General features: G+C 36.9%; 1 protein-coding gene across 4 annotated transcripts; it reads right to left on the bottom strand.

Annotated features, from left to right (window-relative positions):
- Positions 1-50,216: 50,216 nt before the first annotated feature.
- On the bottom strand, positions 50,217-280,452 carry Gabra3 (gamma-aminobutyric acid type A receptor subunit alpha3). 4 transcript variants are annotated; one of them, XM_074062404.1, is made up of 11 exons: positions 280,261-280,452; positions 265,669-265,736; positions 187,410-187,575; positions 178,823-178,944; positions 137,724-137,791; positions 117,801-118,021; positions 101,845-101,927; positions 91,041-91,184; positions 82,315-82,467; positions 69,725-69,936; positions 50,217-52,512 (listed from the first exon to the last, which is right to left on the bottom strand). In XM_074062404.1, the coding sequence occupies exons 3-11, from the start codon at positions 187,547-187,549 to the stop codon at positions 52,177-52,179; spliced, it is 1,479 nt and encodes a 492-aa protein (XP_073918505.1). In that variant the 5' UTR covers positions 187,550-187,575; positions 265,669-265,736; positions 280,261-280,452; the 3' UTR covers positions 50,217-52,176. The 4 variants fall into 4 exon arrangements, with proteins under 4 accessions (XP_073918505.1, XP_073918504.1, XP_073918503.1 ...); XM_074062403.1 differs by lacking the exon at positions 265,669-265,736; XM_074062402.1 differs by lacking the exons at positions 265,669-265,736; positions 280,261-280,452 and adding an exon at positions 262,129-262,148.
- Between the last annotated feature and the right edge of the window lie 7,906 nt (positions 280,453-288,358).

The following is a 288,358-nucleotide window of genomic DNA, read 5'->3' as shown; positions in this document are numbered from 1 at the left end:
TGCATCTTATTATTTCACCCCAAACAATTCTTGATGGACATATGGGTTAGTTTCAGTCTTTGGCTTTAATGAATAATGCTGTTCTGAACATTTTTGTACAACTCTTTTAGTGCACATGTACGTGGGTATCTGTTCAATATAAAGCTAGGAATGATGTCACTGATCACGATATGCATATATTTAACTGGAGAAGTTGTGAACCAATTTTTCTAAAGTGCTTCAATCAACTTATACTATTACAAGCAGTTTATGAGAGTTCTCTTAGCCAAACATATATTTGTTGTCTGTATTTTTAGCCATTTTTGTGGATGTGAAGTAATATCCCATTATAGTTTAATTTGCATTTCCTTGATGACTAATAAGGTTGAGTACCTTTTCATGTGTTTGTTGGCTGTTTTGATACCCACCTTTGGATAGTGCTTATTTGAATTTTCTTGCCCATTTTTCTCTTGGGCTTTCTATTTATTTTGTTAGCAAATTTTGTATTATTTTTCTGGATAAGAAGAATATTCCAGTTATTAATTGTTGTGTAACAAACCACCACCAAGTTACAAGCATAAAACAAAATCTAATTTACTATGGTCACTGATTTTGTGGATTAGAAATTTGGATAGGGCTCATCAAGGATGATTTATCTCCATCACCCAATATCTGAGCTCTTAACTAGGAACACTCAAATGGCTGGGAGTATCTTGCATGTCTAGAATCACCTGAAGACTTTTTCACACACGTCTGTCATGAGGATAAGATGACTAAAGGGTTGGCTTGATTAACTTTTACCCAGAACGCTCACACATGGCCTTTTCATGTGACTTAGACTCCCTCACAGTAGAGCTGCCTTAGGAATGTTGGATTTCTTACATGTTATCATCAGGTATGAAGAGTGAGTATCCCAGAAGCACAAGGCAGAATTTGCCTTGCCTTGTACAACCTCGCCTTATAAGCATCAAAGCATCACCTCCACTTTGTTCTACTAGTCAAAGTATTTCCAAGGCTTTTCAGATTCCTGAAGAGGAGACTTAGCTTCTGTTTTATGGAAGGAGTGTAAAAGGATTTGCTACCACATTTTTAAATCTCCATAATCTACCCTCTGGCCATATATTATTTATAAACACACACTGTCTCTCCCAAGACCTCTTTTCCACCAGGTCCAGGATCTTGTCATTTAAATCAAGTCCAGCTGTCAATAAGACTCTCTGTTCTTTTCTCTGCATGCCAGCATTGTGAAAAATGAATTCTCCACATAGGTCTGTTTTCAGATTATTTCTATTACATTTGTCTATTTGCTTGTCCTATGCAAATATCATTATATAAATTGCTATTGCTTTTATAAGTTGTTTTAGTAAGTGAGTTTATTGATACACAATTTATGTTCAGTAAAGTTTATCTATTTTAATCATGTAACTTCAGTTTTTGACAAATGAGCTATATACAAATGTATAGCTGTCTAAACTTCCAGGATTAAAATATAATACCAAGCTTAAATTCCTTACATAGTCTCCTATGATACCTAGACTTCTATAATTTTGTATTTTACATTTAGGTCTAAGATCCATTTTGCATTAGTTTTGTGAAACATGTAAGATCTGTCTCTAGATTCATGGTGATTTTTGCATGTGGATGTCCAGATGTCTGAGCATCATTTGCTGAAAAGATGATTATTTGTTCCTTCGAATTTCCTATGTTCCTTTGTCAAAGATCAATTGACTGCATTTGGGTGGGTCTATTTATGGGCTCTCTACTCTGTTACATTAATCTATTGTTCTCTTCTTTCACAAGATATCACATTGCCTTGATTATTACAGCTTTGTAATAAGACTTAGAGTAAGACGTTGTCAATCCTCTGACTCTGCTCTCCTTCAATGATGTGTTGGCGATCCTGGACCTTTGCTTCTTCATATCTAGAAAATAATTAACTTGGATTTTGATTGAGATTACATTAGATCTGTGTCATATTGGGAAGAGGTGGCATGAGTACGTTTAGTCTTTCTATTCATTAACTTGAAATATCTCTCAATTTACCTAGATCTTTAATTTCTTTTTCCAGATTTTTTAGTTTTCCTCATATGACAATTGCACATATTTTGTTGGATTTATCCCTTACTTTTTATTTTTTTGGTTCTAATGTTTCTAATGTAAATAGTGTTGTGTTTTGAATTTCAAATTCCAATTGTTTATTGAGGATATATAGGCCATTGATTAACTTTTATATGTCAACTTCATGTCCTACAATCTTGCAATAATCATTTATTAGTTCCAAAATACTTTTTGTTGATTCTTTAAGATTTCCAACTTAAACTATCATGTCATCTTTAAAGAAAATTTTACTTTGTCCTTTCCATTTTGTAGGGTTTTTTTTAATCTCCCTCCCCTCCTCCATTTTGGTGGTTCCAGAGTTTGAACCCAGGGCCTTGAGTTTACAAAGCAGGCACTTTACCACTTGAGCCATGCCTCCAGACCTTTTTGCTTTAGTGATTTTTCAGTTAAGGTCTCACATTTCTGCCAGGGACTGGCCTTGCACCATGAGATGCATAGGCCTCCTACCTATGCCTCCTGCATAGCCAAGACTACAAATGTGTACCACCATGGCAAACTTGTTTACTGAGATGTAGTCTTACTAAATTTTTTCCCAGACTGGCTTAGAACCATGCTCCTCCCCATCCCTGCCTCCAGAGAAGCTAGGATTATAGGAATGAACCACTAGGCCCAGCTTTATTTCCTTTTCCTGACCTACTACATTGCTAAGACTCTCAGTGTAATGTTGAATAATGTTGAAGAAACATCCTTGATTCCCCAATCTTAGGCAAGAAGCTGTTTAGTTTTCACCATTAAGTATGATATCAATTGCTTAAGAATAGATTTTTAATGTTCTTACCACAAAAAAGATAAGTCGAGGAAGTGATGAATATGTTAATTAGCTTAACTGATTTTTTTGTACAATGCATATATCAAAAATAAAGTGTACTCTATAAATATATACAATTATCATTCAATCATATATGTGTGTTTATGGGTACTGTTTCCTTTTTTAGTTTTTTTGGCAGTACTGAGGTTTGAACTCAGGGCCTCACGCTTGCTAGGTGGACGCTCTATCACTTGACCAACACCTCAGCCCCACATGCTGTTTTTTTGAGACAGGTTTTGCTATGTGGTCCAGGCTAGCCTAGAACGCACTATGTAGCCCAAGGTGGTCTAGAACCGCTTGATGCTCTTTTCTCAGTGTCCCAAGTGCTGGGATTACATTACACCTGTCTAATAAAAATATATTTTAGGGATGGTGCAGTGCCTCAAGTGATAAAACACCTGCCTAGCAAGCATGAGACACTGAATTCAGACCCCAGCACTGCATTTGTGTGTATGTGTGTGTACATATATACATATGTATATATATACATATTGATTTTAGCAATAGGAATTTTTGTGAGTGGTCAGTATTGAGTTGAAGATGGTCTCCTGTATTCTCGTTTGCTAAGAATTTTTATCAGGACTGGGCATTGGATTTTGTGAAGTACTCATACTTTATCTATTTATGTGATCATGAGACTCTTCTTTAGCCTGTTGATTCAATAAACTACTTAATTGAATTTTGTATGCTGAATGAGCATACAAAATATATGCATATTTTGTACATGCATATTGAAAATATATCCCACATACTCCTTTTGTAATATCTTTTTATACATTTTATTTGCTAGTATTTTTGAGGCCCTTTTTTACTTCTATGCTCATAAGAGACATTGATGTATAGTTTTCTTGTCTTATATTTTTATGGTTTGGGTTTTAGGGTAATGCTGATCCTATAGAATGAGTTGTACTTCAATTTTGTGAAAGACACAGAGAATTGACATTGTTTCTTCCTTAAATGTTTTTGTAAAACTTGACAGTGATACCATTTGGGGTTGGTGCTTTCAATTTGGAAGGTTTTAATTGACTAAATTTCTTAATATAAGCTTATTCAAGTCATCTGGTTTTTGTGAAATTTAGTAGAATTTTATTTTCAAACAATTGGTTCATTCGATCTAACCTATCAAATATAGCATTTTTCTGAACAATTCCCATATCATCCTTTTAATGATAAGTAGTGGTGGATCCTCTTTAATTTCTTATATTATTAATTTGTGTTTCCTCTTTCTTCTTAGTTCACTTAGCTAAGGTTTATCAATTTTATTGATTAGCAATATCAGTTTTCCAAATAACCAACATTTAGCTTTGTTGATTTTCTCTTCCTTTCTCACTTTCAATTTAATTAATTTCAACTCTACTTTCAATATTTCTTTTATTCTGCTTTCTTTGGATTCAATTTGCGCTTCTTTTTCCATTCCCCCCTAATGAAAACTAAGATTACTGATTTTAGGTCTTTCTTTTATGAGACAGGGTGTTGCTATGTAGCCCAGGCTGGCATCAAACTCACGATCCTCCTGCCTCAGCCTTCTAAGTGCTGGAATTACAGGCATGTCCCATCACACCTGGCTTAGGTAATTTTTAAATGACATCTATACAGTACAACATCTAACAACAGCAGAATATTCATTCTTCTCAAGTGTATGTGGAATATTTATCAAGATAAATCATATTCTGTATAAAATCACATATTTTAATAAATTTAATAGAATGCACATCATACTAAGTGTGTTTTCTGACAAAAAATTAAATTAAACTGGACAGCATAATAGAAATATATGTGGAAAATTACTAAGAGTTTGGAAACTAAAAGCACACCACAAAAAATTCATGAGCCACAGAAGAAATCAAAAGGGAAATTATAATTTTTGATAAGATGAAAATGAAAACATGATGTATCAAAATTTATGGATGATAAGAGAAGCTTACACACTAATGTACTGAGGTTTTACTTCAAGAAAATATAAAAGAAGCACAAATAAAAACAAAGATGAGATGGCAAAAATAATATAAGAGCAGAAATGGGGGTCGGGCATGGTGGCTCATACCAGTAATCTCAGGTACTCAGAAGGTAGAAATTCAGAGGATTACAGTTCAAGGCCATCTCTGGAAAAAAGTGAGACCTCATCTTAATTAATAAACTGGGCATGGTGGCATAAGCCTGTGATCCCAGCTATACTGGAGGCTGTAGGCAGAATTACAGTATGAGGTGGGCCCAAGACAAAAATGTGATACCCTACCTAAAAAATAACTAAAGCAAAAAATGGATGGAGTCGTGGCACAAGTGATAGAACACCTGCCTAGCAAGTGGATATATTCCAGTATGCCAAACCCTAGTACTGCAAAAAAAATGAATTAAATAGAAACACAAACAGTAGAGAAAGTCAATGAATACAAAGTCCGGTTTTTTAAAAATATTTTAAAAAATCAATAAACCAGTTCCCAAGACAAGGAAAGAAGACAGACATTGGGTATGACTTCAGATTCAAAATATATGAGAAAGAAAATAGCTGGATATTTTTAAACACTTATGACAATAAAATTGAGAGCTTAGGAGAAATGAAAAAATTATTTGAAAGACATAAGATACCAAAGTTTATTCAATAAAAATAAAAAAACTTGAATAACACTGTTCCCATTAAAGTAATTAAAACACAAAGAAAACTCTGGCACAGATGGTTTTACTGGTGGACATTATAAAAACATTTACCAATTCCACATAAACTCAGGAGAAAATTGAAGACAAAAGAATAATTCCAATCTTATTCTAGGAGGGCTATCCTTGCCTCAAACAAAAAAAGACATTACAAGAAAAGAAAGCCACAGACACATATCCCTTAAAAACATATATGCAACACTTCTGAACAATGTTTTAACAAATCAAATCCAGCAACATATAAAAATGATTATACAGCCAGGCACTGGTGGCTCATGCCTGTAACCTAGCTACTCAGGAGGCAGACAGAAATCAGGAGGATCTTGGCTCGAGGCCAGCCTGGGCAAATAGTTCTCTAGACACTATCTTGAAAAAAAATCCAGCACAAAAAAGGGCTGGTGGAGTGACTCAAGTGATAGAGTGCCTGCCTAGCAAGCATGAGGCCCTGTGTTCAAACCCCAGTGCTGCCAAAAAAAAAGTAAACAAGTTTTTTAAATGATAATACATCTTCAGCAAACTTAGTTTATATCAGGAATGCAAGGTCACTTTGCCATTTGAAAATTAATCAAGTTAATTCTCCATATTAACAAATTAAAAAATAAAAATATGATCCTTACAGTACAGAAGAAAAAATGTTTGAGAAATACAACTATCTTTCTTGATGAAAGAGGAGAATTTCTCTCATGGAGACCGTGTGTAAAAAAATCTACAGTAAATATCATACTAACAATGAAAGACTGAATATTTTCTCTAAAATTAGGAACAAAGCAAGGATATCTATTCTTAGTGCTTTCATTCAGTGCTGTTCTGGAGGATCTAGCAAGGCCAATAAAACAAGAAAAAGAAATAAAAAGGAATTATTTTAAAAGATAATAAAATTTTATTATCAAGAAGCATAATTATCTATTCATAAAGTCTCATGGAATCTTTAAAATGCCACTGTAATTAATCCATACATTGGGCAATTTTACAGGATATACATCATGATATATAAATTTTACTTCTAAGTACTAGCAATGAAAACTCAAACTGAAATTCATAAAACAATACCAATTACAATGGTATTAAACTATGAAATATTTAGAGATAAATTACATACAACATGCACAAGAAGCACATGTTGAAAACTAATGCATTAGGAATAAATTTTAAAACCTAAATAATAAAGATACACTTCCTTTTGGCTAAAGACAATGTATGGTTAAGAAATAAATTCCCCCTCAATTTTTCTATAGATTTAATGCAATTCCAATCAAAATAAGCAGCAGCCTTTTTGTAGCCTGGGCATGTTAACTCTAAAATTCATCTGAATGTAATTTACTTGGAATAGACAAAACAAATTTGATAAAAAAGAAAAAATGTTGAAAGACTTACATTTTCCAATCTTGAGACTTCTTATGAAGCTATGGTAACCAAGGCTGTATAATATTAGCATCAAGATGAACAAACAAGTCAATGGAGCCAATTAGAGTTCACAAACAGATCTTCACATATACAGACAACGGATTTTCAACAAAGATACAAACGCAAGGCAATGTATAAAAGGTAGTTTTTTCAATAAATTTTGCTTTTTTAATTCATTTATTCACATGTGCATACATTGTTTGTGTCATTTCTTCCCCCCCCAGCCCCACGCCCCCCTCCCCTCCTCTCCTCCCCCCCTCAACCCACCCCCTGCCGGCTTCCAGGCAGAACCTGCCCTGCTCTTATCTCTAATTTTGTTGAAGAGTGGAAATAAGCAATAATAAGAAAGACAAAACGTTTTTGCTAGTTGAGATAAGGATAGCTATACAGAGAGACTCCTAGCATTGCTTCCTTGTACAAATGTGTTACACCACAAGTTGATTCATCTCTAACTGATCTTTACACTGGTTCCTGATCCCCTTCTCGTGTGGACCTCTGTAACTTTAAGGTTTCTGTATTAGTTCCTCTCCAGTGGGGACATCAAATACTTTCATGTTTTGGGTTTCTTACCTATCCCCATACCTCCCGTGTGTGACCCAAGTCCAACCACATTGCTGCATTTGCCCTAGATCTAAAGTCCGCATATGAGGGAGAACATACGATTTTTGGTCTTCTGAGCCTGGCTAACCTCACTCAGAATGATGTTCTCCAGTTCCATCCATTTACTTGAGAATGATAAGATTTCATTATTCTTCATGGCTGAGTAAAATTCCATTGTGTACAAGTACCACATTTTCTTGATTCATTTTTCAGTAGTGGGGCATCTTGGCTGTTTCCATAACTTGGCTATTGTGAAAAGTGCTGCCATAAACATGGGTGTGCAGGTGCCTCTGGAGTAACCTGTGTTGCATTCTTTTGGGTATATCCCCAAGAGTGGGATTGCTGGATCATATGGCAGATCTATGTTTAGATTTTTAAGAAGCCTCCAAATTTTTTTCCAGAGTGGTTGTACTAGATTACATTCCCACCAGCAGTGTAATAGGGTTCCTTTTTCCCTGCATCCTTACCAACATTTGGTGGTGGTGGTGTTTCTGATGATGGCTATTCTAACAGGGATGAGGTTAAATCTTAGTGTGGTTTTGATTTGCATTTCCTTTATGGCCAGAGATGGTGAGCATTTTTTCATGTGTTTTTTGGCCATTTGAATTTCTTCTTTTGAGAAAGTTCTGTTTAGTTCAGTTGCCCATTTATTTATTGGTTCATTGATTTTGGAAGAGTTTAGTTTCTTAAGTTCCCTGGATATTCTGGTTAGCAGTCCTTTGTCTGATGTGTAGCTGGCAAATATTTTCTCCCACTCTGTGGGTGTTCTCTTCAGTTTAGAGACCATTTCTTTTGTTGTGCAGAAGCTTTTTAATTTTATGAAGTCCCATTTGTCCATTCTTTTTCTTAGTTGTTGATGTGCTGGGGTTCTATTGAGGAAATCCTTGCCTATACCTATTACTTCTAGAGTGTTTCCTGTTCCTCGTGTACTAACTTCAGAGTTTTGGGTCTGTTATTAAGGTTTTTGATCCATTTTGAGTTGCTACTAGTACAGGGTGAAAAACATGGATCTAGTTTCAGTTTCTTGCAGGTGGATAACCACTTTTCCCAGCAACATTTGTTAAAGAGGCTGTCTTTTCTGCATCACATATTTTTGGCACCTTTGTCAAAAATAAGATGGGCATAGTTGTGTGGATTCATTTCCGGGTCCTCTATTCTGTTCCACTGGTCTTCATATCTGTTTTTGTGCCAGTACCATGCTGTTTTTATTGCTATTGCTTTGTAATATAGTTTGAAGTCAGGTATTGTGATACCTCCAGCATTGTTCTTTTTGCTGAGTATTGCCTTGGCTATTCACGGTCTCTTGTGTTTCCAAATGAACTTTAAGGTAGATTTTTCAATCTCTGTAATAAATGTCATTGGGACTTTGATGAGAATTGCATTAAACATATAGATTGCTTTTGGTAGGATAGCCATTTTTACTATGTTGATTCTACCAATCCATGAGCACAGGAGATCTCTCCCCCTTCTGTAGTCTTCCTGGATCTCTTTCTTCAGGGGTTTGTAATTCTCCTTGAAGAGGTCATTTATGTCCTTTGTTAAGTTTACTCCTAGGTATTTGACTTTTTTGAGGCTATTGTAAATGGAATTGTTTCCATATATTCCTTCTCAGTTTGTTCGTTGTTGCTGTATAGAAAAGCTAATGATTTTTGTAAGTTGATTTTGTATCCTGCCACCTTGCTATGACTGTTTGTGGTGTCTAGGAGTTTTTGGGTGGAGTGTTTTGGGTCTTTAAGGTATAGGATCATGTCATCTGCAAATAGGGATATTTTAACAGTTTCTTTACCTGTTTGTATTCCTTTTATTTCTTCTTCTTGCCTAATTGCCCTGGCTAGGAATTCCAGTACTATGTTGAATAGGAGTGAGGGTAGTGGGCACCCTTGTCTCATTTCTGATTTTAGGGGAAATGGTTTCAGTTTTTTACTGTTAAGTACATTGTTGGCTGTAGGTTTGTCATATATAGCCTTTACAATGTTGAGGTACATTCATTCTATTCCTAGTTTTCTTAGAGATTTTATCATGAAGTGGTGTTGAATCTTATCAAAGACTTTTTCTGCATCTATTGAGATGATCAATTGGTTTTTGTCTTTGCTTCTGTTAATGTGCTGCATTACATTTATAGATTTGCATATGTTGAACCACTCCTGCATCCCTGGGATAAAGCCAACTTGGTCATGGTGGATGATCTTAATGATGTGTTGGATTCGGTTTGTCATTATTTTATTGAGAATTTTTGCATCGATGTCCATAAAGGAGATTGGCCTGTACCTCTCCTTTTTGCAGGTGTCTTTGTCTGGTTTTGGGATGAGAGTAATATTGGCTTCATAAAATGAGTTAGGCAGAGTTCCTTCCCTTTCTATTTCATGGAACAGTTTAAGGAAGGTTGGTATTAGTTCTTCTTTAAATGTCTGATAGAATTCAGCAGAGAATCCATCAGGTCCTGGACTTTTCTTTTTTGGGAGACTTTTTATTGCTGCTTCAATTTCATTTTGTGTTATAGATATATTCAGGTGATTAATATCCTCTTGGTTCAGTTTTGGATGGTTGTAAGTATCTAGAAATCGGTCCATTTCTCTAAGATTTTCAAATTTATTAGAATATAGGTTCTAAGTAGTCTGAGGATTTCCTGGATTAACATGGTGTTTGTTGTTATCTCCCCTTTTGCATTTCTGGTATTACTGATGTTGGTTTTTCTCTCCTCATTTTAGTCAAGTTTTCCAGGAGTCTGTCAATCTTACTTATTTTTTCAAAGAGCCAGCTTTTTTTTTCCATTGATTCTTTGTATTTTTTTGTTGTTGTTTCTATTTCATTGATTTTGGCCCTTATTTTTATGATTTCTCTCCTTCTGCTTGTTTTGGAATTTGCTTGTTCTTGTTTTTCTAGGAGTTTGAGATGTAGCATTAGCTCATTGATTTGAGATCTTTCTGACCTTTTAATATATGCACTCATGGCTATAAACTTTCCTCTTAGGACTGCCTTTGCTGTGACCCATAGGTACTGGTAGGTCATGTTTTCATTTTCATTGACTTCCAGGAACCTTTTAATTTCCTCTTTCATTTCATCAATGACACATTGATCATTGAGCAATGTGTTTTTCAGCTTCCAATTGTTTGCATATTTTCTGCTGTTGTTTTTGTTATTGATTTCTAGCTTTAATGCACTGTGATCAGATGTATATTGTGCAGAAGTTGGGTGAAATATTCTGTAGACATCAGCTAGGTCCATTTGATCTATGGTGTGATTTAGTTCTAGGATTTCTTTATTGGTTTTTTGTTTGGATGACCTATCTATTGGTGATAGGGGGGTATTAAAGTCTCCCACTACCACTGTGTTGGAGTTTATATATGTTTTTAGATCCTTCAGAGTATGTTTGATGAAATTGGGTGCATTGACATTGGGTGCGTATAGGTTGATAATTGTTATTTCCTTTTCGTCTATTTCCCCTTTTATTAGTATGGAGTGTCCTTCTTTATCTCATTTGATCCATGTAAGTTTGAAGTCTACTTTGTCCAAGATGATATTGCTACCCCTGCCTGTTTTCAGGGACATTGGCTTGGTAAATCTTCTTCCAGCCTTTCACCCTCAGCCAGTGCTTGTTTCTGTCAATGAGATGGGTCTCCAATAGGCAACAAATTGTTGGATCTTCCTTTTCAATCTAGTTTGCCAACAGTTCCTTTTTATGGGGGAATTAAGTCCATTAACATTCAGTGTTAGTATTGATAGGTATGTGGAAATTCCTGTCATTTAGTTGTCTTTGTTGTTTAAGGGTTTGATTATGTGCAGATGAATCAATGTTATGCTCTACTTTCTTGCCTTTTCTTCTCCTGTGGTTTGGTACTGCCTGCCTTTTCATGGATTTGTTTGCTTTCACTTTCTGTGTGCAAAATTCCTTGAATAATATTTTGTAATGGTGGCTTTGTGGTCACATATTGTTTTAGTTTCTGCTTATTGTGGAAGACTTTTATTGCTCCTGGTATTTTGAATGATAGTTTTGCTGGGTAGAGTATCCTAGGGTTGAAGTTATTTTCATTCAGTGCCCAGAATACCTCACTCCATGCTCTTGTTGCTTTTAAGGTTTCCGTTGAGAAATCTGCTGTGATTTTGGTGGGTTTACCATTGTATGTTATTTGTTTTTTCTCTCTTCCAGCCTTCAATATTCTTTCTCTATTCTCTGTGCTTGTTGTTTTAATAACAATATGTCGTGGGTTAGTTCTATTTTGGTTAAGTCTGTTTGGTGTCCTGGATGCTTCCTGTACCTGAATGGGCATAGTTTTCTTTCGATTTGGGAAATTTTCTGTTATTATTTTGTTGAATATATTATGAGTTCCTTTTGCTTGCACCTCTTCTCCTTCTTCAATGACTATGATTCTCAGGTTTGGTCTTTTGATGTAGTTGGTGAGTTCTTGCATATTCCTTTTATAGGTCTTGAGTTGTCTGACTAATAGCTCTTCAGTTTTTCCTTTAATTTCCATTTCATCTTCAAGTTCTGAGATTCTGTCTTCTGCTTGTTCTAGTCTGCTGGAGTGGCCTTTCATTGTGTTTTGTATTTCTGTTTCATTCTTTTTTCTAAGGTTTTCCATAACATGGGTTACTTTCTCTTTAATATTGTCAGTTTTCATCCTTAATTCATTTATCTCTCTGTTTATGGTGCTCTCTGTTTCACTTTGGTGTTTATTTAGGGCTCCTATGAGTTCATTTATTTGTTTTTGTATTTTCTCATATTCTTTATTTTTGTTGTCTTGGAATTTCTTGAGTGCCTCCTGTATGTTTTGGTTGACCATGTCTAGTAACATCTCTATGCAACTCTCATTGATTACCTGCAGAATTTCTTCTTTCAGATGTTCTTGTAGGCTTTGTTGGGTTCCTTGGTATAGTTTATCTTTGTTTTGTTGGAGTCTAGATCTGGGTATCCATTTTCTTCATTTCCTTCTGAATCCTGTACTAATTTATTTTGGTGGAGAGAATAGTTTCCATCTCTTTTTCATCTTCCCATGATTCCACTTGGTACTTTCTGTCCCTCATCTATGTGTAATTTAGTATTAGCTAACTTACAGTAGTAAAACTAACAAAACCAAGAAAGAAAGAGAAAAAAGAAAAAGAAAAAGAAAGAAAAAATGGAGAATGAAAGAAATCAACAAGGAGAGATGGTGGACAATCAAACAGCAAACAAGACGAACAAACACTTAAAGAAAAGAAAAAAATTCCCAGTTCAGGAACAGTAGAATTTCAGTCTTAGTAGTTCTGGTGTTACTCCTTTAGCATCCAGTGCTGTTTGTCTGTGTCTCTTAGGCAGGTTTGGAGCCAGTGTCTGGCGGTGCTGGAGCCCTCCTGTTTTCTCAGTGTAACATGGCATGGAGAAACTTTTCATGGGCTGGGTTTCAGGATTTTGAAGTTTTGTCTCTTCTTTTTGGTTTTTTTTTTTTTTTTGCCAAGTGTGGCTCCAGCAAGAAAGTATTCTGTTTGGTTCACTGAAGGTCTCCCAAGCAAGTTTAGAGCTGGCAGCTAGCAGGCAGGCAGGCGGGCAGTGGCCTGGTGGGCCAGTGGGCAGGTGGCAGTGGCGTGGGGATGGTGGCCTGCCTGTTCTTTCAGTGTATCGTGGCATGCAAAATCCTTCCATGGGCTAGGGGTTCAGAGTGCCAAAGTTTTATCTCTCCCTGGTGCTTTACCTCAACCAAGTGTGTCTCCAGCATCTCAGCAAGGTCCCTCATTAATGGAGCTCACACTGTCTGTGTCTGTGTCCCAGTTGCCATTTTGGATCCTCTAAATTTTGCTTTTAAGCTTGGCTATCATATCCATATGAAGTCTGAACTTTGATTTATACCTCATACCATGTATGAAGATTCTCTTCAAATTAGTAAGAGACAAAAAATAAAACCCCATGCTAAAATAATTCTAGAAGAAACTGTTTATTACTTGAGTAGTTCTTAGGCATGACACAAAAGCCATGATCTTTAAAGTTAAAAAAGCTATAATTAGACTTCATTCAAAATTAAAATTTATGCTCTGAAAAAGATACTGTTAAGAGAATAAAAACACTTGCAAATCAAGTATTTTATAAAAGATTTTATCTAGATTATATAAACAACTCTCAAAACTCTATAATAGCAAATGAATAATACAATAAGAAGAGCAAAAAGTTGAACAGATATTTCATTGAAGGAGATATAAAGATCACATAACCATATGAAAAAGTGCACATCATTAGTTACCAGAAAAATGTCAAATAAAGCACAATAATTTCCCATTAGATACCTACTGCATGAATGGAAGCCCCATTCCTCAATCTCAGGCAAGTCTGAATAGTCGACTACCCCAAATTATATTTAAATAAGATTTTACAAAATGCAAATAAATCAGTGCTGATAGAAATTATGTCAGAGGGTACTATCAGGGAGACAACAGGAAAGGAGAGATTACAAAGGGCAAGGGCAAACTTTGGAGGGTGGTGGACCTATTCCTTGTCTTCATTTGGGTATGGTATCACAGATATTCAAAATGATGCATAATATCATATACATTAAACATGCATGGTGCAATGCATATTAATTTACCTCACAGAGCTAGTAAAAATAAATGCTTTGACTTGGTTGTATCCTGATGGTTTCAAATATGCTGCTTTCATTACAATCTAGGTGTATTTCCACTGTGATTTCTGACTTAACTCAAGTTATTTGGAAGTGTATGTTGAAAATTTGTTTCTATTTATCTTTATGTTACTAGCTTTCTACCAGACTTTGTTGTGGTGAATGATCAGTCTGCATGGTAACTAATTCTTTGGAATCTGTAGAGGCTTTCATTATAGAGTAGGGTAATTGTTGGCTAAAACTTTACATATGTGTACTACAAGAAGCTAATATACCTTTCCCTACATTTATAAAATCATTCTCTCCAAATCTTAGTTGGATTTGATAAGTCTCTTATGTCCATTAGCATATTTTTGCTATCACTACTATAATATTTATTCAAATATGACTTTGGGATTTTGAGGGGCAAGAGAATAATTCTTATTATCAAAAGTACATACTTATTATGAAAAACTGTCACTTACTGACAAGGACTAGTATTAGTGTCCACAGGGTATATATATTATATAAGCATAAGATTACTTCCTGCTTTGCCATGGCAGAACTACTCTTTCCAAAGAGTCTCTAGTCATTGTGGTCAGTGGAAAAGACTGTTTGGTATAGTGGCTAGGAGATTGCTTTCTGGAGTCAGCCTGCCCAGGTTCGTCTTAGTTCTGCCACTTCTTAAGAGTGTTAACTTTGGAGATCTTACCTGACCAATCTTCACCTAAGTTTCTTTGTTTATGAAACAGGATGATGATCATAACAGCATCCTAGGGTTGCAAGAATGGGGGTAACACATGAATGAATTTAAAGTTTCAAAATTGGGCTTGTCCCACAGTAAGTGCTTAATAGCTGTTAGGAATGACTTTTACAGAGAAGCAAAATATAAGGGAAGTGAGGGAGTATGAGAGAGAATTAAACTGATGATTGGAAATGGTGCAATTTAGAATTCGTTGTTGAACTGATTTCTGCTGAGCCTTTATCTCTTCCATAATGTGTGATATTTTGAAAAATGTGATTTGCTTTCCTTTAGCATCAGGCCACATCAGATGGTAAAAATTTTTCATGTCCCATGCCAGCTTCTCTTTGTAATCCCACCTTGCTCTTGGTTCTACCAACTCCTGTGTCATGTCAACTTGATGCTTCAGCCGTCGCCATCCTCACTGCCTCTCCTCCTCTCTATGATTCAAACTCTTATTCTTCAAAAACGCCCCCTTATACCTATACCATTTTCCCTGGATAATTTGTACTGGAAAGTTCCTTCTAGAAGAGGGGTGAAGAGGGAACACTTTCTGTGTTTGGGTAGGCCTGCTATGAAGGGACACATTGGAGTGGTTAAAGGCTGTCTAGAAGCTGTTTCTCAAGTACTCTGCTAATTCCAAAAATGTGACACCCCTAGACAATTAATTCTTTTGTTCATTTGCTTCCTTCATGCAAAATGCACCTTGCTTTAGCAGGCCCAGTGCTGGCTGGGGGAGGAGTGCCTACACATGTGTACCTTTCTGTATGTGTGTATTATGCACACATAAGAGTGCAAAAGTATATATGTATGGTACACAACATAAATTCATCCCACTGAAAGGTCAAGCTCTGGGAATGGGATGGTTTGGCCCATGCTATATGCCTAGTTCTCTTTTTCCAGTGAAAAGAATAGCATTTTCAGAGTCTCCACTTAGCCTCCTCTCTGGTAAGGACACTTGAGACCACACCTCAGCCTAGGGAGGTCAACAACTACACTGTCCCAAGACCTGACTTTGCAAGATTTATTTCTAGTCTCCAACAGTATTGATCATAACCTTCCTTCATCCTACCAAATGAAATAATATTTGTTATAGAGTCCCACTCTTTTTTTCTTTTTTTCATGCAGGATACACACTTTCTTTTGATCAATTATCAAGACTATTTGCTCAGATTCAAGCAGCAGAGAACTCCTAGGAGGATATATACTCATCAATCATCTCTTTAGCAACATTCCATGAAGACAGAAACTCAAGAAAATAAGGGCCATAGAGAACCTAATGCCTAAATTAAATACTTTCTGACCCTATCCTTAGATTCAGATGCTCTCCAGTCAAACCTATATAGCCAAGTTATCAATGTTAGTGGAAAGTGGGGGGTGGGTGAGAATGGGTGCTATATAGATTATCTAGTTTAATCTCATCATTGGACAAATGAGAAATAAAATGCTCAAAGTAACTAACCCACATAGAGTAAGTGATAGTGCCAGACCAGGAATGGCTCTCCTTCCCCAACCACATCCACACCTTCCTGCCAAAGGCTTTTTGTTCCTATCTCTGTCCCGCCTTGAACATGATTTTGAGTAAAAATTTTTTATTTCTGGGCTCCTCCACTGAGTACATGAGTTTTAAGACTCACCCAGGGTATCTGATAGGGTTATAAAGCTCAGGAAAGTCTTCTTTTTGGGAAAAGGGAGTATTTTATTCCTGCTGCTGTTCACAAACATAAATACAAATGAATATATCAGTTCCCATTGGAAGTCTATACCAACTTGAGATTAAAATATCTCAAAAGGCAAACCCTCCAGAATAATGTATAGAATGGCTTATTAAATAGTAACTGCAAATCACACCATGCATTTCACTGTTGGTAATTCTGGTAATAGGTGCTTTGTTGTATCTATGCATAGATTTTCAAAATATTAGAAGTAGAAAACTTTTTAGTCTAGTATCATTTTTCTTTGGTTTTTATAAGCATATGTTAATTGTACAAAGTAAGGAGCTTCATTTTGACATTTTCATACATGCATATAATGTATGCATGTATTCAGATTCACTCCCCCATTACCCTTTCTTATGCTCCCTCACCCTTCCCTTTCCACCTTCCAAATAATCCACTTTTTACTTTCATGACCTTGATTTTTCCCCTAGTTTCTATAAATGAGAGAAAACATATGATACTTGTCTTTGTGGGACTGGCTTAATATGATGATGTAAGTTCCATCCATTTTTCATAAAACAACATAATTTCATCCTCAATGGCTAAGTAAAACTCTATTCTGTATATGTACCATTTTCTTTATCTAGTCATACATTGGTTGGCACTTAGGCTGATTTCGTTACTTGGCTATTGTGAATGGTGCCATGGTAAACACAGACATACAGGTATCTCTATAGTAAACAGAATCAGTCTTTGGAGTATTTACCCAGAATTGGTGTGGATGGATCATACGGAAGTTCTATTTTTAAGTTTTTGAGGAAATTCCATACTGATTCCCATAGTGGCACAACTACTTTGTATTCCCACTGGTAGCGGGTAAGAACTTTTCCCTGCAACCTCGCCAACATTTGTTATTTGTTTTCTTGATGGTAGCCATTCTGACTGGGGTAAAGTAGACTCTCAACATAATTTTAATTTACATTTCCCTTATGGCTAAGGATATTGAACATTTTTTCATGTATTTGTGGCCATTTTTACCTCTTCCTTTGAAAAATGTTCAGTTTCATTGCCCGTTTGTTAGCTGGGTTATTTGTTTTGTTGTTGTTTAACTTTTTTAGTTCATTATATATTCTATATGTTGACCCCCCACTGAATGAATATTTGGTGAAGATTTTCTACCATTCTGTAGGCTGTGTCTGCACTCAGTTGATTGTTTTTCTTGCTCTTATTTTCTGAATATATTGGGGTCCTATTCAGAAAGTCTTTGCCTGTCCCTGTATCTTGAAGTGATTCCCTATGCTTTCCTCTAGTACTTTCAAAGTTTCAAGTCCTAAATTGTGAATCAATTTCTTCGATCCAGAAAGAAATTGTACAAGACACTAGAAGATGGAAAGACCTCTCATGTTCATGGATCAGCAGAATAAATATTGTTAAACTGGTGATATTACCAAAAGTGATATGCAAGCTCAATGCAATCCCCATCTGAATTTCAATTACATTATTCATAAGAAATACTTTTAAATTCCTAAAATTCTTAGGGAAACAGAAAAGACCCTGAATAGTCAAATCCTGAGTGAAAAGAGCAATGCTGTAGGTATTACAATATGTGACTTCAAACTACAGTACAGAAATAGTAACAAGAACAGCATGGTACTGTAACAAAAACAGACACACAGACCAGTGGAATAGAACAGAAAGTCCAGACATAAGCCCAAGTAGGTACTACCATCTGACTCTTGACAGAGGCACCAAAAACATACATTGGAAAAAAAGCCCCTTTAACAAGTGGTGCTGGGAAAACTGGATATCCACATGTAAAAGTCTGAAACGAGATCTCTATTTCTCATCCTGTACAAAAACGACTCAGACTACTAACCACCTTTAAGGAGACTCATGGGATTTCGATGAGTTGCAGAGTCTTGTAGTTTGGGGAGACATTCAGATGGATCAGCTGCAGGTGTGGCTCTGAGGGCTGCAAGGGAGAAACAGGAACCCCATCCCAAGGTATAAATGAAATAGAAAGGTCAATCAGCCTTTTGACCCTATAGCACCTGCTGAACAAGCAGAGTTAACGGATAGAAGCCTATAACCTAATGTTCTTAGTTGAAAGCAATACAATTTCACTTAGGCTTATATAAACATCAAGGGAATTGAGCAACCCATTTACTCTTGCTGGTGAAGCAGACTTGGAAACTTTCCAGACAAAAAGCAAAGCCTCAGCTGAGCTAGGGAAGATATTTGGGTGGCTCCTTGTCATGGGGAAATGGGATGCTGGTACTGAACCATGCTAGCCACTGCTAACTCAAGCTATAGGTCTGCTAGCTCTGCTGCCATTCTCTCCAACCAAGTGGGTTCTGTGCAGTCACTCCTTCTTGTCTCTTACCTTAAGAGTCTGGGCAGCAAAAATAAATGATAAACCTCCATTAAAGCTCACCAATAAAACTTTTTAATTCAACCTTTCAACATATGCACACGCATCTATTTTTCTTGAAGAATTTTTTTCTTTTACATTTGAAAAGGCATTCAGTCCCACCCTAGAAAGCATAAATGCAAACATTCACCAGTTCACAATCCAATTCCAAGTCTAGGATTTCCAGGCAAGTTCCATTTCTCCCTTACTTTCATTAGGATCCTGTATTAATATACAGTCATGCTTTGCTTAATGATATGCTCTGAGACATTCCGTCACTAAGTGAACATCACAGAGTGTTTGCACAAGGTCAGTCATTTGATAGGCCCCATTAATGCAATCAAGAGACACGGTAAACACAAGATATATGAGGCTACTGTTTTGAGTAACACTGAAAACTATTTTTTAGTAAACTTTGTCCTAATTAGAAGCATGCTCTAAAATGATGATAAAAGAATACCATGATAAATACATGGACTATTAGTAGAGTTGTTTACTAGAATTATTTGCTATTATGTTCTGCATATAATTGTATGTGCTCTACTTCTATATGACCAGCAATGGCAGTAAGTTTTTCCTTACATCAGTACCAACATAAATACCTATGTAATGCATTGCACTATAAAATTACAACTGCCACCATGTTACCAGGCAAAAGAGATTTCTCAGCTCCATTTTAATCTTTTGGGACCACTGTCATATGCAGTGCATGTTGACGGAAACATCACTATGTGACACCTGATTTCACTCTAACCTAAGGAATAAATTGAGGAAATAACCATTCCCCAATTATTCCTCCTGTATATGTAATGCCTCAATTATAACACAGGAACATAAATTTTTAACATAGAGAACACAATAGGAAGACTCATTTGCTATATATGACAAGTAACTGAAAAGGTAAAATGAACTCTAAGCAGTATGAAGGCAGTAACTGTAAGAAGTGAGGTGTCAGGACAAAAAGAATAGGTTGAAGTTATTAAAATTTAGAAAATTTCAGGAGTCCATCCCCCCGTTGGTGAAACTCAGATTTCTGAGATGAAAGCTCCATCTTACTGACCCTGCTGTCTTTGAGGTCAGAGCAGAGCCCTGTGACTGGAATGCAGATCCCCAGGAAGGTGCATTGGCAACCATGCTAGTGTCTCTGTGCTCCAAAAGGGATGTGGAGGCAGAATTGATACCTCTTAAGGAGGAGTTCCAGGAGGTTGATTATGGGGCCTCTAAGAGGGCAGGCTTCTGCTGCTGCTGCTGCTGCAAGTGTTTGAAACACTGCAATTTAGATTTAGCCATCGCCTCAGAAAGGAAATACTGTGATAGGTGAAGAAGTGTTGCTAGGCTGATGCTCACCGGAGGACGCAACAGAACAGAAAGCCATAGGAAGCGGACAAGAAAGAGCAAATCCCAACTCACTCTTTCAGACCTGTGAGCTTCATTTAGTACCCCTGTTGGCAAAGCAGACATGTGATTTGCAGGGTCCCGGGCCCAGCATCATATAGCAGGAGTAGAAGTATGATTTTGGAGGTGTGACACAACTGCTTAGTATCTGGCACAGTTTACCACTTTGCTACTCACCATCTGTACCCTTCTACACTTCCATACCTCTAAACATACCTAAAGCAACAAAAAACCAACTACACTTTATACTAAAGAAGACAGTTGAACCCTTCCTTCAAAGTGAGAAGCTAGAAAGACCCCAAAAATATTATTTGAAATAATCACATGATCCATCTTTTAAATTCAGTCACAATACAGAATAATCTTTAACTTAAAGTTTAAATGTTAAAGTCAACCACCACCTAAATTTGTATTAAATAATATGGGGAAAAAGAAGAGAAAGGAAGAAGATTTGAATAGCTTCTACAGTCCATGTTGTGGCACATGATCATGAGACTATAAGTGACATTTTAAATTTATTTCTTCCACTTCTCATTCCTTATTTTCCTGTCGGCTATAGCTTCAACTGGTTGAGGTTCTCTATCTAATGGTGTGGCCATTCCTGAAGAAGCTGAAGCCTTAATGGTCTTGTCTTTTTCTGGGGGGATTGCTATAACTTAATATAATTTGGGGGGCATGAAAGTCCTTTTAAAAACCACCAGAGAACCCCTGAGTTCCAGTTACAATACTTCTTGTTCTCATTGTACAGCAGCAACACAACCTTATTCCCCATGGTAATAAGGATCTCACCACAGCCAATATAAAAATCCCCTTCTTTGTCTCTTGTTCAAGTACAATGAAAAGTTCAAAAACGTCAAGTAGTTGCCTCACCTTACAATTCATTGAGATCAATGGATTACTATTACTGTTGTTATGACTGTTGCTGTTGCATCACTTAACTTTTTTCAATGAGTATAAAATGTTTAATTTTCAAAGCCAATAAGAAGATACACTTATTATTTTTTTAAAAAATTTTGGTGGGGCTGGAGTTTGAACTCAGGGCTTTCCCTGCAAATCAGGTGCTCTACTGCTTGAGCCACTGCTCCAGCTCATTTTGCTCTGGTTATTTTTTATTATTGTTGTTGTCATTGTTGTTGTGCTGGGTAGGAGTACATTGTAGCATGTACAAAGGTTCATACAATGTATCAGATACGTTATACTTGAATTCCTCCCCCCCCACTCCCCCCACTCCGCCCCCCCCCCCCCGCCTCTGCTCTCTTTCATCCCTCTCCCCTAATTCCTGGAACAGTTTCAACAGGTATCATTTTTGCATTTACATATATGTGTGGACATTATTTGCACCATATTCATCCTCTTACTCCTTTCCCAGCCACCTCCTCCCTCCCCAGTCCAGGCAGAACCTGTTCGATCCTCCTTTCCCCAATTTTATAGAAGAAAAAACAAAAGATAATGAAAGAAAAATGGCGCTTTTGTTGCATCCCTTTGTGAAAGCATTTCTCTTTGGACAGCTAAGAATTCCAAACCAGAAATGTTCTGAGTTGTAGAGGACAGGATAAAAGGGTCCACAAGTGGGTTACAGGTGTAATAGTGACAGGAAACACATTTCCATTCCTCAAATCACACACCCATGCCCTCTGCCTATAGGAGAACCAGCATCATACACTCATAGTACAGACTAAATTACATCATCCTAAAATTCATAGGGTGAAGCCTGAACTCCCCACAAGACCATATTGGGAGTAGGGCCTAAGGAAGTGGTTAAGGTTAAATGAGGTAATTAAAGGGAAGCCCAGAGAAGACAGAACTACTGTCCTATAAAAGAGGAATATATGCCAGAGATCTTTCTCCCTGCCCTGAGAGGGCACAGTTAAGAAGGTACATTTCTGAAAGCCAAGAAGGAAGCCCTCACCAAAAACTGAAACCACCTAGGACCTTGAATTTGGACATTCCAGCAACTAGAACTGTGAATAAATAAATTTCTGTTGTTTAGCTTTCTGGTCTACAGTAGTTTATTTGGGCAGCCTGAGCAGACTAGGACAACTGGTCTCTGATTCAAAACATGTTTGCATCCTGTGAAACAGAACCCCATCATGTCTGGTTGTTTTATCCTAATAGTGTAAATGTGAAGAAAGTGAGAGGACCCAATACAGCAGGCATCATTCTGAACTACCCGCTCATGCCAATTCCCCGTTCTCCATACCTGCTCCAGCTTTGCATGCAATATATCATTTCCACCTGACCACAAATTTCTGCTATGCATGGTCAACTTCACTGCTTGCTAAGTGAGATAATGCCTAGTCCATGACAGAAAATGAGGTACCAGTGACCATCTGATATCCTGTGATTAGGTATTTGTTCTATGCTGTGCTGGTTTTTCATCACTGTGACAAATACCTGAGAGAAACAATTTAAAAGGATGAAAATTTGATTTTGGTCCATGGTTTCAGATGTTTTAGTTCACGGTTGGTTGGCTTCATTGTCTCTGGTCCATGGTAGGGCAGACCATCATGACAGAAGGGGATAGCAGAAAGCATAGTGGAGTAGAGTTGCTCATCTCATGGCAGCCAGGAAGCAGAGAGATTGGAAGGAACCAGGGCAAAATATAGCCAAGAACACATCTCAAAGTGACTTACTTCTTCCAGCTAGGCCCCACCTCCTGAAGTTTCTACCTCCTGCCAAAATAGTGGCATCATCTGGGGACCAAGCCTTTAACACATGATCTAGTAGGGGATATTTCATTTTCAAACCATAACATCTACTAAGGCCCACAGGCAATCTGGGAAGTGTTTTTGAAAAGACCAGTTATCTTAAGAAAAAAAAACAGATTTTCTCCCAAACCCTAGAGGGTGGTCTGGTATGCTATTCTCCTACTGTGCTTCTCAAAGGTTTCATAGAGCATTCCAGGGTTATAAGGCCAAATGGAAGAGCGACTTGGAACTGATAAAGAGTCTTTTCTGTTCTGGCTCTCATTCAGTACTGGTAACTTCATGGGTTACTGAGTAAATGGTATAACCAGTATACACAAATGTAGCATATATTCCCTCACAAAAAGAGAAGGATAGGAAAATATGACTTGCTTTCATTTGTAAGTGGTAAAATGTATCGTATTCCCTCTCTCCACCCTTGATGAGACTCTCAAGATGCTACAGATCACTGGACTCCCAAAAACCTTGCTTGACATGGTAGCTATCTGAATTTTAGTGCTGTTCTCCCACCCCCTTGTTCATGTATGTCTTAGCAAGATAGCTAAACTACATGATATTATCTGTACTTACTGATCAAAATAACATGATCAGCACGTTGTCAATATAGTAGACCAGTATGCAGAATGGAATGGCTAAACAATCAAAAATTTTAAGCTCTATATTTTGGAAGAGATAAGAAGAATTGACATAGCCCTGAGGAAAGATTGTGAAGATATACTATTGACCCTTTCAAGTAAAGGAACATTTTTACAAACTGGCATGGAGAGAAAGCATGGCAAAGGTCAGTAGATGAATATAAAATGTGATGGGCTGTGTTGATCTTCTCCAGTAAAGAATCTATATTTGTAACAGCAATTGGAATTGAAGTCAATACCTGATTAAGATAAGAATAATCAATGATTTTTCTCCAAGACATACTCATGTTCAGCATAGGCCAAAAAGATTGGTTAAATGGAGATTTTAAAAGTTTTGCTATCCTCAAATCCTAGAGATGTTATTAAATTTAACTTAACAACTAGCATGATTAAATTTAGTGCTTTATTATTAGCAGCATGGAGCCAATGACTATAAAAAATAAATTATTTTAGGACCATCATAGCATTTATTTGGTTCTCTGACTGATTGGAATGGAAAGTTGATAGACCAGAACTTGCTGTTTTAATTCTGAACAAGCACCATTGTATACAAAAGAATTCATCCAACTGTGAAACCTTTGCAGTCATACTTACTCTCATACCATGCAGTATGGCTGTAGTTTGGGTTTCAAAGAATACACGTCCACAAGCATCTCATCACAATCAATGAAAGGCAATGCATGGATTATTAATATCTGACTTTCCATTGACTTGGAGCCAGCAAAATGTTCTATTCCAAGGACACAATCAAATACATCCTCATTTTGCCCTTAAGGTTTTGTAGTCAATTTTATACAGCACTCCCTCTTACTAATGGGAGATTTTTTTCCAAGAAACCCAGTGGATACCTCAAACCATAGGTAAGTTTCTATACAATACTATGTAAGAGATCATGGGAGTGGGACCTGCAGGAAGTGGTAGGGCTGATGGAACAAAGGGAAGAGGTTGGAATCATTAAAACTTTTTAAAACAGGAACTGAAAGGAAGTGCCTTATGGGGGTGAAACTCAGACTTCAGATGAAAATACTTCTTGGGTGTTGGTGCCTATGCACTTAAAGGAGGGGCCTGTGAGCCTGATCCAGTCTTTTGAAGAGTGTGCACTGCTTAGCCCATTTTCTCTAAGGGGACGTCAATGAAATCATTTCTGTTAGCATGGGAAAAACTGAAAATGGATTCAATTGTTTCTGTTGGAGGGAATTTTACCTGCCTAAGTGAAGAAGCATTGTCAAGGCATTGCTCAGAGGAATTGAAAGAAGTCATAGAAGTAGGTAGGAAGAAACTAGACCCTTCTTTCTTCTCCATCTTTGTCTCTTTCTACCCTAACAGAGCTAAACAGGAAGTCAGCAGGCATTGCAGAAATCTGGTTTACAAAGTCCCACACTCAGCAGCTAAAAGCAGGTAATAGAAGGAAAATAAAAAGGAAATATGGGCTTAATTAATATATTTAAATATATATATGAACTGGTGAGGAAAAATAGCAGATTTTCTTTATTTCTGAAGCAAGTCATGAGGTCATGGGTAAAAAATATTTATGATTGGCTTTCTTCATTACCAGTTCAGAGTCCCATTTTAAGGTATTTAGATTGAAGTAGTACACTTATACTGAAAACTAGAAAAGTTTCATGAATAAATGTCTGGAAATTGTCTCAAATGTATTACACCACTGTCACAAAAATCAGGTCAAGAAAAGAACGTAGTGTGAGGAACAGCACACTACCTCTGCGGTCTTTCTTTTGTCTTTTCTTGAAAAAAACAGACAAATCCCAACTGAGGCACATTCTACAATAGCTCAAGACTGCCAAGATCATCACAAACAAAGAAAGTCTGAGTAACTACCATGGGAAAGAAGAAGCTAAGGAGACAACTAAAGGTCACACAATTTCCTGGATGGGATCCTTGGGCAAACAAGAAACATTACATAAATGCCGAAGGAATCTAAATTGAGTGTGGGTTTTAGTTAATAGATCAATATTGGTTCACTGATTTTAACAAATATACTACAATAATGTCAGATGTTCAAAGAAGGAAACTTATGTGGGATATGTGGGAATTCTCTGCACTATCTTCACAATTTTTCTGTAAACCTAAAATTATTATAAAATATAAAGTTGGCAAAAAAGAAAAAGTAGAATATAACAAGCATCCAGGAAATATTCATGATTTTTCTAATAATTCTTCTATCTAATCAGCCCAGAGATAATGACTACTTTGATTTTTAATGCAATACTTTTGCCTCTTTTGAATTTTATAATAATGGAATCACAAAGCATGTGTTCTTCTCCATACAATTTATTATTTTCATGTTTGTAAGATTTGTTTATATTGTTACATTTCACAGAAGTTTATTTGTCATTGATGTATAGTATTTCATTTCATGAAAATAGAATGGTTTATTTTGCCATTATATTATTGTAGTACATTTGGGTTGTGTCCATATTTAAGCTAATATAAATTATGTACTAGGAGCATTCTTATATGTGTATTTTGGTACACATTCCTATTCTGTGTATACCTAGGAGTTTCATAACATATGCATATATCTATCTTTTAGCAAATACCACAGTCTTTTGAAAAGTGTTTACACAAAATTTCATTTGTACCTGCATTATAGATGTTTGAAAAAGCATTGCTGTTACTTTAACACCAAGAATAATAAGTACAAAATCTTAATATTTCATAATGCAATCAGAGACCCAAGGCCTCAGTGGGGGACAGGATATCTGTACTGTACTGGTTGGCCTGTGCCATAGCACAGGAGAAAGAGGTACAAGCATCCATACCACAAATAAGATAAATATGCATCAGTGTATGCAATGCTGATGGGGGAAGTTTTTACTTACCATCAACTCTTCTCCTTGGACCTCTGATTATGAGAAAAACTGAGTGAAGGATGGAAAAACAAAGAGTTCACCTTACTGATACAGATATACACAAGAGCAGAAGCTACCACTGCACAAAAAGCAAAAAATCCAAACATCCTCTTCGAAATCTTCTCTCACATGAAGCAAAAAGCTTAAGCCTGTGGGAAAAGAAAACATTAATTATGTCATCCACAGGGAAGACTTAAAGACAAGTTACTGGATGAGAATGGCTGAAAGCTTCTGTGCTCCTCCCCAGAAAGCTAGCCACAAAATGATGGCCAGAACAGTTGTGAGATGGTCTACTCATAACAATTAAAATTCTTCTCTGATGAGAAAAGAAGCAGAAAACTATCTCTGGCACAAAGGTTGGTTGTCATGGAAAGGAGGAGTAGGAACACAAAGGGAAAACCAAACTTTGTGACCCAGACGCAAATCCTGTCTAAAACTGAGGGTGAACCAGGAAGTCACAAACTTCAGTCAATCACCAGCTTAATAATCACTAAGCTTCTACCTTATGAAAAATAGGCTGAGGAAGTGGCTCAAGTGGTAGAGTGCCTGCCTAGCAAGTACAAGGCCTTAGGTTAAATCTTCAGTCCTGAAAAAAAGAAAGAAGGAAAAGAAAAATAAATGAACAAATCATATTCAAAGCTAGAAAGTACTACAAAAGTTAGTAATAATAAAAATAAGAAGTCAGTGACATTGAAAACAGAAAATCAATGAAACTATTGATAAAATCGATAAAGTTTCTTGTTAAACAGAGAGGGCTGGAGAAGATACAATATATTAACTTTTCATTAATGGAACAGTTATCTGGGATAAAGAGAAAAGGTTTATTTTAACTCATGGTTTCAGATATTTCATTTGATAGTCACCTTGACTCTTTTGGGCCTGTGGTAAGGCAGAACATCATGGCAAGATCATGTGGCAGAGAAAGTTGTTGCATCATGAGCAGGAAGTGAAATAGAGAGACAGTCCAAAGGTTCTGGCATGATGTAGGGGGTCCCCTTCCTCAGTGCCTGCTTGCTATGTGGATTGCAGATCTCCTGTCTTAAACTATATTTTTGCAGAGTGACAAACATGTACCTGTGGCACACCTGTGCACTTGTTTGCCCCTTATGCCAGGGTCCCCTTGTATCCAAGGGTATGGCCCAATATGACTGGAAATTTTCCAACTAGACCCTATCTCTTAAAGGTTTCACCACTTCCCAATAGTGCCATGAGTTGGGAACCAGGTCTTTAATGCATGGACCTTTGGGGGACACTCTAGATTTAAACTAGCACACAATTAAGGAATAGGAGGAATGAAAGAGGGACTATTAGCACATTCAGATCATTTAAATTTTAAAGTATAATAAAGGAGGAATAATAGTAAGTTTCAATACGGAAGGAACTCAAGAACTTTATGGTAGGTGATAGAAGTCACACAAAAATAAACTACATATTGTATGATTTCATCTATGTGAAATATAAAAAAGGCAAAGTAATAGAAGTAAAAAGTAGATTGCTATTTGCTTGAGTCTAGACATGAGGATGGAGATTGACTGCTAATGGGCATGTGGGATCTTTTGGGGACAATGAAAAGATTCTAAAATTAAACATATGTGATGGTGTACAACTCTGTAAATTTACTAAAAATCATTTATTCATATACTGGAAGCAGATGATATTTATGGTATTGAAATTTTTATCAAAAAAGTTCTTAGAAGGAATAATTAAAGACTTCATATAATAAAATTTATTGATTAAAAACTTGATAGCTGAGAGAAAAAGACAAATAATTTGAAAGACACAAAGTGCCAAAGTTCATTCAGGAAGAAATACATAACCTGAATTTTTCTAAATTGTTCATGAATGATAAGGATTCCAGAAAGACAATATAATAATCTCAATAGATGCAGATAAAGCAATTGACAAAATCAACATCAATTCATGAAAAAATTCTCTTCAAATTAAGAATTAATGTGAGCTCAATATCAGGTACTAGGCAACATGGTAAGGAAGGAGAGCTTTAAGCAAAAAGAGAGAGAGAGAGAGAAGCCTCACAGAGTGCCACGGGGCAAGTTCTGTCACTCTGCAAAAATATAGCTTAGGACAGGAGATCTGCAATGCATGCAGCAAGCACATGCTGAAGAGGGGCCCTTGCACTTTGCAGCTTGTTCACTGGTGCCATGGCAGGGAACAATCTTAAGAGAAGTCTTACCATCAAACCTTTTGGCTGGATGGAGCAGAAGCCCCTGAATTTTTATATCTCCCAGTTCATTCTTCACTGGCTACTCAAGTAACCACTCCTGAGAATCAGTGTGGGCCTAGGAAATTGGTTGGTACTTGGACACAGACCTAGGGACAAAGGCCTATGTTGTGGAAAGTGTGAGCTGCACTGTAGAGGGAAATTGAGGGTATGTCCATTTGGGAACAGTGGCCCAACCTCTGTGAAGAAAAATGAAACCAGCTCTGTGTGAATATGAGTCAGGAGAAGCTGGAACAGATCAATGTGGTTTGCAAACATAGGATCACTCAGTGCCCATGCTTTGGTTTCACTGCTTTCTATACTCTCAGAGCCTCCAGAGACATTTGGAAATGCAGCCACTGCTTGAGCATTTCATAGGTCAACATGCACCCTGGAAGAATGCTTGTGGTGTGAGGAGACAGCCAACTGGGTGGTCCTTGGGTTCAAGTGCAGTTTAAAGGCAGCTCCTGTGCTCACCACTTTTCCAAGCCTACATGTGGCAAATACTGGCAGGAATTCAATCCAACCATGGTCACAGTAGTGTTCCAGCCCCAGTGGGAATGACAAGTCTCAAAAGAAGACATACAAATGGCCAATAAATACATGAAAAAATGTTCAACATTTTTAGTTATCAGGGAAATGCAAATGCAAGTCACACAAAGATTCCATTGCACCCCGATCAGAATGGCTATCATCAAGAAAACAAACAACAACAAATGCTGGTGAGGATGCAAGGAAAAAGCAACTCTTATACACTGTTGGTGGGAATGTAAATTAGTGCAGCCACAATGGAAATCAGTATGGAGGTTCCTCAAAAAAATAAAAATAGAATTACCATATGATCTTGCAATACCACTCTTGCATATATACCCAAAGTAATCAAAGACAACATAAAATAGCAATACCTGTATGCCCATATTTACCATGGCACTGTTCAAAATAGCCAAGTTATGGAATCAGCCTATGAAGATCACCAGGTTAAGTGAAATAAGTCAATCACACAAAGACAAGTCTTGCATGTTTTCTCTTATGTGGAACTTAGAAAAAAACTGACCTAAAGGTAAAAGGGGGACAAATTGGGGATGTGTAAAAGGAAATGGAGGAGGAGAGAGTGGTGATGAGTGAGTGTAATAGGGTGAATATCACCAAAGTATGTTATACACATGTATTGAAATGCCATAATGAAACTTGTTACATTGCATAATTAATATTTACTAAAAATAAATAAGTGAAATAATTCACTAAAATTGATGGGCACTTACTACTTTAAAAAATGCATATATGAAAACTCTATTTTGACATAGCAATAATAGTTACCATTTTTCCATCTATGATTATGGACAAGACAAGGATATGCACTCACCATTCCTAGTTAATATCATCTGAGCATTACAAGTGCAGTGAAGAAATTTTTTGAAGCATACAGATTGGAAAGAAAGAAATAAAACTGGTTATATTTATAGTTGAAAATAATTTCTACATAGAAAATTGCAAATACTCCAAATAAAATTTTTTTAAATTAATGTTAGTTTAGGAAAATTGTTTGCAATGTCTATATACAAACATTTACTGCTAATGAATCATTGGAAATTAAAAGTTTTCCAAAGTACCATTTATAATGGAGCCAAAATATGTGAAATATCTAGGAATAAATTTAGCATACCATGAACAATATTTGTTTGTCAAAACTTTTATAAGACACTTATGTGGGAAATAAAAGAAACCCTAAATAATTGGAAAGATATACCAAGTTAATCTATTTAAAGACTTGATGTTGTTAAGATGTTAATTTCCCCAAATTTATTTATATATTTTACATAATCTCAATCAAAATAGCAGCAGGATTTTAAATTTTTTAATAAAAACTTCACATTTATTTTAGTAAAGCAAAGCAAAATAAAAGAAAGCAAACAATAATTAGAAAATCCAAAGTAATTTTGGAAAAGAAAATGCTCATATGAAACATGCTACTTGAGTTCAATACATGAAGTTAAGCATGACCCTGCATTATTTTTAATTAGAAATTTTTTAAACTTTTAAAAAAATTAAAGAGGAGGGGGAAATGGCTTCCTCTATTTGATTCTGTGAATGAAAAGAGTCAGGGTAACAGTGGAGAGACTATATTCTGAGAGAGAAAGAAAAAGGACACTGGAAATCATGAAAGAGGAATAAAACAGCTGAAAAGCACAGGGAAACAGAAAGCAACAGAGAAAAATAAGAAACAATCTGAAGCTCCAACTCAGGTTCCTCTGAGGGTAGGAAGAAACTGAAGCTACAACCACAATGTAAGCCAGGCAGCACTGGTGACAGACTGGCAGACCTAGCCATGGGGTAAATGTCCACTTCCTGAAAGCCCTAAACCTAGTGAAAGATTTGGTTTGATAGTGACTACTGAATATCAGGCTAGCATGGGAGAAGAAAGACAGTTTGTTTTTCCCTATATCTCAGAGTGCTATAGCCAGGTACCTTTCTGAGAGGGGGATTTCTTACTTGAGACTGAGCTAGTCTGGGGACCTGGAAATAAGGAACAATCATGTCCCAGGGAGCCTGATAGCACCCTTCCATAGTGTCTGGGTAGGAGAGAGCCATGAGAGGTAGTTGTAGAGATGGGAAGGGTCTGTAGTAAAATGAGACATTTTAGAAGCTGGGAACTTGGGCAGTGGCCCTTCCCTCTCTGGAAAGGTGCAAACCTGAGGAACACTGAAAAAACAGGTGTGAGCCCCTGGCTGGCAGAGTGCTTAGCCTCCACCTTCTAGCTCTGTGGGAATAGTTACTGGGTGGAGTTGAGAGCTCTGAGCCCAGGTCCTGTGGATCACATGATTTTTCCCAGCCTCCTCTCTGTTACAGGGTGTTCAACTGATGGGTGGGGTCTTCAACTGCTGAGACCAGCAAGCAGAGTGTCTGTGTACTGTAATTCTTCCCTCCAGTCCAAAACTCAGTGCTCTGTTTTGCTCACTCCAAATTTGTAATGCATTTGTAAGGCACCCCTCATCTTGGATGCTTGCTGTCCTAGGAGCACAAACTGAGGAGACTGTGGAGCAAGTGGGAACCTACCTGGCCCACAGATTAAAAAGCTCCTTACACTCAGCAGCAGTTCCCAGTACACAAAGAATGGAAACTTCTAAAGTAAAAGCTTCCCTGAAGCACACAACTGACTCTTGACAGGTCCCACTGTCAGCCCAAATACAGCACTAACCTATATGCTAGAACTACAAGAGACTCTAGCAAGTTTTCTTCTCTCTGACTTATTCTTGAGATCAAGCCTGGGGGCCTGAGCACACAGTAGAATCCTTTTACCTATTGAGCTACACCCCAATCTCTGCCACTGCCCAGTCCTGCATGAACATGGAAAATACTTTAACTGAAAGAGTACAGGTGATTAAAACTTCCAGCCAATGACTTGGCCTCTCATACACAAATCTTAATGCAGAAGCATGAAATATGAAAAAGCAAGATAACATGACTCCTTTAAGAGTGAACAATTCCATAATAAACAATTGTAATGATAGTGAAGTGGATGAAATATCAGACAAAGAATTCAAAAGAATATTAAGAATGATCAATGAAATTACAGAGGACATGAATAAATACTTAAATGAACTCAAAGAGAATTCAAACAAGCATCTGAATGAAATAAGGGAGATAATGTAGTGTATGAAAAAGGAATTCAATAAAGATATATAAATCCTGAAAAAATAAAATTGAAATTCTGGAAATGAAAAGCTCAATAAGTCAAATAAAAAATTCAGTTGAAAGCCTCATCAATAGACTGGACAAGTAGAAGACAGAATAAGAAGACATGAAGACCAGGAAGATGAATTAGAAAATTCACCCAACGGTGAGGGGAAAATATTAAAGAGTAAGACTAAAACAAAGAAGACCTCTGGACCACCATAAAAGACCAAACCTATGAATTATGGTAGAGGTGTACACTGAAAGCATAGAAAACACATTAAATAGAATAATAGCAGAAATTTTCCCAAACCTTAGGAAAGAGATGGATATGCAGGTATAGGAGGCTTTTAGAACAGCAAACAGAAAAGAACGTTTTCACATCATACTATAGCTAAAACATTGGATATACAGAACAAGAAAAGAATATTGAAATCTGCAAGAGAGAAGCACCAAGTCACATATAAAGGCAAAGCCATCAGAGTAAAAGCAGATTTCTCAACACAAACTCTAAAATAAGGAAGGCATGGAATGATTTATTTCAAGCCCTGAAAAAAAATACCTGCCAACCTAGATTACTGTATCCAGCAAAGCTATCCTTCGTAACTGAAGGCAAAATAAAAATCTTCCATGATAAGCAAAGCTAAAGGAATTCATGCCCACTAAGCCAACAATGCAAAAGATATTTAAGAGAAGAGGAAGACATAGAGGGGGTAAATATGATCAAAGTATATTATATGCATGTATGAAAATATCACAACAAAACCCTGACATTGTACAGTTAATATGCACTAATAAAAATGTAGGAAAAAAGAAGTGGAAGATAAACACAACAATGAAAATATAGGAATGAATAAATCTCAACAGATGAAAGACCCTAAAAACATCCACAAAAGCTCTTATAGGTGATCAACACTTTGATAAAATAGCAGGATATGAAATTAAGGTACAAAAATCAGTGATTTTTCTATGTAATAATAGTGAGTAGGGTGATAAAGAATTCAGGAAAACAAACCTATTCACAATAGCCTCCAAAAGTTCTTAGATATAAATGTAATGAAGGAAGTGAAAGAGCTCTGTAACAAAAACTATAAAACCTTGAAGGAAGAAAACATTAGAAGATGGAAAAACCTCCCAAGTTCACAGATAGGCAGATTCGATATTGTGAAAATGGCCATACTACCAAAAGCAATCTACAGATTGAATGCAATCCCCAGCATAATTCAATGACATTCTTCACAGAAATATAAAAAGCAATTCAAAAAATTCATATGAAGACACAAAAGATTCAATATCTAAAAAATACTGATCAAAGGGAACAATGCTGGTGGTATTAAAATATTTGACTTCAGATTATACTTCAGAACCATAGTAACAATTAGTATGCTACTAATTGTTAGTACGAAAGAATTTTTTTTTACTGGTGCAAAAACAGACACTTAAACAGAATAGAAGATCCAGAAAAAAAACCCACACAGCTAATCTTTGACAAAGCCACTGAAAACACATACTGGAGAAAAGACAGCCTCTTTAACAAATGATGTTGGGAAAACTGGATATCCACATGTAGAAAACTGAGCTAGATCCCTATCTTTCACTCTGGGTAATTTATTAACAATATAAATTTATTGTTCATAGTTCTGGAGGTTGGGAAACCCAACATCAAGGCAATAACAAGTTTGGTATCTTGGTGAGGTCCCATTTCTCACAGATGGTGCCTTCGTGCTGGGTGCTAACATAGTAGAAAGGAAAAACATGCTCCCTCCAAAAGGTTCCATGTCTTAATACTATTAAACTAGGGATTAGGTTTCAATAAATAAATTTTGAAGGGACACAAACTTTCAGACCATAGTAGAGGCCAAGACTCCATGTGGACTCACCAGGTTTGGAATAGGTCCAGAAAACCTGTAGAGAGACTACTCAATGGGAAACCAAATGGTTCAGCTCCTTAGGGCACTTATCTGTGAGCAAGTTATCTAGTCAAATTTCAACAGGCAGAAGAGAAGAACATGCTTGCCTGAAGAGACAATAAGTGCCATCAAGGAAGGAGAGTGGGAATAAAGGTGATGAAGAAGAGGGAGTATTTTCTAGAGTTTGCACCTGGCAGTTAGAGGAGGTGACATCACCTCTGAGCTGAGACCTGAGTGACTGGAGTTAGTGAACAAGGGCTAGACCACATGGGCTTTAGAGTAAGGGATGCAAATGCCAGTGTGCCTGTGCTTGGAAGCCACTAGAAGTTCTTCAGCAGAGAGATAACAGCATCTGATTCTGATCAACAAGGCCCCTCTGGCCACTGTGAGGTGCACAGACTGCAAAGGGACAAAGGGATGGGTGATGAGAAGATTGCCACTTCTCCAGCCTGCTGCATGCACAGTGCCTGGCTCACGGTACACATCCAAGCAAGGCTGTGGTCAACAGAGACCCCAGTGTCCTTGGCTTCAGGCAACATGCTGCAGCACTTGAGAGATGTACCCAGAGCCACTTTCTTCTGCTCCCTTCCTGCCTCCTTCCCATGAGTGGTGAGCTTGAGAGGAGGAGCTGAGCCCACTCCTCCTCTGGTGCAGTCCCTTCTCCCTCTCTGTTGTGAGGACTCCATGCCTGCCTGCAGGCTGCAGGGAAAGTTACCATGTGCTGCTGACCAAGCAGAAAGGGGCCTGGTCCTCAGGAAAAAGCCTAACGCCACTGGGATTGGCCTGCTACACTAATGCCTGTCTGGGCTCATCTGCTGATATCCAGGCAGGGAGAGGGCCTGGCAAGCACACCACGGCTGCTATCTAAGCCAAGGCCTCCTGTCAGCTTTTATCAGTAAAGGAGCTGGTACTTCCATCTCCATCTGCCTGATTCAGACCCCTCCAGGCTAGAACACCCCAAGAGAGGAGAGGTGCCATGCATCTGGGCCCTGGAGTATCAACTCTGAGCTAGTGCTGTGGTCATTATCACGCTCTTCATTTACCTGGGGCCCATGGATGGGGCACCCACTGGAACTTTCCCATCAGGCACTGGGTTGCCACTCTGGCAGGGCCCATTTGGGATTTGGCTGGAGCCTTGTTTATTCCTTGTTGCTACTTCAGTGGTGGCCCAGGAACCAGTACCAGTCCAGTCACTTGGGAGAGTCTTGGAAATAGGGGTGAGGAAGGACAGCTCAGATCAATCCCAGGCCCTCTGAGTCAGAATCTGCATTTTATCAAGATCCCAGGCACTTTACAATATGAGAGGCAGTGACTTCTCACACTTATTCTCAATCTTTGTGTAGGCAAAGGCAATTTGAGTGAGAGGTAAGGTCTTCACAATTATGACTAATTTTTCCTGTGTCCAATCCTTATGCCCACCTCTAATGCTGTGTTTATTATCTCTGCATTCTACAATTACCAGAGCAGAAAAATTATATAGCCTAATAAATTTATTTCTGCTCACTAATGGAATTAGTTTTGTTTTGTGTTTTCAATTCATAGCAATAATATTTGCTCTTGATTATTCTGTTCTAATTCTGTGACCAAAAGTGACATCAGAAAAATAGGAAGTAAACAGTAAATAGGTGGTTGTCCTTATATAAAATATAGTCTTTTTATCTGAGATTTGGAGTCCTCAGGGCCCATATAACAAAGATTTGGAGTGTGTCAAAGGCCTATTCAAAGCAGGATCCCCACCCTCCTGGAGAATGATACTTGCAAAGCGACAGCTGCATCCTCAGAGGCTTCTCTAATGGGGCTCCCCATGAGCACTAGGCAGGCCAAGTGATGTGGTGAGGGGGGTGAGTGAGCAGAATTCTCCAGGCTCCAAAGACTGGAATTCCTCCTAAGCACACTTTGAAATAGAGTTCAGAATAGTGATCAGTCTCAAGGTTAATGTGGGAATTTCCTAGGGATTCCAACTCCGTTTTTAAAGATATCTTTGGGAATTTCTGAAAGCCCCTCTGTCCATCATATTGAGCCTAAATATCATTCCGAAAGAAGAATTGTTTTGACTTCCTCCCATATTTTTCTAAGTTGACTCATAGAATCTCTTAGATTCATTATTAGTTCATTCATTCATTCATTCACTCATCTACTTGCTCTCTTACTCTGTTTGAACCTCAGGGCTAATCACTGCAGATTCAATAATGGTTCAAATTATTTGGGAATATTACCTCAACACTGATTAATTTAATCTCTTCACTGATAATCATGGATCCCGGCACAGACATCCTCTCTGATCTGAGCTCTAGTGTCCTTCTAGGTAGATACAATGTCCAATGTGGAGACACATCTAACACTGTTGACCTCTCCTCCATCAATGGCCTTTTCCTTCACATTTGAATAGACAACATCCATTGATTCCACTGATTATATTTTAAATCAACCCACTTTATTGTCTTAAATTTAAGCATTCTGCCCTCTAACCATAACTTATTGTTATAGTCACTCATCTGTTTCAAAAATACCTGTTTTGCAAACTCTTTAAAAGTTTCGATCCTCTCTACTTCCTACTGTCTTATTAATACTTTAACTTTTTTGCCTACTGTCTTCATGTCCCATTCATTCAACTGCCCATTCTCATGTTGAGCTCATTTACTTAGCCTATTGAGCACTGGCTGCTAGTGAAAACCTCACCAGTCTCAATGAAAATTGCTTCAGTGAAAATTCATAGTCCACTGGCTCCCTGACTGCGTCATCTCCACCTTGACTATGTAAAAGCTTTTCTCCCCTCTTCCAACTACTTCTCCACCAGTCTCTGCATATACGTTTACAGCCATATTTTCTAATAAAATAGAATTCGTCAGACAGGATGGCTGTACTTCTTTCCACCCATCCAAAATTCATCTGCAATTTCATTAAATGTTATCTTTTAAAGATTACACTCTCAACACTTAACCATAATTAACAGTATCACAGTCATCCGAACATTTTTTTTATCATTTTTACATTTACTTACACGTGTATATGTTTTTTGTGCCACCTCTCCCCTCCCCCCTCCCTCTCCTCCCACCCCACACTTTGGGGCAGTACCTCATGTTCTCCAATTTTGTTGAAGAGAAAACATAAGAGATAATAAGAAAGACATAGCGTTTTTGCTAGTTTGAGATAAAAATACCTATACAGAGAGATTCTTAGCATTGCTTCCATGCACATGTGTATTACAGCCTCAATTGGTTCATCTCTACCAGACCTCTTCACTACATCCTAGTCCCCTTCCCATAGTGGCCTCTGCCAGTTTAAGATTACTTCATTCACTCCTCTACAGTGGACACATCAACTACATTCAAGTTTTAGGTTTCCTTCCCTTTCCCTATTCCCCCTGTACGTGTTCTCCCCTTAGTGTGTGACCCATGTCCAATAATATTACTGCATTTGGTTTTGGTCTATAATCTGCATATGATGGAGAACATGCAATTTTTGACCTTCTGAGCCTGGCTAACTTCACTTGAGATGATGTTCTCCAGTTCCATCCATTTACCTGTGAATGATAAAATTTCATTCTTCTTTGTGGCTGAGTAAAACTCCATTGTGTATAAATACCACATTTTCTTCATCCATTCATCAGTAGTGGGGCATTTTGGCTGTTTCCATAGCTTGGCTATTATGAATAGTGCTGCAATATCCACTCAAACTTTGAAGCTAGAAATCTGATTATCAACCTATATGTCTTCTTCTTACATACTCCAATATTTAAAGATAAACCAAGTCCTCTTCATTTTTTTTTCTCAAAAATTTCTCCTGTTTGTCCTTGGCTGGGGTGTTAAAGAGTCTGGACTTCCCATTTTCGTGATCTATGTCTAGAATACTATCATCTCAATTGCTTTAGTAGCTTCCCTGTTACCATTCTTACTCCTTACCATTCCATTCTGCCAGTAGCAAAAAGATCTTTCTAAATCTCACCTGACCAAGCTCTTCTCCTGCTTAATGTCCTTCATCAATCTTCAGATAAAGTCTGAACTCCTTACCTTGGCCTCTACATTTCTGCCAAGCTGCTTCCTACTTGCTTTTGTACCCAAATCTCTAGCATGTTCCCTTACATTCTGTCCTCTCCCAAGGACTCTCCTTTTAATTGTCACTTAACTCCTCACAGTTACTCAATGGCTACTTACTCTTCAGCTTCATATTACATGTGTTATATCCTACATGAATAATATTCATTAACCCCATTGATCTCACAGAGTGGGGGCACAAGGGACCATGAGACAAATTTTGAGAAATTCGACTAACGTTTTACATTTAACTTCCATCCTTGCAAATAGAAGAAAGTGGATATATCTAGATAGCCATAAAAGGGGAGAGAAAAGAAAAGGTCATCTTCCTGATCTTTCTCTTCACTGCTTCCAGCCCCCAAGCTTTCTCTTCTATTTTCATTTCTACATCCTCTCAGATGATTGACAACTAAATGAAATCCACTTGAAAGATGGCTTCATTGGGCAGCCTGACATGCCTGAGACTGGGGCATATTACTGACAGAAAAAGATACTTCGCCATAGTTTCTGAAGGAGGCTGCACCACTCTTCTTTCTTATCCTTGCTCAGAGTACAGGCTTTCTTCCTACCCTGAACCGCCAGGAAAAAAAGTGAAACTTCTGCTAGCCTGAAGGATGATACACGAAGGGAAGGGCCAAGAAAATTACAATGAGTGAATGGGGGAATGGGGTGCCTTTTTTCTTGTTGTCTTCATTCACTGGCTGGTGACAAGGACTCATTAACACAGTAGTCTTGGTCTAATTTGCTGATTTAGTAATCCTGTAAGACACAATTTAAAAATCTATTCTGTGTCAAAACTGTGCTTATGTGTTTACATCAGAGGAAAGTTGTATTACACAAAAAACATTGCTCAGATATGACTAGCAACAATAAATTAACTGGATGTCATAAGATAAGGCATTCATTGGCTTCAGTTTGAAGTTTTTTCTGGAACCCAAGGAAAGTAAAGCAATAGTTCTGTCTTTCCTGAGAATTACTTTTTCTGATTTGGGTATAAGGTAAGGTTGGAAAACTTAGATTCCCTCCTTTACCAAAATTTCAAGGAAACCTGTTGAAATATTGTTCTCCCAGGCCCATCTCTCTTCTTGGTCCCTGGGTCTGCTGTTAAGTAGGAATCGGAGACTCTAAGTGATTACTTAAGAAGTGAGCACCCTACCCAGCAGCAGAGCTCAAGGGCTGTCCCTGAGGCTATCACCAGAACCTTAAATGTAGCTACCACACCCTTTCTTTTGTTGTTGGCATTCATCTCCCTGACTGTTCATTGCAGACATCTTTCAAGTGAGTTTCATTTAGTTGTCAGTCTCTAGGATAGTGGGCAAGAAAAGTAAAAGGTCAATAATGGAGGAAGCTTGGAGTTCTGGCAAAAACAGAGCAAAAGGTCAAAGAGAATAACACTTGTTTGCCTTCTCTTCTCTCCCCTCCCAGAATTTTCTGCATGTTACACTGTGTCTCTCTTCCTCAGTCTTCTCAGAAGCAAAAGAGACAGACTAATCTGTGTCTGGAACTCGCAAGGACCTGGAACGTGCAGAAATAAAGCATCTCTCCCTTCAAGGAACTTGCGGTCTTGTGAGAGATAGCCAAGTTTACCAGTACTTAAAACATATGGATGTCCTAGCAGCATGGGTGGGGATAGCTAGGACAGGGATACATCAAACCCAGGAGTCAAGCAAATCCTTAGATATGCAGACCCTCAATACTTCTATTTTCTTCCAGTATGGCATTGCCTTCCAAGCGTCACTATTCTCCAGTTTCCCCACTTCCTCTGTGGCTTTGACTTATTTTCTAAATGTGTTGGCTCCTTAGTCCTTTAGCCCTCACCTTTATCAAGACCTCAATTTATGTGGTTTCTTTCTGTTTCCACATGGCCTTCCCAGGCAATCCAGTCATTCCTTCTTGTGCCTCTTCAATCACTCATGAGTACAACATAATTAATGTCAAAAATCATTGAAGTAGAATAGGGTTTTCCTAAAGATACAATAATGATACTGCAGGTAACATTATTGTTGCTTGTCACTGGAAACTGCCCTCTATGTCAGTGCTGTTCAGCTTTGTCTGTTTTGTTGTCTACTTTATTCCTACCATCTTGCGTATGGCTGTATGTATAATAAATATTTGTGAAATGAGCTTCCTGTGCTCCAAGCAGATTCAGAGGGAATTTGAATAGGAACTTTATATTCCGGGAGCTTTAAATATTTTCCCAAGGTAATAAACCAGCATTTAATGGGCAGTTAATGGGCCTTGGTTGTTTTCCAATGGTTATAATCCTGTAAAGGAATAAAGGTGAGAGGTGGTACATTGGTTTCCCATGGCAACTTTAACAAATTACTACAAGCTTAGTTACTTAAAATGTGAACTTATACTCATGCACTTGGAGGTTAGAATTCTGAAATGAGTCTCACTACGTTGTGTTCCTTTTAGAGACTCTGTGGAAGAATCTGTTTCAGCTTCTTTGCTCCTGGCCCCCTTCCTCCATCTTCAAATTCTACAATGTTCAGCACTCAGGAGAGTGAGGCAGGAAGATTATGAGTTCCAGACCAGCCTGGGGCTACATACCGAGATGATGTTTGTAAAAGTAACATAAAAGAAAAAAAAAAACTAAAACAGCCAATGATGTTAGGATGAGTCCTTCTCAGACTGAAATCACACTGGTTGCCCCTTTAGACTCCCTCTTCTACTTGTAATGGTCCTTGGGATTGCACTGGTCCCACCCAGATAATTCAGGACAATCTCCCTATTTTAAGGTCAGATGAATTAACCACCCTAATGCCCCTTTACTATGTAAAGTAATATGCTCACAAATTCAAATGATTAAGATGTAGACAGATTTAGGAGTGCCATGATTCTGCCTAGCATAGGAAGGATTCTGGGCCCCAAATTTGCAACACATTCCTGATTGATGGCCATCCTTGCCTCAGTCCCGATGTGCATCACTATGCTCTGTGTCTCTTCCCACCTCCATGTGTCACTTCCTCTCTCCTTCCCTCCCCTCTTCTATCCTTCCCTCTTTCTATCTGTCATTCCTTTACTCCCTCCTTCTCTTCCTGTCTTTTTCTATTAGTTTCTTCTCATCCTAGAAAACTATTTAAGTTTCTCCCAAATAAAAATAACCTATAACATCATAATGTTTCTCAATCTCATCTTAGTTACAATTGCATCTTTACGACAACTGTGTCTTTCTCCTTTTCTTGATTTTAAATTTAATTTAATTTTTTGTGGTATTGGGGCTTGAACTCAGGGCCTTCACCTTGAGCCACTCTACCAGTCCAATTTTTTGCGATGGGTATTTTCAAGATAGGGTCTCACAAACTATTTGCATGGGCTGACTTTTAACTGTGATCCTCCTGATCTCTGCCTCCTAAGTAGCTAGGATTATAGTCATGAGCCACTGGCACTGGCTCTTTTGTTATGGTATTATTGTTGTGCTGGGGGTACATTGTGACATTTACAAAAAAATTCTTACAGTATTTTTAGTTAAATTCACCCCCTCCATCTTTCTCCTTTATCCTCCCTCTCCCTTCTTAGAATAGCTTCAACAGGTTTTTTCAGTAAAATGTCTTGAAGGAATCCTTCATAATCACTATCTCTTCCTTTATTATTAACTCATTGCATTTTGGCTTCTTCTCCTGTTGAGTCAGAGAATGTTCTTAAAAACTTCACCAAAGACTTGTCCATAAATCTGAAGGAGATTTTTCAGTCCTTGTATTTCCTGAAATCCACAGCCTCAGCTGATAACACTGAACATCCTTCCATCCTTCTACAAATACCCTCTTCCCTCCCACACCTTCTACCCAGAACAGCACCTTCTCTGTCTCCCTTGTACTCGTCTTGCTTCTCATTCTTAGTTTCCCTTATCAGCTACTTATTGCTGGATCACCTCTCAAGTGCTGCTTCTTCTCTTAAAGTACTGTTTGGACTACATTCTCTTCTCCCTGTGCACTCCTTCCCATGACTGGTGGTGCAAGTGGGGGCAGGGAACCTCAGGAGCACCCAAGGCTCTGGTTACCATGCTTACTGAACTGATGAAGCCTTGATATCTAGTTGCTGTTTTGATATCAGGCCTCAACCCTGAGTTCTAGACATAGATAGCAAATAGTCTCCAGCATACCTCCACCAACTATATCCCAAAGACTTCCATGTTTACATGTTCATGCTGAGCTCATTGTCTTGCATGCCAACTTACTGCTCCTCCACCATTACTTCCACACTCTCCTGCTGAACATCCTTTAGTACCTCTCCATTGCTTTGAGGATCTAAAATCCTCCCCCTCCCCTTACGGAGCTCTTTGCATGTGACCTGCTGGCCTCTCTTCCAGCCTCATCTAATACCCATCTTGCCCTTTCACCAGTCTCCCCATTGTCTTTAGCTTTAACCTTTAGACACAATCCTTTTGTTTCATCTCAATCACTATTCTCTCTCTCTCACACACATTAGATGCTAGTTTTTCAAGAAAGCCCTTTGCATGCCTGTCTTTACTGCAGAACCCTCAGCACTTGGTGTAGTAGGGCTAGTGCTCTACTGGATAAATAAATCCACTTCTGTTTGTATACTAAGCACAACAGAGGCTGACTGGCCTCTGGGAAACAACTAACCCAATTACTAAGGGATAACTGCACAGAAGACAATGCATGAATGTCACTTCTAACTTATTCCACAATCCCTACAACATCTGGATGTCAGGAGATACTCAACACATATCCATAAGCAGGCACTACATTAGCAGTGCCTCCCTCTCCCTTGGGTTAAGGAACCTGGCTCAACCTGTCTCATAGAGTTGGATCAATTTTCAAGAGGCATCAAAGTTTTTCCTAGCTTCAAATGCTAGATAAATGTGACAGAACTTTGTCCAGTCTACGGGGCTTTAAAGGGATCACATGACCTCTTTAAGCCTCAGTTTCATAATCTGTAAACTAAAGACAATGGAATCCACTCCAAAGAATTTTATAAGTACTTAACATAGCAACTAGCACTTATTGAGTAGTCAATGAGTGTTAGCTATCAGTATGCATCTTGTTACTATCTCTGTCCCTTACAGTCCGGTCCTTTATTAAATTTGGCCCCATACTCCTCTGTTACTCTTTCATTCTCTTCCAAATTATTATGGGTTAGGATTTTAAGGAAAGTGACCTCATTGTGTTCATTTGTTCATTCAACCATCTTTTCCTGAGCTTTTTACTATGTTCTAGGTACTGTGTTGATATCTGTGAATGTAGACAGATAAATGGAAGAGGGTTGGAAAGGAGGCTTAAAATGCTTACTACACGAAAGGTGTATGATGCATATTATCTGCTCTGCTATAACACCACTAGCTTTCCTCCCCTGAAAGTAGAAATTTTGCACAAGAAGAGATTTTGTTCCCAGGGAACAACCAGGATAATTTTTTAAAATAAGAATAAACAAACCCACAAATTACCAACGCATATTGAGAAGTATATACTTGTATTCAGAATTGTAATAATATCTTACACTTTGCTCTGATCTGATTACAGCTCAAGGGATAGACACAGCATGGCAACCAGTATTTACCCTGCCAGCCACTGGGACTCTGGGACTTCAGGAGCATTGACTCCCTCTGACCAATGCCTACTTTGCTGCTATTTGCACCTGAAATGCACACTGCACATTTCCTTTATATAAACAATAAAAACAATTCCCCACTGTCTTGGGCTCAGACATAATTGATCTTAGCGCTGACAAATTTTGAAGAATCCTGGAATTTCAGGCCCACAATGGAACTTAAAGGTCAGGTAGCTCAAGATTCTCTTTATACAATTGAATATTTGAGACCTAGAGATGGGGAGGACCTATTCCAAATTAGGCAATGTTGGGATTAGATGATTTAATCTCTTGAATGTGAACAGTAATTAAAGATTCCAATAATCTTCCATTTAATCCTTATAATCACCCTTGGAAAAGTTTTTTGTCATAGTTAAGTTATGTAGAGGTTAAATCAGTTGCCCAAGGTCACATAGCTTGGACAATGATGTAACCCAGATTGGAATTCGGTATTCTTGCTTTCCAGTGTCTGTGTCTTTTTACCATTCACATTTGCTTCAACCACCAACAAGACCATATTTCATGGGTTTGAACAGAGGCTGCTCTTAATCAAAGCCTCTTCAATGGCCACATATTTATATACTTGCAAGAGGAAATGGTAACCTACCCAAGGCTTAGGCCCTGCTGCATCTGTCTTTGAGAATTCTTCAAGGGGACTGTAGTATGACTATAATCCAAAGTCAAAGTGGCTAGAACTGATTGCCCTCTGAGAAAACCACTGACCAGAGTACTGGCCTTGGGCATCATGTCTCACTAACCTCATTCTGGAGAAGGGCTGCTAGTGCTATGGAAGCCTGTAAAAGTTGGCTGTCACTCATCCTTGCATACCAGCTCAGCACAGATGTGGCTTGAAGTGACTGGACAGCTTCAGGGTCAGTAGCAAATGCTGCTGACACCAGCAATGAAGAAATGTTGTGACTGAGACTTGGATTTCAGTGGCTGATTCTATTTCTACCAGCAGTTCAGTAGCTCTCTACTTTGCCAATCAGCATTCATTAAAATTCCCTAGATGTTCTCTCACCAAGAGTCAAGAAGACTGATAGAATTCCAGGCTACATCTGCATTTTAAGAAGGGGAGCCAGCTTGAAGACCAAACATGACACCTTTATTTGCTGGAATGTAATGACTTAAATTCCCAGACTGGTACAGCTTTCAGGGTCACCCTGAGGCTGACTTGACTAAACAGCCTGCAATGGGAGGTAGCAGTGTTACTAGTAGGCTTCATGCACTTTCTGTTTGTTTCATTTGACCCTTCAGTTACCTCAGAAAGGGACTGTAGGCTTTAGAGTTGTGTGCAAGAATGTGTTTGTTGGGTAGAAAGGCTGGAGAGCGAGGCATCAAGGATGGGAAGGAAGTTGGTTTGGAATGGAGACATCAATCTTAGGGACCAGCAAGTGTCTTTTCTCAGAGCAGTTCATGTGTCTTGCTGTCATCTTTGTGGGCACATGCAAGCCAAACTTCTGGGATCACAAGTCAACAAAATGATAGCATGTGGCCATGCTGTCAGGTAGAGGACATATTGTGTCTCTTACAACACCTTTTAGGTCCAAAGCCACTACACTCACTAGCTAGTCTAATGGGTAGATTGCCTGGATGGTCCAGACAAATAAAACTGGCTGTATGCCTCATTGTTGTCTCTCACACATCTGGGCCTTTGTGCATCTTGTCTTTACTATCTTCTTCTCTCTCTGCCTGACAAATTTAGTTCATCCTTTAAAGCCCAACTCAGAAGATACTTTATTCAATAAGTATTTTCTGAGTTTGGACTATGGCTTTGGCCCTACACTGTGGTGTGCTAATACAGCTCTCTTTCACAGTGCTTAGTTTGGGAAATTGCAATGGAATATGGTGAATATTGACTGACTAAGAGCAATACAGAGTGAAATGGAAGCATACTGCATGGGAAAGCATCTAGTCTGGAAGGACTTTTCAGGTGCGAACTGAGTGATGAACAGGAATTAGCCAGGTGAGAGCAGGACGAGAAGGACAATTACAAACTAAGAAAATACCTTGTGTAAAGTCCCTGAGACACTCAATGTGTGGTTGAGATAGCTGATGCATTATGGGTGAGAAACAGCCATTGTGGCAACATGAGGCTGAACAGGGCTTATAATTTGGACTGTATTCTGTGTTCAGAAGAATGCCATTAAAAGTATTTTACAGGCTAGTGACATCTTCTACTTTATAATGTAAAAAGATAGGTGTGTAGTAATCTAGGTGACACATTAGGATGGAAGCTTGGGCTAGAATGTCAGCATTAGCAGTGGAAAGGAGGGGAGCTTAATATGGGATTTAAATTGAGGGTTGAGACTACAAGATTTTTAGATGTGCTAGATGTTGACATGAGAGATAATTGTCTAAAATACCTTCTAGATTTTTGACCTGAACATTTGAGTGAATGACACTTCTACTACTGATAACAAGTGATCAAGGGAATAATTGTGGGGGTTGAGGAATCAAGAAATTTGCTTTGAAAATGTAAAAGGAATTGACTTGAAAGGACTAGGCTAGAGATGTAAATTTGGAAGTCACCAGCATAAAGGAGGTATAGTTGTTTTCATACATGCCTGCAATGTCCTTGGCTCTCCATGCCCCTCTGCCTCGCTCTTCAGAAGCTTTAGGTTTACTGTATGATTTCCCAGGCTAGGACAGTAAAACCCAGCTTCCTCTGGTTCTCTTGGAACATTTGTTCTCCCTTTAGAAATGCTCCCTTTCAGAACCCAGATACTATGCTGTGCAAAACCACAAGAAAAGACCATGCATAGATGCCCAAGGCAACAGTTCCAGATGAACTTGTCCTTCATCTTTCAGAGACCATTTGCCAGACACATGAGTTCAGGTCCCCGGTTCCTAGGCAGGAACCTGGAACCTTCTTCATCATCTCAGTTTAAGACCCAACTTTTGCCTCTCTGGACAGGACTGGAGCTGGACAACTAATATGCTTTTGTCTTGTTACAGACTACCTTGCTACATAGGGGAAGTAAGTGGATCCCTCATTCCCTAGATGTTGTAGTCAATGAAGTCAGCATCTGCTTTCTTGAATCATCCTATATGTAGCCCCAGGCATCATGGAACAGAGTCAAGCCATCCCCAATGTGTCCTCTTGACTTTCTTGACCCTTAAGAGATAAAAAGGGGTTGTTTTACTTTTAGGTGGTTTGTTGTACAGTAAGAGATAACTGTAATATGTGGTAACTAAACACATCCAGGTAGATTGGATCACTCAGGAAGATTGTGCAGAGGGAATCAAGAACAGAGTAAACACTGTAGGGAACCCCAGACTTTAAGGGAAGGGAGAAGTTGTGTAAGAAAAAAACACTAGAAACAGAAAGGCTGAACAGGAGAAAAGTGGGGCTACCAGGAAACTATGATATCATGGAAACCTAAGAATAAGTTTCAAGGATTCAGTAGTTGTCAACAGTGTCAAATGCTGCTGACAGTTCAAGAGAGATAACTGAAAAATGCTTTTAGGTTTTAGTAACAAGGACAGTGGTGACTCAGCAAGAACAGTTTCACTGAAAGCAGATAACAAAATTAGAATTCTTTGAAAAGAGAGTAGAGATGAAGAACAAAGGAAGAGCTGGCCTTAAGCAGAACAGAAGGGAGAAGTGTGTATAGATGCCAAGGGGACTATTTCATCATAAGAAATCTAACAGCATCTCTCTTGAGGAGGTCTGTTTTCTCCTGAGCTAAGATTTTGGAGGGAAAAACAAAAGAGGTGTGGTTTGTTTCCACTCTGTGCTCTCAACTTATCTGGGGCTCCTCCTGCCTGGCACCAGCACTCCCTTAACCTTCTCAGTTTGAGATCGAAAGTCCCCATGCTTGGACTAGAGTTGGGCCACTAATAATCCTGCATCTCATCACACACATCAGTCCCTGTCACCCAGAGCTCAGGGCAAGGATATGACAGTGTTTCATGAAATTCTTTAAAAGCTGCCAATCGTGTCATACATATTTGAAGGATGGAGTTTGTGGTCCTAGGATAGGCTGGTGTGAGGGCAACAGTAGAATCAGGATAGGATCCAGGATTTGTTGACACTTGGCAATGTGTCACTAAATAAACTGCAGAAAGAATACTGAATTTCCTTGGCTCTGATCATAATCTGATTTTCCTAATGGGGAAACTGAGTCTCAGCTCAAGGGAGGGACTTGCCCAACATTACACAGCAACTGTAATGGGACTGAATTCTGGCTAAAATTCAGGTACTCATTCATCTTAGTGTTGTTCTCCTGATATCAAATTATTGGAGCTGAGGCAAAAGGAAAGTAGAACCAGAATAGGCTGCCCATTTTTATAACATGGGTGGACTTGGAGGACATTATATTAAGTGAAATAAGCTAGGCTCAGAAAGACAAGTGTCACATGATTTCACTCACATGTGAAATCTAAAAACAAAAGAATAAAACAAAGCCCAAACAAATCCCTAAAACTCAAATATAAAAGCTTGAATTTAGTAGTCATTTCACTATGTATATGTTTGTCAAAGCATCATATTACATACTTTAAATATATACAATTTAAATAGAAAAGGTAAAGGCAGGAGGCCCAGAAGGCAGCTTCCTCATTAACAAGGGAAGGTACCTTTGGCCTCACTCCAGCCGACGGTTGCATGATTAATGTGGTTGAGCTAAAGGGAAACTGTGTAATTAGAAGCTGTTGAATCTGAGGAGGAGAAATCCTTGCCTGCAATTTTGGGACCCCTTTGACAGAAGCTCCCCAAATAGACCTTTTCTTTTCCAGTCTCCTTCCTATTCTTTTCATCTTTCTGGGCCTCTTGAAATGATTCAGAGTTCCAGGTGTCTCCTTCCCAAATCCAACCTGGTGAGCTCTCTGAAAGGGGTCACAACACAGATGCATTCTGGATTAGACAGTGTACCTGTGCTTGAGGCTTTCAGAGAGTTCTAGTGCTCATCATGCCTTCCTCTCCTGCCCTCAGTACTCTAGCAAGGGCAACTAATGGATTATTAACAAACCACCAGATTTAAAAGCACATAGTAGCAAACAATTATTTAATTAGGAAAAAAACTATTTAAAGTGGCTTAAAACAGAGCACATTTACTAGTACCAAGATGCTGTCAGGGATGTTTAAGAAAGCTATATTTTGTTTGTTTCCATTAGTCTCCACTGATCAAGGTTTGGCTAGTCTCCTCTCCACCACCACCCTGAAGAAGCTCTCCTCCTAGTAGCTCTGATCTAGATTAGCACTCAGTTATTCAATAAATATTGAGTGCCTACTAGATGCTGGACCATCTTCTATAAGCCTCCAGTCTGGTACCCTCATTGGTCTGCTGGGGATTGGGAATCTCTTTTCTCCCTCTTCTACTCCCTCTGTCTCCCTTCTTTTCCTCCTCCTCCTCCTCCTCATCCTCTTCCTTGTCCTCTTCCTCCTCCTTCTCCTCCTCCCCTCCCATAAGATACTAGCCTCAGAGTGGAGCAGGGTTTCAAATTCCAGGGATGTTCAGTAACAGAAGTACTGACCACAGTAGCTGGAGGTTTTCCTCTAAGACTAGAGGAATAGTTTTCAGAGACAAAATGGTTTCAGAAGGTTCTTAAAGAAACAACACTTAATAGTGGTATCAGGCAAATTTTATAATGGTGGCTGCCTCCTGTGCCTTGTGAAGTTGTTCTGGTGGTGTGATTGTACTGGTCATGGACTATAGGATTACTGTGGTGGTAGAGCATCCTTCAGGTGATCACAGGGTTGGAGTGTGCATCAAGAATCAGATTGTCCAAATCTCTTCTTTTATTTTGAACAAGAAAACCTTTTTCATGATTGAAAATGGTCTTGCAAGCAGATTTTCTCCATCCCTCAGGAGCTGGGTAATTTTCTGAAGCATGTCTCATGAGATTATTACCCCTATTTGTCCTAACTGTAAGGCCATCATCCATTCCCCAACACATGGCTCATGCAGACACTCACTTTCACTCTGCCTAATAACTATTGCTTAGGAGAACTATTGCCTAAGGGAAGAATAACCAAAGGAAACTGAAAAGCCTGTAGAATTGCAATGAGCATACATTTTCTTATTCCTTAGAGTTGGTGAATATAGTAGAGGAAGTAACACAGCTGTTCCCTTCTCTTTCATATTGGGTAATAAGACCCTTGAATTAAAAGTATGTTGTCATACAGATTCCATTTTAGATCATTATAATATGTCTCTAGCTTCTGCCAATGGTGTTAAGAAGTGGACAATAAGGGTGGCACTAGAGTGGAGGTATGAGTGAAAGTTAAGAACATAGTACTGTCTGTGTTAGGCTAGGAGTCATCAATAAAACTTTTCCAGCACAAGTATAATTCAGAAAGGGTTTAATAAACAGCCGCTAAACATTGCACCAAAGCATTTAGAAACACAATTTCTACATAGAGGCAAAAGTCAGGCTTCCATTCTAAATTCCTTAAGACAATCATTAACAGCCCCACCCACCCCACCCCCCATCCCCACATATCCACAAGAGTACACTCTTCTAGTCATGAATTTATCTACAGACACAATTGTAGGAATAATGGGACTGGCATGCGGTATCCCAGCAATGGCAAGGAAGCAGGGGATGGGGAAAGGATGGATGAAAAGGCAACCAGCAGCTAATGATACACCCCTTAGGAGCTTTGTTCAGGGGGTGGACAGGGGAAACCGCTTGTGGTGCCATCTGTAGCTTCATGTTGGACTTCTAGGATACTCTGGACTCATACAGGTGTTCAGATTCAAAGTGGCTAGGGCTGCTGTCTTAAACAGTCTCTTTCCCTTGAACCACGGTTATTAGAAGTGGTCTTCTTGAATGATACATTGTAACTTTCTAAAGACCTTTTTGGTGTCCAAACTGCCCTCATGACCTAGAAGGCCTGCTGAGATAGTGCTGATTCTGAGGTCAAAGTGGACCTGGCTTCTCCGTCCTTTCTTCATTTTCACCTTTTGAAAAGGGTGCATGATAGTTCTTTATTAAAGACACTTGTAAGGAGTCCAGGTGTGTTATTCAAACTTCTGGGACTTAGTTTATCTACTTTATAAAAATTTGTATTTATGCCTGTCCCTTTTACTCACATTGAAATCCAATGGCCTCAAAATAATATATTACAAAATTGGTAATAAAATTAATGATTTAGTTGACTCAAAAAATGACTGGAGATATTTGTATGAAGCTGCAACTCACCCCTTGCAAGAATTGACATCCACAGAGGACCAGAGGTCCTTGACATCGTGGAAACAAATTATGTGGGGGGGGGGTGTGAAGGATATGGAAGAAAAAGTCTGACTTTCACTTGCCAGTAGTCCTTTCTTTTGAGCCAGATTTCAATCTTCAACTACTGCCCCTGCTTCTCCCATCCAGTACTGGACTAGTGTTGGCTGGGAGCTGACATTCTTGTCTCTCCCATGTTGTAAATAAAATTGTTATGCAGGCATTTGACCTAGATCTTTTTTGCTTCTAGCTGTACCTTTTTAGTTTAAATAAAACATTTGATTTTTTTTCTGAAGAGTTTGCAGACAGTAATGAACCCAAACTAAACAGTACCCAGCTGGTTACAAGGGGGTCAAATGCATTGAGCAAAGAAGATTTTCCTGGAGGAGAGATGTATGTAGGAGGGTAATACTTTCCTGAGGGGTTGGAACTGGCAGAGCACCAGCCATCTTGGTGCTAAGCTAGCCCACATAGTTCTATTTATTTTGACCATACGTAGTTGACAATGGTGAGCCTTAATTTTCCCTACCATTCTCCAAGACAAGAAGGGGATTGAGAGCCATGTTCAGAGGCTAACACTGGCTTATGCCTTTGCTATCAGTTCTTATGCCTAGTAGGCCCTGCTGTAAGCATAGAAAGCAGTAGACAGGACCATATGGGATAGTTCAGCCTGACTCTCTAGTGAGTCACTCTCTGATCTGGACCAGTCAATAATGCTTCTGGATCTCTCAAACCTGGGCCTCTCAAACATCCAAGGCCTCCACTAGAGAGTAGAGTTTCCTGTTCTTTCTGCAGTAGGCAGAGTGCAATAAAACACATGCAGCGCCCTCAGCTGGGGGAGACTGGCAGACTAACATGAGCAACTGGACAAATGGCAGTGTTTGGTTCTCATGGGGGTATTCTTAGCAATGTTTGAGGGACAAGTAATTTTTCTGCTGTTGGTTTTTCACTGAGATTCATTGGAATAGGGTTAAAAGAAGAAACTTGAAACACATGAAGGGTAGCCCTGGGGTTTGTGTGCCTGGACGCTTCATGGGGTATACAGTGCTCTGGTTGCTGTGCTGCCACTACTATTTACTGTTTGCGGATCATGCCCTTGATAGCTGATTCCCGATTTACATATGTGGCCCAATAGACCAGATTGAATATTGCAAAGAGCACAGGGAAGATTATGCGGGAAATTTTGTCAACCTTGCTGACACTGTTGTAGGTCTTGGTCTCAGTTGGGCTGTCCTGCACATAGGTGGCCTTGGGTGAAGCAATGATTGTCGGAGTGGAGGAGGCACTGGGTGCAGCACCCTTGGAGATGGTGGAAAACTCAGTGTCCTTGGCCAGGTTGATAGGATAGGTGGTCCCCACGATGTTGAAGGTGGTGCTTGTTTTTTTTGTTGGGGCTGCTGGTGTTTTCTTCTAGAAGTCAGAAAAAAGAAGGGAAGAAGGAAGAACACAGACAAAAAAAGCTAATTAATTCATTACACAAAGTACATTCAGAGGCTGCAGGGAGGAGGAACCATGAGGGAAGCTAAGAAACAGGGCCCATGAAGCCACTAAGTAGCCAGGTTTGTGTCTAGGGATAATAGTTTGAAAGCAGAAAACTTGTGTCTGTCATCTTTCTAGCTATATGGCTTTGGCTAAGTCACCTTTCCTCTGGGAGCTTCAGTTTCTTTATCTGTAAAGTGAAGATCAAAATAATTGGCAGGTTGATAAAAGGATCAGCTGAAAGAATGGTAGTAGGTAGCAATGGTACTCTGTGGAATGTTAGTCTGATGTGGGGTCTTAGCTATCACGTGATTTCAGACTCACAGCCACCCTATGAGGTACTTTGCTGAGATCAGTCTCATTTCACAGGTGAGAAAATTCAGTCTCAGACTAAATGGCAGAGCCCACACTAGCAATCTGAGCTCTTGACTTATCCAGGGCTGCACTCTTCTGTTTTCTATAGGCACAAGACACTTTTTGGTTACCCCAGAAATAATTCCAAAAGGCTGTGGCCATCAAGTGGTACATGTCCTGTGAGGAAGAGAGCTCAGTGAGTCTGAAAAGTCATTCTCTCTTAAAGACACAATAAATACTATGCTATATTTACATGCATCACTACAGCAACATCCCTCCCTTCGTGCACTATAAATGTACCCAGCAAGGCTAGGGGCACACCAAGGTTCTCTGCTCTTGCCAGGCTGCAGCCTCCCCACAGAGCTATGTAAATGACTCCTTCTGGCACAGCAAAAGCTGAGGCAGCTGGGGGCTTGACTGTGGGATTGCCCTTTGGGTTTATTTTTCAGAGTAACAATACCACAAACACACAGTGGGAAGCGAGCACACACACATATGTGTCCATCTGTTCTCACGTATATGCACTTAATGGATACATGGAGGTTCACTGGGGCTCTGTGATACTGCAGAAGAGAGAAGAGGTGACAATGCTGAGGACTGGATCAGAACAGAGAGGCCGAGCAGCAGGATGGCCAACAGAGCATGGCAGCCCCAAACTGCAACCAAAAGCAGAGGCCTAGCTCATAGTCTATAGAGGTTACTGTCTAGTTCCTCACTGTCCTTTTCTCCCTCCATCTTGTGATGCTAGGGAAAAGAGGGTAGAGATGAGCCTCAGAAATGCTCCACTTTCAAACACCTAATGTTCCTTCCTTCTTTCTTCTTCCTCTTTCTTTTCTTTCTGCTTCAGTCCTTCCTTCTCCCCCCATCTCTCTCTTTTTCTCTTTCTTTCATGTTTCCTTTCTTGACGTTACATCACTTCCCAGCATCCAGGACTCACTTCTTCACTCCTTCACTTCCTACTTGTTCCTTCCTCAGTTTCTCTGTTCCCACACTGTTTCAACCCTCTCTTCTAACCTCTTCCTATTTCTTTTTTTCTTTACTTCAGAGTTCCCATCATTTTATCTGTTCTCCTTCAGACCTCACTCTATTTACCATCCTGGTCCTAATACTAAATTTTTCTCAATATTTTCTGAATGTCTACTAGGCCAAAAACTATTTAGGGTTATAAGATAAGTCAGTTTCAGCCCCTGTCTCCTAGGAGCTCACAGTCCAGTGTGGGAGAGAGCCTTCTGAACACATCTTGATCATATGATGTGATCAGAACTCTAACAGCTCTGAGCAAAGTGCTATGAGAATTCAGTAGAGGGAGGAACAAAGTACCAGCTGAAGTTGGAAAAGGTGGCTCAGAGAAGGCAATGAGTGAGGTGCGGGTCACAGAAGACGAGCAGGAGCTCATCAGATAAAGATGCAGAAAAAGTCAGTACATAGGCCCAGGGCACTGTTTGTCTGACAAGAAGTTTGCTATGGTAGAATGACAGTTTGAAGAACTGAGAGTGAGCAGATAGGCAGAGGGCATTTCTAGAAAGGCCTTGTAAGGCATGCTCCAGCTCTGCCTACCTATGCTGGCTTCAGTATTTTCAGTCTGGTAAGGAAAGTGTCCAACCTCAGGGTGTCTTAGTTTAAGTAAATAAACAGTCTGACTAACAGGACATTTACAAAACAATGCTGTTCTTTTTCTTTGAGGAGAGCAGTCACATTGCTACAATGGAAGGGGGCACAACTCTAGGTTTCTAAGAACCTTGTAAATGCTTTAAATACTACATGAGACTTGTTTATAATTAGCAAAGTCATTGTGTGAATGGAGTCCTGATGCTAAATGCTTCTGCTAGTAAATAAAATAGTGCTTTGCTTGTTTGCCTGCTTACTTATTAATTTGCTTAGTAATTTCTTTTTTTTTCCATGGGTAGACCAAAAAAAAAAAAAAGAAAAGAGAAAAAAGGGAAAGAAGAAAAACCACTAGCCTGACTTTGCTAGAAGCTTTCACATGCTATTTCATTTAGTCATCTTATAAAGCTGGCTATGACCAAGTCTCTGAAACAATCATTTGGAAAAAGAAACACTTTCTTTAGCTCTGTAGGCATTTTGTGTTCTATAGGTGAGGAGGAGCAGCAATTGATTTAATCACAGATATTTTTAAGTAATAAAGGAAAATTACCTTTTAACTTCTCTCAGCATTTCCAACATGACACATTTTAATCAGCCACTATAATTTTTACCTGCATTGTTAAGGAAATCAAAGCAAAAGTTGCAATATTGAGAAGACATGAGCAGGAGGCAGAGATTAATGGTTAATATTTTTCCATTTATACTTGTAGAGTCCTGTACTTTTCCTTGCTTGGGAATTTGATAGTTCTATACTAAACTAACTTAAGTCTGACCAACTTGCCACTTTATTCCTACCTCACTAACCAGCGGTCTGACTGTTAGGCATGGGATGGATGTTCACTGAATTAAAAACGACCCCATTAAAGAGTCTCAATGTGTTTTCTGATTTGTTTTCCCTGAGAATTAACTTATGTTATACAGGAAGCATATTCTATACTTCATCCTGGGTAATTTCCAACACCAAAAGATAAAATAAACTCTTCCAAATTCCTCAAGCAGTTGGATTTCAGAACCAAAATACCTTTCCTTCTAATAAGCCACTTTGTGTGGGTTTTGGGATGAGGCAATAGCAATTTTTCTACACAAATGCATGTCTAACTCAAGAGTCTTCCTCAGATGGCACATGGTCAATTTTTTTTCAAAAGGTGATAATTAGACAGTTTGAAACCTGCATGTACTTAAAACCCAACCAAGACCTCGGAGTAGATATTTCCCTGGTGCCTCTGTATCAATCTCACAGGCACCCAGATTTATAAAACCTCGGTTTCTAGAAGTGGAAAAAACAATGGAGTATATGCTATATGGGATTCAAAGACAAACAAAATCAACAACACTGCAACAACAAAGCAGCCCAATTTACAAAATGGACAAAGGACTTGAACAAATATTTTTCCAAAAAATATACAAATGGCCAACAGGCACATGAAACATGCTCAACAACACTAGTAATTAGGAAAATGCAAAAACCAAAATCACAATGAGATACCACCCCCTATCTTATTAGGATGACTACTTTAAAAGAATCATAAAGGCTGGGCATGGTGAGGCACTCTTATAATCCCAAGTATTTGGGATGTGGAGACAGTAGAGTCATGAGTTTGAGGCCAGACCAGACAAAGTTAGTATGAGACCCTGTCTCAAAAACAAAATGACTGAACCGTGACTCAAGTGGTAGAGTGCTTGCCTGGCATGCATGAGGTCCTGGTTTCAATCCCCAGTACTATGAAACAACAACAAAACCCATGAACATAAAGTGTTGGAAGGACATGGAGAAACTGGAAACTTTGCACACTGTTGGGACTGTATAATAGTGCAACTAGTATGGAAAATATTATGATGCTTCCTCAAAAATTACAAATAGGGTTGCCATATGATTCAGCAGTTCCCTTCATGGATACATGTCATCCCAAATCCAAAGCAGTGTCTCAAAGAGATATTTGTGTATCTGTGTTCACAGCAGCACTATTCCCAAAAGAAACCCAAATGTCCATCAAGAGAAGAATCCATAAACAAAATGTGGTATACCTACACAATGTTAAAGAGGAAGGAAATTTTGGCACAGGCTACAACATGTATGAAACTTGGAGATCTTAAGTTCAGTGAAATAAGTCACCCAACAAAATCACAAATATATGACTTCACTTTTACAAGGTCTGTAGAAAAGCAAATTCATAGACAGAAAGTGGAATGGTGGTTACAGGGTCTGGAGATGGGAATGGGGAAATACCATTTAATGGGTACAGAGTTTCAGTTTTGCAAGATGAAAAGAATTCTACAGATTGACTCTAAATGTATTTAACACTATTGAATTGTACACTTAAAATTGTTAAGATAGTAAATTTTACCACAATTTAAAATTTCATTTGTCTATTCATCTGTCTAGCTAATGAATTGGGAAACACAGTTTAATGAGGAAAATTAATTAAATAAAATAAGAGAGATCTAAAATATAAAGAAGAAAAAACAAATAAGAAACATTCAGGCACAAATGTTGAATTGAGGGAATTCAAAAGAAGAAGGAAGCATTGCTGGATATATGGGGAGCAGGTAAGCCAGCAGAAAGGAAAAATGGAAATGGAAGAAAAGCAACCACTTGTACTGGTTTCCTGAAAGGGTGAGAGGTATCAATAGCATACTGGAGAATTATCCAGGTCCAGATCACAGCAGAGAGGGAATGAATGGATGAGATTCAGATGCTATCTACGTTCTGATTGGGAGAAAGGAGTATAGTAAATTGAGGCAGATCTCATACAATGACTTCTATATTCCCCTTAAGGAAGTTGAAAGGAATAGTCAAGACTTAAACTGGATTTCTGTAAGAAGTAGAAGCCAGAACTGATTAGGGACAGAGAGAATGACTGCAGGTACTGATTGAAGGACCATAAAAATCCAAGTGTATACACTCATAAGTGTCACCAATCCATCAATGGCTGTAAATTTTTTTCACAGAGGAAATAGAGGGCTTGGATTGAAGTGACTGAGGAGGCTGAGGGTACTGATGAGTGACTGCAGTAATATACCATGGAAACCATACTGGATAAAGAAAAATGGAAAACAAAGAGAAGCATAGCTAGTACAGAGGCCATTAACTATTTATTTATTTATTTGACTTGCGAATTTATTTTTTATTAGGATATATTTGTTATACTGGGGAATTCATAATGATGATTCCAATTAGACTTATACTGTACATTAGTTACAATGTCCCCATCTGTTTACTAAGTGGCAGGACCTGTGCACATGTTGGGATGCAGATGTGAGCAGCAAAGTATGGCCACTGTCCTCAAAGATTCCACATTAAAGTGAAGGAAGCATGTAGTCAGCATATAAATCAGCAAATACATACAGCAATATAATATCAGGAGATGAGAGCTACAATGCAGACACATAAGACAGGTCAGAGCAGAGAGGAATGATGAATGCTGTCACAGTAGGTGTCTTTGAGAAGCTGAGCAAAAACCTGAGTAAAACAGGAAAGAAATCTATGAAAAGATCTAAACAACCAAAATTTCAGAGAGAACAGTAATGACAAAGCATCCTAGGATTGGAATGAGAGTGACTTGTTCAAGAATCACCAAGGAGATCAGTATAGATTGAGTGGAGTGAGTAAAAAAATTGTAAGATAGATGGCTAAGAAAGAGTAACAGAGGGAGTAAAATTGCTCAAAGCACATTATATTCTGTATGGGCATAGCACAATGAAACCCCTTTGAACAATTGATATATGCCAATACAAAATCAAAAAGAAAAAAGATGATGTGCTAGAAATCCCAACTACTTGGGAGGCTTAGGTAGAAGGATCATGAGTTCCAGACCAGCCTAAGCAACAAAACAAGACTCCATGTCAAAAAACTAAAAGGCTGGCAGGATGTACTATCACACATCTGGGGACCTGATTCTGAAAGGCTTTTAAAGCTTTGGTAAGGATTATGGAATTTGATCTAAGTGAGGCAGGAAGCCATGAAAATATTTTGAGCAGAATTTTTCTAATTTACAATTTTAAATGATCTTTTCTACTATTGGGCAGAGAATAGATGGTAAGCGTGAAAGCAGAGGATTGAATTAGGAAGCTAGATCTAGTGAAGTTAGTGAGAGATGTGTTGACTGTTTGACATGGAGATATGTAGACAGGTTCAAGCTATATGTCGTGAATGTGGAGTAATCAGCACTTGATTATGAATTTGTGTGGTCTGGGAGCAGGGTGGGACCTAGGCAACATATAAAGAAAAAACCAGAGCAGATTCTAGGGCCTGGAAGAATGGTAAAATTATTTGCTATACCAGAAAGACTTAAAGATTAGCAGCTTTGGGGGAGATTAAGAATTGTATTTGGACATACTGTATTCCTACTGAATATCATATATATGAGTGATTACCCTCTAGATGGCTGTAAATTCAAAATGTTGGCATTAAAAGAGATCACCTGGAAGGTGAATATAAATTTAAAGGAAGAGGCCTGACTATTGAACCATGAGGTGTTCCAACAATTAGAAGTTAGGAAGAAGACAAAAGATGGTACAAAGGAAAATATCAAAGGAGAAAACCAAAAAACAGGAAATCCTGGCAAATGAGAATTCAAGAACTAAAGCTTCAAAGGAGACACCTTTAATATAAAAAGGTGGAAGAGTGATGGTCTCAAGGCAGTATTGGTGATTAAGAGGATATGAAGTATATTTCTAGAAAATGGGAATCAGAAGATGAATAGCTCTGCCAAGCAGAAAGGCAGTAGAGGGGAAGTCTCAGCTGAGAAGTGGATGTCAGTTATGGCAGAAAGCAGAGGGATCACTCACTGAAGAAGCTGATGGTTCAGTATGTATTATCATCCAGCGAGAAAGAGCTCCTGAGAGAAGTGAGGGAGAGTTTATGAGGGGTAGGAGGTTAAATCTAGAAAAATAGCACAGGAAGATAAGGTGGAGGGAAAATTAATAACCACAGAGGAAACTGTAATTTGGGCATTGACCAAGGAGGACAAGAAGGCAAACACTGTTAGAGCATATGATCTCACATGTCCACAACAAAGTTTATTATAGTTTTCTGATATCAGATGACAGCTCCAAGCATACAAATACTATTAGTTTACTTACTTTCATAGTCTTCTTGAGAAAAAATCAGGGCAACTATCCATACAATCAGACTGATTTATTTTGAAAACCTGAACCTAGCAATAGAGACAGTAGCAGTTGCTGGCAGGTGTTTAGATCAGCATCCCACAGATACTCCAGAAATTGCTGCTGTTTGGTTTTGTTTCAATTGATTCACCAGTGATAGAGGAGGATGATGGTCAGGTCATTTAGAACAGGGATGGGAAGAGCACCAGCCTGAGTAAACATAACCCACACTGAATGTCAGTACACAGAGAAATACCAAGGAGTGACTTGATTTGTGATCAAACTTACAAAAATACCAGATACATTCAAAATCCATTAATGATAAGAAACTAAACTTACCTAAGCTGTGAATAGACACTGAGAATTTTCTTCAATGTAAAGAGGCTAAAATATTCCAGAATGAGATATTAGGGTTTTTTTTTCATTCAAAAATAAAGAAAAAAGCCTAAGAACTGCTGCTTCCAAAGCTGGGCAAGACTATGACTGTTTTGGAATCAAGTACTATATGCAGAACACTATGCTAGTTGCCACAGGTGACTTACCAAACATTCGTAACCGCCAGCAGTGTGTTACTTGTGATTAGTAGACAGGGAAACTAAGACTTAGAATAAATAACTTTCCCCAAATCACACAGCCAGTAAAAAGTTGATGCATTTTAGAACTAGAGTATTTCATTTCATTCTTTTAAAAAGCTTACACAGTTAGAGAAGAGATTTTTTATTGCAAATTGGCTAGAAAGATTTTTAAAGTTTTAAAGTTTTAAAGTTTCCAATGTAAACAAATAATACATGTTTGAGGTGGCAGATATGCCCAGAAGTTATGGATATTTTAAAAGTAATTCTAAGAATAAGTATTGTTCTTTTTAAATGTAGAGGTTTAATTCTTTAATTTGTTTTTATTATTTTTAATGTTCAATAACTTAATAAAAGTAGTAATATACATGGTTTATTTTTAAATTTAATTTATTGTGCTGGGGGTACACTGTGACATTTATAAAAATGCTTACAATGTATCATAGTTAAATTCGCCCCTCCACCGTTCTCCTTTATCCCTCCTCCCCCCATTCCTGGAATAGTTTCAACAGGTCTCATTTTTCCATTTTCGTACATGTGTACACAGCATTTGCACCATATTCACCCTCTTACACCCTTTCCCCACCTCCTCCCGCCACTGGTACCAATTCCCCCTGGCTGGACCTGTTCAGCCCTCCTGTTCTCCAATTTTGTAAAAGAAAAAAATTGACATTTTTGTTTAAGATAGCTACACAGGAGGTAACACACGTGGTTTAAAAACAGAAAATGAAGGCTTATAAGGAAAATTGGGAAGTCACCCCAGTGCATTGTCCAGGTCCTCATAGCTAATTATTTTTAATCCTCCACATTGATATTTCTAATAATTATTCCTGTATTTCTAAATAACATATTTATACTTCTATCAATTTTATCTACTACAAATTTTCTCTTCATGAAAAATAATGATTTATCTCACTTGCATAACCCTACTCAATCCTCTTGTACAGTTAGAGCAATATTTTAGTCCAATCACTACTCAGCGGTAGCATCAGTATAAATGACCTCTTAGTCTTCTGCTCTAAACTGAGGTTTGCGTGTTGCTCAGTTGTCATCTTAGAATTTTCCTCCCCTTATTAAGAGTTTAATTAATTTAATTTGACAAATAATAATTGCATATATTTATTGTGTACATGAGGCTTTGAAATATGTGCCGTATACTTACCTTTTCCATGGTGAGAACATGTAAAATCTACTTTGTTACTGGCTTTTAAAAACACAAAACATTATTATTAACAATAGTTATCACATTGCTAATATATCCCCAGTCTTCCCAACTTCCACACTGTTTTCCATAATAGCTGTAATGATTTACATTTACATTTCCTTTTTCTCTTCATCCTGACAAATACTTGTCATCTTTTGTCTTTGACAAAAGCCGTTCTAACAGGTGCGAGATGATCGTCTTATTGTGGTGTAAGTAGCGCTTCCCTGATGGCTAGTGGTGCTGAGCACCTTTTCACATACCTGCTGCTCATTTTTATGTCTTCCTTTGAGAAATGTCTGTTGAAGTCCTTTGCTCACGATAGAGTTATTTGTTCCCTTGTTATTGGGGTTTCTGTGTTACATATTTTGGATATTGACTTCTTATCAGATATGAGATTTTCAAATATTTCCTCTCATTCTGCAGATTTTCTTTCCATTGTTATTTTTTCCTTGCAGTTGCCATGAAATTTACATAGCCATCCTACAGTTATGCTATACGAAGCTAGTAAAACTAAACATTGATTGAGTAACAATTTTAATACTTGTACTCAACCTTCACCTCATATTTTATTTTAGATCTCATAGTTCATATCTTTTTTTATTTTTTGGCAATTTTGGGATTTGAACTCAGGGCCTCACCTGCTAGGCAGGTGCTCTACCACTTGAGGCACTCTACCAGCCCTTTTTGTGTTGGGAATTTTCGAGATAGGGTCTCACGAACTATTTGCCTGGGCTGGCTTCAAACCTCAATCCTCGTAATCTCTGCCTCCCCTGAGTAGCTAAGATTACAGGCATGCATCACTGGCTCCTGGACTTCCTAGTTCATATGTGTTTATATTTTGTATCGCTTAACAAATCTTCATAGCTATTATGTCTAATAGTTTTGTCTTTAAGATTTCAAACTAAAGGCATAAGTTGCTTACACACCACCATTACAGTATTAGAGCACTTTGAATTTGTACTTATTTTACCAGTAAGTTTTGTATTTTCATTATTAATTAGCATCATTTTCTGCCTTTCTTGCAAGATGGGTCTGGTGGTGATGATTGCTTGAGGTTTGTGTGTATGGGAAAGTCTTCTCTCTCCTTTATTTCTGAAGGACAGCCCTGCTGGTTATAGGATTGTTGGTTAGCAGTGTTTTTTTCTTTAAGCACTTGGAATATATCATCCTGCTCTCTCCTGGTCTGTAATTCTATGCTGACAAGTCCACTGCCAGTCTTCTGTGAACTCCTTCATATAAGATTTATGGGGCTTTTTTATTCTCTTGCTGCTTTCATGATTGTCCGTTTGTCTTTGATTTTCAATCATCTAATTATGATATGTCTTGGTGTAGTCTTATTTGGATTGGATCTTATGAAGACTTTGATCTCTTTCTACCTGGATATTTATATCTTTCACCAGATTCACAACGCTCTCCACAATTTCTTTATTTAAAACAAGCTTTCTACCCCACTGCTTTTTCTCTCCCTCTTGAACTCCTGTAACTCAAATATTTGCTCTTTTAGGGCTACCCCATAAATCTTGTAATCTTTTTCTCCTTTATTCTGTTTTCTCCTAACTCTATATTTTCAAGTAAAATATATTTGAGTTTGCAGATTCTTTCTTCAGCTTGTGGAATTCTGTTATGGATGTTAATATTCATCGTACACTTAAGTTTTAGAATTTCTGCTGGACTTTAAAAATAATTTCAGTATCTCTGTTAAACTGATCATTTTGGTCACTTATCATTTTTTCTGATAGAATCGAATTGTGTCTCTGTATTTTCTTGAAGTACACTGAGCTTGCTTAGAACAATTGTCAGGCAGTTCACATATCTCCACTTCAATGAGAGATTTCTTTCTCTGTATTTCTCTTTTATGTTGTATTGTCTTGTTGTAATAAAGTGTATTCCTTAATATTTCCCTAAGGCAGGTGCATGGGAGATGATAATTCTGTGTTCCTCCAGTTCTGAAAATGACTAGAGCTCTCCTCCTAAGTGATATTTTATTAGACATAGGATGAAAAGCATTTGTTCCTCAGATTTATGAGAATTAGTACTATGCTGTCTTCCTATATCCAATGTAGTTGAGAAATAAGATGCCATTTCTATCATATCTTTGTAGATAGCATTTATTTTCTTTCTAGAATATTTTTAAATTATCACTTTACCTCTGCTTTTCTGAAATTGCATGATGAACCTTTATGAAAACATTCTCACTCTGCAGGCTTATTCTTTCCATTTTTGAAAACATCTGTGTTAGTTCTTTGTGAGTTTCCTTCCTTCTCTTTCCTCTGATCATTCATTCTGCAAATTCTGAATTGTATGGACTTCCTGAATTTCTTCTTCTCTCTCTTTTTATGTTTTTGTTTTTAACTTTTTGCTGTTGTTCTTGGGGGTTTGTTTGTTTGTTTGTTTGGGTTTTTTGCTGCTTTTGCCCTACTTATTGGGTGATTTCCTTCAGTTTATCTTCTTACCTCTTTATTAATTTTTTTTATTTTGTAAAGATTTTAATTTCAAGGCTCTTCCTTATTCTTTTATTTTATTTTTTATCATTTTTTCAAGTTCTTTTAAATTCCCTAAATTATCTCTGCTCTCTTCCTTCAAGATGAGGTACTGCTTTTTTGTTGTTGTTTTCTTCATTTTGTTTTAATTTTTGGTTTTCTTTGTTCACATTCACTTCAGTAAACCTTGGTATCTCAATGTTATCAGGTGGAAGCAATTCATTGAGGGAGATTTTCTAAAGCTTCAGAATGCAACTTATATTTTCTGGACACACTGAGCTACTTTAGAAGAGAAATCCTGCTTTTCTTTCTGGAGAGTGCACATGTGCATGCACACATTTCACATGTTGTGTTGGCTGTGGAGTCTTGACAGTCTGTGCACAGACTATTACTCAATCCCCCTAGTTTCACCTTGTACTTCATGCTCTGCTATACCTAGGCCATCAGACAATGTAGTCATTTTTCTTCATTTCAAAATGAGGTTTTATTTCCACCTCTCCTAATTTTGCTTTTCCTTTATAATCTTTTCTCTAACACTTTATTTAATCCCTGGCCATAATACAGATCAGAAGTAAATGTTGAAATCAATTACATTTTAAATCTCCGTGCTCACTCATTCTTTATAAAGAAAATAATGTTTAATAAGTCTCTCTAATGGAGGGAAAAAGTTGCTGAGCTATGGTTGAATTTCAGTATTCTGAACTCAAATGCACTTTTTCTTTCCTGTGGGTTTCACTATTAATTCCCTTTTTATAGTACTGTAGGCAGAATATAGTTCCTTACATTATAGATTCACTGTAGGTATTCCATGGTCAGCTTTTAAAATCCCATAATCTACTTATAAATAACTTAAATACATTGATCATGGGAAGAATCTAAGGATACAGACCAGATCATCATCTTTTAAGAAGAGTTTTAGACACTTCTTCTGTTTCTTTTTTCAGTTACATTTTCTGCACTCTTTGGTTGAAGAAAGTTATCACTTTTGACACTCCACCTCGATGTTTCTTGACAATGTATTCTAGTTCTCTCTCTGTCTTCAAACCACCCCTGCACCTCTTCGTGACCACAAAAACAAAAACAAAGACAGAAAAATCCACATCCATCTCATTATTCATGACATCCTTCACATATCTGAAAATATCAATAAGCCTCCTCCAGTTTTGGTGTGGTAACGAAACTGGCACAGTGTACTTAACATGAGCCCAACCAGTGCAGATAAAAAGCCTTATCATCTCACTTGTTGTTATAGGTAATTCTTAACTCAGAACTAAACCCTTTTCAAGGGTTGTGCTGCATAATACGCTTACATTAAATTTGCTTTTCTCCCATATATCAGCATTTTATTTCTTTTTAAAATTTATTTATTTTTATTTCTTTTATTCATATTTGCATACAATGTTTGGGTCATTTCTCCCCCCTTCCCCCCTCCCCCTCCCTCTCCCCCCCACCCCCTCTCTCTCCCCCTCTACCTCCTCGCTACTAGGCAGCATTTTATTTCTAATGTGTAATTGCTGTTAAGCTTTTATGTCCCAGAACTAATTTTTATAAATACATGTAAGAACTTATATTTGATCTACCAAGTGTTAATCTTTTAATTTCACTTGTCCTTTCAAACTTTAGAAAATCTTTTTGATTCCTAAATCTGAAAATACTCCTCTCCTTATGAACATTAATTACTGCTTGCTTATAAATTTGAAATTTCTACCATTATATGTCTTCAGCTGAGTCACTGATGACACATTGAGAGGTTAGAGTCAAAGAAAACGCCCCAGGAATTATCACCAAAGACCTCTATTTAGGTTGATGTCAATTCGTCAGTGAATTCTTTTTAACTTCAATTGGTCAACCAATTACATTAACTTAATTGCACTATTTTAACTTTCTATTAATCATGGGAGCATTTTTTTAAAGTTCATCAAAATGCCTTGATAACAGCTGGATATGGTGGCTCATATCTATAATCCCAGTTACTTGAGAGGCAGAGATGGGGAGGATTGAGGATCAAGGTCAACCTGGGGGTGGGAGGAAAACATTAGCAAACTTCATCTCAAGCCAGACGTGGTGGTGCAAGCCTGTGGTTCCTGGCTACAGAAGAGGCTATAGGTAGGAGGATCTGGGTCTGTGGCTGGCCCTGGGCAAAAACACAAGACTCTACCTGCAAGTTAACTAAATCAAAAAAGGGTGGGGGAAGTGGCTTAAATGGTAGAACTTCTGCAAAGCAATCATGAGGCACTGAGTTCAAACCCCAGTACCACAGAAAACAAAAATGCCTTGATAAAAATCTGTGACATTTCTTAGTGTACTACCAGTTCATTAACCTTTTATAAAAACTCATGAAGTTATTTTCTTCTTTGTGAACTCAGGCTATATATCAACATTGCTGCTAATTGCTCTAATATATTCTAGAGATCATTCTGTTTACTATGACAGAGTCAGAACATCTTTGCTTCCTTTTCCTCTTTGGAACTAATCAAAAATAATAAGGAAAATGAGAGACAGAAGCAAAAGATTTTATCTTCTTTTTTTGTTTCATTTTGTTTGTGTGTGTATGTGTGTGTGTATGTGTGTGTATGTGTTGCTGGATTTCAAACTCAGGGCTTTGCATATGCTAGGCAAGGACTCTACGACTAAGCTATATCCCACTGAGCTTTAAAAACTTTATCTTTATGGCCTTGATGCCAAAACATAAGGGTTTCCCTATGCAATGGAAAGGATTAAAGGTAAGTGGAAGGAGACACTGAAAATGCCTACCTCTCTGGATTTCATAAAAGGACAGAATTTCAAAAAGTGGGTAACATAGCCTGAGGGAAAAAAATGATCCTGTTTTTTAAATGGAATCAGTTTCATGCAGGTGGTGAGAACATCTTAAGAGTCTGTTTGGCTACGACATAGAGGCACAGGAGGTAGAGACTGGAAAATTAAAGGATACAACACCAAATGTGCATGAGCAGGCACTTGCAGGCACACACACACGTGCCTCTACCATACACAGAGGGCTTTCCTGTGAGCAAGAGACACTTCTTGCTAGTTAGAAGCAGATAACTACAGGGAGTAGTTCTTGTAAGAGATGATATAGACCACAAATTATGCTCAAATTACCAACTCTCTACTATTCACTTTCGGTTACTTACTACTGCCCTGCTCACTCTGTCATTCCCTAAAATGATGCTTCTACATATAATAGGCCTAATAAAGAAATCCTTAAATGAACTTTAAGTAATAGTTTGAATACAAACTATCATGGAACTCATGTGAAATATGTTGCAAAAGGAGAAAAATGACCAATAAAACAATGTTGGAGAATACATGAAAGAAACATGCAACACATGAAATATAAGTCCTTAGAAATCATAAAATAAATGTAAAAGACAATGATATTACCACAGAAATAGAGGTGAATAAGAATTGCTGAAAATGATCAGGTGTGTGGAAGATAAGCTTGAGAAAATTGAATGAAAATGAAATGGAAAATTAAGTTAAAATTATTGGAGAAGAAATGGGAAGACCAAACAAAAAAGCTGTATGATACACATAATCTATGCTTCTAGGAAGAGAAGAGAACAAACCCATGTTCTGACTGAAGAAAGCTTTCCTCAAACATTCAAAATCATGAGTCTATGTGTCCTAGGAAAATTTATACAATTGATCAGGATAAAGAAACAGGACTTAAAAAATAAAAGATACATTTATATAGGGTTCTAGAGCATAAAATCAAATCTTCTATGATGTGAGAAATTCTCAAACTGGCTTTATATTTCTGGATGACACCATTCAATGCCAGAATTGAATATAGCAATCAATGCTTACGGAGTCATTGGATGAAGAGAACAAGGGTAAAGAATTATTACTAATGTAATATTTTACAGTTATTAAACATTTGAATAAGAAAAATCTACCCACTCCAGTATAAATAAAATGTTTAAAAATAGAACATGAGCCACAAACTGTTCAACAACTCATCTATAATTTAAGCATAAACACAATGACAAGATATTTTACACATGCAAGAAAGTAGGAAATATGGTTCTCATGAGACTTTCTTAAAGAAACTGCAAGAAGATAGCCTTGAGGTAACTGAGCAATAAATGGAAAAATGGATAAAAAGACTATTTTGAGACAAAAACCCATTTAAATGCAAAACTATGACTCAACAACTATAGTATTTATGGTTGCATGAAAGGATATAAATGTTATAAAACTTGACAAGACCAAGCATAGCAGAGCTGGGAGATGAAAGCAACTGGTAGAAAGCAAAGGTAAGAGATAGGATAAGTATACCAGTTTCCTTAGGTCTTGAAGTATACGAATTGGGAGCCAACAGATTCTGGTCAGGGTTGACAAATCAAGGTATATAGTGGTAAATATATTTTAAGGGCAAAAAGTAACAACTATACTAATTATAATAAATATAATAATAAAATAAAAAACCCTATTATAGAGTAGATGGAGGAAGTATACTTTTTCCTCATAATTTATAGACAAGACTTAATAAGGTCTATTTAAATAAGTAGTTAAAATATATTTCAAAACTTGCCAACTCACCATTATGTATTCCATAGATGGACCACACACCCCCAAGTTTGAAAGATCTGTATTACCATTTATCTTCTCTGTGATTCTTCCAAGAGTACTGGAATAGTTCTGGATCACATCTGCCAGCGTTTTTATTTTTAGCATATTTCTTAATCTTTGCATAGATCTAGATACTTAAACTCATTTAAAACATCCAGGGAAGACAACCTTGAATTCACGTCATTCATGATTAATTCCTACCAGTCCCATTGGCTTGTTTATTTTTCATTCTTCTTCTTTTCCATTCATCCAGTAACGTAACCCACATTTTCGTAGTGAAAGTGACATGGAAGTTTATTAAGAAAAGAATACACTTTCCATAGATTGAAAATGGGTTGTCTCTAGAATGAGGAAGATTATGACAATAATTTTTACACTCGCACCAGTTTTTATTAAGGTGGAAGGGACTTGGGGCATTAATTCCCTCCCCAGGTCATGAGGTCTGGGTAGGGCTACAGAGGTACAAAGTACTTTTGGCTCCACCTGATCCCTAGGATGTGGTTTATAGGCCTGGGTCTTTATTTTGTTAAGTAAGGATCTATTGTTTCAGGAACTGATAAAATGCAACCAACTTCTATTTATCTTTCACTAAGAGTCAAATGCTGTGCAAGGGTATAGATAAGCCTCAGCCCTCAGGATTGTCACAGTCTAGTAAGGAGGCAAATAAACAATCTTAATACAAAAAGTTCTTTGACTATCAGTAGTGCCTACCCACAGAAAAGCTAAGTCTGTCTAGGCGATTCTAGGATCTATGGAGAAAGAAACATTTCGATTGGGTCTTGAAACCGGTCCTCTCCAGGCAGGGGAAAAAAACAGAATTTCAGGTAAACTGATACAAAAGAAGCAAACACAGAAGAGATGAATGATGGTCACTTTGGTTTGACTATAATGTGAATGTACTAGAAAGTGAGGGGCAGAGGCAGCCCTATAGACTCTTTTCTGGATTTAAGATGGAGTCCTAGCATCTGGATGACTTTGTACCAATGGGTTTCTCTTGTGCCTAGCAACACACTTATGTTTGATTCCACACCACAAGACATAAACCCTCCATGATGCATTCTTTCTTTTATTTGCTCCTAGGCAAACTGCAAGTTGTCAAGAAGCACTCCAGTTGAGAATTGGATTGACGACCCCAGTGAATAGCACACAGCCCTGCTGAGTTCCTGCAGGCTACAGGCTGCTCACTCCTGGTCCCAATACAGCTCTCTCGAGAAGTGCTTCCCAACCCCTCCTTTGCTGAATCTCACCTTCATCTCCAGGGCCTCTGGCACCTTCTTGCCTTCCCAGGCCCAACTCCTCTTGGTGAAGTAGTTGACGGTGGCGAATTCAATCAGTGCAGAAAATACAAAGGCATAACAGACGGCTATGAACCAGTCCATGGCCGTCGCGTATGCCACTTTAGGTAAGGAGTTTCTGGCACTGATGCTCAAGGTGGTCATGGTGAGAACAGTAGTGACACCTGGGTAAAAAGAAGATGAAATCAGTTGCGACTGGAAGACATTGAGAGTGTATTTGATGAGTTCACCAACTTCCTACTTGAGAGGAAGAGCTTTACTTTATCCCATTTAAAATGGCCCCGTTAGGATTGAACTTTGATCACAAGATAAAAGCGAGTGCACACAAGGGAGATATGAGGATAGGTAAGACACCTAAAAAATTAGCTAGCATTTGTTGCCCTCAATGCAGAGAAACTAAAGCAGATACCTTAAAAGCAACTGAGGCCAATAGGAGAAGGGGACCAGGAACTAGAGAAAAGGTTAGATTAAAAAGAATTAACCTAGAAGGTAACACACATGCACAGGAAATCAATGTGAGTCAACGCCCTGTATAGCTATCCTTATCCTAACTAGCAAAAACCCTTGTTCCTTCCTATTATTGCTCATACTCTCTCTTTAACAAAATTAGAAATAAGGACAAAATAGTTTCTGCTGGGTATTGGGGGGGGAGAGGGAGAGGGTGGAGTGGGTGGTAAGGGAGGGGGTGGGGGCAGGGGGGAGAAATGACCCAAGCATTGTATGCACATATGAATAATAAAAAAATTAAAATTAAAAAGAAAGCAAAGCAAAAAGTAAATAAATAAATAAAATGGCCCCTTTAAGGTAAAATAGCCACCTAGTAACCACCCTGTCCCAATTGGCATGGAAAAAGGAATCTTCACTGCAGTACTCCTAACAGTTAACCCCTAGCCTCTGCTTTCTATTGACAAGTAAATAGCCTACATTATTGTAAGAGGTATTTTAAATTAGAAAAGCCTACTTTTGAGCTAAAATCTGCCTTGTCTAAGTTCCAGCCCACTGACTGATCTCAAAGCTCCTTCTGTGACAACACAAGAAGGAAAAATCTGCCCATTCCTATCTAGTATGGGTCTACAGAGACTTGTAAAGGGTGGCTATGATTTCTTGTGAATCTACCCATCTCGAGAATGAACACAGAGAGACATGCTTTCTTCATGACCTCCCTGTCTTGTTCACCTTCTTCCCCATCCTGGTAGTTCTCTTTTGAACAGCCCTGAAACTGAGCCCAAGATTCAAGCATGGTCTGAGTTCAGTAGGGTTTTCACTGCTTTAGTTCTGGACTCTCTTCTGATAATGCAACAAACTACTGTGGAAAATGGTTCTACTGTACACTCTATTGAGCCCTTTGGGCAATTCCAAAACCTGTGTCTTGTGAGTTTTTGTAAAACCAGAGCATGTTTTTGGGTCAATTGAGTCTTTTATGTTCTTTTTAAAATTCACTTTTAATGTGTACTGAGTTTTTAAAATCTTTTCAAAATTAGGTGTACATATAAGTCATATGGTGTTGTTCTTACAGCATAAGCTTTAGAGTCAGACCAAGCCCAACAGAAATCAGATCAATGCTTGTAATTACAATACAACTTTGAATGAAGTGTTATAACTCACTGAACCTCAGTTTTATTGTGCATAAATATGGGAATCATTATACTAGATGATACAGAGATTTGTGGGAGATTGAATGAGATGATATTTATAAAGTCTATAGGACAATACATGACATGAGTAGTTATTCTATAAATAGTAGCCTCTATAATTAATATTACTATTATTTTACTGTTTTTAACAATAGTATTATCAAAAATTTATAATTTACTAATAGTAGTATAAGCACATTATTAATATTGTCACCCTAATTTTGTATTTGTTAGCAATAATTATATAGTTTTAATGAGTACTTCACTAGAAGTTAGAAGTCCTGGGTTCTTCCATTTACTTGCTTTGTATCTTGGCATTTCCCTTAATCTCTCTGTGCCTCCATTTTTGCCATCTATGAATATTACTTACTATTTCAATACCCCAGGATTTTGATAAACCAGTTGCTGTACCCACAGTCATTCAGACTGGAAGAGGAAGAATGATCAGAACCTCATTCTGAATGTTAGCAGTTGGGGATGTGGGCATCATGAGCCTGGGTCAAGTAGAGCTCGGAATGAAATCCTACTGGGTGAGAGATGCCATTTAGAGAAGCAAGCAGAGAAAGCACTGACTCTATTCATTGTACCCAGAGAGTTAAGCTACCATGTGTGCGGCAGCCTCTGGAGCTTCCTCTCCTATCTTGGTCTATTGAGTACCTTACTTACACATTTTCTGTATGCATAAAAATCTAGCCTGGAAAAGACTGTAATTTAAACAGACAGACCTAAAGGAGCACCTTTGCACAAACTAGGCAGGGCACTTCAAACATGAATAACAAAACACATTTTAAACCATGTCAGGACTCAACAATGTAGCTAATTACCTATAAAAGAATTTGCAATTTCATAAACTCTGAGAATGGACTCAAGGTTCAGCAACCTTCAGATCATACCAAAGAAGGAGTGATTTGTGAGAGAAACAAGCTACCTCATTTGTGGTTTCCAACAAATGCAGTTATCCACCCTAGCACATCCACAGCAGTTTCTGTGCCTTATCTCAGTAGAGATTTTTAGAGCTCTAACCTCTAGGGCTTAATTAGAGCTGTCATCTTATGGAGAGCCCTTAGCTGCTCAAAGCTGTTAGGACTCTCAATCAAGCCTTTGGTACACCTCATGGATAGACAAAGAGAACCTCAGCATTGGAAAAAACAGATCCAGCCTGTCCCTCAATGCTTCTCTTTCAAGATTCTGTAGAAAATCTTTCTTGAAAGACACAGGTAGAACTGACTGACCCCTCACTTCCTTTGAGCACTTCTTGTCCACCTACTTAATAACATATATCAATACTGCCAAAGTGCATGTGCAATGACAGGAACTGACTTTAGTTCTCAGGCCCAGTCAACAACCCATGCTGCTTGACATACCTGTTTATGTGACATCTTAACAGGGCAAAGCTATTTGTTAATTCATTATCAGTCAGGCTTTATCCTGTTTTACAAAGTACATTGCTGAATCTGACCCTATAGCCCATTCATTCTTCATAAACCCTCCCTTACAAACCTAATTGTCCAACTCTGCTGCTCGGTGATGGGCAAATTCACAACCTCCTTTTGTTCTTAACAATTCAGAGTCAAGAGCTCAGATCCATACTTTGTTTGATTTCTAGTACCCCTTAGACATTACTTAATCACAGTCTTGTGATAATTTATTTAAAATGCTCCTTTGAGACATCTAGCATCACATGCTACTGCTTTCTATTTTTTCCCATAGGTTCCTTTATACATGCCATCCTCTCCTTGGTTCCAGGTAATCACTGATCTCCTTTCTTTCACTATGGATTAAATTTTCCTCCCATGATTTCAAGTTTTATATAAATATCATACAGTATGGCCTCATTTGTGTCTGGATGCCTTCACTCAGCATAATATTTAGGTTCATTCATGTTGCTTCATCTTTCCTATATTCCTCTTAATTTCAGAGAAATATTCCGTTGTACTGTTAAAATAATTTTTTCCTCTATTCACCTACTCATGGACATATGGGTTGTTTCTAATGTTCAACTACTGTAAATAAAGAATCTCAGATGATTCCATTTAAGTACTTGTGCAATTATAAGTTTTCATTTCTCCTGGTAAACACCGAGGGATGGGACAATAAGATAATATAGAAAGCATATGTTTAACTTTCTATGATACTGGAAGCTGTTTTTAAATGAGTTGTATCATTTAACATTCCCAGAAGATGAAGGAAAGTTTCAGTCAATATGCATCCTTGATTTCTGAAAATTTAATGTTAACTGATACTTTCCCTGTTAATGAAAGTCCAGAGAATATTTGATCTCAATGTATACCCACTTCACCTTAGATTGTGTGATACTATAGTATTTTATTCTATACATTTGGTACTCACTTACCATTACTCACATATTTGTTATATTCATTCTTTTAAACTACATTTCAATCTTCCTTCTAGGATTATTTCCCTATAGTTTGAAGAATAACCTTTAGTATTTCCCTTAGAAACAGTCTAATGATAATGATGAATTTTTATTGTTGTTTTGCTCAAAAATGTCTTCAATGTTTCTGTGGAGGTCACCTGCCAGTATATTTGTTATGATTTTAAAGGTAATGTATTTCTTCAGGAAACTTTTAAAATTTGTTCTTTATTTTTTTTGCTTTCAGAGTTTTCACTATGAGGTGTCCTCATTTGCATGTTGCTTAATTTATTCTACTTGAGTTCATAAGATCTGTAATAATTGTGGCTTTATATCCTTCAAGTTTAGACAGTGGTCAGCCATTATCTCTCAAAAACTTGCTTTTGGTCCATTCTCTCACTTTTCTCCTTCTAGAATTCTAACTGATCATGACTGTTTGAAAATTTACGTGTGATAACTCAAATATCTGAAGTCCTAGTAGGTTTGTATTTTTAATTGTGGTAAATTTATGTTCAATAAATAAAAATAGTTTGATTATACGTTTTGAAGTCTTTGGACAAATGTATACAATTGTAGAATGACCACCCAAACTAAGAAATATCATATTTCCATCACATCAGCATTCATATTAGGATGTTTTCTACTTTGAGGTTTTTGTGAATAAAATTGTTTTCAGCATTTCTTTAGGGATATTTTATTTTCATTCTAAAGAGATGAATATGTAGATTACAGGGCACACATTTTTTTTTTAACTTTGCAAGAATCAAATTGTTTTTCTAAACAGATTTTTTTTTTCATTTTTCTTTTATTATTCATATGTGCATACAAGGCTTGGTTTATTTCTCCCCCCTGCCCCCACCCCCTCCCTTACCACCCACTCCACCCCCTCCCGCTCCCCCCCTCAATACCCAGCAGAAACTATTTTGCCCTTATCTCTAATTTTGTTGTAGAGAGAGTATAAGCAATAATAGGAAGGAACAAGGGGTTTTGCTGGTTGAGATAAGGATAGCTATACAGGGCATTGACTCACATTGATTTCCTGTGCGTGGGTGTTACCTTCTAGGTTAATTCTTTTTAATCTAACCTTTTCTCTAGCTCCTGGTCCCCTTTTCCTATTGGCCTCAGTTGCTTTAAGGTATCTGCTTTAGTTTCTCTGCATTAAGGGCAACAAATGCTAGCTAGTTTTTTAGGTGTCTTACCTATCCTCACCCCTCCCTTGTGTGCTCTCGCTTTTATCATGTGCTCATAGTCCAATCCCCTTGTTGTGTTTGCCCTTGATCTAATGTCCACATATGGGGGAGAACATACGATTTTTGGTCTTTTGAGCCAGGCTAACCTCACTCAGAATGATGTTCTCCAATTCCATCCATTTACCAGCGAATGATAACATTTCGTTCTTCTTCATGGCTGCATAAAATTCCATTGTGTATAGATACCACATTTTCTTAATCCATTCGTCAGTGCTGGGGCATCTTGGCTGTTTCCATAACTTGGCTATTGTGAATAGTGCCGCAATAAACATGGATGTGCAGGTGCCTCTGGAGTAACAGTCTTTTGGGTATATCCCCAAGAGTGGTATTGCTGGATCAAATGGTAGATCGATGTCCAGCTTTTTAAGTAGCCTCCAAATTTTTTTCCAGAGTGGTTGTACTAGTCTACATTCCCACCAACAGTGTAAGAGGGTTCCTTTTTCCCCGCATCCTCGCCAACACCTGTTGTTGGTGGTGTTGCTGATGATGGCTATTCTAACAGGGGTGAGGTGGAATCTTAGCGTGGTTTTAATTTGCATTTCCTTTATTGCTAGAGATGGTGAGCATTTTTTCATGTGTTTTCTGGCCATTTGAATTTCTTCTTTTGAGAAAGTTCTGTTTAGTTCACCTGCCCATTTCTTTATTGGTTCATTAGTTTTGGGAGAATTTAGTTTTTTAAGTTCCCTGTATATTCTGGTTACCAGTCCTTTGTCTGATGTATAGTTGGCAAATATTTTCTCCCACTCTGTGGGTGTTCTCTTCAGTTTAGAGACCATTTCTTTTGATGAACAGAAGCTTTTTAGTTTTATGAGGTCCCATTTATCTATGCTATCTCTTAGTTGCTGTGCTGCTGGGGTTTCATTGAGAAAGTTTTTACCTATACCTACTAACTCCAGAGTATTTCCTACTCTTTCCTGTATCAACTTAAGAGTTTGGGGTCTGATATTAAGATCCTTGATCCATTTTGAGTTAATCTTGGTATAGGGTGATATACATGGATCTAGTTTCAGTTTTTTGCAGACTGCTAACCAGTTTTCCCAGCAGTTTTTGTTGAAGAGGCTGCTATTTCTCCATCGTATATTTTTAGCTCCTTTGTCAAAGATAAGTTGCTTATAGTTGTGTGGCTTCATATCTGGATCCTCTATTCTGTTCCACTGGTCTTCATGTGTGTTTTTGTGCCAGTACCATGCTGTTTTTATTATTATTGCTTTGTAATATAGTTTGAAGTCAGGTATTGTGATACCTCCTGCATTGTTCTTTTGACTGAGTATTGCCTTGGCTATTCGTGGCCTCTTGTGTCTAAACAGATTTTATCATGTTCACCCTACCAGCAGTGTATGACAGCTCTAATTTTTCCTCAAGCTCGCCAATGTCTGATGTCAGTCTTTTAAATTTTAACCATTGCAGTATTTAAAGAGATGTCTCCATGAGATTTTGGTTTACAATTTCTTGATAAAACTGATGGTAATTGAATGAAGGAGATTAAGATGAGGGAATGTGGTTGATGGACTTCATAACTTATATGAAATAGAACAAAGAAACCACTTCAATTGCTTTAAAGTGGGGCAGGGAGGGAGTTGAGGGGGAGAAATGATGGGGATGATCTAACTAATGTACAATATAAGCCTATTTGGAATTGTCACAATGAATCCCTCCTGTACAATGAATATAACCTAATAAAAGTTTTTAAAAACAAACAAATGATGCTAAGGATGTTTTTATACTCTTATGGGCACTTTTGAATATTCTCTGATCAAACTGTTCATGTCTTTTGCCCATTTTTAAAGTGTAATTATCTGCCTTCTTTTTATTAAATTGTATAAACTCTTCATGTTTTTAGAATATATGTCTTTTGTCGGGTTTATATAGATGTATAATGTCTTAATGATTTGGCCTTTCATTTTCTTAATGTTCCTCTCTGATGAGTAGACTGTCAATTTGATGAATTCCAATTTATGAGTTCTTTTTCTTCTATATTATTAATCTTTGTGCACTAAAAATTTCTGTCTACCAAAAGTTGCAAAGATATGGCCTTATATTTTCTCCTAAGAGCATACTTTTAGTTTTTTATATTTAAGTCCATGATCATTCTCAAATTAGGTCTCTGCAAGGCCATCTTTGTGATAAATCTAGTTTCAACGTACACAGGCCACTTTTAGGCTCTTTACAGCATTTCATTTATTCATTTTTGTTTTCTTTATGCTTATGGTACACTGTCTTAACTATTATAGCTTTTTAATCATTTTGACATATTGTGGGCCAAGTTTCTTAGCTTTGATTTTCTTCAGGAGAATATAGGCTATTCTTGGTTCTTTGTTCTTACATAAAAATTCTGCAATTACTTTTTAAATTAACTTTTAAACTTGGAGGCTTTCACATCAGTGGAGTTACTGTAAATAAGAATTCTAAATTACTATGAGGTCAAGCTTGAATTAAAAAATTCTCAAGAAATCCCATATTTCACACAGAGCCCAGGCCAAAATCAAAATGCTTTCTTACTGTCTCCCTGAACCAGCTAAGTGTGTTTTGCCAGTGTTCTTTAACAGCAAGGGCTTAACCCTTCAATGGTATTGGATTTATGGGAAGGGTCTTTGTATTAATTTGTATGGCTTATATGACAGATTACCACAAAATTAGTAGGTTAAAGGAACACAAGTCTATTCTTACAGATCTGGACACTAAAAGTATGAAATCAGTTTCACCAGGTTAAGGTCAATGTTGCTGCAGGACTATACTCCCTCTGCTATAGAAATAATGCATTGCCATTTCCAGCTTCTAAAGCTGTATTATTTGTACTCTTTGGCTCATGGGCCTCTTCCTCCTTTTTCAAGGCCTACAGCAAAGCATCTTTTAATCTTTCCTGTTTCTATCATCACAATGCTTTCTCTCTATAGTCAAATGACCTTCTGCCTCATTTTTTTTCTGTCTCAGTCTTAAAAGAATATTTATGATTGCATTTAAAGACCATCCTGATAATACAGGATAGTCTGCCCACCTCAAGATTGTTTTAACTTAATTGCATCTGTAGAGTTATTCTTATTGTGGAAATTGGACTTGAATCCAGGGCCTAAGGCTTGGGCAAGTGCTCTACCATTTGAGCCATTACCCCAATCCTTTTGCTTTTAAGTTATCTTTAAAATAGGATCTCGCACTTTTTACCTGAGGCCAGTCTTGGACTACAGTCTTCCTATCTTTGCCTTCTCAGTAGCTGGGATTTCAGGTGTACATTCCCATACTCAACTTGATTATTAGACAGGGACTCACTGACATTTTTGACCAGGCTGGCTTCAAACTGTGCTCCTCCTTTCTCTGTCTCCCTAGAAAGGATTATTAGTGTATGCCACCATGTCCAAACCTGCAGTTACTTTTGCCATATAAGGTCACATTCCCAAGTTCTAGATACATGAACATTAACATCTTTGGGGACCATTATTCAGCGTACCAGTCTTAGTTGTAACTCCTAACTTAAGTTAAGCTCACTGTTTTCCTTAAAATTTCAGCTTCTTGCTTATCACAACCAGTAATCCATCCACTTACATTCCTGCTATAGCCTCATCAGTTCATGTGATCAACACTCCAGTTACCACTTCCTTCTTTCATTTGGGCCTCTCAGTTTCCTTTAATGTTTCATGAGCTCAGATGTTAACTTGAAAGAATGTTTTCTTATCTAGCTTTTCTAGGATTTTGTGGAGGAATATTTTTCAAGGTGTCTATTTTGTTATATTTCAAAAGCAGGGTACCTTTAACCACTCCTGTGTCATTTCTGTCCCTTCACTTCACTAGAAGTGTTCTTTTCAAGATCATTAATACACAAGTATACCATAATACACAACAGACAGTTTGTCTGCATTCTATGTAAACTCACACTATGATTTACCCCAGATGATTTAGTCCCTACCTCGTAAATACTTTCTCTTGACTTCTATAACAGCATACCCTTCTTACTGTTCTTTTTCTTTTTTCTGCATTGCAGGTTACTTTTTCTTTCTCCACTACTATCTCCTTTGAGACCTGGCCTAAAATTTTACTTCTCTCTGGAATATCACTTACTATTTATTTAATGGCACAGTATAGCTTCAAGATATTCATAGAAATGCCTCTGTGTGGGTACCCAGTATGCCCAAGTTTATGCCTCACATCCTACATTGCTATGGAAGCAGTTTAAAAATCTAAAAAATTAATTAACATTTATATGCTAAAAATCTTCTAGTGCAGTGGGAAAAACAAAATACTTTTATGTCTGCTTTAAGTCTCTGAGGAAAAGTGCTGATGCTATGCATGCCTCTTCTTAGATATCAGCAAACTCACACTGAAGTAAATTCCTCTGATTGTAGGCTCTATTGAAGAAATTCTTTAAATTTGTGTGTAGCTATCAGCTGCTTCCTACCTTCAGGAAGGCTAGAGGACAAGCAGCAAAGCCAGGTGATCATACACAAAATGGTTCTTTAATAAGCCCCAAGTCACATCTCTGTTGTCAGCTTGGTTTCCCACCCTTTACTTTCTCCAGTCTGTGCACTAAATTCTTCTTTTTCACTAAACATTCAATTCCTTCCAAGTTCCTGGGGCAAACCAATGGAGACAGGCAGCATTTCAGTAATATAACTACAACATTCTTCTTATTCTCATTTCTTTGTTAAGAATTTAGTTACTTCTACATGTTCAATGCAATCAACCCTAAAGTTCATTTGGAAGCACAAAAGATCATGAATAGCAAGGCAAGACTGAACAAAAAGAGCAATGCTGAAGGTATCACAATACCTGACTTCAAACTACTTCAAACCTCAAATTACTACTGTGTAGTATACTCCACAGCCATAGTAATAAAAACAGCATTAAGACAGTTATGAAGACCCATAGAACAGAATAGAAGACCTAGATATGAATCCATGCAGCTATGCCCACCTGATTTTTGACAAAGGTGCCAAAAACGAATCATGGAGAAAAGACAGCCTCTTCAACAAACGGTGCTGGGAAAACTGGATATTTGCCTGCAGAAAACTGAAACTAGATCCCTGTCTGTCACCCTGAACAAGTATCAAATCAAAGTGTATTAAGGACCTGAATATAAGACTGAAACTTTGAAGCTAGTGCAGCAAAGAGCAGGGAATACACTGGAATTAATAGGCATAGACAATGACTTCCTAAATAGAACTTAAGCAGCTCAGTAACTAAAAGAAATGATTGACAAATGGGACTACATAAATTAAAAAGATACTGCACAACTAAAGAAATGGTCTCTAAATTGAAGAGGCTGCCCACAGAATGGGAGAAAATCTTTACCAGCTATGTATCATGCAAGTGACTGATAACCAGAATATACAGGGAGCTCAAAAAGCTAAACTCCCAAAAAACCAATGACTCAATAAAGAAATGGGCAAATGAACTGAACAGAGCCTTTCAAAGGAAGATGTTCAAATGACTAAAAAACACATGAAAAAATGCTCACCATCCCTGGCCATAAAGGATATGCAAATCAAAACCACACTAAGATTCCACCTCACTCCTGTTAGAACAGCTGCCATCAAAACCACCACCAACAACAAATGTTGGCGAGGATGTGGGGAAAAAGGAACCTCATACACTGCTGGTGGGAATGTAAACTAGTGCAACCACTATGGAAAACAGTACAGAGGCTCCTCAAAACACTAAAAATAGAACTGTCATATGATCCAACAATTCCACTCCTAGGGATATACCTGAAGGAATGTGAATCATGTTACAACAAAGGCACCTGCACACCCATGTTTATTGCAGCACTATTCACAATAGCCAAGTTATGGAAAAAGCCAAGATGTCCCACTACTGACGAATGGATCAAGAAAATGTGGTCTCTATACACAATGGAATTTTATGCAGCCATGAAGAAGAACGAAATGTTATCATTCACTGGTAAATGGATGGAATTGGAGAACATCATTCTGAGTGAGGTTAGCCTGGCCCAAAAGACCAAAAATCGTATGTTCTCCCTCATAGGTGGACATTAGATCAAGGGCAAACACAACAAGGGGATTGGACTTTGATCACATGATAAAAGCGAGAGCACACAAGGGAGGTGTGAGGATAGGTAAGACACCTAAAAAATTAGTTAGCATTTGTTGCCCTCAACGCAGAGAAACTAAAGCAGATATCTTAAAAGCAACTGAGACCAATAGGAGAAGGGGACCAGGAACTAGAGAAAAGGTTAGATCAAAAAGAAATAACCTAGAAGGTAACACACACGCACAGGAAATCAATGTGAGTCAATGCCCTGTATAGCTATCCTTATCTCAACCAGCAAAAACCCTTGTTCCTTCTTATTATTGCCTATACTCTCTCTTCAACAAAATTAGAGATAAGGGCAAAATAGTTTCTGCTGGGTATCAAGGGGGGTGGGGGGAGAGGGAGGGGGCAGAGTGGGGGGTAAGGGAGGGGGTGGGGGCAGGGGGGAGAAATGACCCAAGCATTGTATGCACATATGAATAATAAAAACAAAATGTGGTATTTATACACAATGGAATTTTATTCAGTCACAGAGAAGAATGAAATTTTGTCATTTGCAGGTAAATGGATGGAACTGGAGAACATCATTCTGAGTGCGGTCAGCCAGGCTCAGAAGGCCATAAGTGCCATGTTTTCTCTCATATGTAGAATATAGACCTAATACAAATAAGCCAGGTCATATTGGGGGGAGGTTATGTATGACAGGGGAAGGGTAGAAGAGGAAGTTAAGAGGGCGAATATAGTTGATGTACTCTCTATGTAAGAATGAGCATAGACCACCATAGGAAGGGGACTAAGGTAGGGGAAGAAAGATGTAGGAAATGAATCAATTTGGGTAACAAAAATACATGTAAATATGAAAATGTCACAGAGAAGCTCCCTGTGTGGCCATCTTAAACAAGCAAAAATGTCATTTTTTTCTTTCTTCTACAAAATCGGAGAACAGGAGGGTGGAACAGGTCCTGCCCAGTGGTGGAGGGTGAGGTTGGTGCCAGTTGGAGAAGGTAAGAGGTGGGGAGGAGGGATAATGTGGTGCACATGTATGTGGGTGGAGGGAAGATGTCTGTTGGAGGTGTTCCAGGAATGAGGGGGAATGGGGGAGAATGGTGGAGGGGGTAAACTCAAGTGTGATATATTTGATTTATTGTAGGAACTTTTAACCCACAACCAGCACAACATTAAAAAAAAATTTACTTGCTTCTGTTGCTCCAGGAATGGGTCTTCCACCTTCCCCACCTCTACTTTGACTGTCCTTGATAGACTTTGAAAATGTTTCTCCCCCATTCTCCATAAAGCAACACTTACCAAAGACCGTGCGTGCAGGGACTGATTCTCTGTTAAGCCAGAAAGACACTTGTGACAGGATGACAGTCATGATACATGGCAAGTAGGTCTGGATCACAAAGTAGCCAATTTTTCGCTTGAGATGAAAGTGGGTTGTCATGACAACATATTCTCCTTGAGAGAGAGTAAAATTAGGTAGTTTGTAGTCACACAAACATTGTTAAAGCAACCTGGGCCTGAATTCAGTTAACAAAGTTCTTTCCTCAATCTTATACTCAAGGCATCCTAACACCTTCCAAATCCACATAACCAGACCTCCTTAATAATCACAAAATAGTATATTTTTGATTGTGAAAAAGAGCAAACAGTGTACCAATACAGCTTGCTCAGAGCAACTTTGACACAAGTTCATTCAAATAAATTCACATTCTCATTTTATTAATAAGAAATAATCATCTTTTCTAAGCACTTGCTATGTTGATAGGCATTCATCTAACACTTTAACTTCATTAAAGTATTTAATCTTCACAACAACCTTACAATGTATGTCCTATTGACTGATATCCTCATTTTATAGGTCAAGAAATTGAGGCAAAAAGACACAAAGAAGAATGAAATCTTGTCATTCACAAGTAAATGGATGGAACTGGAGAACATCATCTTAAGTGAAGTTAGCCAGGCTCAGAAGGCCAAAAATCGCATGTTCTCCCTCATATGCAGATTATAGACCAAAACCAAATGCAGTAATATTATTGGACATGGGTCACACACTAAGGGGAGAACACATACAGGAGGAATAGGGAAAGGGAAGGAAATCTAAAACTTGAATGTAGTTGATGTGTTCACTGTAGAGGAGTAAATAAAGTAATCTTTAACTGGCAGAGGCCACTATGGGAAGGCGATCGGGAAGTAGTAAAGAGGTCTGGTAGAGATGCACCAATTCAGGCTGTAATACACATGTGCATGGAAGCAATGCTAGGAATCTCTCTCTCTGTATAGCTATCCTTTATCTCAAGCTAGCAAAAATGATATGTCTTTCTTGTTATCTTTTATGTTTTCTCTTCAAAAAAATTAGAGAACAAAAGGGCGGAACAGGTTCTGCCAAGTGTGTGTGTGTGGGTGGCCCAAGTAATGTATACGCATGTAAGTAAATGTAAAAACAATAAAATTAAATTAAAATAAAAAAGAAACTGAAGCAAAAAGAGATTGAGCAACTTTCACAAGGTAACCTAGCTAGTAAGCAGTGTGCCTGAATTCAAGCCCAGTTAGGTTGGCTCCATGGTTTGCTCTTTTAAGCAGTATGCTGCACTGTTCTGGTGGATTTACTTGATTAGAACTGAAAGTCCCCCTTCCTCCGCACTGACTACCCCTCCCCAGCCTCCACTGATGGCTGCTTTTAATGTCTAAACATTGGAGGCCACCGGGTCACTCACTCTTTTTGGCATACTTATCTGGTCTGTAGCTTTAATACTGTAAATTCTGATGACTCCCTAGTATATATGAACATGGGCTTACTACTTGTTATGCACTGTTATGGTTGTTATGAGTTGAATTGTGTCTCCCAAAAAGATATGTGATTTTTTAACCATTAACTCAGAATGTGACCTTATTTGAAAATAGGGTTGTTGCAGATATAATTAGTTAACATGAAGCCATACTGGAGAAAGGTGGGCCCTTCATCCAGTATAACTGATATTCTTATAAGAACAGAGGTACATAGAGGCAAACATGTATGACAGAGGCAGAGATTGGGGTGATGCATCCACAAGCCAAGCAGGATTGCTGGCCGTCACCAGAAGCTATCAAGAGCCATGGTACAGATTCTCCCTCAAAGTATCTACAGAAGTTACACTGGCAATGTTTTGATTTTGACATCCAGCCTCCAGAACTGTGAAGCTGTATAGTTTGTGATAATTGGTTATATGATTCCTGGGGTCTCTATTTATCTGTACATCTATTTTTTTGCAGCACTGGGGTTTGAACTCAGGGTCTCACACTTGCTAGGCAGGAGCTCTAGCTCTTTATCTAAAACTTATCTAGAACTTAAGGAACTCAGCCAGCCTTATCTGTACATGTATATATTCAACTACCTACCATACATCACTACTTGGGGACGTAATAATCACCTTGATCTACTATATCTAAACTTTGGCTTTTACTCCTCCTGCCCTGTTCTTTTTCAAACTGGTTCTGACAACAGATTGTCTCATCTCAAAAAACATTAACTCTCAAGCACCTAGACCAAAATTAAAATCTTCAAATTCACTAGTATCATCATTAACACTCTTTCTCGTCTCTCTCTCCCCCTTTGTGTGTCTATTTTTACTCCTTTCCTCTTCCTTCCTTCACTCTCTCTTCCCACGGATAAACAATTGAGGACTAATTCTTCCTGAGAATTACACATTGATTAGCTTGGGAAATTTTCACCCTTTCTCATCTTAGTCTCAATACTCCTGAACGCATATGTGTTAAACCTATATCTGATCACATAAAATATTTACTATCTAAAATATAATAACTATTACTAGTGAATTAGTTATAGTCTGTGAATCTGAAAGGGATAGCAGGTGTATTTTTCAAAAGCTTATCAAATCAACCATTTGTGAATAACTGAAAATATTTTTCTTCAATCTTTTCTATCCTCCATTCCTTCTCTCTGTCTCTTTCAAAGGGGCAATGGAAATTCTCTTTAGTGAGAACTGAAGCCTTTTATCAGGTTAGGAAGATTTCCTGTCTCGGTTCCTTTTCTACAGACTCTCAGGATCCATTGAAAATAGTCATAAGGATAATGAAAAGCCCCTTTTGCATATTATCAGGTATTCACGGTCTAGGCAGTTTCTATGGGTGAAAATTACAACTGGACTTTTAGAAAGCTTAGCAAATTAATTCATTGTATTAATTAACTGAATAGATTGTTAAATACAACTCTGATAGTTTCTGTCTTTCCACATCTCTGCCAAGGTAAGAACTGCAGCTTTAATGAGATTGGTGGAATTTTCCAGCCCCCCATGCTATTTCCACCCATGTGATCCGATTTATAAGGCTTATTAAATGCCATCTGTGTTGTGTGTGAAATATTCAAGGGTGCAGTATCAAACATAATGCATATGTATTTGCAAATTACTTATTTTCTATGTGTCAGAATTACAGAACAGTTTAGCAAATTAACGCTTTACATAACTGAATATATTTTTGTAAAGTGGATTGTTATGTCCTCTCTGTCCTTGCCTCTGTGTGTGTTCTTATTATGAAGGATGACCCTTTAAGTGGTTTGGGGAATTTGTACAGTGCAAAACATTTTCAACTTAGCTAGTTTCTAGGGTCGTGAAGCACACAAGAAGATTTTTAAAAATAGCTTCACAAATTAACTCATTATGCAAAGTAAGTGGATATATTTTCTTAAATCTGTGTCTGGTATTTTTCCATCTCTGTCTCTGTTCCTTGTTCTTTATCTTGCCTTCTCTGTTATTTTTATTTCTATCTCCCTGATTTCTCTTTCTCGTTCACTATTTCTCATGTTTTCTCCTTTGTCTTTTTTTTGCCTATGGTATATATGTTGAGATAAAATATAAAGTGGGAATTATAATAAAACTTTTACTCTAGCAAATGATCAAATTTCTAAGCAAGATAAAAAGTAAGATCATACATCCTACCTAGTCTCCTAGAAAATTGGTGTGATAGTTTGCCAAATGAGGGAAAATGGAGTCAGTGTTGAAAATAGGGAGTAGTGTCAACAACTAGACACCAATTTTGATGATTTTCATTCTTTTTTTGGTGGTTTGAACTCAGGGCCTCATACTTGCTAGGCAGGGGATCTATTAGTTAATGCATGCCCCCAGGCCTTTTTAATTTTATTTTTCATATAGAGTCTTGTGCTTTTTGCCCAGGGTCAGCCTCAAACAGTGATTTTCCTGCCTATGTCTCCCAGGTATTTGGAATTAGAGGTGTATGCACCATCATACCCTGCTTATTTGTTGAGATGTGGTATCACTAATTTTTTGCCTGAGCTGGCCTTGAACCGTGATCCTCTGATCTCCACTGCCAGAGTATCTGGAATTAAAGATGTGTACCATGATGCCTAGCCCTCATTCTTTTCTTTAATGCATATTTGAATCTGGAGCAAAGAGTAGAAATTCTCTGCTTGGAGCTACTTAATATTGAGGACTGAGAGCATTTGGAGAGAGTCAGTCATAACAAACATAACTTCTGTGGATTGTAAGTCTTTTATCTGGCCAAACTTCCCACTCACATGCTGGGCCTTACATGGAGGATAATGTTGACCCTACTGTCAACATTATATATGTATATAATCTGTATGGATTTTAACATTTTATTAGCATATATTAATAAGTACAAGGGGGTTCATTGTGATAATGCCATTCATGCATACAGTATACTTTGAGCAAGTTCACCCCTATCATATTCCATCAACTTTCTTCCTTACTCTCCCCTTTTCTTAAAAAGAGTTTGGTGGGGATTATATGTGTTACTTTTAAAATCAGTTTGAAAACATTTATCTACATTAATAGATATATAACAGAGACTACAAAAGAAAATAAGGAATTCAGATAGAGACTCAAGTGTATTCATATGTACTTAGTAGATGAGAAATGCAGCGTCTGAAATCAACAAGGAAACACTAAGCTAATACTAGCAGACACTAGGACATAGGTAAGAGGGCTGGGGTAGTTTAAGTGCATGACAGGCTCCTAGGAAGAAATGCAGTGCTAACAACAGACAATAGACAGTCATTCTAATCAAACATCCCCTGCTGGTTTTCAGCTTTTAAATTCAATCTACAGAGAAAGTACTAAAGCTTTAAACGTGAGCACAGAACAAATTTCCTACAGCAAATTTATGATGTTATACTTCTGGAGGTCAGAAGTCTAAACTGAGATTCAATGTACTAAAATGAAGGTTTTAAATTAATTTTTAAAAATGATACCTGATATTAATATTGGTATATTAATTTGGTAATGTGCCATTTTGCTATACATATTCATTGTTGGCAGAGCTGCATTTTTTTCTGGTGGTTCTAGGGAAGAGGCATTGGTATTTTTTGGCTTGAGGTCCCCTTTTCTTCTTTAAAGCCAGCAGCAAAGTGTCTTCTAATCATTTGCTCTCTTGGTCTGGTTTTCCTGTCCCCCACCCTTTATAAGGACCTTTTGTGATTACATCCAGTTTACCTGGATAATCCAGGATAATCTCTTTATTTTCAAATCAGCTGATAAGGAACCTTAATTCCATTGGTGACCTCAATTTCCCCCTGGCCATGTAACCTAACACAGTCACAGGTTTTGGGATTAGGATGTAGACATCATTGGGGAACCATTATTCTGCCTACTGCAAGAACTAAATGCACCTTTAAGTGTGTTTTGACAGTGGAAAACACAATTTTAGCTCAAAGACACAAGAAGCAAGAAGGAGATGAGGATAGGATAGAAGGGTCTATGTGCCGGGATATATAGGTAACTATTATATCAAACTATCGGGGCTTAGAACAAACCTGGAGGAGGAAAGAGGAGATAGGGGTAAATGAACTTTTTACTCATATATTTAACAAGGAATCTGTGTTTAATCTCTAAAGGTTAAAAATAAGAAATAGCAGTAAAAGCGCATTTGTATCTGTGGGGAGAACCACCAGAGATAAAACAACAATGGTTAAATCATTTAATCTGTCTGGTCTATGATCTCCTCATCTGTAAACTTGGAATAATAATACTGCCTAGCCTAGAGTGCTGTGAAAGGCTTAAGTGAGTTCATACACATCCTTGGGGCAGTGCCTCCCTCATATTTCATGTTCAAAACTTGATCATTATTAATTTCACCACCATGCTCGTGTATTAATTTGATCATTAGTAAGAAAAAAATGACAATATCTTGTTGCATTAGTTTGCTGGGGCTGTCATCATTAAGTACCAGAAATTGGATGAGTTAAAACAGCAAAAAATAGATCATCTCACAGGTCAGGTGACCAGAAGTCTAAAATAGAGGTTTCAGCAGGTCAGGCTCCATGTATAACCTGTAGGGGAATGCTTCCTTGCCACTTGCTAATTTCAGCTTATTTGCTAGCAATCTTTGGCACTTTTTGGTTTATAGAAACTTCTACTGGATTCCTTCATGTTTCCATAGTATTTGGCTATTAGTCAATCTGTCTCTGTGTCTCTGGCTCTGTCTGTCCTCTCCTCACCTCTTTTCATAAGGGACATCAGTCATATTAGATTAGGCTCTCACCTCACTGCAGTTATCACCTCATCTTTACTAATATCATCTCTAACAGTGCTGTTGCCAAATAAGGTCACATTCTGAAGTATTAGGGTTGAAACTTCATCTTTTGGGGAAACATAATTCAACCCATGATACCAGTGTTGCCAAGGGTAAGGGAAAACTGGCATGCTCACACAGTTATAATGAAAGTGTGAATTGTTTACCCTTTCAGAGCAGGAGTTTGTTAACATGCAGTAATTTTTAAAATGTGTCTACATTCTGAAAGAGCAATGTCAATATTCTGTCTGTATCATAAGTACATAATTATGCAGGAGTCATATGCCATATGAAAAAGGAGGGACTTCACAGAATTGTTTATAGCATTAAAATACAGAATGTAGTAGTAGAAAATGGTTAAATAGAGTCTGATCCATGCACATGAGACCACTAAAAATATATTTTTGTTGAGTTTCACAATGAAATCTACACTTCACATTGATAATACATATAATGCCATTGGCAAGAATTTTCTGGCCTTGGAGGAGGGCATCTTAACCTTTTTAAAGTAACCAAAACAACTAATAATGAACATCTACATTCTATTTGTTAATATATTATTACTCAATTTTGCATGCATTTCATTTGGAGAGCACATACATCTAGTGACATGCAAACATGGTTATAATATAAAGTTAAGTAAAAACAATGCAAAAAACAGCATTATGGAATGGCTCCATTTATATAAAACATATTTATACAAAAATGCAAAAGGAAGCTTATATGCCAGATTGTATAATAATCAGTTAAAATACTGAAATCTTCTAGGAAATTTTTTTCTTGAAAGTGGAATTAAAGAGTATAAGTTGCCCCTCTGTATCTCTGACAGATTGGCTCCAGACACCTATAGATATTAAATCCATGGATGCCGAAGTCTCTTGTATAAAACTGTATAATATTTTCAAAGAATCTATGCACATTCTCCTTTATGCTTCAAATCATCCTGCATTATTTATAATATTTGACACAATATAAATGCTATATAAATAATTCTCACAATATTTATATTATTTGGGGACTAATGACAAGAAAAATGCCTGTACACTTTTTGTAAATGCAACTTTAAAAAATATTTTCAATCTGCACTTGGTTGGATATGTGGATACAGAACTTGCAGATACAGAGGTTTGACTGTACCTAAATTTCCAAAATTGACTCCTCCATGTATTTTAAAATTTCCTATCATGAATGTATGTTTTCTGTGTGATAATGATGAAACAGTGGTTTGATCAAATGGAATAGGATCTGGAACTGCTTGGATAGCCAATGGCTGGTGTCAAAAGTTGATACTATAAGTGAGAAGAGTGAGGTGATGTGTGAATACTCTCTCTCGGGGTGGAAATTCCAGCAGACAGGAGCACCTTCTTGGCAAAGGCCTCGGAGGTTGTGCTGTACCCTGTTGTTTTGTGTGGTACTTTGCTGTGTCATATTGGGTCATGCTCTCTCCCACCTCTAGCCTTTGTCAAGAATAGCTTTTCCCACACCTAATTCTAGATTTCTAAATTCCTTTTGTCTTTCAAATGCCACCCTTTTCAGGTACCCTCCCCTAGTCCTTGGGTGGAGGGAAAATAAGAGACAGACAAGATGGTATGCTGTAACATCATGAAATAACAGTCTATGTCCAGACAGTGAAACAAAGAACAAGAGTATTCTATTTCATTTATATAATTGTGGATTCACAGAGACAAGTGTTGCTTGCAAAATTAATGTGGAAAGTTCTCATTCTTTAACAGCAAAAATTATTATGGGACATAGAATACACAAAATTTTGCCAAATACACTAAGGATTTTTTTGTGGTGTATTATTTTATCTCATGCAAATTTCCTGTTCTTATTGTATCAAAATTACTTGGGATATCATGGTACTTCCTGCCTTAAGGCCCTGGAAACGGTCAGTTTATAAATGGACACAACTTAAGGCTACAGAACAAGTTTCTAGTTCCATTTGTTCAATATCCCAAAATTAGTTATTGAGAAGACCTGGCAGGTTTTGCCAAACAATGCTCTTTTTTTCTGAAGTGGAGATCCATTTAAGAAAAATAATTCCACTGCTTCTCCCTTGACCTCCTGACTGTGTGTCTGACCTCTACTGGGGCTATTAACTTTCATCACTGGATGAGTTAAACAAGCATCTTAATAAAATCTTTAGGATCAAATTTTGGCTGACCAATCACCAGAGTCTCTTTCTGTTTTCTCTTTTACCATATCCCTTGACCCTCTACCGCATTCCCCAAGAGGGAGCAGGGCACTGTGGTTAAGAGAAACTTAAGAGCCAATCTTCCTGAGCTCATATTTTGGTTCTGCTATTGCATAATTATGATATAGGACACGTCACTGGACTTCTATATGTCTCACTTTCCACATTATAACAGTACTTCATTGCAACATTGTTTCGAAGATTAAATAATTTATGAACACTTAAAACAGTGACTGGCATTTGGTACAGGTTATACAAATGTTTATTAAATAAAATCAGTAAATACCTGTACTAGACCGAATTATCTCTGTCCCAACAACATGGCCCAGCAGGTCATATTGATTCAGCCGAGAACCATCCTGGGCCACTTCCACAGATTTGTTCTTCCCAAGAGTCCAAGAATAAAGCACTTCAGCTGTTGTATAGGCATCTAAGGCAGAGAAGGGTCAAGAAGGAGAAGTTGAAAGGAAATGAAAATGGTTATCCATAATATGAAACTTGCATGACATTTAAATACAACTTACATCCTCAAAAACTTTTGGGTATGTGTGTGTCTTTAACTGAAGTATAGTCATGCATCTACTTCCACACAACCAATCAATGCTCATTGGACAACTATTATAATATAATGCTGTATACATAAAAATGAACCCGGTGTAGTCTCTTACTTCAAGGACTGATGATCTTCTAGACCATTAATAACTTCTCTTTCTCTTGGATGGTAGACTGTAGGGGTAGGGGTAGGAAAGACTAAAATGTTATCTCATGCAAATGTCGCAAACACAAATGCCTACATGAACCAGAGTGGTACCTTCAATGAGCTATTCAGGCTAGTTGTAAGAAGACTAAACTGACGGTAAAGTAATTAAAATTTTCTTTAATTATGAGGTGAGCATATGAGATAAAGCAACAGTTCATACTGGTATATTAAATTAAAAACTATCCAAATTAAAAATAGTAATCATCTGTTATCACAATTTTCTTTATTTTATAACTTATTTTTTCTACTTTGATGTACAAACCAGAAACCTCACACAATTTCCTCTGGACTAGGGTGTTAATGTTAGGTTTTTTATTTGAAATTCCAATATTGCATGCAAAATTTTAAAACATTAATAGGTGTATAGGTACAGGAAATGAGGGGGAAATGAGGTAGAGGTTGTAGTTTTAATACCTAAAAGAAATGATTTGATTCTGCCCAGTCATAACTGAGTCTTTACACAGTGGATTTTATATTTTGGGAGGGCACCTTGCCCTAACTCAGGTACGTAGGCTCAAAAAGGGAAGTTAATCACCACACTGTTCATCCCTTTCCTCCAAGTTTTGAGCTGTCTGTTGTTCAAGTCAGTAAGAAAGATGGTCTTATACTCACAGTGGCAACCACCATGTCCACAATATGCTCTATTCAAACATTTCATCACAAATCAAATAATTTCTGGTGAATCACCAGTGAACAAATATAAATTCTGGGTCTTTGCAAAGCTTTGCAACACTGGTTGCATATTTCATAGCATAATCTGACATTAATGACTACTCTTGTACTAATTATGATCTGCTTATGTATATACATTTTAGGACTTTTTCAGGTGGTACTGGGGATTGAACTTGGAGCCTTAAGCACTTAGAGCTTGGCACTTCAGCCATGCACCAGACCAAGTACTTTAAATATATATAGTTGTTTATAATGGGCAACATACCAAAAAACTTCATTCACATTAAATTTTGCTTGGACATTATGAAAAATAAGCAAAACTTATGTGGGTCTTTTATCTCCTAAGCTGCAAAAGGAAATGTCACAAGAAGTTTGACTTTTCCACAGAACTTGCCCAGTGCATAATCTCAGCCATTTCTTCAATACATCAGCAATAACACTTCTACTTTGATACATAATCTCTCTTGCAATTAATAGATACTTTTATAAATTTGGCATCTATGAAATATTTTGAAACCTGGAAAGGTTTATTGCTAAAGTCATAACTGAATTTTCTTAGTGTATGTATTCATCCATTTTTTAAATTAAGATTTTAACTGTATATATTTTCTATACGGTAGTGTCCTATTATCTGTAGTTTTGCTTTTCAAGATTTTAGTTACTTGTGGTCAGATGCGGTCCAAAATATTGATGAAAAATTCCAGGAATAAAACATCTACAGTGCATATCATTTGGAGTAACAAAATGAAATCTCATGCTATTCCACTCCTTCCTCCTGGGGATATAAATCATCCCTTTGTCATGTATATCCATTCTGTATATGCCACCTACCCATTAGATACTTAGTAGGCATCTCAGTTATCACATCAACTATTGTATCTCCATAATGCTTGTGTTCAAGTAACCCTTGAACATGGTAGCCTAACACTATGACAATGCCTACATCATTTACTTCATATCATGTCATTGTTTAGACATTTCATCATTTCACATCATCACAAGAAGAAGGGTAAATATAGTACAATAAGACACTTCAAGAGAGAAAGATCAGATCCCATTTACAGAAACTTTACACAGCATATTGTTAGAATTATTGTTTTATTAATAGTTATTGCTGTTAATCAGCAACTCTGTCTAATTTATAAAATAAACTTATAGCTGCATGTACAGAAAAATGTTCTATGTTTACAGTGGTACATTTGATACTATCCACACATTCTAGAGTCTACTGGAGATCTCAGAACATACACACAATAGATAAGGAAGGGCTCTTATATGTTGATTATATTTTCTTATAGTTGACTGCATAATTCTAATATCATTCTATTTTCATGAAGGAGCTAGCCTAGGGTATGGGATAACTGAATACCTGAGAAAGGATATCTATCCAATAATCAGAACTTTTCCACTTTCAGAATGACCTTCTCAATATATTTTGTATAGGGCATGACAAAATACACAAACATCTTTAGTTGTGCTTTCAAAATTGCCTCCTTCTATTACCTGAGCCCTTGGTATGTGACCTGTCTCAGGAAAAAAAATGAGATGTAAAATAGTACAGACATAGCAGCACTAATAGGAAGGCATTCTTTTTGAACTTATATTGTCAGAGGCTAATTAATTTTTAGTTATTCAGTCAATAAATATTAGGGCATTATATTATATAGTGAAAGGACAGAAGTCAAAGACATTTCAGGCTAACTATGATTTACACCAAAAAGTGTACCATATGTTTTTGGGAAGAATGTCAATTTGATGTTGTTGGGAAGAGTGGTCTATAAAAGTCTATTAGCTCTAGTTAGTTTATGGTGCTGTTCATCTAATTTTTGTGTATTGAAAGCAAAAGATTGAAATCTTTAATTATTATTATTGAACTCTTGATTTCTCCTTTAAGTTATAGAGGTTGTGCTTGCTATATATGGGCCCCTTTAGTTATGTCATATATGTTACAAATTGTCAAACTGTCTTGAAAGATTGACCTTTTCATCACTACAAAATCTTCCAAACTTCTACAGAATGAGGAAGAGGAGGCCAGGAACAAGGCTCCCACATTCTACTGAGAACAGCACTCCTCAGGTTGTGATCCTTTGGTTGAGTTCAGGGTTTAGAGAAAGATTATTCTGGGAATGTGTGGAAGTCATCTCATTACTTCTACTCAGAAGTGTATTTTTTACTCCATCATTCCAGAATTGCTTTCTCATTAGGGATTTTAAGGTTACTTTCAACCGTCCACATGCACTTTTCTGTAGCCTCTCTAGTCCTCAATCCTCTTCTCTTCTCTATATACAGTCATTTCCTTACTGATCTCATCTATCCTCATGGATTTAAATACCATCTATACAGATGACACCTAAATTAAGTTTAACTCCTCCCAAAAATTCCTAGACATCATAAACAGCTTCATCAATGTAGCAGGATACAAAATCAACTTACAAAAATCAGCAGCCTTTCTATACACCAACAATGAGAAAGAATATACGAAAACAATTCCATTTATACTAGCCTCAAAAAAATCAAATACCTGGAAATAAACTTAACAAAAATGTAAATGACCTAACACATTTTATGAAGCCAGTATTACACATATCCCAAAACCAGGCAAAGACACCTCCAAAAAGGAGAGCTATAGGCCAATCTCCTTAATGAACATTGATGCAAAAATCCTCAACAAAATAATGGCAAACCAAATACAACAACACATCGACAAGAACATTCACCACAACTAAGTAGGCTTCATCCCAGGAATGCACATTAACAGAAGCAAAGACAAAAACCACTTGATCATCTCAATAGATGCAGAAAAAGCCTTTGATAAGATGCAACACCATTTCATGATAAAAGCTCTAAGAAAACTAGGAATGGAAGGAAAGTACCTCAACATTATAAAAGCTATATATGACAAACCTACAGCCAGCATTATACGTAACGGAGAAAAACTGAAACCATTCCCTCTAAAATCAGGAACCAGATAAGGATGCCCACAATCTACACTCCTATTCAACATAGTCCTGGAATTCCTAGCCAGAGCAATTAGGCAAGAAGAAGGAATAAAAGGAATACAGATAGGTAAAGAAACTGTCAAAATATCCCTATTTGCAGATGACATGATCCTATACCTCAAATACCAAAAAACTCCACCCAAAAACTCCTAGACACCATAAACAGCTTCATCAATGTAGCAGGATACAAAATCAACTTACAAAAATCAGCAGCCTTTCTATACACCAACAATGAGAAAACTGAGAAAGAATATACGAAAACAATTCCATTTATAGTAGCCTCAAAAAAATCAAATACCTGGAAATAAACTTAACAAAAATGTAAATGACCTCTACAAGGAGAACTATAAACCTCTGAAGAAAGAGACTGAGGAAGACAACAGAAGGTGGAAAGATCTCCCATGCTCATGGATTGACAGAATCAACATAGTAAAAATGGTATACTACCAAAAGCAATCTACATGTTCAACACAATTCCCATCGAAATCCCAATGACATTCATCACAGACAGAAAAATCTACCCTAAAGTTCATGTGAAAACACAAAAGACCACGAATAGCCAAGGCAATACTGACCAAAAAGAGCAACGCTGGAGGTATCACAATACCCGACTTCCAACTATACTACACGGTACTGGCACAAAAACAGATATGAAGATGAGTGGAAAAGAATAGAGGAACTAGATATGAACACCCTACCTTAGCAGATACACCCACCTTATTTTTGAAAAAGGCACCAAAACATATGATGGAGAAAAGACAGCCTCTTCAATAAATGTTGCTGGGAAAAGTGGTTATCTGTCTGTAAGAAACTGAAACTAGATCCATGCCTGTCACCCTGCACTAGTATCAACTCAAAGTGGATTAAGGACCTTAATATCAGACCTGAAACCTTGCAGTTAGTACACAAAAGAGCAGGGAATACACTGGAAGCAATAGGTATAGGCAAGGACTTCCTCAGCAGAACTCCAGTAGCCCAGCAACTAAAAGAAAAGATAGACAAATGAGACCACATAAAATTAAAAATCTTCTGCATAACAAAAAAAATGGTCTTTAAATTGAAGAGACCACCCACAGAGTGGGAGAAAATATTTGCTATCTATATTTCAGGCAAAGGACTGATAGCCAGAATATACAAGGAGCTCAAAAAACTAAACTCCCAAAAATCAATGACCCAATAAACAAGTGGGCAACTGAACTAAACAGAACTTTTTCAAAGGAAGAAATCCAAATGGCTAAAAAACACATGAAAAATACTCACCATCCCTGATCATAAAGGAAATGCAAATCAAAACCACACTAAGATTCCACCTCACTCCTGTTAGAATAGCTACCATCAAGAACACCACCAACAACAAAGGTTGGTGAGGATGCAGGGAAAAGGAACCCTCATACACTGCTGGTGGGAATGTAAGCTAGTACAACCACTTTGGAAAACAATATGGAGGCTTCTTAAAAATCTAAAAATAGATCTGCCATATGATCCAGCAATACCACTCCCAGCAATATACCCAAAGGAATGCGACTCAGGTTATTACAAAGGCACCTGCACACCCATGTTTATTGCAGTGCTATTCACAATAGCCAAGTTATGGAAACAGCCAAGATGCCCCACTACTGACAAATGGATTAAGAAAATGTGGTATTTATACACAATGGAATTTTATTTAGCTACAAAGAGAATAATGAAATCTTGTCATTCACAAGTAAATGGATGGAACTGGAGAACATCATCTTAAGTGAAGTTAGTTAGGCTCAGAAAGCCAAAAATCACATGTTCTTCCTCATATGTGGATTACAGACCTAAAACAGATGCAGCAATATTATTGAACCTGGGTCACACACTAAGGGGAGAATGTGCACAGGAGGAATAGAGAAAGGGAAGGAAACCTAAAACTTGAAAGTGTTTGATGTGTTCACTGTAGAGGAGTGAATGAAGTAATCTTCAACTGGCAGAGACCACTATGGGAATGTGACCGGGAAGTAGTGAAGAGGTCTGGTAGAGATGAATCAATTCGGGTTGCAATACACATGTACATGGAAACAACACTAGGAATCTCCCTGTATAGCTATCTTTATCTCAAACTAGCAAAAACTCTATGTCTTTCTTATTATTTCTTATGGTTTCTCTTCAACAAAATCAGAGAACAAGAGGGCAGAAACAGGTCTGCTCGGAAGTGGAAGGGTCAGGGCAAGGAGGTGGTCCAAACAATGTATACACATGTAAGTAAATGTAAAACCAATAAAATAAAAAATATTCACTCTACATCTTTTTCTGAACAGCAGACTTTTACCCCATGTAAACAGCACCCAGAGTTCTCATTTGTGTTCCCATGCAGTAACAATCTCCACCCAGAGTAACCATTATCCTGACTAGTATTTCTAGTAGACTAGTAGACTTAGTATTTCTATATAGAAATTCTTCCTGCCATTATATTGGGAAATTTATATTCCCAATACATTTTTAATAGAAAGGAGCAAAAATTTTAAAATACTTTGATTCTCCTGCAAAAACTAGCATTTAGCAATAAATGCTATAAATTTGAAATACAAATTTGTACAAAATTGAAAGACTTCAAATTTGAAGAAATCTATTGGTATCAAGCCAAAAACAAGAGCAGGAAAACTGACACATTGAGTCAAAAGTTTTGTATCAGGACACCAGAACATAAGAGTTAAATGCTCGCAATCTGAATGATTGCTTTTGCTTAATGTAAGTGTGTGCCAGTGGACCAATATGTTGCTAATGATAACTTGTCCTTGGAAATCATGTAGAAATAAATGTGCATGCATTGTGTGCTATGCACTTACACATGTACTGTATACATATGTGTATACGAAATTATGTGTATGTATAACAGGTTTGGGAAGTAAAATAAATCCTTACATTGGTAATTTTTATCTGTGCTCTGTAAAGTTCTGATAAAAATTCTTGGTAATTTCCATGTCTACTTTAGGAATCCTGATGTTTAATATATCGGGAATTAGTAAATTATACCAATAGTAATGACAAATAAATTATTTTCTCTGCTTTTGCATATTATTGAAATTGAATTGTTCTCATATATCTACCTTTTGCTCAGCATCATATCCATGACTTCATTCACACTGTGGATATAATTGTCACAGTGGTATTGAATTTAATTGTGAGAGCATGCCACAGAGTTTGAATCCATTCTGACAGATGGAAAGTTATATGAAATGTGTATGTTTAGTTTTATCAGGTGTCACCAAACAATTTCCCTAAAACTTTGTACAAATCTATATTCTTCCTGTAGTTCACTGGAGTACAGCTCTGTTCTACAACTGCAAAATATGTGGCATTTTGTGTATAGCTCATTTCAATTCTTTTAGTGTATATGTAGTGGTACAGTTTGTATTTTAATTTGCATATGTTTGCTAATGTAATTAATCATTTCATGTGTGTGTGAGAGAGAGAGAGAAAGAGAGAAAAACAGAGACACAGAGACAGAGACAGAGATAGTAAGAGAGAGGGAAGACAAACAGACAGAGACACAGAGATTAGGAAACTCTACATTCAAGACTTTGGCCCTTTTCCTAGCGAGGTTTAGGACTACTTCTTATAGACTGTTAGGAGAAGGTCTTATGTATTTGAATCCTTTGTCATGTGTACAGAATACAAATATTTTCTCCCACCCTGTGACTTGTGTTTTTATTCTCTCAATGGTCTTTTGATAAGGAGAATTCCTTAAATTTTTAATGCATTACTTTTAGCAATGTGGTTATTGGTATTTTATGCCCTGCTTATTAAGTGATCTCTGCCTCTCCCAAGATCATGAAGATATGAATATATTCTCTTATGTTTTCTCCTAAAAGATTTTCTGTTTTACCCTTCACCCACCTTAATGTAGACCTGTAATCCATCTAGAATTATGTTGATGTATGATATAAGAGTAAAGATCAATTTCTCTCCCCTCGTTCCTCCCTCCCTCCCTTTTAACCCATTCTTCAGTTATCTAATTCTGCCTTCTGCTTGTTAAATCTATGCATGAAATACAAATATTAAATGCTGTACTTTTCATAGAGAATTTCCAATTTATTCCTCTTTGTACACTTCACTTTTATTGAAATTATCTTTCATCTGCTCTAATCATTTTTTCCTTCTTCTTTCTTGAACACGTTAGCCAGACATTTTTTAAGTCCTTGTCTATATATTGATATCTGGGTCACCTGTAGATCTGTTTCTACACTTTGTGGGTTTGTGTTAAACTTTGGTATTGGGTCATCTGGTCCTTCCTATTCATATGCCTAATGATTCTTTTTACTGAATTCCAAACATTTACACAAAGAAACCTCTATTCCACATGAAAGGCTTTATTCTTTCCCTCACTATGCAGATAGCATACAAGAATCATTACCCTAATTCCATAAAGGACAGAGATGGATTTATAGTTTGGTTAAATTCAATGTGTCTCTGCTATTTCCTAACGACTAGGTCATAGCTGGGTGTGGTATCTTGTCCCTCCTCCTTTTCTCCTCCTCCTTCTCCTCCCTCTTCCTTTTAGCATTGAGAAACTGCAGGAAAGGTATCTTTGCTTTTAATTACGTTTCATATTAGTTTTTGGCTTCATGCCCTTCATGGGGTCAAACTTGAATTCAAGCGGATAAACCATTACCAGAATTAATAAATGCTCCAGGGGATGGAGAAACTACAGATCACAAGTTAATCTATGGGTGGTTGTACCCTTTCTCCTGAATTTTAGTTTCTTTAATCCCCACTTCTATACTCATAGGTTTTCTAGTAGATGGGATCACTGGCCACCAACTAACAACTCCATCCTTCCCAGAATGGAAGTAATACTCATTTGATAGCAAATCCATTCACAAAAAAAAATCAGCAAGTTACCATTGAGTTCTCTCCATTATAATGCTACACATTTAGTCCATTGGGGATCTGTTATAGCTCCTTTCACAACATAAACCAGAATCTCTTCTAACTCTATCACTGTGAAATGAGCCACACAGTCTTTCACCTGAAAGACTTCAAACGTCCACCATCACGTTACCTGAAATATTGCAATAACCACTGATTTCCCTGCTTCTATCCTTTCTCTACTGATAACATTTTTAATCACTAGTAATTTTTTTAAAAAGTCAGATAACACCATTCTTTTGTCTACAATATTCCACTCACCCCACATCCTCTCAGTGTCCTACAAGACTCTAGATAATCTGGCCCCAGTGCTTTTTTCCTTACTCTGGGCAGCCGCATAGACTGCTATGATGTTTATTTCCTCAGATAACTGCATTACTAACCCTTTTATTTTATAAAAATATCTGCTTCAATGCCACTTTTTGAAAAAATTTAATAGTTACATGATAACTACATATTTACGGCATATAGTGTGACATTTCAATACATGTATACAATATGATGATGATCAGTTTAAGGTAATTAGCATATGTATCACTTCAAACATTTATCATTTCTTTGTATTAGAAACAATGAAAATCCTCTGTTGTCACTATTTTGAAATATAGAGGGAGTTATTGTTTAATTATAGTCACATTCCTATACTATACAACAGAACTTATTTTTCCTGTCAAACTGCATTCTGGTACCTGTTTGGTACCTATCTCCCTATTCTCCCCATCCCTTACCACTTTTCTAATAAAATAGCGACATCCTGAGCATTTTATTTTCAATTTCACTGGCAATGGGTATCCTCCACCTAGACCTGACTGATTTTCCTCATTTCTCAGTATTTTCATGTTTTCCCATGGTTCTTCTCACTTTACAATCTACTGTATACTTTGCTTTTTATTTATTGTTTATTTTATCTGACACCATTACTTTCCTCTCTATAAGTTCCTCAAGAGCAGAAGATTTTGTTCTATTCATGGATGCATTGCAAGCTCTAAGGGTAGAGGGTGGCACACAGGAGGCAACCTGTAAATATTAGACAAACTAATGAATGAAAAAAAAGTCACATATAATTATTTGACTCTCTTCAAATGCACTTTCTATTTTAAAACACAGAGATAAATCTAATTTAGATATGATCAGCACAGATCTTGATATGTTACTATGATGACCCCCTACGTAACCTACTATGAAATTCTAATATTCATAAAATCTTTCAAATGCTATTCAATTTTTATTTTCCTAATTCGCTGCAAAATGAACTATACATCTACTGCCTTCTATGTAAGTATGATTTGTAGCAACTGGGAAAAGCAATATTCTAAAAAAATAAGCAAATCTCCAGTCTCTTCCTGTCTACTGTTTCCTGTTGAGAACTGGGCAGAAGTACATTAAGCTGCATGCAGAATGGGCATTCCAACAGGCATTCTGTCTTTGAGGGATCTTGCCCTTAGGAAGTTGATACTATACTATATATCAGCTCTGTCTCTCTCTGTCCTCCAGAAACTTTAGGAAACAGATACTGATGTTTCAGTCTAATGACAGAGAAATTAATCTGAAATAGTGAAATAAGGTTTGTTACTTTGAAAGAAAACTCTGTTAAAGGCCAAGTCTCCCCACTGGTCAGTTACTACTACTTGACCCCACTCTCTTAACCCACTCCCATATTAGCTGGGATTAAAGTCCGGAGCTGTAGAAACTTCCAGTGAATGGAACAGGATACACTAAGATGCTTTTGGAAGAAGATCAGGCAAACAAAACTGAAAAATACATACAGCTTCCAAACTTCAGAGGGCAGGCATGCACATCCATGGGAAAATCTTCCAAATGCATTGGACACTCAGCATGTATTGTCAACCTAAAACAAAGGACAGAAAATGAAATAAAACAAAAATGTCATTAAACGTGAGGTTCATTTCCCACTCAACAGCAATAGACTAATCATGAGTATAACACTGAATTTTGCATATCTAATCTCACTGAGATTCAAGTCTTTATGAACACAAAGGATGAGTTAAATGAACTAAATAGCCTCTCAAAGAAGCACTCAGTATTTATACTTTTACATCAAATCTGAATCCTACTTTTAGAAAAACAAATATAATTTATCCACCCTAATGGTACTTTCTTAGCCACCCTCCAGGAAGCCTGGAAGCACCAGGTCCTGACTCATTCACTCCTGATCACAGTTTAATTATTTCTGAAATAATTCTTTTCAGCAAGCCATTATGTAAGTTAATCACTTTAAAGACCTCATGGAGAGGACAGGTGTGTAGAAAGAATATCTTTACCTTGATAATAAAAAGACACAAAAGATGACTTTGCTCCTTATAGTAACTGTGACACCATTGTTGAAAAGAGGTGGCTCTTGGAAACACACACACACACACACACACAGATGCACAAACACACTCCAAAAAATACAAAGGTAATGAATGACACCAGAAACCTCAAAGATCAAGTCTGAAGAGCTCATGCTTTCTCAACAAAAGTCACAAGTAAGAGAGATTATGCATGAATTGCTGAATAGAAATCTGGATGGGGTAGGATTAGCCATGCCCACATACTCATTCCCCTGCATTAAGGTGGCAGAATAATCTATTTTAAAGTTTCTTTATGAATGCTTCCAAATCTTTCAAGGTTCAACCTTCCCTGGCATAGGTAGTAGTCTCATATGTGGTAGTGAGATCTGTACAGCAAAAATTTTTAGTTCTTTGGACGTAGCTCTGATGAGCTATTTCTATCTAGTCTTATACCTTCTGGTTATATTAGACTAAATATACCTACCTCCTGGTCATATTGGACCCAATCTCTACCACGCTCTTTAAATTCCAATAAGCTGAAAAGCTTGTTGTCAATTATAGTGTCATTTACTCCCCAAAAAATCTTCTTCCCTGAGATTGGCATTTCTGCTCATACCTTTTTAGGATCCAAATACTCCTTGGGACCAGAATCTTGCTTAATAGAATATTAGTATATCAGACTGAGGGGAATGTATCTCACTTCATGTTGAGGCAATAAATAAAGGTTTATAAGGAATCCTATATACACAGTCTGTATTTCTCACTCTCCTCAACCACAGTGCTACTGTAACAGTATCAACTAGCAAGATCTTAGCAGGTGAATATCCCAAGGTCATCACTGCCTTTCACTGTTTCTCTTTGGTTGATGAGAGAAAGAGAGGTACCAGAGATATTTTTTGTCAAACTCAAATTATAGATATCTATGTGTTTAGTAGGGCACAGGAGGTTTAACGTGTAATTATTATTACAATGATTATTGTTAATCACCCATGAGATGTTCGCAGCATGTTACAATTTCTAAAGTACATTTACATTTAGTAATCCCATTTAGACCTTCCCATAACATTTGTGACTTAGGGGCCCTGGTTGCCTAGAACTAAAGATGCTATTCACTCAATTTGCTCCCCATGGTGACTCGTTGAGGACTATATTTCAGGCATTATTATCATCTCTATTTAAAAGACAAGAATCCACAGAGTTAAAATGATTGGCTCAGAGGCACACAACCTGGAGGACTGGAGTGCAAATCCAGGATTCTTGTTACATCAGCTGTCTTTAAGGGTAAATGTCTCCTCAGCTCCTTGGAAATCTTTTAGTCGTGTGAGAGATGCTGTAATTATCTGTGATTACCTTTGAGTAAACATTTTCTGTGTATAAGGTAGTTGTGGGGGAAATACCAAAAAAAGAAGAAAGATCCAAAGAGGCATGAGCCATAATCTTTGCCTTCACAGTGATTACTGTTGGGGAGGAGACAGTTAACACTCACATAATTAGCTAGACCATTAGTACAGAGTAACAGTTCAATTTATTAGCCTGGATAAAGTCAGGGTCTTCTCTGTTGCAGAAAATGCTTGAAGGGGTCTTTAAAGCCATAGCAAGTTTGAAGGATAGAGGGAGGACAAGAAGGGAATATAGTGTGACTCAGGTTAGAGAGCATTAGCATCTGTCTAAGAAGCAATGAAAAGACCACAGCATAGTTGGGCTTGTGAAGTTCCCTGCCCCCACACACATGTGCCTTTACTTTTCTGCTCTGTGCTTAGGTGGAATAGGCAAGAAGTGGATGGAAAGGCAGATAAGAAAGTTATTATAAATCAGTTCTGCTCCTAATCAGAAATCACTACCTTTGCATCCTGGCTTTATAATCTATTTGTTGTGGACTTATTCTTCACATCCCAAAGACTGCTGGGTAGACATAAAGTAATTTCCCCTTGACATTACTCATAAGAAGCAGTATCTTGAAAATAATAACATAAGTGGAAAGAGGGAACACAATTTTCTTTATTAAACCCTCATGAAATCTTTTCAGTACCAAGACAAGGACAAGGTTTCTCTGTGAAATACACTTCTCTTGTGTCTTACTTTTTGAGTCATGAAACTCTCTTTATGTCTTAAGAATAAAGGTCACATTGGTGGGTTATTGCAGGCTGGCTTGAGCATTGAGCTTTTGTCCAAGACATGGGAATTTTTGTAACTATCTAAGGGATGGTTGTCATCTACTTCCAATCTCTTACTATTTAGGTGGACACACTGAAAATAAAAGAAGTATTTGCTGAAGGGTGCACACTCAGGTAAGCTTTATGTCGAGGAAGAATTATATACATGTACACATACATCCCAACACAATTCATAAAGTTCTATGAAGGGTGCAGTAGGGACCAGATGTGATGGCTCGTGCCACCTAAGCAAGGTGGTGGAGCTCAGGAAGATCATAGATCAAGACCAGTATAAGCAAAAAGTTAGCAGGAACCCATCATAACCAACAAGCCAGGTATACTAATACATATACTGATACATGTCTGTAACACCATCTATGCCAGAGGCATAGTAAAATGATCACCCAAGGCTGGCCCCAGGCAAAAATGCAAGACCCTATCAAAAAAATAACCAAAGCAAAAAGGGTTGAGGACCTGGTACAAGTAATAGAGCCCTTGCTGAACAAGCATGAGACCCTGACTTCAAAACCTCAATACCAGTTTTTTTTTTCTTAAAGGTGCAGTAGACACAGAGAATACAAAAGAATGTTTATGCTGGAGGCTATCATAAAAGGCCTTACAGAGTCAAGATCACCTAAGACGAAACTGAAAGGATAAGTAGGGTGAGGCAAAATTTTACTGTGCTCTGCTGCATCCTGGCTCCCTGGTCACCTAACTCTTTGCTGCTAAACTGTTGTTTTTTTGAACCCACCACATAGTAAGTTAATGTTTTATTGTTGCTATTGCCTCCTGACTTGTCTCTCTGCTTAGAACATATTCTGATCACAATGGCCCCTCTAGTGATTTCCCCCCTCACACACAAAATAAAAGCCTAAATCCTTACAGCATCTGGTACCATCTTGTACTCCATTCCTCTCTTGCTTACCTCTTTCCTGGGCCTCCCTGGTTCTCTGGGCTCCAGTTCCTTCCACATGCCAAGCTTTTTCACTTGCTATGCCCTCTGCCCAAATACCTGGATGATTAATTCTTGCACTTCTATAAAATATTTGCTTAATTAGCATCTTCTACATGAGGGCTGCACTGAACTCTCCTTGGTTTCCTACTCACCTGATGGATGAGAAACTTTCCATACTCTTCCTATTTTCATAGCACATATAATTTACTTTTCTATTTATCATCTGTTTTCTTTATTTCCTTACTATAAGGTTAGGGACTTCATCTTGTTTCCTTTTTCAACTGTGCCAAGAGCCTAGTGCAACACCTAGTATCCTGGAGGTCTTCACTGAATATTTATGGAATGAATGAATGACTAGATGGCCTTTGTTTCCTAAATGCATATATTTCTACTGGAAGTTTGCAGAGAGTAGGTATGGCTTAGGCAAGACCCTAAACCTGTGGGTTCAGGTATTCCTGAGGTTCCAAGAAAAATACTATATTTATAACACCATTACTAGCACAATATCTTAAACTTTCCCATTAATCAGGAATATAGTTTCTCTGTTTTGTTAGGGGTTTTTGATACAAGGTCTCACTATATAACCCAGGCTGGCCTTAAATCCTCAATCCTCCTACCTCTCAAGTATTGGGATTACCAGTGTGTGTTACCTCACCTGGCAGGTATATAGTTTCTTTCCTACAATTTCAAAGATGGGAGAGTCTTACAGAAAGCATTTACTTTTATCCCTCATATATTTTATGTGTGAGAAAACAGAAGGAAAGAATTTGTCCTAAACCATCCAACATATCTGGGCAAATAGTTTGCTGAGACTCCATCTTCAAAATAACCAGAGCAAAATGGACTAGAGGTGTGGCTCAAGTGTTAGAGCACCTTCTTTGCAAGCACAAAGCCCTGAGGTCAAATGCCAGTCTCATGGGGGAAAAGAGCCTGGTACTCACATCAAAATAGACACATAGACCACTGAAACAGAATAGAGAGTCCAGGAATAAACTTACATATTCACAGTCAACTAATTTTCAACAAAGATGCCAAGAACACACAATGGGGAGAAGACATTTTCTTCAATTATGTTGTGAAACTGGAAATATATTTATATACATACATACATATGCAGAAGAATGAAACTAGATCCTTACCTCATGCCACATGCAAAATTCAACTCAAAATTGATTGAAAGCTCCAATGTAACACCTAAAAGTATGAAACTATGGGAATAAAGTACATGACATTCGTCTGTGAAATGAGTTTTTTGATATGAAGTAAAAAAAATATGAAGCACAGGCAAAGAAAGCAAAAAAGACAAATGGGATTTCATTAAACCAGAAAGCTTCTGTACATCAAATGAAGTGATCAACAGAGGGAAGAAACAACCTACAGAAAGGAAGAAAGTATCTGGAAGCCACACATGTGACAAAGAGTTGATATCCAAAACATATAAGAACCTTAGACAACTCAATAGCAAGAAAACAAATAATACAATTTTAAAATGTGCTAAAAACCTCAATAGACGTTCCTCAAATAAGGCATAAAAATGGCCAACAGGTATATGAGAATGTGCTCAACATCACTAATCATCAGGGAAATGCAAATTAAAACCACACAAGCACATCACAACTGTTAGAATGGCTGTTTTCAAAAGGAAAAAAAAATCAAGTGTTTTCAAGAGTGTGGAGAAAGGAAAGCCTTGTATACTACTGATGGAAATGTAAATTGGTACAGCCATCATGGAAAATAGTACAGAAGTTCTTCAACAAATTCAAAGTAGAACTGCCATGTCATCCAGCACTCACACTAATGGATGCATATCCAAAGGAAATTAAATCAGTATGCCAAAGAGACATCTGCACTCCCATGTTCATGGCAACACCATTCACAAGAGCCATGGTATGGAATCAACATAATTGCCCATCAGCTGATGAACAAAGAAAATGTAGCATAGATACACAATTGATACTACTCAACCATAAAAAGGATGTTCTGTCATTCGCAACAAGATGGATTTAACTGGATTGCATCATGTTAAATGAAGTAAGCCAGGCACAGAAAGACAAATCCTAAATGATGTTACTATGTGGAGTCCATAAAACTCCAACGCATAGATGCAGAGAATAGAATGATGGTTACTAAAGTCAGGCGATAGGAACAGTGGAAAGATGTTGGTCACAGGACATAAAATTTCAGGTAAATATGAGGAATAAGATCAAAATATCTGTTGTATGTGAATGACTATAATTAATAGCAACATATTATACACTCAAAAGTTGCTAAGAAGTGGCATCAAAGTATTGTCAATACAAAAATAAGTATGTGAGGCAATGCATATGCTAATTAGATTGATTTAGCCATTCCACAGTGTATACCTATATAAAAACATCATGTTATATGCCATAAATATAAACAAATTTTGTCAATTTAAAAAAGAGAATGGATTCCAACGTCAGACTGGCAGATTTGAAACTCAGCTTCACCTCTTAATAAGAATAAGTGTGTGCAAGTGATTTTCGTTCTTTGTACCTTGTTAGCTGACATATTACAGAAGCTAATTAAAGCCGTATGACTGAATGATATGAAGGGAGTGATGGTAGATTCGGAAGATAAGAAATCTAAGGACTGAAATTCAGCATATTGGGTTATTTTCTTTTCACAAACTCCCAATGTCTGAGTGATGTTCAACATTTCATCCACTTCCTATAGCCTGCACTCCCTAGGTAATATTACAGACAGAAGACATATGTATCAGAATCTCAAAGTGTGAAGGGTGATAAGTGAATGGATAAAAGGCTGAATATGGTAGTTTAAGAGACATATCCAGTGATTATGCTATGTTATTTCACTGGGTTAAGAATCCTTGCTATTTAATTAAAGCTACTGAGTAAATAATTTCCTTTCTATTCCTTTAGAATTAAGACAAACTAATAACCTGTTTATTTAATAACCTTATCTCATTGGACACATCTAACTTTATTTTCAAAATGGACATGCCTATCAGAGATTATTCCAACTACACTATTTGCTAAATTTTTTCCTATTTTATTATACACTCATACAAAAAAACAAGTATTTTTTGCACTTATATTGTGCTTTGCATTTTTAGGATTTTTGGTGGGTGCATATATCTTGTCTCCTGAACTAGATTGAATGCCATATGTAAGTCATCTGCTTTCCGGTGGGAATCTACCCAATATACTAACATAATGAGAGAGAAATGTCCATCTTAGAGGTTAGAATCCATGTCCTCAGTGCCTGCTATGGTCTGTTTTTGTCTCCCTGAAATTCATATGCTGAAACTTAACACCCAGTGAGATAGTTTAAAGTGGTGGGACCTTTGGGAGATGATTAGATCATGAGGGCTTTTCTCTCATGAATGATATTAAAGCCCTTACAAAAGAAGTCAAAGGAGGCTTGTTAGCCCATTCTGCAGGTGAGGACACAGCAAGAATGCCCTATCTTTGAAGTACACAGTCACACCAGATAATGAATCTGTAGGAATTAGAACTTCCAAACCTCCAGCACCAGGAGCAATACTTTTCTGCTTATAAATTGCCCAGGGTAAAATATTTTGTTCGAGCAGCCTGAACTGATTAAGACTGTGCCCACTTGCCTTTGGCCCAGGGAAAGTGATCCTCTGGAAAATGAAGTTCTGGCCTTCAATCTTGACAACTCTTGTTTTCCTAAGCCACTTTTCCATTTCTTGACCTTTCTTATACTGTAGTTTGTAGCACACATCCATTACCTAGAATGTTGTAGAGCTATACACATATCATCTTTACACCTTAAAATATACATCCTTACATCAATCGAGTAGTTTAGAGAACTATAAAATTATTGAGTGAAAATGAGTCATCTAAATATTAATAACCACCCTACAGAAAAACGTATAATTATTCCTTAATTTTGGCATATACGATACTGATTTTTCTAAGTGGAGACATAAACTAGGAGAAACCTTAGAAGAAACGAAAGGTCCCAGCATAAGCAGAGTTCTAAAGGCTTTCACTATTGAATGCATCCATATGTACCGGTTGTTGAGTGAGGCTATCAACCTGTTAAGAGTAAAATAGGATGGAGTGGCTTAAACTTCATAGGGTAGGAGGGTCTTCAGAGTTCATTGCAAGTCTCACTATAGATAATCTGTCAACTTGGCCTTTTGGAAGCGAAACAATCTTCCCTGCACCCAGAAGAATGTTCTTTGTAAAGCAAAAGTACAGACAACAGTACTTCAAAAGCAGATGAGTTTCCAGGCAGGCTATTTCTATAATCATGGGGTAAAGGGCAGGATCTGAAATTTACAGTGAAAAAGAAAGGATAATAAATCACTAATAGCCATTGTCAGTACAAGATGAGTCATTTGAAAAATACCACCGCCAAACATCCAAAGCAAGCCGTGCATTAGTCACAAGGATCCCAGTTGTCTGCAGCTTTCCATTAAATCCTCAAGCTCTGGACAAGAGGCTGAATACACGGGAAGGAAGGCCATGACTTTATTGCTGATTTGAGCCTCTAGAGGGAGCACATCAGAGGTGTAACTCCATCCTCATTTTTCTGACATTCACACTTTCTCCCCCTCTCTATCAGGTACAAGTACTTGTGATTTCACAAAAAAAAAAAGCTCTCATGTGTCTGTCTTTGTATACATTGTCTTTTGTCTTATATGTACAGCACATTTCCTTCAAATATTTGCTAAAACATTTCCTCTACTTACTGGCCAGGTGCAATAGCCCATGCCTATAATTCCAGCAACTCAAAAGGTGATCAGGAAGATCACGGTTGAAGGCCAGCCCAGGCAAAAAATTCTCAAGACCTCATTTTAATCGATAAGCTGTGAGTGGTGGCACACACCTATGAACCCAGCTGAGTGGGAGGCTATAGATAAGAGGATGGTGGTCTGAAGCTGGCCCTGGGCAAAAAATGTAAGACCCTACCTGAAATAACAAAAGGAGATAATGGATTGATGTATGGTTCAAATGGCAGAGCACCTGCCTAGCAGGTGCAAGGCTCTGAGTTCAAGCCTCAGTACTGCCAAAAAACATATTACCTCTACTATGATGCTTTGTCTGTGCCCTACAGCAGACATCATGTTTTCCTCAAAGCACTTTATACAAACACCCTAGTGTTTACCATGTAGGATCATCTACCTGTGTGTGCGCCTCTGCACAGGACAGTGAGCAGCTTGAGAAAGGATTCTTGTTGATCATTTTAATCATGGACTGTAATCCCATCCCTGGGATGGTGGTCAATATGTAGCACATAGTTAATAAATGCTTCTTGATGAAGTAAATATGTCAGTAAGATGGCAGAGGAGGTATTTTAGGCACCATTTTGCAAGAGAAGAAACTGAGATCCTAAGATAGGAAATGCCATGCCCAGGGTTGCATTGCTTACCTATGCCAGAGTTGGGACTCACACCCAGAGCTCCTGGATCCTACTCTAATGTTCATTCCATTGCAACATAGGTTCTCCAGTCTGTCTAGCATTAGCATGTGAATCACTGGTTCTTTGGAACAACAGGGACCCTTATCTTGATCTGTAAATCCCCCAAATCTTACAGTGAGCTTTGTTAACAGATTCAATCTGCCTAGAGAGCAGCTTCTTGCTTTTGAGGTGAAAGGCAGTCTTTATTATTTCAAGGCCTTGATTTCCACCTGAAACTGCCAAAAATGAAATGAATGTGAGAAGACCTCCCAGGAACACTTAGCTCCTCCTCTATCTCCAGTTTAAATGCCTATTTCCCTGTGAAGCCCTCCCATGTCTAGGCCCATAGCCCAAGTCTGCGTGAATGCTGTAATAATTAGCACTCCATTGCTGGCTTTTTGCGAAACTCCATTATGCTTACAGTGCAGTGAATGTCTCCTTCCTTTCCTCCTAGGATGTGAGCTCTTGGAGGAAACAGATTGATATCACTGCACATAGTAATTTGTGATTGACTCAGGGCTTACACTATTTCTTCCTTCTCACCTTATTCTAAGCTTTCTCAAAGCCCCAAATGAGCCACTCTATCTTTTCTATGCTCCTACTTCTGTTCATTAGCGTGAGGCTCACTAAGTGTGGCTCTATGAGTCAGTTGATAGCTCAGTGCCTAAGGAACTGCAGGTAGAATCCCCTAGAGCAAAAGCCATTACAAAAAAGCGACTGTGTGAAATAAAGCTATTATTGCTTGGTTGGTCTGATTACATTAAATCCTATGCAAATAACAATCTTGCCCAAATGCTTTCCCTGGTTCCTGGTCATTTCAGAGGCATTCTCTATAATAAAAACTCAAGTGCAAGCTATTTGCATGTAAACTAGGAAGACAGAAGCTTTACTGTTAAAGTTTGGGGAGAGGGAATTCCTGCCTTCATGCAGGATTTAGACTTCAAATAATTTGCCTTTGGAACATCCCCAGTATATTAGCAAAACTGATGCAATCATACAATCAAAGAATAACAGAAGGCATCATAGTCCCAATATGATAGAAACCCTCTGCTAATTGGTTCAAAACATCATTTTTTTCTTGATGACTCATCATGTAGAAACTCGTGGCTATTTCCTTTGATTTTCAGCTAAATTTAGGGCATTATTATCTGGCAACATAATACACTGAAGACACTTGGGCAATGTATTGAGTTTTACCAAATTATACTGTGTCAACATTCTCCAGGTTTAGACCTGCATTTGTAACTGCAAATGTCATACCCACCTCAGACTCATTACTTAAAACTTATGCCCAAACGTTCCCTTATTAGAGGAAGTGGCATGTTGCAGTGTGAAGAAAATGTTTGCTTCAACTGTGACTTGGATCTCTATATCAGCTCTTCTACTGGTGGTGTGACTTTGCTCTATTGGAACTTATCACATTTACTCCCTACAATGACATTCAGAGGCAGCTATTGTTAGGATTCATCTCATTTCACAGAGGAAGGACCAGAAGTTATCTTGCTGCACCTTCTTTTTTTTTTTTCATTTTTCTTTTATTATTCATATGTGCATACAAGGCTTGGTTCATTTCTCCCCCCTGCCCCCACCCCCTCCCTTACCACCCACTCCGCCCACTCCCTCTCCCCGCCACCCCCCCAATACCCAGCAGAAACTATTTTGCCCTTATTTCTAATTTTGTTGTAGAGAGAGTATAAGCAATAATAGGAAGGAACAAGGGTTTTTGCTGGTTGAGATAAGGATAGCTATATAGGGCATTGACTCACATTGATTTCCTGTGCGTGGGTGTTACCTTCTAGGTAAATTCTTTTTGATCTAACCTTTTCTCTAGTACCTGTTCCCCTTTTCCTATTGGCCTCAGTTTGCTGCACCTTCTTAATTACAATCCTGTATTATGCCTCAGTACTATATATATATATATATATATATATATATATATATATATATATATATGTATATACATATGATCATTGCCATGAGGACTAGATGAGACAAGCAGATGTGAATCACCTCATACAGTGCCCAGCACATAGCAAATCCTCAAGACCTATAGATTCTCTAACCATCCCTTTCCCTCTCCAAAATAGCTACTTCTCTAATATTGAAGAGGGTATTTTTGTTACTAGAACCACAATCCACTCAGTAACCTGGAAATATTTGTCATGGACATTCTCAAGCTCCTTTTTTAGTACCTTTCCAGTTAGATTCCAAGTTCATTTGAAAACCTCTTTCATGCTTGGTCTTTCTTCTCTACTCTTAATTTTCACTACCTTTGCTCGGACCCTTGTCATTATTCCCTGAACTATGTGCCTTCCTCTCCTACTCACTTGGTAAGACAAGCACAGTGGTTTTGGAAACAATGTGTTGAATATTGCAGAGTCACCAGATAAAAGAGATAGAATCCTTGAAAACACCACCTGGAAATGAGTCATGTGTCAATGAAGAACATCTGCTTTGAACTTGAAAGAGCAAGAAATGTATTTCTACCACATATGAACTACACACTTTGGGTTCAGCAACTTGTGTTAGCACAAGGATCTAATCATGTCACTCATTTTAAAAAATCACTAATGCTTCCACATAAGTACAGAATAAATGTATCCTGTATCATGTCCAGATTATCATCCCTCACTTCATGCAGAAATCCTTCCAAATAGGTATACTATTTGGCTATATTTTACACCACCTTTTTTTTTGTCACTTCCATTTTTTAAAAAGCTTTCTACTCTCCCTCATTCAATGGGAATGCTAACATTTGGGTCATATTTCACACACCCTTAGTACTTTTATCTTCCAGAAGGACTTCTTTGCTCACATGAACCACCCATAAAACATCAGGAATCCCACCAAACTTAATCGGGTACCAACTACCATAAATGCCATTTTTTTTGAACATTTTGTGTAACCATACACTTCTTCAACAACTTATTTGGTATAAAGAAATAGTAGTTTGAAGCCAAACAGACCTGTATTTATCTCAGGCAATTCATTTCTATTTTTCACTCTTTACCTTCTGGATAAGTTTAATGGGACTAATAAATATAGACATTATATACCTATATGTAATAATTATTATGATGTAAAACAAAGTTACCAACATTTATTTCATTATTCAAGAGACAAGGTATGCACCACCTCAATTTGCAGTTTTCTTTGATGCTCCCATGCCATTTTGTTTTCTCCTTATCTTGTGCACCTCCCTCTACTTAATGCATCTTATATTATTGTGCAGCTATATATGTGCATACCTCTAATTAGTAGACTATAGGTCATTAAGACAGTAAGAGTGTGAGTTGTATCTTACTTATCTCAGTAGCTCAGCCCAGGGTCTTAAACATAGCAAGTTCATAGAAATGTGTTATATAAGTGATTCAATGAGATAAAAATTTCAATAAGTTTAATGAATATTTGCACCTCTTAATCAGATAGTGGGACTTTTACTATAATGTGCATTATGAAACATTTATGTATAATAGGTATAATGAGCAATACATGTTTATCTATATGCTCACCAGTAAGTAAGATTCTATCAATAAAGTTCTCTATATATCCACACTTGGATCATTTGAGATACTTTATAAATCTGTGTATCATCTTGGGCTACATTCTGTTAATCTTCTATGTGTTGTTCCAATTTTAGTATGTGTGCTGCTGAGGTAAACAGCAGGTAATTGGCTTTGGCCTGCATTTTTATGGTTGTCTTGAGGTCCCAAGATGAAGCAAGGTAAAGTTTTTTCCTTAACTGCCCTAGTTACATGCACATGGAACACTTAGTCAGAATTTTCTAGGTAGCAGTCCTTTATAATTTTTCATGGAATCCAGATAAGATTTTAAGAGTCAAAATAATAATTGAGGCACTGCAGAATAACACTTGCTTAAAAATTCTAAGTGCTCTGAGGACCTTATCCAATTTGCATTTTTCATGTGCCTGCAAGACAGACAGTAGCTATGGTATCATCAGAATGAGGAACTGAAGAAAGGAAACAGTTTGTGACTTGCAAAACTCACTAGATATATCATGTGTGACACCATAAAATGAACCAATTTTTTATCTTGGGGTTTTGAGGCTCATTCTCCCTCCAGAACCACATTCCTGGACTCGATGAAATCTACCATGCAGAAAAAAGCAACGATTTCATCAAGCTTCTGTACTTCTGTACTCTCTCTATTCTGTACTTCAAAACAAGCACAAGGGCATTCCACATTCAGTCCTAGATCATCCAACTTCACTTTATTGTCCAATTCAGACTAAAATGGAGGGTCAATTATTATCATCTTCCTATTCATTCAACTCTATTTTCAAGTGACTTATCATTTGCTCTGCTTCATCCTATTCTCTTGAATATACATCTTCATCTTCTCTTCTTCATATTTCAATATTCCATCCTCCTCTGTTTTCTCCTCTCTTTTCTATCCCCTCCAAACCCAAAACCTATCCTCTACCCTCTCTTCTTTTTATCACTCAGATTCTCCTCTTTCCTGTTTTCCTCATTTCTTCTTTATTCTTTCTCCTCTATTATTCTCAACCTATTGTGTTCAGTTCCTTTCCTGTCCATCACTCTCTCTTCCCTATGGCTTCTCTTCCATTTGCTTAGTATCTTTTTCCCATCCATATATCCTCTCAATCATTACAAATCCCTCCATCCACCTCATTCCATAATTTTCTCTTCTGTTTACATATAGTCTACTCCATTCTTTCCAAAATTGTGTGTACTCCTGACTCCTCTCCAGCCACCTCTCTCTGCACTTTAATATGGGTATGCCTCTTTCCCACCTATTCTCCTACTAGTGCTCTAGCTCTCATATTAGGCTTCTCCATTCTGTCCATTCATAGTTCTTCCCTGTCCTTTCCTTCCCATCTCCTTTCCCACATTTATGTCCTTCATGCTGTGTGAGAAGAAATGTTTTTCTTCTCTCAGACCTGACACATGCTGTTTTCACACTCACATTTGGTTAACCAAAAGACGTCATTTGTTTACAACTAACTTTAAGGCTCAAGGGAAGTACAATACTACCATATACCCAGAAAAAGGTGGACTGGGAAATACAAGATACAGCACACTTGTGGTTCTATTAGCTCCTCCCTGCCTTTTTTGGTTCCCTTCATAAGTTCCTCCTTTTCTTGCTTGTCTTAGTGATAGCATTACTCCATGGTTGGATCCTTGGCACAGCATTCTTTTTGCTCTGTACCATTTCTGGAAGTGTTTGCATCCATTCTTGTGGTTTCAGCTTGTCCCCACACATTAACAAGTCCAAAATTTATATCAGTATCTTGTATCTCACTCCTGATTTTAAGAATCTTAAGAATTAAACACTTATTTTTCTTCCATCCACAATTACCTTCCCTCTTGTTCATCTCCTCCAATGTCACTTCCCCTCCTTCTCTGTCTTCTCTTCTTTTTTCCCATATATTATATCTTCTTCATCAATTTCTCCTGTCCTTGTAGGATACCCTAATATCTAGCCTTTTTATTTCACTCTATCTTTTCCATGATCTTGTCAATGTTTCTACTCCTTTCTCTTTTCACATTTACTCTTTCCTACTATCATCATATAGATGTATATATATAAGATATATGTATATAATTTGATTATTTACAAATTATACACATATATGTACATAATTCATATATATATGTATATAATTCAATTTGTAATATGCATATACTTATAGTTATACAATGTGCATACATGCATATCTGTACATATATAGATATGTACAGAGATACATATATGTATATATACATGTATATAAGTTGATTTATAATATATATATATTTATATAATCTGGAGAAAAATGTACAGGAATAGTCTTCCCTTCCCCTTTCTACCATCTTCTTCTCACTTCTATCTACTTTTCTTTTTTCATTATTTCTCTTAAACTCTGTTCATTTCTCCTGTAGTCTTTCATCTCTTCCTTCATCCAACTTTTCTGTTAAGTATTCATTTGTTGTCCTTTCTTACTTGGCCATCTTCATAGCTTACAAGTTCTTGTAGGAAAGACATAAAAATAGCAAATTTCCATAAATTTGGGACTAATAAATGTCATTTATTCACTGTGTATTTACCAGGCTTGCACTGAGTTTCATTGTGCAAAATAATAAATACACAAATTTAAAACAGCCACAAAACCTGCACTGAAGAATTGCATTTATCCATTTAATAAAGGCTCTCTCCTATGCAAAATCAACACTTTTTAATGTAAAGGGAGGCTTCAAGAAGTGATAACTGACAGCAGAGGAGCTGGAAAAAGTATCAAAAGCAAATACAAGAACCAAGAAAGTCTCTAGTGTTGGAGCAAATAATACTATTGCATTGTACATGCTTTCAAAGTTATTGTTTTTGAAATCAAAATTCATACCTTAGGCTGGCAACATGCTCATGCCTAGCAAGCACAAGGCCCTGGGTTTAACCCCTAGTACTGCCAAAAAATATTCATAACATATTCTTATGAATACAGTGTTCATGCCTATGTATATGCAGTTGTAAGTTTGTGTATTTAAATGTATTTGAATATGTATGTGCCTGTGTCTTGGTCCACATGTGTCTTTGAGTATGTACACATGAACATATATCTCTGTATGTCTCAGAATGTTCATATGTGCATTTATGTATATATGTGTGTACATTCAGAATATGCATGCATATATGTATACATGCAAAGGAGTTAGGAGGTATATACATATATATAAAAATCTATAAACTTGAAAGAATAGCGAATCTATATATATTTTTGAAGTAATGTATATATACATATATATACACATATGTGTGTGTATAAATGCACACTATTATAATACTATACAAATCCATAAGCTTGAAAGAATCTTCAGTGGATACCTTAAAGTGCTTCAAGTACCAGTCCTACCCCAAATATATTCTGAGTGGGGCCTCTCCCGTCTGACCTCATTGTGTAGAGGAGGGTTCCGTTGTCCACGAGTCTGAGAAGCTTGTTGGGCGTGGTCATGTTATGAGCCACAGATTTCTTGCCATTGTGGAAGAAGGTATCGGGAGTCCAGATCTTACTCGCCAGGAGATTGTTCAGTGGAAGGATCTTCATGGGTCCGTCAAATTTCAGTCTTTCATCATGCCATGTTTGTCGAAAAAATACATCAATGGTGTACTCCTAGGGACAAAAAAGGGAGAAAACAATGCTTCAGTGGAGTTCTGATGAGGGTTCAGACTGCTCTTAACAAATATTAATTATCTTGTGATATTTCCTCTGATGTCTTAACTGTATTCTATTAACAGTAGTTACTGATGAGTAAGGAAAATGATTGTGGCTAAACAGTAATGCTATGCTAATTAGAAAGTATGTAGATAATATATCTGATAAGGCTTTTATTAGGAAAACCACTGCCAACACTGCTCCACACATCATTCAAGCTGGCTCCAAGACACTGCCTTATAAGCCGAGCACTTCCTTCTCTATGCTGTGACATCTCTCCTAAGAATGAACTGCCTACCTTGCTTTTATTGTTGAATGATCTCATATGAACATCAAAAGTCAATATAACAGTCACCCTAAAAAAAAGCCTTATATTTTAACACAAATTTCACCTGTGCCTCAAAATAACAATGTGTCTGTTGGATTGAAATGCAATTATCTTTTATAGATAATTAAATCTTTTTGTTTGCTTTTTGTTCATTTTTATTAGAATATACTCATTGTACAGGGGGGATTCATTGTGACAATTCCGAATAGACTTTCATTGTACATTGGTTAGATCGCCCCCACCATTCCTCCATGAGCCCCTCTCCACCCCTCTTAAAGCAATTACAAGAAGTTTCACTGTTCTATTTCATGTATGTATATGAAGCCCATCAACCGCATCCCTTCACCTTCATCTCCTCCATGCACCCTCCCCCCTCCTACACTACCCCCCCACGCACACTGTACCTATTTTATAATCTTGTACTTTGGAATTAATAATGAAAGATGATTAAATCTTGCAGATAAATAAGATAAAAAGAAATACACAAATAGAAAAATGGATAAATAAATAAAGATTAATGAAATGGGTAAAAATTGTTAATGAAAATGAGGAAAATTTTCAAATTTACTGTTAGTCTAAACATAAATTACAACAAAAATAACTGTTCTGAGTTTCAGTGCCAGCAGAATTGAGCACACATCTTCTTGAAGCTATTAATTATAAAATCTGAGTAACTGTGTATATTAGTTGAAAGCAATGGGAGGTGACTAAAAGCAGACAGAAACTTAAAGTCAGTGTATACTTGAAAGATGGCAGCAGTAATGAGTTAGAATTGTGGGCTTCTGGTTTTCCTTTCCTGAAAGTGATCCTCAAACCTAGAATTTTGCTTTCATATATGACATCCTTACTGGCTCAGATTAGCAGGTAATCTAGAAGATTAAGAGTGAGAGTCCTAAAAGCAACAGTAAGAGAAGTGAAGGGGCCCCAAACCTGTGCTACACACAAATGGAAGAGACTTTGGAATCCATTAAAAGTGGGCAGAAAGAATACAGTAGGAGGATTCCAAGATGGCGGCTAGAGGTAGGAAGCAGAAAGCAACCCTCCTATAGTGAAATCTTGGAGAGACGCTGGAGACACACTTTGCAGGCATAATCACCGAGAAAAGGCATAACTTTGACCCCTCCACATCTCCAGCCGGTGCAGAGAATCTCCACTTCACGTTAAACAGAGAAACAAGGAGGGCCCCCGGGGCCACCAGTGGCCAGGGCCCAGATGGCTTGGGAAGACACGGACCAGGTGAGCTTCACGGTACCGCGGTAGCCCCACAGACAAGCCTGGGCCAGACCAGCATAGCCCCCTGGACAGACTGACCTCCACCCGGGAAAAAAAGAGAAACTGAGTAATAAGCAATAAGAACAGTTAAGACATGCTGGAAAGAGGGTGGGGCGCCCTGAGCGCTGAAGATTGGGGGAAGGGAATCCTTCCCGGGACTGTAAATAAACAAGCCAGGCAGGCCGGAGAGCCTCTGGTGGGAGCGGGGCGCGCGCCCAGCAACCAGGAGCAGGGAAGCTTGTGAGAGGAGGGAAGACCCACTTCCCACGTGAACTGTAAATAAACACGCAGGCCTGACAACGCGGGGCAGTGTCACCTTTCCCAGTGCTTAGAAAGGGGAAAGCCTGTAGCAGAGGCTCCCGCACAGGAGAACTCTGAGCAAACAAAGCCTGTGGGACCAGGTGAGTGCTAGCTCACCCCAGAGATCTGCATAAATAACACCGCCAGCTACAGGCTGAGAGCAGCAGGCAGGCAAGCCACAGTTGCAGATACCACTCTCAGAACTGTCTCCAGACGCTTCTTTTTCTTTTTCTCCCTACCTTTGATGAGAGAACAACCGAATTACACCTGCAAGCCGAAAAACTTACTGAAACTGTATTGCATTTGAACTGGGGACACTTGGTGGGGCTTTTTGTGTGTGTGTGTGTGTGTGTGTGTGTGTGTGTGTGTGTGAGTGTGTAGTTTTGTTCTACTTTATGCATCCCCTTTGATGAGACAACTACAGAACAACATCTGAGGCACCAACTCCAGGACTGGAGACTGAGACGGACACCCAAATTATTAAGTCTGAAACTGCATTGCATATAAACTTGGAAGTTTTTTGGTTTTTTTTTTTTAATTTTCTATTTTCCATTTTATTTTAATTCATTTTTATATATAGATATTACTTATTTTTTATTTTTTTATCTTTGATTTTCAATCTTCTCTCTGTCTCTCTATTGTCTGTTCAGCTTACTGTCGATTAGTACACTAACACTCCCTGTTTATACCTTTGAAACTCTCTTGTCTGATACCTTGTTCTGCTTTCTCCCTCTTGTCTGTATATTTGTTTTCCCCTTTTCTTTAACTTCTTCCTTTCCATCTCAGCTCACTCTTCCATTCTAAATATTACCATTGTTATTATTACAAGCTAGAAAATACTTAATTACACACAGTACAGGGACAGTAACAACACCAAGGACAATGACGGGAAGACAGAAAAAACAGGGAAACCAGTCTCCCCACAGCAAAAAATTAGTACAGGAACCAGAGGGGAATGAAGAGAACAGAAACTCAGATCGAGACTCCAACAAAATGAAGATAAACTATGCCAAAGGACCCAATGAAGCCCACAAGAATAATTTAAAAGAAGACATACTACAGGTACTCAATGACATTTTATAGACAGGATACTGGATAGGGTCAACCAAAATGTACAGGAGACACTCAAGAAATTCCAAGACAATAAAAATAGAGAATTTGAAAAAGCAAAAGAAGAAATAAAGGAAACCATAGAAGCACTGTATAAACACCAAAGTGAAAGAGAGAACACAATTAATAAATAGATAAATGAACTCAGGACAAAAACAGACAACAATAAAGAAAAAAACTGCCAGGATATGGAAAACCTCAGAAAAAAGAACGAAACAGAACTGCAAAACAAAACAGAAGGCCAATCCAGCAGAATAGAACAAACAGAAGACAGAATCTAAGAACTTGAAGATGAAATGGTAATTAAAGGAAAAACCGAAGAACTATTAATTAAACAACTCAAGACCTGTGAAAAGAAAATGCAAGAACTCACTGACTCCATCAAAAGACCAAACTTCAGAATCATGGGCATCGAAGAAGGAGAAGAGGTGCAAGCGAAGGGAATGCGTAATATATTCAACAAAATAATAACGGAAAATTTCCCAAATCTAGACAAAGATATTCCCATACAGATGCAAGAGGCCTCCAGGACACCAAACAGACCAGATCAAAATAGAACTACTCCACGACATATCATCATTAAAACAACAAGTTCAGAAACTAAGGAAAGAATATTGAAGGCTGTAAGAGAGAAAAAACAAGTAACATACAAAGGTAAACCCACCAAAATCACAGCAGACTTCTCAACAGAAACATTCAAAGCAAGAAGAGCGTGGGGTGAGATCTTCCAGGCACTGAATGAAAATAACTTCAACCCCAGGATACTTTACCCAGCAAAGCTATCATTCAAAATAGATGGAGCAATAAAAGTCTTCCATGATAAGCAGAAACTAAAACAATATGTGACCACAAAGCCACCATTACAAAAGATTCTGCAAGGGATCCTGCACACAGAAAGTGACACCCAACTTAACCATGAAAAGGCAGGCAGCACCAAACCACAGGAAGAGAAAAAGCAAGACAGTAGAGAGTAACAACAAGTTAGGTACACACAATCAAACCTTCAAACAACCAAGACAACTAAATGGCAGGAATCACCACATACCTATCAGTACTACGCTTAATGTTAATGGACTTAATTCACCCATCAAAAGGCACCGTTTGACAAAATGGATTAAAAAAGAAGATCCAACAATTTGTTGCTTACAGGAGACTCATCTCACCGACAGAAATAAGCATAGGCTTAGGATGAAAGGCTGGAAGAAGATTTACCAAGCCAACGGCCCCCGAAAACAAGCAGGAGTAGCAATAATTATCTCCGACAAAGTAGACTTCAAACCTACATTGATCAAACGAGATAAAGAAGGACATTCCATACTAATAAAAGGGGAAATAGACCAAAAGGAAATAATAATCATCAATCTGTACGCACCCAGTGTCAACGCACCCAATTTCATCAAACATACCCTGAAAGACCTAAAAGCATATATTAACGCCAACACAGTGGTTGTGGGAGACTTTAACACCCCATTATCATCAATAGATAGGTCATCCAAACAAAAAATTAATAAAGAAATCAAGATCTAAAATATGCAATAGATCAAGTGGACCTAGTTGATGTCTACAGAACATTTCATCCAACCTATACACAATATACATTCTTCTCAGCAGCCCATGGAACCTTCTCCAAAATAGATCATATCCTAGGGCACAAAGCAAGCGTCAGCAAATATAAGAAAATAGAAATAATACCGTGCATACTATCTGACCAAATTGCAGTAAAAGTAGAACTCAACAACAAAAGTAAAGACAAAAAACATGCAAACAGCTGGAAACTAAATAACTCATTACTTAATGAAGAGTGGATCATCGATGCAATAAAAGAGGAAATTTAAAAAGTTCCTGGAAGTCAATGAAAATGAAAACACAACCTACCGGAACCTATGGGACACAGCTAAGGCAGTCTTGAGAGGAAAGTTTATAGCCATGAGTGCATATATTAAAAAGATTGAAAGATCCCAAATCAATGACCTAATGATACATCTCAAACTCCTAGAAAAACAAGAACAAGCAAATCCCAAAACAAATAGAAGGAGAGAAATAATAAAAATAAGAGCTGAAATCAACGAAATAGAAACCAAAAAAACCATACAAAGAATTAATGAAACAAAAAGTTGGTTCTTTGAAAAAATAAACAAGATCGATAGACCCCTGGCAAACCTGACTAAAATGAGGAGAGAAAAAACCCAAATTAGTAGAATTAGGAATGCAAAAGGGGAGATAACAACAAACACCATGGAAGTCCAGGAAATCATCAGAGACTACTTTGAGAACCTATATTCAAATAAATTTGAAAAGCTAAAAGAAATGGACAGATTTCTACATACATATGATCATCCAAAACTGAACCAAGAGGAAATTAATCACCTGAATAGATCTATAACACAAAATGAAATTGAAGCAGCAATCAAGAGTCTCCCCAAAAAGAAAAGTCCAGGACCTGATGGATTCTCTGCTGAATTCTACCAGACCTTTAAAGAAGAACTGATACCAACCCTCCTTAAACTGTTCCACGAAATAGAAAGGGAAGGAAAACTGCCAAACACATTTTATGAAGCCAGTATTACACTTATCCCCAAACCAGGCAAAGACACCTCCAAAAAGGAGAACTATAGGCCAATCTCCTTAATGAACATTGATGCAAAAATCCTCAACAAAATAATGGCAAAGCAAATTCAGCAACACATCAAAAAGATTATTCACCACGACCAAGTAGGCTTCATCCCAGGGATGCAGGGGTGGTTCAACATACGAAAATCAATCAACGTAATAAACCACATTAACAGAAGCAAAGACAAAAACCACTTGATCATCTCAATAGATGCAGAAAAAGCCTTTGATAAGATCCAACATCATTTCATGACAAAAGCTCTAAGAAAACTAGGAATAGAAGGAAAGTTCCTCAACATTATAAAAGCTATATATGACAAACCTACAGCCAGCATTATACTTAACGGAGAAAAATTAAAACCATTCCCTCTAAAATCAGGAACCAGACAAGGATGCCCACTATCTCCACTCCTATTCAACATAGTACTGGAATTCCTAGCCAGAGCAATTAGGCAAAAAGAAGGAATAAAAGGAATACAAATAGGTAAAGAAACTGTCAAAATATCCCTATTTGCAGATGACATGATCCTATACCTTAAAGACCCAAAAAACTCTACTCAGAAGCTTCTAGACATCATCAATAGCTATAGCAAGGTAGCAGGATATAAAACCAACATAGAAAAATCATTAGCATTTCTATACACTAACAATGAACAAATGGAAAAAGAATGTATGAAAACAATTCCATTTACAATAGCCTCAAACAAAATCAAATACCTAGGTGTAAACCTAACAAAAGATGTGAAAGACCTCTAAAGGAAAACTATACACTTCTGAAGAAAGAGATTGAGGAAGACTATAGAAAGTGGAGAGATCTCCCATGCTCATAGATTGGTAGAATCAGCATAGTAAAAATGTCGATACTCCCAAAAGTAATCTACATGTTTAATGCAATTCCCATCAAAATTCCAATGACATTCATTAAAGAGATCGAAAAATCTGCTGTTAAATTTATATGGAAACACAAGAGGCCATGAATAGCCAAGGCAATACTCAGTCAAAAGAACAATACAGGAGGTATCACAATACCTGACTTCAAACTATATTACACAGCAATAACAATAAAAACAGCATGGTACTGGCACAAAAACACACATGAAGACCAGTGGAACAGAATAGAGGATCCAGATATGAAGCCACACAACTATGAGCAACTTATCTTTGACAAAGGCGCTAAAAATATACGATGGAGAAATAGCAGCCTCTTCAACAAAAACTGCTGGGAAAACTGGTTAGCAGCCTGCAAAAAACTGAAACTAGATCCATGTATATCACCCTATACCAAGATTAACTCAAAATGGATCAAGGATCTTAATATCAGACCCCAAACTCTTAAGTTGATACAAGAAAGAGTAGGAAATACTCTGGAGTTAGTAGGTATAGGTAAGAACTTTCTCAATGAAACCCCAGCAGCACAGCAACTAAGAGAGAGCATAGATAAATGGGACCTCATAAAACTAAAAAGCTTCTGTTCATCAAAAGAAATGGTCTCTAAACTGAAGAGAACACCCACAGAGTGGGAGAAAATATTTGCCAACTATACATCAGACAAAGGACTGATAACCAGAATATACAGGGAACTTAAAAAACTAAATTCTCCCAAAACTAATGAACCAATAAAGAAATGGGCATGTGAACTAAACAGAACTTTCTCAAAAGAAGAAATTCAAATGGCCAGAAAACACATGAAAAAATGCTCACCATCTCTAGCAATAAATGAAATGCAAATTAAAACCACGTTAAGATTCCACCTCACCCCTGTTAGAATAGCCATCATCAGCAACACCACCAACAACAGGTGTTGGCGAGGATGTGGGGAAAAAGGAACCCTCTTACACTGTTGGTGGGAATGTAGACTAGTACAACCACTCTGGAAAAAAATTTGGAGACTACTTAAAAAGCTGTACATCGATCTACCATTTGATCCAGCAATACCACTCTTGGGGATATACCCAAAAGACTGTTACTCCAGAGGCACCTGCACACCCATGTTTATTGTGGCACTATTCACAATAGCCAAGTTATGGAAACAGCCAAGATGCCCCAGCACTGACGAATGGATTAAGAAAATGTGGTATCTATACACGATGGAATTTTATGCAGCCATGAAGAAGAATGAAATGTTATCATTCACTGGTAAATGGATGGAATTGGAGAACATCATTCTGAGTGAGGTTAGCCTGGCTCAAAAAACCAAAAATCGTATGTTCTCCCTCATATGTGGACATTAGATCAAGGGCAAACACAACAAGGGGACTGAACTATGAGCACATGATAAAAGCGAGAGCACACAAGGGAGGGGTGAGGATAGGTAAGACACCTAAAAAACTAGCTAGCATTTGTTGCCCTTAACGCAGAGAAACTAAAGCAGATACCTTAAAGCAACTGAGGCCAATAGGAAAAGGGGAACAGGTACTAGAGAAAAGGTTAGATCAAAGAATTAATCTAGAAGGTAACACCCACGCACAGGAAGTCAATGTGAGTCAATGCCCTGTATAGCTGTCCTTATCTCAACCAGCAAAAACCCTTGTTCCTTCCTGTTATTGCTTATACTCTCTCTACAACAAAATTAGAAATAAGGGCAAAATAGTTTCTGCTGGGTATTGAGGGGGGGAGAGGGAGTGGGCGGAGTGGGTGGTAAGGGAGGGGGTGGGGGCATGGGGGAGAAATGAACCAAGCCTTGTATGCACATATGAATAATAAAAGAAAAATGAAAAAAAATAAATAAATAAATAAATAAAAAGAATACAGTAGTACTCCATTAAATGAAAGAACATATGTGGAATCTAGACCTAAAATAATAATAATAGATGATAATAATAATTAATAATAATAATAGGGCATGAATATAGAAGGAGAACTGTTGAGAGAAACCAGTAGGAAGAGGGAGGGGGAAAGGAGAGGGTGATAGGGGGCATATAAATTGAAGTACATTATATGTATATATCAAAATAGCATAATGAAACTCACTATAACTGTAAAAATTAAAAAAGGGGTGGATGGAGAGGGGTGATAAGAAAGAGTAATATGAGTTGACAGAGTGGCTCAAGTGGTAGAGCATCTGCCTAACAAGCATGAAGCCCTGAGTTCAAAACCTGGTGTCACCAAAAAAAAAAGAAAGAAAGAAAAGAAATAGTAATAGAGGGGTGAAGTTGATCAAAGTACAATATATGTGTGTATATATTACAGTGAAACCCCCTTGTATAATTAACATATGCTAATAAATTTTTTTAAAAAGAACTAAGCCAGGTGATATTTGTGAGTTTGCTGTTAGATGAAATGATTTAAATCAAAATCTATCACAACTCAGGTGACAAAAATCTGAAAACTTAGTAGCTTAATGTATCAGAGGAAAAATTCAGGCCTAGAAGATGAGCTGAAACTGCTGGGGAATTTCTGGAAGCCACAGAATCACTGAAAGGGCAAGTTCCAAAATCTGAGTTCACATTCTGCTGGAGTTCTTGATCGACCATTAAACACTACACAAGGCACAGGACACACCTCCAGGTAGCCAGGTTCAAACTAAAGGAACAGCCAGAAGTTGCTTAAAATCCTTTGCTTTGAAATCCCCAAATGACTCTAGTAAACTCTTCCCTGGCATAAGCTGTCCTTGCCTTCCTATGTGAGATCGATCTCTAAACACTCCTCCCACTGTAAATCAGCTACTCTGGTTTTTCTCTGCCTCCAACATACCAGAAAATCCTTGCCCAAGAACTGAAAGATCATGTAATGTATTGTCTAAACTGGAACACTTGTGAGAGCAAGAGGAGGCTTTCTAACCAGGACAATAATAAATAACCAGGACAATAGGTACAAACCAGGACTCTGCCTACTGAGAAAATGGAACTAGACTCCCACGTAAAGCCAAGATCCTGAAAAACTCTAACCTCAGCAGAAGGGGGAAGTAATAAAATTAACTAGATAAAGTCAGCCTGCAACACAAAAATTCAAACGGAAGAGGGAAGAGGGCAAGGCGAAAGCATTTCTAACAAGGTTTAGTAACCTCAGGCCTCATCTTATGTGGGTCTGATGTCCAAATGTACATTGTCTGCTTGATCCGAAGCTTTCTTTTCCCTTTTTTTGTGGGTACTGGAAGTTGAAATCAGGGCCTCACACCTTCTAGGCAGGTGCTCTACTATTTGAGTCATGTTCCTACGTCCGATTTGAAGCTTTCAAACTGAGAAGTTTATATAAAAATTGGTCTCAAGCTGGGGATACTGTTAGATTAACTTCCAAAAGCAAACCAAAAACACTTTAGAAAGATGTAGCCACAAATAGATGCTTGCTGAAAATAAGCTCATGGTCTACAACAAAACACCTGAGGAAGTGGTCATGAGCAAAATTCAGCTGATACAACATATAACCAGATTAGACTCCCTCCAGAGACTTCCTATAACAGAATTATCAAATAGAGATAATGAAAGACATACAATTAAAATACAATGGTTATGGGGGAAGCAAAAATTAAAAAGCAGATTTGAAAAAGATCTATTTGAAGTTGACCTTCTGTAAAAGAAAAACAATCACTGGAAACACAAACTTGATAGTAAACTAGGAATTACTGAAGAGAAATGAATTAACTGGAATATATATATATATATATATATATATATATATATGAGTAAAAATGAGCTGTTTACATTTCAGAGAGATAAATGATGAATAAATCTTTTATTCTTTTATGAAGGATGAAAGGAAAACATTCTACATACGTTTATTAAGATTCTAAATGACAGAGTAGAGAAAGTGGGGAAGGAATGATAATCAAAGTACTAGTGGATGAAGTTTCCCAGAATTGTTGAATACATGCATCTTTAGCTTCAAGAACAATAATGTGTTGCAAGCTCAATAAATTAAAATGGCACCAAGCTAAGCTAGCATGTAGCGGACTTAAAAATACCAAGGAAGAGAGATTATAAACAAAATAGAAAAATATCAATTTGACAGCAGAATTCTTAAAATAAGAATAGAAGACAAAACTCAATGAAAACATATCTTGGAAAAGCCAAGGTGAAAATAACTGTTAACCTAGAATTCTATAGCCAGCTAGATTATTGTTTAAGGGCTAGGTCAACATAAATATAATTTTAGACAAACAAAATAAGACAGAGAAACTGCCACTAACAGATACTAATTCTTACCCCAGATTTTCCTCATGGATAGGTTATTCACAACCTTCAGATCTTACTCAAATGTCACTATATCAGTGAAACATTCCTTGATCATCTTGTCATAAATAGCAATCCTTCTTCCTACTACCATATGTTATTTTTTCTTTTACATAGCATTGACCACACACACACATACACACACACACACACACACAATTTCTTTTAAACCAATGGCCTGGAAGTTCTATGAGAGTAAGGACATTTTTCTGCTCATTGCTAAACCCTAAGCACCTAAAACTCTACCTGATATAAAGCATATTCTTTATAGACATTTTTGAATAAACTGAGTGACTCCTCAGGAGAGGACTACTAAAACAATTTCTTCATGTAGTTGAAAGTGAAGCTTGCAGGAATATGCAACCATAAGTGTTAAAGTTATGGAAAAACCAAATAAAGGATACCCACAGGTGAGAAGAAGGGCTATAAAATAACAGGGAAGAAATAAGTAGAGCAATCTAAATGGAAGGAGGGAGTACGAACATATGAGTTAACACATTCTTGTATTATTTGGAAATAGAGTAAAGGCACATCACACAAAGTCAAGGTAATTACTCAAGAATATACAATAAAAATAAAAAACATTAGAATATGTAAAATGTTTCAATTTTATAGAAGACAAGAAAAGAGAAAATAAAGCAGAGAAAACAGTGGGGAAAAGAATAAATAAAAATATAGGGGCATAGCTCAGTGGCAGAGCATGTGTTCAGCATGTGTGAGGCCCTGGGTTTTATCCCCAGCACCAAAAAAGAATATACAAAATAAAATAGTATAAACAATTACAAATATAGCTGAAGGATTCATAATATAGCTAGCTATATGTTCTGTACATATAAGATGAACACCTAAAGGTAAATAAACACAGACAGTTTGAAAGCAATGAAACAAATATGTCTGGGTAAATTCTAATGAAAATAAAGACAGAATGGACTGTGTTACAAATATTTTTCTTTGGGATAAAATATAACTGCACTAACAAATGGAGTGTCTCAAGTGGAAAATACAGCTCTAGTTTTGCAAGTACCAGTAGAAGACAAAGATTGAATTACAAGGAAAAATCAACAAACCCACAGACCCTGAATAAATGAAAGACCAATCAAATCTATGTTATATGACCACAAATTAGAATGATTTAATTGATAAGTATGAGCTAATGAACACACATAGACTTATCAACTTAACACCTAGTAAAACACACATAGAGCATTTACCAAAAAAATGACAATGTGGTAAGCCATAAGGTAAGTCTCAAGAAATACAAAAACATTCATATCCTACAGACCATCTTCACTCAACATAAGGCATTAAATCAGGAATTAATTAGGCATTGTTAATGGAATTAATAACAAAAAGTTAATTGGAATTAACAACAAAAAGTTTTACCTTTGGAAATTGAAAAACATACTACAAAAATTTCAAGAAACAAGGAAGAGATCAAAAAGGATGGTAGAAAATCTTGGCACTGAACAGTAGTGAAGATGTTAACAAATGAAATCTTGTTTTGATCTCCCAAAGAGAGATGTGGAGGGAAATTGATAGTCATAAAGAAGCCTTAAGAGAAAGGAAAATCCATGAGCTAATATCCTTCAAGAAACAGGGCCACACAGAACCACCAAAGGAAGTAAAGAAAGGGACCATCCAGATGAGAAGCAAAAATCAGTGAAACAGAAAACGAAAAGAAATGATACAGATGTTGAAAAAAGTTAAAGATGCTTTGAAAACCCTACCCATATATTTTAAAACTTCTGATAAATTTCATCAAAAAAAAGAAACAAAGGGGGAATAGTAGTGGGAAAGTGCAAAAAGTGGGAATATAAATTTGGCCAAAGTTTTTTACAATTTTTTTAACATGGTGATGGGTATGTGAGGTTCTATTACACTATTTTCTCTATTTTGATATATATGCAGAAAATGGTCTCTTAGTATCTGAGAAAGATTTGTTTCAGGAACCCCTGAAGATACAAAAATCTGCAGATGCTTAAGTTTCTTAGAGTACTTACATATAACCTGCACACATCCTCCTGCATATTTTAAGTCACCACCAGATGACTTCTAATACCTGATACAATGTAAATTTCATATAAATAGTTGTTACACTGCATTATTTAGGGAATAATGACGAGGAAAAAAGTCTCTAGGTGTTCAGTATAATAATGCATTTTTCATATATTTTCACTCTGTATTTGGCTGAATTTGTGGATGGAGCCCACAAAGATACAGAAGGCCAACTGTGTGTGTGTGTGTGTGTGTGTGTGTGTGTGTGTGTGTGTGTGTGTGTGTGAAGGCTCACTGGTAGCGTTGGAAAACAGATTGTAAGGAAATAAGAATAGACCTAATTTGATCATTACATTGTATTATCACATGTACTGCAGATATATGCAAAGTATATTATATGCATGCATGGAAACATCACAATGAAATCTCCCACATTGTGCAAATAATACCTGCTAACAGAAATGTGGGAATAACATTTCACCACTACAAAAAATAAAATTAAAAACAAATATAGTAGAAAAAGGGAAATCAGTTAAAGGCTTTTTCTGGTGGGATAGCCCAGAACTGATGGTGACATGGCCCAGAGTGGTAGCAGTGGAGGCGGTGAAAAATGGTTAAATGTGGCAACACCTGAATAAAGTAATAATACAAAGACCATGAATAAAGTAATAATAAAACAAACCAAGAAATGTATACATACCTCACTAGCAAGTTGGATACTCCCAAGGAATGTAAATAATAGGCAGTTTATTAATATAGTTAAGCACAGAGATTAGAGGTCAAATATATTCATAAGTGAACAAACACAACTCTTAGAAAACTAGGAATGGAATATATAGTGGATATTTGCAATATTCTTCCTTGTTACTGTTATTTGTTATTTGGTCTTTGTAAGAAATCTCATGAAAATTTCCATGCTACAAATCCCACTTTCTCAAATTAAGAGTCAAAACTCAAATCCTCAGCATTTCTTGAAGCTAGAATCAGTCTAAGGACCAAGCAACTCTCAATCACCGTTCCCACCCCACTCACATATCTCAAAGGAAAATTCACTTCTGAAGTGGCAACACAAAGAAACAGGATTTGTGTGGAGTTTCTACCTCTACTGATACAGGTGACGGCAAAGGCCTTTCTTTAGTTGCAAAGAAGCTCAATAGCAAAGTCAATCAGGTACCACTGAAGTGATGAGTGCCCATAAAAGTGTCAAAAATAAGTGTGACAATATGAAGTGTATACTCTCATGCATGCTAGCAAGATTATAAATCAGTACAATCCATCACAAGAGTAATAGGCCTTATCTGGAAAATGTTAAACATGTGCAAACCCTATGAATCACAAATTTTATCTGTAAATACACACCCTACAGAAGCTCAAACATGTTCACTAATAGATGCATAGTCTAAGAATGTTCATTGTATCATTATTTTATAGTAAAAAATGAGAAACCACTTAAATGCACGTTAACAACAAAATACATGGATTATGAAAAATTCATACAATATAGTAATTTATAGCAGTTAAATGAATTAAAGCTAAATGTATCAAAAAGAATAGCTTCCATTAATGGGCATGGTAGAACACATCTGTAATGCCAGCTAAGCGGGAGGTAGGAGGTAGGACAGGAGGTAGAGCCCAGCTACAGTAAAAAAGTTAGTGAGACCCTATCTTAAAAAAATAAGCTGGGCATGGTAGTATACAACCGTAATCCCAGCTGTGTGGGAGGCAGAGGTGGGAGTATTAGCAGTTTGAGGCTGGCCCTAGGCAAAACCATAGACTGTATCTGAAAAATAAATTAAAGCAAAAAGGGGTGGCATTGTGGCTCAAGTGGTAGAGCACTTGCCTAACAAGTGCAAGGCCCTATACCTTAGAAAAAAATTTCAAATCCCAAAACCTTAGAAAAAATAGCTCCCAACACAAGGTTGAAGAAACTAAGTTGTAAAATAAGGCACATGCTCTAACATATTTTATACAAAATATTGAAAACTAGTATTTGCTATTATAAATGCAAATAATTCATCCTTACTTGTCAGTCTAAAGTATATACAGAAATGTCAAAAAGAGAAAATCATGGTCACAATTATCTTTGAGGTGAGAGAGGAATCAAGGCAAGGTACACAGGGGACTTAACCTGTATCTTTAATGGTTCTTTTTTAATATGAAAAGAAATATGGTGTACTTTTTAAGATAGTCTCATCAATCTGTTTAATTTTTTCTAGTTATTTTTCTAAAATAGTTATTTACTGTTCTCTAAACAGTCAAAGCTCCTGGAGAAAGTCATATGAGGACCTCATGACCTTTGGCCAAAAGCAATCAGGTTTTGACCTGACTATTCTAGAAATACAATCAATTCTTTCCTTGCAAATTGAGCCCTGTGTACTCTCCAAGGATGATTGCCTCCAAATTGACAAATGAATTCTGTTGTTTTGTGAGGCATTTAAATCAAATCTTCCAGATAATAAGGCTAAGCCTGCCTCCTGGGAAAGTCACTTAATACATTTCCTACACAGGGCAGAGATGATGCTTAGCTTGTGGCTAAGCGTTTCCTTCTTGGTGTTGGAGATTTAAAGCTTCAAGTCTCCGACAATATGAAGTATGTCAAAGCAAGTCTCAGAAAAGGGCTGCACGGTGTATGCATTTTTAGTGGAGTGTGGGGGCCAAGGTACTTGACAAGCACCATACAGTGAAGACCTTGTCATTTCCCACCCCCGCCCCTGCCTTTGAACAGCTTCAAGTCTCTCAGCTCTTTGCTTTCTCTCCATCATTCTCCATTTTGGAGAATCATAACTCACACCACTCTTTCAGGTGTATTTAGCCCTTGAAGAAGTGTTATTGGCATTGCTTATGTGTCCTGCCTGTGTGAGTTGCATAAAAGTACTCAGGAGATTCCTGATCATGGGCTCTTAGGAAGAAACCCACGGATATGGACTACTTTCTATACTACATCTAGAAATACAACTATGAAATAAGAGGAAACTGATGGCCTGAGGGGCTCTCAAAATAGCCCAATCCATTCTGTACCTCACACTACCAGTAAGGATGCCTTGAAATGGATATAGCCAGTTTTTCCAGTGCTATGGAGGAAAAAGACACAATGCACAATTTCAATGTGCCACCAAGAAAGAGGTTCCAGTGGAATTTTCTTTTATAATTGGCACAATTTTTTGTGTACAGTGTTTGGGTGGTTTGGTAACTTTGCATGATTTTCATAAGCAGTTGTCGAACAGAATGTATGTTACGTGAATCCATTATCAAGAATTATGACTATAATTTTTTTATGGGTTCTCATTTTCCAAGTCTCCATTATATTTTTCTCATTAATGGTTAGGTCTTTATTGTATTGTCTACTAGCATCACTACTTGGCTGTCCACTGTATTCCCTAGGAAGTTTCTCTGTTGATAAGTTATAGCTGGCACTTGTTAGCCTAGCTGGGTTGAAGGAGTTAAAATATCTCTGGGGAAAGGGTGGAGATTGACAACGCCTAGACTTAATATTTTAAGTTCCCTAGTTGTTAACTACTCAGCCAGTTCCCTACTTTGCATTGTAATACGAAGGATCCTGGGAGACCATGTAAAAATCTGACTTGGCAATAGCTAGTTTTCATCAGTAAGGGATAGACAGAGCCACCTTAAGGGAGAAGTGGCAAGGGAACTACATTTGCTCTAAATCCTTTAGAACTTTCCTCTTGTTGCTACCTGTCTACTCTCTTTTCATAAATCCAATTGAGAATATGGTCCTAGCTCACCAAATAAGAGATATTAGTAGAAGAACATTTGACCTCAGTTCACTCAAATTAGGGTAGTATCTCCTGTTCTCCTGAGAGATCCTGGACATAGGGTTGGTATACCAACATGTATTCACTACTTGGCTCTACTTGTTAGAATTAGCACAGCCCTTTCAATAAAATCTCAATTGCAGCCAGTTTCTGGTAATCTGAATTAAATTAAATTCTTTTCTCTGACTTTCTCCTTGGAAGAGTCTATCACTCTAGCTGTCATCGCTGCTCAGTCCCTTTCTCCTCATGAATGGAGAAAACACCAAAACTAGTAGCCCAAAGGTTAGAATCACCAATCATTAACTCACTGGTCTTGCTACTCAACAGTGTCTCCTAAGGAAAGTTTCCTTCACTCTATCTGAAAGGCTCACTACTAGCATTTCCTAACACCTCAACAAACATGTATTGAGGACCTCTTTCAGGTTCTTTGCTAGGTGCTGGAGATACAGGGATGTATCTGACATGTTTTGTGGCTTTGAAAAACTTTAAGTCAAGTGGAGGAACACACTAATAATTTGTCCCTCAAATTCAATTTGTTCCATTTTATTTATTGTTGTGATTAATAAATAGTTGGGCATAGAGGGTACTGAGATGAACAAAACAGATACTACCTGTGAACTTCAGGCTGCATTCTGTTAAACTAAAGAGCAGTGTCTGTGGGGTGCAAAGGATGCAAAGAATTATGGGTGGTAATGATACAGTGCTCAAATTGGCACTATAATTTTCTTTCCCCCTTTGTTAACAAATGACTGTATATATTTTCTTAGAAAGGTATTTTGGGACAAAACTCTATAATTGGCTAGAAAGGAATCAAGAACCCAGCCAGTACTAATTTGCATCTACTTTTCCAAGCAGTCTGTGGTCTCAGATGAGCCTGAGTTCCTGCTACAGCTAGGTGCAAAAGTAAGACAACTACCTGATCCTTCATCCAAAGTTACCCCTCACCCTGGGATCAATTGTTGCAGACTACTAAGAACAGGGAGAAGAAACTTAAAAACACCGGAAATGTGTGTCTCGGAGTAATTACAGTTATTCTGCTTTGTGAAAGGATTAAGTGCAGCTAAAAACATCATGACATTTATTTGACCAAAGTGTTTCCTCCCTCTCAGGAAAGATCCATTCTGTTACTTCAACTTAATCATGAGGAAGAAATAAATAAGCACACCCATGGATGGGGAAGGAGCAGGGAAAAGAACTGGTTAGGGTAAGGACTCTGTGTGCTTCATTGGTATCCCTGGATTTGGTACCTGTTTGCACATGTATGTCTATAGAATGTTTGGGATAGTGTGTAGTCTGTATGTATTTGTTGTTCATGTGCACATTAGTGTGAATGTATCTATGGATGTTGGTGCGTGAGAATGAGTATGTTTCTACATACGTGTCTGTGTGCATTTTAAAAGAATAGTTTTGGTGATTTTCTTATAAAAATCATATCCCGTCATTAATTCCCAGCAATATAAAGAGCTGTATATCCCCATGTGAATCTGGTTAGCCAAAATGGCCTGTGAGTTCTCTGAATATAGGGATCCCTATACAGTTTATTCTATGTAGAGCTGGCCTCCTAAGGAGTACTTGTTGAGTGACCAACTGGGAACAATTTTAATGCATGCCTGGATCTGAAGCTTGCTAATCAGCAGGTTGAGAGTGGGCAGCCTTCTTGCGTCCCCTAAGAGACATCCATTTCTGCATTCTCACACATCAAACATGCCCCTTACTGAGCTCTCTTTATGTGTCAAGTCCTTTGTTAAGTTACAGGGAAGCCATGAAGACTTGTTCTCAAGGAGTTCATAGAGAATCTACTGTATCTTTCTACTTATGCCACATTTAAAAAACCAACTCCAGGCTCCCCCCCCACCATCTGGCCTTTCAACCACTCACATACTGATGACTTCCTTTCCTAAGAATTAGCTTGCTTCTCCAACTGACTCCTAAACCTCACCCTTCATTGAAGAGTCATGTAAAATCAACATGGCTATGTCAATCTCAGCTTCCACTTTCCTCCTTTGCAGTCCATTCTGCACAGACTACTACATAAATCATTCTAAAATAACACTCATATATTTTCATCATGCTATTCAACTCCACGAAATAGCTCTGAAGTACCTTGGACAAATTCTATCACCTCCCTACCCAACTGTCTGTATTCACCCAACAGATGGAAAGAAGCCTTCTCCCCTGCCAAGTAGTAGTCCCACTGAAAACAGAAACAGAAAAAAACTAAGTAATAAGGACATCTTATTCATTATTTCTTAGATATTAAGATTTTTATTCTCTACACAAAGTAGTTCATTCAACCAAAAATTATTGAGCAGCTAATAACTCCCAGGCATACAAAGTAGATGATAGCTTATTTATTTCTCCACATGAGAATGATTCAATCAAATGTCTGAAATTCAGTAGGTATTAATAGGTGCTCTATTAGGGTGGAGTCTTCTGTTTTAATTCTCCAGAGCATTCTTTGCTTTAGCATCAAGAAAGAATGATGAGAGAAAGGGCAATCTTTGCAAATGGCTCATAAGTAACTCCCTGGCAGCTCTGCTGTGCAATGCCCTATTGCTTGAGTCTGTCCTGAAGCTCTCCTCCTCCCCACATCTATAAAAGGACCAGTTTCCAGAGGCAATTTAGGCCCAAACTCTTCACACTTATTTTTTTCCATATCAGACCATGTCCTCAGTGAATGGAGAGCAATGGAAAGGAACAGACATCTTAGATAATACCACTGTCTACTTGATCAAGAAGTCCTGTCACAATTTTCTCCTCACATGACCTATTTGTACCAGTATGTGATGTGCTTGTGAAGGGTAAATGAAGAGGTCAGACAAGGTTTAATTGCAGATAAGGAGCCAAGCCAAGGTTTCAAAGATGTGCTATGGAAGGAGAAAGGGGTACTTTTGATGGGAATATGTGCTTTTTATGTGAACAGGTGGGAAGAGCCTGGGAAAGATGGATTTGTCTAAATATAAAGGCAGTGAGAGTAGAGAATTCATATGGGACAAGATATCTCGTTAGAGCACGGCCACAAGCTCCTGCTGCAGAAAATTTCAACTCATTTCTTGGATTGGTTACATAGTCTTTCATTTTTACCTATGCAGAGGTATACTTACCATGTCTGTGTCTGACACAGGGCCAAAACTGGTCACATAGATGTCAGTCTTCACTTCAGTCACTGTATCTAAGTGAAATAAAGCAGAAAGGCAAGGTGTCATGACAGTTGGTTGCTTTAGGTCAGAGAGAATACAAGACAGTACTCTGAATGGCAGTCAACTTGCTGCTTCTGAGAAAGGATGTTTGACACAGTCATAGGAAAGTTCCTCAAAAATGTTTTACCTGTACTATTTCTTCACATAAAATGTGCTAGGAGCAAGTATAAAGTCTATCCATTTGATAGCATTCAGCATGACACCAGAATCCCCAAGCAACAACATTTAAAGAAGGCTATGGAGATCCCTGATATTCACACCCACTGGGATCTCACACTAGGCTTACCTTTACCTGTGGTGGGTTACAAATGTTGTGAAATTCAACTCTCTTCCACTTCTAGTAACATAAAATGATTGTACTTTCACCCCACCCCACCCCTGTCCACTTAAAGTAGGGAGGGACAATGTGCCTACTTCCAGTTGTATGTCCCTCCATGCCTGGAAAAATTAATGTCTAACGCAATACCCTCTATCTCACGGTGACCATGGAAAGACATATTGAGGTGGTGCTACCATAAGATTGAACAGCCTGGAACAGTGAATTAATACATGGAGGACAACTGCACTGGAGAGTTGCCTGGATTCCCACAGGACATTGCATGAATGAGAAATAAACTTTTGTTGGATTAAGTACTGAGACTTGGAGATAACTGACATCACTTGACACACTCTCTAAATACTTTTTCATATTAATGAATGAATCTCATCACATATTTGCCACATTAGAAAATGATACTTAGTCCATTTGTGTTGATTTAACAAAATCCCTTACACTGGGTAATTTATAGCAAATAGAAATTTGCTTACAGTTCTGGAGGCTGGAAAATCCAATATTCAGTTGCCAGCAGATCTGATGTCTGATGAGGGCCATTCCTCATCGATGGTGCCTCTGTAGACTCACATAATAGAAGGGGCTAGGAGGGGCTTAAGTCTCTTTTATAAAGCACTAATCCATTAAAGGCCCAGTCAAGTCCAAAAGGCCCTGCCACCTAATACTATCAAATTGAAGGTTATGTTTCAACATATAAATTTTAGACAGACACATTCACACTGCAGCAGATGAGCAAGAAATGAAGTTGTCCCCCCTGCTAAGTTTTTCTTTACCCAGTTCTGTCAGCACTGTTTATCTCATTGCATCCCAGTTAGTTGATCCACACCAGCTTCTGTCAAATGGAGCATAAGTCAAGACAGCCTACTCCAGCCTAGTAAAACTTGGCTATCAAATACCTCATCATTACAGTAAATCAAACAAATCCCACTCCATCCCAACCATACATGATTCCAGCCGCGCATACTAAGAACACAGATAAGATCAATGAAGTCCCCACAAGAGTTGACCCATGTATGTAAGGGGTTGGGTACTGCAGATTATGGTACTATTTCTTTTCTTTCATGGGGAAATAGGGAACACACTTGTCCCATATTCAGTGTATCTACCCAGCCCTAGATTCTGGCCCTATATGTTTTACGTTTTGATTTCTCACTTATAAATTGACTTCTCAATTTCCTGAACTGTCCCTAAGGCTTAATATACTGTGCTCCTACTGATGTACTGTGCTCAATATACCCAAGCCACTACAGTCATTCACAAACATCCCATTTTAAAAGAGACTGTGTCATTTAATAATAATTAACACTATAATCAACTCCCCAAAAGACAAGATTTACTCCCAAGCTTAATCAGCAAATAACACGTCTCTGAAATTAGAGCTGTGTTTTAAGTAGCTAGGATCTCATCTAAAGCATGGGCACCATCTGAGCTGTTTCTTTCCTTGAATGAGCAGAGATTACACCTTAGAACCCATAATATAATTCCTAACAGTATGTCCCCTCACACACATGGTGGGAATTATTGGCTGGTGAAGCAAATGCCCATGGTGGGGCATCATGATCACAAATTGCCCTATATCCAAGAACATAAAACAAAATTAATTAATAGAAGAGAACACAATTTTCCAAGATGGCAGCTAGAGGGAGGAAGCAGAAAGCGAGCCTCCTATAGTGAAATCTTGGAGAGACACTGGAGACACACTTAGCAGGCATAATCATTGAGAAAAGGCATAACTTTGACCCCTCCACACCTCCAGCCGGCGCAGAGAATCTCCACCTCACGTTAAACGGAGAAACAAGGAGGGACCCCGGGCCACCAGTGGCCGGCACCCAGAGGGCTTGGGAAGACGCAGACCAGGTGAGCTTCGCCGTACCGCGGTAGCCCCACAGACAAGCCTGTGCCAGAGCAGCATAGCCCCTTGACAGACTGACCTCCACCCGGGGAAAAAAAGAGAAACTGAGTAATAAGCAATAAGAACAATTAAGACACGCTGGAAAGAGGGTGGGGCGCCCTGAGCACTGAAGATTGGGGGAAGAGAAGCCTTCCCGGGACTGTAAATAAATAAGCCCGCCTGGCCGGAGAGGCTCTGGCGGGAGCGGGGTGCGCGCTCAGCAACCAGGAGCGGGGAAGCTTGTGAGAGTGGCAGAGGGAGGAAAACTCCACAGGAGAGGAGGGAAGACCCACTTCCCACGTGAACTGTAAATAAACATGGTGGCCGGCAGGAGCAGCAGCACCGCCCAGTAAGCAGGAGCAGGAAAGCTTGTGAAAGTGGCAGTGGGAGGAAAACTGCACAGGAGATGGGGGAAGACCCACCTCCCACATGAACTGTAAATAAACACGCAGGCCTGACAACGCGGGGCAGTGTCACCTTTCCCAGTGCTTGGAAAGGGGAAAGCCTGTAGCAGAGGCTCCCGCACAGGAGAACTCTGAGCAAACAAAGCCTGTGGGACCAGGTGAGTGCTAGCTCACCCCAGAGATCTGCATAAATAAAGCCGCCAGCTACAGGCTGAGAGCAGCAGGCAGGCAAGCCACAGCTGCAGATACCTCAGAACTGTCTCCACACTCTTTTTTTTCTTTTTCTCCCTACCTTTGATGAGAGAACAACCGAATTACACCTGCAAGCCGAAAAACTTACTGAAACTGTATTGCATTTGAACTGGGGACACTTGGTGGGGCTTTTATTTTATTCTTTATTTTCTTTTGTGTGTGTGAGTGTGTAGTTTTGTTCTACTTTATGCATCCCCTTTGATGAGACAACTACAGAACAACATGTGAGGCACCATCTCCAGGACTGGAGACTGAGATGGACATCCAAATTATTAAGACTGAAATTGCATTGCATATAAACTTGGAAGTTTTTTGTTTTTTTTTTAATTTTCTATTTTCCATTTTATTATAATTAATTTTTATATACAGATATTTCTTTCATTTACTTATTTTTTATTTTTTTATCTTTGATTTTCAATCCTCTCTCTGTCTCTCTAATGTCTGTTCAGCTTACTGTCAATCAGTACACTAACGCTCCCTGTTTATACCTTTGAAACTTTCTTATCTGAAACCTTGTTCTGCTTTCTCCCTCTTGTCTGTATATTTGTTTTCCCCTTTTCTTTAACTTCTTGCTTTCCATCTCAGCTCACCCTTCCATTCTAAATATTACCATTGTTATTATTACAAGCTAGAAAATACTTAACTGCACACAGTACAGGGACAGTAACAACACCAAAGACAATGACAGGAAGACAGAAAAAACAGGGAAACCAGTTTCCCCACAGCAAAAAATTAGTACAGGAACCAGAGGGGAATGAAGAGAACAGAAACTCAGATCCAGACTCCAACAAAATGAAGATAAACTGCCAAAGGACCCAATGAAGCCCACAAGAATAATTTAAAAGAAGACATACTACAGGTACTCAATGAGAATTTTATAGAGATGATACTGGATAGGGTCAACCAAAATGTACAGGAGACACTCAAGAAATTCCAAGACAACAAAAGTAGAGAATTTGAAAAAGCAAAAGAAGAAATAAAGGAAACCATAGAAGCACTGTATAAACACCAAAGTGAAAGAGAGAACACAATGAATAAACAGATAAATGAACTCAGGACAAAAATACACAACATTAAAGAGGAAAACTGCCAGGATATGGAAAACCTCAGAAAAAAGAACAAAACAGAACTGCAAAAAAAAAAAAAAAACGGAAGGCCAATCCAGCAGAATAGAACAAACAGAAGACAGAATCTCAGAACTTGAAGATGAAACGGTAATTAAAGGAAAAACCAAAGAACTATTAATTAAACAACTCAAGACCTGTGAAAAGAAAATGCAAGAACTCACTGACTCCATCAAAAGACCAAACTTCAGAATCATGGGCATCGAAGAAGGAGAAGAGGTGCAAGCGAAGGGAATGCGTAATATATTCAACAAAATAATAACGGAAAATTTCCCAAATCTAGAGAAAGATATTCCCATACAGATGCAAGAGGCCTCCAGGACACCAAACAGACCAGATCAAAATAGAACTACTCCACGACATATCATCATTAAAACAACAAGTTCAGAAACTAAGGAAAGAATATTGAAGGCTGTAAGAGAGAAAAAACAAGTAACATACAAAGGTAAACCCATCAAAATCACAGCAGACTTCTCAACAGAAACATTCAAAGCAAGAAGAGCATGGGGTGAGATCTTCCGGGCACTGAATGAAAATAACTTCAACCCCAGGATACTCTACCCAGCAAAGCTATCATTCAAAATAGATGGAGCAATAAAAGTCTTCCATGATAAGCAGAAACTAAAACAATATGTGACCACAAAGCCACCATTACAAAAGATTCTGCAAGGGATCCTGCACACAGAAAGTGACACCCAACTTAACCATGAAAAGGCAGGCAGCACCAAACCACAGGAAAAGAAAAAGCAAGACAGTAGAGAGTAACATCAAGTTAGGTACACACAATCAAACCTTCAAACAACTAAGATAACTAAATGGCAGGAATCACCACATACCTATCAGTACTAACACTTAATGTTAATGGACTTAATTCACCCATCAAAAGACACCGTTTGACAAAATGGATTAAAAAAGAAGATCCAACAATTTGTTGCTTACAGGAGACTCATCTCACCGACAGAAATAAGCATATGCTTAGGATGAAAGGCTGGAAGAAGATTTACCAAGCCAATGGCCCCAGAAAACAGGCAGGAGTAGCAATACTTATCTCTGACAAAGTAGACTTCAAACCTACATTGATCAAACGAGATAAAGAAGGACATTCCATACTAATAAAAGGGGAAATAGACCAAAAGGAAATAATAATTATCAACCTGTATGCACCCAATGTCAACGCACCCAATTTCATCAAACACACCTTGAAAGACCTAAAAGCATATATAAACACCAACACAGTGGTTGTGGGAGGCTTTAACACCCCATTATCATGAATAGATAGGTCATCCAAACAAAAAATCAATAAAGAAATCCAAGATCTAAAATATGCAATAGATCAAATGGACCTAGTAGATGTCTACAGAACATTTCATCCAACCTCTACACAATATACATTCTTCTCAGCAGCCCATGGAACCTTCTCCAAAATAGATCATATCCTAGGGCACAAAGCAAGCCTCAGCAAATATAAGAAAATAGAAATAATACCGTGCATACTATCTGATCACAATGCAGTAAAAGTAGATCTCAACAACAAAAGTAAAGACAAAAAACATGCAAACAGCTGGAAACTAAAGAACTCGTTACTTAATGAAGAATGGATCATCGATGAAATAAAAGAGGAAATTAAAAAGATTCTGGAAGTCAATGAAAATGAAAACACAACCTACCGGAACCTATGGGACACAGCTAAGGCAGTCTTGAGAGGAATTTTTATAGCCATGAGCGCATATATTAAAAAAACTGAAGGATCCTAAATCAATGACCTAATGATACATCTCAAACTCCTAGAAAAACAAGAACAAGCAAATCCCAAAACAAATAGAAGGAGAGAAATAATAAAAATAAGAGCTGAAATCAACGAAATAGAAACCAAAAAAACCATACAAAGAATTAATGAAACAAAAAGTTGGTTCTTTGAAAAAATAAACAAGATCGATAGACCCCTGGCAAACCTGACTAAAATGAGGAGAGAAAAAACCCAAATTAGTAGAATCAGGAATGCAAAAGGGGAGATAACAACAAACACCATGGAAGTCCAGGAAATCATCAGAGACTACTTTGAGAACCTATATTCAAATAAATTTGAAAAGCTAAAAGAAATGGACAGATTTCTACATACATATGATCATCCAAAACTGAACCAAGAGGAAATTAATCACCTGAATAGATCTATAACACAAAATGAAATTGAAGCAGCAATCAAGAGTCTCCCCAAAAAGAAAAGTCCAGGACCTGATGGATTCTCTGCTGAATTCTACCAGACCTTTAAAGAAGAACTGATACCAACCCTCCTTAAACTGTTCCACGAAATAGAAAGGGAAGGAAAACTGCCAAACACATTTTATGAAGCCAGTATTACACTTATCCCAAAACCAGGCAAAGACACCTCCAAAAAGGAGAACTATAGGCCAATCTCCTTAATGAACATTGATGCAAAAATCCTCAACAAAATAATGGCAAACCAAATTCAGCAACACATCAAAAAGATTATTCACCACGGCCAAGTAGGCTTCATCCCAGGGATGCAGGGGTGGTTCAACATACGAAAATCAATCAACGTAATAAACCACATTAACAGAAGCAAAGACAAAAACCACTTGATCATCTCAATAGATGCAGAAAAAGCCTTTGATAAGATCCAACATCATTTCATGATAAAAGCTCTAAGAAAACTAGGAATAGAAGGAAAGTTCCTCAACATTATAAAAGCTATATATGACAAACCTACAGCCAGCATTATACTTCACAGAGAAAAACTGAAACCATTCCCTCTAAAATCAGGAACCAGAAAAGGATGCCCACTATCTCCACTCCTATTCAACATAGTACTGGAATTCCTAGCCAGAGCAATTAGGCAAGAAGAAGGAATAAAAGGAATACAAATAGGTAAAGAAACTGTCAAAATATCCCTATTTGCAGACGACATGATCCTATACCTTAAAGACCCAAAAAACTCTACTCAGAAGCTTCTAGACATCATCAATAGCTATAGCAAGGTAGCCAGATATAAAATCAACATAGAAAAATCATTAGCATTTCTATACACTAACAATGAGCAAATGGAAAAAGAATGTATGAAAACAATTCCATTTACAATAGCCTCAAACAAAATCAAATACCTAGGTGTAAATCTAACAAAAGATGTGAATGACCTCTATAAGGAAAACTATACACTTCTGAAGAAAGAGATTGAGGAAGACTATAGAAAGTGGAGAGATCTCCCATGCTCATGGATTGGTAGAATCAACATAGTAAAAATGTCGATACTCTCAAAAGTAATCTACATTTTTAATGCAATTCCCATCAAAATTCCAATGACATTCATTAAAGAGATCGAAAAATCTACTGTTAAATTTATATGGAAAAACAGGAAGCCACAAATAGCCAAGGCAATACTCAGTCAAAAGAACAATGCAGGAGGTATCACAATACCTGACTTCAAACTATATTACAAAGCAATAACAATAAAAACAGCATGGTACTGGCACAAAAACAGACATGAAGACCAGTGGAACAGAATAGAGGACCCAGATATGAAGCCACACAACTATAACCAACTTGTCTTTGACAAAGGCGCTAAAAATATACGATGGAGAAATAGCAGCCTCTTCAACAAAAACTGCTGGGAAAACTGGTTAGCAGCCTGCAAAAAACTGAAACTAGATCCATGTATATCACCCTATACCAAGATTAACTCAAAATGGATCAAGGATCTTAATATCAGACCCCAAACTCTTAAGTTGATACAGGAAAGTGTAGGAAATACTCTGGAGTTAGTAGGTATAGGTAAGAACTTTCTCAACGAAACCCCAGCAGCACAGCAACTAAGAGATAGCATAGATAAATGGGACTTCATAAAACTAAAAAGCTTCTGTTCAACAAAAGAAATGGTCTCTAAACTGAAGAGAACACCCACAGAGTGGGAGAAAATATTTGCCAACTATACATCAGACAAAGGACTGATAACCAGAATATATAGGGAACTTAAAAAACTAAATTCTCCCAAAACTAATGAACCAATAAAGAAATGGGCAGTGAACTAAACAGAACTTTCTCAAAAGGTGAAATTCAAATGGCCAAAAAACACATGAAAAAATGCTCACCATCTCTAGCAAGAAATGAAATGCAAATTAAAACCATGCTAAGATTCCACCTCACCCCTGTTAGAATAGCCATCATCAGCAACACCAACAAAAACAGGTGTTGGCGAGGATGCAGGGAAAAAGGAACCCTCTTACACTGTTGGTGGGAATGTAGACTAGTACAACCACTCTGGAAAAAATTTTGGAGGCTACTTAAAAAGCTAGACATCGAGCTACCATTTGATACAGCAATACCACTCTTGGGGATATACCCAAAATACTGTGACACAGGTTACTCCAGAGGCACCTGCACACCCATGTTTATTGCAGCACTATTCACAATAGCCAAGTTATGGAAACAGCCAAGATGCCCCACCACTGACGAATGGATTAAAAAAATGTGGTATCTATACACAATGGAATTTTATGCAGCCATGAAGAAGAATGAAATGTTATCATTCGCTGGTAAATGGATGGAATTGGAGAACATCATTCTGAGTGAGGTTAGCCTGGCCCAAAAGATCAAAAATCGTATGTTCTCCCTCATATGTGGGCATTAGATCAAGGGCAAACACAACAATGGGATTAGACTATGAGCACATGATAAAAGCGAGAGCACACAAGGGAGGGGTGAGGATAGGTAAGACACCTAAAAAACTAGCTAGCATTTGTTGCCCTTAACGCAGAGAAACTAAAGCAGATACCTTAAAAGCGACTGAGGCCAATAGGAAAAGGGGAAGAGGTATTAGAGAAAGGTTAGATCAAAAAGAATTAACCTAGAAGGTAACACCCACGCACAGGAAATCAATGTGAGTCAATGCCCTGTATAGCTATCCTTATCTCAACCAGCAAAAACCCTTGTTCCTTTCTATTATTGTTTATACTCTCTCTACAACAAAATTAGAAATAAGGGCAAAATAGTTTCTGCTGGGTATTGGGGGGGGAGAGGGAGGGGGCGGAGTGGGTGGTAAGGGAGGGGGTGGGGGCAGGGGGGAGAAATGACCCAAGCCTTGTATGCACATATGAATAATAAAAGAAAAAGAAAAAAAGAAGAGAACACAATTACATTTGAATTCAAAATTCCTGTCAGAATAGTCCAGACACAAAACAACTTTCAACTTTTTACACTAACATAATTGTAAAACTATAAGATAGTTACACAGACTTCCAACAAAAGACTCAACTTACAGAAAAAAGAAGAGAGATAGTGATGAAAGTCTACAAAATCAGTAAGTATGGTAGAGCTGGAAAGGTATGGGTAAGGATTGTCCAATGGCGCTCCCAACTGTGATGTAGTCAAGGAATATCTCTTGTCAACATTTCCCCCACTTCCTGCTCCCAAGTCCAACTTATTTCATGATAGCACTAGTGGAAAAATTAAGTGGCAAGAAGCTGATCTAATTCTAGGGAAAACTGAGTCATTGTGGATAAAAAAAAGAAGTGACTATACCAAAGAGTCTTGGGCTAGATTTTGGAAAGGCTTGGGTTCCAAATGTGATAAGAAGACATGAAACTAGAGAGGAAGTAAGAGATAGCAAGAGCAGAAAATGAGAGAGAATGGAAAAGCAAGATAGAGAATAATGCTAAGAGGAGTCAGAAAGGCTTCACATAGTGGGATGTAGAGAAGGGATTTCTACTTAGATCCTGGAAGCACATGTGAGAGAATGCTCTGAATTTATGTTGCTATCCTTAGGCTGCTGGCTGTTTAAGTCTACTTCAAGTCCAAGTAAACACAGGGCTATTTATCATTCTTCCAGTGTCCTACGAGGACTACCATGCCCAAATGGCTAGTCTCATTTTTTGCTTAAGAATTCTAGCAGCCTTGAAGCAAGGTATTTGACAGAACACAGCATAGTACCCTGCAGAAGTATGATACAGGGAATAAAAGCATGACTAACTGGTTTTGAACTTAGGCTGCCACTTTTTGTGGAGATTTTGTTACTTAATTCCTGTTTCTTCATCTGGAAAATTGAGATGATGACAGTACTTACCTCAAACTGTTCTGAGGATTTAAGGAGATGATATTTAGACCAGTAGCTACAAGAGATTCAGTGTTCAGTGTATGTTAACTATTGCTGCTACCTAATCCTATTCCAGAGTCTAGACCACATGAGCCACCCATAAGACGAGGTGGGCAGAATTCACAGAGAAGTCTAAGGTCCTTGGTCTCGAGCACAGAGGACAGTATCTGCTTAGAATTCCAGCTACTCTGTGTGAAAGAATTATTAGGAATTTGAAATTCCATTTACCTGAATGTGAAGTCAAGTGAATTAGGCCAAAATTGATGAGAATCTTAGTCCACAGAGTTTATGCCCTGTTTATACCCTTCTCAATAAATATGAAATGTTAATGAAAGACCAGAGGGGCTTCTTTTCCACCATTGTTTACAGAAGCACCTTGCCTCTTTTTAAAATATACTCTGGGGTTAAATTTCCTTCCAATTCAACCCTCAGAAACAAAAGGTGAAATATCTTTTCATTTTTCAAATTTACCACAGTATTTGAAGTGCTTCACTGGTCCTGAAGTGACCCACGCATACATGCATTAGGTGGACATAATATATATATATAAGGACACATGTCCTTAACTCTCACTGGGACTCTCATTGATGGAGAATACATGGACCAGGCCCTATATTATTTCTGAAAGAGTGAAAGACCAGCTGATGAGCAAGACCGTGTTTATGTTGAGGATATTGTTCATTATAAACTGTATTTTCTTATTTTACTGCAAATATGTGGCAAGGAAACCTTGAATTTTCTTCACAAAAACTTTGAATTTGAGCTAAAATCAATCTCTCCTTCTTCTAGCTGCTCCTCGCCAGCACACTTATATACATTAGTCTTAGCACTGTCCTTTGAACCCACACAACAATATATGCTTCCTATTTCTTTTGAGATTTAAAGACCTTCAGAGATCTAAAGAAAGTGAACAGTGTATCACTAAGTCTGCTCTCCTTGTTCCTTTCCAAATTAAGGACCTTAATTTCCTTACTCTCCTCTTTTGATAAGGTTTTGAGCATACTCACTGTCTTCCATTCACTTTCTTCTGGCTCAAATGTGATTCATTACTGACCCTCTGAAACATACTTTGTGATAAGTCTGTCACAATTTCATTAGACACATGATTATGAAATAAATGCTATGAACAAAAGCCAACCACACCTCTTTGTCTCATTACAAGCCATGATAGACTCTTCAAATCCCTCACAATGCCATTCTTCCCAAGTATTGTAAGACTTTGAGAAATGGGGCTTTGGTTAAGAGAATATCTGGCTAACTTTCCTGTTTTCTCACTTCCAGATCACTAGGAATTTAAGAATTCACACTTGAAGGTGAGCTTGAAGATGAGCTCCTGTGAGGCTAGCTAAGAGTCTGCTAGCTGTATGGACTTAGAGATGGGCTGCAATGGTCTCTGGACAAATTCTTGCAGAAATAAGAATTCTTAATCTATTCTCAAGCAAATGGCCTTTCCATTTGTCTTTGAATACTAGAGAACTGAAATGTAAGTATTCACTGATGCTCCCCCATAGCATTAGTCATAGACAAACTCTCTGGAAGAATCAAAACCAGGTAGCTTACAGACACAGAAATTACAAAAGACTGTACCAGAAGTCCTGAGCTCCATAATAAGCTCTGCAACTGACTTGCAACCCCTTTTGCGGGCAATCTGGGCAAACTTCCCAACTATGACATCAGGGAGGCTTTAAGTCTACTATTGCCTTGTTTATGCTATACCATCTAGTCTAGTGTCTGGAATGTGCAACAGAACTCTCATAAGCAACAGTTCTCCCATTGAGAAGTTTGAGAAGTTCACGTAATTATATGCCTATAACACAATACCAGGGAGAAATACCACAAAATTTAAGAGACCACATTACTAACAACATAGCTTTTGAATTCTACTATCACTCTATGATAGCCCGAATCTTCATTCTCACAAAAGTCTATAGAACAAAATTCAATGTCTCTTTCTCAAAATTCTCAGTTATCTCAAGCTTAATGAGGCCTAAAAAGTAAACTTTAAGTCCTGAGATGGACATGGCTGGTGGACAGTAATCCCTATTCAGACCAATCCACTTTACTCATTGGCTCCGTGAAAAAAAAAAAAAAACATTGATCCTTGGGCCATCACTCTCAGCATTCAACAATCTGGTACTTAATGCATAAATTGTAAAGCACCAACACATTTCAATTATCAATTCAAATTATTCATTTGTCTTTCATTCATTCTAGATTTTCTCCTCCTCTAATCTCTCCCTTTGCTTATCTCTTATGCCTATCACTGGTCATTTAACCTAATATGTACTCAGAATATGGTGAAGAAATCACTAAATCTGATTTTGGAAGGTTTTAGTACAAGTGGTGGCATTGTTACTGACAAGCTCTATGACCTTGACTAAGACACATCCCTCTCTGAGCCTCAGTTTACTTATTTAGAATATGAAGAGTTTCAATATGGATATCTGTAAGTCTCAGTTAAAAAAAATTCTATGAATCTATGGTTTCTTGTTTTCCAAGACTAGAGCATGTCAGAACACCAAGAAAGAATGAAAGAGATAAACTCAGTGTCAGAAACAAGAAATAGGCACTAATACAATACAGAATAGACAGAAAAATAATATTAAAGCTTTGGTATATGAGGAGAAAATAACTCAAAGAGTTTTTAAATTTTTTTCAGGAATAGTTGATGTGCTGAATGCTGTCAGTGACATTAAATATAGGCTTACAAAAGCACCTTTTTGGAATATCTGTCCTCTAGACCTTTCTAACAGCATTTCTTTCTTGTGGAACTGATGCTCACTGGAGACCAAAGGAAATATTTGTATTTGTAGATCTAGAGAAAAAGTGAAGGTATGTGGAACTAGCCACCCACATAGAAAGAAATGTCAAGAGTAAGTGTGGAAGAAATAAAACCATCAAAGATCAGCTACTTCAGTAGTTCATACAGTTCACTCCCAAAAGCTAGTAGGATTTCTTTAGAGCAACATTGTAACATTATTAAAAAATTAGAGAGGAAAATTGAAGCAGTGCCCAAACGATGACCAAAAATAACTGGAAAGCTCACTGAACAATGTCTTCACTCTAGAGGCAATTACTGAGCCAGAACAAACCGAGAGCCAGGGGAGAAGCAATAAAACCTTTAAAACAGCGGAAATATTCCAAAATGTTATAAGGATATGCTAGTATTTTTCCAGGGCCTACAGATTTCTTAGGCTAAACATAAAATTAATTAGTGGAAAGATCACTAGTATATGAATGTGAGGATTGGGTAATTCTTGGTCCTACTTCAAGTTAATTATCCCTTCATTTTATTATCTGTGAAAATGAGATTTGATTTTGCTATGATTCCAATGTTAGAACATTATGATTTCAAAGCCATAATAGATTAGGAAAGACTACCAGATACACTGCCATTCTTGAGAAGCTTGGGGATTTTCAGATAAGATGGTATGAGTAACTTCACATTTCAGTGAGAATCCTCTGCTCCAAACACAGTAATGGAAGATAAAATATAAAAATATGGTTGTTTCAAATAAAGTATTTAAATAACATGAAATTTCAACAAAACAAAAGAGTAAACAACATTGAAATTAGAGTTCTGGGTCTGAAAATAAAAAGTAGAATAAAACAGACTAAACTTTCTCTGTAGAAAGAAGAGATTAGACACAGGCCGAGTGCTTGTGCGTCAGAGCTGAGCATCTTGAAAAAAGACTAAAAAAGTGGAATTGAACTGATTGCTGGGGTACGATTCTGTTCGAGGTCACAGGGTATGAAATTTGAGGATGAGATGGGATGACATTTGAAGACGTTGTATTCAGATTAGAAACTGAACCAATTGGCTTGCTGGGCCACATGTGGATTAACAAAGTAAAATGGAGCAAAAACTTCAAAATAATATTAACAGAAGTTGAATTTGGAACGGAGATGAAGGTAGGAGCAACCACGAAGTCACCTGACAGTAAGGCAAAGAGGGTGGAAAACTAAAATTAAAAGAAAACTGGCGAGGTATGGTGGGGCACATCTGTAATCTCAGCATGTGGGAGGCAGAAGTAGGAGAACTGTTAGTCTGAGAGCAGCCTAGGCTGTATGGTCAGTTCTAGGCCAGGCTGGGCTACATAGAAAAGACACCATGTCAAAGAACAATAACAACAAAAGAAAAATAAAACTGAACTGATTTCTGTTGTGGGGGAGTAAATGCATTACAACCTTTCTTACTGATTATAAATAAAATCTCTGAACAAAATATGATAAGCAATTACCATGTCTGAAAGGCAAGCAGCAGTAAATGAATTATGTATGGAAGTTAAAATTTGAAAAATAAATTTTGCATAAGGAAATAAATTCCCTATATTATTTTTTCCAATTCTTTCAAGTTTTTTAGAAAGTGCTCTATCCCTTGAGTTGTGTCCCTAGTCCTTTTGCTTTTTAGTTTAGTTTTGTCTTGTTTTCTCTTTTTTTATTGTTGTGCTGGGTGTGGGTACATTGTGGCACTTACAGAAGTTCTTACAATATCTCAAATATATCACACTTGAACTCATCCCCCTCACCATTCTCCTTTATCCCCTCTCCTCCCATTCCTGGAACAGTTTTTTTTTTGAGTTAGGGTCTCACAACAACTTTGCCTGGGTTAGCTTCAGACTGCAATCCTCTTACCTCCATCTCCCTCATAGCTGGGATTACAGTGCTGCACCACCATGCCTGTGTCCAGCCCTCTCATACAAGTTTGCTCCAAAGGAAAAACTGCAAGGTGAGATTATGGCACAGGAGGTCAAAACTCTAAGAGACTCCTCACCAGAAAAAAATAAATTGGGAAAATACCAGAAAGTGGAGATGGTTACAGAAGAAGTCCACTAATTCTCTGTATGAACTCTGACAAGTCATAGGTTCACCCTTGAGCTGTGTATGGATGGGCCAAACCCAAGACAGCATGCTAAAAGCTATGCGAACTACACTATGATTTAAATCACTACCTAAATTTCAGGATAATCCCCGAGTAGCATAGGTATAGGACAGTGCCAAGGCTATAGAGCAAAGACTTTGATACTTGAATTATGAATTTAGATTTAAATCACGGCCCAAGTCTTAGACTATTCCTAAGTGGTACATGTGTAAAATAAGCCAACATAGCATAGCAAAGTCTTTGAAGAGATGAGGACGAGCACCCACAGAAGGAAAGGCAGAAACTGAATTGACCGTAACTGAGTTGATTATCTGCTAAAACAAACAAAAAAAGAAACATTCACTAGAGCACTGTAAGAGATTTCAGATTCTACATAATATAATATTTGAAATGCACTTCAAGTGATGACCAAGGAAAGTGTCAATGAACGTGAAGGGAGGTTGATAGAAATTATAGGTAATATGATGAAGATAATATATTATTATGATATTATGACTATATTATTCAGTTATGCTCATACAGAGTATTAGTATTCTAGAAATAATGAGACAAGAAGTTAGAACAGAAAAAATATTTTTGAAGAATTAGGGCTCAAAAACTTCCCAAGTTCGATGGAAAACATATTTACAGCATCAAGAAGTTCAACAGACAGCAAAGAGAAAGATTGTTTACAAATCACACCTATATGCATAATTGTGTCAGCATGCTAGACACCAACATAAAGAAAAGTCTTGAAAGAAACAAAGTACTGAAAAATAACAAATTTTGTATTTGAAAGACAAACGGTATCAAACCACAAAATTCAGAAGACAGCAGTACATCTTTGATATGCTTACATAAAATAACTATCAACCACAGAATTCTATATCTAGCAAAAATACGCTTCAGGAATGAAGTCAAAATAAAGACATCATCAGAGTAAGAAACACTAACAGAATTTGTCACCAGCCAAGTTGTTCAGTAAGAAATTCTAAAGAAATTTCTTCAGGATCAAGGGAAATAAACCCAGGGGGAAATTAGATCATGAGTAGTGAAAAAAAGGCAAAGGAGATGGAAATTCTGTGTAAATATAAAGATGAGTTTTCCTTCTTATGTTCATTAAAATAGTGATTAGTGTTTTAAATGGATGTCAATAGGCTCAATTAGAAAACATAAAGGTCATTTGAGTGGCAAAATGACCTATATGGTCATCAGGCTACTACACTTTGCTGGAAGAGGACTATTATCAACTCTAAGAAAACTTTGAAAGCTTATCTATGATCATTGTAATCTCTATAGCAACTGATAAATCTCAAAGAAATAATTCTGAAAAGGCAACAATGAACTGAAATAAAAATGAGAATGTTCAAATATTTACAATAAATGTAGGAAATAGGAGATATATAAGTATAAAAACTCAGGAGAGTTTTAGGAAAAAAGGGAAGAGTTGTGATAAAAGTAAAGGAGTAGAAAATGTGTATATTATAAACATTAATCAAAGAGAGATTTGGCTATATTAATGTCACTAAAATAAACTTTAAAACAAGGAAATTTCCCAAAGACACAGAGAAATTTACACTAATAAATCACAGGCAAAGCATCACAGCACTACATATGTATGGATCTGATGGTGGAACTTTGAAATACATGAGGGAGAAATAAACAAACCTAAAATTGTTGGACACACCAATGTTTTCTTTCAGCAATTGATAGAATATGTAAAGACAAAATTAGTAGATACATGGAAGGTATAAATAGAATTATCAGACAATGTAGCCTAAGTAACATCAATAGAACATTCCAATTACAACAGAAGAATATTTAAGTTTTACAAGTGCAATAGAACATTCACCAAGATAGACCATAAAAAAAACCTTAGCACATTTAAAAGAATTAAGATAATGTAAATTATGGTCAGAATAAAAATAGTAATCATAAATAATAAATAACAGAAAAAACATCTGGAAAGTGTTCAAATGTTTGGAAATTAAAGAACACATTTCTAAATAGCTCATGAAGTAAGAAAAAGCAACAAGAGATGCTACAAAAAGAAAGCTGAATAAACTAAAAATGCACAAATCAAAATTGTGAGATACATATAAAGAAATACTTGGAGGGAAATTTATAACATTAAATTCGTATATGGACAAAGAAGAATATAAAGTCAAAAACATAAAGTATTAACATAATTGAAAAGATAAAACATTAAACAAGTTCAAAACAAAGCAAGCAGAAAAAAGAAAAACAGAGCATAATACAAACTGAAAACAAAACGGAGAAAATCAGTGAAATTAAACATTCGTTTTTTATGCATATTTACATTGTGGAATGATTGAACCAACTAATTAACAAATCCATCACTTCACATATTTATCATTTTGTGGTGCAAAACATTTAAAATCTCTTTCAATAACTAAAAATAAAGTTATATATAAAATAAATACTTATTTTTGAAAAAATGTTAAAGCTCTAGCCAGACTGATCAAAAAAAACAAAAGAAAAAGAATTATGAGAGAGGAAAAACCAGACAAGCGATGTACCCAAAGTTGGCACAGTAGGGAAGCTCAGATTACATTTCTCCGTAAAATAAAAAGTCACAAGCTTGGAAAACTGTCAGAATCAACTTTTATATATCTCTAAGACCTGGTTAAAAACCTACAACCAGTAGGAGATGGGGTACAGAAAGGATGTGCTCTATTGAGGTAAAAGAGCACAGTATAATTTTGTACTGCCCACACGCCATCTGCCATCCCCCAAATCTGTGGCAGCTCCCGTAAAGCTAACAAATAAGGCTAAGAAACTCCATTTTGTATCTGGACTCCATTTTGTGTAGGCTTCCATGTAACCTTGCATATCTCTCTCTTTTAGACAAGATTCAGTCAGTAACTCCCCTGTTCCATTCTGAAAAACCACGATACCCGGATATTTTAAAGACACATCTCCAGGCCAAACCACACCCTAATCAACATTCCAGTGTAATCAGGACACTCACCACACCATCCATCCATCAAAGTGACTGATAACCTTACTACAACCTCCACCTCAGAAAAGTCCTTAAAAACTCACCAATTAACCTGCAGCACAGATGTGGTCTACGGCATCTGGCCATTTCCTTTTTGGAAAATAAATGAAACATTGTCTTTTCTTTAACTCCAGCCATTGTGAAATCCTTCACAACCTGCACACTGGCCACAACAAATTGGACCTAACAGTACTCTGGGTATAGGTTGCCAGTGATAGAGGTTGCTCCTGAAGGACTGATACATGGCTTGCCTTTGTTTCAGCCAATTTACAGAAGTCTCAGTTACTAGGGATGCCTTCTGGGATGCATTTGGCAAAAGTATTTGAAGACTAAAGTATTGGTGGCAGCAGCCTGGGACTAGGGATAAGAATGGGGACAAGTAGTAAACTACAAAGTCCGAAAAGGAAAATGTTGGAAAAGGAAATGCTTAAATGAATAATGGCATTTACAAAGCTTCTATGTGTACCAGGAATTGGTAAGGCAATGCACAGGTCCAGGCCTGGACACATACTCAGACCCTATGCTTTCACCTTGGAATACAATTCACACTTCATGTGAAGAAGAAGTGAATGCTAAGTCAGAGTCAACTTTCATAAATAGATCTGTAGATTGAACATGGTCCTAAATAAAATCCAAGTTGTTTTTATGTTAGTTTGCTTTGTTTTTTTGTGCTTTCTGGTAGATATCCATAAGTTAATACTAAAATTTATATGTAAAGGCAAAAGAGCTAAAACTATCAGATGAGTTTTTTAAATGTATTCTTAACTTGGAAGACTCCAATATAGGATTCCAGTGTTTCAAGATTTACTATAAAAGTATATGAATGAAAACAGTGTCATGTCTATCCTTTCATCCAAAAGGGATATGGGCCTAAGAACAGAATGGGTAAGAAGAATGTGACAGAATTTTTAAAACAGCACTTCTTTTCACCTTTCTAGTAAAAGGATAGACATATAGATCAATGAACTAGAATGGTAAGTTCAGAAACATAATGGTCAATTGATTTTAACCAATAGTACAGTGTAGAAAGTATAATATTTCAATAAATTGGGCTAGACAGTATAGACCAAAACATGAATTCTAACCCACACTTTACATCTTAAACAAAAATTAACTGATAATGCATAAAACATAGGCCTGTAAAAATTCTAGAAGAAAACAGGTTGAAAATATTGGTGACTTTGGGTCGAGCAAAGACTTTCTTGGATATAACAAGAGTTGCAAAAATATAGAGGAACAAATTGTTCATTTAGGCTTCATCAAAATTAAAAACCTTTATTCTTCATATAAATTGTTATCAGAATAAAAATAAGTCAAATATTCAGAGAAATATTTCCATAGCACAAAGGACAAACACTCAGAATACATAAATTTCAAAATTAAATAAGATCAAACCATAATAAAAATTTTCCAAAAGACCTAAACAGATTCTTCAACAAAGAAGATATACAGATGGTAATTAAGTTCATAAAATGTGCAAGCAGGAGATGCAAATTATAACCACAATACATCATTAGTATATATCCTATTAGAGATTTTATATATCTCTTAACCTTACTATTTAACCTTACTATTTAAGTACCTCTAGTTACTTACCCAAAGTAAGTGTGAATAATGTCACATGAAAAGCTTTATGTGAATATTTATAGTGTCTTTATTCATAATTACCCAAACTATAAATATCCTTAATATCCTTCAAGTAGTGCATCCGTGAAATGTATTTATTCAGTGGAATGTTAATCAATAAAAATTGAATTAACTATTGGTAGATTTTCAAGATGATGGACTTCAAATACATATTAGTAAGTGAAAGAAGTTAGACACAAAAGTCTGTATTCTATGCGATTACATTTGTATGACATTTTACAAACAGTAAAGCTTAAAAGATAGAAAACAGGTCAGGATCCAAGGGCTGTAGTTGAGAGGACTGAATAACAACAAAGAAGTATGAGGGAATTTTTCCAGTTGATGAAACTGTTCTATATCTTGATTGTATTTATGTACATATGATTACATACAGTAAAGACTGAACTATATTCTCTATGTTATACAATTATTATATAGAAATACAAAATTTCAATGTTAAATTTAAAAGTGAAAACAAGCACAAACACTACCATTCAAATGACCTTGAACATCAAAATCAATGAAACAGAATAGTGTACCCAAAAACTGTTCTATGACAATGTGGAAAATTGATGTATTGTAAGATGGGCATTACATATCAGTGAGAAAATAACAGACTATAAAACATGCAAGGAGCACAGGCACATCCCTGCCTCACACCACATATACATTTAATTGCAAGTATATGGAAAACTTTAAACATGAAATGTAATGCATGAAATAAGGAATCTGAAAGTCCCATGAAAATAACATGACCGATATCTCTAGATAATCAGGGAAATGAAAATTAAAAGAAGGTGCCATTCTAGCCATACAACCTGGCAAAAATGTGGATGCATGATAATGCCAGTATTGGTAAGGAAGTGAAACACTGATGGAAGATTTCAAAACTAGTGTAACCATGTTGGAGAGCAAATGGGAAATATCTACTAAAGCTTAGAAGCATATATCTGTTAACTCTGCTGTTCCATTGACAGGTCTGTATTTAACACACCCTTGTACATGTGCACAAAGAGACATGAACAAGAATATCCATTCAGTGTCTGAAATGGCATTCTGTTTAGACTGAATGGCAGTCATAGGTATCTTTCAGCAAATAGTATTCTCCCTGTTTACTTCCAAAATCTCCAGCAGACTACTTTGCAATCAATATCAATGCAGGTTAATGAGCTGCAAGTGAGAGGTGGTCTCATTGTTTTTGTCATGGAATGAGTTAATGTGGTGGGCCTACATGCACTGAGAAGAACACAGGTTTTTTTGTTTTGTTTTGCTTTTGTTTTTTACCTAGACATATCCACTTTTCAACTCAAAAGTATAGTTTTTCCCTCCTTTGTCATTGCTACAGTTTTTCTATTGCTTTGACACTGCCAGGAAGAATTTTATCTTCCAAATTCATTGTCTACCAAGCTGTCCTTCCTTAACCTCAGTGTTAAACCAGAACATTCTCATATTTTCTCATATATATATGACATATATATGTCATATATATGTATATTAGTCAGTACCTGCTGTTTTAATTTTTTCATGAGGAGCCATCTTCTAAGTTGACATGTACCTATGATGCCCCATTCTTGCCTGCTCCAGCTTTGAAATAGCTTAAAATAGATTTAAGTTCCATTTCAGTACCCTTTGTTAGAAAACATATCACCACTCTCAACCCTTGATATTCAGACATTGGCAGACTGGGATGTTCTGTGACAGTAAACTGTTTACTCATGTCTCTTCTTTCCTCTTTCTTTACTTGTATTTTACAGAAGAGATGCAAAGAAACTTGAGTTTGAGTCCTGGCTCTACTATTTATCGGCTAAGTTCCCTTAATCTTTTTAGTCATAGTTTCTATCTCTGCGTAATGGGGATATTAATATCTGCCTTTGCAGGCCTATTATGAAAAATTAAATTAGGTAAGAGTCGCTGGATGTGAAAAGACACCTTAACTGTAAAGTGCCACTCAAACGCTAGTTATTACCAACACTATCACATCCAGTATAGAATTTTCCTGTACCTATCTTAGCATCTTCTGTAAAATTTTCAAAATATGTGGTGCAAGGAAAATTATCCATCTCCTTTGGATTCATTAGAAATAATGGCCATTTTTAGGGCAGAGGGTCAAAATTTCCAGGGAAGGATAATTTTTAAAAAATGGATTGAAGGCCTTATTCCCAGAAATTCTGATTTGGCGATCTGTATGTAGCTCAAGAATATAGGTTTCTTTGATGTGCCCACTGTAGAGGAGCTAATATAGTAACCTTAAACTGACAGAGGCCACTATGGGAAGGAGACCAGGAAGTAGTGAAGAGGTCTGGTAGAGATGAACCAATTTGGGTTGCAATACACTTGTGCATGGAAGCAATGTTAGGAATCTCTCTGTATAGATATCCTTATCTCAAACTAGCAAAAACACTATGTCTTTCTTATTATTGCTTATGTCTACTCTTCAACAAAATTGGACAAAAGGGCAGAACAGGCTCTGCCTGGAAGCAGGGGGGTCGGGGGAAGAGGGAGGGGACAGGGGCAGAGGGAAGAGATGGCCCAAACAATGTATACACATGGTTTCTAAACGCCTTCTAGATGATGTTGATAATCAGCAAAGTTTAATAGTTAGTTCTCATCCAGGTGTGGTGGTACATGCCTGTACACTTAGCACTTAGGAGGAGAAGGCAAAAGTATCAAGAGTTCAAACTAGCCTGGGCTACAGAGTGAGTTCAAGGCTAGCCTGAGCTACATAGTGAAACCCTGTCTCAAAAAACAAAGAGCCAGTGTTATAGCTCAATGGTTAAAGCACCATGTGCCAGACCCTGGACTCCATCCCCAGAATCACACATATTTACAAAGGATGAATTAGTTCTCTAAGATATTAACAACATCTTAGTTCCCAATGCCTCAAAATATATACCAGTTAGCTCTGTTTGATGAGTTTGCTCTGTACCCTATTGCCTTATAACTACTCTCTTACCTTTATGCCCAGCCTTCCTATATCGTACTGCTTGACTCTTGAATCTGGTATTGCTTAGCACCATTTTCTGCAAACTATTCACAAGGTCCCCTCAGTTTTTTCTCAACCCAGGTGATAGCTGTAAGTTTTCTGAGGTCGTTAAGGCCATGTTATTATTAATACCTCCATCCTTAGCCTTGCCTTGACCATACTTCAGCTGGAAATGATCAGGGCTTATTGCTGGAGCTGAAATTAGAGATTTGATCCCAATATATATCATCAGTACCACTGTTATCTTTTGTTATTTCTGCTACTATACCTTCCTGAGAAAGGTTTTGGTGATATCCAGATCAAATTTTCCCCTTTTACATTTATTTGTGTCTGGAGCAATTGATCTCTGCGTTCACAGAAGAACAAGTCTGACTATCTTCATAGTGCTTCTGCTTAAGTTTTGAGAAGGTACAGCGGTATCTTTCTTTTAGACAGGTGGGTAGTCAGCTGAGACCCATTCCTAGGTTTTAAAGAAAGGTTAAGCAAATGGTTGGCACCCCTATCTAGGGATATGGTCATTGTTACTGTTTAAAATTCCATCAGGGAACATGGAACAATCAGACTCAAGCTTCTTGACCAACTGAAATGAGTCCTGGAAAACGGAGAATCATGAGGTCAAAAGCATGAGGAGAAGCTCATTGACCTGGTAACAACCAAGGACACTAGGACATCCTTGCTACCTGACCAGACCCACCAGTTGATGATACCATTATATTGAAAGGGTATTTTCCATACCAGTTGCACATATAGTATAAGATCTTAAGTATGAAGTTCTTACTCAAGTCAAATCAATGATAGACTCATTAACTAAACCTGCTCCCCACTTACAGTACCTCCCTAGTAGCCATTGCCGATATACCCATTAAGGAATGAGGGATGACCAAAAAAAAAAAAACAATAAGAATGTTGGGAAGAATCCTATTATGGTTTGTTTATAAAGGTTCCCCTTAAAACACTCATGAGTTGAAGGTTTGGCCCCCAACTGGTGGCACTACTGAGAGGTGCTGGATCATGAGGGTGCTAACTTCATAGCTAAATGGACTACTAGGAGATGGGGCCAAACTGAAGGAAATGGGTCACTGGGGGCATGCATATGTTGACCATAGACCATTTTTCTTGCTCTCTCTGCTTCCTGGTCATCATGAGAGCATTAGCTTTCCTCTACCATGTCCTTCTACCATGATGTTTCTGTCTTGCCACAGGCTTTAAAGCAATGGATCCAGCTGACCATGGACTAAAACTTATGAAACTGTGAACCAAAATAAATCTTTTCTCCTTTAAGTTTACTTGCTCAGATATTTTGTCACCAAAATGAAAAATGTCTAACACAATGATATTATATGTCTTTAGATGTCTATAGTTCTCTGTGGTGGCCTTTCCTGGTGCCAGGTTCTGCAAGAACAATACTACTCTAGCATACTTTGGGCTTCTGCTGCCAACATTTTTTCTTCCAGTAATAGGCTGGCTCAGCCTGCTATCCCACTACAAAGGATTTCCAACCAATTTATCATTAAAGAAGAGGTCTTATGAAATTTGAAACAGAGAACCTGCTTCCTGCCTTCTCTCACATCTCACTTCCTCATCCCCATCACCAGTAGAAATGAACAGTAGTTTTGGTATCTGAGGCTCAACTTCCTGCCTAGCACATAGACGACACTCTTGAAGCTGAGGGCCTCTCCAATTATTTAATCCCTACTTATGGCCCAGGGTTTAATATCCTTCCACCTTCCTGATAAGAATCCTCATGCTTAATGTTCAGTTGACTCCACTTCTGCTAACAATTCTCTGATCTCATCTTTCTGAACAACTTCATAGTATACTATTTTTGACCAAATTGGACCTCTGTGCACTTACCATCTTATATATAAGAGAAGTGAAATTGGAAGGCAGTCTTTCAAATAGATCATCAAGAGAAATATGGGATGCAGGTAGTAGAGTTCCTATCTTGCTTGAATTCAAACCCCAGTACCACCAAAAATCAAACCCCAGTATCACCAAAAAGCAAAAGCAAAACAGAAGTATGCCTACTACAATCTACATTATACTCCAGATATTTTTCAGCCATGATAAACTCTTGAATGTGATATAATAGTTACTTGGGCAGCCTCTAGTTTGTTGTCTCAAATTCCAAATCTCTTTAAAACCTTATTCGGGTTATTTTTACTGCTATGTCAGCATCTTCTCTGGGCCAAGCACAGAAATACATAACTATTGGCTCAGAAGTGGGATTTCTGACACATTTTTCCTTCTCTGCCACAGCATCTGTGTGATGTTGAACAAAGAGTCTGTAACTCTAAAATGAGACATTTCCATCCCCAGTCAGTTAGAAATTTTTGGGTTTGACCAATACTGTTAATGCATAGTTCAATTTTCCCTTTTCTCCACTGATAACCTCCCTTATTAATACTCCTGGAAACTTGAAAATGATTAGAAAAAAACATGATTTAGACAAAGAAAATTTTATGGTTGTCTAACCCTACGTGCTTGCTTAAAGTTGTCAAGCATGCATAGAAGGTATGTTAATGCACAGTGGAATCTCCTAGGTATTTGGGTCTCTCTAAGGGATGGTACTTGGAGGCACAGAATGTTAGAAACATCGTGCATTTTGAAAAATGAAGTCTATGTCTAAATATTCCACTGCACTACTCTAGTGAGTCAACTCATCTCATTTATAATAATGAATATGACTCTTGGGGACTTTCAATAACTCCAAATCATAAATCTCACCCAATTCATTGCTACTGTAATTCTGTTTGTCTCCTCTTCCACATTCATGTACAAGCAAACTATCTCATTTCTGTCCATACTCCTCTCTGGGTTTTGAACATATCAACTAAGATCTCGAAGAATCTCTACACTGCTATAGCTCCAAGATATTGCCACTGACTCATTTATCTTGCCACTTAATAACTCTCATAGAAAACCTTGCTATCATCCTCCAGACAGAATGTTTCCTTCCAAGAAAACATTAGCTTCCACCTTCACTATTTCCTAAAAATGACTACTACAAGTGATATGATGGTGGCTGGTCATTCCTGAGCAAAACAGGTTATCCAGAAGGATTGCAATACATCTGGTGTACCAAGGTTTGGGATTAGGAATATGTTAGCCAGTACAGGACCTTATGAGAGGACAAGAAAACACACTATCCTTCTTGCAATATATATGAATTCTCACCTAAAATCTGTGCATGCACAAGGGAGTCATGAGGATAGGCAAGAAACCCCCAAAAAACAAGATAGCATTTGATGTCCTCAATGCAAAGGAACTAATACAGAAACTTTAAAGCAACAGAGGCCAATAAGAGAAGGGGACCAGGAACTAGAGAAAAGGTTAGTTCGAGAAGAATTAATTTAGAATGTAACACACATGTATAGGAAATCAATGCGAGTCAACTTCCTGTATAGCTATCCTTATCTCAACTAGCAAAATCCCTTGGCCCTTCCTACTATTGCTTATACTCTCTCTTCAACAAAATTAGAGATAAGGGCAAAACAGTTTCTGCCTGGTAGCAAGGGGGTAGGGAGGGAGAGGGAGGGGGCAGGGAAAAGGGAGAGGGTGGGGGAAAGGGGGAGAAATGACCCAAACATTGTATGCACATAGGAATAAAAGAATAAAAAAAATTGTGCATGGTGCTCAACCCTTCATGCCCATTAATTCCCCTGTACCCTTAAAGATAACAGTAATCATGAATTGAGTTGTTTGCTGACTATGGCACTGTCTTGTAGGTATCCTCTCTCTTTTACTGATTTCTTTTAAATCCTATTCCTTCTTCATGGAGTAACTGTATAATCCATTAAAATGTGGTATATTTTGCATATGTTGAATACACAATGGCTTGGCCAGCAGTGATATGGTGGTATATGTCCCAAAAGGCCATCATGAAACTAATTCTCCCACCTTCAAAATGCTCCCAAGACTGTTCAAGCCTTCCAGTTTGTTTACCCAGGAAAACAATGGCAATGGTATCACAGAGGTATGATATCTGAATTAGCTCAGAACTGTCAGTAGTATTCACAAGTTGAGCCAAAGGTTATATATAGTACATTTGTATGGCTTTGTGATAATACCTCAGGAAACTCTCCTGCTTCCACCTTATGCTCCTTCTTCTTTTCAAATTCAACTAATCTACTTTTCTTGCTCTGCTCTTATGGGTTCCATATTGTTGCTTGGTAACTGGTTCCTCATTTTCTTCATAATCTGCACCAGTTGAACTGTCGAGCTTTCACTTCCAATTTCTCTCCTGAGCATTTGCTTTTAGATTATTCTTGTTTCCACAGTCTGAAGCCTACACTTTAGTCATTCTCCACCCAGATCAGACACTAAGAACTCAAGCTTGAGTTTGAGATACTGGGTCCTCATTTTTTCTAAAGACAGAAAAAAACCATTATACAGGCACCTAAACAACCTCCCCCAAAACAAAGAAATAAGTGGTATAAATACTCTAGCAACACAAAAGTGAGCTTTGGAAAGACAATGATCAACTATAACTGAGGGAAATGATAGCTTACATTTATATTGCTTAATTTTGTGAAGCATTCTCAACTATATTATTTCACTTGACTGTGACAATAAATCTGTAGGGTAAGCATTTATTTAACAAATATTGAGAACTTATTTTGGGCTGGGTAGTCTTAGGAAATTTAACAGTCAGTCAAAAATCCTCACTTTCTACTTGCATAAATTCAAGTGGAGGAAAAGCAGACCATATATAAATAAATTGTTGGAATATAATATGTTTAAGGGAGAAGAATGAAGCTGAGATTAGGTTAAAATTTTTAAACAGGATCACTCATCAAAAAATGCCTCACTGAGAAGCCATCTGGGTATGAAAAAGCTCATGCAATAATTCAGGTGGGATGGTTGCAGACTAAGTTGGTAGCAATAAAAATGATGGGGAATGGTCAGATTTTGAGATGTTTTGATGGTAGTGTCAATAGAATTTGTTAGTAGATTGAACTTGAAAGAAGAGTCAAGTTTCTTGAGCAGCTGAAAGGAATGCTGGTTATCCCCATTTTTGTAGTCAAAGGAAGAACATGGAAGCTCAGAGAGGTCAAGTGACTTTCTTAGGTTACTCTGCTAGAATGAGTTAAGTAACACTATAAAGTAATATTTTCCAGCCTATGCTGGATGAGCTCATGGTGGAAATAAGTTTTGAAGAAAGAAAATAATCTTGAATGGAGGAGTGTTGTGAGAGTATGACAAGCTAAAAACATAGTCTGAATGAAGCCATAGCTAGGCTTCTAAATTGCTGATGGTATTGATACCAGATCAAACCATAGAGAAATCCCTATGATGAATGCTCAGTCTCTCAAAGCAAAGGCAAAGAAAGATGAATGACTCAAAAAGAGAAAGAAAACAGCAGAGCCAAGCATGAGGCCAAAGAATGATAGTTAGATGAGAAACCCTAGTATAAATAGGAGGTAGGACAAAAGCCATGAAAGATCAACATTTTATACAGATATTGATAGTTGGGGCTTCCTAAGCTCTTGAAGGAACTGGAGCATAGTGAACAGGAACAGGTCAAAATCCAGTGTGCTCGCTGCCATATGAGCTGAAACATATGTGTCAGCCCATATTTCAGACAATAAAATGATGACATGTACAAGATGAAAAGCAATGAGGGGATAGGCACAAGTGTATTTGCAACTTTCTTTAAGTGAGGAGAATGAGGTAGTGATACGACAGAGGCAAAAAAAAGAGTTATCATCAAAAGAGCTTCATGTCAAATCAAGATAATAAGAACAAGAAGAAAAGAAAGCACAGAAAGAAAGTCCTGTGGTATAAAAAAGAGAACCTCTGCATTATTTCCCATTCAGTGTTTCCTACACCTTTTCTATGGTCAAGGTTCTGTGCTAGGCACTGAAGAGGAAGAAAGAAATCAGAAGGACATAGTCCCTGTCTAAAATTAGCTTACTGGCAGGCTGGTGGAGTGGCTCAAGTGGTAGCAAGCCTGTCTAGCAAAAACAAGGCCCTGATCTGAGAGAGAGAGAGAAACAGAGAGAGAGGGAGAGAGAGAGAGCGAGAGAGAGAGAGAGAGCGAGAGAGAGAAAGAGAGAGAAAGTAAAACAGAATTAACAAACAAGATATTCCGCTGGGGTGAAGATGAGTAATGTCAAATCATATCTTACTCTAAACCATTTGGTAGTGGTTGATGGAAGCAAAGCTATGGGAATAACTAAAGTTATGACTGTTTATTTTAAATGATTTATTGTGGCAAAATCCACATGACACAGAACTATCCAATTCAAAGTGAACAATTCAGTGGCATTTAGTGCATTCATCTACTTCCAAAACATTTCTGTTCCCCAAACTGAAACCATATAGCTATCAAGCAGTTTCTCGCCACTACCTGTCTCTCAGTACCTGGCAAAAATCAGTGTGATTCTTTTCCTTTATGTTTTGACCTCTTCTGGATAGTTTATAATAAATAGAATCAAACAATAATATGGCCTTTTGTACCTGCCTTCTTTTACTTAATGTGATATTTTGGAGAACTAGAAAGTTTTATGTGGATTGAAATTATTAGAGCAAAACCATATAGGATCAAATTTAATAAGGGCAAATAGAAATTCCTGCCTCTGTCTACAAAACTAAATTCTGTACTACACAAGAATGAAGATATAAGCAAATAAACAGTCATGAGAAAAAGAGCTAGTAGATTTTAGTTGATCAAAAAAGTACAAAGTAAGCCAAGAAGGTAATGTCATCATCAAACCACATAATCCTATTTTAGAACACATTAATAAAACTGTATACACATAAAATAGAAGAGGCAATGGAACCTGTTAGACTGTGAGATATCTAGAGCATCATGTTCAGCACTAGAGAGTACACTTCAGGTTGAATATTAATAAAGCAAATAGTCTCCAGAGCAGCATTTGCCAAGCCTGTCTTTGGATTGCTTGTATCCCAAGTGAGAAATTAGCAGGTGTTCTTGTGGGAAAAGTCTCATGATCACAAAATTTCACATACTAATTCTCTTTCCTGTATACTTTATATTATCTTGCATTAAAATTCAACTTGACTTTGTTAGGTTGTCCCAAAATTTAGCAAAACAAAGTATTTTTGAAATTGGACCACATTAAGTTCTCACAGGATATAAACATTCAGTAGAATACAGTTTGAGAAATGCTGACTGAGAGAACAGTATCAGCATTATGAAAGGCCCTGAAACCATATAATATGAAAAACACATGAAGACACTAAATGGAAATTCCCTCAAACTTCCAGAGGCTCATCGCATGGAAAGTGGAATGCTTGGGCAAGAAAATGAATCAAATCCTTCATAGTTAAATCCGACCAACCATGGATAGAGATTCCTAGGAAGGTTTAAAGCGGAAATACTACCCCTCTTGCTACAGTTACTCAAGCAGTCACTGGATAACAATAAGGGATGCTAAACAGGGGATTACTGTCCTGGAAAAGAGGCTGGCCCAGAAAAAGTTGGAAGTTCCTTCAAGAGGTAACATTCTGTGCTTTACTAACCAACTCACAAATATCTCATGATTCAATAAGAATTTCAACTGAAATGTTCTAGAGTGATGCAGTCCTGGGATGATGGTGTTTGTCCAGAGATACATAGACTGCATGCACTCCTTGGTAAAGTAAAAATCAGTTGCCACACTTAATTTTGTGACAGCCTGCCAGTGCATACTAAGAAGCTAAGTTACAACAATAAAACAATAGATTTAGTACTTTGGAATCCTAAAGCCGGAGAGTGAAAGTGTTGGGATCTAAATTCAATTGCAGGTCTTCAAGTATAAGGACAGAAAGAGATGTTGACAAAGAAATATCATTTTTTTCCACTGAAGTTAGGAAGAAAGCAAGTATGCCTGCTATTAGTTCTTCCATTTTCATTGAAGATTCTATAAATCTGTATGTAAAAATCTAAAATAAATGATAGATGAGCTACTAAAATTACAAAGACAGTGCAAGGTCTCTGGATACAAGGGCAATATATAAAAGCAATCATATTTCTAAATAACCATAACACATGTAAAAATAGCATTAAAATATGACCTGAAGACATATTTTGACATATGAAAAATATGCAAGACCTCTTAACTGAAAAATGCTAAATGACATTGAAAGAAATTAAAGAACAAAATAAATGAAGAAATGTATGATCTTCATGAATTAGAAATATTTTCAAAAACTTTCCCAAGCAAACCTATATATTCAGTGCAATGTCAATTCCTACAGATTATTTTTCAGTTAAAGATAAACTGGTTTTAAAATTTATCTGGAAATACAAGGAGCCAAGGCCATAGTGAAAAAGAACAAAGCTGGGGGACTTTCACTACCAGATATCAAACCCACCATAAATATACAGCATAGTAATTAAGATAAAAGTGCTATTTATCATGAGAATGAAGGCTGATTTAAACATCTAAACATCAGTGTAATTCACCATACAACACACTAAAGAAAAAACATGTAATTAACAAAAAAAGGATATAAAAATGACTTTTAAGAATCAGAGAATAATATACCTCAAAGGAATCTCAAGTGGCTTCCCAATTCTCTAGTAAACACCTTCAATAAGGTATCTGTTTGCTACAGAGACAATTTAGTCACAGATGCCTTCTAATTCCCCTTCCAGATGGATTCAGATTTGAATGATGCCCTTATTAAAGAGATACAAACAGAGAGAAACTTCACATTATAGTGGCAGAGTGATGTGGTCATTTGGAGTCCCCACACATATCAGTCATAGAATCTAGACAAAGTATTTCTTTATAAAGAGCATATGATCATATCTAAGCTCTGGCTGTGGTTCTGGGGTATGTAAACAATGGCACATTTTTGTCTGAGGGACAACCTCATGTTAGCTGTTGAATACTTGGTTGAAAGTTGTTGAAAGTGGCCTAGATCTTATCAACTTGAATTTTTCAGAAAAAATTTGACAAAATTCAACATCACCTCGTGATAAAAAAAAACTCTGACCAAATTAAGAATAAAAGGAATGTACCTCAACATAACAAAGATCATATGAAAACAAGCCTGTGGGTAATACTATACAGAATGGGAGGAAAAAGCTTTCTCTCTAAGATCTGGAACAAACTAAGAATGCCCACTTTCACCATTTTTATTCAATACAGTACTGGAGCTGCTTGCCAGAGTGATTAGGAAAGAGAAAGATGACATGTTATATATATATATATATATATATATATATATATATATATATATATATATATCAAAGAGTACACCAAAAAAACTGTCAGAGTTAGTAGTTCTGATAGGAATTTGCAGGACACAAAATTTGAAGGATACAAAAATCAACATACACAAATAAGTAGGTTGCTATATGCCAGTTGTGATTTATCTGAAAAAGAAATCAAGAAAACAAACCTATTTATAATAGCTACAAAAATAGAATAACTAAGAATAAATCTAACTGAAGGAGAAGGAGATTGGGGGAATAAATATTGCTATGATGTCCGTGCACCCAAAAGATCAACACATTCAACACAATCCCTATGAAAATACTAATGACGCTCTTCACAGAACTAGAAAAAACAATCCTAAAACTCACATGGAACCACCAAAAAACACAAATAGTCCAAGCATTTGTATGCAAACTGAACAAAACAAGAGGTATTACACTACCTGACCCTAAAGTATACTACAAAGCATTATTCACAATAGCTAAGAAGTGGAATTAACCTGGTTCCATCAAGTGATAGACAAAATGTGGTATATATATATATGATGGAATACTATTCATCCATAAAAGAAATGAAAGCCTGTCATTTGGGGACAACATGGATGGAATGGGACATCATTAGCCTAAGTGAAATAAGCCAAGAAGACAAATGTTGCATGATTTCACTCAGGCATAGAATCTTTAAAAGTTGATCTCATAGAAGTTAACATTGAGAGTAGAATAATGGTTGCCAGAGGTTGGAAAAGGTATGGGAAAGAAGGTACATGAAAAGTTTGATCAGTATTAAGCTACAGTTAAACAGGAGAAAAAGTTTCTGGTGTTGCACAGCAAGATAAATATATGATTATGTACTATAATTTCCAAAAAGCTAGAACAAAGGATTTTGAGTGTTTTTGACACAAAGAAATGATAAGTATTTGAGAACATAGACATGTTTCTCTTGAATCTGAACATTATGTAATGTGTATACGTATTGAAATATCACATGGCCTTGTAAATATGTACAATTTTTTTCTTGGTGGTATTGGGGTTTAAACTCAGGGCTTTGTGCTTCCTCGTCAGGCACACTATCATTTGAGCCACACCTCCAGCCCAATATGTACAATTTTTACGAGTGTTTTTTTTTTCAATACCAGAACTTGAACTCAGAGCCTACACCTTGAATCACTCCACCACCACTTTTTGTGTTAGGTATTTTCAAGATAGGGTCTCGCAACCTATTTGCCCAGGCTGTCTTTGAACTGTGATCCTCCTGATCTCTGCGTCCTGAGTAGCTAGGATTACAGGCTTGACCTACCAGCACTGGCTATGAGTGAATTTAACATAAATAAATAATAAAAAAGAAAAAAGACTATTTAGAGATACTTAAAGTTGTATAAAAAGCAGGCAAAAGCTAAGAATATTGTAGTGAGAAGGGGTCAGAATATAAGTTTGCACCTTTCTTGTGGTATTGGTAAAAGCATCATTTATTGAAGGATTACCACTTTACCAATTTTACCATTGAATTGGCATTAAATCCTTTGTAGAAAGTCAGTTAACCACATATATTTCTAGCCTCTTGTCCTTTTCACTGGTCCATAGGTAATATTTATGTCAACATTATACTATCTTGATTGCTGAAACATTAAGAAGCCTTCAAATCAAGTAGTGTAAGTCTTACAAGTTTGCCCATCGTTTTCAAAGTTATTTTGACTATGTTACCACTTTTGTATTTTCTTAACCACTTCAGAATTAGTCTAGTATTTTGTATAAAAATCTTGTTAAAATTTTACTGGGAATTCACTGAATCTGTATATTAATAACATAATCAATATTTTTACAATTTTGAATTTTGATTCATGAACACCATATATATCTTTATTTATGTGTACACTTTTGCTTTAAAATATTTTAGCAATATTTGTGATTTTTAGTGTACAGGTCTTGCATATCTGTGAATTTTATCCATATGCATTTCATATTTTTTAAGCTATTTTTATTTGCAATTCTTTTATAGGAATTTCCAAGGATTTGCTTTCATTACAGAAAATACGATCAATTTTCTTACAGGGCCATATGTCCTAGAGCCTTGCTAAAGTCACTTCATTCAAGTAGATTTTTATGGATTCCTATATACACAATCAAGAAAAAAATCATAAAAATACAATTTATTTTATTTTAAAATAGAAGTAGTATTAGCTGACATCCTTATCTTTTTCCCTGATCTTACAGAAGGGATATTAATTTAACATCATTAAAATTAAGATATTCAATTTGTCATGATTCTATCATTAGTCGAAGTTCTTTCCAAGATGTGTTTTATCAGGTGGAGGAAGTTTTCTTCTTGTCCTACATTCCTGAGAGTTGGCATTATGAATGGAAGTTGAATTTTGTCAAATGATGTATCCCCATGTATTGAGATGACCATGTTTTTCCTTTCTTAAACCTATAAATATAGTGCATTATGTTGACTGATTTTTTGAATGTTAAATGAACCTTGCATTCCTAGAATAAATTTTCCTTAGTTGTAATGAATAATTATAAATCCAATTTTCTAAAATTTTGTTAATAATACTTTTGTCTGTGTTTGCCTTATAGTTTCCTTTTCTTGTAATATCTTTGATTTTAGTAAAATGTGTTGAGAAATGTTCTTTCCTCATCAATTCTCTGGAAGATTTTTTTGTGTAGACTTGCTATTGTTTCTTCCTCAACTGTTTTTGAGTTCACCAACAAAGACAATGTGAACCTGAAGATATTTTGTGGGAATATTCCTCATTAAAATGCCATTTTAAAAATAAATATGGGGCTATTTATTCCTGAGTGAACTGTGGTAGTCTGTGTATTTCAAGAAATTTATCTATTTAATTTTTATTGTCAAATTTATTTACACAATCTTAGCATAAAATATTCCCTTCCTATCCATCTAATATATTGCAATCTGTAGTGACGTATATTTCAGATGTTGGTAGTTTATCTTTTATTTCTTCCTGATAATTCTAGCTAGAAATTTATTTTCTTAACCTGCTAAAACCACTTTTGTTTTTACTGATTTTGTCTATTATTTGTGTTTTATATTTTATCTATTTTGATTCCTAAATGTATTATTTAATGTCTAATAATTATTCAATTATTACACAGAGAATATGAAATTAGTTAGATATCAATGGTTAGATATCAATATATTATATATTCTATCATTATTTGATAGTATTATGAATGCATATTTGATAATAATTCATTTATTATTTGTTCTTTTTTATGGGGCCATTGCCACTTAGTGCTATAAGATTTCCTCTTAGCACTGCTTTATATCATGGGTTTTTTATTTCATTAGTGGAAAATGTTTTAAATTTTCCTTTGATTTCTTCTTTGACTCATATGTTACATAGAATTATATTATTTAGTTTCCAAGTACTTGAAGATCATCCAAATATACTTCTGTCATTAATTTCTAACTCAATTATATTTTAGCCAGAGAACACACCTTATACATTTTCATTTTTATGAGCCAGAATATGCTCTATCTTGGTAAATGTTCCAGGTCCACTTGAAGAGCATGTATTCTGTTGTTGTCAGCTGGAATTTTGAATAAATGCCAAGCAAGTCACATTGGCTGTTAATGTGGTTTCTTTTTCTGCTGCCTCTATTCGTCTCCTGGCTACTTACTCTATCACTAAGAGAACAGTGTGGAAATCTATAGCAGTAATTTCAGTTCTCAGTTTTCATCTATTTATCAGCTCTGATAATGGGTGCATAAATATTTAGCATTATTGTGTCTACTTGATGAATTGATCCCTTTAATATTGTGAAATGTTCTTCCTTACTCCCAGTAACATTCTTTGCTCTTATATCTACATTTTCTAACACTAAAATAGCTACTCTGACCTTCTTTTGATTGGTGTTCACATACTGCAACTTTTCTCAACATTTTACTTTTAACCTACTTACGCCTTTATCTTTAAAGCGAATTTCTCTCAGTGAGAAATTTTAGGTCCTGCTTTTAAAAAAAAATCCAGTCTAACCAATTCTTCCTCTTATACAGGTGTTTAGATATGTATTAGCTTTCTGTCACTGTAACAAATACCTGAGATAAGGCAACCTAAAGGGAGGAAATATTTATTTTGGCTCACATGCTTGCAGGTTTCAGTTCATAGTTTATAGTCATTTGGCCCCATTTTGTTGGGGACCTGGTGTGAGGCAGGAACATGTTAGGTTAGAACAACGCATTCATCTCATAGTGGGCCAGGAAGCAAAGAAGGAGAAACATAAAGGAATTTGAGCACACCTACCCAATGACCTAATGTTAATGACAAACCATTGGGCTCCACCATCTCCCAATAGCACCGCAGGATGGGGACTAAGCCGTTAACTCATGGCCTATGGGGAACATAGTAAAATGATTTACATGATAGATATGATTGGGCTTCCACCTACAACCTTGTCATCTGTTTTGTTTGTTTCATCTGTCACTTTTTACCCTTTTTCTGCCTTCCTATGGGTTGAGTATTTGTAGTACTCCATTTTATTTTTGTGGCTTTGTTAATTACATTTTTCTTTTGGTTCTGTATTGTACATCTTTATGTAGTCTATCTACAAGTAATATATGACTTCGTGTGTAGTTCAAAACTATTTTAACAGATTCCCACTTCATCTTCTTTGTGCTATTTTTGACATACATTTTTCTTATACATATATAACAAACCACATAGTACATTGCTATTGTTTTTGCTTTAGGTAGTCATTTACTGTTGAAAAAGATTTGGAAAATGAGAAACAGTTTTACATTTACCCATATACTTCCCATTTCTGTGTCTCTTCCTTCCTTTAGATAGACCCAAGTTCCTATCTGGCCACATTTTTGTTAACATCTCTTGAAGTACTGACATGCAGGTAAGTTTTTTTTAATATTGAAATGTTTGAAAATAGTGCTTATTTTGCCTTTGTTTTTAAGATGCATTGTATCTGCTTACAGAATTCTGAATTGACATTTTGTTCTTTAAGTCCTTTCAGCTATTGCTGCAGTATCTTCTGACAAGTCTGCCATCCTCCTGAAGTTGTCCCACTACCTGTTATACTTTATCTATTTTCAATGCTTTCTATGTATCATTTGTTCTAAGCAATTTGCTCATTTCTTTTGGTGAATTTTTCTTCATATGTCTTGTCCTTAGAGTTTGATGAGTTTCTTGGTTTGGGGAGATTATAATTTTCATCTAATTTGGAAAAATTTTGTTAGTACTGGTGTTTGAACTCAGAGCTTCACACCTGCTAAGAAGGTGTTCTACTGCTTGAGCCAAGCTTCGAGGCTTTATTGCTCTGGTTATTTTTCTAATAGGGACTTGGCCTGGGCCACAGTTTTCCTGTTTTATGCTTCCCACCATAGCTGAGATGACAGACACCACCATGCTCAGTTTTTCTGTTGAGATAGGGTCTTGTGAATCCCCCCCGCACCCCCGCTAGGCTAGTATAGAACAGGATCTTCCTGCTTCTCACCCTCCCAAGTAGTTGGAATTACTGCAAGCAGCCACAGGCACCCAGCAAATTCAGAATAGTTTTGGCCAGTTTCTCTTCAAATTTGTTTTTCCCCCTTCAGATAAACCAACTACTCTTATGTTAGGCTACTTAAAGCTATCCAGAGTGCACTGTTGGCCTGTTCCTTTTTCTTTTGTTCTCGGTCTGTTTCCTCTGTGTTACATTTTTGTCTGCTACTTTTCCTATGACTTCAAGCTCATTCATCTACTCTTCTTCATGTTCAATCTTCTGTTAGTGTATTTCTCATCACAGATACTGTATAAGTTTAATTTGTTTTACTCAATATGTTCATGCTTTCCTCTACCATTTGAACATATGTAATGAACACACAAGAACAATTTTAATGTATTCCTCTACTAATTTTTTCATCAGTGTCATTAACACCTCTATTAAAATTGACTGCATTTTCTGTCTTTAGGGGGTTGTGTTTTCTTGATTCTTTGCACACTAATTATTTTACTGGACATTAATTCACCATTATGAATTCTAATTTTTTGGATATTGGGCATTTTTGCATAGCTGTAAATATCCTTGGGATTAGTTCTGAGATCATGTTAAGTTACTTGGCAATAGTTTGGTCCTTTTAAAGCTTGATTTTAAACTTTAATTTGTAGACTTAGAGCAGTTTTTAGTCTTGGGATGACTTTGCCACACCACTGAGGCCCTGTCTTTCCAAGTGCCCTACCTCAGGCCCCATGTGTTACAAGTTTTCCACTCTGATTGGCAGAAACACACCGTTATTCCACCACTGTTTCCTTTATCTTAATGGTCACTATCCTGCTTACTGCCTGGAGAGCTGTTGCTTAAGATGAAAGGCTAAATCTGGTCCTTATAACTTCATGTTATCACAGGTGCTCAGATATCTACAACTGAATAAATTTCTCTCTTAGTCTTACCTTCCTTGTCCCAATCTGAACTGCAAAAGAGTCAAACCAAAACCAAACAGCACTGTTTCTCCTCTGGTTTTCCTTACTATAGAAAACAGCACCATCCAATGATTCAATCCAGAATTAGAACTTATCATTTTCTCTTCCCCTTTTTCTAGCTCCATAATCTAATCAGTCGCCAAATTCTGTCCTTTCTCACAGTGATCATCTTCAGCCTGGATAAATGCAATTAATTTGTGACTGATCTTTCCTCCAATACTCCATTACTCCGATTCATTATTTATATCAAAGCAACTGTCATATAGATATTCTAAAAGAAAACTACAAAAACTAAATATATCCCTCATTTTAGTTACTTAGTAAATGTGTTCATTGTAATGGTATGGATGTAGTAATTCCAAAACTGTTTTGAGTATAGTATAGGATTGAGTAAATTTATAAATGAAAAATATTGTGTTGGCAATGGAATTTTACTCAGCCATGAAGAAAGAAATCTTATCATTCTCAAGTAAATGGATGGAACTGGAGAACATCATTCTGAGCGAGGTTAGCCAGGCTCAGAAGACTAAGAATCATATGTTCTCCCTCATATGCAGTCTTTAGATCTAGGGCAAATACAGCAATGTTGTAGGACTTGGGTCACACAACAAGGGGAGAACATATACAGGAGGCACAGGGTTAGATAGAAAACCCAAAACATGAAAGCATTTGATGTCCCCACTCCAGAGGAACTAATACAGAAACCTTAAAGCAACAGATGTCAACACGAGAAGGGGATCAGGAACCAGTGTAAAGATCAGTTACAGATCGAATCAACCTAGGTTGTAACACATTTGTACATGAAAGCAATGCTAGGAATCTCTCTGTATAGCTGTCCTTATCTCAACTAGCAAAAATGCTATGTCTTTCTTATTATTGCTTATTTCTACTCTTCAAAGGAACTGGAGAAAAGTGCAGAACAGGTTCTGCCTGGAAGCGAGGGGGCAGGGGGCAGGGGGCAGGGGGGAGAAATAACCCAAACAATGTACACACATGTGAATAAATGAATAATAAAAAAAATATTGTGTTGGGCTAGAATTAGTAGTATTATTATAAACTCATTACATATACAAGTATATACATGTATACATACATGTATATACTTATTCACATATTTTTATATGTAGGAATATATACAGGTATGTGTATGTATATAACATATGTGTGTGCATTTATATATATACATGTATATATATATATATATATATATATATATATATATATACATGTATATGTATGTTTGGTACTTTCCACTGAAAGGTCTTAGAAACAATGATACCCTTACAGCAATGAGAATACTGGTCCTAAATACAATTTCCCACAAAAAATGCCATTGTTTCTTGGAAAAAAATGACTGGTCATCAACAAGGCTAAATTAGAGAAAGTACAAACTAAGTCTGGAATGAACTATTATGATGTATATTAACAACATGCTCAAAAATTACATGAACATATCAAAACAAAACAGAAGCCAGAATTAATAGAATCACAGTAGGTAAATATGGGAAATTATGACCAAAAAATTGAATCTAACTGAATAATGATATTAATGTTGTATAAACCATTGAATTAAAAAAGAAAGCATTCATACTGACAATTAGCTAATTAATTAAAAAGAAAGGAATATTATTCCTTACAACAGAAGGATACCTAGTAAATATAGAGGAATAAGGGATTTGGAAAATCACCATTGTTCAGCTGTAATTGTCATTATTCATGCAAGAATAATCAGTAGCTTCTAAAACTATTGGGTGCAAGTTGGAACAAGAACAGAATAGTTTCAAAGTACTTCCCCACAAATTACTTATTAATTAAAAGTTGAAAAATATAATTGGAGAGTGGAGTAGCCTGGTGGACATCAAAATTAACATTACCAATAATGGGGTAAAATCACACCATGTCTCTTTCTTGAGTAATGCACTGAGAAATACACAATTAACTCCCATGGTTTTATTTCAAAAAATGAATAAGGAATATCCAATCAATATCATGAAAGAAAAGAAACATTGAGTAACTATATCATATTGTAAGGTCAAGAGACTTGACAATAAACACAGTGCATAATCCTGGAGTGAATCCTAAATTGAGGAAAATTGCTATAAAGGACACTTTGGGGCTAATGAGGAAAATTCAAATATGGATTACAAATCAGAAATGAGTATTATGTTAAGTTACATTTTCTGAATTTATAATTGGATTGTTTTATAAAATAATTTCTTTGTTCTATGAAAATGGAATGAAGAATTTAGGGATAGAGGGGCAAGATGTATGTAACTAATTCTCAAATGGTTTTGGAAAAAAATTAACACAGACACTTGCATACTTGTCATTTCAACACAACCTAAGACACATTATAACGCATTTGTCTCATTGTGATCATATTGTTGATTACACTAAACTACTGGTCAACTGAGATCTCACCTAACAAGCAGATTGCTCTTCTTTAGCGTGTCAAACTGACATGTGCTCAGGGTTTTGAAAGTAAAGTCGTTTTTCAGCTGTCTTTCAGCCACATCTGTCATCCATGGGCAGGGATTGGTACTTTATTCCGAGAAATGGCTTTGGTCAAACATTGGGGTATAATACTCCAGAGGTATTACCTGAGTAAAATCCAGAACTTTCCAAAACCAGACTAGTGAGAACACCCACTGAAATGAAGGATTCGAGCTAATTTCATTATTCTGAGGGAAGAAACTCAACTTTTCACAAATCTCTATGGTCAATACATTATTGAAGGCACCTTATGACTCTTTTTTTATATGACAACAGCCAGGCATAGACTCTAAAAAGAATAACTGACCTCCAAGCCCAGGTCGCAGCCGGTTGTCATAGCCATCCAGAAGGCGATCCAAGATTCTGGTGAAGATAGTGATGTTGTCAGTGCTGTCATCAGGAATATCTGGGGCATGCTTGGGAGAGAGTCTGGTACGATGCAAGGAAAAGGAAAGGAAAATAGTAGTTCTTACTAGGAAACAATTATATGTCTAAATATTTTAATTCAAGAAAGCTTCAAACAACAGAGCAGGCCAATTAAATAGCCCTATATCTAAACCAAAACAGCAAGCACTTTCTATTTGTCATAGTAAATTTTGTTGTATAAATGAACAGGTCTCAAAATAAAGAGGGGAAATATTAATAAGAACTTACCCCTCATATATCCCAGAGAAACACAAGTTCATAAAATAACAGAGATGGAGAAACCCTTGAATTGCATCTAAGTCTACCCCCATTCCCACCATATAGAGAAAGAACAGCCATACACCAGTAAAGGTCCATCAAATGGTGAAGCTACTCGTAAGGGAGCTCCTAATCTCTCATTTTATACATGGGGAAGCCACAGCCATATCTCTAGTAGAGGCAGAAATAAGACTACAACCCAAATTTTCTGGTTTTCTAGTGTCCCTCAGTGGCCTCTTACTTGATTTGAATGTCTTCTGAAAGTGTTTTTGAACACTGTACACTTTACTAACCGTGGGTTAAAAAGGAGGATATGGTGAAAAAATGGCTGTTGCCAGGAGTAAAGGAGTATAGTGTAGAATCAAGTAATGGACTAAAAACTAGAAATCTTGGGTCCTAGTACCACTTAGTAAGTTATAGTGCTACATGTGTTTGGATCCCAATTTTCCATTCTTACCTTGGACCCCATCTCCCTAATACCTAGTTAATTTGGCTATAAAAAACCACATGATACCAGTTAAGAGGGGCCTTAAGAGACAATTAATATGTACTCCCACTAATATTTTTTACTACCACTGATATTTAAACCCACCATTAAGCAAGGTACTTGTTTTGGGGGGAAAAAAACTGACAAAGAACTACGAAATAATGCAAACATTTGATTTGAATAGTTCTCACTCTAAACTATTTGATAACCTAGCAAAAGTCACTTTGAAGCAGGGCACCCAGTGGCTCATGCCAGTAATCCTAGCTACTTGGGAAGCTGAGATAAGGAGGATCACAGTTCAAAGGCAGCCCAGGCAAGACCACAACATCAACAGAAAAGGCTGGGCCCAGTGACACACACCTGTCATCTGAAGCTATGGGGGAAGCTGAGATGGAGTGGATCATGATTCCATGTCAACCTCTGGCAAAAAGTTTGGGAGACCCCATCTCAACAGAAAAAAAGTGGGTGTGGTGGCATGTACCTATCATCCCAGTGACAGAAGGAAGCCTAAAATAAGATCTCACTCCAGGCTAGCCTGGCAAAAAGTGAGACCTGTATCTCCAAAATAACCAAAGCTAAAAGAGCTAAGGCACAGCTCAAGCAATAGAGTGCCTACCTAGCAAGCACAATGCCCTGAGTTTAAACCCCAGTTCTGTCGCCCTCCCCCTAAAAATGAAAATAAGGTTACCAACATGCTATCAGTTAGAAAAATGTAACCATTTTTCTAGTCATTAAAATGAATAAGTAAATTCACACAATTAGAGTCAGATGACTAGAGTGTTAGCTCTGGCTCTAACACTTACTGGGTGATATATTTGCTTACCTGTAAAATAGACATAATGATACATTATTTTACAATGATTTTGGATGAAATAAGTAGATAATACAAAATTGCTCTGTAAATGAAGGTTATTCCTAGTTTTTCCTCAAATTCCTGAGAATGCAAAGAGAAGCTTTTTTGCACTTTTAGGCTATGAGACAAACCCAATCTCACTGACCATGTAGAGATTAAGTACAAGATGTTAGAAGTAACAGCATTAGTTAAACCCCATCAAGGATCCCAGTGTGTTTATGTGAGGGGAAACACAGCTGCAGAGCTGCTGATGCGGTTCATACAATGATCTGAAGAGAAGAAAAATTCACTTCATTAAAAGGATGGCATTTTCCCTAATAATGTGTATCTCCTAGGGGAGAACAGAATTTTTTAATAATGAAAATTCTAAATTACTGGACTGATCATGCCTCTGCACTGCTCCCAAGCTTTCCATAACTCTTCATGGCTCACTAAATAAAATTCCAACTCTTTAGCCTGGCATTCATGACCTTATTCCATGTGTTCCAATATACTTTTACAGCTGCAAATTACACTACGTCACATTTGGACCAGAAATTATAGCCAATCAGATTTATCCATTTCCCAATACCCCCCATGTTCTCATGCTCCAAGCTTAGTCTTTCCCATAAATGGAAAGATCTAACTAAAGATGCAGCCCTAAGGATGCCAGTTATATACTGCAGAAAGAATGAGAAACACCTGTAATCTAATAGCATACATTCTAATGTCTTTGCAGAAGCTACTTGAAGAAAAAATACTGATTTGGGGCTAGACTATGCCTATATGACCTGCTATGGTTTAGATATGAAGCATCCCCTCCAAAAAGCTCATGTGTTGAAGGCTGGGTCTCCAGTTGGTGGCCCTGTTGAGAGGCAGTTGGATAATGAGGATTGCTAACCTCATCAATTGACTTCATAGCTCCGATATGATGTTCTCTCTCACCACATATGGATCCAGAAGCAACAGAGCCAAGTGACTATGGACTCAAACCTTTGAAACTGTGAGCCAAAATAAATCATTCCTCCTGTAAGTGTTTGCCCAGGTATTTTTTTCCAGCAACAAGAGTAACTAATTCATGATCTCTCTCAAATGGATAGCTGTTATTTTCATAAATAGCTTTTACATATTAGTAATGAAGCTATGGAAGTCTTGGTTTAAGACACACTCACTCAACATGTGCCCCACCAGTTCACATTAAGTTTATTTGCTGAGTTAAAGTAAAATGAAGACCAATTCCTTCATGCCTTCTTAGTAACTGGAAGGTACTGCTTCACAAAAACATGCAGGAAGATTTAATAGTATTTGTGGTAAAAGATAAAATAATAAGGTAATAGAACTTAGAGATAATATTTCATATATGAACATAAACAGAACTACACCAACTTAAAATGGCTCATTATCCAAATTTTGCAAAGAGGTCAGGGTACATTCTTCCTTTAAAACATGCCATGAAGTGTACCTAGTTTCCCAAGCAAGACTGCACATGCCTATTTTTCATAATTTATCTGAATGATTGTAAACATAACACTAATTCACTTCTGGTAAGTGGATTTTCATAAGCGAGCCTGAAAACCATTTATAATATTGCCTCTGTGGAGAAAAGAATTTTGACATAAAAGAAAGAGAAACTGGACTGGAGATATAGCTCAAGCAGTTGAGTGCCTACCTTATATGTACAAAGTCCTAAGTTCAAATTCCAGTGCTGCCAGAGGAAGGAGAAACTACAATCTCTAGAAATAGTTTCTATCCCATCATTATTTGCTCTTTATCACACACCCACAGTTATGATCAAAGCAATGAGCTGGCCACCAGTTCAAAGCCTCTCACTCAATCTTGGCGACCCATATGCTTATAATGGAAAGTCCTGAATGTCACCACCTGAACCAAGTGATCAAATTTGGCATTAGTAATACTGAATAAACCTTGCCTCCTGGTATGATGTAATTAAGAAGTCAGATCATCAGCTATGAAGTGTGGTTGATCTTGGCTTCCCAAGTTCATCCTTGTCTTGAGTCACAAATGCTACCTTTCCACTTCAAAAGGGAAAATGACAGGATAAAATGATATTTCTTATTCTTCCAGGTCCTGTAAGAAAATGGCACTTGCCCCCATCTTAGCACAGTCTAACATGTGGCTGACATAATAAGTAGTCAGAGCTCGAGAGATTACTATACATAAGTCAATGTTCATGTTCTAAAAGCAATGTACTATAGTGGTTAATAACAAAGATACTGTCACCAGACTCTCTGGTTTCAGTTCTAGCTCTGACACTGTCTAGGTGTGTATGGTTTGGGAAGTTACTTGACTTCTCTGTGCCTCCATATTTTATATGTAAAGCAGAGATAATACCATCACCAAGTAGGTAGGTGCATTTTAAGAATTATATACAAATTAAGATACATAAACCACTTAGAACAGTGCTTCATGTATAGAGAAACATAAATACAAATTTTAAACTAACACTATAGACTACAAATGAGTATAAAACTATAAATAAGTAAAAAATCTCAAATTGAGTTTCAAAAAATCTAATTAGAAGTCAAGCATGGTGGCTCATATCTATAATCTCAGCACTCAGGAGGTTGAGGCAGGGAGATCCAAGTTTGAGATCAGCCTAGACTACACAGCAAGTTCATGGCCAGTCTAGGCTACAAAGAAAGATCTGGTCTGCAAAAAAAAAGGAGCCAGGTCCCCTAGTGGCACATGCCTGTAATCCCAGCAGGAGAAGCTAAGGGAGGAGAACTGAGTTTAGGGCCAGACTGGCTACCTAGCAAGAACCTGTGTCAATTCCCTACCTTAAAAAAATCTAATTAGAGGACAAAGGAGAGTGTCTACTTTGAAGCAATGTCTGAAAGTCATATCATATCAGGAGAAAAGTTGGAAGAAGTAAAAGTTAGCACATGTAGACAAGAAAGAATGGAGTAGATCTAAGGCAAGCAGCAAGAATTTCATGTAAAACACGTTTTTACATGTGGGAAATGGGAACATGTTATAGAATCTTATAACTGGTAGTCAGTAGAGTAAGGTGGGTTTCAGCTCAATAAGCACTTTTCTACCTCTCAGCTTTGTCGAGTGGTTGTAATGCAGCTTATTACTGATTCAAACTGGTAGGTCAATCATCAAGCCTAATGGAAGAGGAATTCCTGGTTGCCCAGGGTGTGGGCTTAGGAATTGACAGTCTCTCTGGTCCCACATTTATTTCTTTAAAAAAATTGATGATCCAATGCTGACAGTATTAATGCATTGAAACTCTGATCGTGGTTGCATGGAAAGGGGAGGGATTCAACTTCTAACACACGTACTGCAAATCATAGTTAATACTTATGTGTCTACAGTGCCAGTTTATTCTCAGATTAAGAGGACTGAGACAATAATCCCAACATGAATACACTATACCTTTGGTAGAGGGATACCAAATCAGTCTGGGCATCTGACAAAGAAATAAGGAACTTCCCAACTATTTCCTGTTCGGTTCACAACATCAACCATCACCGCTACCAGCATTATGTAATTTTGTTGCAGAAAAAGTGTGAATGTAGTATATATCTCCCCAAAATCATAGTTCCTTATGCACTCTTAAATGTCCAACTATGCCTAGTCCTCAATGCTTCTCATTCGCTTTTGCATATTCATTCTCCACTCTTCTCCATCCTGTTGTTTTTTAGAAGGATTGAAATGTACAAACTACATTAACAGGACTCCTTTGGCCTCTGGGTGCAACTTGAGTTTGGACACCTTGGCTAAAAATCAGAGGGGTAAAGTCTGGGCATGTAATTCCTGGGCTCCATCTCTATAAGATTTCTTCAGGGTAGCTGTTTCCTCTGCTAAAGATCTCTATAGCTTGTACAAAAACTTGTTTTACATGTCAGGCCTGCTGCTTGCCTTAGGTTCTTGCTATATTTCTTGTGGTTCCCCTACACCTAGATCATGTCTTTAGGATGAGTCTTTGCTAATCCATCTTCTTCAAATCAGCTTAATTGAAATGTACTATTTGTATTATTTGAGAACCTGACTAACTCAACAAATTGCAAAACCTAGATGGATGGAAGACTCATTTGGCACTTACTTGCTTTGACACTCACCTGTCAATTCATTATGAAATTTCTGAAATTTGATCATTTTTATCCAGAAAAATATAGTTTCACGATGGCTGAACTTAACCTTGTTCACATATATAGTTCCAATATGTTGATGCTAAAATACAGGATCAGGAAGCAGGAGTGTAAGAAATGTATTTATTACATAAATCTGAATAATTCTCTGTAGGATTTTTTAAGAATATAGGAACAAGAATCAAAGAGTGGTGTTCTAGATCTGGCTCTGCTATTAATTTGCTATGAGATCTTAGGAAAATAAGTTTACCTTCTGGACCTCAATTTCTTCATGCACAAAATGAGAGCTCAATTAATTGTTGTCTATGGGTTTTTTCCATGTCTGCTCTTCTAAAGTTCCAGAATCTCATATTCCTAACTATACTGTTCATTTCTTGAAAACAGAAAGTGTGCCCCCAAAATATTGACCAAAGATTCCTTACATCAGAATCACCCGGAGCATTTGATAAAATACAGATCATCCTCTGAGTTTCTAAATTGCAATCTTCAAGTGTGGACCCACATTCTTGTTTGTACATACCAAACACTGAGAATCACTGCCTCTGCCCTATGATTTAAACAAAGAATTAGTCAATAAACCACTATGATTGTGAAATCTGATAGGCCAGCTAGCCCAGGTGATTTAAAAGAAGAAATCGTTAAGGTGGATAAAATAATGGAGCACATAGATTTTTTTCAATACACAAAACATAATTAAGAAGGCATAAAAACAAGCAAAAGGAAGTGTAGTGAAAGTATTAGAACTATCAACATCTACCACATATTTTGAAAGTTATGTTAGATCCTTTATTTCTAGTAAATACCAATAGAGTGCCAAGCCTAATATTCTAAGCTAAATTTTTAGTAGTCTCATCCCTCCAAAATATGAACTGCATGACTTGGAAGAAAATAAATAAGAAAATGTTTCTAATTTAAGAAAAGTGCAGTCATGGTGCCTTGTATTAAAATTAAGCATTTCACTCTGTTTTTTCAGGCAGGATTTCTTGCCCTCCTCTTTGACATAATTGCTAAAAGGCTTAGCTATCTGGTATTCTAAGCACTAACAGGATGTAAAAAAAAAACAATGTAAACAGGAAAGGTGACAACTAACATTAAGGATGGAGATAAAAATGAAAGAGCAGAAGTAGTGTGAACATAATGAATGCTCTTTCTGAGAATCAAAAGTCACCAAGAAAAGGGGCTATTCTTGTTTAGGATTATTATAAGAAAATATGCAATGTATTTTTAGAAAACTTTATTCTCTGATTTAATGTTTATAAAGCTGTAATATCTAAAGAGGTATGCTTCATTTACTTAGAACCTCTACTTTATTTAGAATGTCTATTATGGCCCAGTGAGGAGTTAATAATTCAGAATTGATTTGATTTTCCACATTGGAAGAAAGAACAAAAACAATCTCATATACCAAGATTCTAAGCACATACAAGTCTGGTTCTGTACCCCTTTTACCACCAAGATTAAAAAGTAAAACTGATGACAAAAGAATGAAAGAGTCAGGGTACATTAACATAATCAACTCTGAATAAATAATTAGGAACAGATTCTGCTTCAAGACACATGCTTCTAAGAATATGGGACGGTAGCCAAACATAAAACAAAAAGGGGACACTACCAAGAAAAAAAATCCTGTGTAATACTGAAATATTTCAAGACTAAGGGGTCATTTCTAGCAATTATATTCCCTAAATAAGATAGGATTTTTGTTTAAAAGAAGTACAATGATGCTGAAAAAAAACCCAGCAGGTTTTGTGAACTAAGAAATAAGGTAGATCTTTAGTGGCCCAGTGAAACTATCCTCCAGCTACTTCAGAGAATTCCCATGTGTCAAGGGAGCCACCCACTGAAAATGATGCTAGGCCATACCTTCATCTGGGAGGCTCACAGGTATGGACTGAGATGAGTCAAGGTAGGACTATTCTGTTGTTTCACTTATGCTTCATATTCCCACACTTTAAATGAAAGCATGCTTTTTCCCCTTTCAGTATCTTGCTGCCCTTGCTTCCTTACAATTTTCTCCTACGAGCCTTATCTCAGTAACTTAATTGCTCAAGAATCTTTGTGTCATGCTTTGCTTTAAGAGAACCTAATCTAAGCATCCAGGAAGTATATCTCTGAAGTCAAAGAGAGTTTATACTATATATGTATATTGTATGTTTTATTTTATGATAAAAATAAGTTAAGGAGAGAGAAACTAACAACATTAAATATTGCTATTTGCTAGACAGAAAATGAGTACTGTAAGGACAAGCAATTGTTCATTTTAGCAACAGAGCCAACATTGGCCATCTTCATCACAGAAGTTGCCTTGGAGTCACAGAGAAGTCAGATAGAATGGGTATGGGAATTGGTGAAAGTCAAGTAAGACAATAAAGCAGACCACTCCTTCAAGAAGTGTGAGTGTAAAGGGGAGCAAAGATAAAGAACTTTTTAGAAGGAAAGTTTAATATGAGAGATTCTTCATCATATTTAAATGCTAAGGAGCCAGAATCAATCCAAAGGGCAGGTTGAAGATCCAATTGATGGCAAAAGGCTGGAGAGACTCGCTTTTAAGATATCAGAGTGGGGATTCAAGCATGGCCTAAGGAGCTGCTCAGGAAGACCTTGGAGATCTCTGTCTACCTTGAGGGTCTGAGGTGGTAAGTTTTCTGAATACGATGTCATGTTGAGTATCAGAGACCACAGTACTTGAGTTCCTCTGGGGAAAAAAATCTGAAGTTTTTGTGTGAGGCAAGCATTGATCACAGTCATCATTGTTCCAAGGACTAAGTGTTCTTACCCGCCAATATCTTGCTTCACAAAGTCCCCAGGTTCTTGCCGTCTTGATTCCCCTTGGCCACTGGTTCCGGGGAGAATATTAATCAGAAAAAGAAGTCCAAGTCTGGTCATGTAGAAGTGAAACATTTGTGTGATTTTCATCTTCTTGGGTACCAACTTGGAGAGACCTGTGAGATCCACAGTAGAGGGAAAGGGGAAAGACAAAAGGGTAGAAAACAAAGGGTGAGAGGAGGAAAAGGTAATGAAGAATTTTAGTTAATTTTATTAGAACTATTTAACTTCTCTAGTACACAGTTACTCAGTACTTAACTTGATAGCCCCCTTTCCCCTGCTTATCAATGCCACCAAAATTCACTACCATTATCTCTTCTGAATATAGCAAGGCCCATCCAGGAAATAATACACGTCTCTTTCCTGTTTTCCTATATGACTAGGTAAGTTGCCAGAACGTCCCTCAGAAGCAGCTACCTCTTGTAATGCAAGAGCTTAAAATGGTCTCTCTTGTCTTCAGTTCATTCTCCCCCACTTCATTTGGTCTTTATTTCACAAAGGCCTTTGCCTTGGTAAACTAGGTAATACTGTAGAGAATTCTAGTATATTAAACCTGGAGTCTTTTTACAGTATTTGCAGAATTATTTCTCATCTTGAAGGAGTTAAGCAGTATCAAAGAGCCTGAGAAATAGACTATTTCATCAGGTTGAGGACATGTTGAATGATCAGACGCTATGGATCTTGAATAACAATAAAGTAGTTCCGCATGAAGCGATCCAAGGCAAATTCAACTACCTCCTTTAGACAAAGGTCACAACATAAAAAAAAATCCAAGGGGCTGGTGGAGTGGCTTAAGAGGTAGAGGACCTGCCTAGCAAGCAAAAGGCCCTGAGTTCCAACCCCAGTACCACCAAAACCAAAAACAACAACAAAAACCTCAGCTTGTCTTTAGCCTAGTGTCAGTGACTCACACCTGTAATCCTAGCTACCTGGAATGCTAAGGTCAGAAGGATCATAGTTTGAAGGCAGTCCAGGCAAAACGTTCACAAGACCCCATCTCTAAATTAATCAGAGCAAAATGGGCAGGAGGAGTGGTCAAGCTGTAGAGCGCCTGCTTTGAATGTGCAAAGCCCTGAGTTCAAACATCAGTCCCAAAAAAAAAAATAAATAAATCTAAGCCTAGCTCCTGGCAGAGAAGTTCCTAAGCTAGCAATTTATGCCAATGGTGAAATTAGTGATTTGGTATTCCTTGCGTGCAGGGCTGCTTTATGAACTCTGAACTGCTAAAGGTTTATCCAAAACATAAGGTTAAGAAAAAAAAAACCTGATAGTTAACATGTACTTGCTATGCTTAAACTGTGCGGCTTCTGAATCTGAGACACTAATCACTCCAGCCCAATACTGTTCTTTTACAGCCATAGAAGGGGATTGATTTTCAGAGGGAATGGGGAAATTTGAACCTTTTTAAAGGAAAGTTTATGTTAGAGACCAATGTGTAAAACAGATACAGGCTGGGGAACTATTCTGATTGATTAAAAGATTAAGAAAAAGATTCCAGCCACTGAGTTAGTTATATAGTAGGTTTTCTTCATGAATGTAGTACAGGTATATTAAAAAAAACAATGCTGGGAGAGATGGGCTTCTGACATAATGAAATGTCTACATCGGACACCGGAGGAATCATAGTTTACCATATGAAATCATCAATATTTTACAGTTTTTGTTTCACAGAAACAGAAATTTCTCAGCATTAACCTAGTATGTGTGCTTTAACTTTCATGATTCATGTGTTGAACATTTCACAGAAGTGAAAAGGAACAGTACACTTCAAAAAATAACACCATGTAAGCAACAAAGTATCAGACAACTCTGGGCAGAGCAACATCTATGAGATGGGCAGTAACCATGATATATGCTCAATTATCCACAGTGCCTTAGAGGTTCTTAATGTCTTATAGTCACATCATTTGACAACTACTCCACAGAAACAGAAGGACTTGGCATAAGATATAAGGGTCAGTGCCCGGCAAGGTGGCTTATGCCTATAATCCCAGCTACTTAGGAGGCAGAGACAGGAGTATCACAGTTTGAGGCCATCCCAGGCAAAAGTTAGCAAGACCCTATCTCAAAGAACAAGTCATACATGGTAGTACATATCTGTAATCTCAGCCAGGTGGGAGTGTAAGAGTATCACAGTCTAAGATCAGCCTAGGAAACAGTGCAAGACCCTATTTGGAAAATAACAAAAGCAAAATAAAAGGGCTGAGGACATGCACAGCTTGAGCGTAGAGAACTTGCCTAGCAAGTGCAAGACCCCTAGTTTAAACCCTAGAACTGTCAGAAGAAAGATATAAAGTTCAAACTGTAGAAATAAACATAGAATTTAAGACATAACCATGATGCATGCTCAGAAAACAAAAGTGCACAATCCTGGGTAGAAGAGAAGATGGCTGCACTACATGAACAAAGAGATCCATGGTATATTTCAATTACACTATTCAGCACATAACTATGGGCTATGTTCAAATTATGTTAAACCAGCAGCAGGCCATCACACTATGACAGAAATAAATGTGCATGATTTGGGAAGAGAAAACTGTAATATATATTATGATACATAAGAAGATAGGAAAATTATATGAAATTACAATTAAAGCACATATTCAAATATCTATTATGCATCAGAAGATAGCCGTCATATACAGTAAGGAAGAGGTTGGACATAAGAGGTACACTCTAACAATTATAGCATTTGTCAGCCATAAAACATCTTTATTATACATAAGAAGACACTTATGGAATAAAACCATTTGACCATCATATGTGTCAGAAAATTATAGTACATGAGTCCAATAATCACAGAAAAACAAAAGAAGAAGAATTTGGTGCACACTTCATTAAGATATGGTGCATGCAGGCAACAGAAGTAAATGGGACTGCATCAAACTGAGAAGCCTCTGCACAGCAAATGAAACAATCCACTAATAATCAGAGCGGTGCAAATCAAAACTAGAATCAGACACCATCTTGCCCTAGTTACAATGGTTATCATCAAAAAGACAAAAATAACAAATGATGATAAGGATGCATAGGAAAGGGAACCCTTGTACACTGCAGGAATGTAAATGAGAACATACATTATAGAAAGCAGTACAGAGTTTCCTCAAAAAGCTAAAATTAGAGCTAGCATATGAGCCAGCAATCGCAGTACTGGGTATATCCCTGAAGGAAATGAAATGAATGCACCAAAGACACTTGCACACCCATGTACTGTAGCATTATTCACAATAGCTAAAATAAGGACTCAACCCAGAAGTTTAAGTTCAGGGCCTCACGTTTGCTAGACTCACTAGGCAGAACAAAATTATTCTTGAAAACATTAATAAACATTCACAAAACTTGTATGGAACCTAAAGAGCCAAAGCAATCTGGAGCAAAAGAGTAAAGCTGAGGCATGCCAACAACTGATTCCAAAACACATAATATAAAAATATATACTAATCAAAACAGCACAGTAAATGCACAAAACAGACACACACATCAAGAGAATAGAATAAAGTATTGTAAAACAATCCCATTCATTTATAGCCAATGAATCTCAACAAAGGAGGTCAAAGTATATGTTGGAGAAATGGAAGATTCTTCAGTAAGTATTTCTGGGGAAACTGGATATTTGCATGCAAAATATTGAAATTTGACTCCCATAACTCCACTTGTACAATAAATCAGCTTAAAATTAAACTAAAATTATGAAACTACTAGATGAAAACACAGGGAACACATTTTAAGAATTTGTTTAGGCAACATTTTTTGGATAAGAACTCATAAACACAGAAAACAAAAGAAAAACATATAAATAGAATTATATAAAACTGAAAAGCTTCTTCACAGCAAAAGGAATAATCACAGAGAAAATAGACAAACCACAGAATAAGGAAATTTTTTGCCAACTATTCATCTGACAAAGTACTAATGCCCAGAATATACAATGAACTCAAAAACTCAATAACAAAAACCCCACAAATAATTCAATTAAAAGGAAATGATCTGAATAGACATAGCTCTAGAGAATAAATTCAAATGACCAAGAAATTTATGAAAAGCATTGACTAATTCCATTAGCAATTTAGGAAATTGACAATAAATACCACAATGTATCTCATCCCAGTTAGGATGGCTATTTAAAAAAAGACAAAAGTAAGAAATGCACGTAAGATTTGGAGATCGCACTTTTGTTTTGCTTTTGGTTAGGAATGTAATTTAGTAAGCTACTATGAAGAACATTATGGAGGTTAATGAAAAATTTAATGTAGCTATACCTTTTCGTCCAACTTTCCCACTTCTGGATATATATTCAAAGGAAATGATAGTGACATACCAAAGAGAAGACTATATGCTCAGATATGGAAAAATATAGACACCCATCAATAAATGGATAAAAATGTGATATATAGTTTATGCTTATTTATATATGTATATAAAAACAGGTATACAAAATGGATTGTTATTCAGCCATAAATGTGATACCCTATCATTTTCAGCAAAATAGATGTGACTGGAGAACATTAAATGAAGTGAAATAAGTTTGACACAGAAATACCAGTACTGCATATTGTCTCTCATAGTGGAGATTTCTAGAGGCTAGGAATGGTTGGGTGTCATAGGAATATGAGGCGGTTGGATAATAGGTCCCCAAATATAGTTAGAGAAGAGTAATATGTTTTAATATTCTACAGCACAAAAGGATGGCTGTGCTTCAAAATAAACTTAAATATTCATAAATAGCTTGATGGATTCAAACAAACATTTCATCAGTACATATTATATACATGCTTTAAACTACCACACTATATCTCATATATATGTATAATTAATGTGCTTGAATCAAATATGTTTTTAAAAGTTAGACATGGAGATGATAAATGCCCTGATTTGATCATTTTACACTCTTCCTCATATTGGATTATCATACTGTACCCCATTGATTTGTACTGTAGGATAATAATTTGTAGAATTTTTAAAAACAAAGAGAATGTGGCATATTTGCACAATAGGATATTATTCAGACTTGAAAAGAATGAAATCCTGTTATTTGTAGGAATGTGGGGGCAATTGGAGGTCATGTTAAGTGATACAGGTCAGACACAGAAAGAACAAATGCACATGTTCCCACTCATTTGTGGAAACCAGTAAGTCAATCTAGTTGAAGAATTGGATGGGATAGTGACCACTAGAGACTGAGATGGGTGGGGGGTAGCACAGGAGGAAGCTCAATAAGAAGCACCAAAACACATTTAGAAAGGAGGAATCGATTCTGGTTTTCTACAGCACAACAGAGTAACTATTGCTTAAAACAGCCTATGGTATAGTTCAAAATTATTAGAGAACAAAATTTCCAGCACATAAAAGTAATTAATGGTTGAAGAAATGGAAGTGCTTATTACCTTGGCTTGATTATTGCACATTGTACACATGTGTTAAGCTACCACAACTACCCTATAAAGACATACAAGTCAAAACACACTAAAAGAGACTTGATGCATGATTAACACCATGCCACTGGACTATTGGCAACAATGTGGATATACTTAGCACTACTAAACTGCATATTTAAAAATGGTTAAGATGGAACATCTTCCATGGGGCTTTTAGGGAGTTGAGTATTAGGGTTTGAATTCAGGGACTTGTACTCGCTAGGCAGGTGCTCTACCACTTGAGCCACTCCACCAGCCTCTTCTGTGTTTTTCACCACAGTTAGAAAAATATGAAGCATGCCACTGGAACAGGTGGTATTGGAAAATTCATACATATCCATAGAACAGGACCCATACCTGGTACATGTGTAGAGAAATATGGACATTAGTAGATATCAGCATTAAATGAACACACATCCATGGTACAGGTTCAGACAACCATCAAACAAATGCAGAGAAGGACGTTAGGAAGAAAGGCACCCAAAATATTTACTATGACAAATTTAGTGATTTTTCAATCGACCAGACCATGGTGCATAAACTGAAAACTGTGACAGTGGAACAAAGTGCCTCCACCATGATTAATATACATCTAGCTGAAGATAATTGTAGTGTATCCTCATAAAACCATGTTGAGTATGAAGAGGTATATGGTATATTTGTCCTTAACCATGATGTGTGAAACAATGTGAGTGTCATGGTAACAATAATACAGGAATTAAGTGATGTGCTTTATGATCAGATGGCCATGGGAGTAGCCTACCATGATGCAGAAGCAGAAAGTCATGGTCTTTGAGTAGGCAGACATGGTCAAAAATTTTTCACTGGAGCAGAAAGCTAAGATATGCATGAAAGTGGTCAGAGTGAAGAATTGATATCCTTTGGGTAGTAATGACTATGGTGAATAAGTAATTACCTATAATGTAGGAACATACATAAATACACAAACAGAGTACACACATGCATGGTGAGTGAACTGGAAATTACAGTAAAGGAACATAATAAAATAACAAGAATATTTAGACAATTATGATACATGAGAAGGAAATGAAAACTAATACAGGTTTTTAAAATTGGTGTGAGGAAGCCAAAGCATACTGCAAAAAGCAGACAACCATGGTGCATGTTCATGTAAGTACAGTGCATGGAAAAATACCAATGTCACATGTCACATTGTTACAACCAACCATGGCACAATAGCAGGTGCCTGTGGTAAGAGCAGATTGGCTGTGAAACAGGAGGAGACAATATAATGATGGTGTTTAAATGGATTATCCATGCTATATGAACATATAATCATGACACATACTCGGGCTGTCAAAATATGTGATCACATAGCTAAATTAGCAAATGGTTACTCTACACATCTACCCTACTAAAGAGCTAGCAGAGGGAACAAGGAACAAAGAAAGAGAGGAAAGCATCATCTTTCCTGGAGTCCATATCTATGACCATTTGACTGTTCTCCAGAAGTGAATTCACCTTAAGCCCCTATCTTAATCCATGTATATTAGACCTAGCATCTTTAAATCTAAGGTTCATATAGTCACACACACACACACACACACAAGAGACAGAGACATGAGAGAGACACACATAAGAGGGAAAGGGAGAGAGAGAGAGAGAAAGAGAGAAGAGAGAGAGAAAGAGAGAGATATAGAGAAAGAGAGAGAGAGAGAGAGAGAGACAGACCTGATCCTCCTTCAGTCTTTCCCACCTCAAGCAATAGTAATTCTACCCTTGCACATGCTCACAGTAAAGACTTTGGTGTCATTCTTGACTCCTCTTTTATTCTCATGGTCCACGTCCAATCTATCAGCATGTCCATCAATATTCTACCCAGAAGGAGATATATCCAGACTAAAATCTCCTCTGATACAACCTGGTTCACCAACTCATATCAAGATTATCCTAAAGGCCCCCTGAATATTTTTACTGCCTCTTCCCTTGGTCCTCTAAGGATCAAGTCTGTTCTCTATATAGCAGCTAGAGTGAACTTTTAAGTTGCTAAATCAGATCATGACTCTCCTCTATTCAAAAATTCTCCAATTTCTTTCCATTTCAACAGGAATAATCTACAAGGGCCTACATGGTCCAATTCCAAAATAGCTGACTAAGGTTATCCCCTCTTTCCCTCCTCTCTCAAGCACTCCACTTCAGCTTCAATGGCCTCCTTGCTTCTCACTGACTATGTCAGGCATGCTCCTGTCCCAGGGTATTTTCACCTGCTATAGCCTTTACCTAGAATTTTCTTCCACTCAATTTCCAGGTAGTTCATTCCCTTAGGTCCTACAGGTTTTTATTGAAATATCACCTTTGCATTGAGGCCTTCCCTGACCACAGTATCAAAAATTTCAACCTTTTCACATATCCCTAATATTCCTATGCAGTTGCTTGCTCTATTTTTCTTCCTTTGCACTTCTAATGTACATTTTATATATTTTTGTTATTGTCTGTTTCCCTAGTAGAATATAAGCTCAATGGGGACAAGGATTCTTACTTGTTTTATTTAGAGATATACAGTTGTCTCTCAGTATTCATGGAGGAGAGGGACTGGTTTCAGGAGCCCCCACAAGTATCAAAACTCATAGATGCTTAAGACCCTTACATAAAATGGTGCAGTATTTGTATTAAAAAACACTACACATCCTTCTCTATACTTTCAATCTTCTTCAGGTTACTTTTAATGCATAATACAATATAAATGCTACAGAAACAGCTGCCGTGTTGTATTGTTGCTGAAATAATGAAATAATGCAAGAGAAAATGCATAATATTCAGCATAGATGTGACATTTTAAAGAAATGTTCACGTACATCAGAGTTGGCAGACATGGAGGACAGAGTGTGTGCCTAACACACAGAAGAATGCCAGCAAATAGTGGGTTCTTTTAAATTAGCAAATGAATGAATGAATGTTATCACTAGAAACACACATCCCTAAATGAAGTAAGATGCTGTATAGCATGGAATGGCAGATGGACTTTGGGACCTGCCAGATCAAAAGACAAAGAGTCACTACTAAATACTAGTGTTCTAGGCTTTAAAAACCTCTTACTTCAATGAAAAATAGGGATAATAATACAAGGACTATAAACATTAAATAAGATAAAATATATAAAATCCCTAGCTAAAGACCTGCTTTCTGGATGAGTCTGCTGATACAAATTCAACTTCTCATAAATATTTGAGCACCTGCTATATACAGTCAATTATTCTATTGGAATTCCTAAAAATTCTTTATTTCATTACCTAGAAACCAGCAGATGCTGATATTATGCCCACCAACTTCCTTGTTTAGATGATTTGAGGTTCTGTGTACCAGAATTTTCCCTTAAAAAGTCATTCCAAGTGTTGCTTCCCAGATAGTACCAAGCAAAGTTTGCCATTTCTCTACCTCAGCTCATTGTCTGAGTTTCATGTAATTCCACCTAGCTCAAAACACTGCCACTCTTAAAAGTTTTGGTGTCAGAAAGATTTTATTTCCAATCCTTGATATAACATATAGAAATGTGACATTGAGCAAGTCGCTTACCTCAACATTATAATCTATAAAACATTTATAATTATAACTCTACCATACAGGGTGTTATGAGAAATAAATGATCTAATTCAAATATAGAATTAGCATTATGCTTGACATAATGCCTTGGCCACACCAATCAAGTAGTGTTACCTACCCCTACACTGAAACTACTCCTCTTTTTATTCACTCAATCAAAACTTACAGAGCATAATGTTATGTATCAGGAAACATTCTAAATGCTGACAATACAGCAGTGAACAAAACAGCCAAAAAAAGGAATCAAGCCAAGCACAAGTAGTTCACGACTGTAATCCTATTTACTCAGCAGGCAGAGCTCAGGAAGATTGTGGTTCAAAGTCAGCCTGGGAAAATGGTGAGACCCTACCTCGAAAATACCCATCACAATAAAGGGCTGGTGGAGTGGCTCAAGTGGTAGAGAGCCTGACTAGCAAGCTTGAGGCCCTGAGTTCAAACCCCAGTACTGCCAAAGAAAAGAATCAAAAAAGAAAGAAAAGAATCAAAAAAGAAAGAAAAGACTAATAGACCAAGGTCTAAATCTCTCACATTTCAAGTCTACCCATTATTCAATCCACATAGACACATAGATTTTTCTTATCCATATCTTATAGCCAAATTATCATTTTATTCTGTTGACTTCAGAATAGATTGAGACTCTGAACACTTCTTACCTCCTTTCTTGTACCAAGCTACTCTAAACCACCACCTTGCACCCCTACGATTGCAGTAAATGGCTGCCATGGTTTGAATATGGTTTTTCCCTTTCCAAAACTCACACTGAGGTTTGGTCCCCAAAGAGATAACATTAAGAAGTGATGTCTAGTGGGAGATGTCTGAGTTATAGAGGTTGTTCCCTCATAAAAAAATTAATGCTTCTCTCTGAGTTCTTACTCTCACAGGACTGCTCTAGTTACCATGCCAGCAAGTTGTTATAAAGTAATTACCACCTGGTGTGCTCCCTCTTCTGCACACACCAATTTACCTTATGCTTTCCTCCATGGGCTTAAGCAGGAAGAGGCCTTCACCAGAAGCTCAGCTGTGCTCTTGGACTTCCTAGGCTCCAGAGCCATAAGGCACAAAAAGCGTTTTTCCTTTATACAATACCCAGTCTCAAGTGTTCTGTTTGTTCTGTCTTAGCAACAGAAAACAGACTAAGATAATAACTTCCATTGGGTCTGGCTCACTTCCTTGCTTGCTTTAGGTTCTAGACCCATGCCACCACTTCAAGTAAACTTTCCCTGATCTAAAACTGCACTTTCCTACCCTTTCTTTCTCCACCCCTGTACCCAGTTTCATTTTACTCATGGAACATATTGGTGTCTAAAATTACAGTGCACATTTATTTATTTGTTTTCTATTTCTCCTACTAAATACAAGTTTCATTAGTGTAGGAACTTTACCTCCATCTCTGGGCTATACAACACAGTGCCTGGAACGTGGGAGCTACCCAATAAAACACTTGTAAAGTTAAAAAGAGTGAATGTTTTCCTGACTTTGTGGCTACACACTCTCTTCTCTCTTGTCTTCCTAGCCATATATTCTCAAGACATTCTTCCCTTTGAAACCATTCCCCCATGTCCTTCTAATCCTTCATTTTGTGGAAAACAAATGCTCCTATGCCTTCACCCTCTTAACAAAAAACTCTCGCCATCATTTTGCCTTGAACAAATTAAGCTTTCTGTCAAAGACACTATTTCATCAGCTTTACTTTGAGGTATGGGACATGCATATTCTCATACATTATGCAACTGAGAGAAAAGATCAAAACGATATCCTCAATGTCATTTCAAAACCATTCCTCCTCTATCCGTGTGCATACACTTCTCATTTGAGGTTCATGCCCCCTACCTGCATCACCCTCTGCCATTATCAGCCTTACATCAACATCTGAGTAGCCTCCCACATTGATTCAAAAATAGTGCTAAGCTTACACTTTTCATATCTGTCCATGACTTTCAGCATTTCACTATTCGTGTAGGTAGTATATCTATCATAGTTATTTTACTTGCACAATCTTTATTACCTTCTCTTTCATTCTATGTTAGCAATCTATGTCCATAGCCACACCTTGTATCTTTTGCAAAATTTTTCCCACATCACAAATCTTAAACTACAGAATATCCAATTTATGTGTCTATTCTGTTATTTTTTTGTTTTTGAGCTCTTACCCCTTTATAGTTCATTGAAATTAGTGTTCCAGTCTATTGAGCTTTCCTTTGTCATGAAGTCTCTTGGGCTTATGTGGTGTTATTTCATTTCACTTCAAGACTGGATCTGACAGTAAATCACTTACACTACTTTTTCACCAGCATCTTGCATAAATGACCTTCCATTGTATTTGCCTAGAAAGCATTTTCTTTGATCAATCCACAAAAAAAATCTCTCTTAGACTGATGAATGCTGTTGAAGAAAATCTCACAACTATTCAAATCAGGAGCACAACAAACTCACTGTCTCCAATGCCAGCACTAACTCAATGATCTTTTGACTCATAATGGACAGAACCCTCTTCCAAACTCCTTTCAACTGTTCTAAACATTTGTCACTCTTCTCAAGTTACCTGTTTAAGGAAAAAATGCATCCTTTTCAGTAAAAACAATAATGATCAGGAGAGACAAGCCACCAATAGTAGATACTAACACAGATCTACCACGTTCCCCTGAATCCCTTTACCAGTTTCATGTACCCTGGCTTCATTGTGCCTTTCCTAGCCAAAGACAGCTTCTGTGTCTCTTTGTCTTAGGGCTACCATCAGCTTTCTAAAACTAATTTTTTTCCTTTTCTATTGGTTGTACAAAATAGCAGATTTTATTATAATATATACATGTGTATAATGCACTTCAAACTTAGTCACTCTCCATAACCTTCTTTTGTGCCCCCTCACTCTCCCACTGGTCCCACCCAGATAGCTCCCCTTCTATACTCATGTCTTATTTTAGACCTAGATCCCACACATAAGAGAAAATATGCCATATTTGTCTTTGTGGCTTATTTCACTTACCATGATGATCTCTAGTTCCATTCCACTACTAACTTTTACCTGTGCACAGTAAGGATTACTACTGCCTGAGTTGTAGATGTTCTTCAGTGGTTGAAAGTTTGCCTAGCATGCACAAAGTTCAATCCCCACCATGCACAAAGTTCAGTCCCCAGCCACACAAAAAAAGGAAAAATTACAAGTGTCTTAGGATTTGAGTCTCCAACACAGGACAGTTCTTTTTTTAAATTTTATTATTCATATGTGCATACAAGGCTTGGGTCATTTCTCTCCCCTGCCCTCACTCCCTCCCTTACCACCCACTCCGCCCCCTCCCTCTCCCCCCCACCCCCTCAATACCCAGCAGAAACTATTTTGCCCTAATTTCTAATTTTGTTGTAGAGAGAGTATAAGCCATAATAGGAAGGAACAAGGGTTTTTGCAGTTAAGATAAGGATAGCTATACAGGGAGTTGACTCACATTAATTTCCTGTGTGTGTGTGTTACCTTTTAGGTTAATTCTTTTTGATCTAACCTTTTCTCTAGTTCCTGGTCCCCTTCTCCTATTGGCCTCAGTTGCTTTTAAGGTATCTGCTTTAGTTTCTCTGCCTTGAGGGCAACAAATGCTAGCTAATTTTTTAGGTGTCTTACCTATCCTCACCCCTCCCTTGTGTGCTCTCGCTTTTATCATGTGATCAAAGTCCAGTCCCATTGTTGTGTTTGCCCTTGATCTAATGTCCGCATATGAGGGAGAACATACGATTTTTGGTCTTTTGGGCCAGGCTAACCTCACTCAGAATGATGTTCTCCAATTCCATCCATTTACCAGCGAATGATAACATTTTGTTCTTCTTCATGGCTGCATAAAATTCCATTGTGTATAGATACCACATTTTCTTAATCCATTCGTCGGTGGTGGGGCATCTTGGCTGTTTCCATAACTTGACTATGTAAATAGTGCCGCAATAAACATGGGTATGCAGGTGCCTCTGGAGTAACCTGTGTCACAGTCTTTTGGGTATATCCCCAAGAGTGGTATTGCTGGATCAAATGGTAGATCAACGTCTAGCTTTTTAAGAAGCCTCCAAATTTTTTTCCAGAGTGGTTGTACTAGTTTACATTCCCACCAACAGTGTAAGAGGGTTCCTTTTTCCCCGCATCCTCGCCAACATCTGTTGGTGGTGGTGTTGCTGATGATGGCTATTCTAACAGGGGTGAGGTGGAATCTTTGTGTGGTTCTAATTTGCATTTCCTTTATTGCTAGAGATGGTGAGCATTTTTTCATGTGTTTTTTGGCCATTTGAATTTCTTCTTTTGAGAAAGTTCTGTTTAGTTCACTTGCCCATTTCTTTATTGGTTCATTAGTTTTGGGAGAATTTAGTTTTTTAAGTTCCTTATATATTCTGGTTATCAGTCCTTTGTCTGATGTATAATTGGCAAATATTTTCTCCCACTCTGTGTGTGTTCTCTTCAGTTTAGAGACCATTTCTTTTGATGAACAGAAGCTTTTTAGTTTTATGAGGTCCCATTTATCTATGCTGTCTCTTAGTTGCTGTGCTGCTGGGGTTTCATTGAGAAAGTTCTTACCTATACCTACTAACTCCAGAGTATTTCCTACTCTTTCACAGGACAGTTCTTAACCAGGACTGGCAGGAGCAAAGGTATAAATTCCACAGCTCACTGAGAAGGGCAATGCTGAGGTATAACCTACCATTTCCATAGTACCTTTCTTGGTTTATCAATTTTTTTTGGTCTCCTTCACTTCCTTGCCTTATTCTATTGTTTATTTCCTGGGAACACTTACTCAAAACAAAACAAAAAAAACACCTTCACATGAATCATAACCTCAGAGTATGCTTCGGTGAAACTCAATTTAAGATATCTGTCTTGTCCCAACCTAAAAACCTAACTCACTTTAGAATTTATCTTTCATTTCTTTTCCCTCCATTTCAGAAAATTAAGTTAACCTATCCCCTTAGGACAATCCATTCACCTACGCTCCTGATCTCAACTCCTTTCTCTTCGCTTGAATCTCCTTGAATATATCTTAAGTATCTTGCGTCCTACTCTTTCCTTTCTCTTAGACTATAAATACAATCAAGTTTGTCCCATCTTAAAAATTTCTACTGATATGCTGCTTTCTAGCCATTATCTTCTTTCCTTTATCAATCTTCCTGAACTAGTGATTTAATTTTTTTACCCCATCACACTTGCTTTCTATTCACCACATTATCAACTACATTCTGCCTTCTTCCATGACCATTTCACTAGAACTACTATTAGTAACCACCAAAGATGTATTAATGCTTTAGAGAACCCACTGGGTGAAACAAGCTTCCTTTCCTTTTTCTTTTCCTTTTAACAGCAGTAATCATAAACTCCTCCACTGAAATTCTTCGAATTCTATGTTACAATCCTGGCTATACTTTATCTCTGTTCATTTCTACTAAATCTTTTTTTCTGAATTTCAACATAAATACTTCTAAATTTGAGGCTCCCTCTTCTAAATTAGTACAATGTATCACTTCTCACTTTCAAACTATATCACTTCTCAATTTCTCATTAAATGGAGATTTAACAACAGGAAATAGTGTGGGGGATGTTTGGTTGTTAAAGGTAATAGAAAAAACTCCAGTATCTAAGAGGGAATTTCATTATATACATCATTATTGAGAATGGAATAAGATATGCACTCTTGTACTACGCAACACATGTTCCACCTTCTAAAATAGCATATTTCTATCTATATAGATAGACATACCTAAAGACTTAGAAAAAGAAAAAAGTGTTACATATGTACCATGACTTAGAAACCTACAGGCTGGGTTAAACAAAAATGCATATGATCATTCTTTGATGTGATGCATTTCATACTGAACTGCCCCATTATTGGCAGCAACTCTTAAAACATCTGCTCTCAATAACACTACTGAAAAATAAATAAAATAGAAATTCAGAAATAAAAAATGAAACTGAAATCGGGCTCTTGAGGTAAATTAACATGGCACCCACTTTGCAATAAGTTAAGCTGATAAACAATAAAACAGATTTTAATATTATAATATAACTGAATAAACAGAAATCAAAATTTGTTCTCTAAATAACACATAATACTATTTCTTTGCAAGCTTATCCCAAGAAAAATTAAGGCAAACTATAAAGCAAAACTTTATTGGGGGGAGCATGAACTCAAAGCTATATAAGATGAATAAATAATTAAACATATTCAATGCTTTATGATTATACAAGACATTGAAAAAACAAGAAAATTAAAGGGAAAATATAAAAACAATAATCCAGAAAAATAAGAGAAAAAATACAGAGTTACAAAACTAAGTTGTGGTTTTGACAACCTCATAGAGCAAGATGAACATAAAGCAGAGCCTAGAATTTCCCAACAGTAAGCAATGTAACAATACACGTATTCATGCACACACAAACTCTCATAAAACTCAGATGACCAAAGTGCTATAATTTTAGGGTATCGATTAATCACAATTATGCCTGTATTTCTTCTCCCCATAAGACTGTAGGAGAGCTGCCTTCATTTAAGCACAGCGTAGAGAAATGAAGACAGAAAGACAGACAGAAAAATTTCCCCAACAGAAACGTTTTCAAACCACAATCAGTTGGCTCCTTTCTCTTTCTCTCTTATTCATTCTCTCTCTCTCCTCTGCAACCCAAATCCATGCTTATTATGAATTTAGTCTGAAGTAGCTGCAAAGCATGCCTGTGGAAGATGGTGTCTTCATACTAGGCTTTGGGGGACTCCCTGCAAATAACTTTTCAGAGACATTGATTAGTTCTCTAGTTCTTGGATGAAGATAACCAAACACAAGGAATCTAGGTGCTATGAGAGAAAAACAGCAAAAACAATGAGCACAGAAAACAAATCTCACATGCTTCAGATATTGAATTTACCATTTCAAGAGTGTAAAACGTTTATAACCTCCCCCAAAAGACCAAAATATTTGCCAAGAACAGAACATTATAAACAATGAACTATATAAAGTCTTTTAAAAGGGCCAAACTCAACTTCTGCAAATAAAAAGACTGAAAAGAATGTGTATAAAGCATTAACTATAAATAGTAACAGAAGACTAAGAGGAGAAAAATAGCTGATTAAAAAACTACCAGTCCAAATAAGGAAGAAGTAGAAGAAAAATGAACAAAAAGCAGGCAGGCTAAAAAGAAATTATTAAAAGGAGATAATTTCAAACCCGGATATACCAGCAAAATTTTTTCATGGAAGTAAACTAAAGGTTCAGTTCAAATAAAAAAGATTATTAGACTTAGTTAAAAATAGTAAAAACTAAATCAATTTCATGCTATTTTAGAAGAGTCATAGCTAAAACATAATAGAAATTTTTTGAAAGTTAAAAATACATGTAAATATTAACCAAAGACATTTTAATATCAGGAAGTAAAGAATTTAATGTAAAAGATTTTACTAAAAAGAAAGAGGAAAAGTCCACATGATGAAAGGATCAATTTACAGGAAGTTATAATAAATTTATGTATGGCTTCATAAGATTTGTAAGCCTGTAATGCATTTTACAAAAAATTTCAAATTATTGAAACAATACAGGATATCTTACCCTGACAAATGCAATTAAGGTAGAAATTAGTAACTAGTGAGAAGGATAAAATCCACAAATGGTTGGAAATTAAGAAATCCAGTTCAGCCAGCCCTGGTGGCTTGTGCCTGTAATCCTAGCTACTTGCAAGGCTGAGATTGGGAGGATCGAGGTTTGAGGCCAGCCTGGGCAAATAGTTCTTGAGATCCCATCTTCAAAATAACCAGAACAAAATGGAATGGAAGTGTGGCTCAAGTGGTAGACTGCCTTCTTTGCAAGTGTAGCCCTGAGTTCAAAACCCAGTCTCACCAAAAAAAATTCCCAGCACTTCAAAATAACTAAAAATAAAATCAAAATACAAATTAGAACATAGTCTTAGCTGTACAATATCAAAATCAACATACAAAGATAAGACTATTGTATGGCCTTAAATACACATATTAAAAAGAAATAAAAACCTAATGAGCTAAGCACCCAACTCAGAAAGAAGATTAATATAAATAAATCTCCAAGAAGAAGGGCAAGAATAACATGAGCATAAGTTTCTGAAATCGGAAATAACTTACAAAAGACAGCATTATGAAAGCCAAAGTTGATTCACTGAAATATCTAAAATTAAACGTATCACAAGAGGATAGTTAAACAACTTTATAACAGTGTATGTGGAGATTTTGTCCAAATATACCAATTCCTAGAAAAATGTAACTTACTAAAATAGAGTCAAGAAGAAATTAGAGAAAATAAATAGGCCTATAAGAAGTAAGTAAATTGAAACAATAGTCAAAAATCTTCCCACACTGGATACACAATGCCAAATAGCTTTATCAGTGAGTTTTACTGAACAAGCAAAGAAGATATACTGTGAATCATACTCAAATTCATTCTGAATATAATAAAAGAGGTGACACTCCCAACTTCTGTAATTAGGATAGCAAAATCTGGCCATGAAAACAAGAAAAGAAAAGAAAATTACTGGCAAAAATCCAGAAGAGGACTGGATTCCAAGATGGTGGCTAGAAGGAGGAAGCAGAAAGTGAGCCTCCTATAGTAAAATCTTGGACAGATGCTGGAGACACACTTTGTAGGCATAATCACTGAGAAGAGGCATAACTTTGACCCCTCCACATCTCCAGCCGGTGCAGAGAATCTCCACTTCACGTTAAACAGAGAAACAAGGAGGGCCCTCGGGCCGCCAGTTGTCAGTGCCCAGATGGCTTGGGAAGATGTGGATCAGGTGAGCTTTGCAGTACGCGGTACTCTGACAGACAAGCCTGGGCCAGAGCAGCATAGCCCCCTGGACAGACCAACCTCCACCCGGGGAAAAAAGAGAAAATGAGTAATAAGCAATAAGAGCAATAAAGACACACGGGAAAGAGGGTGGGGCGCACTGAGCACGAAGATTGGGGGAAGGGAAGCCTTCCCGGGACTGTAAATAAACAAGCCGTCCTGGCCAGAGAGCCTCTGGCGGCAGCAGGGGCATGCGCCCAGCAACCAGGAGTGGGAAAGCTTGTGAGAGTGGTGAAGGGAGAAAAACTCCACAGGATAGGAGGGAAGACCCACTTCCCACATGAACTGTAAACAAACATGGCGGCTGGCAGGAGCAGCAGCACCACCCAGTAATCAGGAACAGGAAAGCTTGTGAAAGTGGCAGTGGGAGGAAAACTTCACAGGAGAGGGGGGAAGACCCACCTCCCACATGAACTGTAAATAAACATGCAGGCCTGACAACGCAGGTGCAGTGTCACCTTTCCCAGTGCTTGGAAAGGAGAAAGCTTGTAGCAGAGGCTCCCGCACAGGAGAACTCTGAGCAAACAAAGCCTGCCGGGGCCAGGTGAGTGCTAAGCTCACCCCAGAGATCTGCATAAATAATGCTGCCAGCAACAGCAGGCTGACAGCAGCAGGCAGGCAAACCACAGCTGCAGATACCATTCTCAGAACTGTCTCCAGACTTTTTTTTTTCTTTGTCTCCCTACCTTTGATGAGAGAACAACCAAATTACACCCGCAAGCTGAAAAACTTACTGAAACTGTATTGCATTTGAACTTGGGACACTTGGTGGGTTTTTTTTTTTGTGCGTGTGTGTGTAGATTTGTTCTACTTTATTTGTCCCCTTTGAAGAGACAACTACAGAACAACATCTGAGGCACCATCTCTAGGACTGGAGACAGAGACAGACACCCAAATTATTAAGACTGAAACTTCATTGCATTTGATCTTGGAGGTTTTTTGGTTTTTTTGGTTTTTTGGTTTTTTAAATTTTCTATTTTTTCATTTTACTTTAATACATTTTTATATACAGACTTTTCTTTCATTTACTTATTTTTTATTTTTATTCTTATCTTTTTTTTATTTTTGATTTTCAATCCTCTCACTGTCTCTCTAATGTCTGTTCAGCTTACTGTTAATTAGTACACTAAAGCTCCCTCTTTATACCTTTGAAACCTTCTTGTCTAATACCTTGTTCTGTTTTCTCCTTCCAGTCTGTGTATTTGTTTTTCCCATTTCTTTAACTTCTTGCTTTCCATCTCAGCTCACCCTTCCATTCTAAATATTACCATTGTTATTATTACAAGCTAGAAAATACTTAATTGCACACAGTAAAGGGACAGTAACAACACCAAAGACAATGACTGGAAGACAGAAAAAACAGGGAAACCAGTTTCCCCACAGCAAAAAATTAGTACAGGAACCAGCGAGGAATGAAGAAAACAGGTACTCAGATCCAGACTCCAACAAAATGAAGATAAACTATGCCAAAGGACTCAATGAAGCCAACAAGAATAATTTAAAAGAAGACATACTACAGGACTCAATGAGAATTTTATAGACATGATACTGGATAGGGTCAACCAAAATGTACAGGAGACACTCAAGAAATTCCAAGACAATAAAAATAGAGAATTTGAAAAAGCAAAAGAAGAAATAAAGGAAACCATAGAAGCACTGTATAAACACCAAAGTGAAAGAGAGAACACGATGAATAAACAGATAAATGAACTCAGGACAAAAATACACAACATTAAAGAGGAAAACTGCCAGGATATGGAAAACCTCAGAAAAAAGAACAAAACGGAACTGCAAAAGAAAATGGAAGGCCAATCCAGCAGAATAGAACAAACAGAAGACAGAATCTCAGAACTTGAAGATGCAATGGTAATTAAAGGAAAAACCGAAGAACTATTAATTAAACAACTCAAGACCCGTGAAAAGAAAATGCAAGAACTCACTGACTCCATCAAAAGACCAAACTTGAGAATCATGGGCATCGAAGAAGGAGAAGAGGTGCAAGCGAAGGAAACGCGTAATATATTCAACAAAATAATAATGGAAAATTTCCCAAATCTAGAGAAAGATATTCCCATACAGATGCAAGAGGCCTCCAGGACACCAAACAGACCAGATCAAAATAGGACTACCCCACGACGTGTCATCATTAAAACAACAAGTTCAGAAACTAAGGAAAGAATATTGAAGGCTGTAAGAGAGAAAAAACAAGTAACATACAAAGGTAAACCCATCAAAATCACAGCAGACTTCTCAACAGAAACATTAAAAGCAAGAAGAGCATGGGGTGAGATCTTCTGGGAACTGAATGAAAATAACTTCAACCCCAGGATACTCTACCCAGAAAAACTATCATTCAAAATAGATGGAGCAATAAAAGTCTTCCATGATAAGCAGAAACTAAAACAATATGTGACCACAAAGCCACCACTGCAAAAGATTCTGCAAGGGATCCTGCACACAGAAAGTGAAACCCAACTTAACCATGAAAGACAGGCAGCACCAAACCACAGGAAAAGAAAAAGCAAGACAGTAGAGAGTAACTTCAACTTAGGTACACACAATCAAACCTTCAAACAACTAAGACAACTAAATGACAGGAATCACCACATACCTATCAGTATTAATGCTTAATGTTAACGGACTTAATTCACCCAACAAATGGCAACACTTGACGAAATGGATTAAAAAGGAAGATCCAACAATTTGTTGCTTACAGGAGACCCATCTCACCGACAGAAATAAGCATAGGCTTAGGATGAAAGGCTAGAAGAAGATTTACCAAGCCAATGGCCCCAGAAAACAGGCAGGAGTAGCAATACTTATCTCTGACAAAGTAGACTTCAAACCTACATTGATAAAACAAGATAAAGAAGGACATTCTATACTAATAAAAGAGGAAATAGACCAAAAGGAAATAATAATTATCAACCTGTATGCACCCAATGTCAACGTGCGCACCCAATTTCATCAAACATACCCTGAAAGACCTAAAAGCATATATAAACGCCAACACAGTGGTTGTGGGAGATTTTGACACCCCATTATCATCAATAGATAGGTCATCCAAAGAAAAAATCAATAAAGAAATCCAAGATCTAAAATATGCAATAGATCAAATGGACCTAGTTGATGTCTACAGAACATTTCATCCAACTTCTACACAAAAATACATTCTTCTCAGCAACCCATGGAAATTTCTCCAAATAGATCATATCCTAGGGCACAAAGCAAATCTCAGCAAATATAAGAAAATAGAAATTATATCGTGCATACTATCTGATCACAATGCAGTAAAAGTAGAACTCAACAACAAAAGTAAAGACAAAAAACATGCAAACAGCTGGAAACTAAAGAACTCATTACTTAATGAAGAATGGACCATCGGTGAAATAAAAGAGGAAATTAAAAAGTTCGTGGAAGTCAATGAAAATTAAAACACAACCTACAAGAACCTATGGGACACAGCTAAGGCAGTCCTGAGAGGAATTTTTATAGCCATGAGTGCATATATTAAAAAAAACTGAAGGATCCTAAATCAATGACCTAATGATACATCTCAAACTCCTAGAAAAACAAGAACAAGCAAATCCCAATACAAATAGAAGGAGAGAAATAATAAAAATAAGAGCTGAAATCAACAAAATAGAAACCAAAAAAAACATGCAAACAATTAATGAAACAAAAAGTTGGTTCTTTGAAAAAATAAACAAGATTGATAGACCCCTGGCAAACCTGACTAAAATGAGGAGAGAAAAAACCAAAATTAGTAGAATCAGGAATGCAGAAGGGGAGATAACAACAAACACCATGGAAGTCCAGGAAATCATCAGAGACTACTTTGAGAACCTATATTCAAATAAATTTGAAAATCTAAAAGAAATGGACAGATGTCTAGATACATATGACCATCCAAAACTGAACCAAGAGGAAATTAATCACCTGAATAGATCTATAACACAAAATGAAATTGAAGCAGCAATCAAGAGTCTCCCCAAAAAGAGAAGTCCAGGACCTGATGGATTCTCTGCTGAATTCTATCAGACCTTTAAAGAAGAACTGATAGCAACCCTCCTTAAACTGTTCCACGAAATAGAAAGGGTAGGAAAACTGCCAAACACATTTTATGAAGCCAGTATTACACTTATCCCAAAACCAGGCAAAGACACCTCCAAAAAGGAGAACTATAGGCCAATCTCCTTAATGAACGTTGATGCAAAAATCCTCAACAAAATAATTGCAAACAGAATTCAGCAACACATCAAAAAGATTATTCACCACGACCAAGTAGGCTTCATCCCAGGGATGCAGGGGTGGTTCAACATACGAAAATCAATAAACATAATAAACCGCATTAACAGAAGCAAAGACAAAAACCACTTGATCATCTCAATAGATGCAGAAAAAGCCTTTGATAAGATCCAACATCATTTCATGATAAAAGCTCTAAGAAAACTAGGAATAGAAGGAAAGTACCTCAACATTATAAAAGCTATATATAACAAACCTACAGCCAGCATTATAATTAACGGAGAAAAATTAAAACCATTCCCTCTAAAATCAGGAACCAGACAAGGATGCCCACTATCTCCACTCCTATTCAACATAGTACTTGAATTCCTAGCCAGAGCAATTAGGGAGGAAGAAGGAATAAAAGGAATACAAATAGGTAAAGAAACTGTCAAAATATCCCTATTTGCAGATGACATGATCCTATATCTTAAAGACCCAAAAAACTCTACTCAGAAGCTTCTAGACATCATCAATAGCTATAGCAAGGTAGCAGGATATAAAATCAACATAGAAAAATCATTAGCATTTCTATACACTAACAATGAGCAAACGGAAAAAGAATGTATGAAAACAATTCCATTTCAATAGCCTCAAAAAAAATCAAATACCTAGGTGTAAACCTAACAAAAGATGTGAAAGACCTCTACAAGGAAAACTATACACTTCTGAAGAAAGAGATTGAGGAAGACTATAGAAAGTGGAGAGATCTGCCATGCTCATGGATTGGTAGAATCAACATAGTAAAAATGTCGATACTCTCAAAAGTAATCTACATGTTTAATGCAATTCCCATCAAAATTCCAATGACATTCATTAAAGAGATTGAAAAATCTACCGTGAAATTTATATGGAAACACAGGAAGCCACAAATAGCCAAGGTAATACTCAGTCAAAAGAACAATGCAGGAGGTATCACAATACCTGACTTCAAACTATATTACAAAGCAATAACAATAAAAACAGCATGGTACTGGCACAAAAACAGACATGAAGACCAGTGGAACAGAATAGAGGACCCAGATATGAAGCCACAAAACTATAACCAACTTGTCTTTGACAAAGGAGCTAAAAATATACGATGGAGAAATAGCAGCCTCTTCAACAAAAACTGCTGGGAAAACTGGTTAGCAGTCTGCAAAAAACTGAAACTAGATCCATGTATATCACCCTATACCAAGATTAACTCAAAATGGATCAAGGATCTTAATATCAGACCACAAACTCTAAAGTTGATACAGGAAAGAGTAGGAAATACTCTGGAGTTAGTAGGTATAGGTAAGAACCTTCTCAACGAAACCCCAGCAGCACAGCAACTAAGAGATAGCATAGATAAATGGGACCTCATAAAGCTAAAAAGCTTCTGTTCATCAAAAGAAATGGTCTCTAAACTGAAGAGACCACCCACAGAGTGGGAGAAAATATTTGCCAACTATACATTAGACAGAGGACTGATAACCAGAATATATAGGGAACTTAAAAAACTAAATTCTCCCAAAACTAATGAACCAATAAAGAAATGGGCACGTGAACTAAACAGAACTTTCTCAAAAGAAGAAATTCAAATGGCCAAAAAACACATGTAAAAATGCTCACCATCTCTAGCAATAAAGGAAATGCAAATTAAAATCACACTAAGATTCCACCTCACCCGTTAGAATAGCCATCATCAGCAACACCACCAACAACAGGTGTTGGTGAGGATGTGGGGAAAAAGGAACCCTCTTACACTGTTGGTGGGAATGTAAACTAGTACAACCACTCTGGAAAAAAATTTGGAGGCTACTTAAAAAGCTAGACATTGATCTACCATTTTATCCAGCAATACCACTCTTGGGGATATACCCAAAATACTGTGACACAGGTTACTCCAGAGGCACCTGCACACCCATGTTTATTTCGGCACTATTCACAATAGCCAAGTTATGGAAACAGCCAAGATGCCCCACCACTGACGAATGGATTAAGAAAATGTGATATCTATACATAATGGAATTTTATGCAGCCATGAAGAAAAATGAAATGTTATCATTCGCTGTTAAATGGATGGAATTGGAGAACATCATTCTGAGTGAAGTTAGCCTGGCCCAAAAGACCAAAAATCGTATGTTCTCCCTCATATGTGGACATTAGATCAAGGGCAAACACAACAAGGGGATTGGACTTTGATCACAAGATAAAAGCAAGTGCACACAAGGGAGATATGAGGATAGGTAAGACACCTAAAAAATTAGCTAGCATTTGTTGCCCTTAACGCAGAGAAACTAAAGCAGATACCTTAAAAGCAACTGAGGCCAATAGGAGAAGGGGACCAGGAACTAGAGAAAAGGTTAGATCAAAAAGAATTAACCTAGAAGGTAACACACATGCACAGGAAATTAATGTGAGTCAACTCCCTGTATAGCTATCCTTATCTCAACTAGCAAAAACCCTTGTTCCTTCTTATTATTGCTTATACTCTCTCTACAACAAAATTAGAGATAAGGGCAAAATAGTTTCTGCTGGGTATTGAGGGAGTGAGGGGGAGAGGGAGGGGGAGGAGTGGGTGGTAAGGGAGGGGGTGGGGGCAGGGGGGAGAAATGAACCAAGCCTTGTATGCACATATGAATAATAAAAGAAAAAAAGTATCCAGAAGAAATTCAGTAATCATACCAATACCTAAAATGGATAATGCATAGTGGTCAAGTTAGGTTATTCCAGGTATTCAAGATTAGTTGAATTTGTCCCCAACAAAACATTTAAAGAGAAAATGTTTTGCTCTTATCATCTGGCAGAGTTCTCCAAGTGGTTACAGCACCTGTCTATAAAGCATGAGGCCCTAAGTTCAGATTTCAGTACCACAAAAAAAAGTTCTCATCATATCAATTTAAGAAAGAATAGGGAAATACCTTGATCTGAATTAAGGGTATCTATGAAACAACCCATGGAAAGCAATATACCACAAGGAAACTCATTAAAATTGCCTCCTTTGATATCAGAAACATGGTGAAACTCCTCCATTGAAAGGCTCAGTTAATAGTGTGCAACAGGTATTAAAAAACAGATAAGACTTGGAAAGGAAGATATAAAAACTGCATTACCTGTATATGAAATAAATATGTATATAGAAAATCCTAGAAAACCATTAGATAAATTATAAGAATTTATAAAAATTTATCAAGATAGCTAGATACAACCCAATCATAGTGGTACAGGCCTGTAATCCCAACACTCAAGAGGTAGAGGCAGTAGGATAATAAGTATGAGGCCAGCCTGGGATACATCACAAGATCCTGTCTCAAACAGAAGATAGCTAGATACAAAATTAATATACAGAAATAAATAACATTCTAAATACAAATTACATTCATAATGGTATAAAATTAAGAAATGCTTAAAATAAATCTAACAAATGATACACAAAATCTCTGTAGGATAAAAGTATGGAACCTTATTTGAGAAATAATAAAGAAAACCTAAACAAATGCACAGTTACAACTTTAAACAGTACTATAAAGATGTCAATACTGCTAAATTGCATTTAGTTTTTGATTGACTGATTGAGAATACTATATAAGTTAATTCTAAAGTGTATATGGAAATGCAAGGGGCCAAGAACAGTCTCTTGAAGTCTCAAAAAGAGTAAGATATCAAGACTGAATTTTTAAGTTTCTTTTTTATTAACATTATTTTTAAAGGACAAATCACAATTGTAAGCATTTATGAAGCATGATGTGATATATTGACTATGCATACAATGTACAATGATTATATGAAGATGCTTAATGTACTTATCACCTCACTTACCTATCTTCTTATGGTGATACACATGAAATTTACTTTTTTTTCTTTGAAACATGTAATATACACTATTAGCGACTTTTGGTCACACTGCTGTGCAATAAATCTCAACATGTTTGTGCAGTCTATCTGAAACTTTGTACCCTTTGGTACACCACCCTGGCTGATAGCAACTATCATTCTGCTTTCTACTTCTGTGAGTTCAACTTTTTTTAGACTATGCATGAGCTCACATAGTATTTATCTTTCTGTGCCTGGCTTATTTCAACATAACATAAGTGCCTTCTGGGTTTATCCATGTTGTCACAAATGACAGCATGTCCTATTTTTTAAGGCTGACTAGTATTCCACTGTGTATATTTACCACATTTTCTTTATCCACTCATTCATTGGTGAACATTTTTGTATCTTAGCCATTGTAAATAATGCTGCAAGGAACAAGGCAAGAAGGCATCCCTCTGACATACTGATTTTAGATCCATGGGGCGTATACTCAGAAGTGAGATTCATGTGGTAATTATACTTTTCGTTTTTGAGGAGCTTCACAGCATTTTCTATAATGCATATGCTCTTTCACATTCCCAACAACAATGCACTACACTTCCATTTCTCCCAGCACTCACCAGGTGTTATATTTTGTCTTTCTTATAGAAGCTGCTCTAATAGGTGTGAGATGAGCATTTCCCTGCTGATAAGTGATGTTGAGCAATTTTTCATATGTTTCCCATTTGTAAAGCTTCTTTGACAAATTTCTGTTCAAGTCTTTTACCCATTTTTAATTGGATTATTGGGGTTTTCTGCTCTTGAATTGTTTGAATTCTTTGTATATTTTAGATATTAACATCTTAACAGATGTGAGTCGTCACTTCCCTTTGCTGTTGCTTCCTTTGCTATAATTCCATTTGGCTAGTTTTGCTTTTGTTGCCTGTGTTTTGGGGGATCACATCCAAAACTCCTCTGCCCAGATCAATGTCTTAGCAAATTTTCTCTTTCAGTAGTTTTGCCATTTGTGGTCTTATTTTTAAGTCTTCATTCCATTTGAGTTACTTTTTCATATGGTGTGAGATAAGCATCCAATTTCATTCTTCTGTGTTAATATCCAAACTTCCCAATACTATTTATCAAAGATATTGTTATTTCCTCATTGCATGTTCTTGTCAGCTGTTGTGGTTTGGATACGAAATGTCTCCCAAAGGTTCATATGTGGAAGGTTTGGTCCCCAGCTGGTGGATTCAATCATTGAAAGGTAATTGGATTATGAGAGTTCTTATTTTATTGAGGCAAAGGGCACATCTTATCCCCAGTTCCTCTCTGCATTCCTCCATTCCTCTCTCTCTCTCTCTCTCTCTCTCTCTCTCTCTCTCTCTCTCTGTTCCCCCACCCTCCTTTCTGGCCACTATGTGGTGAACAGCTCTGTTCTATCACGCCTTCTTTGGCATTTTGTTTCTGCTTCACCTCAGGCACAGAAATGGAGCCAACCAACCAATGGACTGAAGCTTCCAAAATTGGGAACCAGAATAAATATTTCCACTTTTTAAGTCAAGAATTTTGTCACAGTAACGAAAGGTTGACTAAAATATCACCTTTGTCAAAAATCAACTGACTGTAAATGTGTGGGTTTATTCCTTGTTATCGATCCTGTTCAAATGGTCGATTTGTCTATTTTATACCAGTACCATGCCAGTACAACTGCTTTAAAACATGCTTTCAAATCAAGCAGTGTGGTGCCTCCAACTTTGAGGGTATTGGTTTTTTTTGCTCAAAATTATTTTGGTTATCTGGGATCTTTTGTAGTTCCATGCAAATTTGAGGATTGTTTCTATATTTCCAGGATAAGAAAGACAGATAAGTGTAGTATAAGAAAAGAAAAGTCACAGGCCAATATTCTCAATGAACATAAATGCAAAAATACTCACCAGACTACTTGCAAACCAAATTCAAACATTAAAAGGGTCATTCACTATGATCAAGTGGGGTTTATCCCGGAGATATCAGCTCAACATAATGAATATTGATATATATGGCACAATTCATGAATAAAATGAAAAGTAAAAAATCATGATTGTCTCAATACACATAGAAAAAGTATTTGACAAGATTCAACATTCTTTCATGACAACTCTCAACAGATTAGGAAGAGAGAGAATGTACCTCAATACAATAAAGGCCATATATGACCAACCTGTAGTTAATATCACTCTAAATGGCGAAAAAAACTGAAAGATTTTCCTCTAAGATCAAAAACAAGGGGGTTGCCTACATTCACCACTTCTTTCAACATAGACTAGAAGTTCACCTATACCAATTAAGCAAGACAAATAAATAAAAGGCATCCTGATAAGGAAGAAAGAAGTGAGATTGTCTCTATTAGCTGACAACATGATTTTATACAGAGAAAAACACCAAAAGACTGTGAAGTATAACTGAATTCAGTAAAATTGTATGACACAGCAGTACTGTCAAAAAATGTAGGATACAAACTTACCAAAATCAGCAGCATTATTACATACTAGTAAAGAATTATCTGAAAAAGAAATCAAGAAAATCTCATTTAAAAGCAACAACAACAAAAACAGTGTAATTTTAACCAGGGAGCCAAAAGACCTGCATGCTGAAAATTATAAAACCCTGATGAAAGATACTGAAGAAAGCACAAATAAGTAGCAAGGTAGTCCATGTTCATGGATAAAAAGAATTACAATTATGAAAATGTCCACACTACCAAAAGTAATTCAATGCATTCCCTATCCAAACTCCAATGTCATTTTCTCAGAAATAGAAAAAAGAACGATTTTTTTTAAATTATAATTTGAGCATAAGGGTGTTGTGCCAGGAGAGACAAACAAACAAAAGGTAGAGTAGTCAGAGTGTTCAGAAGCAGATGCAGGTGAACATAAACACTAGATTTATGATTGCGGCAGCACTAAAAAACTGTCTGGGACAATTAGTTATTTTCATGCTTCACCCTAAACTTTATCACAGGTGAGTCAAAGATCTAAATACAAAATGCTAAAGAATAAAAACCTAGGTAACAGAAGCAAATCTCTTCACAAACTTGGAGAAAGAAAGTATTTCAGTGTACACAAAGTTCTAACCAAAAGGAAATAATTGTTCAGACTGCATTAAAATTCAGAACTCTATTCCTCAAAAGATACTAAAGAGTAAAGAAAAAAAACAGAATGCTTGTCATGCAACACAGATCTGATAAAGAAATGTTATCCAAGCTATATAAAGAATTCCTACAACAGTGTAAGAAAAGGATAAAAATCCATGAGAAAGAAGGATAGAAAGAGCTGAGATACCTTAAGCTAAAAAAAAAAAAGTCTCATGTTTGCATTCATTTGTGGATCCCAGACCACAAATCATCACAATGATGATGATGATGGGTACATGAATGTAAAACGAGTTGGTCTCGGGGGATTAGCGGGAGGGAGAAGGGGAAAGGAAAGGATACTAAGGGGCGAAAAGGATCAAAGTATGCTACACATGTATACATATATTCATATGTGTGTGTATATATACATATAAAATATATATATATATGAAGATAACAATGAGACCCATCAAACACTGTAAAAGGGGTAGGAAGAAGTGAAAATGGGAATACAGTGGAGAGGGTGAACTTGCTCAAAGTATACTATATGCATACATGGAATTATCACAATAAAACCCCCTCATATTATTAATGTATGCTAATTCAAAAACAAAATAAAACTATTTTTTAAAAAGGGCTGAGGGTGTAACTCTGTGGTAGAGTGCTTATGTATTACATACAAGGCCCTGGGTTCCATCCCTAGCACCACAAAAATGAATAAAAAATTTGAAAAGGTACTTAATAAAGAGGAATTTGAAGTTGCCATAAACCATAAAAAGGTGCTTACCTCATTAATAATCATGGATATGAAAATTGGAGCCAAAATAAGCTCTCATTATATACTCTATTGACAAAGGTTTTAGTCACGTAACATCAAGTTTGGCGAGGATAGGCAACAACATGAACCTCCTACACTGTTAGTAGTATAAAATGTACAGCCTTTTTTGGAGAATAGTTTGCCATTGAACTGTAAAGTTAATACACATATCCATGATCCACTTCTTCCACTGCTAGACATACCTTCAAGAAACTTATGAACAAAGGCAGGTTAACTGTGAATGTATGTTCATAGAAGCATTGTTATTAAAAGCAACCATAAACAACCTGTCCATCTTATAATGGAATGGATAAGTTGTGCTGTATTCATACAATTGAATACTATACAACAATGCAAGATTTAACTAAAACTATACACAATAACTTGGACACAATTTCACAAGTCTAATGTTAAATAAAAAGCAAGATACAAAGGAATGCAATAGGAATTAATGCATATAAAGTCCAAAAACAGCAAAACTAAAATACATTTGATCATACACATAATAAAGCAAGACTCAGGAGACTGATTACTTCCAGTGGGGAAGGAAAAGACTGAGATCAGAAATGGGTTTATTATAAGCTTCAGAAGTACCCACTATTTTCTAGATCTTGATTTGGATAGTGGCTATATAGAAGTTCACTTTATAATTATTCTAAAGCTATGTGTATCTTTATATGATAATCCTATATATGTGCTGTTTTCATATTTTAAGTATTAAAATACAGAAAAATTTGAACTATGCACATTGAGTGCTAAATTTTTAGATTGTTCATTAAATCAGTAGCTTCTTTTAAAACTAAATCTTAAGATTGAAGAAATATAATTAAAGCAATGAAGCATCACTTTACCTATGAAATGAACAAAATCATTTTTAAAACTTTCTGAACAATTCTGTGAGAAATTGGACAAGGCAGGAATCCCATAAATATCTGCTAATGAGTGCATAAATCTATGTAATCTCCTTTAAAAACAATCTGGCTGCATGAAAAAGAGCCTGTAAAAAAATCTGTGCTCTGACTCAGATATAGTACTTCTAGGAATCTACCTGAAAGAAAAGAATCAAAGGTACAAAAAATTCATGTTCAAAAATATATACCACAATATAATACTATATTAAACATTTTAATTAATTTAAATGTGCATATTAGAAGAATGGCTAAATAAATAATGAAAAATCACACTTTAAAAACTATTTTCATATGGGGAAATGTATATGTTAATACTAATATGTGTGCAAATCAGGCTATATAACCCATAAAAACAAATGTTCACTGAAGGAAATTGAAGGACTTGCCCAAGTTCACAATACTAGTAAAAACAGGGAATAAAATTGAACTCAAAAATTCCCAAAGACAGTAACTATGGTACAGGATCAAAGAATCAATATGAGCACCCACTTGATGATGGCCCATTGTCTATATAAAATAACCACAATGAATAAGTAGATGTTATTAAGGGTTTCTTCATAGAACCACATAAATTAGTGGTGTGTAATGATAATCAGGAGCTAACCTTGGATTGCCAACTTGCATATATTTCAATAACCCTGATCATAAGTAATCAGATGTCTACACTGCATACATTGACAAGCATTGTGTATGAAAAGACACAAATATTCGAAGGGCTGCATAGTAAAGTGCTATATAAGTGCCCAGCTGGAGTGAAAAATACAAGATATTATTACCAAGACTATGACGTCATTCAACTACGGAGCATGCCATAATAATGCTGTGGACATAATTATAGAATGGTGAGTACTAGGGTAGATACTATATATGATTAAAAATATTGAAAGAATTGGATTCACTTCAGTAGCAGATGAAACAATGCAAAAAGTTATACTGGTTCATGTTCAAAAACCTATGGTACATTGACAGCTATCAGTCAAGTTGGAAGAATTAATGATAGACCCTCAATCCTGCAACACTTGCTGATGTAACAATAGTTATTTGGACATGAAAAAGGAGCAGAATAGTGATGGAAGTAAAAATGTGATATAGAAGCTACCTATTTAACACTTACAATACTCCATTCTTTTTTGGCAGTACTGGGATTTGAACTCAGGGCATCATGCTTGCCACTTGAGCCACTCTTCCAACCCTTTTTCAACCCTTTTTGTGTTAAGTATTTTTGAGATAGGGTCTTGCTTTTTGCCCAGGGTGGCCTCAAACTGCAACCATCCTGATCTCTGCTTCCCAAGTAGATAGAATTATACACATGAGCCACAAGTGCCCAGTATAATACTCCATTCTTAGTACTAAAGTAGACAATCATAATTCAGGCACAGAAACACAGAGTGAATAAGTACAACTCTACAATTTCAGATAGAAGGATATGGGACTAATGTTCTGCTAACTGAAGTACTCATGTTGCATGACTTTGACACACATGAAACATGGAAAGATGTGGCTTCAGCCCAAAAGTAGAATAATGGTGTAGCATAGATCATGAAGGATATCTCACATGAAGACCCATCAATGGTGTCCAAGAATTTGACCATTATGCATACCAAACAATCTCAGAATATGAATTGAAATTAATGGTTCATGCTCAGAAAAATTTGATATACATGGTGCATAGATAGGAAAACATGCCAAATGATCAAAAAATACAAGAGCATAGAGACACGATTTAGAGCTTTTTCACATAGGTATAATATAAGATAAAACTAACGTAATATAGTAATGAAGAGTTGGGGGCAAAAGCAAATGGCAATACGGGAAAAGGAAACAACACAGAATATGATTAAATACCAATGGGGTATGAACAAACTTATGGCAGAAAGAGTAAGAAATGGCTTCTACATCAGACAGTCTAACTTCATTATATGTCAGTACTCCCTCTGACAGACACAGTAGATTTTTTACAAAACATACACAGTAGAGGAACTAATGACTACATTGTTGATATAGGTAGCAATCCCTGTTAAATAAATAAATAGTCCATTGTCAAGCACTAATGATGCATAAGCATCCACCACAGAAGTCAGAACACTTGACCACAGCAAACTCAGATGATTCTGCAATGTGAGCTGACATCCAGGATGATAAAGGCATAGGCAAACACAATGCTGTCATAATTAATCCATTCTCAGTTCAAAAATAGACAATGAGTGCATTTTCACACAAAGTATGAGTACAAGTCCATAGTACAACCCCAAACATGTGAGCAGAAATTGCTTATGCATGCTTAGTCTACCATGAAGAATGAGCCAACACTTACATGTAAGGGAAGACACACAGTACAAAGAAAAGAGCTACACATAGTGAAGATTGCACATATAATCACAATACCTGACTAAGAAGCCACAATACAGAAAAATGTCTTGGTCCAGAAGCAGATGATAATGGTGGGAGACCTGATGACATATGATCAGATGATTACATGCTAGAAAAACCATCACTGATGCTTGAATATTTGACTATGATACACACTAATACACCTTGAAACATGACTGACAAAAGTACAGGTGAAAATGATACAGTGGTCAACTATCATATTCTTCTTGTTCAGGAGATGTAATTAGTAATGAAAAACAAAACAGCAATAAATGGCTTTGCAAGAGGAGTAGAAGACATTCATACAAAATAAGGAGCCAAGACATAACATTAAATGACCATGTCAAATAGACAGCCGCCACCAGTAATTTAGTATGTGACTGAGATGCACACCAGAAAAATCTCAGGATGCAACCTAGAATCACAATAAAGAACAAAGAGAAATAATATAACACTGCCAGCAAATACTTAGCATTTACCATCAATCTAAGCATTTTACATTGATGCCTTTGTGTCCTCATAACAGCTCCATGAGGTAGGTATTATCATTATTTCACAGTTAAGCAAACAGAGCCAGGCGATAAAATGACTTGCTCAAGGACATCAAGCTATTAAATGGAAGAACTGTGGTTCAAATCCAAACTGTCTGGCTTCAGGGTCAGCACTGTGCATGTGATGCCATGCTTTCTCAGATGGACGTTGTACAAGAGTAAAAAACACAGATCACAGGAACAAATGGTTTGGATCCAGAAGACGGCAATGTAGCGAAAGTAGACACCGTAGCACATGCTCAAACATCCGTGGTGCATGAGCAGCCACCACAGGAGTCTGAGCATTTGACCACGATGCACACTCCGAAGGTTCTGCAACATAAGTTGACATCCCGTACACAGGAGGAGATACTGAGAAGAAGGAGGAGGCAAACACATTGGAGTAACAAATAATCATGGTACACAAAATGATAGTCGTGATACAGAAAATTCCATTTTTATTACAAAGCAGACAATGATGGTGCATTTTCACACAATCATCATGAATGAGCACAAGATCATAGTAAACTTCAAACCCAGTAAAATAGCAGAATGCATTATGCATATTCATAAAACCATGGAAAATGAGCCAACACCCACTTACAGCCAAGAAATAAAGCATAGTAGAAAATAACCATGAATCTCAGAGAACACACAGATGGATATGGTGGGTACCAGGTTGAAACATATCAAGATATGGATGTTTATTTCAGAAACATGTGGTATATAGAGAGACACTGTGAAACACCAACGGTTAATGAAAGTCATTAGCAATGTTTGACCATTTGGTCAGGATGTACACAAGTATACAAGAATGATTTACACTCTGACAAACCAGTCATGCCATAGCAGCTATGTATATATGATACACAAACTTGTTTTGTAAGAAGGCCATGCTGTGGTGCCCACTGGTACAAGAGTAAATAAGTTTACTCCATGAGTAGATATCAGGCATGCCAAAGGAAATCTGACACCCTGTGCTCAAATGACCATGCTGCATGAACAGACACCACTAGTAATTGAGCATTTGAGTATGGTGCTTATCTATGTAAAGCCATGACATAGATTAGGTGATGATATAAGAACAGGTAGACACGCTACGCATTCTGAAATGTACATGGGTAGTGACTGATAAATAACAATTTCCCTTTAGTCTAGGCAATGACAACAATGATATGGGTGAGATCATGGTACATGCTTAATCAGCCATGGCATATGAACAGTCATTATACACATGATACACAGACAGCCCAGTGGCATGAGATAACAGCTATCATTTTTGGAACAGATAGACATGACACAGGAAAAAGCATGAGTGATGCAGGAGTAGAGATCCATTAAGTTGGAATAAAAACAACAAAACATAAACTTATATAAACGTGATGTACAAAATACCGTTTTCCTGTAGAGCAGTAGACAATTAAGGTTCCTGCTCAGGAACCATGGGGTATGAGCAGACAAGCATGCTGCGTGCTCAGACAACCATGGTGCATGAGCAAAAACCTATACAGTGACACAAAGGTAGGTGGATGTGATACAGGAGCAAATAACCTAATGAGGAATATGCCTAGATGGACAGGATATAGGAATAAAGGAAATGTGAAGACACTTTCTTTAGGCCAGCAGGATATGACAATAATACTAGAGGAAATAATACAGTACATACTCAGACAATCATGGTGCATAAATAACTACAACTGATGGTTGAGCACTTCACCATGATGAATACCCAGACATCCCCCAAAAGTAAGAAGATAAAGGGGATGATGGTAATAGAAAAGCAGAAAAAATTAGTGCAAATGGGACTAGCAGAAGGGCTTAAGTGGTAGAGTGCCTGCGTAGCAAGCATAAAGTTCTGAGTTCAAACCTCGGTCCTGACAAAAAAAATCAGTGCAGGAGCTAAGAGAATACTACACATACTAATGATTCAAAGGAAGACCTCCATAACATATGCTCATGTCGTGGTGCTTTAAATACTATCCCAAGTATAAGCATTTGACCATAATGCACACTTAGATAACTTCAGAATTTGAGCAATCATGATATAGAATTGAGGAACACATTATCAGTATCATCATCTTTATCATCACCATCATTGTTACTATCATACATATCTTACAACATGCCAGCTAGTGTTTAAAATATTTTACATGTAATAATTTATATGATCCTCACAACAAAACTATAAAGTGTTAATCTTGTGACTTTGCAGGAAACCGAAGCATAGAGACATAAATTAATGTGTCCAAGATCTCATAGCTAGTAAGTGGGTAATTCAGGATTCAAATTCAGTCATTTTGGGCTCCACTATCCATTCTCCTAGGTATGACAGTAAATGACAAAATGCTGTGGTTCTTCTGAAGGACATGATACACAATTTAAAAACAGAGTAGAGAAATGAATGGCTTTGATCCAGAAGCAGACGGCAATGTAGCGAAAGTAGACACCGTAGCACATGCTCAAACATCCGCGGTGCATGAGCAGCCACCACAGGAGTCTGAGCATTTGACCACGATGCACACACAGAAGACCCTGTAACATGTGCTGATACCAGCTTACAATAGTAGAAATTGATGACAGAGGAGAGAGAAAAGTAATTTTAGTAGCAAAACCCACGATGTATAAACTAATATACATGATACAAAATACGCATTACCAGTAAAACATAGTCAATGATATTGCATTTTCACAAAAGAATGGTGTTTCCATGGAAAGCCATTAGACAACTTCAAATGCAGTACATAGCAGCAATCCATTCTACATATTACATGGAGAATTGGTCAATTCACATGTGAAAGATGGGATAAATATGGTATCCCCAAGAAAGAATCACAGAGTGAAAGCTACTCAGATGGCAAAAAAAAAAAATAAGGATGTGTGTTTCATTGGTCCAAGAGCAGATCTAAATGATGCAGGATACTGAGATGATCAAGATTCAAGAAAAGGTCCTATGAATATGTGCTCATGATTCATGACCACACACTTACAAAACATAGGCTGTCAATAATGATACCATAGTGGTGCAGATGGACTTGTTATAGAAATACTATGGTGTGATTATTACTCAGGTATATGAGTATGTGACCAAAAATAATCATGCAAGTGATGCATGACTTTGATCCAAGAGAATATGACAATGGAATAAAAGGAGACTCACATGATCGTGGTCTGTTATGAAAAATAGTCACAAGGAATGACTTACACAGGATTTGTATTTGGACCTGGTATACATTACATGAGTGAACAGCTGTAATGCAACTACTGGACATGATATAGGAGCAGTTAGTGCATATGGAAAAAATACCCTTTGTGCAGGAACTAATGACCACAATCCAGGAAATAATATAAAAGCTAAAGAAGTTATCATTCTCCACACAGGAGATCATGGTGTTTCTTCTTTCCACACTTACATACATCATGAATGCACGAACCACCACAGCCACCTAGTAAACATAAACAATATACAAACAGTTGGATAGCCTACAGGAGTGGTGTTAATTCAGATGCATATCTCAATTCAATATCCACAACACAGTACCACGTTTTTAGACAAAGATAAGATGACAATGGTGCAAAATGATACCTCATGCCATTTGCTGAGTTGGCTATTGTACATGAAGAGTAACCTCTTATGTTTAATCGTTTAATCATGATACATATCTTGATGACCTCAAAATGTAAGACATGAATGATAATATAGGAGGATCATATCACAAGAAAGTATCACAAATGCAGGAGTAGTTAAACATGGTAGAGGAGCAAAGATCAATACTGAAGCAGGAGGCAGACACAACTAATAAATGAATAACTAACAATGGTACAAAACATGATAAGCATAGCATAGGAGATCAATAATCATAGACAACCAAACTGGTGCTAATTCAGATACACATATGCCTAATTTAAAAGCCATATTACAAAAGCAAAGGTCTTCAAGTGTAGATCCTATTACAGGATGAACTGTGTTCCCCTTCCAAAAAATTTTTTGAAGTTCAAAAACACTCAGTACCTGTGGATGTGACCTTAGCTGGTAGTGGGGTATTTGCAGATGTAATCAAGTTAAGATGAAGTTATATTATATTATAATTTGAATGTAGTTTGTCTCCACTGAAACTCATGTTGAAATTTGATTGTCATTGTGATGGTGTTGTGAGAGGCCTTAAAGGGGTGATTAGGTTGTTAAGAGGGACTAATTCCTTTCTGTAGAGAGGGGTTCATTTTCATGGTAGTGGGTTAAGTATTGCAAGAGTTTGCTTTTGATAGTGAATCTGCCCCCACTGCTTGGTCTCTTCAGCACATTTCTGCCACGTTATGATGCAGCACAAGGCTCTAATCTGGTATGGCCATCTGATCTTGGACTTCCAGCCTCCAGAATCATGGGCTAAATAAGCTTTTCTTTATAAATTACCCAGTCACATGCATTCCATTATAACCACAGGAAATGGACTAAAATGGTTGGGTGGGTCCAAAACCCAATCGGTGGTGTCTTTACAAGAAGGGTAAAATGTAGACACAGACAAAGAAAAAACACCAAATGTCAAGAAATGTAGAGATTAGAATTTGCTGCCAAAAGTCAAGAAAATCTTGAAGTTACAGAAGGTGGAAAAGGCAAAGATGGACTGTCCCATGAGGCTGCACAGAGAGCATTGCCCTGCCGACACTTTGATTTTGGAGTTCTAGCCTCCAGAACTGTAAGAAAATAAATCCCTGTGGGTTTAAGCCACCCAATATGTAGTATTTTCTTATGGCAGCCCTAGGAAACAAACACAAATGGTAGCATTACAAAAGGAGAAGCTATGGCACATGCTTAAGAATGTATGGGATATAAATAGTTCCCACAGTAGTTTCATTACCTGAATAAAAAGCATCCTCAGAAAACTCATGAATATTATCAGGAGCCCATGATTTACAAGTTGAAACCCATAGTATACTGCACTCATAATCATCTATTAGAAGTAGAAAGTAATTTACAAGCATCCAGTTGCAGTCATAAATCACTTAATGATGTGATCAAGAGATATTGTAAACACAAGGTATATGAGGCAGCTGCCTGCATAATGCACCATACTTTTTTAATAGTAAACATTTTTATAAGTAGAAAAAGTGAACACTAAAATAATGATGGGGGGGATGAGGGATAGAAAGAGGTTGATCAATGGGTATTAAGTTACAGTTAGATGGGAGTAAGAAGTTCTTGTATGCTTCTTGCACAGTAGAGTGACTATAGATAATGAAAAATACTGTACATTTCAAAAAGCTATAAGAAAGAATTTTTAATGTTTTCACCATAAAGAAATGATAAATGTGTCAGGAGTCAGATATTTTTAACTTGGCTAAAACATTATATACTGTACATATGTATCAAAATACCACATGGTAAAAAATTAAAAGTAAATTTTTTAAATTAAAATATCTTTAAAGTACATGGTAGACAACAGATGTACAATTATTATGTTTTATGTCTCCATTAAAAATAAATTTAAATTTGTAGAGCCCCTACCTAGCAAGTGCAAAGCCCTGAGTTCAAACCCCAGCACCAGCAAAAAATAAAAATAAATTTAAATTTTAAAAATAAGTAAAAATATAGGAAAGACATAGCCATTTACTATCATTATCAAGTATTACATGCTGAGTATAATTATATGTACTGTGTGTTTATACTGGCAGCACAAGTTTATTTATAACAGCATCATCCCAAATATTTGAACAGTGCATTGTGCTATGTCTTATGATGACTACAACATTGTTAGGCAATAGAAAATTTTCAGCTCCATCATAACCTTATGGGACAACTGTCAAATATACAGTCTGTCATTGACTGAAATATCATTATGCAATGCATGACTATATCTGTGATTATAGTCAACATTGCACATGAAAGTAGTGTATTGATATGTAAGTTTAAATAATGCAGCATGCCAAGAAAAATTATAATTTATGAGCTAGAAGTCACAATAGAGTAGCCATAAGCTCTGGTACAGGTGTATACTGCCTTGATGAATGTTCTGGTAAACTATAAAGTAAGTTGCACATAACACGGAAGTAATTGGTTCTGTCTCTACCCAAAGAATGTAATATTTAGAGAATGTGACCTGCCCTTTACCATTCTAATATGATTTCTCTCTATATAAATACCATATGTGATATATACAGAGTGAGAGAGAATAACATATATAATTGTATATGAATATATAGTGTCATATATATTAAAATCATAAATATATATATTAAAATGTTAACTGTATAACTTAAATATAAAATCATTTGTCTGTGATTTATGCCAAGATAACTATGGTAAGTGCTCAGATGACAGTGGTATAAGAACTTGCAGTGTAATTAAGTTCAAACTACTGTGACACATAAGCCATGGCACCTCTTCAGATGATCATGGTGCTAAGGTAGCACAAGAGTAGTGAATGCTCACATGGCCATAATATATTAACAACAGACCATGTTAGATGACCAAATATGATATTTGTTTGCTGTGACATCCACAAAAAGCATGTTAAGAAAATAGCAGAAGATAAACAAGCAGACACCAAAAACCAAAGTGAAGGTGCAGAATCACATAATTGTAATGAAACATTAAGTGTACCATTCCACACAGAGAGCCAAAATACAGAAGAAAACAACCATGGTATTGGAAAAGATAGCCCTTAAGAGAAGCAGACAGAATGATAGAGGGTGTGAATTCAACTATGATATATTGTAAGAACTTTTATAAATGTCACAATGTACCCCAGCAAAACAATAAATAAAAATAATAATAATAAAGAAGTAGATAATCTTGACATATTTTGAAATAACACACATGCTTGAACAGGCAGCCAAAATGTCTGAAAAGACAACCATAGCACATTCTGTTAACATGGTTTTTGTATGTGAATGAATAGCCATAATGCAAAAGTAGGTGACCCTAAGTAAGAAAGCATGCAACCACGCTGTGTGCCCAGAATACTTCAGCACACAAGCAAACATGCTTAGAAGGGAACTGGATGGCAACAGTATGGAACACAGAAAAAAGTAAATAACCGTGGTGTGGGAACGCAACTCCAAGATGTGTGTGGAGACAGTCATGATATATCAGCCTATAGTCATCCTGCAAGAAGTGGGGGAAAAAATCTAGTCTTAAACACACAAAAAAGTGTGATATTGACTTGGGGAGAACCAGCTTCTGGACAGATTAGAGCTCAACTACCAACAGTCAAACTTTCTGGTCTAGTAAAGATCACACAGTTCAGAGTTGGGGCAACAAACAGGTTATGAAAGATTAATACCAGATCTAATTTTTTGAAGGCTCTTAATGGAGATGTACCATCATAGTCACTCAGACTAGGAAAACAAATGCTTAAATGGACACAGGTTTCATTCATTTATTCATGTTCTAAGAAAACATTTCATAGTTGTGCTAAGTTCTGATAACACTATAGTCAATTAAATATATAAGATATTCAATTTCAAAGAGTTGATAGTTTATGTAGAGAACTGGGAATTATAGTAAATTATAATTTGAGGAATTGATAAAGATTCATGAAGGAAGTGACATTTGATCTGAGACCTAAAAGATGAGTAGGAACTAGTGAAGCCAGATTCAGAAAGAGAGGAAGACTTCTCTATCACCCATGAAGACCAAAAGCAGCAAGAGATCATGCTACGCCAGAAAAATGGAGCAAAGAGAGAGGGAGGAAGAGGAGAGTGGGTAGAAATAAGGCCAGTTCATGCATGGTCATGCAAGTCACTTCAAATACTTTAGGTTTGATTTTTAGAGCTAAGAAAAACCACTGAAGGCTGTTGTCATAAGCAGATTTGCATTAGAGAGAGCATTCTGGTTACTAACTGCAGATTGGACTCAAAATGTATAAAACTAGAGTAAAGATTAAAAGCAAATTAATGCTGGGGGATGGAGCAAAAAGTTAGAATCAGATGTATTGAAGCAATTCTGTGAAGGCTAGAAAGAAGACAACAAAACTACACAGAATAGCTTTGAAACTCTTCTGAGATTCCCTAGCTCTGTAACCTAAAGGCACTCTGGTGGCTTATTTAGTTGACATATACATCACTAGACAGCTCCAAACTACACACTACTTTGCAATGTATGAAAATTTTTCTCACATTCAATAATTTATGTTTTATTAATAATATTTCAATTATTTGGCCAAGAACATAGACATTAAAATTAAATAAAGGTAAAAATTTGCTTAGTGTCATGCCAGGATTTTGCTCCCCACTATTATGACTGCATATGTTAATAGCACATGGCCAAAAGGACTTTTCAAATGAAACTAGTTGATAATCAAATAACTAATTGATTAAATTTATTTATGTTTTTATTAATATATAATAGTTGCACAGGGGAGTTTATTGTGATGTTTCCATATATGCACACAATGTGCCCCGTTTTGGTTCATCCCCTCCATCGTTCTCCCTCTTCCTCCTCCCCTTCTTAAAATGGCTTAGACAGGTTTCAATTTTCCATATTCATATATGTGTAAAAATTACATCAACCATATTCACAGGGAGATTATCCCTGATTCTTCAGGTGGGTCCAATGTAATTACCTGGGTCCTTAAAGGCAGCAGAAGAGGCCAGGAGAAGCATGAGAGAGTCGAATTACAAAAGGAATTCAATGTTCTGTTGCTGCTTTGAAGATAAAAGGATTCATGTGCCAGAGAATATAGGTGGCTCCTAAAAGCTGAGAAAAACCTAGCCAACAGTCAGCAAGGAAATGGGATCCTAAGTTCAGCAGTCACATGAAACTCAAATCTGTCAGCAATCTGAATAAGCTTGCAAGAAGATTCATCACCAAGCCTTGAGACAAACAGGCAGTCCTGACAACATTTGACTTTATAGACTTGTGAGATTAAAAAAAAATGTATATTATTTTAAACCACTATATTTGTTGTATCTATTACATCAGCAAAAGAAAATGAATATATTTGATTTCTTATTTCTAATAGAGTATGAATTTTATATTTATTTTGGATTTTGTGGTGATTTAATAAGAAAATATAATTGTCTACATATATTATATAAATGATTAGAGTACACGACACATAATAGAGACATCCAGTAATAGTAGTAATTGATATTTATGTACACACATGATGTATTTTCCCATTCAGCATCAGAATCTGGGTAGGTGGGCATAGTAAGAATTTTTCAGCCTACCTAATAAATAATGATCTAAAACACAAACAGGTTTTTTCTTTCTCAGAATCCAATAACTAAATACCAGAGAAGGAACTGAACCCAAAAACTACTGGCTCCTGGTCAAGTGTTATTTCCATAGTCCACTCAAAATGTGAATAACTGCTTAAAGAGTTAATATGATAGGGAGAAGTCAGTTGCACTTTTTGTTGGTGGCCAAGTCATTATTTGATGCCTCCCAGAGGGCTGGCCTAGGCTCTGGGGATGAATCCTGAGTATCTGCAAAGAATGTAATTTCACAATGAGCCTGCTTGGAGATCATTCCAGGAGAGTAGTGGAGACTCTAAGATACAGAGATTTGGATAAGGCCATGTAGAAACCAGTACTAAGGGATTTAAGAATCTGATATAGCTGTCCAAAGATCAAAAAACCATGTAGTTCTTAAACCCAGGGTGCTCTGGTTTCAATCAAAGCCATTAATCCTCTCTGCTTTCTGCTTCTTCAGCTCACCCACACACCCCTCCCAACAGCTCCACAATTCAGCTTGATTTCTAAATTCAAAAATCCAGCATGGTATCTGAAACTAGAAAGTAACCACACATAACAAAATCAAAGGCAATGCAAAGTACTTCCATGTATCAAAATTGAGAAACACTGTAGTACAAGATCCCCCTAAGGAATATGTATATCTGGATGAATGGTGAACCAAAGCAGAATCTGCCATTCCAGAAGCTGATGGGGGAAAAAACTCCTTCTCTCTCCTGCAGACTTGGCCAATGCCTCAAACCAATGCTGATCTCTGCCCAGCCATTACACATTGCCTATGTGTCAGACTGGGGAAGAACAGAGGTTGAAAAAGTGTAGTAATGACAATGAAAAACTCACTACAGGGAATCAAAAGATTGGAGCAGCAGAAAAAAGAATCATTGAACTTGATGATAGCTCATTTGAGATTATCCAGTTGGATGAACAAGAAGGAAAGAATAAAGAAAAATGATGTGATGACCATATATCCATATGCAAAAGGAGTTGAATCCTTTCCAGTTACCATACACACAAATTAATTCACAGTGGATTAAACACCTAAATCTAAAGCTATGAAATCTTACAATCTTTATAAACATGGATTAGATAATGTGTTCTTAAATACAATACCAAAAGCACAAGCAAGAAAAAATAGATAAACTGGATTCTATCAAAATTTAAAACTTTCATGCATGAAATCACATAAGAAAGTGCAAAGACAACCTACAAGTGGAAGAAATATCTGTTCAGTAGGAAAATGCAAATCAAAACTGTAAGATACTATTACATACCCACTAGGATGGTGATTTTTTTAAAATGAAAACAAGTGTTAGTAAGGATATGGGAAATCCTTGTATATTGGTGGTGGTGATATAAAATGTTTCAAACACTGTAGAAAAGAGTTTGTGATTCCTCAATGAGTTAAATATAGAGTTAGCAAGACTCAGCAGTTTTCCTCCTGAGTACACACTGAAAAGAATTCAAATCAGATGTTCAAACAAAAAATTGCATGTGAATGTTCACAGAGGCACTATTAACAATAGACAAAATATGTAAACAATCAAAATATTCATCAACAAATTAATAGATAAATAGCATATCCATATAATAGATTATTATTCAGCTATCAAAAATAAATGAGGTACTGATAGATTCTACAACATGGACAAATCAAGAAAGCTCTTTGTTTAATGAAAGAAATCACAAACAAAAGACCAATAGATAGGTCATCCAAACAAAAACTCAATAAAGAAAGCCAAGATCTAAAATATGCAATAGATCAAGTGGACCTAATAGATGTCTACAGAACATTTCATCCAACCTCTACACAATATACATTCTTCTCAGCAGCCCATGGAACCTTCTCCAAAATAGATCATATCCTAGGGCACAAAGCAAGCCTCAGCAAATATAAGAAAATAGAAATAATACCGTGCATACTATCTGACCACAATGCAGTAAAAGTAGAACTCAACAACAAAAGTAAAGACAAAAAACATGCAAACAGCTGGAAACTAAATAACTCATTACTTAATGAAGAATGGATCATTGATGCAATAAAAGAGGAAATTAAAAAGTTCCTGGAAGTCAATGAAAATGAAAACACAACCTACTGGAACCTATGGGACACAGCTAAGGCAGTCTTGAGAGGAAAGTTTATACCCATGAGTGCATATATTAAAAAGATTGAAAGATCCCAAATCAATGACCTAATGATACATCTCAAACTCCTAGAAAAACAAGAACAAGCAAATCCCAAAACAAATCGAAGGAGAGAAATAATAAAAATAAGAGCTGAAATCAATGAAATAGAAACCAAAAAAACCATACAAAGAATTAATGAAACAAAAAGTTGGTTCTTTGAAAAAATAAACAAGATCGATAGACCCCTGGCAAACCTGACTAAAATGAGGAGAGAAAAAACCCAAATTAGTAGAATTAGGAATGCAAAAGGCGAGAAAACAACAAACACCATGGAAGTCCAAGAAATCATCAGAGACTACTTTGAGAACCTATATTCAAATAAATTTGAAAATCTAAAAGAAATGGACAGATTTCTAGATACATATGATCATCCAAAACTGAACCAAGAGGAAATTAATCACCTGAATAGATCTATAACACAAAATGAAATTGAAGCAGCAATCAAGAGTCTCCCCAAAAAGAAAAGTCCAGGACCTGATGGATTCTCTGCTGAATTCTATCAGACCTTTAAAGAAGAACTGATACCAACCCTCCTTAAACTGTTCCACGAAATAGAAAGGGAAGGAAAACTGCCAAATACATTTTATGAAGCCAGTATTACACTTATCCCAAAACCAGGCAAAGACACCTCCAAAAAGGAGAACTATAGGCCAATCTCCTTAATGAACGTTGATGCAAAAATCCTCAACAAAATAATGGCAAACAGAATTCAGCAACACATCAAAAAGATTATTCACCACGACCAAGTAGGCTTCATCCCAGGGATGCAGGGGTGGTTCAACGTGCGAAAATCAACTAATGTAATAAACCACATTAACAGAAGCAAAGACAAAAACCACTTGATCATCTCAATAGATGCAGAAAAAGCCTTTGATAAGATCCAACATCATTTCATGATAAAAGCTCTAAGAAAACTAGGAATAGAAGAAAAGTTCCTCAACATTATAAAAGCTATATATGACAAACCTACAGCCAGCATTATACTTAACGGAGAAAAACTGAAACCATTCCCTCTAAAATCAGGAATCAGACAAGGATGCCCACTATCTCCACTCCTATTCAACATAGTACTGGAATTCCTAGCCAGAGCAATTAGGCAAGAAGAAGGAATAAAAGGAATACAAATAGGTAAAGAAACTGTCAAAATATCCCTATTTGCAGATGACATGATCCTATACCTTAAAGACCCAAAAAACTCTACTCAGAAGCTTCTAGACATCATCAATAGCTATAGCAAGGTAGCAGGATATAAAATCAACATAGAAAAATCATTAGCATTTCTATACACTAACAATGAGCAAATGGAAAAAGAATGTATGAAAACAATTCCATTTACAATAGCCTCAAACAAAATCAAATACCTAGGTGTAAACCTAACAAAAGATGTGAAAGACCTCTACAAGGAAAACTATACACTTCTGAAGAAAGAGAATGAGGAAGACTATAGAAAGTGGAGAGATCTCCCATGCTCATGGATTGGTAGAATCAACATAGTAAAAATGTCGATACTCCCCAAAGTAATCTACATGTTTAATGCAATTCCCATCAAAATTCCAATGACATTCATTAAAGAGATTGAAAAATCTACCGTGAAATTTATATGGAAACACAAGAGGCCACGAATAGCCAAGGCAATTCTCAGTCAAAAGAACAATGCAGGAGGTATCACAATACCTGACTTCAAACTATATTACAAAGCAATAACAATAAAAACAGCATGGTACTGGCACAAAAACAGACATGAAGACCAGTGGAACAGAATAGAGGACCCAGATATGAAGCCACAAAACTATAACCAATTTGTTTTGACAAAGGAGCTAAAAATACATGATGGAGAAATAGCAGCCTCTTCAACAAAAACTGCTGGGAAAACTGGTTAGCAGTCTGCAAAAAACTGAAACTAGATCCATGTACATCACCCTATACCAAGATTAACTCAAAATGGATCAAGGATCTTAATATCAGACCCCAAACTCTAAAGTTGATACAGGAAAGAGTAGAAAATACTCTGGAGATAGTAGGTATAGGTAAGAACTTTCTCAATGGAACCCCAGCAGCACAGCAACTAAGAGAGAGCATAGATAAATGGGACCTCATAAAACTAAAAAGCTTCTGTTCATCAAAAGAAATGGTCTCTAAACTGAAGAGAACACCCACAGAGTGGGAGAAAATATTTGCCAACTATACATCAGACAAAGGACTGATAACCAGAATATACAGGGAACTTAAAAAACTAAATTCTCCCAAAACTAATGAACCAATAAAGAAATGGGCACGTGAACTAAACAGAACTTTCTCAAAAGAAGAAATTCAAATGGCCAGAAAACACATGAAAAAATGCTCACCATCTCTAGCAATAAAGGAAATGCAAATTAAAACCACGCTAAGATTCCACCTCACCCCTGTTAGAATAGCCATCATCAGCAACACCACCAACAACAGGTGTTGGCGAGGATGCGGGGAAATAGGAACCCTCTTCCACTGTTGCTGGGAATGTAGATTAGTACAACCACTCTGGAAAAAAATTTGGAGACTACTTAAAAAGCTGGACATCGATCTACCATTTGATCCAGCAATACCACTCTTGGGGATATACCCAAAAGACTGTTACTCCAGAGGCACCTGCACATCCATGTTTATTGCGGCACTATTCACAATAGCCAAGTTATGGAAACAGCCAAGATGCCCCACCACTGACGAATGGATTAAGAAAATGTGGTATCTATACACAATGGAATTTTATGTAGCCATGAAGAACGAAATGTTATCATTTGCTGGTAAATGGATGGAATTGGAGAACATCATTCTGAGTGAGGTTAGCCTGGCTCAAAAGACCAAAAATCGTATGTTCTCCCTCATATGTGGACATTAGATCAAGGGCAAACACAACAAGGGGACTGAACTATGAGCACATGATAAAAGCGAGAGCACACAAGGGAGGGGTGAGGATAGGTAAGACACCTAAAAAACTAGCTAGCATTTGTTGCCCTTAACGCAGAGAAACTAAAGCAGATACCTTAAAGCAACTGAGGCCAATAGGAAAAGGGGAACAAGTACTAGAGAAAAGGTTAGATCAAAAAGAATTAACCTAGAAGGTAACACCCACACACAGGAATCAATGTGAGTCAATGCCCTGTATAGCTATCCTTATCTCAACCAGCAAAGCCCCTTGTTCCTTCCTATTATTGCTTATACTCTCTCTACAACAAAATTAGAAATAAGGGCAAAATAGTTTCTGCTGGGTATTGGGGGGGTGGGGGGGAGAGGGAGGGGGTGGAGTGGGTGGTAAGGGAGGGGGTGGGGGCAGGGGGGAGAAATGAACCAAGCCTTGTATGCACATATGAATAATAAAAGAAAAATGAAAAAAAAAAGACCACATATTGTTTTATTCCTCCTATAAAAATACTCAGAACAGGAAAATCCATAGACACTTAAAGCAGATTAGCAGCTTGGGAAAGAGGACTAGGAAGGAGCTACTTAAAAGTATGAAGTTTCCCATTCAGATGATGATTGCACTACAATGTGAATGTACTAAATATCACTGCAGTGAACACTGAAAATTGCAAAATATAATAAAACATAAGAGGCCTGTGGAACATTTGCATAATGACACTTCCAGAGGCACTGGAAAGAAAAAGAAGTAGAAACAGCATTTACAGAATGACTAGGTGAAAAGTTCCAAAATTTGGGGAAAAGCCATGAATCTGCACATCTAAGTGGCTCAACAAACTCTAAATTTATTACATTCAAAGAAATCCACACCAAGGCACATTATAATTACATTTTCAAGAGGCAAAGATGATAAGATCTTGAAAGCAACGAGAGAGAAGCAACTTCATGTCACCATTATCTCACCAAAATCTTTAAAAATGAAATTCCAGGCCAGATGGCTTCACTGGAGTATTTATCAAATATTTCAAAAAGAGAGACACCAATTTGACAAAATATCTTCTAGAAATTAGAAGAGGAGGGAATAGTGACAGATTACTTTACAAGGCCACTATTGCCTTGAATTCCAAAAGCCAAACAAAAGTAGTACAAAAAGGAAAAATTAATAAGCTAATACTCTGTAAGAATATGGATACCAAAATCCTTAGGAAAATATTAGCAAACTGAATCTAGCAATATATAATACCAATTATACTCTCTGATTTACAGTATTTGTTCCGTTCCGGTTATGAAAGGTTGGTTCACATTTGAAAACCAGTCAACTTAATCCACCATAACAACATGCCTAAGAAAAAACACATGATGATATACATTGATGCAGAAAATCATCTCACAAAACCAAACACCCATGCATAATTTCAAGTAGAAATGGAGAACATATTCAACTTGATAAATAATAGTACCTTAAAAAGTATTGAGCTAAAGTCCTCTTTAATGGTGAAATACTGAGTTCTTTCCCACTAAAGTCAAGGCCAAGTTGTTTATTCTTACAACTCTTCCCTAACATAATAATGGAAATATTAACCAGTATAATAAAACAAGAGAAAGACAATGAAGCCAAACAGTTTCTATTTGCAGATGACATGATTTCCTATGTAGAAAATCCCAAGAAGTCATCAAAAAAATTTTAAAACTCCCATAACTAATAAGTTTGGCAATGTCAGAGGACACAAGATAAACATGCAAATATTGGTCATTTCTATATACTAGCTACAAACACAGAAAGAAAACTAAAACACAACTCAAAGTGGAATTTAAAATAGTTCAACTACTCTGGATATTTGGCCAATTTTTCAAAAGTTATATATGCACATACCCTGACCGATCGGTCACACTCTTGGGCATACATCTCAATAAATTGAAACTTTATGTATATGTATACACTGATGTTCACACCAGTTTTATTCTTAATGGTCCCAAAATGGAGACAACACAAAAATTTAACAAGGACATAAACAAGTTCTGGTGTATATCCATTCTTCACACTACTAATCATAAAACAATAATGCACTGAAAGCTGTAGAATAATAGGCGGGCAGGGCTATAAAGATATAGCAAGTAATAGAGGGGTTTGATCTGATTAAAGTACAACGTATACATTTGTGAAATACCAAGGCAAAACCCCATTTAATACTCAATATACACTTAAAAATGAAGGACAGGAAGGTAAAATAGGTCCTGTTCAGAGTGGGTACCAGTGGGAGGGAGGAGGGCAAACAGAGAGGGGTGTGTACCTTGTGTACTTGTATGAAAATAGAATGATGAAACCTGTTGGAATAGTTCTAAGAAGGGGGGAGAAGAGGGAGCTGGAAGAAAGGTGGAGGGGTGAATCTAAGATACATTGTAAGCACATAGTGTAAATGTCACAATAAATCCCACACCCACAACCAATATGAACTAATAAAAATGTTTAAAAAGGAAACAACTATGGATACATGCAACAGAGTGGATGGAAATCAAGGTCTTCATGCATAAGATGCCAAACTTTCACCAATGAAAAAATACACATGATATATGTACATATGAAAAGTTCCTCAGTGTCATATATCATTGGGAAAATGTGGATTAAAACAACAAAGAGATCCCACTACTACTTGTTAGAATGCTTGAAATTCAAGACATTGACAACACCAAATGCTGGTAAGTGTGTAGCCACAGAAATGCTCATTCATTCTGGATGGGGATGCAAAATCATAAAGCCACTTTGGGAAACAGTTTGGCAGTTACTTACAAACTAAACATACTCTACCTTACAATTCAACAACTGCACTTGTTGATAGTTACCCAAATAAATTGAAAACTTATGTGCACACAAAAGCTTATATATAAACATTTATATTAGATTTATTCACAATTGCCAAAAGTTGGAAGCAACCAAGATGCCCATCAGTAGAGGAATGAATAAACGAACTGGTACATCCAGAAAATGAAATATTATTCAGTTTTTAAAAATGAACTATCAAGCCACAAGGAAAAACTCTGGAGTAACCTAAAGGGCATGCTGTTAAGTTAAAGAAACCACCCTGAAAATGCTATGTACAACGTGATTTCCAGTTATATGACACTGTAAAAGATTTATATAAAGATTTAAAAGGTCAGTGGTTGCCAAGAGTTTGAGAAGGAAAGGGACAGGGATGAATTCAACATGGAATTTTAATCAGTGAAAGCATTCCCTAATGGTGGATACATGACATTATACATGTGTCAAAACCCATAAAATTGTAACATAAAGCATGAACCCTAATGTAAGCTATGTACTTCACTTAAAAATAATGAACTAAATATTAACTTAGTAATAAATATCCACACTTTTGCAGGATATTAATAAAAGGGAAAACTGTGGGAGATACACAGAAACTCTCTGTACTTTCTGCTCAATTTTTCTGTAAACCTAAAACTATTCTAAAATACAAAGTCTATTAATTTTTAAAAAGTCAATTTCAAAAAGGTTACATAATGTATAATTAATTTTTTATAATATTATCAAACTGACAAGACTAGAGAGATGGAGAACAGATTACTGGCTCCAGGAAAAGAGACAGTGTGGATGTTACCATAAAAGGGCAGTAAGAGAAAATGTCTATATGGTGACTGAACAGTTTTGGATCTTGATTGTGGTGATGGTTACAGTAATCTATGTGTATGTGATTAATTTTCTTAAAATTACATACAGAGATACAAAACTGCAGTGTAATAATGTGATTTACTTAACATTGTCCTGTACTCATAACAGAACTCCCACTGTGGGAAACTGGTGACAGTTAACAGAGATCCCGTACTATTTTTGCATCTTCCTGTGAGCTTTTTATTATTTTTAAAAATAAAAGATAACGTCAACCAGGACCTTTTTCCATTTTCATTTAAATTGCTCAGCATTTAAACAAAAATTATGAAAAATAAGATAAGACTCAGAACAGAAAAGAATGCATACTAGAAAATGCCCAGCCTATAATATAATGATGATTCATTTTTCAGAACAGAGACATGATGGCAAATTTCATGTGACACTGAAATATTAAAAATGAACAAATTGATATTCTAGAATTGAAAATTCACTGACTGGATTTAAGATGCAATACCTACAGATCATCAAAAATCAGTAATGATACCTAGTATTTCAACAAAAGGGTTAATAAAGTTAGCCTTCAAGATATGTATGCACAGCAACTAAGAGATAGCATAGATAAATGGGACCTCATAAAGCTAAAAAGCTTCTGTTCATCAAAAGAAATGGTCTCTAAACTGAAGAGAACACTCACAGAGTGGGAGAAAATATTTGCCAACTATACATCAGACAAAGGACTGATAACTAGAATATATAGGGAACTTAAAAAACTAAATTCTCCCAAAACTAATGAACCAATAAAGAAATGGGCAAGTGAACTAAACAGAACTTTCTCAAAAGGTGAAATTCAAATGGCCAGAAAACACATGAAAAAATGCTCACCATCTCTAGCAATAAAGGAAATGCAAATTAAAATCACACTAAGATTCCACCTCACCCCTGTTAGAATAGCCATCATCAGCAACACCAACAAAAACAGGTGTTGGCAAGGATGTGGGGAAAAAGGAACCCTCTTACACTGTTGGTGGGAATGTAAACTAGTACAACCACTCTGGAAAAAAATTTGGAGGCTACTTAAAAAGCTAGACATCGATCTACCATTTGATCCAGCAATACCACTCTTGGGGATATACCCAAAAGACTGTGACACAGGTTACTCCAGAGGCACCTGCACACCCATGTTTATTGTGGCACTATTCACAATAGTCAAGTTATGGAAACAGCCAAGATGTCCCACCACTGACAAATGGATCAAGAAAATGTGGTATCTATACACAATGGAATTTTATGCAGCCATGAAGAAGAACGAAATGTTATCATTCGCTGGTAAATGGATGGAATTGGAGAACATCATTCTGAGTGAGGTTAGCCTGGCCCAAAAGACCAAAAATCGTATGTTCTCCCTCATATGTGGACATTAGATCAAGGGAGAACACAACAATGGGATTGGACTATAAGCACATGATAAAAGCGAGAGCACACAAGGAAGGGGTGAGGATAGGTAAGACACCTAAAAAATTAGCTAGCATTTGTTGCCCTTAACACAGAGAAACTAAAGCAGATACCTTAAAAGCAACTGAGGCCAATAGGAAAAGGGGAACAGGAACTAGAGAAAAGGTTAGATCAAAAAGAATTAACCTAGAAGGTAACACCCACGCACAGGAAATCAATGTGAGTCAACTCCCTGTATAGCTATCCTTATCTCAACCAGCAAAAACCCTTGTTCCTTCCTATTATTGCTTATACTCTCTCTACAACAAAATTAGAAATAAGGGAAAAATAGTTTCTGCTGGGTATTGAGGGGGTGGGGGGGAGAGGGAGGGGGTGGAGTGGGTGGTAAGGGAGGGGGTGGGGGCAGGGGGGAGAAATGAACCAAGCCTTGTATGCACATATAAATAATAAAAGAAAAAAAAGATATGTATGTGTGTGCATTTGTGCTTCTTACATATGTACTTATGTGTATACATACAAAAGATAACAACAAAAAGTACAAGAATTGTATCCTTTGAAATGCATTTTGAATTTAAATAAAATTTAGTATAGAGTGATGAATTTCAAATAACTGAATTCAGAATATATTCCCTGACCACATTTTGTTACAAGTCGTTAATTTAAAATGGCTATAAAATCACCTCAATTAAGAAATTAAATAATTGACTTCTAAATAAATCATAACCCAAAAAATAAATCCATTACATTAGGAAACATCTTGTAGTACATGAAAACAAAATTATGACAAATGAAAACTTCTGGGATACAGAAGCCATCATTTGAGAGAAGTTTATAGCCTTTGATGTACATATTTGAGAAGAAAAACTACATCTATGATCAAAGAATACATATGACGTCAAGCGAAATAAAATCAAGCTAATGCCAAGAAAGTAAAAAGAATAATATAATAAATACAAATCAGAAATTAATGAAATAAAATATCCACAATAAAGGTACTCTACAAAGACAGAAGTTGGTCATATGAGAATTAAAGAAAATGAAAAACTACCCTCCAGATTGATGAATAACAAGAGAAAGCAAACAAATGAGCAACATTAGGGTTGAAAAGGAGGGCATCATTGCAGATCCAATAAATATTAAAGACATGAGAGGAGAACATTTTTGAAAAAAGGCTTTATGCCACTATACGTGAACAGTTAGAATGGAAAATATAGGTTAAAATGGAAAATATAGGTTTATGAAAAATATAGGTTAAAATTGGCAAAAGAAAATAGTAAGAAATCTGAATAGTTCTACAACTCTTTTTAAAACTGAGTCTATAACTAAAGATCTCCCCCAAAAGAAAATGTGAGACCTAGAGGTATTATCATTGAATTCTTTTAAACATTTAAAGAATAAGTAGCATCGGTATTAGATAATCTCTTCCAGAATGTAAAACTGTTATTGAAGCTAACATCACTTTAATCCTAAAACTTAACAAAAAGTTAACAAAGGGGAAATTGACGGCCAATTTCATTTGATCATGGGTGCAAAAATTCTGAAACTCACACATGTCCTGTCCTGTATTGCAAAATACCATGGAAATCAAGGTTTATGCCAAGGATAAATGGCTGGCTTAATACTTGAAAATCAATCAATGCAATTCACCACACTAAAATTCATACAATCAACTCAAAAAAAATGTAAGAAAATTGAAAAAAATCATGATAAAATTTTTCTTCACAAACCAAAAATAGAAACATGCTGAACCTGATGAAGTGTATATCTGAAGAAAAGCTACATCAAAACCCAACTTAACGATGAAATAATGCAACATGCATAGCAAAATGGGTAAAATTTAAAGTGTAGGAGTACTAAGTGCTAGACAGGAAAGCTAGAGAAACTCTTACACACTGCTGGTAGACATGAACCTCACCACAAATACTTTGGAAACTCCTTGGCAGCATCTAATAAGTCGAACATATGCCTCCCCTACGACACTGTAATTCCACTTCTAGTTATACTAGTAGAAATTAGGACATGTGATCAGCAAAAAGAATGTGTACATGTGTTTGACTGCAGCATTATTCATCATAGCATAAAACTAGACACAATTTAAATATCCATCAAAAAAGAATGGATATATAAGTTGTGGTTTTTTATAGAATGGAATACAACACAGCCCAAAACTGTACTTTTTTCAATGACATGCATGAATCTCAGAAACACTGCTGAGCAGAATAAGCCATACACAAAAGAACACGTAGTGAAGTTTAAAAACATGTGAAACTGATGTGTAGCATAATTAATTATCTTTGGGAAGGATAGTGTGGACAGTGGCTGAGAACAGGCATGAAGAAAGGTTATATTATTTCCTATATTCTGATCCAGAAGATGGCTACATGTGTTTTTTAATTTAGTAAAATTTAATTGAGCTGTGTACCTACAATTTTGCATTTTTGTATGCTATACTTTGCTTTTTTAAAGTTTACTTGCACAAAGCATCTCCTAAAAAGACCTGAATAAATGGAAACACAGCATGTTTCTTGCTGAGGAAAGCTAATTATATTAAAGATACACATGATCCCCAAATTATCTATAATTCAGTGTAATCTCAAGAAAGGTTCCAACACAACTTACTTAAAATAAAGACTGGAGAGACATTGGCCAAAGGTACAAAATTTCAATTAGTCAAGAGGAATAATTTTAAAAGATCTATTGCACAATAGATCTCTTTAGTCACAAGGTAGTGTATACTTGAAAATCTCTAGGATTTCAAGCATTCTCACCACAAAAAATAAGTATGTGAAGTAATGAATATGTTAATTAGCTATTTAGATATTCCACTACACACACATATTTCAAAGCATCATGTTATACACCATATATACTTTAACTTGTCAATTAAAAATTAAACTCAAGCTATTTAAATGTTTGTAAAGGAATGCTTGCAGTGAATTTAAGAAATATAATGATAAGAATGCATTTGAACTAATAAAGAACAAAATATACCACAAGTCTATAGAATCAAAGCATTGTTTCCTGAAATATTTGCATGTCACTATGTTAATGCAACAAAATACTGGTTGCAGATGTTGCCTCCTAGGAGGGGAACTTGGTGGTACTTGGGTAAGAATTATGACCCTTGTGAATGAATTATTTTTAAAAAATAAATCTTTAAAAATTAGAGCTTAGTTCTGAGGTAAAAATGGAAACAATTTGAAATTAAGCTAAGAGCCAGAGAAGCAGATTCATGTAGACATGGGAATTTCATGAAGGATGAAGAGTAGTTTATGATCGATGAGGAAATTGTAGACTATTCAGGAAGTTACACTGGACAAATGGCTATTATTTAGAAAGAAAAGTCAGAACAATGGTACACAATGGAATATAATACTATTAATGCTGAATACACTAAAAAGGAACATTTTTAAATTTTTTGGGAAAGTGCAAGAGATTTAAGTATACATTTATTTTAAATCTCTCTGTAACAAAAAGACCCCAACAAAAAAGTTGAAGAAAAGCAACAGCCTAGGGTTTAGGAACATTCATGAGAAATAAAGAGCTAATATGAAAGCCTCATGTTTTCTCTCATATGTGGAATATAGACCCAATATAAATACGAGCAATATTATGAAAAACAGGTTACGCTAAGGGGAGGTCAGATATGAGAGAGGGAGGGTAAAAGAAGGAAGTTAAGAAGGTGAATATGGTTGATGTAATCTCCATACAAGAATGAATATAGAATTTTTAAACCTGTTGAAATCACAAAGAGGACTAAGATAGAAGAAAAATGGTGAGAATAAACCAATTCAGCATAAAATACATACATACATGGAAATGTCATGATGAAACTCTCTATATAGGTATCTTAAATAAAGAAAATTGTCTTTTTTTTTCAGAAAATGGAGGACAGGAAGGCAAAACAGGTCATGTCTGGGGCTTGGCACCAGTGGGAGGAGGGAGGATATAAAGCAAGGGTGTCTGAGGGTGAATATGGTGGAATATTAAGCAATCATGAATGAAAATGAAAAAATGAGACCTGTTGAAACTACTTCAGGAATGGAGGGAGGGAGGATAAAGAAGAATGATGGAGGGGTGAATTCAACTATGATATATTGTAAGAACTTTTGTAAATGTCACAATGTACCCCAGTACAACAATAATATGTAATAAATTAAAAGGGAGATAATACTGGCACAGTGGCTCAAGTGATAGAACACTTGCCTAGCAAGCATGAGGCCCTGAGTTCAAACCCCAGTGGCACCAAAAAAATAAAAGGAGCTAATATGGGATATGCAATTAAAGAATGCAAGAAGGGCTGGAGCAGTGACTCAAGTGGCAGAGCACCTGCCTAGCAAGCACAAAGCCCTGAGTTCAAACTCCAGTAACTAGCAAACAATAAAAGAAATCAAAAAATGAAATAAAATACAAACTTGAGCAAAGGATGCTGACAAGCACTTCACAAGGTAATATTACAAAGATAATGAACTAAAGATACACTCAACCTCAATAGCAACCAGAGCAATAAATAATAAAAAATCAAGATATTTGAATTTAAAATTGTGGAAAGATAACTAATACATTAATTTAAAAAGTACTTATTGTATGGAGAAGAGAGCACATTTCGGATGCATCACTAGATCTTATTTAGTTTTTGAGTCGGTATCTCATTATGTAGCCCAGGCTAGCCTTGAATTTGTGATCCTCTTGCTTCTGCCTTCCAAGTGCTGAGACTACAGCTTTGCATGCACCACTATACCTGGTTTCTTTTATTTTATTTTTGAACTATGTGACTGAATTCATCTTCTCTGGTCACAGCCTTCTTCCAAAACCAAATATTTGTCACCTATTCCCTAGCTCAGTGATAGTACCATTGTCCATTCAACTATAGAATCAGAAACCTACAAGCCATCTTTCACATCTCCCTCTCCAATAGTCCCCATATCAACTTCCTTTCAACTTTTTTTTTCTTTTGGCAGTACTGAACTCAGGGCCTTTCACTTGCTAGGCAAGTGCTCTACCACTTGAGCCATGCCTCCAACATCTCAACCTTTAAATTTTACCCCGTAAGACTCTCAAAGCATTATTTCTCTTTGCATATCTCAGCCAAACCCAAGTGCAAGCTATCACAAACTCACTGTTGGCCACTGCTAAAGCCTTGTTCATGCAAGAAATATTTACAAAACATCTGCTTTATATCTGGTAGTGTACAAACTGAGTTTCTGTAAACTATCCTATTCCCCTCCAACCCTCTGTACATACTGTAGCCAAGTTTAGCATTTCAAAATCTGGGTTGTCAGTATCTTCCCCACCATTTAATATCTCTTAATAATCACTAAGATAGGCAAAACTCAACCATGGCCTAGGTCTGGTGCTAAATTATTGCTTCAGCCTTACGTTCATGTTAAGTTCATCATTGCCCTAGGCTCTGAAGCCATACTTCCTTCTTCCAGATTCTACCAATGCATATGCTGTCCATCCTGCCTAGACTTTGGGTCCCCATAATCCTTATAGTCCTTTGCCTAATAAACTCTTATCTAAAAAGCAGCTATGAAATAGAAAGTATTCTGTAACGGTGAGTATTAATAACCAAAGATGACAATAATTACATATATACTGATTAAATGCTCTGATTAAAGACAAATTATCAGATTGAATTGGCAAATACTCTATGTTGCATATACTAGATAAGTAACACATTTAAATATAAAGATTCAGAAAGGTTGAAATGGATAGAAAAAGTTATACCCATCAAAAATTAATCTAAAGATAGCTTGTGGGGTTAAATCAATATGAGACAAAGTAGACATTAAGGCAAAAATCATTGCTAGCAATAAAGAGAGACACTTCAGAATGATGCAAGATTCCATTCACCAGGAAGATAAAACAATTCTAAATTTGTATGCATCTAATATTGCCTCAAAAGATATGAGTTAAGATATGAGATTAAATCACAATGAGAAATGACAATACACAATGAGTAATAGACAATACAAAATTATAGTGGAAGACTTTAATATATTTCTCTCAGCAACTGATAGAACAAGGATCTGAATAACACAACAAATTGTACCTAACTGACATGAACAGAATGCTATCCTCGATAACTGCATAATACACAGTCTTTTCTTAAATACATGGGATATTTAGATACACACATTGGCCATCTTTTAGGCTAGGGATCCACAAACTTTTCTATAAAGGGCCAGAGAAAAAATACTTAGGCTTTGTGGGCATCATACAGTGTCTGTCTCTGTTTCTCTCTTGTAATCACCTTTCAAACATATAAAAACAATTTCAGTTTACAGCCCATACAAAAATAGTTCATAAACCAAACTTGACCTTAGGGAAATAATTTGCTGAGTTCTATTCTAGGATATGAAACAACTCTCCACAAATTTCAAAGGATTGAAATCCTACAGAGTATGTTCTCTGGTTACAGAGCAATTGAGCAAAAAATGAGCAAATGACAATTAGATTATAAAATTCTTATTATTTGGAAATTAATAAATTTGTATATTTCCATTCATTGTGTATTTTACACTTCTAAATAGCCCTGTGTTAAGTGAAACTTATACTGCAAATTATAGACAATATTTTAAACTGCTGATATTGAAAACAACACAAATTAAAATGTGTGGGGTACAACTATCCCATGCTTACTGGAATATTTGTGCCCCTTAGAAGCACACATTAGCAAAAAATGAACATTTGAAAAGTGAGTTAAGATTATGTCATCACTAGAGAAAAGAGCAAATTATACCAAAGAAAGCAGAAGTAATTAAATAAGACCAAAAATGGGAAAAGAGAAAAATATACAATCAAGAGGATCAACAACAGCAGTCGTTTCTTGGGGAAGAACAAAATTGTAAACTCCTAGAATGACCAATGAAAAAATAAGAAGAAAACACATAGTATGCAATGAAAAGAATATAGAATTATAAGTCCTACAAATAGTACAAAGATTGTAAAGTACTATGAAAACATTAATTGTATTAACTTGAAAACAGAAAGTGTACAAATTTCTAGGAAGTGAAAATTACCAATAATAAGTCAATACAGAAAAACAGAACATTTTATAATATCAAATATTAAAATATAACTTAAAACCCTTTAAAAGTTGAAAGCCTAGGTGACTTCAGTACCACTAATAACCTGCATATTATCTCAATTCATTTTATCAAATGTTTTATGCAATATCTATTTCTAATAAAAGCTATTATCAAACTAGTAATACAAAGCAACTTCTTTAATCTGATAAAATGTATTAACAAAAAATTTATAAATGTACATCACACTTAATGGCAAAATGTTTAAAGCTTTCCCTCACTGAATCACTTTTTATGAACACTACATACCAGTTAAGAATCTATCTGCCAATATAATTTTAGGTTTGCCACACCTCCATGGGATAGCTGATTTTATCTCATTTTATATATTAGCTACTGGTCATAGAGAGGGGTTCAGTTACTTGCTCGTGTGCATTGCTACCTCTTGTAATGCATTCCTTGGAGTCCTTCTACATCACCTACCACGTGCACAGCACCTGCAAGTCCTGCCCATTCTACTCCTAAATGATACTCAGAATCAGGCCAATTCTCTCTGCCTTTGCCCCAACTCAATGGTGCTTCCATCACCACTGTGAACTACCCTGGCAAAAGGCACTTTTATCATTTTCATACTTTTACTTTGTAATTGTTAACACTTCTCACATTATACCTATAAATGCTTCATTGTGTATTTCCTAAAGCACATTATCATATTCTTTTACAACCCAATCATATATAACCATCAAAATCAAGAAGTTTATCATTGATACAACACTATTGCCTAATTTGGAGTCAATATGTGAATTTCACCAATGATCTCAATAATGCCCTTTATAACATTTTTCCCATTTCAGGATCCCATAGAGTATCACACATTACATTTAGATGCTATTCTTCTTTGGTCTCCTTTAATCTGGGACAGTTCCCCAACCTTTCTTTGTCTTCAATGTCATTGACATTTTTGAAAAGAAAACAACAGTTCTTTTGTAGAATGTCCCTCAATTTGAGTTTGTCTTATGTTTTCTCATGATTGGCCTGTTTTTGGCAAGAACATCACGTAAGTAATTCTGTTCCTTAATGCTTCTAATCAGGAGACACAATTTTCTATGTTGTGATTCTACTTGTGATCATATGATTGAAGTAGTGACTGCCAAGTTTTCCAGAGTAGTACAATACCCTTTAAATTGCACTCCTGCCTGCTGATTTTACTCCCCTTATGGGAGGAGATCTGCCCCATCTTTAATTCTCCAATCCTACTATCCCCCTACCCCAGTGTTCTTCTTAAATGAAGCATTCTTCCTATCTCAGAGCCCATATGCAAGCCTAAAAATCTATTCTTTGCCTCATTTTGCATGGCAGGCTCCTTGTTATCTTTTAGATTCAGCTTAGAAAGGCCATATCTTGTTACCCTGTCTACATTAGTCCTTTTCTGGGCTGGCAGAGTGGCTCAAGTGGTAGAGCGCTTTCCTAGCAAGCCTGAATCCCTAAATTCAAACCCCAGTAACACACACACACACACTATATATATATATATATATATATATATATATATATATATGTCTTTTCTGCTTTCCTCTACTACAGAACCTTTTCTGTTTCTTTCCTGGTACTTCTCATAATTTCCAATTGTTTTTCATGCAATTAAAAAGTATAATGCTTATCTTCCCCCACTTGACTACATAGTGCCTGGCACATAAGCTGTCAGTAAATATTACTGAAGTAAATGAGTTGGTATTATTTAGAACCATCTCAAAACAGGCCAGATTCTCTCCCTTAACTTAGAAATTGGCATTTTAAGACACAGAATAACAAAGGAAAAAGATTTTGGAGTCACCCAGAACCAAGTTCAAATCCCAAATCAGAATAAACACATCTGACCTTGGTCTTTCAGAGCTGAATATCCTCATATTTGAATAGGGGACATCACATCTCACTGAGAGGTTAGGATTAAATTCTTATAAAACAAACTAGAATCATGCTTAGTACATAAAGGAAGCTGCGTAAATGATAGACAAGGTTAATCTTTCTGGATTAAGAGATATTCAGTTTTTAGAAGAACTAGTCTTAACAAATCATACTGCTTAGCTTGCTATGCATTCACAAGACAGGTGGATTGATTAACTCCCAAGGGAGCCTAAGGGAAATCATGTCCCTCACGGTGAACTCCTCATATTCAACTCTATTATGGGCTCACCTCTGTGGTGATAATAATGAAGTTCTGTTCACTTCTAAAAGTTACCCTAATGAAGAGCAATTTCTCCAAGCAGGTTAGTAAATTTCCACTTCCTCTGACATTCCCTTTCTCTATATTTTCTTGTCACCCCTATATTTTTTCTATCACATCCCTTATGCACAATTTTGTATTCGTTATTTCTATGTGTCTGAGTTTTTCCGTTCACTAAATTTTGGCAGATTAATAACAATGATAGCAGCAAACATTTCTATAGCACTTACTATCACACTTCATCTAATCTATGATGTCATAGGTTTTTTTAAGGCACACCAACATTTTCTATAGCATCAAAAAAGCAACTGTGCTGCCAAATGAATAATGGATGTCACTGATAGTTAAGACATGTCCTGATTTTGGAAATACTAAAATATAAAAGCAAAACGTGGCTCTTAAAATTGATAAAACATGATCTGGGTTAGGCAGTGTTCTAAGCAGCTTACCTTTATTAATTTATTTAACCCATACAGTAACCTTGGAAGGCAGGGAAGTTTTACTGGCTCTTGGCAGTATAATCCTCTCCAATACAAGTACTTCTAATTGTCTCTCTATGACTCACTCTTCTCTATCTACTCTGGCGCCACTGTCAGCAGAATCATTGTTAGCTCTCGTCACCTAATTCTCCCTCCATTTCTACATTTGACTTCCTTGACAACCAATTCATTCCCTGCTGCCACAATCAGCTTTGAAAAATGCAAATTTAACCATGTCATTCCCTCATTAAAGCCATAACTCCTTCATGAGTTTGGAATAAGGTCTAAACACTGCATGACATGACTTGCACAATACTTGTCTCTATTTTCTCATCCTCTAAACTCCTAAGATGTAACATGTATTTCCCATAATCAGGACTCACACATAATTTGTTCTCTCTCCCTGGACTATTTTCTTATCCACTTCCAACATCATCACTACTGGAATGGCTAATGGCTGACAGATCTTTACATTCTATGCTAGCACTTCAGTGAGGAAACTGCCTATGTTGTTTCCCACTAAGCTAGGTCTGCATTTTAATTGCTTTGCTACTCCTCCATAGCATTCAACTCACCTGAAAATTGCTTGCTCAAAGTATGCCTTCACTTTTAGGTTATAAGCTCCAAGAGAACAGGAGCCAGGTCTATCTGATTTACCATTAATGCCTCAAAGTCTAACACAAACTGATAGATGTTGAGAGAAAAAATTTAAAATTTTCTGTCTCTCACCAAGAAAAATCAAATGCTCCAGAAAGAAGTTCATGAAATAGAACTTGAATATATCTGAGACGTTCTGTAGAGATCAGTCACACAGGAGCTTCATTATGTGGACACTGAATTTGTCAATTCTGGCCACAATATCTACAGCCAAATCCTGGCTGGGGCTGTAGCACATCACAACATTTGGACACTTGTCACTCACCCATACATACTGCATATATAATCCTCCCTCCATATCTTTCTATGAGAAAATGAGAATTGCTAAAATTATTCTTTGCCCCTGGGAGGTACTTGACAAAGCAAGGAAACTATTTTCAGACACTCAGACCCACCAATTAGAGACAGTAATTCAAGAACTAAATCATGACAGGAGGATAGATCCATGTCTCATTTGCACAATTGCCTCACCTTTGCTGACCTGATTTACCACTGGTCTCACCTTTAAAGTGCAGTGACTCATAGTCCCTTCCAACTCAGCACCCAGACTCCACAACACCACCCTACAGGCAATGATTCAGAGCTATGGCTGCTGTGCTGTTGGCGGTGGTGTCCCACCCCCAATCCAAAGAGCTACTTTCTGTCTGCAGGCAGACAGATGAAGCTGTAGACTAAAGAGTAACTGCAGATTCGTGGTTTGTCTCCAGGGTACAGGAGCTATAAACAGGAATGGACAATGTACATAGTTCAGGTAACCTGCCTTTATCTAAAACTGGGGAATCTGCAGACCAGGCACAAAAATACAGGAAGGTTACGTTCATATACATGAATTTCAGCCTCCAGCACCTACTGAGCATATAACCAGAAGTATTTTTATAGCACAGATACTACCCAGGATTCCCAAATGCTTCTGGAGACTGCAACATTTTTAGATTTCTAAACAGACACTCAGACGGCAGGAGGAAATCACTCCACATGTAAAGATGAGAGTGAGTTCTAAAGTTGAGTATTTACTTCTTTCTATCTGATGTTAAGGCAGCTGGAATAGCACTTGTACAATGAGATCGTTTTTGCAAACATTTGGCATGCATACGCCCACTCTCTAAGAGCAAGAGCATTTGTCTCCAGCTAGTCCCTGCTGGAAACTGAGAAAGATGGATTGACAGCAAACAAGAAATTAGGGGAAAACAATAGGCCACTGAAATGAAGAATGTTATTAATGAATCATCAATGTAGACAGCAAAGTAAGAAAAATGGAGAGGTTGATTGTGGGATAACAGCAGAAAACCACAGCCAAACCCTTGTGTCAGTGGAGGAAAGCAGAAGGCTGAGGATTGAAGAAAAAATAGAATTAAAAGAGAGGAAAGAACAATAAATCAGTCTATGGGTGAGTGACAAAGGTCAGAAAAAATGGTAGAAAACAGATTTAGCAAAGTAAATGCAAGCAAAAGTACAAGTCACACCAGACTTCCTTGTGTTTGCTAAATATTCCATTCACTATTCTTACCAATTCATCTCCAATACATCTCTCAAACCCATCTTCTGTCTCCAGATATCACCTTAGCCAACCCAACATTACTGGTCTCTTCATATTCAATCTAGCTGCCCTTCTGCTGCATTAATCCATCCTTCACACAGCCAACAGAAGGGGCCATTAAAATGCAAATCATCTGCTTTACTCCCTTGCTTAAAACTATTTAAAGGCTCCCTACTGCTTTTGGAAGAAAGACTAAACTCTTTAATTTGGCCTATAAAGTCTTTTAAGAATTAGCAAAATCTATGTCCTCAGTCTCAAAACACATTACTGTCAATGCCACACCAGCCTCTTCTCACTACTTCCAACATCATGGCACAATGTCTTCCACCTTGGAAATTACTTGAGACCACGGGGAAAGAAATGAGACCCACTCACTCCTCCGAAACCAATCAAAACAGCTATCTTCAAACTAAAGATTAGTAGCCTCCTCCTATACATCCCCTCTGTTTCAATTTAGTTCCAACATTTTTCCCACACACCTGTCCTTTCTTCTTTCTATCTGTCATAGTAAGATTTTCCTACTTAGGTTACCACTGCCACCCATCTGATTTACAGAAATCCCTTTGCTATCAGTCTGGGGCCAGGGTTCAGGCAAGTCCAATGTTACTGTTCCCCTGATGTCAAAAACACCTGCCTGCCAGACCCAACTTGAGTAGACTCATGCCTCTGTTGTTTCACAATACAGAATAATACTCAGACATATGAATATTACAATCTATGATCACAGATTAAGCACAGAAAACTAAGAATAATTTTTCATAAATAAAGCCCCAAAAATTAGTACTCATTTTTGGAGGAAGAATTTATTGTCCATCTAGAAATTCCAAAAGGCCATCATGTCAAGCTAGCAATTTGAGCTCACATAGGAAAAATCTCTTCCCTCAGCTCCAAACATAGAATGCAGTAATGGTTACTAAATCATAAAGTCTATATTAAAAAATAAAGGCACAATCACAATTGTAAAAGAGGAAGTATATCCATGAAGCTGAAAAAAAAATTAACAACTGGGAAGGGAGCTAAAGTCACCGTCTCAGAAATACGTGCAGGAGTCAAGCTACTGTGTGGCAGCATAAACCATTACTATTGAATAAGTGGCATGGTAGGAAAGCTACATCATTGCAGGAAACCTGGACATTAGGAAGGGATTCCTATACAGAATAACTTTAAATATGTTTTGGCCAGCACAAGAAACTAAGACTGCCAACTGAGGTACTGACCAGATGGTCACTTAAGGTAACTAGGCCTTCTACCATGCCATCCACTGCCTCAAAAACTGGACCTTTGGTACCTGAAGAAATAAAAGCCCCAATCTGCCAACATAAGAACTAGTTGTAAACTAAGGAGCTGATCAAATAAAACACAGTCTAGCCAACGCTAGGAGAGGTGAGTAGAGCAAAGGAAAGAAAACATGAATTTTCCCATTTGAAGTAAATTTACAGCAAGCTACAATTTCAAAGCCTACCAAAATAGCATCTTGAAAAAAATAATAAACAAATTCAACAAATATGAAATTGCAGTCCCAGAGAAATACAACAATTTGAAAGGTACTTAAAAATAAATATTTAACATCCTCAGTGAACTGTAGGAATAAGATCTATGAAAAAGCAAAAGTAAAAAACAAATAAGAAATGGTGGGTATTAAAAAAATAAAGATCCTCTAAATCAAGACAATAGATTCTGAAACAAAAGTTCAAAAGATGGCATAAACCCTATACCCAAAATGGCCAACAAAAGAATTAGTGAATTTTAACATATTTCTGAGGAATAGACTCAAAATGAAACACTTCAGAGATAAAGATGAATGACTGTTAAAATGGAAGTAAAGTTAAAAGATTTGGAGAACAGATTAGAAGCTCTAAACAAAGTCTAAGAGTGGTCCAGAGATAGAAAATGGTAGGTCTAAAAGACACACATATACAATGCATGTAATATATACATATGAAATTGCAAACTGATTTAAACCATCATGTCAGAGTGGTAGCAAAAGAAAAACACTATACACATACTAACATAAAAGAGTTTACCACCTAGACCCTCTGGAAAGAGAAAATAACTATAAGAAATAAAACAAGGAAATATACAGAAAATTAGAAAGTATACGACTTTTATTACTAGTCTTTTGCAGTCAATTGAACATGCATTTGCTTCGGTTTCGTGTTAAAACCCCATTAAAATGACAGTAAATCAATTTTTTTTAATTCACAAACCAACCAAGGACAAATAAAAAGGGAAATGAGACCAAAAAACCCCAACATTTCACAAGACACATCCAACCTTCTCATCCAGAATACAAGAAATTAAGTCTGTGTCCTCCAAAGATGTCACCTAGAATATCCATTTCTTTTGCATCTTCTCAGTTCAAAAGAAAAGACTTAATGATATTCACATTACAGTTCTCAAAAAAAAAAAAAAAAAAAACCTTGGCAGACAGTATACCTTCTCACTCCACATTTCCAATCAGTTTTAATGTTCTACTCTTTCATAAGAACAAATAACCAAGAAACACAAGACTCTTATACACCATTGGTGGGAATGTAAATTAGTATAACCTCTATGTAAATCAGTATGAAAGTTCCTCAAAAAACTGAAATCAGAATTGCTATATGATCCTCCTATATCACAGGGTGTATACCCAAAAGAATTGAGGTCAGCATATAATAAAGATGCCTGCATACCCATGTTTACCGAGGCACTATTCACAACAGCCAACATATGCAATCAGGCTAAGTACCCAACAACAGATGAATGGATAAAGAAAATAGTGAAGTGTAAGGGTACAATAAATAGACATTTTAGAAATCAAAGATGTGTGGCAGTAACTCAATGGTAGAGCATATGTTTAGAATGTGCAAGACCCTGAGTTCATCCCCAGCACCAAAAAAAAAAGAAAGGAAAAAAAATCAGGTTCTCAAAAATATCTACCTATTCCATCCATTTACCAGTGAATGATAACATTTCGTTCTTCTTCATGGCTGCATAAAATTCCATTGTGTATAGATACCACATTTTCTTAATCCATTTGTCAGTGCTGGGGCATCTTGGCTGTTTCCATAACTTGGCTATTGTGAATAGTGCCGCAATAAACATGGGTGTGCAGGTGCCTCTGGAGTAACTTGTGTCACAGTCTTTTGGGTATATCCCCAAGAGTGGTATTGCTGGATCATATGGTAGATCAATGTCTAGCTTTTTAAGTAGCCTCCAAATTTTTTTCCAGAGTGGTTGTACTAGTTTACATTCCCACAACAGTGTAAAGTGAGGTTAGCCTGGCCCAAAAGACCAAAAATCGTATGTTCTCCCTCATATGAAGACATTAGATCAAGGGCAAACACAACAAGGGGATTGGACTATGAGCACATGAAAAAAGCGAGAGCACACAAGGGAGGGGTGAGGATAGGTAAGACACCTAAAAAATTAGCTAGCATTTGTTGCCCTTAACACAGAGAAACTAAAGCAGATACCTTAAAAGCAACTGAGGCAAATAGGAAAAGGGGACCAGGAACTAGAGAAAAGGTTAGATCAAAAAGAATTAACCTAGAAGGTAACACACATGTACAGGAAATCAGTGTGAGTCAACTCCCTGTATAGCTATCCTTATCTCAACCAGCAAAAACCCTTGTTCCTTCCTATTATTGCTTATACTCTCTCTACAACAAAATTAGAAATAAGGGCAAAATAGTTTCTGCTGGGTATTGAGGGGGTGGGGGGGAGAGGGAGGGGGCAGAGTGGGTGGTAAGGGAGGGGGTGGGGGCAGGGGGGAGAAATGAACCAAGCCTTGTATGCACATATGAATAATAAAATAATAAAAAAAAGAGAAAAAAAAATCTACCTACCATTGGACCCATTCTGAAAAAAAAAGCAATTGAGAATGTACCCCATGAGACACAGCTAAGGCAGTCTTGAGAGGAAAGTTTATAGCCATGAGTGCATATATTAAAAAGGTTGAAAGATCCCAAATCAATGACCTAATGATACATCTCAAACTCCTAGAAAAACAAGAACAAGCAAATCCCAAAACAAATAGAAGGAGAGAAATAATAAAAATAAGAGCTGAAATCAACAAAATAGAAACCAAAATAACCATACAAAGAATTAATGAAACAAAAAGTTGGTTCTTTGAAAAAATAAACAAGATTGATAGACCCCTGGCAAACCTGACTAAAATGAGGAGAGAAAAAACCCAAATTAGTAGAATTAGGAATGCAAAAGGGGAGATAACAACAAACACCATGGAAGTCCAGGAAATCATCAGAGACTACTTTGAGAACCTATATTCAAATAAATTTGACAATCTAAAAGAAATGGACAGATTTCTAGATACATATGATCATCCAAAACTGAACCAAGAGGAAATTAATAACCTGAATAGATCTATAACACAAAATGAAATTGAAGCAGCAATCAAGAATCTCCCCAAAAAGAAAAGTCCAGGACCTGATGGATTCTTTGCTGAATTCTATCAGACCTTTAAAGAAGAACTGATACCAACCCTCCTTAAACTGTTCCATGAAATAGAAAGGGAAGGAAAACTGCCAAACACATTTTATGAAGCCACTATTACACTTATCCCAAAACCAGGCAAAGACACCTCCAAAAAGGAGAACTATAGGCCAATCTCCTTAATGAACATTGATGCAAAAATCCTCGACAAAATAATGGCAAACAGAATTCAGCAACACATCAAAAAGATTATTCACCACGACCAAGTAGGCTTCATCCCAGGGATGCAGGGGTGGTTCAACATACGAAAATCAATCAACGTAATAAACCACATTAACAGAAGCAAAGACAAAAACCACTTGATCATCTCAATAGATGCAGAAAAAGCCTTTGATAAGATCCAACATCATTTCATGATAAAAGCTCTAAGAAAACTAGGAATAGAAGGAAAGTTCCTCAACATTATAAAAGCTATATATGACAAACCTACAGCAGCATTATACTTTACGGAGAAAAATTAAAACCATTCCCTCTAAAATCAGGAATCAGACAAGGATGACCACTATCTCCACTCCTATTCAACATAGTACTGGAATTCCTAGCCAGAGCAATTAGGCAAGAAGAAGGAATAAAAGGAATACAAATAGGTAAAGAAACTGTCAAAATATCCCTATTTGCAGACGACATGATCCTATACCTTAAAGACCCAAAAAACTCTACTCAGAAGCTTCTAGACATCATCAATAGCTATAGCAAGGTAGCAGGATATAAAATCAACATAGAAAAATCATTAGCATTTCTATACACTAACAATGAGCAAACGGAAAAAGAATGTATGAAAACAATTCCATTTACAATAGCCTCAAACAAAATCAAATACCTAGGTGTAAACCTAACAAAAGATGTGAAAGACCTCTACAAGGAAAACTATACACTTTTGAAGAAAGAGATTGAGGAAGACTATAGAAAGTGGAGAGATCTCCCATGCTCATGGATTGGTAGAATCAACATAGTAAAAATGTCGATACTCCCCAAAGTAATCTACATGTTTAATGCAATTCCCGTCAAAATTCCAATGACATTCATTAAAGAGATTGAAAAATCTACTGTTAAATTTATATTAACAGTTTATATAAATTTATATTATGTTTAAATTATTATGTTATATTTAAATTATGTTATTAATTTATATTATATTGTGGAAACACAAGAAGCCACGAATAGCCAAGGCAATTCTCAGTCCAAAGAACAATGCAGGAGGTATCACGATACCTGACTTCAAACTATATTACAAAGCAATAACAATAAAAACAGCATGGTACTGGCACAAAAACAGACATGAAGACCAGTGGAACAGAATAGAGGATCCAGATATGAAGCCACACAACTATAAGCAACTTATCTTTGACAAAGGAGCTAAAAATATACGATGGAGAAATAGCAGCCTCTTCAACAAAAACTGCTGGGAAAACTGGTTAGCAGTCTGCAAAAAACTGAAACTAGATCCATGTATATCACCCTATACCACGATTAACTCAAAATGGATCAAGGATCTTAATATCAGACCCCAAACTCTTAAGTTGATACAAGAAAGAGTAGGAAATACTCTGGAGTTAGTAGGTATAGGTAAGAACTTTCTCAATGAAACCCCAGCAGCACAGCAACTAGAGAGAGCATAGATAAATGGGACCTCATAAAACTAAAAAGCTTCTGTTCATCAAAAGAAATGGTCTCTAAACTGTGGGTGAAGAGAACACCCACAGAGTGGGAGAAAATATTTGCCAACTATACATCAGACAAAGGACTGATAACCAGAATATACAGGGAACTTAAAAAACTAAATTCTCCCAAAACTAATGAACCAATAAAGAAATGGGCACGTGAACTAAACAGAACTTTCTCAAAAGAAGAAATTCAAATGGCCAGAAAACACATGAAAAAATGCTCACCATCTCTAGCAATAAAGGAAATGCAAATTAAAACCACGCTAAGATTCCACCTCACCCCTGTTAGAATAGCCATCATCAGCAACACCACCAACAGGTGTTGGTGAGGATGCGGGGAAATAGGAACCCTCTTACACTGTTGGTGGGAATGTAGATTAGTACAACCCCTCTGGAAAAAAATTTGGAGGCTACTTAAAAAGCTGGACATCGATCTACCATTTGATCCAGCAATACCACTCTTGGGGATATACCCAAAAGACTGTTACTCCAGAGGCACCTGCACATCCATGTTTATTGCGGCACTATTCACAATAGCCAAGTTATGGAAACAGCCAAGATGCCCCACCACTGACGAATGGATTAAGAAAATGTGGTATCTATACACAATGGAATTTTATGCAGCCATGAAGAAGAACGAAATGTTATCATTCGCTGGTAAATGGATGGAATTGGAGAACATCATTCTGAGTGAGGTTAGCCTGGCTCAAAAAACCAAAAATCGTATGTTCTCCCTCATATGTGGACATTAGATCAAGGGCAAACACAACAAGGGGATTGGACTATGAGCACATGATAAAAGCGAGAGCACACAAGGGAGGGGTGAGGATAGGTAAGACACCTAAAAAACTAGCTAGCATTTGTTGCCCTTAACGCAGAGAAACTAAAGCAGATACCTTAAAGCAACTGAGGCCAATAGGAAAAGGGGAACAGGTACTAGAGAAAAGGTTAGATCAAAAAGAATTAACCTAGAAGGTAACACCCACGCACAGGAAATCAATGTGAGTCAATGCCCTGTATAGCTATCCTTATCTCAACCAGCAAAACCCCTTGTTCCTTCCTGTTATTGCTTATGCTCTCTCTACAACAAAATTAGAAATAAGGGCAAAATAGTTTCTGCTGGGTATTGAGGGGGGGAGAGGGAGGGGGCGGAGTGGGTGGTAAGGGAGGGGGTGGGGGCAGGGGGGAGAAATGACCCAAGCCTTGTATGCACATATGAATAATAAAAGAAAAATGAAAAAAAAAAAGATAATGTACCCCATGAGAATGAGAATAAATATAGAAGAAACAAAAAGTCTAACACAAGAAAAATAAGAAGGAAATCTAAAGGTGGTAATGGAAAATACAGGATGACAACTAGGAACAAGGTAGATAAAATCAGTCCAGATTGTAATAAGGTAGAAGAGTAAAGCAACAATGTCAAGAACAAAAAGTTAATAAAATGCTCTTGTATCTGAGTGTACTGAGCAGATATAGACAGAGAGAATTTGAACATGGACTACCGGTAACTATGTAAATTATAAGTACATTTTTAAAAGATAATTATTCCAAGGAAAAGAAAAAATTTTAAATTGTACAGAAAAGAAAAATTCGTGTTCATATATATTGTAGGCCTTCCAAAGGTTTTAATATCTTAATCCCCAATTATGTGACAAAGGGAAATTAAGATAGCAGAATTAAGAATGCCAATCAGCCAAACTGAAAATAGGGAGGTTATTCAGGATTATCTAGCCAGACTTATTGAAGTCACAAATATCCTTAAAATTGGAAGTGAGAGTCAGAAAAGTCAGTGTCAAAGTGACATAAGGTGAAAAATACGTGACCCACAACTGCTGAATTTGAACTTGGAGGAAGGAGCCAGAAGCAAAGGAATGCAAGAGGACTTTAGAAGCTGGAGAATGCAAGGAAATGAGTTTTGCCTGAGCCTCCAGAAGGGAGCACAATCATACCAACACTGACTGCACCCTTGGCAAACCTCCAGAACCACACAAAGGGGAATTGTGTTGCTTTAAGTCACTAAATTTGTAATTATTTGTTAAAGGAGCAATAGGAAAACAATATATCACACGGCTCATCTATGAGTAACATTGAAATACTCATCACAAAAAATTAAATCAGTGCTATGCTACATTTAAGAAAAAGAGTATGGGGGTTGGAGAAGAAACATATACTTTGTACATATATGGGATTTTAAAATGAACCCAAATATTTATCTTCCAGAGTGGCAAATTAATAAATACTGCCTAATACTTAAAATTCAGGAGGATAAGTATAAACATGTGGTTTAGGGGTAAATACGGATATCAAATGGAAAATTTGAAAACGGTTATCTCTGGAAAGCTGTTCCTTACCAAACCCCAGAAAAATATTTGACTTTAAATTAAGCTGTCATATAATCTTAACAAAAATTCAAACAATTTTTAAAACAACCATAAGAGAATATTAGAACCAGTTTTAGCCATTATTTTCAAAACTAGAAAAAAAAGGGTAATTTCCTATGAAAAACAATAGAAGAAATAGTAAACTGGAGCAGAATAGAAATTGAACCAGGTCAAACATTAGCTCTCACTCCTCACACCTTGTAGTAAAGGGAGAATGGGATCAGTCCAGGATCAAAAGTCAGCTTTATTAAACTATCAATAAATATTTAATTCTTAACTTCTGCTCACTTTCAAAAACTGGAAGAAGATGAGAAGCTGTGCAAACAATTTTTATTTTAATGTAATTTTGTATCAAAATTGAAAAGAAACAGTAAAATCAGTTTATGAACTGTTATTGTTACTGGTGGGTGGTCTCTGAAGACCTGGTCGGAAGATTCCAGGCTCTTGCGTCCTCAACAAAACACTGAATGGAGATTCATTCACCCATCGCCAAACCTAATAAAGTTTTAAAGAAAGCATTGCAAGAGAAAAGTGGTGGGCTCTGGCAGATAGCACAGAAGCCAAAAAGCCCCTAGCTTTGGTAGAGGGGAGATTTATATACTGCAAGGGGATGGGGGTGGGGTCTGGGCAGTCTTTGCAGGATGGACTAGGGTGGGTCTACAAGTTATCTTTGGGTCCACCCTACCACCGAGACACGGTTTTCCTTCCTGTGTCTTTTTGTATCTACTGTTTCAGGACATTGATGTTGACACATCCTAGAATGGATAACTCAAAAACACCCTGTGACTTCCTATGACCTAGGTATGCTATTTTTGATCCTAATGGAGGCTATTAAGTATTTTTTCTCTCAGAGACCTTAAAGAATTCTCCTTTCTTGGTTCTCATTGCATGTCCCCATTGCTTCAAGGAGCGGTTTCTTCTTTCCCTATTACTAGCCTGCCTCACTATGGTTAGAATATGGGTAGAGTCCTTCAAAGATCCCTAAGTTAGGGGTTTGGTCCACCGGGTGGCACTATTGAGAAGTGAAGGAACCCTTGGAAGGTGAAGCCTAGCAAAAGGTCCTTAGGTCATTGGAGGTATACCTTTAAAAGAGAGTGGGAGACCCTGCCCATCCTCTCTTCTCTCCCTTTTCCTTTCCTTCTTCCCTCCCCTCATTTTCCCTCCCTTCCTCCCTTCCCATCCCTCTCTCCCTCTTCCCTTCCCCCTCCCTCTCTCTTCTCACTCTGGTTTGATTCAAAATGTAATCACTCACTCTTACATACACACCTACCATTGACATTCACCATTTTCCATGAGGTGATGAAGCCAACAGGCGGTCCTTGCTGAGCCTGTGCTACACTCTCTGGACTTTAAACCTCCAAAACTGTGAAGTAAATAAATTTCTTTTTACTTCATTACTAACCTGTGTCAGATATTTCATTATACTAATATGAAACTTACTAATGTGAACTTAAAGGCAGTTTTTAAAAGGAAATATCAAATAGGTTTATCCAAGGAATGAAAGGACAGTTCAATATCAAATAATCTATCAGTGTAATTCATAATTCTGAAAAAGAAAGGGAAACAAGGCATTGATTAGCATATGGTAATTATTAACACATTATAATAAGTACATGAACACCTCAAAATATTAAAAACATCAATGAGAATCTTTTATTCACAAAAAGAAATCTCGGCAAATTTTTTTCCTCTTACCCCCCTTACCCCCCCTTGCCCCCCTCCCTCTCCCCCACCCCCTCTCAGCAAATTATTAATACAACAAAACTTCCTTAATTTGATGAACAATATCTACCAAAAATCTACAGCAAGTACTACACATCATGTAGAGACTTTAGAAACACCCTCACTCAAGTCAGGAAAGTGACTTCATTGCCACTATAACTAATCAATACTATATTGTACATCCCAGCCAAAATGATAAGAAAAGAAATGATACATCAATATAAATTTTTAAACCTGTTGAAATCACCATAAGAAGGGGGCTATGGTAGAAAGCAGAAAAATAGAGGAGAGGAACCAGTTCAGTTTACAATTCATATATACATGGAAATGCCACAAGGAAACTCCCTGTGTAGCTATCTTAAACAAAAAAAAGTCATTTTTTTCATATACAAATTGGAGAGCAGGAGAACAGAACAGGTCATGCCTGTGAGGATGTGAAGAAAGGGTGTAAGAGGGTGAATATGGAGCAAATACTGGGTACACATGTACGTAAATGAAAAATGAGATCTGTTGAAACTATTCCAGAAATGGGGGAGGAGGGATGAAGGAGAATGATAGAGGGGGTGAACTCAACTATGATATATTTTATATATTGTAAGAACTTTTGTAAATGCCACAATGTACCTCCACCTAGCACAATGAAAAGTTTTTTAAATAAAATAAAATTAAAATAATTGTTATTTGTGGGAGAAATTAATAAACAGGAAACTCAAAATAATCCACAACAAATTTTTAGGAATGAATAAAATTTTTTAAGGTTACAGACACAAGATCAACTTACATAAAAAGAAGACAAAATCAGCATTAAAATGACACTACATATATTACAAGCATTTAAAGGATGATAAGGAAATATCATGAACAAATTCCTAGTGAGACATAAATTTTCAGCTCTCACTCAAGGAGAAATAAATCACCTGTAAAGCACTTTATCTATTAAAGAAATTAAAATTACAGTTAATGCACAGTTAAGAACTTTGGTTTAATTAGTGAATTATACCAAGGACTTATGGAAGAAACAATACCAATTCTACACAAAATTTTCCAGAAAGTAAGATAAGAAAGAATACTTCCCAACTTATTTTATTAAACCAGAATGACTACCTACAGAGACTAAAAAATGCATTATAAGAAAAAAATAAAGTTCAATATCTCTAATGAACATATATACAAAAAGACCCTAACAAAATTGTAGTCAGTTGATGGAGCTGTTGGTGGTATACTAGTCAGCATAGCAGCCTTAAATATTAGTCCATGGAACACAGAAATATATAACAAGGATAATACAGTATAACCAAGTAAAGTTTTTTTCTTGGGAATACAAGGGTGGTTCAACACTTGAAAGTCAATCAGTGCAGTTCACCATACTGACAGATTTTCAAAGATTGTTTCAGTGGATGCAGAAAAATCATCTGGAAAATTTCAACATACATTTATAATAAAATCTCTCAACAAACTATGGATAGGTAACTTATTCAAACTTGTCAATTTCATGTAAGAAAAATCTGAAGCAGGTATCATAGATAATGGAGAAAGACTCACTAGTTTGTGCAGTAAGGTCAGGAGCAAAGCAAGGAGAACTGCTCTAACCATTTTTATTCAGTATCATAGTAGAGGTCCTATCCAGTTCAAATATGATAGATAGATAGATAGATAGATAGATAGATAGATGATAAGCAAATACAAATTGGAAAAAAAATAACACTGTCTTTATTATCAGACATCATAGTGATCTACATAGAAAATACCAAGAATTAAAAATGTACTTAAATTAATGAGTAAATTTCATAAGGTCATAGGATACAAGGTCAATATACAAAAATTAACTAATTTCTATTCACTAAAATAAATACTCAAAAGCTGAAATTTTAAAATATTATTTATGATAACATCAAAAAGCATGCAATGCTTGAGAAGAAGGCAGAGCAAGATGGCAGACTAGGACTCTCCAACAACTTTCCCCCCTCCACTGAAACATCATTTTGAATAACCCATTCTCAAAATACCTTCATACAAGCTAAGATAACCAGGTAAGAAATACTTGGTTATAGCATAATAACAAAAAAAGATACACAGAAGAGAGAAGGAGGAATAGTTTTATACTACCTACATCAGCACTCATCCAACCCCAAGCAGCACAACATGGAAAGAGATAAATCATCCACTTTGGAGAAGAGAGAGCATAGCATAGGACTTTGTCATAGATCCCAATACTGAGCCCATTACAGTAGAACCCACCTCTGAGCAAACCCCCAAAGCTACAGAGTCCAGTGCAGCATATACAGCCTGAGCTTCTAAATGAACCCTAGTGTTACACAGGAACCTATAGCCCCTGCAAGACAGACTCAAGATCCAGCCTATAGAGGCCTTGGGCCCTAAATAGCCCACAGCAAAAGTCAGGCCTCAGCATCCAGGGGCTTAGCTTCCAGCCATGTACAGCATATGGCTCAGTGGTCCTGGGCTTAGGGTGCCCCCTAGTGCTACAGCAGCTACAGCAGTTGTGGGCTTAGGGACCACAACAACTTGCCCAAAATTTCTAGACATGTTTATTGTGAAGGATGTTTCTGGACAAAGCCAGACTCCTAACATTGGTATAAGTAACTAATTCATCAGTTCATAGGCATTAACACAATAGCACAAAGATCAAAAATAATCAGTGAAACATAACATCATCAAATGGAGAAAATAAAATATGAGAGATTCTGGAGACTCCATACGCAAAGGAATCTTGAGTCAAAAGAACAAAGCTGGAGGTATCACACTGCCTGACTGCAGCATACACTAGAATACTATAGTAACCAAAATAATGTGATACTGACATAAAACAGAAACATAAACCAGTAGAACAAAATAAACCATCCAGAAACAAATCCATGCATCTACAATGAATTGATTTTTAAAAAGATGCCAAGAACACATAGTGGGGAAAAGAAAGTCTCTTCAACACTTGGTGTTGGGACAATCAGTTACCCAGATAAAGAAGAATGAGGTTACACCATGTACCAATCTGTTTTCTGTTACTGGAACAAAATACCTGAGGGTTGGTATTTTTTTAAAAAAAATAAAATAAGAGTTTTATTTAGCTCACAGTTTTGGAGACTGAAAGTTCAAGGTTGGACAGCCCCACTTCTTTGGCCTCTGGTGAAGTCCTCGTGTCTGGTTGCATCACAATGTTAGGAGTGCATGCAGAAGAGGTCACATAGTGAGAACACAAAGCAGTCAGAGAGATTCAGGGGCCAGGCTTGTTTTACAATAACTTGCTCTCATAGGAACTAACTGGGTTTCTGTGAGAAATATGCAAATCCCTTTAAGGACAGTGCTCCAAATTACCTAACCACCTTCCATTAATCTCTCTACTTCTAAGTGATTTCATTACCACCCAACACCACCACACTGGGGATGAAGCTTCCAGCACATGAGCCCTTTGGGGACACATTCAAACTGTACCTAATTCAAAGCATTTTCCCCTGGTCCCCAAGGTACATATCCTTTTCAAATTGTAAAATACAATTATTCCACCCCCTAGAGTCCCAAACTCTTAACTCATTCCAACATCATTCAAAAATCCAAGTACAAATGTTTATCTGAGATGTAAGGCAATTTTTTTTTGCAGACCCTAGCCTGTAAAATCAAAACCAAGTTATCTATTTCCAAGACACAATGATAGGATGGAGATAGGATAAACATTACTATTCCAAAATGGAGAAATGGGAAATAGAAAGGAGTAAGCAGACCAGAGCAAGACCAAATTCCAGCAGCACATATATTAAAACTTGGAGTTCTAAGGCTGGAGCCCTGTGCACAGTAGGGTGGGGGTAGGGTCCCAAAAGGCCAAGGGAAGACCCACTCCCACAGTTTTGCTAGCTGCAATTCGTTTGGCTGGATTTGCATGCTTCTTTTGGCTCTACCTTTTTGGTGAGCAGCAACAGTCCACTCCCATGGCTGCATTAGGCATTCTAGCAGAGAATTTCTGCCCTGCAGCAGACCACAGCCAGGCCTCCCAGGTGTTCCCTTAAAACCCTGGTGGAAGCTGCCATGACACCATAGCTCTTTGCATTCAACACACCTATAAAATCAGTACCATGTGGATGCCAAGGTTTGTCATTTGCTCTCTTCTGAGAGATGTCATGACCCATGCCTGGGCCTCCTTGAACCATCCCTAGAGCGGCCATAGAATTCTCTTCCAGAAAGCATGGAGAGAAATCTCAAGGTGGCCCTGGGCAGTAAGCCCATGGAAAGCACCCCATGTCTGTTTCTCAATATAATTCTGGCCTTCTAGGATCCTGGGCATGTGATAGAAAGGCTGGCCTCACAGGTTTCTGAGATTCCTTCAAGGACTCTTTCCTATTTCCTCAGGTAAAACACTTGGCTTCTTTTTGCCCATAACTAATCCCTTTAGCAAGCAGTGCCTGAGCCACACACTTGCATACTTTTTCCTAACTCCTTCCTTGGCCAAACCTCAAATTTTCCAAGTCTTTGTGCTCTGCTTCCTTTTGCTCTAAAATCATGATACAAGCAGTCAAAAGCACCCATGCAGCCCTTTCTACACTTTATTTACAAATTTCTTTTGTCAGATACTTTTTCTTTTGTCATCACTTTTAAAATCACCTTCCATTTGAACCTAGGGTGTGGACACAGCTCAGCCAAGTCCTTTGCAATGGTATTCAAAGGTGGCCTTTACTCCAATCTCCGGTAAGATCCTCATTTCCATCTGAGACAGATTCTCTAGTCTTCTCATCTTCTGAACCCTCACGAGAATTGCCTGTAATGCTCTGTTTACAGCATTTTAGGTTCTTTTCTAGTCAGCTTCTCCAAACTCCTCCAATCTCTGCTTGTTACCCCATTCCAAATCTGCTCCTACATTTTCAGATGTAGTAATCACAATTACTCAACCCTCAGCACAAACTTTCTGTATTAATCTGTTTTCTATTGCTACAACAAAATACCTTAAACTGGGACTTTATGAAGTTTAATTACATAAATGTTTTGAAGTCTGGAAGTTCAAGATTGGACATCCCCATCTACATAGCTTCTAGTGACGGCCTCATAGCAGATGGCATCACAATAGTAAGAACATACACAGAAGAGTTCATATGGTGAGAAAGGGGACAGAGGGATTCAAGGAATCAAGGGCCAGGCTTGTTCTTTTTGTAACAAGTTACTCACACAGGAACAAACCAGGGTCCCATGAAAAACATCTTAATCCTTTCTGAGTATGGTGCCCCCAGTGCCCTGGTCACCTTCCACTAGGCTCCACTTCTTAAAGATCCTGCCACCTCCCAACTGTGCCACATTGAGTATCAAGTTCCCAGCATATAAAACTTTACAGGACACATTCAAACCATTTCTGAACCATAGCCATCCTTATCTCTTACCATTTAAAAGTCAACTCAAAATGTACTACAGACTTAAATGTCAGTCTCAAAAATATGAAGCCACTATAAGAAAGCATAATAGAAAAGCACCATGGCATTCATCTGTACACTTATTTTTAATATAAAATCAAAAGTATAGACAACAAAAGTGAAAATAGACAAATGATATTTCATGAACATAAAACTTTTCCACAACAAAGGAAATAATCAACAAAGTGAAGTATAACCTACAATATGGAAGAAAATATTTGCAAACTATATATCTGATAAGGGGTTAATACATAAAATATATAAGGAACTCAAACAATTCAAGTGCAAATAAAAAACCTGATTTTAAAATGGGCAAAGAACTTGAATGGACATTTTTCAAAATAAGACATATGAATGTCCAGTAAGTCATGGGGAAATGCTTAATATCACTAATCACCAGGAAAATACAAATCAAAATCACAGTGAGCGGTCATCTCACTTCAGTAAGAATAGCTATTGTCAAAAAGACAAAAGATAACAAATGTTGATGATGATGTGGAGTAAAAGGAACCCTTGCATGCTGTTGGTGGGAATGTAAATTGGTGAAGCCATAATGGAAAATAATACGAAGGTTCCTCAAAAACTGAAAAGTAGAGCTACCATATGATCCAGAAATCCCATTACTGGGTGTATAGGCAAAGGAAATGAAACTAGTATGTTGAAAATATTTGCACTCCATTGTTTACTGAAGCACTCTTCACAATAGCCGAGAAATGGAATGAACCAAAGCAGTTCATCAATTGTAACAAGTGTACCACATTAATGCAAGGTGTTGAAAATAGGGGAACCTAGAGGATCAGTGGATAAGAACTCTCTGGACTTTCTGTTCAGTTTTGTTTTTGTAAACCCAAAACTCTTTTAGTGCTAATGGAGTGGCTCAAATGTTAGAGCAAATGTCTAGCAAGCAAGAGGCCCTGAGTTCAACTACGAACCAAAAAAAAAAAAAAACTGCTCTAAAATAAAGGTTATTAATGCTTTTGAAAGACTGAAAATGTTAAATATTGGTGGGGAGGTTGAGCAGCTGAGACATACACTGATAGTAAGAATGCAAAATTGTATAGCTTCTCTGGATTATGGTTTGACTGTAAAGGTAGATGCTAACTTCACATAGAATCCCAAAATACCCCTCCTAGATATTTACCTAGTAAAAATAAAAATATACATGCAAACAAAACCTGTGTAAGAACACTTATAGCAGTATTATAATACCATTATTTATAATAATAAAAAAATGGAAAAAACTCAAATGTCTGTCAATTTGTGAACAGGTAAGCTAATTGGCAGTATTAAAGAGCGTGTGCTAAGTAAAGAAGCCAGATCCAAAAGTCTACCTACTGTATGACTCCATTTCTGTGATAGAACAAAAGCAAGACTTTAAGGACAGAAAACAGATCCATATTATCTGGAGTTGTAGGAGAGAGGGAGAATTGACTACAAAGGGGTCCAAGAGAACAGCTGAAGAAGATAAAGAAATTTTATCTTCATTGTGGTGGTAGTGGTGGTGATGGATATATATGATCATATACATTTGTCAAAATTCAAACTGTAAATTACAAAGGGTAAATTTTATCTTATACCAATTAAATGTTAATAAATCTGACTGTAAAAAATAAAAGATGTCTAGAAATAAGTGTAACATGTAGTTAATAACAATCAAACCTCTGTTGAGGATTGTAAAAACAGACTTGACTAAATGCCAAGCTATTCATTAACAAGAAGTCTCTATTAAAAACATGCCAGTTCTCCAAATCATTCTGCAGACTCAAAATAATTCTAAGTAAAACCAACATGATCCTCCTGGAACTTGACAATTTTATTCCAAAATGAGGATAAGGGAGCAAAGGGTCAATTTAATCAACACAATTCAAAAAGAGAGAGAAAAGTGCTATGGATGTGGACAAAAACAGAGTAAACAATAGATTGGCCTTACAAATATCAAGATTTCATTATAAACCATTCATAGTAAGATGACATAAGTGTAAACAAATGGGTTAATGAAACGAAGTAGAGAACCTAGAAATAAACCCAAGCATGTACAGAAACTAGGCAATATGATAGAGTTTGCATTCTAAGTAATTGTGCATAAATGACAATTAACTAAGTGGTATTTTACGTAGAAAAATCGATCCATGTCTCAGATCACATACAATCCAGATGGATTAAAGAACTAAGTGTAAAGAAAACATTTTAAACTCTTCAAAGAAAATTTGGAGACACGTTTTTATCATCTAAGTTAAGGAATATTTCTTAAACATGATACAAAAAGCACAGTTCATGAAAAAAAGATTGATCAACTTGACATCAAATATTATACTTCTATATGATAAAGGGCCCATAAACAAAAATCTGGTATATGCATATATTTAGCTGACCAATAATATATATATATGAATATATAAAGAAATATTGCAAATCCACAAGACAAAAAACAAACATAAAACTAAGCAAATATGAGTGTCTGTGTGTGTTGTATTTATAGGGATGTGGAAAAGAACGAACCTGGACTAGAAACAAATGAAATTAAACTTTGTAAAGTTTTATTTGTATTAAAACATCAGAAGGAAAAGTAACAAAATGCTAAGACTTGTATATACATGGTTATATGTGATTATTTATTCTTTTATTTAGATGCTTCTCTGAGTTGCTTTCTATATATTTTTAACTTCAAAACTAAAAATAATCAGGAAAAAAAAACAAGAAAATAAGCTTGCAAGTCATAAATTTATAATAATAAATTCAAGCAAAGCAAAAAAAATAGAAGTTAAAAGCATAAATACTAATTTCCCTATATACCAGCCACAATCAATTCGGACAAATAATGACAGAAAGATATGCTTCACAAAACTAAAGAAATAAATAAATATATTATTGCTATTATACACTCAACACAAACAAATCTAGGCCTAAAGATACTACACAGATAATAAGTAGTAGAGCTGGGGTAACAGAAATGGAAAATAGTTAAATCCTAAAAAGAACATTTTATACATATACATATATATGTATATATATAAACAGCTGGAAAGAATGAATTATTCAATATTTCTGTGAAAAAATTGAAGAGGAAAATTGTAAAAATCAAATACCTAGGTGTAAACCTAACAAAAGATGTGAATGACCTCTACAAGGAAAACTATACACTTCTGAAGAAAGAGATTGAGGAAGACTATAGAAAGTGGAGAGATCTCCCATGCTCATGGATTGGTAGACTTAACATAGTAAAAATGTCGATACTCCCAAAAGTTATCTACATGTTTAATGCAATTCCCGTCAAAATTCCAATGACATTCATTAAAGAGATTGAAAAATCTACTGTTAAATTTATATGGAAACACAAGAGGCCACGAATAGCCAAGGCAATTCTCAGTCAAAAGAACAATGCAGGAGGTATCACAATACCTGACTTCAAACTATATTACAAAGCAATAACAATAAAAACAGCATGGTACTGGCACAAAAACAGACATGAAGACCAGTGGAACAGAATAGAGGACCCAGATATGAAGCCACACAACTATAACCAACTTGTTTTGACAAAGGAGCTAAAAATATATGATGGAGAAATAGCAGCCTCTTCAACAAAACCTGCTGGGAAAACTGGTTAGCAGTCTGCAAAAAACTGAAACTAGATCCATGTACATCACCCTATACCAAGATTAACTCAAAATGGATCAAGGATCTAAATATCAGACCACAAACTCTAAAGTTGATACAGGAAAGGGTAGAAAATACTCTGGAGATAGTAGGTATAGGTAAGAACTTTCTCAATGGAACCCCAGCAGCACAGCAACTAAGAGAGAGCATAGATAAATGGGACCTCATAAAGCTAAAAAGCTTCTGTTCATCAAAAGAAATGGTCTCTAAACTGAAGAGAACACCCACAGAGTGGGAGAAAATATTTGCCAGCTATACATCAGACAAAGGACTGATAACCAGAATATATAGGGAACTTAAAAAACTAAATTCTCCCAAAACTAATGAACCAATAAAGAAATGGGCAAGTGAACTAAACAGAACTTTCTCAAAAGGTGAAATTCAAATGGCCAGAAAACACATGAAAAAATGCTCACCATCTCTAGCAATAAAGGAAATGCAAATTAAAACCACACTAAGATTCCACCTCACCCCTGTTAGAATAGCCATCATCAGCAACACCACCAACAACAGGTGTTGGTGAGGATGTGGGGAAAAAGGAGCCCTCTTACACTGTTGGTGGGAATGTAAACTAGTACAACCACTCTGGAAAAAAATTTGGAGGCTACTTAAAAATCTAAACATTGATCTACCATATGATCCAGCAATACCACTCTTGGGGATATACCCAAAAGACTGTGACACAGGTTACTCCAGAGGCACCTGCACACCCATGTTTATTGCAGCACTATTCACAATAGCCAAGTTATGGAAACAGCCAAGATGCCCCAGCACTGACAAATGGATTAAGAAAATGTGGTATCTATACACAATGGAATTTTATGCAGCCATGAAGAAGAACGAAATGTTATCATTCGCTGGTAAATGGATGGAATTGGAGAACATCATTCTGAGTGAGGTTAGCCTGGCCCAAAAGACCAAAAATCGCATGTTCTCCCTCATATGCGGACATTAGATCAAGGGTAAACACAACAAGGGGATTGGACTTTGATCACATGATAAAAGCGAGAGCACACAAGGGAGGGGTGAGGATAGGTAAGACACCTAAAAAATTAGCTAGCATTTGTTGCCCTTAACGCAGAGAAACTAAAGCAGATACCTTAAAAGCAACTGAGGGCAATAGGAGAAGGGAACCAGGAACTAGAGAAAAGGTTAGATCAAAAAGAATTAACCTAGAAGGTAACACACATGCACAGGAAATCAATGTGAGTCAACTCCCTGTATAGCTATCCTTATCTCAACCAGCAAAAACCCTTGTTCCTTCCTATTATGGCTTATACTCTCTCTACAACAAAATTAGAAATAAGGGCAAAATAGTTTCTGCTGGGTATTGAGGGGGTGAGGGGGAGAGGGAGGGGGCGGAGTGGGTGGTAAGGGAGGGGGTGGGGGCGGGGGGAGAAATGACCCAAGCCTTGTATGCACACATGAATAATAAAAGAAAAAAAAAAGAAAATTATCTCACACCATACAATAAAATAAATTCTGAAGGAATTAAGCATAATAAAATCTAAAACAAAATCCATACAAGCACTTATTCAATTTTGAATGAAGAACTTCTTAAAAATAAATTAATACAAGAAATTACAAATGAAAAGATGGATATAATTACATGTTGTATATAAAAATTAATTTAAAATGCAAACAGGGAAAATATTTTCTACACATTAGACAGAACAAGGTTCTGTTAAATGTACATATTGTCCATAAAAATGAAAAAGAAACATGTAAGCTCTCAAAAGAAAATGTAAAAGGGTCATGAATGGATATTCATAAAAAAGGAAACAAAAGTGATCAAGAAATATAAAATAGTGTTCACATTCACTATAATAAAAGAAGCATTCATTAAAACAGTAAGATACTGTTTTGCTCCTATCTGATTTTCAAACATTTGTAAAGAATGGCAAAAGTCAGTCAGCACTGGGATAGGTATTTGAACAGAAATTTTTTACACATATTTCAAGAGCCTTTAAAAAGTCAATATCCTTAGGCCTAGTAATGCCTCCTAACCCATCTAAATAATTCATTAAACAAATATTTAATAAGGATCTATAGTCTTAGACATTTTTCTAGGTACTAGGGAATACAACAATGAACAAAATAAGGAAAAATCCTTTTGTTTGAAGGACTTGCACTCTAATACAAGGATGTAGATAATAAACAAGTAAAGTATCTAGTCTGTTGGGCGATGATACAGAACAAGGGGGAAAAACAAAGCAAGAAAGAGGAAGAGTGAGTGTTGGGGAAGATAGGTTTGCATTTCTATGTAAGCTTTTCATAGAAGACCTCATATTAAAAACATAAGGTTCAAAGAACAAAGATTTATGTTTAATATATACTCTGCAGGTCTACTCACAATTGCATATTATTTAAATAATAGATATTGGGTCTATCAAACAATCATTATATAAATTGTACAACTGAAAAATTATTTGAAGGCTGCTTAATGACATATTAAAATGCTCACAATATAATACTAATGAAAAAGCAGGTATAAAATAGTACATGTAAGGTATGATCCCAATTACATAAATATGGAAATACATCTGGAAGGAAATGCAGCAGTAACTCTGGAGTAGAGATGACATGTTAACTTCTCTTCAATTTCCAAATTTTCTATATTGGGGTTATTTTATTTTTATAACCAGAAAAAGTTAAAGGTAGATGTTACAATCTTAAGGTAGATTGAAAAAATGTACAGAATTTTTTAAATGGATGTTCTGGCCAGCCATGCCTGGAGTATTGGGTTAAAGTTCAGCCATCACACATTAAGAGTGACACTGAAACCTGAAATGTCTTCTGTAAAAGATGCTGAAAAACATATGGTATGTTAACTGAAGAACAGGGAACATATAGGCTCCAGAAAATGTATAAAGAACAAACCATCTTTAAACATTTGAATGGCTGTAACAGGGAAGGAAAATACAAATTATTCAGCATTATTGTTGATTCAAGAAGCAAGACCAATAGGTTGGAGTCAGAAGAAGGGTTTCAGGTCAGTATAAAGAATATCTTGCTAATAATAGCAGCTACATATCAGGTAGTGTTAAACAACCTTTCCTGGAACTATTCACACTGAAAATAGGTGACCATATGTACTTGGTGATAAGAGTGCCATCACATGATCACTAAGGACCCTGCCATTTCCGAGCTCCTCTTGTTCTGTGTTGAAAAGTCATCTTATGCTATGATCACCTTACATAATTGCATCTCCAACCATCTCCCCTTCCCTTCAGAAATCTATGTGATATTTGTTCCTTTTAAGAAATCATGGTAAAGTGAAAATCACCCTCAAAATAAATATCCTGAAAATTTTTTATTCTTCCGTCTGTGTATAGGGAGGACACACACTGTGTACAGTCATCAATACTTTAAAATCATGTTTCAAGTGCAAGCATAAAATGTTTTTATATTACCAACCAGGATTTTCCCCCAGGAAGAGACTGCTTAGACCATTGCATTTCAGCATAGGATGTAACCACCTTACTTCCACTTCACAGCATCCTGCACCATTTTATTCTCAGTGACTTTTGCTTACTTCAATGTAGCAGTTATGGAAATATCACCATTATCACAGATTTTGGAAGATAGTTCTTTCCGTGGTTCTCAGAACAGTCACAATTCCAGCCATCTCAGGAATGGAATAAGGAAGAGACCTCCCTGTGATCATTTCCAAAACCCCTAAATACTTCTACCAAAGTTAGCAACTTTCAAAATTAGGCATAAAATCCTTACCACTGCTTAAACAGGTGTCTGAACTGGGATTACCTGCATAGGACCATGGAACAATAGAATCTGATAGCTAGGAAGGTCTTTATAAATCATCTAGGTCTAGTCCAACCCCTCATGTTATAGTTATGGAAACTGGGGTTCACACACTTGTGATTTGTCATAAGAAACTAACTATCCACGTCTGGACTAGAATCTAAATGATGCTATCAGAAATTCATTTTGGAGGAATTTTTAATATACAAGTCTTCATAAAAAATTGTCTCCTCTCAGGTGTTTCTTTCTATAAATTGTTAAATGCAGAGAGCCAGGAGAATCTGAGGAGGGTGCTGGCTCATTGGGTGTTTCAGATAAGCTAATGACATATCCCCTGGTTTTTAAGTGAGCCTGTGCTCCTTTGCAGACCTTAGCCTGCAGGGGCTCTACCCTTCCTCACTATTGCAGCATTATCATCCACCAGACATCTGCAAAATGGTTATGCATCATCCACCTTAACTGTTAGTAAGCACTGTAAGCTTCAGAGTGGGAAGGGCTGTTCAAAATTGGGTGTTGTTTGTCATACTCAACTCTGCTGCATATCTAATAATGGTGACCACACCTTCCTTCGTAAAGCACAAGAATAACACAATTTATGACTATCTACTTCAATAGTTTGTAAAATCATGTCTATCTCCCCATCTAAACCATCAGTCCCAAGGTGGCAACAGCCCTATCTATTTTGTTCGCCATTATATTCCCTATGTGTAGAAAGTGGTACATGTTCAATAAATATTTGTCCAACAAAAGAAGGAGGTTTCTCCTCTCTTGGAACTTTCACAATTCTCTATTCTTCTAAATTTGCTTCCACATCACTTACCTTTTCTCTTTTGCAGCCTTCACAAGAGTTCATCCTTTTCCCCCTATATCCTAAAGATCAGCATTCTCCAAAGTACCACCCTCAAATTTCTTTTTCTTATTTCAAGTATTATGAGGCACTCACTCTCACATTGCTCTCTTCAAATAACTTCTTCACAAAACTCCAATCCCACATTTTTAACTGTACTCAGTACCTCTTATTGAGTTGCAGTACTAATATACTACTAGTGTGAGCTTGGGCAAATCGAGTCACTCGCCCCCTCAAGATCAGTTAGCATTCAATATTATTTGTAGTCAAACTCTTCACCTATCTTGCCAAATATTTCTCACATACTGTATTTCACCATACACAGTTGGCCTCTGCTTAGACTACCTTGCCCATCAGCCATCTCTGCACATTCAAAGTTTGTGTCATTTTCAAAGCTCAGTTCAAATGCCACTTCCAGAAAGCTGTCTTTGATCTCTTTGAGTTTAAATCTCACCCTCCTAGTGCTAGAGTTTGTGTATTTCTCCTCCCTCTTACTTGACTTTGTCAGCTCATAAGGCAGGGGCCATTTCTAAGTCACTTTGTATTTCCCACATATTGTCTTTGGCACATAGTAGGTACTTAGTAACCTTACACAGAACTGACAGTTGCCCTGCTTAAAACCCTTTAATCAGTCCATATGTTTCTAGAATAAACACTGAAATCCTTACAAAGGGCTACTCCAGCCACACCAACTTTTAGTCAATTTATTGAATTCACCATGTTTATTTATCTCATCTCAGGACCTGTACATACTCTTCCATCCATCACCCCCACCCCAACCCTGTATTTGTCTCTACTCTTTTCCAACATCACTTCCTCAAGGGAGCTTTGCTTACAGCCCAGGCTAGGTCGGTTTTCTGTTAGGAATTTGCATAGCCCACACCTTTATACTTTTCCTTCATAGTATTTATTACTGACCAAAATGACATTGTTGCATGATTTGGTGATTAATTGCCTCTTCCCCCATCAAACTATAAACCTCGAGCAAGCAAGGACCATGTCTGTTTTATAGCTTCTGTATCCTCTGCACAATGTCTAACCACATCACTAAATAAATTGATAACAATAAACAAGATGGTGAATGATTCAATAGATAAAAATAGTTTGACAAGCACTACACTAGAGCTTTGCTGCTTGAAGTGTGGTCATGGAAAGTGAGTATGAGGATCAACTGGCAACTTATTAAAATGCAAAACCTCAGCCCCCACCCTAGACTCCCTGATCAAATTAGCATTTTAACACCATCCCATGGGATATTTTTGTACATTGAGATTTGAGAAACATTGGCTTGAGTGATTCCTGAAGCCCTTTATAACCCAGAGATTTTATGACTTGCTTCAGAGAAAGAATTTTAGATCTGAAAGACCCTGGGAAAGAGAGTCCACCCCATCATTTTACAGATGGAAAAGCTAAAACTCATGGATGGAAAGTACCATGTGTTCAAGGAAATTGCTAGAGCCAGGGACAGAATCCAGGCTTGTTAACATCCAGGCCAGCACTCACCTCTAGCACACTGCATGCTCACTGTTTTCTACCCAGCCCCACCATTTTCCAGCCCCTCAGTGATGCCCTTAGTTCTGACAAAACAGTTTTTTCTTCTACCTTCCATATCCTATATGAATCCTGAAGCACCACTATTTCAAATAGCTCCTTTATGATAATTGCCCTTAATCCTTGCCTGTGAAATCTTCCCACCTACCTCCTGTCTGGCTACTATATGGATATTCTGGGGCTTCAGAAAGACTAGTACCAACTGATCCCTGGGTTGTAGGAATACAAAAGAGACCTTTGTTTTCAAAGCTCAGTTGACACCAGATAGCAAGTTCTTCCAAAGAAGAGAACACATGCTATCAAGGCTACTTCAGAAATCTCAGTAATGCCAGTTTGTACCTGACAGGTAAAACATTAAGCCATATTAACAAAAGTCTAGTCTGCTGGATGTGGTAAATGGTGATCCTTCACTTTCTGGTCTTGTCAGACCTGAGGCTTGAGGGGAAAGTATGGTTGCTGGCTACAACTAACTCAAGACCTATTATTAAGAAAAAGCAAATTTGTTCCAGATAGCCCCAAAGAACCAAGGAATACAAGTTACAGGGGGATGGATTTTGGTTTACAATGGAGATTACTATCTGACAATCAGAGTTGCTCAAAGATACAAAGAGCCACCTATTGAGCTCTCTGCCACTGCAGAATTCAAAGAGAAATCAGTCAACAAATTGGATGCTTAGGAAAAATTCAAGAGCTGGGTAAAGAAGTAAAGCTTAATCACTTTTAGGGAGCCTTCCAGTTCCAGGGTTTTAGTATTCTAAAAAATTTTAGTACAGGATGGCTCCAGGCTCTTGGGAAATAAAAGTGCATAAAAGGCACTCTGAAGCTGCATGGGGGAATAGATCTGTCTATGAGAGGGAAAAAGTGAAGTCTTTCCAGATACCATTTCCAAACAAAACTTGACTGACCAAAGGAAGCCTTCAGGGAAACCCCTCCAGGAAACCCAGGTAAGGTCTGGCTCCATAAATGTCAGCTCTGCCCAACTCCAAGTCTCTGTTACTCAATACAAAGGCCAGACCACTATTTTCAAAAAAAGAAAAAACTTGCCAAGAGACACCATTCCTATTGTACCTACACTTGTCCAAAAGATAAAGGTGCAAAATTCTCCCAAAAGAAGCAGTAGGATCCAATGGTTAAGACCATGGGTACTGGAACCAGGTTGCTTGTGTTTACCTCCCAGGATTAGTGCCTTTAATTTTCAACAAGTTACTTAACCTCGCTGTGCCTCAGTTTCCTCATCAGTGAACCAATGATATTAAGTGTCTGCTTCACAGGGTTGACATAACAATTCAATGAGATAATACACACTAAACCCTTATCCTAAGATTAGAAACATATCAAACACTCTAAAATGTTAGCAATTAGTATTATTGATGCTCACTACTCTCAGGGGCATGGCAGTATAGCTAACTCAAGAAGCCTCTATGAAGCATCCAGATCCCCTCCGCTGCCAGTTCAGAGGGGCAACAACAGCTTCAGTCAGTCCTTGAAGACCAGCAACCAGAACTTGCTGACCCTCACCAATCCCTCCATTCACACTGGGAATCCTGGCTCCTCACCATGGTCGTCCACACCCAACAGCCACCCCTCCCCCAGCAACAGTCACAAGAGCAGCAAACTGGGCAGCCAGTTCCAGACAAACCATCAGGTGTTTCCTCCCTCCCAAGGACACAGCTGGACCTAACCCGATGCCCACCAGTGGGAGGGGAAGAGATATCTGAATGCTGGTCTAGGCTGTCAGGGCAACAATGGGGGAACTCGGGGTGGGCGGGCAGTGGGGCTTCTCACACAAGGAAGAGAAGCCTCCCAAGTTTGTGGAGGAACTGGCCCAACCCCACAGTAAGCCTCTTAAAGGAACGGGGAAGGTCTTCACCTGCCTTAAAGGAAGCAGTTATTTACAACTTTCTACTCACTTGCATCTGGGGGAGGGAACAGGGAGCTAGGGAAAGGGACTGCATGGTCTCCTCCTTCCTTCTCATTTCCAGCAGCCAGATGCAGCTGCAGAGAAAGAGTTAAAGGAAGGGAGGAAGCTCCAGCCATTACCCCATCCTCAGTGCCTAGAGCTGTCTGGGGGGTCATGACAGTGCTGTCTGCTCGGGCTGGAGGCCACTCGGTGGCTTTCTGCAGCAGCTGCCGGGCCCCCCCAAGCAATTTGCAAGGTCAATGCTGACCTGCTTCCAAAGAGGAACAAAACAATTCACTGACAATGAAGCAAATCGCGCATACACCACCACATCGCAAACCCCCTTTCCAAACCCAGATTTTACCCTAGTGCCTCCCAGCCCAGATGCCGCCTTGGGGCTTCCACCAGCCTCACTGGGGAACCCAGGATAGCATCACAGCTGCAGAGCTTGTCTCGCCTCCCAGACCAACCCAAGGAGACTCTCGGAGGGGGGAGAGATGCTATCGCTAAAGGAGACCTGAGCCTGGGGGAGGGGGAAGGAGGAACATCTATGTCTCTTACCAAGCGCCACAGTCACTTCCCCGAAGCAGAGAGGAGAGAGGATGAATGAACTGAAACAAGTTGAAGGCTGAGCCCAGGCAGAGCTCGGCTTCTGCTTCTCTTTCTCTGGGTCTCTCGTCTGGTCTGTCTCTCTGGTTTGCTAGCTAGCTTGCGCGCGCTCGCGCTCTCCCTCCCTCCCTTTCTCTCTCTCTCTCTCTCTCTCTCTCTCTCTCTCTCTCTCTCTCTCTCTCTCTCTCTCTCTCTCCCCCTCTCCCTCTCCCTCTCCCTCTCCCCCTCTCCCTCTCTCTCTCTCTCTCCTTCCCCTCCCTTTCTTCCCGCCCACCCCTCTCTTTCTCCCCTCCCCCCTCCTCCTTTGCTGGCTTAAGGTTCACCACTGCCTGGTATCCAGGCACGCGGCTATCTATGCTGGTGCTCTTAATACAGGGGCTGCAAGGCTTTAGATCTGGGGCTGCGAAGGACTAAAGTAGTATTTTATTCTTTAAGGTTTCCAGCAGAGAAATAGAGAGAAGCTCAGAGAGACTAGAGGATCAAAGGGAAGAGAAAGAGAGCAAAGGGGTCGAAGCAAATGGGAGAATAAAGGAAGTATGGATTGCCATGGCTGAGTGTGATGCTTACTTGCTTCTCCAAGAGCGAAGAGTGAGCTTCTTCCCTTTCTCTCTCTCCCTTACATCCCTATGGGTGTGCCTTCTAACTCAGGCTCCAGATAAAGATTTGACAATCTTGTCTGTTCAGATTCCATCTCTGAGGGCAATAATGAGCTCAAAAAAATGTACATCAAAAGGGTTGTCATTCACACTCCACTAAGAAGAGTTCAACCACATTGATCCTCTAATGACCTAACTTCCACCCTACCCCCAATCAAGTAGAAATGTGGACCCATTTCAAAACTGTCAGCTCAAGCTTCCCTCTAGGCAAGTCAGAGAAACACCAAGACCATAATGATTCCTTTCAAAAATTCTGAAGAAAATATAGATGTGTGTGAGGCTACAGGTGAGTTTACACAAGGGGGAAGGAGAGATAGAGGAGAAGGAAGTTGATTGATTCAAAGTATAAAAGAATTATATCCCATTGGAACAAAAGAAGAAAAAGCAACCTGCCCAAAGAATAGTAACAGTATCGCAAAGGGTGGAAAGAGACCTAAGTTAAGACTAAAAGAAAGGAACTTAGGTGTGAGTCTTGTTTCTGAAAATTACTATCCTGCCTTGGATGAGTCACTTCTTCATTTTAGCCCTCAATATCCTCAATGGCTAAATGAATGGTACTGGAAGTAGATGATCTCAAAAGACCCATTCGGATCTAGCAAACTAGGATCAAAAGACAGGAAACTTCCAAGTGAAGGAGTAGTTGATACTTAGAGAATGAAAGCAAAGATAAGTCTCCAAATCACATTGGTACAACATTCCATTTTTCCTGTTTCGGGGCAAAGGGGAATATGGGCATGTGTGTAAAGGGTTACTCCAGTCAAAGAATTCAGTTTTTACTCATTTATAATGATTAGTATAAAGCATTTCTCAAATCCTTATATTGTGATTTCCAGCCCATTTAGTAAGACAAACAAAGGGCATCTGATTGAAAGTCAGTAATGGTATGTGTTTTAAGTATACTGGCCTCAATATGTATACAGTAAGTGAGACAGAGCAGGCATTTGAAGTTTTGCCCACAGAGTGCCTTTTCTATTTAAATTGTCATTCTGTTGTTTGTTTTCTTAAATTACTAATACTCTCCACTCCTGTCTAGTGAGGTACCTGTGGTACAACTATACATTTTTTTCAAAGCATGTATCTATACATTGACTGCAGAAAGATGGAGATCCATAAGCTCAGAGTTACTGAGCTGAAAGGACCCATAAAGATAACCCTCTCATTGTACAAAAAAGATGAACTAGAATGAAAAAAAATCAAGCTTACATAAGGTCATGCTGAGTGAGTGGTAGAGTTAAAATCAATTGCTCACCTCTGGTTCGGTATGTTTGTCTACCAAAGCAACATGTAAGATGTGCATAAAGCCAGTGAGTATGTGGGCACATAGCTATACACACTCCTAGCACAGGTTCATGTTTTTATGAATAGATTTGTATGCATAAACGTCCTTTGGGTTTAATAAACTAGCAAAAAGAAACATGAACTGCAGAAGGTTGTTGTGTAAGTTTACTAAGGCTACTATAACAAATTAGCATAATCGTGATACGTAGTACAACAGAAATTTATTCTGTCACAGTTCTGGAAGCCAGAAATCTAAAATCAAGGTGCTAGCAGGACCGCAGCACTCCCTCCAAAATCTCTGGCAGAAAACCCTTTCTTGCTTCTTTCAGCTTCTAGTGAGTCTTGCTATTCCTTATCTTACAGAAACATCATTACAATCTCTGTCTTCATAATTCAGTCTTCATAATTGCCTGCTCCTCTGTGTATCTGTGTGTGTGTGTGTGTGCAAATCTACTACTCTCTTCTCTTATAAAGACATCCTAAATCCAAGATTATTTCATCTTCAAACCATCAGGTAATTACTTCTGTAAAGACTGTATCATCTTAATAAGCTTACATTCTGAACTTATAAATAGACATGAATCCTGCTGGAGACACTACTCAATTCACTACAACTGTTAAATTTTCTTTTTTAAAATAAACATTCATGAGGCCCTGAGTTCAAACTCTGGTGACACCAAAAATAAATAAATATTTTAAACAAATAAACCATCTAGGTAATATCATTTTAAATATCATAATACAAATTATTTAGATGAAGATACCCTTAGAACAAATACTCCACTAAATCATACAATTTTAACCATGTAAAAATTAATAAAATTTTCATAATTGTTCTCACTTTATTACAAAACAAGAAAAACTTTACTAGAACTATTTTGGGTAATAGTGAATAAGTTTCTAGCAGACCAACCTTGATATAGACATTATTAAACTCTGGACAAAATACGTAATACGACAATCTGAATACACTGGAAAGTAACCATAAATATGCAGAAATAGAAAGTTAACAAAGAAGAAGGGAATAATACCAGGTGAGTTTCTCCTTTTCTGGGAAATTTTACCTGATGGCAGCCCCCAGGCCAAAACAATAAATAAAACTCTAGAGAAACTAGGATCAGTATTGTGTCTATTAAATGCCTAACAACTGTATCTTAAGGAAGAAACAAATAAAAGCCTAATTCATAGCCTTTGCAAAAGTCCATGGTGTAAATGTACCTACCATGAGTGACTCCATGAACATGGAGTTGGGAGGAAATATGCATAATTAGCTTTCACGATCCAGTGCCAGTTGGCTCCCACACGCAACTATTCAAGTCCAAGGAATTGAAGAATCAAAAGACAGGCTTCAGGATGACTACCACAGTTGGAAACTTATGTTACAAACCGAAGAATACAGAAAAAAAAATAAGAGTGGGAGCCCCAAATTCCGTGTATAAACTGCCCACCTCTCTGGTAGAATCATGATACATATATGCAACAACAGATTCCAAACCTTCTAAATAAAGATGAAAGGATTAGCAGAGTTTTTAGTACTGCCCACAGGATGAATTTGGAGTTTCACTTCAACTACTTAACTATCTACTGAAACAAACAAAAATCAATACTCTACAGAGAAAAAAAAATAAAATAAAGGGATCCCACAACATAACATTCACAATGTTCAAGGTGCACTCTAAAATTATTACAAAAACAAAGAAACAGGAAAATATTATACATACTCATGGAAAACAAGCTCTGAGATAAAGCAGATGCTGGAGTTAGCAGAAAGGATTTTAAATCATCTATCACAACCACACCTATGGAAATTTAAAACAAATACTTACAACAAATAAGAAATCATAGCAGAGATGAAGAAAGATTTTAAAACCAGATGCAAATTCTATAACTGAAAAAGAAAATATTTGAAATAAAGTTCACTGAGTAGGATTGACAGCAGCTTGGAAATGACAAAAGAAAAAATAGGTTAACTGGAAGATAAGTCAATATATATTATCCAATCTGAAGTCTATAGAGAGAAACAATTGGAAAAAGATGAACTGAGTGTCAGTAATATGTGGGAAAATAATAAAGTTATACAACACATGTAATTAGACTCCCCAAAGGTAAACAAGAGAAGAGGAAAAAAAGATTTGGAAAAAAGTGTCTAAAAATATTTCCAAATATAATGAAAACCCGTGAAACAGAATACATAAATATGACCAGGCTTTTGTGTATAGTTTAATAAAGCTATCTTTGAAAAGGAAATACAATGAAATACATACATTTATAAACTCAGTGAACTCAGTGAATGTGAGGCAGGATACCATGCTCAGGTATGTCATAGCTAAAATTCTGAAAACAAATAAAGGGAAAACCTTGAAAGCATCCAGAGAAAAATTGTATACTTAGGAATAATAATAAAGTTGACCACCAATTTCTCATAAGAAAAAATTCATTTTAAAATGCTGACAGTGGGGTGGCTGTGTAGGTCAATGATAGCACACTCACCTAGCATGTGCAAGGCCCTAGGTTCCATTCCCAGCAATGCAAAAATAAATAAATAAATAAATAAATAAATATGATGCTGTTATTTTTAAATCTACCAATACATAATTTTATATCTACCAAAAATCTTTTGCAATAAAAGCAACTATTGTAATTTCTAGATAAATTAATGATAGGACAATTTTTCATCTGCGTATTTATACTATAAGAAATACTAACAGAAATTTTTAAGTGAATCAAAATAATACTACATGAAGGGATGGAAAAAGATATTTCATGCAAATGGTAACCAAGAGAGAGCAGAGGGGGCTATATTTACACCAGAACAAATAGACTTTAGGAGAAAAACTGTCAGAAGACACAAATAAAACATTATATAATGGTAAAAGAACCAATTCTTTAGAAAACTAGAATAATTATAAGTATTTTTCAGGATAGACTACGTGTTGTATCACAAGGTAAGTCTTAGAAATTTAAGGAGACCGAAGTCATACCAAGTATCATTTCTGATGTAATGGAATGAAGTCAGTAATACAACCAATGTAACAGAAGGAAAGCTGGAAAATATATGGGAGTTAAACAGCAAGGTCCTACACGAACAATGGGTTAAAAAGAAAATAAAAGCCCAGGGGCAAAGTAATTGCCTAGCTGCACAAGGCCCTGCAATTCAATCCCAGCACCACAAAAAAAAATAAAATAAAATCAAAAATGAAAAAGGAGACATTACAAATTATATCACATTAATACAAAGGATCACAAGAGACTAGTATGAACAATGGCATAGCAATAAATAGAATAACCAGAGAGAAATGACTAAATTCTTAGAAAGATTCCACCTACCTATACTGAATCATGAAGACACAGAAAACATAAACAGACCACTAACAACCCAGCACATTTTATTAGCAATAAAAACTCTCCCAACAAAGAAAAGCCTAAGACCTATGGCTTCACTGACAAATTCTACCAAACATTTAAACATGAATTAACATCAACCCTTCTCAAACTATTCCCAAAAGTTAAAGTGGAGGCAACACTTCTAAACCAATGTTGCAGGCCAGTGTTACATTAACACAAAACCACACAAGGACATTACAAGAAAAGAAAATTGCCAACCAACATACCTAATGAACATAGATGCTAGAAACTTAACTCAACAGCACTTAAAATGTCATTACACCATTAACAAGTGGGGTTTATCCCTAGGATGCATGTTTGAATATCCACAAATCAATAAATGTAATATAAAGCATATTTGATAAATGAAAGCTAAAACTTATATGATGCAGAAAAAGCACTTGACAAAGCTCAGTACCTTTTCATGATTAAAAACTCTTAGCAATCTACTTATAGAAGACACACACTCCAAAGTAATTAGGACCATATATTGACAATACCACAACTAACATCATAACCAGTGGTGGAAAAAACTGAAAGCTTTCCCCATATAGTAAGGGACAATATAAAGATGTCCACTCTTGGTACTTGTGTTCATCATATGGCTGGAAGTTCTGGCCAGAGCAATTAGGCAAGAAAAAGAAATAAAAGACATCCAAACCTGAAAATAAGAGGTAAAGTTATTTCTGTTTGCAGATAATAATTTTATATAGAGAAAATCATAAAGATTCAACAGAAAAAAAAGTTTAGAACTAATGGACAAATTCAGTATAGTTTGAAGGATTAAAAAGCCAACATACAAAAATTATTTGCATTTCTATATACAATCAATAAATTCTCCTAAAAAGAAATTAAGGAAACAATTCTATGCACAAGAGAATGCAAAAAAATTCAATATTTAGGACCAAACTTCACTAGGGAAGAGAAAGACTTTCAGACTGAAAATTGTAAAATACTGGGTAAACAAATTAGCGAAGACACAAATAAATATAAAGACGTGTTCTGTTCATGATTTCCCAAACTAATTTATTCAGTACTATTGAAATTGAAAACCTAATGTCATTTTCCCCCCAAATAGAAAAAAAAATCCTAAAATTCATATGAAACCAAAAAGACCACAAATAACAAAGCACTCTTGAGAACAAAGAACAGAACTGGAGGCATCACACTTTCTGGTTTCAAGCTTTATTATAAAGTTGAAGTAATTAAAGCAGTATGGCACTGGCATAAAGACAGGCATATAAACCAATTGAACAAAATAGAAGACCTGATGTAAACTCAATTCAACATCTTTGTAAGGGTACTAAGAATTCACAGTGGGGAAAGGATACTCTAAAACTGTACATCTATATGACAAAGAATGAAATTTGACCCTTGTTGTATACTATATACAAAAATTAACTCAAAATGTATGTCTTAATTATAACACCTAAACTATAAGGCTTCTAGAAGAAAACAGTGGAAATTTTACTTATATTGGTCTTGGCAATAATTTCATAAATATGATGTGGAAAGTAAGGCAACAAAATCAAAAATTGACAGGACTACATCTAATTAAAAGGTTTCTGCACAGCAAAGGAAACAATAAACAGAGGAAGATTCAACCTACAGAATGGAAATGATAAAAATATTTGCAAACCATATATCTGATAAAAAAATCAGTATTCAAAATATATAAGAAATTCAAGCAAATTAATAGCAAGAAAAAATGGCCCAATTTTTAAATGGACAAAGGAGGGGTTGTGGGCATAGCTCAAGGGGGTACCTGCCTAGCAAGTGCAAGACCCTGAGATTGAGCCCCAGTACCATCAAAACAAAATGGGCAAAGAACCTGAATGGACACTTTCTCCAAAGACAACATACAAATAGTTAATGGGTATATGAAAAAATGCTCAACACCATTTCTCATGAGGGAAATGTAAACAAAACTAAAATGAGATGTCACATAAAACAGGTTAGGGTGACTGTTAACAAAATGACAAGAGATAAATATAAATGAGGGTATACTACATGGGTGATAACATAAATTGGTGCAGCCATCACTGAAGTTCTTCAAAAAATTAACAATAGAAGTGCTATATTCTGTAGGCCCACTTCTGGGTATATTTACAAAGGAAGTGAAATCAGCGTACCAAAGAGATACCTGAACGCCCATGTTCATTTGAGCATTATTCACAATAACCAAGATATGGGCTCAAACCAAGTGCCCATTGATGGATGATCAGGTAAAAAATGCTATGTGTGTGAATAAATGGAATTTATTTTATTGCACAGCATACTGAGCATAGTTAATATTAATGCAATGTACATTTTTTTTAAATTACTAAGAGTAAATTTTAAATGTTCTTCATATATATGTTATTTAGTTTGATTTAATCTTTCTATGATATATACATATTTCAAAACATTTCATTGTGCCCTGAAAATGTATGTATTGTTTGTCAATTAAAATTTTTAAAAGAATAATAAATAATATAAATGTATGAGGAAATATTTAAAACATTACATTGGTCAAAAACAAACAGGACAAAATTCAGAATCCAAAACTATGCAGATATGAACATAAGTTCATATTTGTAAATATATTTGTAAATAAAATTATACATCATATATAAAAATAATTATACAAAAAATATAAATAAATATATAAGTATGTTATTAATGTTCGTAATATAGCATACAAGATCAATGTACAAAATTCAACTGTATTTTGTTTATTTGTAACAATTGAA

This window comes from Castor canadensis, chromosome X (assembly GCF_047511655.1).
Source record: "Castor canadensis chromosome X, mCasCan1.hap1v2, whole genome shotgun sequence".
NCBI lineage: Eukaryota > Metazoa > Chordata > Mammalia > Rodentia > Castoridae > Castor > Castor canadensis.
Note: the sequence above shows the minus strand (reverse complement) of the source record. Positions and strands in the feature narration are given on the sequence as shown.

Coding starts and splice junctions, on each gene's coding strand:
- Gabra3 (XM_074062402.1), bottom strand. Junction 178,945..187,409: donor GTGAAGCAAGATATTGGCGG/GTAAGAACACTT, acceptor GCATCGTACCAG/ACTCTCTCCCAAGCATGCCC. Junction 52,513..69,724: donor CAGAGGCCCTGGAGATGAAG/GTGAGATTCAGC, acceptor TCTGACTTCTAG/AAGAAAACACCAGCAGCCCC.